This window comes from Phocoena phocoena, chromosome 4 (genome assembly GCF_963924675.1).
Source record: "Phocoena phocoena chromosome 4, mPhoPho1.1, whole genome shotgun sequence".
Lineage (NCBI taxonomy): Eukaryota > Metazoa > Chordata > Mammalia > Artiodactyla > Phocoenidae > Phocoena > Phocoena phocoena.
In genome coordinates, this window is record NC_089222.1 from 41,045,302 (window position 1) to 41,333,659 (window position 288,358).

The window sequence follows — 288,358 nt, forward strand, 5'->3', positions numbered from 1 at the left end:
AAAATCTGGAGAATAAAAACTGAAGCAGACAAAGATCCTGCCCCCAAGAGGCTAACACTCGAGTTGGGACAAAAGACTGTAATGAGCCATTGAACTGAATCTTGACCACCTCTCTGACTGACTGGTCCTCAAAGCATAGCTAGGCTAGCAGCCCCCAAAAGTTTGAGGCAGGGAATGTCCACCTTAACCAAATATTGCCCTGATCTTTTTTTATGTTTTACCTAATAAATCAGAATTCTAATGGGGGAAAAAAGGCTGAGATAGTTAGTTGTTTTCATTTTCAGAAATTCTTAAGAGGACAAGACAGTCCACATAGGTCAGAGTTGGAGAAGCCATGACTCAAGCACAAACCTGAGAAAGATCCTTCCCTCTAATTAATACCCCCAAGGCCCAGCCCCAGCTTGGCCCTCTGATTAGATTTATCTGAAGCAAGGAATGCTGCCTATTAGATTCACCGACAAAATCTAAGCCCTAGAAATCCGGTGAGTCAAAAAGTGCCCACCCCATTGACATCTACAGAAATGGTGGGTTGACTCTTGCCTTATATCTACATCATCGAAAAACAAAACCAAAAACACACAACTCAAAAGGTTCTTCCTAGAATACAGTGATACACTGTTCTCAAATGTAAATTCCGTTTCACACTCTAGAATGGAAGGGTTGCTTGCAACCTGCAGAATGGCCATTTTGCCCTTCCAACGATTTATAGATTCTGCCTCTACCAGGCAACCCCTGCACGTTTAGGTAGCTCATCCTGGCTGCAGCGTGGAGGATGGATTGGGGCGGGGTATCCTGGAGGGGACCCATTGTCACAATCCAGCGAAAAGATGACATAGTATCCGTGTCAGTACGGTTGGAGAGGAGATATGGATCTGAGAAATGTTAATGAGTGAAAAGAAATAAGATTTGGATGTGTATTGTGTGTGCAGAATGAAGACAGGGTTCAAAAAGTGGTGTCCAGATTTCAGAGTTGGGTGACTGGGTCAGAGGAGTACCACTTGCTCTGGAGAAGGGAAAGTCTAAGTGAGGAGATAATGTGTTCTTCTGATAAGATTGTAGTTAAAGATTCTATAGAATATCAAAATGGATTTGTTCATGTCTTGGGGTGGGTTCTCCCCAAAAGATTATGAGTGAAGAATTCACATGCAAGTAATTTCTAAAAGAAGTTTTCCCAGGAGAAAACTAGTAAGGAAGTGGGGGAACAAAGGAGACTAGAAAGGAAGTGGGGGAAAGGGAGAGAGTCATACAAGGATGTGATCTCAGACAAAAGTTCTCCAGAGCTCAGGCTTTAGCCTGACCCATGGGGGAATTTTAACAGGGAAGGCACAGCTCACAGCTCCCCCACCTGTAGCGGCATGGAATCTAGTGTGAAACTCAGACCCATCTTCAAGAGAGAAACTTCCACAAGGAATTCAGTTAGCTGTTAGCAATTAGCTGTTGGTACTTTCAGCCTCAGCTGTGTAGCTGAGACAATGCGCCCCCCAGGCAGCCTCTAGCCAACTATTGAGCACAGAGGTATAATTATAATAATTCACCATTTCTGGGATTGCTCTACAAACAGTCTTTGCACTGGAACACCCCATTGGACTAGCTGAGACTTTGTGAGCACTGCATGTCAGTCTGAGGCTCATTCTACCCAATCTTCCTCCCTCCTCTCTCCCCTTCCAGAGGTATCAGATCAATTCTTGGTCTAAAGGCTTTCTCTGCCTACTCTTGCTCTCTCTGTCCTTTACCTTCCGTAGACATTACCCTCCAATCATTATTTGCACTTCTAACTCCATCCTGACATCTGCTTTCTGGCAGAATCAACATGCTACTCAACACAAGGGACCTGGGCTTTCATACTCCAGACCCAATCATCATTGGTTAAGAGGTGCAATGGAACAGACTGGGGTAGGGGCAGGGGCCACGCATAAACTCTCCATGCATGTAATACACAAAGCTGCTCTGGTAAACTAAGGACATTCCTCTGGGGGAAAAAAAAAAGGCATAAGGACTGGCTTTGGGAGTGGAGCTGCGACACACAGAAATACTAAAAGGGACCTGTGGGGTCTGGGCAGAGCACCAGCATTGTCTGCTGCATCCAGAAGGAAGTTAGGTATCTATATAGGTCTGGAACACAGGAGAGAGATCTGGGCTAGAGATTGGAAGCTATTAGTGTGTGGCTATTGGATGAAGACTAGAAGACAAGGTCAGCAAGACTGAATAAAGAGCATGTTAAAGGAAGTTAGGCAACAGCCGAGGAAAGAACCAGAAAGTAAATCAACATTTAAAGGGCAGGCAGAGAGGAAGGAAGTTAGTGAGAGGGGAAAAAGAAGAAAGGCAGAGGAAAATCAGAAGAAGCTGTTGTCAGAAAAAGCCAAGAGGAAAGAGAAATCCAGAAATAAGGGAATGGTTGAGAGCGGCAAATGCTTCTGAGGTTGAGCAAGGCCACAAGTGAAATGAGTTCGGGGGTGAGGACGGGGAAGCTGGAAGAGACGGTCAACCTGCCAGGGAGTTGAGAGTTGGCTGGAAAATGAGGTGGGGACCTTTCGGGAACCTTGTCATTGAACTGAAGGAGAGAGTCAAAGCTGTGGGGGAAAGGAATGTAGATCCTTCTCAAGTTCTCTGTGGTTAGAGGGACGTGTGCTTGTGAGAATTGTCAGCAATAACAGTAAACTTCATATGGAAAAGCATCTCCATGACGGCTCTGTCCCTGTTTGAAGTGCTGACCCGCAGTGTCTATCAGAACAAATGACTTTGCTAATTGTGTGTCTTCATAGCCATTTCACTTAGCCCTGAAAAGCCACGATAGCTAATGTTTCAATGCTTTTTACTTCTTTTACCCCTGGACTGGTCTGAGATAATACAGTTGTCTGTTCAGTTTCCTATGTCCTGTCTAGAAGCTCAACTGGTGTATTTGCTGACAGGAACAAATATGGAAAATCACTAGGACTAAATCTCGGTCTCTTCCAACCCGGTTTCTTTGCAAAGCAGGAAAGAGTGTACTATTTTAAATTTCCTATCTTCAAAAACTCCCTCCCTCCTCCACTCCACCCACCACCTCAGGCCAACAAACGGGATTTCCTTCCTCAGTGTCACGGGGAGCCTGATTTATCCAGAGCTCTCTGCCCAGAAGAAAGCTAATGAAGCAGATAAGAGACAAACCACTTCCTCCCCTAAACCCCACCAGGCCAATGAGAGGGACCTGCCCGTGGCTCAGTTTTTTCAGAAAGTGACGGCCAAGCCAGCGCTGAGGGAGCTGCAAGAGTTTCCTGAAAGGAACAGGAATGGAAGGTGGGGAACTGGAATTGTCAAGCACACTCCTCTCCACTCCCAGCCCCCAACTTCCCTTCCCTGAAAAATGGGAGAAAAGAGCGTTGTCCTCTCCCTTGACAGGAAGTTAAGAGTGAGGCAGCTGGGGCTTCCCTGGTGGCGCAGTGGTTGAGAGCCCGCCTGCCGATGCAGGCGACACGGGTTCGTGCCCCGGTCCGGGAAGATCCCACATGCCGCGGAGAGGCTGGACTCGTGAGCCATGGCCGCTGAGCCTGCGCGTCCGGAGCCTGTGCTCCGCAGCGGGAGAGGCCGCAGCGGTGAGAGGCCCGCGTACCAGAAAAAAAAAGAGTGAGGCAGCTGTGCACCTCCATCGGAAGTCATGTGCTCCTGCTGACCTGCGGTAAGGAAATCAAATCGTGGCTGAGAGCACGACGGTGGGGCTAAGTAGACTAGTATAGAGCCCTGTATCTACCACTTGCGTTTTAACTTCAGCAAGTTCTTTACATCTTTCCACTTCGGTTTCCCATTTCCTAAAATAAGAACAATATGCCTACCTCACAAATGGTCGTGAGGCCCAAATGGGATACTGCTCAGAACATGGTTAGCACTATTCAATCAACAGTAGCTAATAGTATTATCATAGAAACTGGTACTTTTCTTATGGTACTCATTGAACACTGTCTCTTCTCATTAAGTCAGTTTATGTCTACCTTCCTTATGCTGGATTTGCACACACACACCCAAATCCATTCCTTGCCCTTCTCTGTTCCCCCCAGACTGACCCCTATGGACAGCTCCTGCCAGGCTCTCTGGATCTCTTGTTTAGTTACACCAACATTCTCCCAGTAGAACACACTAGCAGAGAAAGGTCAGAATCTTTCTCCTCTCACTTCCCGTCAGTTTTAGCAGGCTGGTTCTAGCTGAGGCTGGGTCCCTCACTGAGACAGCAGCCCTTCCCCAGCTCCAGTTCTCAGGGTCCAAATACTCCCCTCACTGCCTCCCTCTGGATTTCTTGTAGACGAAAGAGAAGTTCTTTCTGGTTACTTTGGATCTTCTGTCACTGGGACCTGAAACGAATCCTAATTAAATGCCCCACCTCCATCTTCTTTACTTCTTGGAGATAGAAGACAGACAGAATGGGACTTGACTATACAGGTCAAGAACGCTGATGAGAGGATTCCAAGGAGAGAAGTTAGAGATTTTAATACCTGAATTCACTTCAACAAGAATAAAACAGGAGAGTTTGATTCAGCCATTTGACCCCAAGGGCATTTATCTCTGTCACTTTATACCTGCAAGATGTATTAGCTTCTCTATGCACTCAAGAATTCAGCACTGATTCCTTAGGAATAGGGTGATCTCTTATGTCTGTCTCTCTCAGTCAGTCTCCATTTTCTATTGCTCTCTCTATCACAAAAGTGTTCACAAATTTATCATGCATTAGCTAGGAGATAAATGCAAACCACCAGTCTTTTATTCAAATTCATAATACAATAAATGTTGATGGTTGAAAAATCAACCCAAAACTAACAATGGCTAAAACTACATTGTAAAATTAATATCGAATAAAAATGACAAAAGAACCAAATCTTCGTCACGAAATTTAGACCTGCAAATGTTGACTCAAAAAGAGAACTTTGCGGAAATTATGGCCATCAAAAAATGACAGAAGATAGCATCAGTACAATTTTATACAGACAGAAAAATGAATGATAAATCAAATCTGTTCAATTTAAATGAAAAAGAATTGAATCCAATACAAACAACTTCAGTTAAATAAAATAAAAATTAAACAAAGCAGAGATGACATAACAACATCTTGTGGAAAATTGATTAAGAGATTCACATTGGCTTTATTGAAGTCCATTTTAGGAATACTTTCCTCAATGAAAATTGATCAATGTTGTTATAGTTCTGATTAAAATATTTATATTCAAAAAGGTCCTTTGAGTCAAAACAATAGGACCAAAGTGGAAAGGGTCCAAGAATCCTGTGTCACCTAAAACAACCCTGAATATACAAACTCCTGATAGTTCTGGTTGCTGTCATGTTTCCAGAAATTATTTTTTCTCAAGACACAGGTACGCTCTTCTTATTTTATTAGCATAACTCTTTTTTTTTTTAATAGTACCACACACAAGCCCTATAAAATCACAAACTTTCATCTAGGAGTTTTTAACTCAACTTTTTAAAAATTCATATTCTCAGAGAATCACTGAGCTGGAAGGGACTATGAGAAATAATCTGGTGTAAACTATCCAGGACAGATGGTGGTCTATCTCACCTCAGTCCTCCCTGAAGCATGATAGAGATGGAAGAGGATGAATAATAAGAAATGTTTTGGCGTTTTTTTCCTTATTTCAAATGTACAGTTTTTGTTTTCTTCTGTTGGCAGAAGAAAACAAAAACTGTACATTTGAAATAAGGAAAAAAAGGGAAAATTCTCAACTGCCATTCATAATTACACCATTTAATTATTTTACTAGTGTTTATATAATCGTTCTATGACTAACCCACCAATGTCTTCTCAGGAATAGGTCATAATACCAGAAACTATAAAATACAAAATTTGTTATAAAAGTTATATACTCATAACATTAATTTTATTTAAAGTATTAGGTAATGAGAAAGGACCTGATTCACCCTTGCTACAGTTATAAATTTTCAAAACCTTTAGGGAAGGTAAACAGGCAGTATTTATTAGGATTTAAAATGTGCATATCCTTCAAGATGGCAGAGTAGAAGGACGTACGCTCACTCCCTCTTGCGAGAGCACCGACCAGAATGACAACTAACTGCTGAACAATCATCGACAGGAAGACACTGGAACTACCAAAAAAGATACCCCACATCCAAAGACAAAGTAGAAGCCACGATGAGATGGTACGAAGGGTGCAATCAAAATAAAATCAAATCCCATAACCACTGGGTGGGTGACTCACAAACTGGAGAGCACTTATACCACAGAAGTCCACCCACTGGAGTGAAGGTTCTAGGCCCCACATCACACTTCCCAACCTGGGGGTTCAGCAACGGGAAGAGGAATTCCCAGAGAATCAGACTTTGAAGGCTAGGGGGATTTGATTGCAGGACTTCGAAAGTAGTGGGGGAAACAGAGACTCCACTCTTGGAGGGCACACACAAAGTAATATGTGCATCAGGACCTGGGGGGGAAGGAGCAATGACCCCACAAGAGACTGAACCAGACCTACCTGCTAGGTCTCCTGCAGAGGCGGGGGGTGGCTGTGGCTCACCGTGAAGACAAGGACACTGGCAGCAGAAGTTATGGGAAGTACTCCTTGGTATGAGCCCTCCCAGAGTCCACCATTAGCCCCACCAAAGATCCTGCAGGCTCCATTGGGTCGCCTCAAGCCAAACAACCAATAGGGAGGGAACCCAGCCCCACGCATCAGTAGACAAGAGGATTAAAGAACATATAACAATTATACATATATTTGCACCTAACAGAGGAGCACCTCAATACATAAGGCACATGCTAACAGCTATAAAGGAGGAAATAGACAGTAACACAATAATAGTGGGGGACTTTAACACCTCCCTTACACCAACGCACAGATCATCCAGACAGAAAATTAATAAGGAAACAGAAGCTTTAAATGAAGCGATAGATCAGATAGATTTAATTGATATTTATAGGACATTTTATCCGAAAACAGCAGATTACACTTTCTTCTCGAGTGCACACAGAACATTCTCCAGCATAGATCACATCTTGGGTTGCAAATCAAGCCTCAGTAAATTTAAGAAAATTGAAATCATATCAAGCATGTTTTCTGACCACAACGCTATGAGATTAGAAATGAATTACAGGGAAAAAAACACAAACACATTGGAGGCTAAACAATACATTACTAAATAACCAAGAGATCACTGAAGAAATCAAAGAGGAAACCAAAAAAAAAAATACCTAGAGACAAATGACTATGAAAACACGATGATCCAAAACCTATGGCATGGAGCAAAAGCAGTTCTAAGAGGAAAGTTTATAGCAATACACTCCTACCTCAAGAAACAAGAAACATCTCAAGTAAACAATCTAACCTTACATCTAAAGGAACTACAGAAAGAAGAACAAACAAAACCCAAGTTAGCAGAAGGAAAGAAATCATAAAGATCAGAGCAGAAATAAGTGAAATAGAAACAAAGAAAGCAATAGCAAAGATCAATAAAACTAAAAGCTGGTTCTTTGAGAATATAAACCAAATTGGGAAACCTTTAGCCAGACTCATCAAGAAAAAGAGGGAGAGGACTCAAATCAATAAAATTAGAAATGAAAAAGGAGAAGTTACAACAGACACTGCAGAAATACAAAGCATCCTAAGAGACTACTACAAGCACCTCTATGCCAATAAAATGGACAACCTGGAACAAATGGACAAATTCTTAGTAAGGTGTAACCTTCCAAGACTGAACCAGGAAAAAATAGAAAATATGAACAGACCAATCACAAGTAATGAAATTGAAACTGTGATTAAAAATCTTCCAACAAACAAAAGTCCAGGACCAGATGGCTTCACAGGTGAATTCTATCAAACATTTAAGGAAGAGCTAACACCCATCCTTCTCAAGCTCTTCCAGAAAACTGCAGAGGAAGGAACACTCCCAAACTCATTCTACAAGGCCACCATCACCCTGATACCAAAACCAAACAAAGATACTACAGAAAAAGAAAATTACAGACCAATATCACTGATGAATACAGATGCAGAAATCCTCAACAAAATACTAGGAGACAGACTCCAACAACACATTAAAAGGATCATACAGCATGATCAGTGGGATTTACCCCAGGGATGCTAGGATTCTTCAATATACAAATCACGCCATGTAACACACCATATTGAAAAACTGAAGAATAAAAACCATATGATCATCTCAATAGATGCACAAAAAGCTTTTGACAAAACTCAACACCCATTTATGATAAAAACTCTCCAGAAAGTGGGCATAGAGGGAACCAACCTCAACAAAACAGAGGCCGTATACGACAAACCCACAGCAAACATCATTCTCAATGGTGAAAAACTGAAAGCATTCCCCCTAAGATCACAAACAAGACAAGGATGTCCACTCTCACCACTATTATTCAACATAGTTTTAGAAGTCCTAGCCATGGCAATCAAAGAAAAAAAGAAATAAAAGGAATGCAAATTGGAAAAGAAGAAGTAAAACGGTCACTGTTTGCAGATGACACAATACTATACATGGAGAACCCTAAAGATGCCACCAGAAAACTACTAGAGCTAATCAACGAATTTGGTAAAGTTGCAGGATACAAAATTAATGCACAGAAATCTCTTGCATTCCTATACACTAACGACAATAGATCAGAAAGAGAAATTAAGGAAACACTCCCATTTACCACTGAAACAAAAAGAATTAAATACCTAGGAATAAATCTACCTAGGGAGACAAAAGACCTATATGCAGAAAACTATAAGACACTGATGAAAGAAATTAAAGATGATACCAACAGATGGAGAGATATACCATGTTCTTGGATTTGAAGAATCAATATTGTGAAAATGACTATACTAACCAAAGCAATCTGTAGATTCAGTGTAATCCCTATCAAATTACCGATGGCATTTTTTACAGAACTAGAACAAAAAATCTTAAAATTTCTATGGAGACACAAAAGACCCTGAATAGCCAAAGCAGTCTTGAGGGAAAAAAACGGAGCTGGAGGAATCAGACTCCCTGACTTCAGACTATATTACAAAGCTACGGTAATCAAAACAATATGGTACTGGCACAAAAACAGAAACATAGATCAATGGAACAAGATAGAAAGCCCAGAGATAAACCCACGCACATATGGTCAATTAATCTATGACAAAGGAGGCAAGAATATACAATGGAGAAAAGACAGTCTCTTCAATAAGTGGTGCTGGGAAAACTGGACAGCTACATGTAAAAGAATGAAATTAGAACACTTCCTAACACCATACACAAAAATAAAATCAAAGTGGATTAGAGACCTAAACGTAAGACCTGGCACTATAAAACTCTTAGAGGAAAACATAGGAAGAACACTCTGTGACATAAATCACAGCAAGATATTTTTTGATCCACCTCCTAGAGTAAGGAAATTAAAACATAAACCAATGGGACCTAATGAAACTTCAAAGCTTTTGCACAGCAAAGGAAACCATAAACAAGATGAAAAGACAACCCTCAGAATGGGAGGAAATATTTGCAAACGAATCAATGAACAAAGGATTAATCTCCAAAATATATAAACAGCTCATGCAGCTCAATGTTAAAGAAACAAACAACCCAATCCAAAAATGGGCAGAAGACCTAAAGAGACATTTCTTCAAAGAAGACATACAGATGGCCAAGAAGCACATGAAAAGCTGCTCAACATCACTAATTATTAGAGAAATGCAAATCAAAACTACAATGAGGTATCACCTCACACCAGTTAGAATGGGCATCATCAGAAAATCTACAAACAACAAATGCTGGAGAGGGTGTGGAGAAAAGGGAACCCTCTTACACTGTTGGTGGGTATGTAAATTGATACAGCCACTATGGAGAACGGTATGGAGGTTCCTTAAAAAACTAACAATAGAATTACCATGTGACCCAGCAATCCCACTACTGGGCATATACCCAGAGAAAACCATAATTCAAAAAGACACATGCACCCCAATGTTCACTGCAGCAGTATTTACAATAGCCAGGTCATGGAAGCAACCTAAATGCCCATGGACAGAGGAATGGTTAAAGAAGATGTGGTACATATATAATATGGAATATTACTCAGCCCTAAAAAGAAATGAAATTGATTTATTTGTAGTGAGGTGAATGGACCTAGTGTCTGTTGTATAGAGTGAAGTAATTCAGAAAGAGACTAACAAATACCATCTGCTAAGACATATATATGGAATCTAAAAAAAAATGATTCTGATAAACCTAGGGGCAGGACAGGAATAAAGACACAGATGTAGAGAATGGACTTGAGGACAGGGAGAGGGGGAAGGGTAAGCTGGGACAAAGTGAGAGAGTGGCGCTGACATATATACACTACCAAATGTAAAATAGATAGCTAGTGGGAAGCAGCCGCATAGCACAGGGAGATCAGCTCGGTGCTTTGTGACCACCTAGAGGGATGGGATAGGGAGGGTGGGAAGGAGATGCAAGAGGGAGGGGATATGGGGATATATGTATATGTATAGCTGATTCACTTGTTATAAAGCAGAAACTAACATACCATTGTAAAGCAATTATACTCCAATAAAGATGTTAAAAAAAAAAAAGACTACCTGAGTTTGAATGTTATGTCTGCCACACACTAGCTGTGTGACATTTGACAAATTACTTGCCCTCTCTGTGCCTCAGCTTCCTAATCTATAAAATGGGGCTAATAACTTATACTTATCTTGTAGGGTTATATGTATAGCATAATATATATTCAGTCCTTTAAAAAATACCTAACATATTCTAAGCACTACAAGATTGTTACTTGCTATCATTTTTATTATTATAGTTAATGTTTACATTTATACAAGCAAAAGAGAAAAGATGGAATTTAACCTAAATATGTAGCATCTATTATATGCAGAGTAGAATTAGGGGAAGAAGTTAAGACTATAAATTTTATATAGGTACTTAGCTTCTGTTTGAACTATTGCAACAAATATGTTATTTTTGCAATTCAAATGACTGAAACTTTTTTTAAATATAGGAAGAATTTTTTTTAATAAAGTCTATCAGTGAATCCAGAAATTTCAGCACACATTTGAACCTCCCATAGGTGACTAATATAGACAGGCAACCTCCCGGAAGCCTTTTATAACAAAGACCATCACTTCTCCTGTTTGTAAGAGTGCAACTTCCTAAGCAGTTTCACTACCATTACTACTAACAACACACTTGTTTGGTGATTGCCTTAACCACATTAAAATGCATTTTTGTCTCAGTAGGTGCATGAAAGGTTTAACAATTTCCATTATCACCTTTCTGAAAAGCAGTTGCAAGGTAAAAGGTAAATTGTATAATTATGAAAGCATTAGATGCAATTTTCCTTATTACTTTCTATTATTTTTTAGTAAGCAAAGTTTTATTTTAAAAAGTCTACCAAAAAGCAAGTTTGAAAGACTAAAGCGTTTTATTGTAACCTAATCAAAACATTACCATGAGTAAAGGAACAGTACACCTGTTACAGTTTAAGAGCCTAAATAAAATGTGTTTTTGTTGTGACATCTGAGCTGAAGCCTGAAGACACAGCAAAAACAAGGTGGCGGGGTGGGGAGGGTGGTCTTTAAAACTTAACTCTTGAGGGTTAGCTTCTAATGATCACTAAATTCTTACCTCTATAAAAATGATCAGAGTCGGGGCTTCCCTGGTGGCGCAGTGGTTGAGAGTCCGCCTGCCGATGCAGGGGACACGGGTTCGTGCCCCGGTCCAGGAAGATCCCACATGCCGCGGAGCGGCTGGGCCCGTGAGCCATAGCCGCTGAGCCTGCGCGTCCGGAGCCTGTGCTCCGCAACGGGAGAGGCCACAACAGTGAGAGGCCCGCGTACCGCAAAAAAAAAAAAAAAAAGATCAGAGTCTAGTCTCTTTGTTGTTGTTGTTGTTGTGTTAAATAGCAAACAAAAAAGTTTGGAGAAGACATGTTTATATTCAACTAGATAAGCAAAAATAAAACAACACAATAATTTGATTTAGTTATGAAATTCAGAAATATAGACAGCTCTGCTTTTTTTTGAATTTTATTTATTTTTTAAACAGCAGGTTCTTATTAGTTATCCATTTTATACATATTAGTGTATACATGTCAATCCCAATCTCCCAATTCATCCTACCCCCCACCCCCCGCTTTCCCCCCTTGGTGTCCATACATTTGTTCTCTACGTCTGTGTCTCAATTTCTGCCCTGCAAACCGGTTCATCTGTACATTTTTCTAGGTTCCACATATATACGTTAATATACGATATTTATTTTTCTCTTTCTGACTTACTTCACTCTGTATGACAGTCTCTAGATTCACCCACGTCTCAGAATCTAATTTCAAATTTTGCTGAAGAAGTCTAAAACATACCATTGTATGTTCTTGGAAAATTATTTTTAATACTTGGTGTCAGTCACTACTTCCTGCTTTTATCTCTCTTATAGGATTTTGTTCTGTAAATTGCTAACATAAATAATTAGGAAGATAGTCCTAATCAAATGACTAAAGATGTCAGAGCAACTCCCCACTTCTGCTTCTGAGCTACCTTCTGAGTTAGGGAATGTTAACAGGAGTGGATAATGAACCACTTTTTTCCATCTGACACCACGCTCTTGTGGCCTCACTCCCCCGCTCCTGTTCTCTAGTGCACTGTCCCTACTCCCTCAGATTCAGCCTCCAGTTTTCATTAGTTATTCGACTCTGCAGACCCACTGAACTTGCTGGGTCACCTTGGACCTCAGTTTCCTCATCTATAAAATTAGGTGGTTGGCCCAGATTATCTCTAAAGTCCCTCTCAGTTCTAACAGTTTATGGTCCACAATTCATTGTCCACAACCCTCCCCCCCACCCCACTGCCCCAGTCAGATGATCATTTGAGCCTCCGCCTCTGTCCTCCCTGAGGGCATGGCCTGTATGTGTCCGCGTGAAGGGGGGAAGGGAAGCAGGTAGAAGGTGGGGCTGAGTGTATGTGAGTAAGGGTCCGTGTGGTTTAGAGTGTGGGCACGGATGAAGTTACAGGACACTCCAATTTCAATTACTGTCTCCTCAAAAAATGAAGCTACTTTACAGCATGGTCTATGACTTTATTTTCAGCAACAAAATTCCTCATAAATCATGCAAAGACAATCTGCACACATTCAAAGTGACACACTGGTTTGTCACCAGTGACAGCAGTGCTGACCAGAAATGGTGAGCCCAGCCATGTCCTTCTGTCCTTTATGTCACTTCAGTGCCCACTAACTGCCTCCATTCATAAAACAGGAAGACTGTGCTGCCAGTCACGTATGTTCCCTGCTCAGGGCAGTGCAGTATAGTAGTTAAGAGGATGGGTTCTGGGTTCAAATCCTGACTCTGCCACTTATATACTGTATGACCTTGAGCGAGAGATTTCAGTTCTCAGAACCTGAGCTTTCTCATCTTTAAGATGGGAATGACAATTATATCTATTTCATAGGTTTTATGAAAATCGACTCTAAAACATATGGCATAAAACTATTTTTATTAGCCTGTTCAAGTCTCAACTGTAAGGTAATGTCTTCATTTTGCAGATGAGAAGACTGTGCATTTTAAAATTTTAAAACTCAGAGAAGTTTGTAAACTGCCTGGTCACACAGCATCAGAGAGTCGGGGTCAGGATTCCAAGCCAGGTCTTCTGCTCCGGAGCTGTCTCCCCTCCACACAGCCCCTGTGTACCCCTGTGTTCACCTACCTCCTTCCAGTGACATCTGGGGACCTTTGAGTCACGTGACCTACCCTGTTGTGCTCACAGCACATGAGTGGGTGGGGTCCTTCCTTGAGCACACTGCCAATCTTGAGTGTACCAAAGAAACCACTAGAAGCATAATGGATTCCCCCTGTATAACCACGGAAGCCTACACATAGTTAAAAGAGCCAGAAACATTACATCAATTATTTTGGCTGAAATAATCACTAAGAGAGAGATACAAGTGATCATCCTCAAACGAAGATGGTGCTAATAGACAGTGTAAGACACAGATCAATGACCTCCACCATTACCCCAGCCCTACCTGACTGCCCAGGTCAGCCGCCGAAGCACATTAATGGCTCTCTCTGGGCTTGTGCATGGCAGCCACTGTGGTGTTCATTTACGTTAGCCTTTATATAATTAGCTCACAGATATTATTAGATGGTGATAATGTACACGTACATCACGCTCCGTTTACAGGCTTGTAGTTAAGACCATTAGTCATGCTCCGTGTGACTACAACCAAATCTGTCACAGAGTCTAAACTGACCAATAAATCCACGTCAAGTGGAGAGAATAATTTAAATGATAATAAAAGGCAACCGGTTTAGATTTTGATTTTATTGACAGAAGTTTCCTGCTGCCTGCGTGTCATTTAACTCTTCAGGAAACGGTGCTGAGGGTCCTGAACCCTTCAGTCATCTGTGCAACAGTCGGGAGTAAAAGAGATATCAGCCACCTGCGATGCTTTATTATAGATTAGATGGTGAATTGGTTATTTTTTTGGTTGCAAAACAAACTATACCAAACGTTAAAAAAAGAGAGATACTGACCTCCTGAAGACAAGCTAATTGTGAGATCTGATTTTAACTTAATGTGTCAGACTTCCTTGGTGGCGCAGTGGTTAAGAATCTGCCTGCCAATGCAGGGGACACAGGTTCGAGCCCTAGTCCTGGAAGATCCCACATGCTGCGGAGCAACTGAGCCCGCAAGCTGCAACTACTGAGCCTGTGTGCCACAACTACCGAAACCTGCGTGCCTAGAGGCAGTGCTCCACAACAAGAGAAGCCACCGCAATGAGAAGCCCGCACACCACAACAAAGAGTAGCCCCCACTCGCCGCAACTAGAGAAAGCCCACATGCAGCAACGAAGACCCAACGCAGCCAAAAATAAATATAACTAGATAAATAAATTTATTTTAAAAAATTAATAAGTGTCATCAATGGGAAAGAAGCAACTGAAAGGATTCGAGGAACACTTGGAGACGCATTATGTGGATGCAGTTACTGTGGTGATGGGCTTGTTCTCCAGGAAACAGAAGCTGGAACCCAGGACAGGCATGTGGAATCAGGAAGTCCCATCAAAGGCCATTTTGCTTCCAGCATTGTCCTAGCAGAATCAGTGGCTTCTGAGCTAATTTGCCACCAAAGTCTGGCAAATATTCCAAGAGTGATGCCTGGTCCACTTCCTCCCACAGTTAGTTACCTAGAAGGGGCAGCAGAGCGCCTATCAATATGGAGAGGAGGTGAACAAGAGTCCTGATGTCACAATGGGAGATGTGTGAATTGTTTCATAAAACTCTGCAGTTCCTAATACTGACATTCTACCTGATTCAGAAAGAAGACATGATATCTGCCTTTTGCGTAGTCTCCCTTCTATGACTGTGATGCCCAGATAACGCCACTGTGGAGTCATTCCAAATCTCAGTATGAGGAACAGGGGTTAGATTCTCAAGTCGATGAGAAAGGTGGAAAATGGCGAACATTAACAATAACTGTTGCAAAATCCCTTAAATAGCAAATCAAGGACAGTGCACCAATGTTTATATATTCTGTTCAGATATTCATATCATATTAAACTTTGAGAACACCTGAGACACATTAAAGGAAGGAATGATGCCCTGAGTTTACTTGCTTCCAGAATACATCACTCCTAATGATCCTGCTGGCTTCTTCCCATCTCCCTGATGCTTCTAAGTTGGCCTGTCCCCGGTTAAGTCCTTGAGCCTCTGTTCTTATCTCTACACACTCACTCCATTGAGGATCTGATCCAGTCTCATGGCTTTAAACCCATCCACATGCTGACTACTTTCAAACAGTCATCTGTAGCCCCTCAGACATTTCATCCAAACCCCAGATTCACATATCCAACTGCTTAATCAACACCGCCACCAGATGTTTACCTGGCATATCAAGCAAACCCACAACCAAATTTCTAATCTTTCCCCCATGAACTTGTTCTTCCTATAATTGTTTCGATCTCATTAAATAATTCCATTTTAGTTGCATGAGCCAAATACCAGTCATTCCTAGTTGGCATTTCCTGCTATCTCACGCCTTTGGACTCGGTTAAGGAGCCCTAATACTGCAATGATCCAGTTAATCGTAGTAAAGTGCTCCATGAGGACAGAGCCCATGCCTGTCCTGCTTTCTGTTGTGTGCCACTGCAAGAGCTGGCACAGGATGGACAAGTAGGAAACTCCTCAGAGGAGGGAGATCGCTGGAGAATGAGTGAAACGATCCTTGGGATGAGTCTGGGTACTCAGCATATCCAAATGGTGCATCTTTTTTTTTAATGGTTATGAGCCTGTTGCAGATGGATGAGATATTTACCCACGTGGCACTGCTCCAAGCACTGTCAAACCACGTGGCTTCCTTTCCAAGTGCCATCGGGCTCCTAGTAGGATTGTTCACAACAGCCCCCTTAAACGGGTACAATCTTCAGGGCCTACCTCACTGAACATTCAGTACTTCTAAAATTGTGCTAAGAAGACTGAAAATGGTGAACTGAAAATATAAAAATAATATCCTGTTAATGAACCATGATGCCTTTTTGTGGTGCTTCATGATTTTAAAAAATCTGAGAAGGCTAGACGAAGGAAAGTGATGACATATTAATGATTTCAAATGTGTGCTGGAATTGACAGAACAGAAAGTAGCATGAATAATTCAAATAAGACACCCACTATGTTTTCCTTCTTGCAAAAGTTTGAAGCATGAAAAACGGGGGAGGGGAGCCTCTGAATAGATAGAATTATATATTATGTTGTCCAGTGATCGCCTTGCTTTTGGAGGGTTAACTCAAGTTCAAGCAACACAGGACACCATCTAGTCATTTTGAGGGGATTATATTGAAATCTTTTGACACCACATTTCGTTCCTTCTGACTCTGGCAGCTGCTGGGGAGAGTTAAGACTGAATGTTTGATGCCCAGTGAATTAAAGTCTATTTTTGAACTCAAATCTCCAAATCCTGAAGGAATGGTCACTGAGAAGAAAGGAAAGCAGGAAACAGCACTGAGGGCAGCTGGTTTAGTGTACTCTCTCCTTATCTCCGCCACGCAAACGGAGATGGGAATCGGATATGAAATGGTCTCAAAGGAAGCTCGGAGTATGGATGATGACTGGGGGGAGACCAGGAATAAAAGCTGACACAGCCACCTTTTCGCTTTAATACCTTTTCTCCAGTGCCTTTTTTCCTTAAACTGCTTTTGAAAACATAGCTGTAGCATGCTAAAGAGGAGCCATTTATTTCAGCTGTGCATAGATTGTCATGACTTAATATGTATACGATTGGATTTCTATTAAATCAATATGATATACATTTCATATATATGTATATATATACACATACACACATATGCATATACATGCACACATATAATAAATATATTTTGACAGTGCAGGAAAAAAAAATACACATATATATATTTTTTTGCGGTACGCGGGCCTCTCACTGTTGTGGCCTCTCCTGTTGCGGAGCACAGGCTCCGGACGCGCAGGCTCAGCGGCCACGGCTCACGGGCCCAGCCGCTTCGCGGCACGTGGGATCTTCCCGGACCGGGGCACGAACCCGTGTCCCCTGCCTCGGCAGGCGGACTCTCAACCACTGCACCACCAGGGAAGCCCAGGAAAAAATATTTTAAAAGAAACTTTAGTGAGTATACACAAGGCACAAATTAAAGAGGAATGAGGATTTAAGTGATTAGGGCAAGGCTGAACTTCAGGAAGACCATGAGTTTACTGTTTTCTTTCAGTAACTGTAGAGAAGATAACTCAGTAGGTGCCTGAGTCAACCCATACGTTATCTGCCGCAGGTTGTCTGAGAAATTGGCCCAAAAGGATTCAAAGAAAGGGAATAGTAGAGAAATCAGCCCACAGAATCAGGCAGCAGTCTGCAGCTGGGAAAAGGGAAACCCATCCATCCATCCACTCACCCACCCACCTATCTACTCATCTACCTATCCATCTACCCACCCACCCATTTACCCATGTATCCATTCATACAGTGAGTGTATATTAATGTTAGACACTGTGCAGAGTGCTGTGGATATGAAATAAAACCCAGAACCCCCACTTCACTGAGCTCTCAGCCCAGTGGGTGAGAGAAACAAGGAAACCCAGACTCTGGTTGCCATCTGCTGAGCTATGACAAGGCAGGAGTAGGGGGCTCCGGGTATAGAGAGGGGGTAACTGTTTTTCATCAAAAAGTCATCTGAGATTTCAGATTTCAAGAGTCAGAGCACCTTTCTGTAAGGATTAAACTACGTGAAAGCTGAATTTCCTATTTCCTTATTTACACCAGATAACTTATATAATAGTTTTTATGCATTTTAGAGGCACTTTCCATATAGGTATTTCTCCATATATTAAGGACTGACATAAATATTTTTTCACGCTCATGCCCAGCTATGTGTAAATTATAGGAATAAATTTTGTTAAACATCTTACACATTGTTTAAAAATAGACTGTGTCCTTAATCAAATAACATTTTCAGATTTTTAAATTAAGTGCCTACTATGTGCCAAGTCTGTACCAGAAAGTTTCACAGTCATATTGCAAAAGTCCAGTGAAGAAACTATTGTGATCCTGATTTACAAAAAATATACATATACATATAATATATGTATATACATATATACATAATATATACATATATTTTTATATGTATATATATTTTGGTAAGTCATATATATGATTGTGACATGTACATATATACATATAATATAATATAACTATAATAATATATAGTCTATATATTATATGGTATATATGTATCTACATATAATACATATATGTATACATACATGTATATATATTTTGATAAATCATATATATATATATGATTGTGAGAGATGAGATTTCATATGTCTCCTTGTAAGGAAGACTAAGACTTGAGCTCAGAGCTTCTGATTTCAAATGGAGCTTTTATTATTTTTGTCATCATCACGATCATCATCATTGTCATAATTATTACCTTACCTTTGTCACATATATCATAATATATATTACAGCTATATCTTTTTAGTCACTAATAGCTTGCAACATACTAATACTCATAGCAAGTATTATTAGTCTAGAAAGATATTAAAGATTGTCTAATTTATGGTGGCCTGCAAGTGAAATGTGTTTTGTAGCCAGCATAGGGTTTGTTTAATTTAATTTGAATTTGAATGTTTCTCTTAGGTATGATGGGTGGGGTGGGATGGTGAGACTGCACTTCTGCAGTTTCCAGGGCACCCAATCACAGCCTGGTCCTGAAAGCTTTGACTTAACGATTCCTGAATCCCGGTACAAGCCCTTCCTTTTACAAGTGAGGAAAATAATGCCCAATTCACTTCCCAAAGTCACAGCACTCAGTGGCTCAATGGCCCTTGCTTGACGACTTTGGCATTTAGGTATGGAGACAGTCTAACTCATATGAACTGCAGCAAAAAACACGACTGGGCAGCCCTGTTGGGCTCTGAACCCAGTGTATATCAGAATCACCTGAGTAGTTTTGTTGTTTTCTGATTTTAAAAAAGAAACAAAATAAGAAGATACTCTGTTTGCTTTTTATGGGGAAAAAAATAATATATGCACTTGTTTTAAAAGAATCAAACTATTCAAAATGGCATATAATCAAAATCCTAGCCTTCTACCCTTTAGGCCAAAACTGTTAATAATTGTTTTGCATCCATCTGAAAATTTTCCACATGTAAAGAAGTAAATATGTGTGTAGGTCTCCCCACACTTCTTTAAATAGAAATGACACCTATCATGTTTTTCTTCTTTCATTTGCTGTGTCATGGGACTAGTTATAAGGTTCCATAGCCGTACATATGGATCCATCTTACTCTTTTTTTTGACTGCATGGTACTTTCATTGATTAGAATTTCCATAATGTGTTTCATCAATCTCCAATTGATGAACAGTTAGGTTATTTCCAGTATTTCATTATTACAGATACGTTTGTAATAGATCTTTGCCTACGTAGGTAAACATATCAGTAGGATAAAATCTTAGAATTTCGGAGTCAAAGGAAATATGATTCTTTAAAAAAAATTTGACAGATTTTCCTAAATTGCCTAATATTGGTGTCCTAGAAGCAGCCTGTACCAGCTTGCAACAACCAATTGTTCAATGTTCAGGCATCTCGTGAGACAGTTATTAAATTACTTATAACGAAATCAGCCATGGTGGGAGTGTTTATACCAAGAAAACTCAGGCTTCTAATTTTTATTGACTTATATATATTTTTGGCAAACCAGTTTACCAGCACACCACTACCTGTAAAGATAATTAACACTCATTTGTGGAGGCTCTTAAAGTGTGAGGCCCATGCCAGACCTACAGAATCAGAGCATCTGAGAGTGGGAACAGAGGATCTGGACTTGTAGAGAATCTCTTATGGGAGTTCAGTGTAACCCAGCTGGAGCCGATGGTGAGGGAACCTCAGTGGTGATCAGGAAGGGAGAGGGTGAGGGTAGTCAGAGGGTACTTCCTGGAGAAGATACTAAATCGGAACTTACAGATTGTTCAGGAGTTAGATACACAAGGGATCCAGGAGATGGATCCAGGTGTGGGAACTGTTGTCCTCAATTACATAAAAAATAGGCTCTTGGGAAGCAGAGGTCGCAGAAGGGAGGATTCCTCTCACTCAGCGGCTGTCACAGCCATCTGTCTTCTACTTCCTGTCAGAGCTCACCTTGGAACTTCCCCCTGAATCTCTCACCACCTGCGCCATCAACACAACACACACTCACATACACACCCCTGGGATGAGTCAAACTTTCCCCTGTCTTCTTACCTTCAAAATCCTACCTCAGATCCAACTGAGTTAAATTTAAGTGAATAATTTCAAGGGTATTAATTTATACCCATACCAAGTGGGGCCATCTCATCTCCCTGGATTAGGTCCTGAGCTTGCGCATGTCCGATGGGGTCTTTCTGACTAAGAACATCACAAGGACAAAGAAATCCCACTCCCAGTCTCCACCTTCCAGTAGATCGCAGGGAGATCTTATCCAAGAGGCTGTTATAACCTTTCCACCCAAGAAACACATCCCCCCATGGCACTGCTCCGATGTTGTCCTAGCTAAAGGCAGAAAGAAGACCAGGTGATGCTGGTCTAAATAAAAGCAGCACAGTTCCAGGAAAAGTGAAAATGCTATTGTCTACGTCATTCTACAATTTTCCTTTTCATTAAATGACCATTTGGTTAAATAGATTGAGATAACCAAAGAAGCAGTTTAGAATGGTAGCAGTTTGGCACATAGATTCTAGACTGAGTTCATAGCTCAACTCTGCCCTTTATTAGGTCCTTGACCTTGGGTATGTGGCTTAACTTCCATGTACCTCAATTTCCTCACCTATAAAATGGGCATAATAACAGGACCTATTTCGCAGTGTTTTTTGAAGCTTAAGTAAGGTAATACATGTGTGTGTGTGATACACATACACACATATCTCTTAGAACAATGACTGACATTAATAAGTACAATAGGCAGAAGCAGTTTTGAGTGTCTGGGCAGTCTTTCAGATATTAATTCTCCACTTCAGATTGCTTCTAGATGGACAAACCCTGGGTCAGGGAAATTAAAACCAGTTTCATCACCACAGGAGGTATATGTATGATAGATGAGAGAGAGAGTAATAATAGATAGAATGCTTTCATAATATTTTTCCAGCAGTTGCACAAAAAAGCACATCAAAATTATTCATTTCAACAAAGCTATAGTGGGATGTAAGGTGCAAAAGTAATTGCTTTAGACCTCAAGTTTGACAGACCTTATAAGAGCTCCCCTTACTTTGAAAATCACTAACTCAGGTGTGAAAAAACAAAATTTAAATTGGGCATTATCTCCTATTTCGTCATTTGAGGTTTGTTTGCCTCTCTCGTTTCATTTGGTCCTTCTGATGGGATTTAGTAGAAGTAGTGGGAGCCAAAAAGCGGTCATAAAGTGCTAACTGACCAGGAAAACTTGCCAGGGGCGGGAGAAAGAGGTATTTCATTCATCTCTTCCCCACTCAGCCCAGCGCCCTTCCCCCAGAGGCAAAGTCACTGCAAGAGAAATGAGTCTCTGGCTGGTGTGGGCAGAGGGTGGAGAGACCCACGATCTACTTTATATTTACTGATACTGATATATACTCACTCCATGTCTCATCTGTGACTCCACTATTCATAATATAGCAGTTCTATGTCCTTATTTGTTCCTTACAAATTATGGATTTTAACAAAAAAGGCTTATAATGGCATAAAGTGTATTAAAACGTCCCAAGTGTTGAAAAAGAAACGTACAGCCATAGTTTATTTTTGTATTCACTTCGGTGTAGGAAATAAAACTTATATAATGAAAAACTACATGTTGTAAAAGTGTATATATTACCATTAACAAATTCAGTACAAGTTCCACAATTTACGTTTGCTGGATAAAACCGAATGCCAAGTCAATGAAAATTGAATTACAGCCTTTTCTCAGTGAAGTGTGTTCCGTGACAGGGAAGGCGTTGCAGGCAAAAGGAAAGGTGTGTTGAGAGACCTGTAGGGTAGAGGGAGCACGTGTATTTATTAGAGGAACATAAGGAGATCTGGGGGGTGGAAGAGAGTATAAAAACGGTGAGAGGCAAAAATGAGGCTTGTGATGGTTAATTTTATGTGTCAACTTTACTGGTCCGAGCGATGCCCAGATAGCTGGTAAAACATTATTTCTGGGTGTGTCTGTAAGGGTGTTTCTGGAAGAGATTAACATTTGATTCAGTAGACTGAGTGAAGGGATGGCTCTCACCAGTGTGGGTGGGCATTATCCAACCTGCTGAGGGCTGGAATAGAACAGGAAGGCTAAGGAGGGACGGATGAATTCTCTCTCTTTGTTTTTGAGCTGAGACGTTCATCTAATCCTGCCCTCAGAAACAGAGATCCTAGTTCTTGGGAACTTACACCATCAGCCCCTCATCCTCAGGCCTTTGGCCTCAGACTGAATTACACCGCCAGCTTTCCTGGTTCTTCAGCTTGCAGATGGCAGGTGGGGGACTTACCTTCATAACTGCGTGAGCCAATTCCTGTAATAAATCTCTTCTATCTGTTTCTCTATATATCCTTTTCGTTCTGTTTCTCTGGAGAACCCTGACTACTACAAGGCTGTCGAGGACACCTAAGTGTGGATTGTCAGCAACTGTGTGTACCAGTGGTCCTCAAAGTGTGTCCTGGAAATAGCATCACCAGCGTCACCTGGGAACTTGTTAAACATGCACATTCTCTGCCCCATCTCAGATCTACTGAATAGAAAACTCTGAGGTGGGACCCAGAAATCTGTGTTTTACCAAGCCCTCCAGTGATGTAAGGGCGTATAGACCATGCTGAAAGGTTTTTAGCGTGTACATTAGAGTCAGCTGGGAAGCTTTCAATACAGATGTCTGATCCCCAGCCCAAGCCAGTTAAATCTGGGAGTCAGGCTCTAGCACTGGTATTTTCCGAAAACTTGCCTGGTATAGTTCTAACATGGGGACAGTATTGAGGATCACTTGTTTAGACTAACGTTTTGTCATCTGTAACATGCTAATCGTAGGGCAAGTTTTACTCTCAGAGGCAATTCATTGATAACCAACTCTCTTCTAGTTTAGGCCTTGGTAACATTGATCTGTAATTAACATCATCTGTCTTCTAATGGCCAATACTAGATTGCCCATGCCCTTGGCAACCACGTCTCCGTGACTCTTAACAGAAAGGCCTTTTTGCATAGACAACATGAGGTAAACTTCCATTTAGCACAAACTAAATCATCAACTAAACAGTCAGAGAAGTAGGTCCAAAGTAACAACATCCTTAAGATTAAATTTACAAAGTGTTGGGGGGGCGAATGAGGGGAAGGGGGAAAGTGGTAGAAGAGAGAGGGTTACAAATAAGCATCTATGAAGAAAAATAAAACTTTCATACTTTGCTTATGAATTAAGGAAATAAAGTAGGCATACTTCCTTTGGTCTAACAGGCAGCTATTAAAGTTCAAATGTCATCTTCATCACAAATCCTTGAACACTTCCTAACTGGGCAATCTTTAATAATGATAACCACAGTTTATTGAGTGCTTACAGTGGGATCACATTTTCAGGGATAGGTTCTAAAGATAGTATATAAGTTGAAAATCAAATAAAGTCAAAATTACCCTTGAACATGCCTTAATGGCTGAGATAGAAGAGGCACATAGAAACCAAGTCTCCGTGAGACCAGCTGACCACATCTCCAATCTCACATACCTCAGAGCTCCCCGAATTGGTTGACACTTCTCTTTATTTCTGTCACCCATGGGCTGAATGCTTGCTTTGAGTGTCTCCCCGCCCCCATCATCACTTTAAATCTTCCTCACAATCCCATGATGCAGATATTATTGTTATTCTTGCTTTTTCTTATTTTACAGAGGAAGTAACTGAGATTTGAAGAAGTTAATTGCCCAAGGTAGAGTATTGGAGCCCAGGTTAGGATACAGCGTGTGCAACCCGAGGACTCAGACCCACTACTTCTCTAAACCAGAGCTGATTTTAAAAAAAAATTTTTTTAGTGGGGTCTGTTTACTTTCAAATCATTTTCAGTAACAATAAACCTCTTCTGAATAAGTAGTTATGATCCCTGCAAGACTGGTGAGGGCCAGTGCTATAGGATCAAGGCAGAACTAGTCCCTTCCCTCCCACAAAGGGAACCCTTGTGTACCGTTGGTAGGAGTGTAAATTGGTGCAGTCACTGTAGAAAACAGTATGGTGCTTTCTCAAAATATTAAACATACAATTACCATATGATCCAGTAGTCCCACTTCTGGGTCTATATCCAAAAGAATTGGAATCAAGATCTCAAAGAGATATCTGCACTCCCATATTCATTGCAGCATTATTCATAGTGGCCAAGATATGGAAATAACCTAAGTGTCCATCAGTGGGTGAGTGGATAAAGAAGAAGATGTGGTACATAAACATAATGGAAATTCGTCATGGGAAAGAAGAAAACCCTTCCATTTGTGACAATATGGATGACCTTGAGGGCATTATCCTAGGCCAAACAAAGAAAGACAGATACTACATAGTATCATTTATGTGAAATCTTAAAAAAGAAAAAGAAAAAAATCAAACTCATAAAAACAGAGTAAAAAAGTGGTTGCCGGGGCCGGAGGGCGAGGGGAAATAGGGAAAGGTTAGTAAAAGCGTATAAACTTTCAGCTGTAAGACGTATGAGGTCTAAGGATCTAATGTATAACGTGAAGACTATAGTTGATGTCACTGTATTGTATAATTGAAATTTGCTAAGAGAGCAGAACTTTAATGTTTTCACCAAAAAAAAAAAAAGATGATAAATATATGAGATGACAGATGTGTTAATTAACTAGATGGGGGAATCCTTTCACAATGTATTTGTATATCAGATCACCACCATATACACTTTAAACATCTTACAATTTTATTTGTCAATTATACCTCAATAAGGTTAAAAAATATTTTCTAAAATTAAAAAATAAATAAAAAGAGGCCACACATTCAACATCCTAATAAAATCCCCTCCGCCCCCTGCTTGGTGGTCCCCAGAGAGGGGAGCCCAGGATGAAAGGAGTTTCCTTGCAATTGCCAGACCACACATACAAGTGCCCCAAAGGGAGGCTCTGGAGGGAGAAGCAGTGGAGAATGCCAGTGGTTTGAAAAGTTATCACATCCTTCTCAGTATCTCCAGGCTCAGCTGGAATCTTCTTTCCTTTCTATTGAGAAAACAAACTCTGTGGTGGGGGACAGGCATTTCCAATTAGTGCCTGAAATAAAGCCAGAAGAAACTCGAGAGAGGTTGTGAGATGATTGATTGCCTGCTTGGTTTAGCATCTCCCTAGGCCCATTCTCCTCCTCCCCCAACCTCCCCGCTTCGCCACTATTGCACAGAGATGGGGGAGCTCTCCTGGTCCCCCACGTTTCCTGGGACTTCAACCCAAAGCAGGGAGGAATAGCTTTGCCTGGGAAGACAGACAGGAGCAATGGAATACCTTCCTGCTCCACAGCCACTTCCTCTTACAATAACTCCGATCCCAGTCAGTATGTAATTAGCTGATGGAAAGCAGAGGGTGGTATGAGCCCAATGAGACGCTTTGAACTGCCACACACAGATGTGCAAGTTGCACACTGAGCAGCTCCATAGATTACCACGTGAATGGCATCCCCTGGAGTTGGGCAGTGCCTAATCGGCACAGCCATATGTGACAGCCCTGACAGCTAGCGCTGAGGTTTTGCCAAGGCAGATCGTAAAGCATAATACCGTGCATCCATTTTTTTCCAAGGCAAAACTAGAGCAGAAAACCCTGTTGTACATAATTTTCTATAATGATATGATCAAGTCTTCTAAGTAATTCAAATGCTCAGTTTCTTTCTGAAAGAATAGAATGCTTATTTGTTTATTTCATTCCTTGTTACAAATTTACATATACATCTGTTCACAAATATACATGTACATATGTTCACATAAACAGAAGGGAAAGAGCAGAGCCATATAAAGAGGAAGGATTTATGCCAACCATAGAATTAGCACACTTAGTATAAACATTATATTTAAATTTCATTCTGAGCCTCCTAGAAGCCAAGGCAAAATAAGGAAATACAATTGTATTATTCTTAGCTGGCGGATAAAGATATACCTGAAGTTTAGAAGACAAACCTCTTTTCCTGAATCTCAACACTTAAAGAAATGTATCACAATGAAGCTAACTAATTTTCTTATCTTGGCCAGGCAGCAATGGTGAGACTGGGGTGAGACGGCAGAACTTCGATAGCTACGTACAACCAAATCTACATGGTATAGTGGTCGACTTTGCAGGCATGGAAGCCAGCTGGCCAGGTTCAAATGCCAGGTGACCTTGGGCCATCCACTTAGAATGGCTCCAGTTTCCTTGTCTGTAAAATGAGGGTAAAATGTACCCACCCATGATCTGCTGTGAGAGTATGTGGAATAAGGCGATGGTGTGCTTAGTGCAGATTCAGAGTGAGTCCTCAATATATTAGCTCTTATTACTGAAGCCCAGGAGGGGAGCTGGGATCAAATACCAGAGTTATACCTGATGCCCAAAGAAGGATGCATGAGGAAAAGGGTCAGGGAAGCCAGGGTGAGGAGTCTTCTGGAGAAATCCTGAAATATGTCCATCCTCTGTGCTGTTGACCTGTTGCAATGCTCAGATTTCACCCCCTCAGGCAAGCCTTGGCTTTTCTTTAAAGCATGACTCTCTGCAACCAGAAGGTGACATTGTAAAGAAATAGCTATTAGGTTGATAATAGTTTTGCCACAAATGCAGAAGGGACGTGTATATATGGCGGGTTCTTGAGTCACCTTTACATGGATGGTCAGGGCATCCAGTGTTCTGGCAAGGCTGGAGCCTCAGGCCACAGACCCGTGTGCGTGGTGGGTGGAGGGTGGAGTGTGAGGGGATGGGCTGGTACAGGTAGCTGGCATGGGATACACAGGAACCAACGTCCCAGTCATGAGTCAGTTGGCCTCTGGAAGGAAGGAGTGTTTGAAATGATGAGTCTCAGAGGCAGGCACAAAGCCACAATGACCTTCAAAATGAAGGGTCTGTAATGAGGTCTGACTAGAAGAGAAGGGGGTGGAAATTGGAGGACTCCTGTAAAGCAGCGCTTTTCCAACTTTTCAGACCATGACCCACAGTGAGAAATGTGTTTTACATCACATCACAGTACACACGATCACAGATAACTGAATAAAGTTTCACAAGACAGTTCTTACTCTTACCATGTATGCTGCTCTCTGATATTATCACTTCTATTTTCTTTCTTTGTTTTAATGCTATTTTATTTCACAGTTTTAAAAACACTGCTTTAAAGAAAAAGATGGAGAAGGACCCTTTGGGGGGACAGTGGGTCTAAGATAGTGAGAGAGAAAGTTGTTTGGAACAGATATTTAGTAAGGAAGAAAGGTCTCTCGCCACCGTGTGGCTGCAAATGTTGGGCTGCAGAGGGGAAAATCAGTGAGACCCCACTAGACTGGATCTTCTTAGAATCTCTCATGGCTTGCACACAGTAGGCCTTCAAAAAAGTCATTTAACGGAACTTGACCTGTGCTAACTCAAATGAACTAGCTGCCTCAAGTACACAGCCTTCTCATGACCTGACTTGACAGCTCGGTAGGACTTGGAACAACTGGAGGAGTGCATGGATGGTGTGTCCCATTATCTTCCTTAACCGTGTCCTTTCTCACCTGGGCTTGCACAAGCGCCTTGATAACAGAGATGTCAAGTTTGCACCTGACAACTCCTCTGCTAGGGCCTGGAGAACTGGCCTTCTCTGAAGATATTCTCCTCAGGACCTTCAGAGCCCAGCAGTTCCTGTCAGTTGGGAAGAGCTGAGTAGCTATTTTGAATAGTTCAGGCTACTAAATGAATTTTCTAGGAATGTTTTTCCTTCAATTCCTTCTCCATTTCCTCTTTCTGCAGTAGAGAACTTCTTTATTCCTTTTCCTCCCTCTGTGCCATTAGACTTCTCAAATAAAAATGTTACAGGGCTTTTTTACAAGCAAGCAAGTGCTCTGAATGCTAATGCTTACCTAAGACAAAAAAGAAACGTTTATGAGAACGTAGGTTCTAACCCGGCATGTGCAATTTCCATTTTAAGCCAGAGAGTCCGAGCTCGTCCCTCAGGCTTTTTCCTTAATGCTCCCAGAGGACCTGAGCTTTAATCCTCCCTTGGTGCTCCCATTGGGAGGAGGGGCTGCAGAAGACAAGAGTTCTCACTGAAGGAAGGGCTGGGGTAGGGTGTTTTTGTTTTGTTTATAATTTTTGAATTTTATTTATTTTTTTATACAGCAGATTCTTATTAGTCATCAATTTTATACACATCAGTGTATACATGTCAATCCCAGTCGCCCAATTCATCACCCCTCCCGCCACTGCCCCTCCCGCGGCTTTCCCCCCTTGGTATCCATAAGTTTGGTCTCTACATCTGTGTCTCAATTTCTGCCCTGCAAACCGGTTCATCTGTACCATTTTTCTAGATTCCACATATATGTGTTAATATACGATATTTGTTTCTCTCTTTCTGACTTATATCACTCTGTATGACAGTCTCTAGATACATCCACGTCTCAACAAATAACCCAATATAGTTCCTTTTTATGGCTGAGTAATATTCCATTGTATATATGTACCACATTTCTTTATCCATTCGTCTGTCCATGGGCATTTAGGTTGCTTCCATGACCTGGCTATTGTAAACAGTGCTGCAATGAACATTGGGGTGCATGTATCTTTTTGAATTATGGTTTTCTCTGGGCATATGCCCAGTAGTGGGATTGCTGGATCAAATGGTAATTCTACTGTTAGTTTTTTAAGGAACCTCCATACTGTTCTCCATAGTGGCTGTATCAATTTACATTCCCACCAACAGTGCAAGAGGGTTCCCTTTTCTCCACACCCTCTCCAGCATTTGTTGTTTGTAGATTTTCTGATGATATCCATTCTAACTGGTGTGAGGTGATACCTCATTGTAGTTTTGATTTGCATTTCTCTAATAATTAGTGATGTTGAGCAGCTTTCCATGTGCTTCTTGGCCATCTGTATGTCTTCTTTGGAGAAATGTCTCTTTATGTCTTCTGCCCATCTTAGGATTGGGTTGTTTGCTTTTATAATATCGAGCAGCATGAGCTGTTTATATACTCTGGAGATTAATCCTTTGTCCGTTGATTCGTTTGCAAATATTTTCTCCCATTCTGAGGGTTGTCTTTTCCTTTTGTTTATGGTTTCCTTTGCTGTGCAAAAGCTTTGAAGTTTCATTAGGTCCCATTTGTTTATTTTTATTTTTATTTCCATTACTCTAGGAGGTGGATCAAAAAGGATCTTGCTGTGATTTATGTCACAGAGTGTTCTTCCTATGGTTTCCTCTAAGAGCTTTATAGTGTCCTGTCTTACATTTAGGTCTCGAATCCATTTTGAGTTTATTTTTGTGTATGGTGTTAGAGAGTGTTCTAATTTCATTCTTTTAAATGTAGCTGTCCAGTTTTCCCAGCACCACTTATTGAAGAGACTGTCTTTTCTCCATTGTATATTCTTGCCCCCTTTGTCCTAGATTGGTTGACTGTAGGTGCGTGGGTTTATCACTGGGCTTTCTATCTTGTTCCATTGATCTATGTTTCTGTTTTTGTGCCAGTACCATATTGTCTTGATTACTGTAGCTTTGTAGTATAGTCTGAAGTCAGGGAGTCTGATTCCTCCAGCTCCGTTTTTTTCCCTCAAGACTGCTTTGGCTATTCGGGGTCTTTTGTGTCTCCGTATAAATTTTAAGATTTTTTGTTCTAGTTCCGTAAAAAATGCCATTGGTAATTTGATAGGGATTGCATTGAATCTATAGATTGTTTTGGGTAGTATAGTCATTTTCACAATATTGATTCTTCGAATCCAAGAACATGGTATATCTCTCCATCTGTTGGTATCATCTTTAATTTCTTTCATCAGTGTCTTATAGTTTTCTGCATACAGGTCTTTTGTCTCCCTAGGTAGGTTTATTCCTAGGTATTTTATTCTTTTTGTTGCAATGGTAAATGGGAGTGTTTCCTTAATTTCTCTTTCAGATTTTTCATCATTAGTGTATAGGAATGCAAGAGATTTCTGTGCATTAATTTTGTATCCTGCAACTTTACCAAATTCATTGTTTAGCTCTAGTAGTTTTCTGGTGGCATCTTTCGGGTTCTCTATGTATAGTATAGTGTCATCTGCAAACAGTGACAGTTTTACTTTTTCTTTTCCAATTTGTATTCCTTTTATTTATTTTTCTTCTCTGATTGCCGTGGCTAGGACTACCAAAACTATGTTGAATAATAGTGGTGAGAATGGACATCCTTGTCTTGTTCCTGATCTTAGAGGAAATGCTTTCAGTTTCTCTCCATTGAGAATGATGTTTGCTGTGGGTTTGTCGTATATGGCCTTTATTATGTTGAGGTAGGTTCCCTCTATGCCCACTTTCTGGATAGTTTTTATCATAAACGGTGTTGAATTTTGTCAATAGCTTTTTCTGAATCTATGGAGATAATCATATGGTTTTTATTCTTCAATTTGTTAATATGGTGTATCACATTGATTGATTTGCGTATATTGAAGATTCCTTGCATCCCTGGGATAAATCCCACTTGATCACGCTGTATGATCCTTTTAATATGTTGTTGGATTCTATTTGCTCGTATTTTGTTGAGGATTTTTGCATCTATATTCATAAGTGACATTGGTCTGTAATTTTCTTTTTTTGTAGTATCTTTGTCTGGTTTTGGTATCAGAGTGATGGCGGCCTCCTCGAATGAGTTTGGGAGTGTTCCTTCCTCTGCAATTTTTTGGAAGAGTTTGAGAAGGATGGGTGTTAGCTCTTCCCTAAATGTTTGATAGAATTCACCTGTGAAGCCATCTGGTCCTGGACTTTTGTTTGTTGGAAGATTTTTAATCACAGTTTCAATTTCACTGCTTGTGATTGGTTTGTTCATATTTTCTATTTCTTCCTGGTTCAGTCTTAGAAGGTTATACCTTTCCAAAAATTTGTCTATTTCTTCCAGGTTGTCCATTTTATTGGCATAGAGTTGCTTGTACTAGTCTCTTAGGATGCTTTGTATTTCTGGTGTCTGCTGTGACTTCTCCTTTTTCATTTCTAATTTTATTTATTTGAGTCCTCTCCCTCTTTTTCTTGATCAGTCTGGCTAATGGTTTATCAGTTTTGTTTATCTTCTCAAAAAACCAGCTTTTAGTTTTATTGATCATTGCTATTGTTTTCTTTGTTTCTATTTCATTTATTTCTGCTCTGATCTTTATGATTTCCTTCCTTCTGCTAACTTTGCGTTTTGTTTGTCCTTCTTTATCTAATTCCTTTAGGTGTAAGTTTAGGTTGTTTATTTGAGATTTTTCTTGTTTCTTTATGTAGACTTATAGAGCTATAAACTTCCCTCTTAGAACTGTTTTTGCTGCATCCCATAGGTTTTGGATCGTCGCGTTTTCATTATCATTTGTTTCTAGGTATTTTTTGATTTCCTCTTTGATTTCTTCAGTGATCTCTTGGTTATTTAGTAACGTATTGTTTAGCCTCAATGTGTTTGTGTTTTTTACGGTTTTTTTCCCTGTAATTCATTTCTAATCTCATAGTGTTGTGGTCAGAAAAGATGCTTGATATGATTTCAGTTTTCTCAAATTTACTGAGGCTTGATTTGTGACAAAAGATGTGAGCTATCCTGGAGAATTTTCCCTGCGCACTTGAGAAGAAAGTGCAATATGCTGATTTTGGATGGAATGTCCTATAAATATCAACTAAATCTATCTGGTCTATTGTGTCATTTAAAGCTTCTGTTTCCTTATTTATTTTCATTTTGGATGATCTGTCCATTGGTGTAAATGAGGTGTTAAAAGTCCCCCGTATTATTGTGTTACTGTCGATTTCCTCTTTTAGAGCTGTTAGCAGTTGCCTTATGTATTGAGGTGCTCCTATGTTGGATGCATATATATTTATAATTGTTATATCTTCTTCTTGGATTGATCCCTTGATCATTATGTAGTGTCCTTCCTTGTCTCTTGTAACATTCTTTGTTTTAAAGTCTATTTTTTCTGTTATGAGTATTGCTACTCCAGCTTTCTTTTGGTTTCCATTTGCATGGAATATCTTTTTCCATCCCCTCACTTTCAGTCTGTATGTGTCCCTAAGTCTGAAGTGGGTCTCTTGTAGACAGCATATATATGGGTCTTGTTTTTTTTTTATCCATTCAGCAAGCCTGTGTCTTTCGGTTGGAGCATTTAATCCATTCATGTTTAAGGTAATTATCAATATGTATGTTCCTATGACCATTTTCTTAATTATTTTGGGTTTGTTTTTGTAGGTCCTTTTCTTCTCTTGTGTTTGCCACTTAGAGAAGTTGCTTTAGCATTTGTTTTAGAGCTGGTTTTGTGGTGCTGAATTCTCTTAGCTTTTGCTTGTCTGTAAAGCTTTTGATTTCTCCATCGAATCTGAATGAGATCCTTGCCGGGTAGAGTCATCTTGGTTGTAGGTTTTTCCTTTCATCACTTTAAGTATATCATGCCACTCCCTCTGGCTTGTAGAGTTTCTGCTGAGAAAACAGCTGTTAACCTTATGGGAGTTCCCTCCTTGTATGTTATTTCTCGTTTTTCCCTTGCTGCTTTCAGTAATTTTTCTTTGTCTTTATTTTTTGCCAGTTTGATTACTATGTGTCTCGGCGTGTTTCTCCTTGTGTTTATCCTGTATGGGACATTGTGTGCTTGCTGGACCTGGGTGGCTATTTCCTTTCCCATGGTTTTTCGATTATAATCTCTTCAAATATTTTTTCTGGACCTTTCTCTCTCTCTTCTCCTTCTGGGACCCCTATAATGCGAATGTTGTTTAATTTAGTCTTGTCCCAGAGGTCTCTTAGGCTGTCTTCATTTCTTTTCATTCTCTTTCATTTAGTCTGTTCCACAGCAGTGAATTCCACCATTCTGTCTTCCAGGTCACTTATCCATTCTTCTGCCTCAGTTATTCTGCTATTGATTCCTTCTAGTGTAGTTTTCATTTCAGTTATTGTATTGTTCATCTCTGTTTGTTTATTCTTTAATTCTTCTAGGTCTTTGTTAAACATTTCTTGCATCTTCTCGATCTTTACCTCCCATTTTTTTCCGAGGTCCTGGATCATCTTCACTATCATTACTGTGAATTCTTTTTCTGGAAGGTTGCCTATCTCCACTTCATTTAGTTGTTTTTCTGGGGTTTTATCTTGTTCCTCCATCTGGTACATAGCCCCCTGCCTTTTCATCTTGTCTATCTTTCTGTGAATGTGTTTTTTGTTCCACAGGCTGCAGAATTGTAGTTCTTCTTGCTTCTGCTCTCTGCCCTCTGGTGGTGTGGTAGGGTATTGTGAGGGCAACTGTGCCTGAACTCCAGCCTCACCCCCTGGGGAAAGCGACTCAACTTGCTGACATGTTATTGCTTCTTTGGGGAAATGAGGATAATAATAACTATCTTGCAGAGCTTTTATAAAGGTAGGAAAGAACGTAAAGCAAAGGAGAGTGCAAGGCACGTGGAGATACTGAAAAGTAGCTTAGTAGTAGTAGTAGCTGTAGTTTTGCCATTGTTTTTGTCATCACCACAATTATTACAAGTTTTTTCTTAGATGGACCCAAAGAAAGCTTGGTTCATTTTGACCACCACCAAATAGGAGGGAAAAGGATCATTAGTATCATCATTACATTGTTAAGTATTTATGAGACCGCCTTCTGCTTACATCACTCTGTAAAGAGCACGAGACTCAGTGCCTATATCCAATAGGAAGGTCTTTAGTCTGGGTGACCCGGATGTATGTGATAGCATTCTATGTAATCACGTGAAATGCATAGATCACAGGAAGCAAGAACTGGGCAACTGGCCTCCTTGGTATAGCTGTGATGTTTATGCACAGATCTTTTCTGTTCTACTAGATGAAGAGCCCTGTCACCTCACCTTAGGTCAAAGCCTCTGTTTCATTTGTTTTCAAATTTTCCCCAGCCCCTCACCTTGCTCTGCTCCCTGCACAGCGCAGGCATTTGGCAAAGCTTTGTCAGGTGGATAAATGCAAATGTTAAACAATCCTATGACACTGTGTCAGATGCCTGGGTTATGTTTTAGTGCATTCGTGGTGATTGAGTGTACGGAACAAATGCTGAGTCCCTTTACAGAGGAAAGTCACTGCATTATATCCTCCAGTCCTGGGAGGAAGCAGTGGGTGAATTTTTTCAAGTAAGAGCTGGTAAGAGGCATATGGGAGGAAGCTGGTGCCTGAGCTTGTCATAAGTGAGCCTGTGTGAGCCAGTGTCTATTGTGAGCAACTAGTTCCTTGGTAAGGGGCTTTCTGGGGAAGAGAGATTCATCAAGTTCTGAACAGCTGAAGAAACATTCACCTTGAAGGAGGATGTCAACTGAAATTCCAAGAAAACGACCTGATGTAGGGAAAGCTTGTATCTGGAAAAGCGACTTTGTGCTCTGCCTGAGGGCAAAATCTTGTTTATATCAATGCATCGGTCTGCTTTTCAGCTGGATTAGAACATTCAAAGTATGTATTAAAATTATTAGGTCTGCTTAAATTAAGCAGAATAAACAAATCCAGGACAAGGAGAAGCTCAAATGGCTTCTTCTCACTAATTTTCAACATCATCTAAGTTAGATCTCAGAGCCTGAGTGCCTAGTTGTTCATATCTTGCAACTAACCGCACATAAAGGAGCCCCTAACTGCTCTTTCACAAAACATACTGATGTTTAGTTGGATTTAAACAGCCCTGAACTGAAGAGAGACCAGCTAGGGCAAGGGGAACGTTTTCTTTTACTGTCTAGAATTCAATCGGAAGGTTGATGAAAACTCATCCTGAACTATTTTTTTTGCCATTCTAAAGTGACCTTTTTTGTTTGTTTGTTTCACAATTTAATGTTTCTTAAATCAGTGTAGACTGGCTATTTTATATGTACAGCTAAAGTGTTTATTTTTCTCAGAAAAAAAAAAAAGGAGAAGCTGCTACAAAGCCAATGAAGTGTCAGATTTGATGTTATCTTAGAATTAAAGAAACAGGATGCTTCACTGTTTTTGTCCAAGAACTTTCAGCACAATGCCTTGTGTACAATCCTTGAGTTACAACCCCCCTCCTAAACAGCCTGTCCTCCCTTGGGTCCTAGAGTAATGTAGAGGTGGCTTATCACAAAGGTATATCAGGACAGTATAGTCACTGCTGCCCAAGACCAGCTATATAATTTGCAGATCCAAGTGCAAAATGAAAATATGGGGACTGTCATTCAGAAATTATAAGAATGTCTACAGAGCGACAGCAGAACATTAAGCCAAGGATGGGCCTTTCCAAGCCTAGGACACTGTGCAGCTTCCCAGATCTCATGTGCATGAGCCAGGCCTCCGCTGGCCAAAGGAGCAGGTTGTACTGAGCTGCAAATGTCATACAGGTCCTCACACTCCCCAGAAGCCATCCCTCCCTAACACTTCAAGCTTTCCTCAGCCTCATTCCCACAGCTATGTCCCACCATACCCTCTTGCATGACCTATTAATCCTACACATACCCAATTAACCCATTCTGTCCTGAGGAAGGGTGATGAGAGTCTTTGGGCAGCGTGAAGGCTCAGGAGACCTCCCAGCGTGGATCTAGGCAACCTGGCCCCCACCCTGGGCCCCTGCCAGTTTGGACATCTTCTCCTCATCGACTTTGCTTTTTGTTCCCCTTTTTCCTCCTCCTTACTGTCCAGGTGTCTTCTGCTTTAGACTTAGCATCCCTGCCCCACTCTCCCAGCTCCTTCTTTCTCTCCATCCCATGTTCCAATCATTCTTTTCCATAAAACCAACACTCAACAGTAAACTCAATAAAGATTTTCAGCATGAGTAATTGACCTATAAGTCAGAATTCTTCTCTATGTGAACCATAGCACAGTCCATTGTGTTATCAATTATTAGACCAACTTCTGAGCCAGACTTCATTCATTTGGAGCATGGTTGATGCCTGAGCTTTCTTTCTCTGGCATATTGGACTAGAATTTCTCCCCGTGAAATGATTACTGTTAATTCGTTGCCTTAACTCAAACTGCTGAGTTTGTAATCACATTTTTTTTTCTGGGGCTGTGACTTTGAAATAGAAAACACTTTCAAAATCAATGGTTTTTTAGGAGAGAGAGTGCTAAGGAACCAAGAGTCTAAGAAATGCAAGAAGCCGGTTTTGAACTGCTTCCATTTTCCCCAACAGGCTCCATTCACTCCCCTGGGAGGGGGTGACAGAGCGGGTGACAGGCAGTTCCACACCAGGACAGTTGCCTGGTACCAAAAAGCATGTGTGATCCTATCAGCTAATTGGTTGGCTTCATGAAAATTGTCCAGAACAATCCTTTTTTGACAGCTCAGGCTTGACCAGGTACATTCCATGGTTGAAGATAATTGGAACTGCCCATGTCACTAAAATCTAATATTTCACAAGGACTCCGGAGTTGAACTTTGAAAAGTTATTAGCCATTGCAGAATTCTCTCATTGCTGCTGCAATGGCAAAATTTCCTTTTCTGAATCTCTTTGATTATATGCTGAGGCTGCAGGCATATCATTCCTCACAAGGCTGTGGGGATGATTAAATGGGCAAATATGTATAAAGTGCTAGGCATACTCCCTGGAACATAGTAAGCCCTCAATAAATGTTGGCTGTGATTCTTATAGGCTCCTTTATTTTGAAGTGACATTAATTGCTGTGACAGCCAGGGTACATCGAATCATTCTGCTGCTCTTCAAGGCAGTTTCTTCACCCGAGTGCTGATGTTTACATGTTAATTTAGTTTCCAGCTAAGGAAAGAGTCAAGTTTGGATTCAAAACCCAGGTTAATCAGTTACGCTATGAACAGTGGTTCTTATCCAGGGGCAATTTTATGCCCCAGGGGACACTTGGCAATGTCTGGAGACATTTTTAGTTGTCACAACCCAGGGAGGTGCTACTGGCATTTCGAACATAGAGGCCAAGGATGCTTCTAAATAACCTGCAATGCACGGGACAGGCCCTCCCCTCTCCACAAAGTCTATCTGGTCCCAAGTGCCAGGAGTGCCAAGGCTGAGAAAGAAACTGAGAGAGACTTTGGTGGGATGTTTAATCTCACTGGGCCTCAGTTTTGTCATCTTCAGGAAACAAGAGAAATATTCTACTTGCACGGTTGCTATAAATAATAGAAATAAATATAAAAGGAAAGCGCCTCGGTGGGATCCCCAGCACACAGACACCCAGCCTTGACGCCAGTAGTCCTGGAAGTGGTGGTGTGTTCTGTCTGTTCCTGTACAACAGGAGGAGCGTTCATTCTCCATGAACACTTGGGCAAAGAGAGAGACTCAGAAACCATTTAGGCTTTTTTATTACCAGGAAAAGAAAGTGCTCTACTCCTTTTGTTTCTCGTCTGAGCTGTTTAGACGTGTCTAGAACACGCTGCTGTGCTCACCCTCTTCCATCCCTTCCCAAACACACAAAAGTCCAAGTTGTCCATCCACGTGGACTTGAAGCAACTTTTCTTTTCCGTTATTTATTCAGTTATCATTGACACTGTGTCTCTCTGCCTTAGTTAGGGTAATGCCTTCAGAGAGAATATGATCTTTTGGGGCGTTAATAAGGCACAAAGTCTCCACAGGCCACAGAGCTGAGCCTCCATGAGCGGTCTGTGTGCTCCTGCCCTGGGGTCCTGTCCCAGCACTTCAACACTGAACACGCTATATCCCGCCAGCCTCCCGACTAACACACCTCCCTGTGACGTCTTCATCCTGCCATAGACTGTTTCCTATCATCATTACTTTCTATTCTTTGGATGAAATGTATCTGAAAGGCAGGGTGAAGGCCAAGTTGGCAAGTATTTACCTGATTCTAGATTTCTAGTTAGTGATGTCAAACACCTGTGGGTTCCTACCGGGAAGGACTTCAGAATGTTCTCATATGGGCGACTAAACAGGCCATACAGGCAGGGTTTTCCTCTGGGGGGCAAATGAACCTTACTGCAAATCCTTCTAGGTCCCCCGAAGAGAACAAGGTATATCATCAGAAGTACATAAGCCAGCTTGGCCTCTATCAGAAGGGAGAGCTGAGGGAGAAAGTTACCTACCGTCTAATATGCTGTTTCCCAGCAGGAAATGGCTTTAATGTAAGAGACATCACGCTCAGGCCTCATTTAGCATTCACGCAATGAAGGACTGTTACCCAATGCCAAGCGTGCGCAGGGTGCTGTGCTGGGCACAGGATACGACGGTGAACAAGCCACGTCCCTGCTCTCAGGATGCTTGTGCTGAGCTGCTCACTCCTCCTGAACTTCCTCCTACCCTGGTGCCTGGGACGATGAAATTATTTGCTGAGTCTTTTCCAAGGAGCCGATCCAACCTTACCCGAAATATCCTCTTTACATATTTTGATCAAAGCGCTTCCTTGATTGTTCAAAGTCTGTTCCAAATCTACCTCCTCTGCAAAACCTGCCCCAGGTCGTGAGTGTGCTCCACACTCCCAAAAAGTTTAACTTTCTTCATCAGTCCTTTGCCATCCCCTTCATATATATACACAAAATGTAACCTACACATTCATGTAAAATTCAGCCTCCTTATGCCATGAGTTAGGCACAAGGCATAACCATAGACACCTAGTGAACTGGGGCTGGAAGCATTGGGGAGGGGCACTGAGCTAAGCTGCTCACCAGTTGGGGAGGGCCTGGGAGGACTGGCCCAGTTATAGATGGCGCCCCTGAGAGGGCAGCGGGGCAGCCCAAGTAGAGTGCACACAGGCCTGCTTCCCTGTGCCTATTCTTGGCACATCCAGCAGGTGAACAACTGGGAATCCAGGCGATCTTTGAAAGTCAAGGCCAGACTCATAGCAGTTGTCTTTGGAGGAGACCTGTCCACGCATAACAAGACCTGGTCCACTGTCCTTAGGTGTGGCGTCAGGAATCAAACCTCCAGAAAGAACTGGCAAGAACTATCTCTAGAAGGATCGATATGAATTGAGAGCAGGATAAAGAGGGAGGAATGATGCATTCAAGCCATATCAGTAAAGGAGAACCTAGGAAAAAACTCAGTCCCAAAGACTGGGCAGGTTCCAATTAGGATATGCTGCAGGGGTGTCTGGGGCACACCCAGGTCTCATTGGCAACGATAACTCACACACACAAGGAAGTAGCAGCAGGGATCAAGGAGAGACAGTGAAGAGCACACAGTGGTAGCAGGGCCTGCGGAGCTCAAGTCTGGAAGCGACTTTTTCCCAACAGCACCCGGAGGGAAGAGGAGGACACTATTGATGCAACCCGTATCGGATCAGACGAGCCCAGAACAGAGCCCTGGCCGCAGACGTGGGTCTGCGCTTTAGGGAGTCTGTGCTTCGGAGGGCCTGGCTTCAGGGCTTAAGAAGGCCGGAGGTCGAGCTGGAGGAAATAGCAGAGAGGCAGCTGATTTGCACGTCTTTAGATGTGCAGAGACAGAAATGTTGAACTTTTTGGTTGGACGTGCTTGTATATCTCCTCTCCAAGATTGAAAGACCGTCAAGATTACAGGGCACAGCTTCTCTGTGCTCTGCAAAATCCTGTGTTTGCTATGGCCAGTGATCATGGTGAGGAGGAAAATGGCATATATTAAATTACGCAGTCTGTAAGTTAAGAAAAAGCAGAGCTACAGATATATTCCAATGCTTCCCTGAATCACTCATATATATGAAAGTAGCAAAGGATGACACCACCCCCAGCTATGCATGATGAGTTCATTAGCTTGAGTGTATGTCAAATCGTGGCCTTTGTTTCTCACACTCTAAAAATAGTTACCCGAAGTAAAAGGGACACGATGTGCATCACCGTGAAATCTTTGGGGACTGTTATCACCAAAGACCAAGGAACCGCCCTTGAGCCTGCGTGGACTTGGTCGATACCATGGGTTTGAACAGCTCTGCCGAGAGCAGTTCAGGAATGCTGCCAGCCCTAAACAACTTCACTTATGAGCTAGCGCCAGTTTTACTTTCACAAAAATCCTCCCCAGCACACCCGAGAGAAAGCAGAGGTCCCTTATACTTGGAAATTAGAACCAATGCAAAGAGTAGTGAGACCTGCCCACTCTTGCCCATGACAGAAAACTTAAGAGTCAGGTCTGGGCTCAGAAGAGTGATCTAATGTTTACATACAGAATCTACGTGCTTCTCTGGATATGTAGGGTACCAGGCTCTAGAAGGCTTTACCCTTTATCATTCTTCTTTTCAAAAATAATCTTCCAATGTTAGTTAGTTTCTTCTATCTACATCAAAGTTCAAGAGCAGGAAATTACTCAGATTATACTGAAGATAAACAGCTTTATTCTGTTCAGTTCTTCAAATAATCTTCTATTTAAATCATAGCTAATTACTATTTAGCAAATTAAACTCATTGAATACTTCAGAAATGTCTATTTCACTGTCAGAATGAATGCTTTAGGGATCCCCTGTGGTGAGGAGCCTTCTTTCTTCATTATATAGAATATTATCTAGTTGGCCTGAACCACAACAAAGATTTTTTTTCAGATCCCTTAAAACAAACAAACAATACACATCATTTTTGAAACGTCAGTTCTTCAAGTAGACATTTCTTTAGCACAAGGAGTTTCTTGGGTAAAGCAGAAAGACCTTGCCAGTATCTCTAGCTGTGGTTAGACCCTCAAACCACATGTCAGGAGGTTAGGAGTGGAGAAGGGACGCTTATGGAAAGGTGTGACCTGCTGGCTGGAATGAACTAGGACCAGGCAGTGCTCTCCAAGAGAGCTGCTACCTGGGATGTATGCTCCAAGCTCCACAATCGTTCAGCCATCCAGCCTCCCTAAAACTCGAACAAAGTCTTTTAACTAAAGATTTTAGAGAGTCAATAGTGTGAATTCCTTAAGAACTAAATCCACATTACGAATGAAATCTATTTATTAAACAGTTACTAAGTATAAAGCAAACACACTACACACACAATAGAGGCATGACTGCAGAGGGATTTTGCCCACCATGTCTGTCATGGTACCAGCAGCACTGGCCTTAGACCCATGTGCTTTAGAGGGTCCCTCTCTGGCCATCCTCTAGCCACATTCCCAGCCATATCCCCCACCTCCCTCAGCAAGGAGTTCCAAGGGCCAAGGGGCCTTGTCCACCTAGAACCCAAGCCCTCCCTTCTAGGCAATGATTCAGGTACTCAGGACCCTAGAATTTCCTGCTCAAATAATCCCAGGCCTACGTCACTGACCTACACAGGTCTCTACCCCCGTCCTTCCCCCAAGGGCAGACTGTGCCTCCAGTGTGTGTGCTCAGAGGTCCAAGGAGTGACCGGTGGAGGGGGGCTGTTGACACAGAATGTGGACAAAATTTGGACATATGGTACCGTAAGAGCAGAAGCCCAGGGAGGTCCACACATATGCACACAAGGCCCCATGGTGCAGGGCAGGAACGGAATTGAGTCAGACTGCAGGCTGAGGACCAGTGAGCCAGCGCTTTCTGTCCTACAGAATCCTACATTTGAACTTAATCTTCCAGGTAGTTATGAAGGTATATTTGTTAAGACAGCAGGATGGAATGTATTCATTTAACAGTTTACCGGCCTAATTGAGGACTTCTAAATATCTAGACATATGGTGTGTGGGCCTCCATCTGTACTCCTGTCCTGGGGCCCAACAGTGTTGCAGAGTGGGAGTGCCTAGGGAAATCTCCAGTGCCGGTGAGGATCCTCTTTTTACAGCGTCACCTGTGTCTGCACACCCTGCTAATCTACTTCCCAATCACATCTCAGTCCTTCAGTTATACTGAGCACAGAGAATTCTCAGTGTGTACATCTGGGGCTGCTCAAAGGCCAGTTTTGAAAGAAGGACCTTTATCAGATGTGTTCCTATTGCTCTAGTTATTTCACAGACCTGTGAAAGCTCTAGGAATTGGCTCAGGAACATTACCCAATAGATCTCATCTGCCTTTTGTGTCCACCTCATCCTTGTTTGAACCTATAGCTTTTGTGCTATAGCTAGCTACCCAAAATCTCTGCTGGACAACAGCATTCTTACCCAAATCTGCATCCCCATAAATTGTCCTAGTCTGCCCTTCACCCACAACTTTGTTATAAAGTCCCATTTCCTCACTGAAGATGATTTTATCCAAGTGAGAGAAAAGGAGTCTGCAGACACTAATTCATACTACAGTACGAATGATTGATAGTTTCCTTCTCACGCTTTCAATTGCAATTGACTATTTCAAAAAACTCTAGTTGAACAAAGCTAGTAATTTCAGCTGCCAGCTATTATAGGCGTATTTTAGGAACAACATAGATAAGAATTTTTTTTTAATTGGTGAAAATTTTTATTGGCAAAAAATTATTAACACTGACAAAATATGTTTTTAATTTTATAAATTATCTATTTATAATTAAAACCAATACAGTAAAATATCCCATATAATAAATAGCCCAGTAAAAAAAAATAGACTAATTTAAACTTAATTAGTTACTGGATCGATAACACTGACTGGCAGAGGAGAAACTTAACTTTCTCAATACTGAACATTGCCCAAAGGATTCTATCGATGAACTGTTTGCTCTAACTCCCAATTTAATTCTCACAGAATATGACTTCAGAATTTAGTAATTAAATTTGAATCATGACTGTCTCTGCTCTTCAAGCCTTCCTGAAGGTGATTTCAACCCAAGAGAGTTAATTTTAAATTTAGAGAGGGCTTGTTGGCAAATGTGTTATGAGGGGGGAAAAAATCCCTCTTATGGGGCTTCCCTGGTGGCGCAGTGGTTGAGAGTCTGCCTGCCGATGCAGGGGATGTGGGTTCTATGCCCCGGTCCGGGAAGATCCCACATGCCACGGAGCGGCTGGGCCCGTAAGCCATGGCCGCTGAGTCTGTGCGTCCGGAGCCTGTGCTCCACAGCGGGAGAGGCCACAACAGTGAGAAGCCCGCGTACCACAAAAAAAAAAAAAAAAAAATCCCTCTTATGGTTTTATAATATGTCGAATACCCTGTCAGAGATCCAAAAAATGGAGCAAGGAAGAAAATGCCTTTATTCTTCTGACTGCAATCAGGAGAGCACCCCAGATCTGAAAATCAGAACATCTTGGCATCGTGGTTTCGCCTTGGACTTGTGTAGGGAGGAGTAGACATGTTACAGAGGGAGTGATTTTCCGGTTGGGCTGCTTCTGTCATGAGAAAGTCTCCATCAGTCAGGAACAGGGAGACAAACGGTTTGGCTACTCAGTTATGAAACAAAGATGGGCATTGGGAGAGTCTGTGTCTGTTCCTGTTATAGGTAGACAAGGGAGTCCTCCATGTGCCTTGTCTAAGCCACATGAGGAAGGGTGGTCCTTTACAGTAAGCCATTTCCAGGAACACAAAAGGGGAGGGAGATTTCATTTCTTTTTTTTTTTTTTTGCTGTACGCGGGCCTCTCACTGTTGCAGCTTCTCCCATTGCGGAGCACAGGCTCCGGACGCACAGGCTCAACGGTTCACGGGCCCAGCCGCTCCGCGGCATGTGGGATCTTCCCAGACCGGGGCACGAACCCATGTCCCCTGCATCGGCAGGTGGACTCTCAACCACTGCGCCACCAGGGAAGCCCGAGATTTCTTAACTATCACCATTTTCAGGAGTGCAGGGCTCATGGGAAGTTCAACATTGTCCGTCCATTTGTAGAAGTGTGCATTTTCTTAATGCACTACTGTTCTGTTTCCTGCCAACCCTTCCCTACACCCTGAGAGCAAGAGTCCACTCAGCCCCCGCCCCTCACCGGCCTTGCTCTCTTTCCTCACACCAGGCCCACTCTCACCCCAGGGTCTCTACTCGTGCTGGCCTCTGCCTGGAGTGTTCCACCACCAGCCACTCTCCTTCAGATATTTTGCTGAAATTCTACCTTTTCTTTGAGATCTTCCCTCTCACATTGCCTATCTCCCTTCTTCGCTTTATTTTTCTCCTTGTGGAATGCACAGAATACTTTACTGATTTACCTACTTTATTGTATGTCTTCCTATTAGAATATAAACTCCATGAAAACAGAGATTTTTCACCCCTGTATCCCCAGCACCCGGCGCATGCTAGGCTTGCAATAAGTTTTTGTGAATAGATATGTTAAAACACTTAGTATATGCTTTGCCTCACCTCCTACTATTAAAGCTATTTGTTACAACGATAAATCTTCTTTTTTACACAGTATAACATGAATAGCATGACCTGGGAAGAACAGCATTCTATTTCTCTTCTGCTCAGTCTAAAAGTATTTATTTTAAAACTTTAAAAATTTTTCTTATCATTATAACTAAGGATCCTAAAGACAGTATATAGCTACATATGTTCCAAATATCAACTTTCAGAATTTTGGCTTTGTTACTCACTTGTCTAATTTATCTGAAAGAAAAGGGCAAAGTACTGTGTACATTAAGAAATGGGCACTGATCCCTCAGTGTCTCCTGATCTGCAGGTGCCATGTTAACTATATGTCACACGAGGTCTGGGCACTCAGGGTTAATCTCCTCCTTGCAGCAAATGAAAGTTGCACAATTTAATGAGAACTTTCTTCTCTATTTTCTTTTTTATCTTTGGTGGGAGAAGCAAGCATAACGGCATTTCCCCGAACTTCTTATAATCCTGCAGAAGGTTTAGGCTCCCACAGAATGAGGAGGAGAAAAAAAAATTTTAATGAAAAAGAAGGGGAAAATTAATTCTCAGGTGAGGTTTCTTTATTTTACTTTTTATTGTAAAACTAACATCATCACAAGTAATAGAATATTTTCAAGCCTTTGGAGAGTCTATGGCCCTAATAAAGATTGATTTCATTATTTCATATTTTCTTCTAGTTCCCAATCACAAGCACATGTAATTTTTCATACAGTTGCAATCATAGCATAGATAAAATTTTGTATTTTTAGGGGTTTTTTTTCCTGCTTAATGATAGTCTATAAACATTACCCACATTATCTTAGCATTCTCAAAATTATCACATTTTTGTGCCTGAAGAATATTCCATTAGGGTCACTGATGTACCACGGTTTACTTGTTCAGGGGTAGTTTCCCTTCTTTCTGGGCTACTTCCCTCATCTCTTCTTTTCACTGGACCTGTTGTCAGTTGGACTTCGAAAAAATCTTCCAATTTAGTTATATGACTTGACGTAACTTGGTGTTACCCAAACTATGTTCCTCAGACCTTCCCGTGTGCTACTAATAGGTTTTCTGTGCTAGGTCAGGGAAAGGAAGTGGGGAGGCTGTGAGAAGGGGAGCCTGTCCACAAATGTATTTAATAGACACATCTTGGAGTTTGAGTATCACATCAATATATTGAAGGTTCTGAGAGATCTTTCAGAAAAGGCACTTTTTTGGGGAAGTATAGTTGATTTACAATGTTGTGTTAGTTTCAGGTGTACACCAAAGTAATTCATGCATATATTCAGATATATAGACATGGATTCTTAGAAAAGGCACTTATATAACTTTAATCTAGCTCTCCCAAACTTTGATAATCCAGAACCCTTCCTGGACCATATGGTGACCATCTACGGGAGTGAGCATTTGGCTTCCCTAGAGCCTGGTGCAGAAGCACTGCTCTAACCACTCTCTCTAACTGGAGTCCTGCTAGTCCGGGGACACGTTCCTCGTCTTTAGCTCTTGGTCAAAAGCATCTTTATGCTCCCCATTGATTTCATAGCTAGACTTTCAAAGGAGCAAACGGAAGCCCACATTGTCTTGGTTTAGCACAGGGAGGTGCTCAGGGGCTTAAGAGGTCTGGTTTCTCCTCCCAACCTTGTTACTATCTTTCTCTGTGATTTTAGGCAAATCACCACCACCTCTGCCCCACTGCTCACTCTGTCTAAAAAAAGAGAGGGTCTGGATTAGAACATTTCTGGAAGGGTAAGTCTGAACCCTGTCCCTACAGTCTGCACATGTGCCTGGGGAGATAGTAGGAAGATAAGGAGTAGCCCTCTGAGTGTTGAATGGAGCCTCCAGGAAGAGGATGCTGGATCTCGCACAAGGAGGCTTCCACAGGAGCCCAAACTCTCCAGCAGAGAATACACATGATTCTCAATAGCTGGAGACATTCTCAATGGCCACCAGTGATCAAAACTTTCTCTTTTCTATATCCTTTCCTGCTTAATTTCCTCTGTTGTCTTGCTGCGAGGTATCTTAAGCAACTCACTTCACTTCTCTAAACCTCAGTTACTTATCCTTTCTGAGCCTCAGTTTCCTCATCGTTAAAATAAAAATAATCCAACCTCTCAATGAGATAACATATTTAAAAGACCTAGTACATAGTGAACACTCAATAAATATTAGTTTCCTTTCCTTCCCTTTTCTTTACCATATTAAGTGAATACTGAGTGTCTGAAGAAGATACTGCTAAGGTTGAATAATTGCCAGGAAAACCGGATGAGCATGGAATGGCTTCAGGAAATACCTCAGCTCCAGCTCAGAAGCATGAGAAAGTGGCTGGTGCATCTCGTCAGAGTTCAGCTGATTGATTACTTCATGCCCATTTATATTTGGGTTACAGTGATGTCAATGAACTACAAAAAAAAAAAAATCAACGAGTTTAAATGAATTTGTGGAGGATAAATTCAAAACAATAGATGACTGAGCTATATACTAAATCTTTGAAAATCTAGATCGTAGAAGGAAACTGTGTACTTCTTCTAGACATCCCCAGAGGACTTATCACAGAGAAATGACTGAAATGGACTGACCATCTGGTGACCTAAGCACACCAGACAAAGCATGTAATCTGAGCACGACCCTGCTTGAGCTGGGTCCCTTGGCAACTGCAGATATTTCTACCAACACAATCCTTATAAAATTCCCTTTGGGCTCAAATTCCACAACTGACATTCAAACCATTGTTTCATTTGTATATTCCACTGATGCCTTCAATTTAAGATGCTGATGAAAGAGAAAAACAAATACCATATGCTAACATATATATATGGAATCTAAAAAAAATAAATGGTTCTGAAGAACATAGGGGCAGGACAGGAATAAAGACGCAGACGTAGAGAATGGACTTGAGGACACGGGGAAGGGGAAGGGGAAGCTGGGACGAAGTGAGAGAGTGGCATGGACTTATAAATACTACCAAACGTAAAATAGATAGCTAGTGGGAAGCAGCCCCATAGCACAGGGAGATCAGCTCGGTGCTTTGTGACCACCGAGAGGGGTGGGATAGGGAGGGTGGGAGGGAGATGCAAGAGGGAGGAGATATGGGGATATATGTATATGTATATGTATAACTGATTCACTTTGTTATAAAGCAGAAAATAACACACGATTGTAAAGCAATTATACTCCAATAAAGATGTTAAAACAATAAATAAGATGGGGCTTCCCTGGTGGCGCAGTGGTTGGGAGTCCGCCTGCCGATGCAGGGGACGTGGGTTCGTGCCCCGATCCGGGAGGATCCCGCATGCCGCGGAGCGGCCGGGCCCGTGAGCCATGGCCGCTGGGCCTGCGCGTCCGGAGCCTGTGCTCTGCAACGGGAGAGGCCACAGCAGTGAGAGGCAAGCGTACCACTAAATAAATAAATAAATAAATAAGATGGTGCTGACTTAAGTTGTTCCTTCCTCCTTATTCTTAATATACTTTTTAAATTGAAGTATAGTTGATTTACAATGTTGTGTTAGTTTCAGGTGTACAGCAAAGTGATTCAGATGTATATACATACATATATATGTATGTTTATATATTCTTTTTCAGATTATTTTCCATTACAGGTTATTGCAAGATATTGAATATAGTTCCCTATATTCCCTGTGCTATGCAGTAGGTCCTTGTTATTTATCTATTCTATATATAGTAGTGTGTATCTGTTAATCCCAAACTCCTAATTTATCCCTTCACCCCTTTTCCCCTCTGGTAGCCATAAGTTTGTTTTCTACATCTGTGATTCTATTTCTGTTTTGTAAATAAGTTCATTTGTACCATTATTTTAGATTCCACATATAAGTGATATCGTATGATATTTGTCTTTCTCTATCTGACTTCACTCAGTATGAAAATCTCTAGGTCCAACCATGTTGCTGCAAGTGGCATTATTTTGTTCTTTTTTATGACTGATCCCATATATAAATGATATCATATGATATTTGTCTTACTTACTTCACTTAGTATGATAATCTCTACGTCCCTAATATACTTTTTTTTTTTTTTGGCCGTACGCGGGCCTCTCACGGCTGTGGCCTCTCCCGTTGCGGAGCACAGGCTCCGGACGCGCAGGCTCAGCGGCCATGGCTCACGGGCCCAGCCGCTCCACGGCATGTGGGATCTTCCCGGACCGTGGCACGAACCTGTGTCCCCTGCATCGGCAGGCGGACTCCCAACCACTGCGCCACCAGGGAAGCCCCCTAATATACTTTTAACTGTAAAATTAACAAAGAGGAGGAGAGTAGAAGTGAGAAATATTCAGCTATAACTATTTCTCTAAATTTGATCTCACATCAGAATTATCAGGGATGCTTTTTACAATTCCTATTTCTGAGCCCCATTGCAAACCTCTTGATTCAGAATTTCTAGAAGTAGGAATTAGGAATCTGCATTTTAAATAAACTACCTAGATAATTCACATGAACATTAAAGTTCAGAGCTTCACAGCTTGTGCCTGGGTCACTGCAACTGTCTCTTAGCTGATGTCCTACCCTTGTGTTTTCCTTCTGTCATTTTTGGAACACTCCTAAAGGTCTACATTTATCATGCTACCATGATAAATATGGCATGGTTCCTTTGGATCACCTCATTATATTTAGAATTGTCCCTTGATGATGAAAGGCCTTCCCTCTGTCTCCCCAATGTCTTCTCACTGGCCTTGTCCACAACTCCTCCCCAGCCCAGTTGTCCACTTGGGCCAGAATAAGCTGCCTTCAAACTACTCAGCAAAGTTCTCGAGGTTCCGTGGAGAACCAAAGGGGCTGCCACTGCAGTGGGGGAGGGCAGAGTGGAACATTGGCTTACAGGCTCTCCATCCCCATTCCAACCAGAGCTCCACTTGTGCTTCCTCATAAAATTTATTTGGAGATAAGACTCTGGTAGATAGAATAAATTTTTTAAAAACACTGTCCTAGATTAAATCAACTATATCCCTTTCCTATCTGCAAACACTGTATTTCCTTTGTGTGAAACCCTTCCCCATCTCGCCCACTGCAAGGCTTCCTTATCAACAGTCCATGGTGGGTCCATCACATTTCAAAACCTTTCTCAAGATGCAGCTGGGTCTCACCTAACCGTCCAACCTCAGAGTTGTTCGTGTCATCTGGAGCTCAGGTCAAGTGACTGCAAGTGGGGTCAGTTTATTTCTCATTGTTAAGTTATACCCATCTGAGTTGTTTCCTTCATCCAACAAATATTTATCAATCCATTACTACATAGCAGGATCTGCGCTCAGCCCTGGAAATACAGTAGTGAACAAAACAGACAAAAGTCCTTGCCCCTTGTAGAGCTTACATTTTTTATGTGCGTGTCCTCCCCAAAGAGATTCCAAGTTCTGCAGTAGGAACTTGATCTCCTACTGGTTTTATATCCTTTTAAAGGACTTAGTAATAATAATTCAATTAAAGCCATTATAGCAAACATGACACAAAATTCATGACAAAGCTATTTCATGTCTTCAAAACCTTGGGGTTTTATTTTCTTGCTACTTGAAAATTAATTCTGAATAATAATTTATCTGCTCTCTACTTACGTTCCAGATTCTGTTTAGAATCAAAGACCCAGAATTTAAGGGGAAAAGGTAAATGACAATTATTTGCAGTTCTTTAATTCTGTAATCAGCATGATACCATTAAATTTGTCTCATACTTTTTTCTTAAATAGCTCTACTACCCTTATGAAAAGAACTTGCTTAAATTCCCAAACATACCCAACCAGTTTGCTTGATTTGCCAAAACTACAAGGAGCTTTTAGAAAGGAACAGTACTATTCCGTCAGTTCTCTTGATCCATTCCGGAGTTGAGAACATTTTTAAATTTTTTTTTTCTTACCTCACCATAGATCTAGTGAGCATGAATTTCACACTCACGTAACTCAAGCATGACTTCTGATGTCTAGCAATGCTGAGCTAATTTAGTCAGACCAATCCTCCTATTGAAAATTACTAAAAGTACTGAATAAAATATTTTTTCATCTTATTAAAAAACATCAGTAAGCCAAAACAGTAAGGCATTGCCAGGCCCAGAATAGATGAGAACAAAGAAAAGTAGGCCAAGCACTAGGAGCTGCTTTTGTTTCAAGGGCATTTGCCTATTTGGACTATGAAACTGAGCTGTGGCTTCCATGGATTCCTGGGGTGAGAGGAATGGAAATCAGAACCGAGGGCCCACCAAATGTGGAGAGTATAATAGGAGAACCCCATATTAAAGTGGAACACAGAGGTCAGCTCATCCCCTCCCACCCCACTCAGAGAGCCATGGAAAGAGTTGCTTTAATCCAGCACAGAGCAGAGCAGGAAGAAAAGAAAAGGAAACCCAGACCCCAAGAGGCTGTAACCATAGGAATATTTGAAGCCTAAAATGTACAGCCCCAAATTTGTATCACTGCCCAAAATCTAGTTTAGAGTGGTACCAGACTGTCTACTCAAGCCCCCAAAAGAAGCAAGTGCAAACTTTCTCCAGAGGAGAAATGCTCATCTTATAGAGCCTTTGAGAGTCCTCAACTTATACTTTCTCAAGTGTTATGAGCAGCACAGAATCAAAGGTAACCAAGCACACAAAGAAACAAGGCAGCAGGAGCAAGAACCAGTAGGAAGAACAGACCAGAAACTTCCAATATTGGAATTACCACGTTCAGATTATTAAAAGAAGATGCTTGTCATAGTTAAAGAAAATTTTAAAGCTTGAAAATATCTGAAAGGAGCATGAATCTATAAAATTGTCAAAGCAGTTTTTTTTAAAGGATCAAATAGAATCTCTGGAGATTAAAAAGTACAATAATTAATATAAAAAGATATGTCTATGTATAGCTGATTCACTTTGTTATAAAGCAGAAACTAACACACCATTGTAAAGCAATTATACTCCAATAAAGATGTAAAAAAAAAAAAAAGATAAATGTCTTTTTCTCCATACTTGAACTTCCTGAGCCCTTATTTCTGCTGATGTGGGAATTTCAAATGTATTGATTACATCTCCAGGTTACACTTAGTCTGCTTGGGGTAAATATTCAGTAATCAGTACTCAGTAACTCAGAACTAAATAAGTTCCAGGGCTTTGTACATCCTTGGATGGTGGTTTGGTCTGTGATTCTGGATTCTAATCCTGCTTTCTCCCCTCCTTAGACATTCATTGACCTCTGTCCTCAGTTGTGCCCACCATCAAAGCCCCCGCACTCACTTCTGCACTCTGTTCACTCAGATAACTCTTGTTCGTCCCAACTATAAGTCCTAGCCTGTGCCTCTAGAAAACATGGAAAATTCCCAGCTGCTGGGCTACCTTCTGGGGCCATACAATCTCCATGGGACAGCCTCAGGTCCTCTCTGCCTAAAACCTCACCTAGGGAGCTCTATTTTTCCAGACAAGAAGTGGGGCAAAAATCCCCTCTGAGTCAGATCCAAACTTTTCTGGACATTTTGTCTTCCACGACCCCACTCCCCTCCCTACCCAGACTCAAGCAGAATGGGAAAGAGAGGCTCTCTTTTCTCCTCTCCCTCTCTGCCAAGCTTCTCATCCATCCCAGAAATGCTTCTGTCTCCTCTCACACTGCAGGAAAATATTCTGTGCTTATTGAAGAATTTTTTCCTGTTTTATGTTTATTGTATCAAGTCTATGCTCTGAGACCTCCATGCTTTGTCTTGATATTCAAACTTTTGGAATGGAAACCATAAACAAATAATAACATAAAAAATTTTCTCTTATCAAGAATCTTGCTCTCAGCATTGAAAGCTCTGGCTTTGAAGACTGTCTTTGAAAACTCAAAGCTAAGAGTATGACTGTTTTTACCAGCTTGTGTTCTCCCTTCTCTAAGACGTATATTTCTCTCAGGCTGAGAGTAAAGGGAAATGACTGAGAAGGAAAAATACAGTCAGTAATATTTCAAAATATTATTCTGCTGCATCAACAACTTTTCTTATCCAGTCTCTACAAAAAGAAAATGTGTTTAACAATGAACTTGGTATAACAAAATTATCCTGCGGCAAGAATGTGTGGGCCATAGAGTTTTGTTATATAAGGATTCGATCAGCCCATAGGTTTCAAGAGCAGGCCACTGGCAAATTGTATTAATTTACCATGCATTTCTCATAACACAGGTCAAAAATAGTGTTATTGAGATAACAGAAGATTTGGAACAAAGATATATTTACTTTGGCTAGTAGCTATGAAGATAGAATCCATTTTCTTTTAATCTCAAAATTAAGAGGGCTATACTGTTACCATGATTATGTCACCCCTAAATGTCATTAGGGAGGGTTTTGTTTTTTAATGAGAAGTCATGCCATACATTGACAGTTCAAAAATGACTCTATTCATCGCCTAAAAATATTACAACATTTATCATTATTAAAAATAATTTGGGTTTCATTGAAGAGTAACAGTTTTTCACAAAAATTCTAAGATCTTTCTTTCCTTTGAGGATAAAAATATATAGAAAGGGAAGCAGGTGAAATCTGCCAACTTTATATTTGGAAAGAAATACAGAGATGATTTTCCTGCCAGCAGTCTTGGATATAAACCAAGTAGATAAAGTTATCAGAAAGGATTAATTGGGTCCCAACATACGTAAATGAGCTGCCACTCTTGGTATGCTGACCATTAATGTTTTAGACTAGGGAGTACAGTCCCTCTTTCAGCTAGAATTGAAATGTTCCCGAAGACCAACTGGAAAACACATTAAGAATACACTGGAATATCCGTAAGTTTTTTAGCATATCTCTGATTGTAACTACTGATAGAGCCCATATCAGTCCTATGGAATCCGCCTCTATTCTGTACATCTGTATTTAAAGCAAACAACAACAAAATCCTCCCATTATCAGAGATTTAGCTATGAAAAAAGGATTCACCTAGAGCTGAAATTTACAAAAACAAAACTATAGAACCTTCCCATTCTTAAGATTTCAGTTTAATAAGTTTTTGAGACTGTTTTTGAAAAGTGAATCTATCCATTATTAAGTCATTTACAGAGTGTTAAGAGTTCAGGGTACATGTATCATGAAGGTCAGTGCTATGGTTTCCACAGCAACTATAGCTCTGTCTCACTTGACTCCTCACTTTGTGCTTTATTCAGCCTGTGGTAGTAAATTCAGGCCCATGGTGAGTACAAGTAGGTGAGTATACGCACACACGCACACCTGTGTATAGATAAGGTCTCCTCTGTAAGACCTGGGTTTTCCTTTCCATCATGTCATGATATACTTAACCTTTAAGCTTGGAATCAACAGAGCCTTTTGCAGGCCTTTCAATTCCCAGGCATTGTAGTAAAATACTTTTATAATGAGAATTATGACCTCTGGCATATTTTTTTAAAAGTTAAATGATCACATGTTCAAATAACCCAAATCTGCTAAGTTTACAACTAAGAGACCTGTCACTGATTCAAGAAAAGAGTCTTCTCTTGGGCCCACTGCTAATTCCAGGAATGAGATTGATAGAATAAGGGAATATTTCAGCTCAATCTTCCTTGAAACCAGGTATCTGGGGTTAACACAACAGCACTTCAGTTCCATCCAATTGAGCTGCTCAATTGCTTTGAGATTCTTGATAGATTGGTTGATTGGGCTAACTGTATCTATCACAGCAGGCCCCAGTGCTTGAATGCTTGCTGTGTAGTGCAATTAACAGGCCACCAAGTTATTTAGAAGACTTGTCCCCACCGTGAAAGACAAGCTCCATCCCCAAAATTCTAGAGCTTCTTGCTCCACAGTTTTTGTGGCAAGAATTCCTCCTAACGGAAACCACTGTTTGCACCTTTGGTGTTCATTTATGAATACATCCAACAAATATTTGTAGAGTGCCTACCATATGCAAGGGGCTGCACTGGGCAGTATAGGCCCTATGTTGACCCTGTCTTAAGTGCCTTGAACGGGGGTCTGAAAAGGACCCACAGCAAAGTGAACAGTGTTAAATGTTCTCACTCTTAGGTCGTTCTCAGCTACCAAACCCTTAATATGACTTTAGCATAGCCACTGCCATGTTTTTCTCTTCCATTCCAGGCTTTCATTTACCTCCCCAGGTAGTGCCCTACTATTTTTTTTTTTTTGGCCGTGTTGGGTCTTCGCTTCTGTGTGCAGGTTTTCTCTAGATGTGGCAAGTGGGGGGCTACTCTTCGTTGCAGTGCGCAGGCTTCTCACTGCGGTGGCTTCTCTTGCTGCGGAGCACGGGCTTCAATAGTTGTGGCATGTGGGCTCAATAGTTGTGGCACACAGGCTTCGTTGCTCTGCAGCATGTGGGATCTTCCCAGGTCAGGGCTCGAACCCGTGTCCCTTGCATTGGCAGGTGGATCCTTAACCGCTGTGCCACCAGGGAAGTCCCCCTGCCCTGCTACTGATCCATCCTCCAGAGTCCCCACTCTTCCTTATTCTCCGTGTCCTTTCCTCTTACCAAATAAATCACAACTTGATACCCACTTTCATCTCAATCCTCCCTCCCAGCTTCTCACACCCAGCATCTCCAGCCCTCATCTAGTTTCCTTTTTTTCTTCCTTCATTCCTCTCTCACTGAGGATTTCGAAGTCTTCATAGGACAGGGAGATCCAAGGCACCATGTGGCTTTTGTCTCAATAGTTCAGGGCCTGATAGGGTTCAAGGAGTTAGTTTGGGACTCAAGAGTTGAGCCTCCTTGGCTACATCCTGGTTAAATAAGCACTCTGGTATTGGTATGAATGTCTCCATGTCCCATACAAGCCATTACCATTTTTATCTTCCCCCCGAACCAGCCTGAACTTACAGAGAAAAGACACCATGTATAAATTCACCCAAACCAGAATCCTAGGAATGATTGAAGGCCCTCCCTGCTCACTAACCCTTCCTTATCCCCTCCGTCACCAAGCCCTATGGGTTTATCTTCACTGTCACTGCCTTATTTAGGTTCTTATCACCTCTGGCCTGAATTATTGCCCTACCCCCTCACTGATTAGTCCAATCTACCACCACCCACCACTACACACCATACTGGTGCCCCCACCTCCATCCATCAAATTCATCCCTCCAAAAGCAACCATGGAATTTTTTCCAAAATATATTGTCACTTCTTGGCCTGAATCCCCACAGCTTTCAGAATAACATTCAAACTGCTTGGTTTATGACACATGGTTCATGATCAGATCTTGCTTCCATTAGTAGCTTCCTTTCCCAGCAACCTACCATCCACCCATGCACTCTTTATTCCAACCGTATAGAACAGCGTGTGGCTTCTGTAACTTCTGCTGATTCACACCTGCGCTCTATCACATGTACCGCCTCCTCCTGGAATGCCCTTCTTCTCATCGTAGGGGAGGAAAAATTAATTTTCCCCCTGTCCTTCTAACTTCTCAGCCGTAACAAAAGGCAGATTAATAAAAGCAAACAAGTTTATTAACATGTATACAGGAGAGATGCCCAGGGAAAAATAAGTTAACTCTCAAAGAGGTGGCTTTAGAATCCAGGCTTAAATACCATCTCAAGCTTAAAAAAATAAAAAATGGTGTGGAGGAGGCCAGTTATGGGGAGATGGCCATGAGCAGGAGGGTTTGTTATGTAGATTTACATTCTCCATTCTACATTTAAATCTACATTCATGAGAGTTTCTGGTGATTTAGAGTCCTCTTTCTCTCCCTGGTAGGGAAAGGGAAAGAAAGAGAGAGAGAGGCTCTAATAAATGGAGATTTCCTTTATACATATAAATTTCCCTTACCAAAGGGTAACTTCTACTCTGTTTTCAAAGCTTTTCCTCTGTCTGCTGTTTCTTAAAATAGTCAGCTCAAAATAACTCTGCCAAAAGGGCACATTTTGGGGTGGCGTACTTTACCACCCTTCACCATGAATAGTCAAATTAACTCTCATTGATCTTACTGATCCTTCAGAGTCCATGTACTGTGTGTTGTGCCCTGTGCTAAGAGCAGTGTATGTGTTCCTTGAACCGTAACTCCAATTTAGATGTCCTTCATTTGAGCTCCTAAGCATTCTATGAATACCTCTATTAGAGCATCAATCATAGATAACATTCATTTTGTCAGCCTCATTCATTTCTTCAACCAATATTCATTTACCATATATCATACGATAGTGGGCAACTTAGACAAGTTTTCTACTCTCCAGTTCTTATAGTCTAGGAAGGAAGAAAGACACCTAAGAAATAACAATAAAGTGGGTAAGTGTCATGGGAGAGAAAGTGGAAGGTTCTGCAGGTTATGGGGCTCTGAACACCAGCCAGAAGGTCAGAAAAGGCTTCTCTAGGGAGCCGTCCTTCAGCTGAGGCTGAGGCATGTTCTAGGCAAAGTGTCAGCCCGTGGAAGACCTAAAAATGAGAGAGCACATGCATTTGTAGTGAAAGGAGTTCACCACAAACGGAGACAGTCTGGCAAGACACCAAGTTGGAGAGGCAGTAGAGGCTTGGGAGAGTGGAGGGCTGTGGAAGCCATTTTAAGGGATTTAGGTTCTTATCCCCCAAATAATGGGAAGGCCATTGATCAGAATAAGATAAGAAGGGAGTGACATGATCAGACTTGCCTTTTAGAATGATCGCTGTGGCAGCCCATGAGAATGGAGTGGTTGGGGGTATCAGGAAGAGGTTAAATGCAGGGACACGAATTAGGACACTGTTACTAATCCAAATGAGAGATGATAGTAGACGAAACTAGATAGTACTGGTAGGGGTGAAGAAATGTGGACAAATTTTAAAGCTGCTTGGGAGGTAGAATTGACAGGATTCATTGACTTATTAGAAAAAAAGACATGAGGGAGAGGGAGTCAGGGATAATCCCAAATTTCTGGATTTAGAGGATCGTAGGTATCGTTCCGATAATTGGGAATGTTTGGATGGAGAGGCAGTTTTAAGAGAAAGAAAAAAGCTCAGTTTGGGACACATAGATTTTGAGGGAAACTAACAAGTAAAGTTGTCCAGTGGACATTTGAATATGCATGGACCTAAAGTTCAGAGAAGAAGTTGAAGACCGGTCTGGAAATGGACATCTGAAAGTCACTAGCATATATGTTGTAATTAATTAAGGCCAAGAGGATGAATATGATGCCATTAAACAGTAGGTCTAATGAGGCAAGAGCCATACATTATTCACCTCTGTATCACCAGGGTCTAACGTCATGCCTGAAACCAAGTAGGTGCTTTGATCATTTTATTGAATGAATGAATGAGTCAATGAATGAATGTGAGTGAATAACTGAATGAACAGTGTGAAATACAACCAAGTTTAATTCAAAAAACTGTCTGAATATAAAATATTGAAAGATTAAAATTATTATGGTATTAATATGCACCAACCAAGTTTTTAGAACAACAGTACTGGAATGGATAATCTAGGGGAAAATGTTGCATAGAATAATAACTACTCTGAAGACAAATCAAATGCATTTCATTTGTACAAATTAAAGCACAGTTACAGTCCCAAAATTACCAAAGCAGATTGCAAATGCTATTTTATTATCAATATTTATACGTGTCTGTGATGGTGCAATTCAAATTTGATAATCATATTTGTCTGTGCATAATGATTAGCAAGAGACAGGTTAAAGGGATGGTGAAAGAGAAGCAAAAGCGAGCAACCTTTAAACCTCACCTTTGGCGTCACACAGACCTCCTTGCAGCAGTGGCCTGTCATGGTGCCTTGCTTTCCATTTTCTACTTGCTCCACTCACAGATCTTAAATGTGAAGATACAGCAAAACTCCTCTTGTGTATTATAGTGGTAATTTTCTAATGATTTTCAAAGGGAACTCTTCGAATCTTTTTGTTCTTTCATTGAACATAGCATTTAAATATAGGAACACAGTCTCTGGAACCAAACCCTGTCTACCAGCAAGGGAAACGGATGTTGGCTCCACTACTGAAAGACTCTGTCCCCGCTACTTTGTAAGCATGTCTCTTTTTTTTCTGTTGATTCTTTCATTTCATCAGAAAGCCTAGGAAGTACAACTGAGAGATTTTTATTTTCGATTTCTGTCTCATAATCCCAGTCATTAGTACAAGGCCAAAAGATAAATCTCAAGTGAGTCGTTATCAAATGCATACACAGTAGAGGGAAAACATCCCTGCCAAAGGCAGACACGGGTGCACATTGCAATGCACCTTTTCAGTAGGTGGAGGAGCCCAGAGAAGGTTGTTTGACCTGCCTGGGCCTCAGTGATCTCATCTGTAAAGTGAGGGATTGGATTTGGTTACTTCTAAGACCCCATACTAGCTCTATAATTTTATTATTTTATTATACCCTCAGGAACATTTTATTATTTTAAACTATGTAGACTTTATTAAATTTGACTTTGCTTCATCATTTTATTATATCTGTTCTCTATTAAATACCATTTTATGATATACTGACTATGTCTCCATGGCTGGTGGAAACTAAAGGGCTAGAGACATAGGATGAGCAATGGGGATGTGACGACACTAACCATAGTGCTTCCATTCTTTGGGTGTTTACGTGGGCCAGGCATTGGCCTAGGCATTTGCTCTACCTCATTTAATCTTCACAGCAATCCCATATAGCAAGTATTAATATCCCCTTTTTATAGAAGATGAAACTTACGCTTGTATGTATTGATAACTTGGCAGCTAGAAAGTGGTACAGCTCAATTACAACCCCAGGTGTGCCTGCGTCCAGAGCCTCTGCTCTTAACCACTATGTTAGATCTGGATTTCTGGCTGGGTCACATTCTGAAGGTTGGCGTGAACCCAGTAAAACCAGGTAGCACTTGGGGAAGAGAGTTAAACGGAGCCATTGTGGGTGCTTATCACAAAATACAGACTTGAGAGGTAAGCAAGGGAGAGAAAACTAAAATTGTGCTGGAGGATTGTTCACGTTGTGGTTGTAAGGCTACATGATAATGTCACGTCCAAGAGGAGAGGCAAGAATAGACATGGGAAAATGAACAGTGACATGGGTAACCTGTAGAATCTTAGCAGAATTCCCTCCAAGTCTTCATCATTATGGCCAGATACAGCAGGATCATGTGGAAATTCTCCTTTAATAGTACTAGTGGTGGCATAAGGAAATAGAGTGAAAGTATCCATAAAACAATGGAAATGGACCCCAGGAAACAGATGGCAAGTAGTTTGCGCTCAAGAGAAGCACATTAGAGAAGCTTTCTGAATTGGTCAAAGAAGGAAAGGAGAGGTGGAGAAGATGCACTGGGCAGAGATCTCATGTGCCTAATACTTAGACTAGGAAATACAACAGGCGTCATTGGGACTGGTGTTCTGTAATGCCAGGCCATCTTGAGTCACTTGGTGAAGCCCTCAGAGGCAGCCACACCCACTGTTTAGAAAGACTTTAATCTTAACAAAAGGTGATTTAGAACATCAAAAGTAAGTGGATTGCTTTCATCAGAAAAATGCAATTGGTTCTTATAAAGTATTCTTGCTTTTTAAAAAAAATTAATCTGAATCTAACCAAACCTCTATATTAGTTATCAGTTTATAGCAAATGGAGGGGATAGAGAAACAAGTTAAATGATACCACAAGGAAGTAGTCAGCCAAATTTTATATTTTATAAAATCCAGTTTCTCCAACCACAAATGTCCCAGTTTCTCCAACAGACTAATGGCATGAAATAAGGGGAGATAAATGGAAAAAAAGATACTTAGATCTTAATTTAGAAATAAGTAATTGGTGTAAGAATACAACTTGTAGTCATTTCAAGGAAGTAATTGGACAATAGAGTACGTGTGTTTATGTGGGTTTCCACTGCTCTGTTGTTTGTAATGGTGGAAATACAGTGCTTCCACTGAAAAGGATGCAGTATTGAGACAGAAAAGTAAAGTAAGAGGGAGGAAAAAAAGCAGGGTACAGGCAGTATGGACCATATGCATGGTATGGTAATCAGAAAACCTAGATTTTAATGTAAGGCTAGTTCCCACTGTTAGACCTTGAGCAAATCAACCTCTCTGAGACTCTACTTCCTCATCTTAAAATAAGTTATAGTTCCTATCTCATAGAGGTGCTATGAGAATTAAATTTAATAATGTGAGGCACAAAGCTTGGCAGAGTAAACATTTGCTATATCCTCCTAGAATATACACCAGACTTTCTAGAGTGGTCATGGCTCTCTAGAGAGGAAATTATGGATTTTTTCCCTTTTCTGTTTTAGTTAGAATTTCATTGTCATTCAACTCTAAAGTTTTTGTCATTTTCATCGTAAGAATACATGTGTGTATCCTTCGAAAATATTAATAAACTTTATTTCTTAGAGCACTTTTACGTTCACAGCAAAATTGAGAAGAGAGCACAGCGTCTCCACACATCCCCTGACTGCACACACATAACAAAATCCCCCACTATCAACACTATGTCCTTTTTGAACCATGAGTTAGTTAGGTCTGATTTTTAATTTTCAAATAACTGGGAATTTTTAACAGATAATCTGATATTTAGTTGCACCATCATCAGAGAAAATGGTTTGTATAATCTTGATTCAATAAGAATTTAAACTTTCACTTTCCTATATAACCTAATACATGGTAAATATTTGAAAAGAAAGCGTATTTTCCATATGCAGGAGTCTATATATTTTCGATATGCTCTGTCATTCTTTAACATATATTTTTAAATCTCTGACTACAACTGTGGATTTGTCCATTTTTCTTGTAATTTTTCTTGTGTTTTAAAGGTTATATAGCAACCCTCTTAATCCTGATTGATCTTTTTTGCCTCCTGTTCTATTTTGCTATGTGAACTATTTACATAAGGTAGCACAGGAGAAGTGATAGTGAGATGGGAAGACTTCCAGCAGTGCAAGATTCAGAACGCAGAAGGGTGTAGTGGTTACTGGCATGTTCCTTGGATAAAGACTGGTCTAGACTGAAGTCCAGGCTTATCATGTCTAAGCTTCAGTGTACTCATCTGTACAATGTGGCTGATGACAGTAACGGTACCCACTCCAATCCAAACTCGCATCTGGTGGTGCCTTAGGCTAAAGGTCGGGGCATTGCAGAATCCTGAAAAATTTCCTGAAAGTCGTAACTGGGAAACAAATCAGTGTTGACTTGAAATAATGCATGAGCTTAAGAGAGCTTACCTACTTGTAGTAATGAAAAGGGAATTATAAAAAATCATTTCCTAGCTAAACTGAAATCCTCAGGGGGTCATTGTAGTGCCACTGGTCAGTGTTCTTGAATCCTTGGTTCATCACCAGTTTTCAGAGGCACTAGAGGAGCTGAAGAAATCACCTGATTTCTGTTTGATTTTATCACATGCTCCATAGGCAAAGTGAAAGCTTTCCTCAGTTCTCACTTTGTGAGTAAATTCTGACTAAACCAAGGTAATTTGTTAATTCAGTCATAATATTTCTGATAACCCAAGAAACTATAATAATCTAAATAATAATGGGATTTCACTTAATGCCTGTTCCTTTTACTTTCTTACATAAATTAAGACCCTCTGTCCATCTTTTCTCCATGAAAGTACATAAAGCCAAACCTAATCTTCTCCTGACAGAACACATCCATAAAAATGAGCTTTGAAGTCTGCAGATCGCTAAAAGGAATGTTCTGCCTGGAACGGACAGTTTATAATAGTTGTGAACGTTTAACTTTCCAAAGTGTCCACAAGATTTGATAGCTTTATCCAGCTCTAAAAAAAACATACCCTTCTCTGGCCCTCATTTATCTAGAGATCATTTCAGTTTATTAGCAAATATTTGTGCTCTGCTATGTGCCAGGCACTGTTCTAGGCTTTGGGGAAACAAAAAGTGGTTAAGACATGGTCCATGGTGAAGGGAATCCTAGTCTGTTTAGTAAACAAGCAAAGCAATGAATTAATACATTCATTTTACAAAAACATAAGCTATACAAAAAGGAAAGTTCCGTTCCTACGGGTGGCCTGAGTCCTGGGGGAGGGGCGGCCCCGGCCGCTAGGCATCTTGCTGCTGGATGAAGGGCTGGGGATGGCTTTCATGCCGTCCTGCGGGCGGATGAGCACCACAGAGGTGCCCCTGCACACCACCAGGCCCAGCTGCCGGGTGTCCTCTGTGAGCTCGTACTGGTCGTCATGGTCTCTCATGTACTCGATGGTGCCGTCCAGCACGAGGCTGAGCAGCGGGTCAAACCCTCTCAGGATTCCACTGGCTTCTCGGCCTCCTTAGAACTTCACTAGGATCGTCTTGTCAATGTATTTGGACAGGTCCAAGATGCTCTCCTTCTTTTTCTTCTCTTTGTCCGCCATCTTGCCCGGCCGCGTCGCTGCCTATCTAGGTTTATATCAGAGGTTGAAAACAGGTAAGCTGAAGACGTTTGACCCACGTAGCATTTTTGTTTTTAATCCAGAAATTTCAAATAGAAATATGAGTTTTGGGGTTGTCGGGAAGAGTCAACAAATGTGAAAGAATGGCACTTTGGACTAACTTTCCTGTATGGCTGCTGTTAACCAGAATTAAGAAGCCCTGCGCCCTTTAGAAGGGACACATACTCCCTCAGGCCAGCCTGCTTCACATACTTGGGTTATCTGTCTGGCTGCGGGAGGAAGGAAGCCTGTGACCTTGATCTTTACCAAATAATCACAAACAAGGTGGTTTGCTGAGTACCAGTGATCACTCGCACAGCACTTATAATCTGTGCTTTGATACTTCTTTGTAATCTAAAGATAAGATTCTAAATTAAGTTATTTTAATAAATACAAAACCAGCATCGTTAGTAATGCTGCAGGAGACCCTCAGCAGCCAGGAATGATCTGGAGGTTTCTCTGACTAAAAGATAAAAGTTCTAAACATATAATACTATCTACAGTGAACTGGACCAGATTACTCTATAAAAGAGTAGTTCCTGAACTGATTTTGTTCAAAATGGCAACATACATATTTATAATGTTTTTGAGATCTTTTCAGCAAATAACCTATAAGTGTCGTACATGGATAAGGAAAACATAATTACTGTTAAGTAGAGAACATCTGTAAAGTAATTGCCCATGTAGTCATAACCTAATTTGAAACGTGTGGGGCAGAGCTCTCTATATCTGAGAGAGCCAGTCATTAAGAGCAAGAAGCTAAGCTGAATTCTACAAAGAAAAAAAATGCACTCTGAAAATAAGTTGCCCAGCTTCCTCCTAGCAGGTGAATTTAGAAACTGATGTTAGTTTCTGATTAAAATTTTCAGAAAATGAGTCCAGCGTTTGAAAGTGCAATTGCATTCCTGCCCTTAATTTTCCGAGGTTCAACCACATGAATTTAATTAGACGTGGTTTATACATTTTAAAAGTTTAAAAATATTTTTTCCAGTTCAATAAAACCAAAGTATAACAAGAGTTTGTGATGATCTCTTGAAACAAGTAGACTTATCAATCAGGCTTGTTAAAGCCAGTCAATGATACAATTTTTCTTGCATTTCCATTTATCAGTATAAGAGTGACAATTCTTTCTTAAACAATTGTCAGTATAGGGCTTCCCTGGTGGCGCAGTGGTTGGGAGTCCGCCTGCCGATGCAGGGGACACGGGTTCATGTCCCGGTCCGGGAAGATCCCACGTGCCGCGGAGCGGCTAGGCCCGTGAACCATGGCCGCTGAGCCTGCGCGTCCGGAGCCTGTGCTCCGCAATGGGAGAGGCCACAACAGTGAGAGGCCCGCGTAACGCAAAAAAAAAAAAAAAAAAAAATTGTCAGTATAATTGACAAACTACATGCATTTATTCCTCATCTGTTTGCCATTCTCTGAGTGCTGAGGTGTAAAGGAGGAGGCGTTTGTTTGGGACCTTGAGTTGAATTCATACCTCTGATCTTAATTCAGCCAATGATTATAAGCCAGTGTAGTACCTTTCTGCCTGGACTGGAGAGGGAAAGGAGGATCATTCATAAAGAATCAAATGATTTAAGAATTTGAGCTTCAGTATCAAGTAAAGTTCCAGTGTGCTTATAGTTTGAATGACTAAAAACCTTATTCCACTAACCATTTGCATTGAAGGAAATTGGTTTTCAAAATCTTCTTCTATAAATGTTCTCTTTCCCTATCATTTCCCCCTGATTAACCTAAGAACACATGGCAGAGGAAAAATCACGTCAAAGCTTGGCAGTAAGTTACATTTGCCATTAGCTTGGGATGGATTTCACCCAAGATTTGTAGCTGACCTACCATAGAGATATGGGTAAATTATGTCACAGAAGAACTGCAGGACTGAACTAGTGGTCCCACAGCAGGACCTTTCACAATATTTTACAAAAATTGGATTCTCGAGCAATCTTGCTACTGGAGCCAACCCCTGGCACATCTCTGCTTTTGTGTTCCTAGCATTTCTGAGGCACTAGTATCCCCCAATATAATGCACTTCATTCATACCAGCATGCTTTTGAATGGCATCCACTTACACAGTCAGGGTTTTATTCCTTTTTTTTTTTTGCGGTATGCGGACCTCTCACTGTTGTGGCCTCTCCCGTTGCGGAGCACAGGCTCCAGACGCGCAGGCTCAGTGGCCATGGCTCACGGGCCCAGCTGCTCCGCAGCATGTGGGATCTTCCCGGACCGGGGCACAAACTCGTGTCCCCTGCATCGGCAGGCGGACTCTCAACCACTGCGCCATCAGGGAAGCCCCTTTTTTTTTTTTGGCTGAGTTGGGTCTTCGTTGCTGCACGTGGGCTTTCTCTAGTTGCAGCGAGCAGGGGCTACTCTTCATTGTGGTGCGCAGGCTTCTCATTGCGGTGGCTTCTCTTTGTTGTGGAGCACGGGCTGTAGGCGCATGGGCTCTAGTAGTTGTGGCACGTGGGCTCGGTAGTTGTGGCTCGGGGGCTCTGGAGCTCAGGCTAAGTAGTTGTGGCACATGGGCTTTGCTGCTCCGTGGCATGTGGGATCTTCCCAGACCAGGGCTCAAACCTGTGTCCCCTGCATTGGCCGGCAGATTCTTAACCACTGTGCCACCAGGGAAGCCCGAGCGTTTTATTCTTAAGAAAGAAAGAACACAGGAATTCAGAGAGCTTGAGTTCTTTCTTGTGTGTTGGCCTGTATTTGGACAAAAGCCATTCTACTCGGTCTAAATCCAAACAAATTGTCATTCTCCAAACATACTCTTGCGGCTGTGTTTTTCTCATGTTCTAAAGTATCCAGCCCATGTTTCTCACTTCTTAAGCTCCCACTCATCCCTACAAGTAAAGCCTAGCTTCACCTCCTCTGGGAAGTCCTCCATGACGCCCTCTCCCAAGGCCTTCTTTGTCTGCATCAAATAACATTAAATACAATGTAAGGTAATTATTGTTTTATCTGCCTATCTGTCTGCTATACGGTGGGTACAGGTGACATGTCTTTCCTATATACTTAGTGCCAAAGGTTGACCTGGGGCTCATAAAACATGTTGAATGAATAACTGAATGAATGAATATACCCATACTAAAATCTCACTAGGATGTTATTTCATTAGAGTAAAGACTGCCCTGTTTGTTGCCAGTCAGTATATTGATTCCTATGATTTCCAGACACCTCCTTTTTAAATCAGGAAAAGCAAGTTCCCTGCCACCTAGCAGTAGCTTAATAAACATTTCTTGAATGAATGAACATTTTTTAATGAGAAGCTATTTTTTGTATTAGGCAATTCTGTTGGAAATTAAAATGAGAATTTCCTTTACAGAAAATCATCTTTCTTCAACACCATTTAAAAAATTTGAATCCTGTTCTTGAGGCTAAAAGGATCAATGGCACAAGTACAGCTAGGGCTTAGCAGCGATACAATTGTAACAGGATAATATCTTTAAACATTAATTTTGTGCCTTTCTTTTCCCAGCCTTCTTTTATTTGACCACATTGCCTCAAAGAGAGCAGGATGATTAGGTTGAGAATAAAAGAGAAGAATGGTACATGTTCCGCTTCGCGGCTCTGAAGCAGGATTTTGCGAATAAAAGGGACATCTTGAGAGAGCCCAGAGATCATGACATAGAAATGGAAAGAGATTAGATGAAGGGCCAAACCACCAGCCCCCATGATGACAGCACTTAGGGACAGGGAATGGAAGAGAAAAGGACCTGACCTGGGGTACCTGTCCACAGGGAAGAGGCTTGGTGGAGGTGAAGATAGGCAACATCAGAAGATTCCCCAGCGCTGCTGGAGTTCAGCACCAGGGGGAATCTGAGACTACTAGTCACCACTTGAAAGAACACTGCACAAGGCATAGGCCGAAGAGCTACTTTGCTAATCCTTCTATCAATAGGTGTCCTCGTGTCACCTGTGGATTTTCCAACCTAAGAACATTTACTTGTATCTCAAGTCTTTTCTGAATTCCATCTATACCGCCCCATGTAAATAATCCCCATTTTTTATTGTCCAGGGTACCTGTAAGCCTCCTACCTGTCCCTTAATAGGGTGAATGAGAATCCTTGGCCTCCAGTGATGCTGGAGAATAGAGTGGCATGGAAGAGAGGGGCCCAGCGCAGGTACTTGGGGGCCACTGGACAGTGATTAGACAATTACCTTTATTACACATATTTTAAATAGAAGTTGAAAATTTCTTCAAACTCTATATCAATCATAGATAAGATTAGCATCTTACTTTAGAGTCTAATAAATCTGGTCAGAACACATACAAAGTTCGGATCTTTATCCTGAGTACTGAACATGACGAGCACACATTCCAGAGAATGTGGACAGATGATCATACGAGGATTGTTCCAGGTACTGGACACATGCAGCCCGAAGAAGACAAGACTTGGATGAAGGCTTTTTTGTGGGTGAGGAAAACTGGAGTTCATTAGTATGCTCCCCTGAACAATGGCACTAGCAGTCAGAGTGGTCCAAAGATGTTTCAGGAACAGTTGGTTGACCAGTTGGTTAGAATGATTCCATGGGACTTCTGATGGGTGAGTGGAATAATTAGCAGCTGGGGTGACTTCTGACTCTGAGAATCTATAAGTCTGTAAAATAAAGACAAAAAGTCTTATTAAATCAACCAATAAACATTTATTGATCACTCACTATATGTCAGGCACTGTGTTCTAAACAGCTGGAGATGTAATGGGGCTTATGGTTTAGGGGAGAGAAGCCAGACATTGATCAAATAATTAAACAGATATAAATTTCAGTGGTGACAAGTGTTACAAATAAGAAATCCATGGTGCTATGAAAGCTTTCATGAGGGCAAGAAGGTGAGGATGGCTCCCTGAGAATATGACTCTTGATTAGAGATCAAGGATGTGTAGGAGCGATCCAGGAGAGGAGGGAAGGGCAGAGCAGCCAAGGTCATTGGAAAAGAGCAGCCCTGTCTTTCCATTTCCTGGTGGAAAGCAGTATGCCTCATTGAGAGACAATATGGCCTAATTATTAAAAGATAGACTTGAATTCCATATCTTTCACTTACGGGTTGTGTGTCCTTGAACAAGTTATTTAGGCTTTCTGCACCTAAGGGTTCTTACCTGTCAAATTAGGAAACTATCTATCTCACAGCGTCGTTGGCTAAGGTAAATGAAATAATGAATATAAAATGCTTAACCCCAGTCTAATACGTAGTGTTTTTTAAAATTTGTCTATAATCCATAAATAGACATGATGTGACAATGACAATTTATTCATTGAAGGCAAAACATAAGCCTTTTCAACTGCAAACCAGTATATTCTGGGACATTAAGTATCCCAGTGTTAAGGCTGGGAGCACCAAACCATTAAAGGTAGAGAGAGTGTGAACCACGGTCCACAAACTTGTTATGAAAGAAATCTCACAATTCTTCCTTTTTCTTTGAATCTAATTAAATCTTATTCTTTACCCAGGTCAAGAAATTTTTTTCTAGATCAAAGAATTCAGTCTCAGTTGTGATTGGATTCCTTCCCCCTCCCTAATCTTCAGTCTGTCAAGGTTATTAGTGATTAATTCATTGACAGAGATAGCTTCACCATTGAAGGTAGGCACCTCAACTGACTAAGGTCTCTGTCCATTTCCTTATCTGGGCACTCACTCCTCTCTGGTGGTGGTGGTAGTGGTGCTTCTTCCTCTCCTTCTCCCCATGCCTCATGAGGGAGGGGTTGTGCACAAAAGGATGATTATTCTTACACCTCTTTTCTCCCATTCCCTCCATCTTCTGCCAGTGCCTCCAGTGACCCCAACTGGAAACCAAAGAACAAGGGAGCCTGGTAATGTAATCCTCAAGGGCTGGGCTTCTCCGGCACAGAGTAGGTTAGAAGAGGGCAGATAATGGATGGAAGCAGGGGAAGGGTGATGGTAAGTGTAGTGTAGTCATCTGTGATGAACATTTATGCCATCAAAAGAGATTAGCTAGTTTTGAAAAGAAAAAAGCATAGAAATGAAGAAACGATTAGTAGTTGTTATGGGTGGGGTTGGGAGGGAAGGGGGTGTCTATAAAAGGGCAGCACGAGGGATTCTTGTGGTGATGGAAATGTTCTGTATCTTGACTGTATTGATGCCAATATCCTAGATGTGATATTGTACTATAGTTTTGTACGACACTACCATTGGGGGAAACCAGGTAAGAGGTACACAGGATCACTAATATTATTCTTAAAACAGCATGTGAATTATCTCAAAATAAAATGTTTAATTAAAAAAAGAAAAAACAGGTTAGCTTAAGATCAGATGCTAGATGTTTTCTAGCCTTACATCATCAAAGGAAGTGTAATTATTTGCTTCCCCAAAAGACTGAGTATTGCATTTGGTTTACACAGAAATCTGTAGCTCCTGGGATTTTTACTCAGTAATAGTCACAGAACAAATTGCTTTTTGCTAAAAGGTGCCTCATTCTTCAGCTTGATCACATCTTTAGAATATTCGCTAGATTGCAAAATCCCAAGCACACCCATGAATAGCCTTAGGTCTGTTAAGACATTGGCAGAAATGCATGCTTGAGCGCACAAAAGCAGAGAGGACTGAGGAACAGGGGTCTAGTAGACATAACACAAGGAATAGAGTAGGGAAAGTGAACACACTTTATTTAAATATTTATTCTCCATCATATTATAACAAGGATTTAAAATGGGTTTCAAACATAATACAATAGGATTTTTCTTAATATGTGAAGAAATCTGGGTGAAAAGAAAACCAATGAGTAACAATGAGACACGGTCAGGGGTGGGGTTAATACACAACATACAAGCATGATGTCATGTACGCTCTGAGAAGTCAACGACTCAGGTGGCCTTTGGCCTTACCTTTCTGATAACCAGTGCAAAAAGCAAAACCTGATCTATTACATGCTTATAAGGTAAAATTTGACTTGAAGGAAACCTCTTTGCTGTGTTGTCACAGAGGTGACATTACAGTTTATTCAACATCCTTAGGGTTAATAGAACAACTAGTTTCATAGTTCAATAAAAGCAGTTCTCTCAGGGGCCTAAATGATGCAGTTTAGATGTACAGCATTCTGGCTTTGATTGGGGGGCATTTTGGAGTATATTCGAAATGGAAGAGTTATATCCTTTAAGAAATAAAAAAAATCATTTTCAGCCAATCTGTAGCTAAGGATTAGTGAGGTGGCAAACTGAAATTCCTATAGGGTCCAGGAAGGTAAAATAACTAAGAAAAGTGAGACATCTCTTAAACACACACACACACATACTACAAATACAGTGAAAATGGCCTCCAGTTGGAGAGTTCACTAAGATGTGGTGGGATCTATGCAACCCACAGGCCACTGCTCATTACCAGTCTACTGTTACCATAACCAAAATCGGGGCTGGATGTTATCAGAGCTCCTCTTTTTCCTTTTTCCTATTTTCCTATTTCCTTTTTCCCAGAAACCACTCCAGCTATTGTAAGCACGAAGGGCAAAGGGCTTCAAACAGGGAATTAGGTGCTTAGAGTGTGTTAAGGCTGGGCCTCCAGGGCTGACCACCAGAAGAACAATGAAGAACCCATCCCCCAAGGAGGCTGCCAACTCTGCCTCAGTCAGGAAGATGGGAAACAGTTCAGTTTCCCCTGAACTGTTAGCTCTAGGAACAGCCTGGAGATTAGGTAGCTACTGATGCTGTCACTGCTGGCTCCAGAGCCATGCCTCACCTTTTAAGTCCATGCTGGCAACAAAAATAGCGACCAACAGCTAAAAGATGCTACTGATCTCACCCGTTGGTCCCCACAAAGCTGCTGTCAGGGATGCTGCTACAGAAAAATCCAAAGCATCCTTGACGGGCCTGCCACCAGGGGCAACTGGGACCTCTGCCTTTTACATCTCCCCTGAGTGCATCTGATTGGTCTAAGCTAAAGGTCACTTCCAGATGCCCAGTTTAGAAATGTCATTTTTAGCTGCCCAGTCTCTGGGGGTAGGGAGGGGTATATGGAATGCATGCGGAGCAGCAATCTATCTTATCCACCACAATGTATTTTTATGCAAAAATCACCTGAGCTTTTAAATGCTGGTAATTAAATCGATTTTTAATAAAAATTAACAGGCAGACCAGTAATGTGGGAGTTGATCAAATACATCTGTTAACAGATTCAGCTTCATGGCAAGTAACCAGTGGGTAGTTTTTGGTCTGCTTCAGCACATGGAAGAAGAGAAGATTAAGCCCTGCCCCCTCCCCATCAGCCGATATATGAATAACAATTTGTATGGTGCTGTGCTATATTCAAAGCACTTAAAATGTATTTATTACAAAGGTAGTAAATGCTTGAAAAAACAATATTCTACCAACACATAAGTTCATACAGTAGAAGTTAGTTTTTCTTTGCTCACTTCCCACTGTCACTCCCCAGATGTAACTTCAGATAGCATTGTGAAATAAATCAGACTTCACCATGTTTGAAGTTGACTCTTCTAGAAGCACCCTTTGTTTCAAGTGGTCTACCAAGAGAAAGCTAGAACCAAGTGTCTGAAGCGTTTGGACTCACGTGAGAATCTATCCAACACATATTTGGGGGTTTAATTAGGCTCGTGAGTCTATTGACTAAGGAATGGGCTTACTACTAAAAGCAGAGTTCATATTCAGTCTGGGAACAAATATAATTTCCTATAACATATTTTATAGCTAAGTGAACAAATACCATTTCCTGTATCAGACATGTTTTACAAGCTTTGTGGAAACCTCGGACTTTGTGGTTAATGGTCATATTTATTGCTAATATTTGAAAATCTTAGTGTCGTCCTCTTCTCAGTAAACATGAAAAGACAGGAGTATAATATATTATATTCTAAAACACTGTAGGCAAATATTTAAATTTAAATTAGACCTTTGTTCCCCTCTGTTGTCTTTCAACAATGTTCCTCATTCATTGTGCTCCTGTTTTCACCAGCAAGTAAATATTCTCTAACCTTCTCTTTCTTGTCTTATGGAAAAGAGTAACAATCAGCACTTCTCAAAGTACTTGGGTCAACAAGACATTTCCTTCTCAAGGCATCTCATCAAATCCATAGTGATCTATCATTTTATTTGCATTTAGCCAAGGTCAAATTAAGCTCCTGATTATTATATCCACAACTGTGTGACAGATACACTTAAGCATTTATAAGATATATATTTTGTGTGTATGTATAGAGAGAGACCTGTGTGTACATGCACATGCACGTTTGTATACATATCATTTTTTTCAAGCACTTTCACATATTTCACAAAGATCCCACTTCCAAATACCATCACATCAAGGGTTAGGGTTTCAACATAAAAATGGGGGGAAGGGTGGAGATAGGTGCACAAACATTCAGTCCTCTTAACATGAATTTAGTCCATAGCACTTTCTTTCTTTATAAATGTAAATATTTAAAAATTAAGATATACTGGGGCTTCCCTGGTGGCACAGTGGTTGAGAGTCCGCCTGCCGATGCAGGGGACACGGGTTCGTACTCTGGCCCGGGAAGATCCCACATGCCGCAGAGTGGCTGGGCCCGTGAGCCATGGCCGCTGAGCCTGCATGTCCGGAGCCTGTGCTCCGCAATGGGAGAGGCCACAACAGTGAGAGGCCCCCATACCACAAAAAAAAAAAAAATTAAGATATACTGTTTATTCTCTTTACGTGTTCTTTTCCTCTAGAAATAGAAATACATCACAAATGTATTTCCATGTCATTAAAGAGTCTTCTATAAGAACATTTTTAATGATTATCTCGCTGCATGGTGTCACAGTTTACATCATATCCTGGGTTGGGCTTTTAAGGGATTCCTATTCTTCACCATTCTAGATATGCTATGCTGATTTAATTTCCTGTCTCTTATGGAGCATGGTGCACCTAACCCTCACCCCACAAACAGCCCCTGGAAGAAGTAACCCTGTACATCCTATGACAGTTCTCTTCCCAGACCAACAATAGTTGATTGGATGAAGTCAGTCAATCTATTGGCACTCAGCAAGCAATCAGTCCAAGTCAATCAAGGATTTTAACTAAGAGAAGCAGAACACGCAGAAGAGAATAGGCATCTCAAATGCTTTCATTTGAAAGCCTTGCATGCCTTGCAACCTAATACTTGCAACCAAAAGAAGCTATACTAAAAAAACTGTGGCAAAGCTCAAGGCTGAATCTTTCTTTTTTAACTGATTCATGCTTATTTCATAGAATAATGCTTAGAAGTGGGATGCTAGCTCAACTTTATATATTTAAAAAAATTTTTTTTGACTTAATATTGCCAAATTGCTCTCTAGAAATGTTAAATCAGTTTATTCTCTTTCCAACCATCACTAAAGATTCGTTTTTCGATTTTATTTCCAAAATCTTATCTCACTGTTTTAAGTTGCACATTTAAACTTAAAACAAGTTCCAAGTGAGCTTTAATATTTTCTGTGGGCATTAGCCATTTGTATTTCTTCTTTTATGAATTGCCGTTAGTGATCATTTGCCCGGCTTTTTCTGAAATAATCATATTTTTCTTATTGATTTAAAATAACTCTTTATATGTTACAGACTTTAATCTTGATCAGGATCCTTTTCATTGTGAGCTAGTGGGAATTAGAAGGAAGGCACAAAAAGATGGATCAAGGATTTGGGTGAGGGTCAGCAGCCAAAAGAGGGTCAGGTCAGGGGACGCTCCACCTCCTGACTCTCCTTCCTTTTCCCTAGATGTGTCTTAAATGTGGAATACAGGTGTTGCTGGATACTCACAGAGACTTTCAAAGGGGTATATAAACAGAGAGATCTTTAAGTCCAGATCCTCACATTTCATGTAACTTGTTCCTTAAATCGACTGCCTGAGAGCTCCTTTCCTACCTCAATTTTCCAATAGTGCTTCTCCTATTTTAGAAAATCTCATTAAGGTGATTTGCACTAGTTCACGCATATTGGGAGACATTGCTATAACTACCTTTACTCCCATCTATGTGAACAAAATTTCTCAGTGTTTTTACTGAGATGCATTTTCAAAAATTAAACATTATTTTTCTTAAGAGTGACCTATCAAAAGTTGTAATATAGGGGCTTCCCTGGTGGCTTAGTGGTTAGGAGTCCGCCTGCCAATGCAGGGAACACGGGTTCGAGCCCCGGTCCGGGAGGATCCCACATGCCGCGGAGCAGCTAAGCCTGTGCACCACAACTACTGAGCCTGCACTCTAGAGCCCGTGAGCCACAACTACTGAGTCCACGTGCCACAACTACTGAAGCCCACGAGCCTAGAGCCTGTGCTCCACAACAAGAGAAGCCACTGCAATGAGAGGCCTGAGCAGCGCAAGGAAGAGTGGCCTCCACTCGCCACAACTGGAGAAAGCCCGTGCGCAGCAACGAAGACCCAGTACAGCCAAAAATAGATTTTTTAAAAAAAGTTGTAATATATCCATGCTGTTTTATCAGTTACGGCATATATTGATCAGGATAGTTGAAGCTACCTTACAGGAACTGATAAACCTAAAACGTCAATGGCTTACCCAACAAAAGTGTATTGCTAATTTTTATATCACAGTCTGGTGAAGACAAGGAGGCTTTTTTGGGGGACTCTCCTCCAAGGGGGCCTTAGATAACTCTGCTTCCATCTTGCATCTTTGCCATCTCAGAGTTTCCAGCTTCCAACAGAGAGAGAGAGAGAGAGAGAATGAGAACTAGAGCTCAACTCACTGTGAACTAGGACAGGAAACAATACATCACTTCTGTTCAGACTCCCAAAGGGACACTGAGAAATATAAACTTCCTGTACCTCCAAGAAGATAAAAGGATGTGGTGAACACAGCATTATTTCTGCCACAGGTATTCCCAATAATGATTGTAATGATGACTCAATCCAGGTGAATTTTTTTTTAGCAGTTAGAACCTTATGACCAGAGGTAAGAAAAAAAATGCTCTAATTTCACCTTATTTTTATAGAGAAGTATGAAATGGGAAATAGTTAAATACTCTTAATCACAAAAAGACATTTTATTAGGATAAAATTTGGTAAATGAGTAGAAATAAAAATACAAGGGGAAAACGAAAAGATGTAAAATTTGCAGCTCTTACCCAGTGGATGATAGCAGGTATCGATTTGCTGTAGTATTTATTCCATTCCATTCCATTGGATTTATTATTATTATTTATTTATTATGATGAGTTAACAGTATCACTTTAAAAAGCCAATACTGACAACAGACCATAAATTATATCCTTTGCTACTGTTCAAGATTTTGATGAAATGTTTTAACATTACAACATAAAACTGAAGGAGGGTGCATAGTTTTTCAAAATTCCATTAGGAGATAGTGAACAAAAGCATTGCAGCCCAGTGTCCTATCCTATCTTTAAGGAAACACCCACCCAGTTTGATTTCTTTCTTAAAAAACTAAGAAAGAAAAATACACTGTAATGGAACTGCTTCTGTTGCACTGGACTTGCAGACGCCATGAGCTGCAAACCACAGTAGTTTATGACACCAACTTCCCAGGAAGTCCAGGGATAGAGAGTGCCAGGTACAGAAACATATTTCTTGGCAGAGTTCACATGTCAAGGTAACAACCAGACCCACAGTCAGCCACACCCTGCTTAGCTTTGCTTTCAAGGTCAAGCTACCTTAGGATTTAAGTCTTCCGCCCAGAAGTCGGTGAATTCTTACTGCCTTGTTCATCAGCTGGTCATATTCATCCACTCTCCCAGCTAAATAAACATCCTGCCACTTTACAGAAGAATCTAAAGCAGCCTGTCTTTTTGACTGTGGAAGATGGCAGTTTTAGACAGGGTTCTAACTCTCCTTCCTAAAAAGGCCCATTGACCTTTATTGCAAGTGAAATAGCTTATGGAAACAGTAAATGGCTAACCTCACTATACCATAAAATAGAGCTCCCTACGGACTCTTCTCTCTTAGCTCTGGCGAGAAGCCTGTAATAGAACTCATAAAAGCCTCCGTGCCATTCCCCAGGTGCAACCCTTACAGAAGTACAAATAGGAAGTTTCCAAAATTGCTTGAAGAGAAGATAGTCTAAGAATAATGCCAACTATTTAGCAGATGTTTCTTGACCGGAATTTTGAGATCACTTTCTTTTTTGCATTTGCTCTTTAACTAGTATAAGTGACAACTGACAACATACTGGAAACATAGGAGAGGAAGCTTACATTAAAAGGCAATTGAGAATGCCATCTGATTTGGAGATTGAAAAAATAAATTCTACTCTCTGAACCAATGAAGTTAAAAGTCATAAAATAGAAACTTTTGTCAGGTTTCAAAAAATAAATAAATACCTGATTCTAAAATATTGATTGAGGGCTTCCCTTGTGGCGCAGTGGTTGAGAGTCCGCCTGCCGATGCAGGGGACATGGGTTCGTGGCCCGGTCCGGGAAGATCCCACGTGCCACGGAGCGGCTGTGCCCGTGAGCCATGGCCGCTGGGCCTGCGCGTCCGGAGCCAGTGCTCCGCAACGGGAGAGGCCACAACAGTGAGAGGCCCGCGTACCGCAAAAAAAAAAAGTCAAGAATTCAGAAAGTCCTTTTCTGACCAACACACAGTCATCCCCTTCACATATCTTATTTTATTTTCACTATGGAGTTTATCACTACCTGACATTTTCTCCTTTATTTCTTTATTGGTCTCTCTCCCCATGAGAATGTAAGCTCCATGATTATTGAGACTTTGCCCATTTTGTCCACAGCTATAACCCCAGGGTTCTGAACAGAGCCCAGCATGTCATAGACTTTCAGCACATTTTGTCAAAGAATGAGTAAATTCCCAAGCCTCAGAAGGAGCATGGATTCACAAGGGGCAGAAATTGAAAGCCCAAATACAAATAATATTCATTTATGTATTCATTAAAAGAACAAACAAAGCAGTAAGACACAAAGAATTGAAGGATCTTATGGAAAGAATCAAGTTTCCTAGAGGAACTAATGATATTGGGCTTCAATTCCCTGGGCTAGTGTGGGGCTGGGGGACAGGGCAAAGTGTGGAGTATACACAGGGAATATTGGTTCCATGCCTATAACTTTATATGAAAAGAAGGATTGCTAGCAAAGACTTTATGATAGTCAACCAATTATTAAGCCTTTGTTCAGTATATTTCCTGTACCCTATATGATGTGTTAGTACTTCCTAAATATGGGTGTCCAGATGATTCCTGGTTCTGCCCTCTCAGCTTAGGTCACACCCATAGCATCACCAAATAAAAAACCCAGTCTTTAAAAGGAAGGCAATCTGTAATCTAAGAGTAATTTAAAGAGGCCTCCACCTGGTATGAGCTCCCAAGAGCACATTTTAAGTATGTAATCTACATGATTTCAGGTTATGCTGTGAATGTCTTGCTAGGGCCTTAGGGACAGACCATATGCCTGTGGATGGGTGCATGAACACTTCCTAGAAGGGAATGAATCTTTCTTTTCACTGTCGTTCTAGAAGTTATCAATACTGCACAGAGAATAAGGTCTCTGGAAGTGGGCCTTACACTTGGGTCAGAGATTATCTTTCTCCTCTTTTATGGGGGTGGGTGGGTAGTCATATTGTCCAAACTCCAGGAAGTAGAGGTTCTCTTGGCATCTGGAGGCAGGTACCCAGCCCCAAAGGAGACCCTAAGGCCAGTCCAGGATGTGCTGTTCTATTTCTCTTCCATTCACTTCCAACTTTCAGTAATGTCTTCTTGTATTTTACCCTGGTGTTAAGTGTCTTGGAGATAGAGGGGGGAATCTGTCCCACATTGGTTGGAGTGACAGAAGGGAGAAGAGCTCCCCTTCCCTGTTAACCCGCAGTGAGGCTGTCATGGGGTGAGCTGAGATGGTCACCAGCAGAGGACAGCTGAGTTCAGAAGCATCTTGTGAAGGTCACTTGTAGTAGTGACAGCTGGGTCGAGAGAAGAAAAGGAGGCTCTGCCTACCTTGCTTATGCTTGAGATGGCTTCTGAAAGCATCTGGAAACCTCGAGGAATAGCTAACGGACAATTAGAGGAAGAATTATCCCTGGCAGTCGGTTTACTCACTAAAATTAATAAACTTGTTCCAGATAAATTCTTAGTAAAATTGAAATTTCATACATAACTTTTTTTAAACATCTTTATTGGAGTATAATTGCTTTACAATGGTGTGTTAGTTTCTGCTTTATAACAAAGTGTATCAGCTAGATGTATACATATATCCCCATATCCCCTCCCTCTTGCATCTCCCTCCCACCCTTCCTATCCCACCCCTCTAGGTGGTCACAAAGCACCGAGCTATGAGGCTGCTTCCCACTAGCTATCGGTTTTACGTTTGGTAGTGTATATATGTCCATGCCACTCTCTCACTTTGTCCCAGCTTACCCTTCCCTCTCCCCATGTCCTCAAGTCCATTCTCTATGTCTGCGTCTTTATTCCTGTCCTGCCCCTAGGTTCTTCATGACCTTTTTTTTTTTTTAGATTCCATATATATGTGTTAGCATACGGTATTTGTTTTTCTCTTTCTGACTTACTTCACTCTGTATGACACTCTAGTAAGGAATTATCCATTCTGATTTTTTTCCAAGGCAGCATCTTGCTCAATAGTAAAATACAAAGTTTCCCTTTAAAGTGAAGAAAAGGCAACATTGGTAACGTATTTCACATATAATATTGCTCAAGTACTACCCAATTGGATAAGAGAAAAATATATATAAATAATTGAAAAGGATGAGCCCCAATGATAACTATTTATAGATGATATAATCACATAGCTAAAAGTGAGCCCCATGGAAAACTACTGGAAATGATAAGATAATCCAGGTAAACTGGTTATAAAATGCAATAATCTATAACCAGTAACTTTTCTACATAAAAACAAGTTAGAAAGTGTAATGAAAAAATTCCCATTTACAAGAGTGCTCAGAATAGTAAAATACTTTACAAGAAAAATAACAATAAATGTGCAGGATGTTTATGACTTGGAGGAATCTTGAAAGAATAAAATGGCATTTTCAGTGTTTAGATTAAAAGTTAAATATTATAATGATGTCAACTTTCTTTAAATTAAATTATTCATTGAATGTAACAGCAACAAAAATGCCAAGAAGTTTTTTTTGGTTATTGTTTGAAATCACATGTCTCAAATAAAGATAATCATTACACAATTATTATAGTTTCCATAGCCTGGAAACAATATGAATGTACATCAATAAGAGACTAGTTAAATTATAGTTTATTCCCACAGGATACCATTATGATATCCTGCTATTTTAAAAAAATAAGGGAGGGAATTCCCTGGCAGTCCAGTTGTTAGGCCTCTCTGCTCTCACTGCCGAGTGCACAGGTTCAATCCCTGTTCAGGGAACTAAGATCCTGCAAGCTGCATGGTGTGGCCAAAAAAAATAAAAAATAAAATAAAATGAAATGACATAAAATAAAACAAAATAGTAAAGTAAAATAAAATAGAATAAAGGGAGATCTGCAGGCCTGGATGTGGAATAATCTCTAAGTGTATTGTTAACTGAAAAGCTCAAGTTGCAGAAATACATACACACACACAAATGACATACTGTATCTATACATGTGTGTACATATATAACGATATACACACATAGATATACATACACATATATATATAGATCTATTATGATGTCATGTGTAAACACATACACACATATACACGTGCTTCGAAGAGCACACAAGAAGCTTTGCCACTGGGGATAAGGAATGAGGGATGGGGTAAAAAAGACTTACCTTTTTGGGGCTTCCCTGGTGGCGCAGTGGTTGAGGGTCCGCCTGCCAATGCAGGGGACAAGGGTTCGTGCCCCGGTCCAGGAGGATCCCACGTGCCGCGGAGCGGCTGGGCCCGTGAGCCATGGCCGCTGAGCCTGTGCATCCGGAGCCTGTGCTCCGTAACGGGAGAGGCCACAACAGTGAGAGGCCCGCGTACCACAAAAAAAAAAAAAAAAAAAAAAAAAAAAAGACTTACCTTTTTGCCATATATCCTTTTTATGCCGTTTGGTGTTTTTACTATATGTATATCTTAACTTTTCAAGAGGAAAAAAAGGTTTTAAGCAATAAAATGAATAAAAGCATAGACCTAAAAAAGATATTTGTTCAGGTTAATGGTATCAAAATGTAAATGGGCATTCCCATCTACCCGCTGTCCACTTCTACTCATATCCTAGAGAAATTCCTGCCCATGTGCACGAGTAGACACGTACCAGGAGAGAGGGGCGTGGCATGGAGGGGGCAACTAAAACATTATCTATCTCTATAGTATTACCGCTTAGAATGTGAATACATATTCATAATAAAACATTGGAAACAAATATCCATCAGCGGGAGACGTTTAATAAATTTTGGTACAGCTAAGGACTATACAGATGTTAAAAGGAATGCAGTCAGTCCATACATAACATAGAAAGTTGTTCGTGTTATTAAGTGGAAAATCAAATTGTAGCACTGTGTATGTAGTAGTAGTGATTTTTTTGTGTAAGCATAAAAAGTGTATGGAAGGAAATATATCAAACCATAAATAGTATTTTATCCACTTCCTCCGAGCCAAGCGTGCTCTTCCTTATTTCCTTCCAAGCTGCTTCCTGAGAGAGTAAGAGGTTTCTGGTCTGGGCTGTGAATCCTGGTGAGCTGGGTCACTGATGTAGTCCTGGCTCCAATCTGGCCTTCAGCAGCTCTTTAGTGGGGTGCAGAGCTCTCTTACAGCCACCAGCAGCGTTATACTCTTGTTCCTAATCCGCAGCTCCTTGTGTGTATTGGCTCCTGGGGGATTTTGCATGAGGGGGGAATGATGGGGTTGACGTGTTCCTGTGGCTCCACCATAACCCCTAAGAGATACCTCCAGGCGTCTCTAGAGGGAACTTTCCCTTTTCCCTTTTTACAATCGGCGTCCATGGATTTTTGGAAAGGCAGTTTATAAAACTGTAAAACAAACGTAAACTGCAAAAAAAACTTTGACATTCCTAAGAATAAGCTTAACCTTAAGCTTGAACATAAAAATAACACACGTAAAATGATATATCTTTACTGATGCTTCTCACCAGGATTTGTGACCACAAGAGGATTAATAACCACTCTACTCAACCTGTTTAGTTTATTTTGTTTGTTTGGTTTTCGTTACACTCATTTTTTCCTTTCCAAAATGAGTAATATACTATTACTTGATATGTATTTAGTTAAAAAGAATATTAAATAAGTTTGATCAATCTACATCTTTACTAGACAAATTTTAGTTTACATTATTAACATTTTATTAGGAAAAAAATCTATTACTTTCATTTAAGCATTTTATTAAGTCTTGATTTATTTACACATTCATTTGGAATCACATGTTCTCCTCTCCCTTTCTTTCCCCTTCTCCCATGAGAGAAATTCTCTGAAATAATTTTGGAAAAGAAAATATGATTACTGAGTCAAAAGCTACAAAGCTATTAATGCCTCCTGATGCAAGTTTTCAGTTTGCTTTTTACAGCTTAACTTCTTCGATTTTGCAATACCTTATAAGGTATAAATATATTCATTTAATACAAGCCTCAACAGCTTTAAGCAATACATATAATTTTTTAATTGCTTGTTAATGTACACCAAAGTTTCCCTCTTTATTCCTAAAATAGGCCCATCTTCTGAGACATATCTGTTTGTTTACTGATAAACATCATCAGATTTAGAATCTCTCGCTGAAAGTCTTCCCACATAAGGAAACATGTTTGTGAGACATCTTTCCTGACCATCAGTATCACATAATGCTTTATCCTTACCAGATCCACAAATCATAAGATATTCAGTGAAAATGGACGTTGTAGGATATCACTTTGACGTACAGTCAGTTCAAGGGCGACTGAATGGTAGCGCAGGTGTGTGGCGTGTGACTCATGCAGGCCCCACCCGCAGGTGCAGTGAGTCACTCAGCCGGCAGAGAGCTCCCCTGGGATAATGGCACCATCAAGAGAACCTCTTGACACTCACTAATCTAGGCTGATAGCGTCATTTAGACAAGCTAAGAGCCAAAACAATGCCAAGGTCAGTGTTTTTGTAGCAAGAATTAATTTTTAGTAATTTAAAAATGAAAATGGTAGATAACATTTAAGACAGTCTTAGAGAAATCATGTCGTAGTCCAACACTATGAACTACACAGCTATTTTCAGTTTTGCATATGGCCTTCCATTTCTTATAGATAGTTAGCTAGTTACAATCATGGGTATTTTATCTTCTGTTTCTCTCAGTCAGCTTTATATCACAAGCATGGTTCCATGTGTGTATAGAGCTTCATAATTATTATTTTTAATGGCTGCATGAAGGCCATTTGATTAATTTTATTACTCTGTCTATTCCAGTGCCCATTATAACGCTCCTGATGAGAACATAGGATGGTGCTAGTCTAAGTGCTAGTGCCAGAACACCCCGGTTCAAATGTAAGTTTAGCAACCTCTGTGCCTTAGTTTTCTGGTCTTTAAAATGAGGTTGTTGACAATTCCAACCACACCGGTTTGTCATGATTAAATGACTTCATTTGCATAAAGTGCTTAGAACGGTGCCTGGTACGTGGTGAGCAGTCAATAAATGTGAACTATTATTATTGATGTATAAATGACTTTCGAGCCTTCAGGTCATCTCTTGCTTTTGCTATTACAGACAGCAGTGCAATGAACATCTCTACTTATCAGATGTTTTGCTTCTGTATAATTATTTCCTTAGATTAAATTTCTAGGAATCAGATTGCTGGGTCAAAGAATTTATCACAGTGATTACTTTTAAAGAAATTCCTTGAACTTTTGCCCTTGAAGAAAATGTGATGGCATGGAAAACAAATACTAGTTGATATAAAAGAGATGATCAGGAAGGGAAATCATGGCTTTATTTATAACAGTAATTTAGTAAAACCCCATTTTATTCATAAAACTGGGTAGGTAGACCTTATACAAAGAGCCTGATTTAATCCAATAAGTATTTCCCAGTCTGCTCTATGCTTGTTCCATGCTAGGTGTTAAGCAGCGTGTGGAAGGCTATGAAGTGGCCTTTGTCCTTAAAGAGTCAAAATCTACGTAAGAAGGTAAGATATGAAGATAGTATGAGACTATAGAACCAGGGGCCAAATTACTTTTTTTTTCATCCAAAATCTATGGTACAGACACCAAATATTAGGCATAGTCAGCTGGCAATAAAGAGATAATATTCAGTTTCTGGTGAAGATAAAAGTGCGTGTGGGAGAGGGGGCAATGATACAGATGAACTTGTATACAAGACAGAAATAGACCCACAGACATAGAAAACAAACTTACGGTTACCAAAGAGGAAGGGGTGGGGTATGATAAATTAGGAAGATGGGATTAACATATACTCACTACTATATATAAAACAGATAACCAACAAGGACCTACTATATAGCACAGGGGACTCTACTCAATATTTTGTAATAACCTATAAGGGAAAAGAATCTGAAAAAGAATATATATATATATATATATATATATATATATATATATCTGAATCTCTGTGTTGTACACCGGAAACTAACACAACATTGTAAATAAGTTATACTTCAATAAAAAATTAGTTCATTGATTAAATATACAAAGGGAAAAAAAAAGAAAGAGAAAAGTGTGTGACCATCCAAGTGATAACTAAATTGAGCTCCACTTTTTTTCTCAGAATCTAACATTTTATAATTGCTTTCAGTACACCTCAAACCAACAGGCCAGACCTGCATTTGAAATCATGCACAGAAACTGTTTGCTCTTGCTAAAACACATTCTTATCCCTTCCAGTTAAGATAAAAGCACTCCTCAGACTTCAACTGTGGGCTTTAGCCAAGGGGTCCAAAAGGGGTGCTCAGGAGTGGAGATGGCTTTGGTGGAGAACTGGGCGGTGGGGGGGTGTCTGTTTAGAAAGGGCCTCTGCTAGCTGAAATAACAAAATCATCTGTATCTCGCCTGTTTTTAGGGAGTAGTGCTAACGTGTCTGGAACAACCAAAATCTCCCACCACCACTCCGCTGTCCTCTCTCTTTTGTCTCAATGTCCAAGGAAGGGGGTCCAACTGCCTCTCCTCTTTGAGATGAGCAAGCTCACTGATTTCTAGGAAGCCAAACCTGAAATAGAAGCAGAGCCTTTTCTTATCATTGAGGAAGACTTCCCAATCACTGTAAACCCTTTCCGTAGGGGGCAAGCCCCATATGAAGGGTTTTCCGGTCTTTGAAAATGGCCTGCCAAACACCATTGTTGTGCCTTATCCAGCAGTTATCAAACTGCCTACTATGTACAGATCCTCTCAAACTGACAGGTACCAGATGCCCCTAGAAGGCTTAAGCCTCTGCAATGTCCAGAAAAGGAGATGCTTTGCCCAAATAGGTCCCCAAGCAGACAAGTGAAACTGTCTTCCTTATATGGTGAAAAGTGCCCTGTCGCTTTAAGGCCAAGAGACTTGGCTGCAGATGGTCCCTGGGAAGTTTGTGGGCAGCCCCATCCTGTATCTGAGCCTCGCAGCTGTGCAGGTGAGTTCCCAAACCTTCTTTCCCCAATTTGCCCTCTGCAGTCTCTCTCCTGGCGTGGCTGGTTGGAAATGCTGTTACAGAGGGCTAGAGAAATTTAGGGTCAGTAGAGATGGTGTTGTTTGGAGAAGTTTGAGTTGAAGGGAAAAAACAAGGTTACTAGGGAAATGTGCAGTGATGCAGCCAGTGGGGATGCTTCTAACTTCCAGTGGGGCGGAAGCATCCAGATTACAAGAGGCCGTGAAGCTTTTCAGGACAGGGCAGGGGAAACAAATTCAGCAGTGGAAGAGGGACAGATACTAGGTAAGACCCCACAGGGCTAAGTTTGGAGTTCTGAGCTATAGAACCTGGTCAGCTGCAAGTTTAAACCAGACATAGGTGGGAGGAAATAATGCTTCTGCAAGTGCTGAAGGCTTTGCAGAGCTACAGGGCTGACTGCAGAAGAGAAAGTGAACGCGTATGTTTGCAGCATCTACTAGAATGGAAGGCTGCAGCCTTAACCCTTCGTTCAACCTGGCTGATTAGCAAGTAGGGTTTGACAGCACAGAGCACAGGGTGAGGGTGGGGATGCCTGCGTGGAGTATTGTGGTAGAAGACTAAAATAAATGGATAAGACTATGATCGTGGAACCGCATCTCTGGTATCCCCACAGTACCACCTGCAGAGGAAAGAGATGTTTATAAGCTCAGAAATTCTGTGTCATCCACAAGCAAAGAACTGGAAGAAGTCTCACTTAAGCTGATTACTGCTCTGTCATTTACTAATTCAGTTTCCTGACTTCTTTTAGCCTGTGGCCTGGAGCCTCCTAAAATATTAATTTGGAATTAACGAATAGAACTTTTTAAAGGCTAAAGATGAGCTAGCAAAGCCCTTTAACTGAGCCCACTCATCAGCTACAACCAAAATAGAAGTCCACCCAAGAATTTAAAAAGAGAGATGTCAGATTGTAGGACTGGGCTTGTTTTCCCTCTTGGTTGAGTCTGGGGCCATTCATCATTCAGAGGCCAGTGGTTTCTCTACAGTTGTTGTGTGGGGAGTGAACACGGAGGCTGGATTAAAATTCCTTACATACCCCATGCCTTTCAAAAATATTCATTCATCTGGGTAGTCACTGAAGAATTCGTTTTATTATTAACTAACAAGTGCTCTATCTACTTGTTTTCTAAAGACAGAATGTTCATGAAAAAAGATTTGTTTTATCAACAGGGATTTGTTAGTGCAAGGGTTCCCGTTTTCTCACTTCTGATGGCTGGGCCAAGTGGGGATTATAGCTTGCTGAATAGGAAGATCTGTTCTTGACTCTAAAAACAGCAGACGGCTCTACTTGGGCCTTACCCATTCAGAAACGCTGATGTCCTGAGCAGAAAGTTAACTTTTGAGTTCATAATTTGGAAGGGAACAGGGTGCGTGGGTATAATGTCGCTTCCTTTGTTTCAAGTTAAATCCAGAAAGCAGTGTCAAATATACTGCTTTCAAATATGAATGCTGCCAAGAAAAATAAAATCCAGTCCCCAAAGCTGGAAAATCTCTAAAAGTAACAGACTGTGACCTTTTATAAGCTAAATCAAAGTGTTTAAAAGGAAAAAAGATGTGGCTTCCTGAACATTTCACATGGTGACCCTCAGTCACACACTGCACAACATCTCTTAAGCTGTTTATTTTATCTGTGCCTCGGATTCCTCACCATTAAACCGTGCATTGTTGGGAGGGACTTTCCAATGAAGTGGAAAGATCCATTGGAGCTGGAATTGAGCAAATCTGGGTTAAATTTCCAGTCCCTTCATTTATTCCATAACCTTAGACAAGTTACACAGCCAGTCTGAACCTCGGTTTCCTTATTTGTAAAGAGAGTAAATAATTAACAATGTCATTAGAATCAGAGGAACCTACCAGTACACAGGCTCAGGCCTGCGGGTCCTTGGACTTGGAGAGCAGGATGTCCTGCTCACAAGCAGGAACCTTTGTATCTTGCATGAAAAATGGACGGTCTAAAAATGGGTGATTTGGGGATTTCCCTGGTGGTGTAGTGGTTAAGAATCTGCCTACAAATGCAGGGGACACAGGTTCGAGCCCTGGCCCGGGAAGATCCCACATGCCACATAGCAACAAAGCCCGTGGGCCACAACTACTGAGCCTGTGCTCTGGAGCCTGCTAGCCACAACTGCTGAAGCCCGCATGCCACAACTACTGAAGCCCGCATGCCACAACTACTGAAGCCCGCACGCCTAGATCCCGAGCCCCGCAACAAAAGGAGCCACGGCAATGAGAAGCCTGCACACCACAACAAAGAGTAGCCCCTGCTCGCCGCAACTAGAGAAAGCCCGCACACAGCAACGAAGGCCCAACGCAGCCAAAAATAAATGAATACAATAAATAAATTTATTTTTAAAAAATAAATAAATAAAAATGGGTGATGTTGAGAAGGGCAAGAAGATTTTAGTTCAGAAGCGGGCCTAGCGCCCTACCATGCAAAAGAGAGGCAAGCACAAGACTGGGCCAAATCTCCATGGTCTGTTTGGGCAAAAGACAGGTCAGGCCCCTGGATTTTCTTACACAGATGCCAGCAAGAACAAAGGCATCTCTTGGGGAGAGGAGACACTGATGGGGTATATGGAGAATCCCAAGAAGTACATCCCTGGAACAAAAATGATTTTCACAGGCATTAGAAGGGGCTGACTTGATAGCTTATCTCAGAAAAGCTTCTAATGAGTAATAGTTGGCCACTGTCTTATTACAAAACAGAAGTGTCTCATGGCTTTTTTTTTATGTGTACCATATTTAAATTGGCCTCATACACCAGAATTCCAATCATGAATGGCTGGTAGGATATTTCTTTTGGACGGCCCTGATTTATATAGATTGACTCCTAGTTAAATTAATATGATCAGCTTTTTGAATTTTGATACTAATTCCAGCTCAGGAAGTACTATCCCTGTTTTCCCCTTCTAAAGATATGATTGGACTTGATGTTCAACTCTTCATAGAGATGGTGAACGCCATCTCAAAACCTACAGGGAATTGGTTTTATATTTAAATTTATATAAGTGGTAATATTAATATATTTAAATACAGAGGATATCCCTTCACTGTCTCATGGAACAGTAAGACTCACCTGCATTTCACGTTGTGTTCATTAGCCTGCTAAAGGCAAGGGCTGAAGATAAGCTGGCAATGTCCACTTTATCTTTTTGGTCTTAACTGTGCCAATTAAATTAAAATTCCCTGTATCTAAAATGTTGTCTTTTACTTAATGAAAGGCATTTTAGTGTGGTTTATGTATAATATCAAATAAAGAATATTTAATACTTCTCACATTTCATAGGTGATCTATGAGATCAAATGCTTTTAAAATTTAGCATCACAAGCTATCACAGCAAACTTTGCTTATGAATTCTTTACCAAGTCAAGCTAAGTTATAATTCAGGATTGTCCGTTAAACAGCTATTCAAAAACACATGCAACTGTAGCATTATCATATATGCATGATTGGCAATGGTGCTTTTGCCAACTCGTTAGAAAGATTAGAGGAGATATACCATCAGCACAGGTTTGTAAATTATGTGATCCTAAGGCTGAAGATAATTAAAAACAAAGTCATGGATCAAAAATAAACAAACAAAGAAAGAAAGAAGAAAAATTATCAAAGGAACTTTAGAATCCAGTAGAGTCTCCAAAAATATTATTTTACATTTCCTTCTTTTTCTTTATGACTTAGGAAACTATATTGTTCCTTGGGGGAGGAAATGAGCTTTGAGAGTGGAAACCAGTTCTGTAGCACAACTTCAGAACCACTTCTAGTTCACCCCCTTCTCCCCAGCCTCCTTCGAAAAAGGATGCCCAACTGCCTTGGAAATCCATTCCTAGTTATTAACCAGGCTCCTTGATCAGAAGTCCTTCTTAAAGCAAACCCACTTCTACCTATTTTGTGTTCAGAAATACAGAGAATTGTTGGTTTTCTTCCCATGGTGTAGTTATTCCATATGCGTGAAGGACAACGGTAAGCCACCTCAGAATCTCAGTAAAGGTGGTCTATCCAAAAGCAAGTTTAAACAGCATTTTTAAAGGAACTTTTTTTTGTTGTTATTAGGAGCCACCTCTTACAAGTGGTTCAATAATAACTAATCGCTACCCTTCTGTAAAATCTCCTAACATGTTCACACAGCTATCTTTAAGAACATGGTTAATGCTACTCCCAGAATTTTCATCGTTCACTTCAGGCCATCGTAAGAGCAGGGTTGCCATACCTGCAATGGGGCTATGTGTAGGACACATTTTTAAACTGAAAACATTCTCTCCACCAGCTTAGAAAGGTGGTGATAAATTACAGCAGCAGAAACATTCCATTGGAAGCACATAGCACAGCCCATGCATCAGCTGGGAGTTGAGAGCTGTCATTTTTAACTCAATGACAATGACCTAAGGGTAGGTCACCCCTGTAGCCAATCTTCTAGTGGTGGATTAACACCGCCTCTGTCAGGAGGCTGGTGTTTAGGATCCACTCTTTGCCACTTAAAGTAGCTGTGGGACCTGGGTTAGTTCCTTTACGTGTGTGAGCCTCAGTTCCATGGTCTGCCTCATGGGAATGATAACATATCCACGTATGTGGTTATGGGAAAGACAGGAGAATTGGCAATGCAGAGCTCAGTAATTATGTTGGATCCAAACGCCTGATGGTCTCTAATAAGGTCCGTGTTCTTTACTAATAAGACACTGGCCATAGACCTTGTCTACACCCTTTAGACCAATCTGCAAGTATGAATATGTGTCCAAGAATGTGTGACTTAAACTTTTAATAAAAGTTAAGTTTCAAGTTAGGTGGAAGCAAAGAAAAGTAGGGGCTGAGGCCATTCTACATCGTGCTGCAGGGGTTAACTTTGGAAACAGGTTTAAAATCTGCTGGGTCACACAGGGCTTTGGATTGATTACATTCTTTAAAAATATTTTATAATTTTTGACCCCGTGGGAGGTACTTCTGTGTCTGGTACACTGGAAGAAAGAGTCGGAACGGGGGAACACGATGGTCTAGATTGAGCAGGTAGAGTAGAGAAATCCTGGTGGAGCTGAATCTCTTGACACATCTTTGATGCCCCCTCCTCCCCACTGACCCCGTGAACCTTGAGCTTGTCAGATGCAATTCTTTCATGAATTCACCAAGCTGGGGAAGCTTGAAAAAGTGTCTCGTCGGCTTCTTGCCTTCAGTCAGAGCTGCTCTTGAAACAACCAAGGACAAGGGCCACCTACCTCTGCTCAGGGAAGGAGCCTTTCAAGTTCCATCTGTTGTCTACCTGCACTGGGGCTGCATTTGGGAAGTTATCCTTATGCCTTGTGCTACAAGCCCATTTTCTCCTAGCGAGCTCTGGGTCTGTCCTTTGTTGCAGCAAATTGCTATCCTGCCTGTGGAAGCGGCCACTAGGGTGGGGCATGCTCATGGTCACAGCCTCTGCGAGGGGCGGCACTTCTTGTTTCCTCTCTGATTAATGACCAGGTGAGCAGACATGCTTCTGCCTTGACGTTATCACATCTATTCCCCCTCCACCTTCCCTCTCCCTACTGCAGTGCTTCCCAAACTAGAGAGGGCGTGCATCAGGAAAGCTCGTTAACACACAATGCTGGGACCCATCCCCAGTGTTTCTGATCTGTAGGTCTGTGCTGGGGCCTGAGTACTTGCAAGTTGTAATAAGCTCACAGGTGGTCTCGGAACCACACTTTGGGAACCACTCAGCCAACACTCAGTCTCACTCTGGTGTTTCCAGTAACTTGCACCTCCTCCTACATACCAAGATAATACCTCCTCTCTGTTCTTGGGGGCGGGGATGGAGGTGTGAAATAGAGCCTCCTCCTTACCACTGTTCTGTGCGACTATTTAGTGAATTCTCATTGTAACAAGCATGGTACTAAATACTTTACAGACATTATTTGCACTTTCCCAATAACCCTACAAGTTTGATGTTATGAGACAAACAGAAAGAGTGTGAGAAACCGAGATCTCACCAGTGACAAAGAGCAGATATGGTGTTCAAACTCAGACTGATCTGGAAAGATTTGCTCTTTCCACTATTCCAGGTCTGGCAAATAGAGGTTTAACTTGTGTGTCAACTCCAGTTCACTGGTAGCTGCTGCCTGGAGCACTGTGTTGAGAGTCCCACGTGGAATGGGTGCTCAGCGAGAGGAAGTACTAGGATTGGTGAGCTGTACCTGCCGAGATGCAGGAGTGGAGAATGAGAACACAGGTGCTGTATATTTGCCATCCCCACACGATGCCTTGTTCGGGAATCAATTTTGTCAGCTACTAAAATCAGATGAGAGATGGGTATTCAAATTTGTTCCACAGAGAACAGTAAAACTTATTTCCTTTTTCATCCCCTTCTCTAAAGGGTGAATCTAAATTTCTTTTTTAATTAATTAATTTTATTTATTTAGTTTTGGCTGTGCTGGGTCTTCGTTGCTGCGCGCAGGCTTTCTCTAGTTGCGGCGAGCGGGGGCTACTCTTCATTGCGGTGCGCAGGCTTCTCCTTGCAGTGGCTTCTTTTGTTGCAGAGCATGGGCTTTAGGCATGCGGGCTTCAGTAGTTGTGGCACACGGGCTTAGTTCATGTGGGATCTTCCCAGACCAGGGATGGAAACCGTGTCCCCTGCACTGGCAGGTGGATTCTTAACCACTGCACCACCAGGGAGCCCCTGAATCTAAATTTTTGAGGCTAGATTTGAAAAGGTATAATAACTTGTAAAGTAAAATGAAATGCAGCTAGTATATAGATAGTAGGAGCCACCATGGACATTTAGCCTTAAAGTGACGGGGACGAGAGAACTTACTAATTATGTATGTCTCTGTATGTTATATGTCTTTCAGTGTGACCTAATAGATCGCCTTATACTGAAATAATCCACTGTGACTTAATAAGGAGGCAATGACATTTCTGGTTTTGCTTCTCCCTCCATCACGAATATTCAGTGTGAGATTTGTTATTTTTAGTGTCTTAGTGCTTTATCTAAAAAATGAGTTTCATAATGCTTTTCTGCTTCTTCCTAATATGTATTATGTACATGATTAAATGAAAAAATAACTTTATGGCATCTGTTATTCAATCAACAAATATTTATAAAAGTTTATCCCCAGGCTCTGGGGATATAGCAGCAAACAAACAGACTGCTCCCATGGAACTTACATTCTGGAGAAGGGAGACAGACAATATACAAGTAAACAAAGAAGAAAATTGTGTATCGTGATAAGTATACGTAGTGAGAGTGACTGTGTGTATGCGTGTACGTGTGTATGTATTGCTATTTTAGATGGGGTGGTCCAGGGAAGGTCTTTCTGAGGTGGTGACATTTAAGCTAAGACTTGAATGTGGAAAAGGAGCCAAACTGGGTGGTCTGGGAGTGCTTCTTTTCCAGGCAGAGAAAAGAACCCATGCAAAGATCCTGAGGTTGAAGGTAGGTAAGGGCCAGATCAAGTAGGCTAGTAGGGATTTTCAGCCGGGGGTGATGCAACCCTCCTTCCCCTACCTAGGTGGTGTTTGAAGATGTGCAGCTGGTGATTTGGGTGCAAAATATGGAATTGAGGACAGAGCACTATTGGCTTTTGTGGGCAGGACCAGGGATGCTAAACATCTTATACTGCTTTGGATGGAGGCACATGAGAAGACTTGTGCCGCTCATACTGTCCTGAAGATATTGTCTCTGTTGAGAAATCCTGAAGAATCTCCAAGGCCAGGGTAAGAAGTTTGAATTTTATCCTGTGTACAGTGAGAAGCTCTTGGAGAGTTGTAAGCTTTAAAAGATGATCTTTAAAAGATCATTTTGGCTACTGAGTGGAGAGTGAACTGGAAGAGACAAGGGTGAAAGCAGGGAAATTCAACAGGCAGCTCTTTCAGTAATCCAGAGTAGAAACGATGGTGGCCGAACGTTTTGAGAAGTATTTCTACCTTCAAGAAGAAGGCTGCTTAAATAAATATAAAATGCCATTTCTCATGACACCTTATGTTATCGTTTGTTTTCCTTTAAAGACTTTACAGTTTGGGAATCCACTGGTTTCCTCTGTAGCCGTTTAAGAGAATCTTTGCGGCACCGAATTACAGACCTCGCCCTTTCAAATGCAAGTCTTTATCCTCTTGCCCTTCACCCTCACGGATCTGTGTGCATTTCAAGTTGTTCATAGCTCGGGAAGGTAATCTATTTGATTTGGGCTTGTAAAAAGAGAGAAAATTACATGCGCTTCTTGAATAACAATATGTGATTTCTCTCTCTGAAGGGTCAATAGGAATTAGCCTACATATATCATTTTAGGAAACCGGTTCCTAATCACATGAATAAGAGGGACCAAGTCCACATTTTTTCTGCTGAAAGAGGAACATTAAGTGAACATCAAAATCTCTTGAAGAGATTGCAGGCATCTCAGTACTAATTTTACTCGGGCATTAAGCCTTGCCAATAGTTTTCATGTGCATCAGCTACTCCCCAACAAAGGCAATTCAGCTTCCACAATTTTAGAGAATCCTCCTTGCTGCTATCTTCCTCTCTCTCCTCATAGCCATCTCTTCTTCCTGTCCCCCCACGGAAGTGCCCCTACATTGTCCTCGGAGTGTCCCTGCAAATGCAGAGATCCATAAAGCAACAATGTGGGAAGCTATTAGCTCACCTGCAGAAGAACCCACTTCTCAGATATCTGGGGGGAGAAGCCTCCTGGCCCCCAGGCTGAGATGCGGGGGTGGCAGGAGATGAAGAGAGAGGAGACAGCTGGTTTCAGGCCACTGCGCATGGGTGAATGGTCCCACTGAGTGTGGAAGTCAAGAGGTGGATCTTCCCACCAGAACCTTGCGTGCTGAGAGCGGAGGTGGGGTAGTCACCAGAGAAACACTGGGGACTGGATGCAGGCAGGCAAAACAACACACCACAGCCTCCAGCTAGAGCTGGTGGAGCCAGGTACGCACCCACCGACATCCTGCCTTCCAGTTTCTAGATAAAGCTGAAGAAGAGAAACAGAAAGTGGGTGGATAGGACCATCCCCCCCAAAACAAATTATTGAAACCCGTCACCTAATCTACATAAGCCAAGCTCCCAGGAATTAAAAAAGCAAGTGGTCTCACTGAACTGTAAAAACCAAGGAAGAGGAGCTCCGCCTTCACCTCTGGGCACAGGTGTGGCCCAGCAAGAGGTGGGCCACCTCACTGCTGACCGCAAAGGGGGAAACCAGGACCACGTATTGGAAGGGAAGGAGCAAATGTTTCGCATTAGCAGATCCTGTCCCAGCTACCAAGTAGCCATGTGAATTTGGACAAGGTCACCTTCTTGGGCTTCCAAAATAGAGTTGATCAAAAGCTTTTTCAGACTCTGATGTGCTTTGAGGCTGTAATTCATAATTCAGCTCAAGATCTCCATGGTTCCCCTAAAGCCTCTTGCAAAACAAACCTCAGCTCGCCCAACTCCTATTTCTCTCTCTGTCTGAATTAGTAACTGTTCTCATGCTGCCCCCGTTGGGTCCTGAGAACTCTTCTGTTAGCACACCTAGAACACTACTGCTTCTCTTTCTTTCTTTCTTTGCATCTCCCTCTCTCCACTAGCTCTTCAACACCCCACCCTCAAAGGGAGGTACCAATGTCAGGTTTTTTCTTTGAATCTCCAGGGTTTAACGCTATACCTGACACTCACTTACTAGATGTTCAATAAATGTTTGTTGTTGAACGAATGGAAAGGGAGGATGTAAAAATAGAGAAGAACGAGCCCGAGCCAATTCAAAGCTCAGGAGCCAGCTGAGCCATATATTCTGCCCATAAGATCCTGGACTCCTTGGAATTAAAAAGAGAGAAGAGACAATTTTAGAAATTATAGCAATAATTTTCAGACCTCACAGTTTCTAATACCCTATGTCTCCACTGAGATATGCCAATTTCACAGGATTTTAGAAATACTAGAGTTTTACCTAGCCTTTATGGAATGTCTTCTATTTGTAAAAAGCTAGTATAAAATTGCTGAGTAGGAATTTCCAGATCCCTTACTTCCTGACTTCATGCCTCTTTAAGCTGTTCTCGGGGAGAAAAAAAAAATCAGAAAGTTTAAAACTGCCTACGTCTTGTCTTCATAAACTTTGATCTTTTCACTTATTTAAAATTCATAACCACGCTGTCCTAATAATTAGAAGTACTAAAGTACTTAGGGAAGGCCATGAGGGATGAACCCCCTGGTCTGTCTAGCCAAGTCACCAGAAATGGTGAACCCTTGCTGATATGGTGCCGGGAGGAAAGGAGGGGGCTGAGGCTGCCAGCAGAGGTGGCCCAGAGCATGACAGACCCAAGCTGGTCCAGTTCCAGGAGTTTGGATTTGAGGGGACTGAGATCCGGTGCAGCGTCAAAACTTTTGGGCAGCGGTCAACTGTTTGATGAACTTTAGCCTCATCAGGGAGGACCACGCACGAGTGATTCCATCCTCAGGAAAGGGGTCAAAAGGAAAAGGGAAACACGGTTGATTGTGCCTCTTCCTTGTACCAGGCCTGCTGCTGAACGGATGGTTCCGCAGGGCGGGGGGCAGGAAGATGCTGCCCCCAGAAGTGTGGATTCGCCAGTGGTGTCCCTGAGGGATACTGAATGAGGGTTTCTTCCAGAACATTGCCCACAAGCAGGAACAAAGCACATCTCCAACTTCAGTGTGGTGATGTGCGATGTATGGTTCCTCCATCCATTTGTCTAAGCAACTTGAGTAGCCGATGTCATGAACTCAATTATTTTTAGTTTTTCTGTTCACTGTGTAAAGAAGTGAGTCCCTTTGGCCCTCATGAGTACTGTTCTGAGAGCGGAGAAAAGCCTACCATGAGACCATGATACAATCAGAGCTGTACTGACAATAATAAACCTTATTCAAACCAAAAAGAGCAGGGTTTTGGTAGGCTCCCAGGGGTCTTATCTAAGGGGTGCACAAGGGGAAGGCCCTGGGAGGTGGGAGGGACTGTTTATCGCAGGGCTGCCTGAGGAGTTATATGAGGAGCTCACGTTTGCTGTGACTCTGCAGGCTGTTATCTAGGGCATGTGCTTGATAACGTGAGGGGTTGGCATCAGTTTAAGTACCCCACAGGCCTCTTGGCCAAACACATTGGATGCTGAAGCAGCAACACCACGGAGCAGCTTAGCTAAACTCTCGACCATACCTGATTGTAAAACTTTAAGGAAAGGCAAGGGCTTAAGCTAAATTTTAGGATAATGTTGAGGAATCAGAAGGAGAAACAGAGAGAGAAATGTGATTAGGGCGAGACACCCAGAGGGTTTCAAAGGTACCAGAATAATCTGACTTTAAATGGAGAGGTGGGAAACGCTGGTGTCCATTTGATTATTATTCTTTAAACTGTGCATTTATGTTTTTATACCCTGATTTGTATGTATGATATATTTTAAAATAAAAAGGCCTTTAATTCCCTCCCCAAAACTAAAGACCCAGAGTCTGAATGAAAGCAACTGATCAAGAACTAAAAAAAGTTGCCAAAATAAGGCCACTAAGACCTTAAGTGAAAATTTAATCTCTCTCCCTCTCTCTCTCTCTCTCTCTCTCTCTCTCTCTGCCTTCACTGGTAAAATTTTTGCTGACTGGAAAAATCTCTGTGGGAGCGAGAAGCATTAGAACTTATCTATGAATTACATTTGAGAGAAAATACTTTTTCCCCTCCCTTCCCATCCTGCTTGTCAGGGCTGGATTGATTCAGCACACGTTCTTTTCCAAAGTTGAAAGGTTAAAAATAATGCCCACCCTCTGGAAGCCATTGGACAGAAGCCCGCTTGACGTCAGAGTGTGTTCAGCTGGGCTGTCGCGCTGTCCTGCCCTCGGCGGCTGCCTTTCCCTGGGTTTGTCCGAGGCTCTCCATTATGCTCTGTGAACCAGCTCAATATTTCTTATTTTGCTTCACTCTTTACATGCTCTTTTATTTTTCTGCTGAGCCCTGGCTTAGCCAAATTCCTTATATTTGGTTTCTTTGATCTTTCTGATCAAATTATTTTCTGTTCCACTCCTCTGAGCCCCTTCCAGTTCCCTCTATTTCTCAAGAAGCCAGGTGTTTAATAAAGAATCTGGATAAGGCTCAGGCACAATCGGGTGTATGAAGCTGCTTGCCCCCAGGTCACTTGCTGCTTTCTCCTTAAGCAGCGAAGATGGTTTACTAAAGGCATGTGACATTCCAGAGACACCACAGTGCCCTGCACAGGGCAAGTGCTCAGTAATTACTGAGTGGAGGAATTAATCAGGATCTCTTTTAAATGTGCTATCCTACATTCCAACTTACACTTAACCTGTTGCCCCATCCCACCCTCAGACCAGGTTTCTTTCTGCTCTAAGGTTTTTCTTTCCAGTCTAATAGTTATTTCATACCTTACTTCCTTGATGCTTTAGTTTACACATTTTTAAATTCAATTTTCTTTTGTTTCATGCTCATCTATTTAACCTCATTAGTTTAATTCATGTCGTAGGATTTTGCAAGTAACTTTGTTTACCAGATTAGCATTATTTCTAAATTATTGTTTTACCCATTTCTCTAAATAACTGAAAATCACGTTCATATTGTCTTATTAATTCCTCTTTATTAGAAAGTAGACTCTGCTTACATATTTATGACTTTTCAGTGTTTTTCTAATTGGCCACAGCACAAATTCATCATATCCTGTGATTCTGACACAGGTTTGGGTTAAGAGTAAAGATCATTGTCTTAAAATGATATGGCGTCTGGGATTTACTTCAAAATAATCTAGTAGAAGGATTACAGGTAAAACAAGATTACCGTGGGTTGATAGTTGGCCGAGCTGGGTGATGGATACATGGGGTTCATTGTACTATTCAATTATGTAAATGTTTGAAGTGTTCCCACAATAAAAAGTTTTTTAAAAAAGACAAATATAGATATATAAATAAAAGTTGATCCAATGGATTATCTTAAGATACAGAGAGAGGGAATGCCTCCATCATTCTCCAACCTTCCCTGTCATTGTTACCTACTGGAAGTTCAGCCAGTCCTCTACGTTCATTGTGAAGTTTAGCACTTGCTCCTCCCCTTCCTTTCTTTCCAAACTCTTGTTCTCACCTGGGAGATTTCCTTGTGCTGGTGTGTGGCTCTTCCAACACCTCGCGTCTGCAATGCTAATCATCTGCGCCTTCACACCCTTTCAGCAGCCCACTATCCTATCCCTTGATTGAAATGGTTTTTTACATGATGCAAATCTCTATCTGCTGACTGTCTAGCACCTTGGCTAAGGCATTCAGGTTATGTTTTGATACAGAATTTACTTTTTCTCAACATCAGTCAACACATAAAACACATGTACAATCCAGCCATTTCTGGCTTAAAATCTTTCAGGTCTCTCTCTGAACTTCAAATTCAAGTCCAGTAACGTTCACATCCAGTTCATGCTTTCCTACCATTTCCAGCCTCTTTCTCTACCATCCTCCAATATTCACTCTCTTTTCCAGTTATATTAATGTGTCTCATTCGTGGGTAACAGATCATGCTTTCTTAGCCTCTCTAAACTTTGACCATACTGTTCTCTGAGATTCAGATGTCCTCCTGTCATTTGGCCTCTGGAGGACTTCAGCAACTTTTGTTTATACCTCAAGACTCAATTCAAGCATCACTCCTTTTGGAAGACTTCCCTGAGCTGTCCACGTTGAGTTAAATACCCCCTCCAATACTTTTTTCCATTACACTCTTTGACTACGCCCACCCTAATACTCTGAAACCCAACTGTAATCACTGATGTTCTTCTTTTCCTCTCTAGATTGTGAGTTCTTTGACCTCTTCCAACTCTTTCTTTCCAAAGCCCAATCCAGTGCCTGGTACAGGTATTTCAATGAATGAGTAACTGAATGAACAGAGGAATGGAAAAATGAATGCTGTTGTCTTCTTGAGGTAGCACCTCCCTACCCAAGGGCCTTCTCTAGAGGTCTGGGTCAATGCTCTGGGTCCTGGGAAGCCCCTTCAGGCTTTGTCTCCTAACTGCCTTCTTCAACCTACCTGACCCACCTGGTTCTAGCTGTAACCCAACTGTCCCTTTCTCTATGGAGTCCTTCATACTTGGTGCTCCATCTAGACAAGTGTTGCCCAAAGTGTGATACACAATAATTTTTAGGTGATACTCAGACAAATGTATTTTGACAGGCTTGTATTTACATTCATATATTTGGCAGCAGGAAATGAGCACATAAACCCTGTAATTTCATAGAGAATATTGCTCAGGATGAGACAAATGTAGTAAGTGCCATGGTAATCAACCTTACCTGGACCTCATAAATCAGGGGTGGGATGCTCAGGTATAATCATAAGTGTTCCAAGCCCTCAATAACTGAACCATTAGAAGCACAGACAGCCAGGACTCACACCAATAGGGAAGAACTCCCATTCACTGAATTCTACAGGCACCTCTGTGTTTTATTCAGTGAAGTGTTGAAATATCACTTCCTGAAGTTGCTGAGTATGTATATATACATTTAAATAATACAGATAAAACAGTAAATATCTTTTGAGCTGTCTAACTATATCCTCATGGGAGTTCAGCTTTTTAGTGGGTTAATATTGAAACTGACAGATTTGTCTCATTGATATAGATCCTCATCTTTGTCTGAAATTACCAATTAGGATTTCTAGCTATTTTGATCCAAAAGTTCCATTGTCATCAACCAGAAACTTATATTCAGCCATACATTTTGATTTATTTCATTTGTCCTTTTTAAAAGTTTAATAACTTTGTTTTTTATAGAATTTACTATATTTCATCTAATATACCACTGATAAGTAAACCACATCCTTATGTTATGTGCTACTAAAATATGATGATGCCAATTACAATTGCAAGATGCCATTGATTCTAAGATACATGCAAACTTCAGAGGTGTTAAATTATTTTTAAAATTGATAAAATGTAGTTTGTGTATACTTCACTTCTATTTTAGCAGATAATACTTATATTCCATTTATCATAGTAATATAAAGCTTCCCCTTCAAATGAATTTAATTTAAAAACAATTGATTTAAAGAAAAATATTATGTAAATAGGAGTAGAGGTGGTATACAGTATGGCAAAATCCTGGAGGTGGTAGCCAAGTGACTGTGACTTGGACAGAAAGCCTAGACCCAGATACTGCCCCTTGCCCTACCTGCCAGCTCAGGCCAACCCGACCACCCTCCAGCACTGTGCCCAGATCCACCTGAGGGAGAGCCTGGGTCCTCCACTGAGAATGGAAGAGGAGTTTGAGGTGATCCCTATGCTCAGGTTGAGGAATATGGCTATCATTCATTGAAGGTATTTTATGAGAGTGAAAAGAAATTCCTAGGAAGTAGACTCCTTATAGGTACTGGAATAATGTGGACTTGCCTCTATTTAAATAACAGCATACTCGGAGGTTTCTGTTTTGTTTTCTTTTGAACCCAAGAAATAAGTAAGGAGGGGAAAAGGGCACTTTAGTCTCTGTTGCTGGGCAATTTATCCACTGATAATGGCTACCTAAACCCTAAACACTCAGTTTCAGTGATTATCAAACGAAAGAATGGTCAACTTAGTTCTTCATAATAGGTTTATCAGCTAAGAATAACTATGAATAACTTGAAGCAAAATGAATTTCATTAAGAGAGTAGAGAAGTAGCTGATTTCCTTATTTCAGAATAGGAAAAGTGAAGAGAAATCACTTTAGAGGGAGGAGGGGAAAATGGTTACGTTTCCATTGGGGAAACTCTGTGCTTTGTACAGCATCTACCTGGCTATTGCAGGGGATTCGTGTTCATCATGCTTCCAGCTCTCACTCTGTGCTAGATCCAGCCCTTGGACTGCTGTGCACATTTCTCTGAGAGCTATGCCCAGAAAGAACCCTATGATTTACTCAGTGCTTGTTTTTGAAGGTTATTATGAATCATTAACCAGATGCAATAGTGCACGAGGTCACAAACCATATAGGTGCTACTGCTTGCCTGTTTTTACAAACTTGATTTTGAAGTTTTTAATGTAGGTGTAATTGAGAAGATAAATTGAATACATATGCATATTCTAATAAAGGTATTCTTCCGAGTCAGCAAATAATCACATCATAGTAAGCATCAATGAACCCATTACAGTATAATAAAATGGGAAAGTCTTATAATAAAAGATTATTTATAGCCTATTGGTTATTAGTATAATTTTTTTTTAATTTATTTATTTATTTATGGCGGTGTTGGGTCTTCGTTTCTGTGCGAGGGCTTTCTCTCTCTAGTTGCGGCGAGCGGGGGCCACCCTTCATCGCGGTGCGCGGGCCTCTCACTATCGCGGCCTCTCTTGTTGCAGAGCACAGGCTCCAGACGCGCAGGCTCAGTAGTTGTGGCACACGGGCCTAGTTTCTCCGCGGCATGTGGGATCCTCCCAGACCGGGGCTCGAACCCGTGTCCCCTGCGTTGGCAGGCAGATTCTCAACCACTGCGCCACCAGGGAAGCCCAGTATAATTTTTTAAATGTAATCAGAAACAACTAGTAAAATTGATAATATTGGAGATGCAGCTGTTTCTACTCACTAGCACAAATAATACTAGCAATAATTCTATATAGTAATGTCAATTGAAAGTTAGATCTCTTCCAAGTTCTTTGTTTATCCTTATGGGTGTTTTTGTTTATCAGATAATTGCTGCACATTTTATAAGAACTACTTCCTGGTATTCATAAAAGTTACTGACATCATACAGTAAATTTTGAAATTTATTCTAATTTTTGAAATTAGAATTAAATTTTAAGAATAACCCAGTCCTGTATCCTTTCTCCAAGCAGATGTAGTGGTCAGAAAGCCAAATATACTTAGAAAGTAGAATCACTGGGATTTGGTGTCTTAGGTCTGGTTCCCTAGAAGCAGAGCCTGAGACAGGGATTTGGGTGCAGGTGGTTTATTAAGGGATAGACCTGTAAGGAAGTGAGAGCAGCAGGATGGGACAGGAGAAATGTCAAGTAGGATGTAAATCAGATGGTCTATCCATGGCCTGATGAAGGTGGAGGGATAAATTGCACTGTAGAGGATAGCTGTGAGCCTTCATAAGCAAATATTCACAGCAGCTGGGGGGTGGGTGTAGTGGCCAGGAACAGGGATCTGCTTGGAGTACTAACAGCAGTAAATATATCATCTGTTGACTGGAGGCAAGGCCCAGGTGGGGAGGGACAAAGATGGCTCACAGGTTTGTGGCTTGAACAAGTGAATAGATTCTTGTATATAACAGCAACACTCCCCTCATAGTACCAAAAATCTAAGATTATAGAATTGTGAAAAGATTCTTCATTTTACAAGTAAATACATTTTCCTTTAGCTTTTACTTTCTAGGTAAAAATAACTTCTTGACATATTTGCATAAGATCAGTTTTCCATTAAAAAATATATAAACTTTTAAAAAATGTTTGCTCTTCTAGACCTTTTCCATTTATTCTGCTTCCTGTTGAAAATAGATCCCAACCGGTTCTAGGACTCTAATAATTGAAGATTCACCTAGGTTCAATCCCAGTATTATGTTAGCTTTTAATGAAAAAGTAGTTATGTGTTGTTCTTATGTATTCATCCTTTACCCCAGAGGTCATCAAACTATGGTCTGTGGGCCACATCCAGCCTGCAATCTCATTTTGTATGGCCAGAGAACTAAAAGCTTTTACATTTTTAAAGGGTTACTTAGGAAAAAAAAAAAAAAAGTATATTCAACATGACTGTATGACTCACAAAGTCAAAAACATTTACTACTTAGCCATTCACAAAAAAAGTTTGCCGGCACCTACTTCCCATTCATTAGGACCTCATCAAACGTTTTTCAGAAGTTTGCTGACTCAATCTATATTTTAAAGGAAAATTTGATATTCAGAAACTTTAAATTAATAAGTGATTTATGGAACCATAAAATTATTTGTTTTATAAAAGGATTCATCACAGAATATATATACATTCTAGCCCATCTGAAAAACTATCTTAATGGACTTCTTTAACAAATTTAGAATCATTCATTTTAAGTAAAATAAATATGCATAATTTGTTCTCTGTTTTATAAAATATTCCCACCTGTTTTGTGATGATCGTAAAGAAATTGAAAAACACAAATAGATACAAAGGTTAAAAAATCACCTGTAATTTTGCCATCCAGAGTTAATCACTGTTAACATTTGGCTACATCTTTTTCTAGGCATATAACCATTTAATTTTTAAAATGTGGATCACAATGTATGTCTAATAATATACCCTCTTTAATTCATTTAATGTTATAATTTTCAGAAGTATCTTATTTGACTGCATTTATTCCACAGACTGAATATGTCACAATTTATTTAAATGCCTTCCCATTTTTTGACATTTAGGTTGAAGCTAATTTTTCACTATTGTAAATTCCACAATGAGCATCTTTATGCATAAATCTAGATCCTCATTTCTGTGTCCTTACACTACATTTTTAAGAGTAACTATTGTCTCTCTTCCCATTCTGTTCCTTGTCTTCCTTATAAACACATTCTTCTTCCTCCTAGATCTATACATGATAGGGCTCCTCAGGGCTAGAGATTTGGCCTTCTCTTCTCACTCTATTTGTCTCCAGAGGATGTCACCTATACCCAAGCTTTCAAATACCATCTATGTGCTGAGACTTCCATGTTTACATCACCAGCCCCAGATCATTCTTCTAAGCTCCAGACCTATATATCCAAATACCTTCATGTCATCTCCACTTGTATGTCTTATACCACCTCAAACAGAAAATGTCCAAAAAGGAGTCGATATTTCCCTTCCTTCTGCTCCCCTGCCCAAACTCCCTCCTCCTAATTGCCCAATTCAGTAGAGAGACATCACCTTTCCACTAAGTTCCCTACAATAACAACCTGGAAACCATCAGTGACATCTCTCTCTCCCTCACCACCCCAATCTATTCAGTCACCAGGCCCTGTTGAGTCTACAATCTAAATATATCTTTAATATTTCTATTTCACTCCATCTCCCCAACTCTCACCTAAGCCACAGCCATCTCTTTCCTGGACCACTATATTTGCTTCCTAATCAGTCTCTCTGCATCCACTCTTGTCCTGCTCTAGCCTTTCCCCACGCAATTCTCCACCATGGAGAAAGTTTCTAAAATGTCAGTCTGCTTTTACAACCCCTAAGTAGCTGGTAGGATGAAGATCTTCATGGCAACCTCTCCTCACCTTCCCACCTTCATTTTGCCACTTTCCCTGAACTCTCTTGCTCCGACCTAGTGGTTTCCTTTCAGTTACTCAATTGTGCTAAGCTTTTTTCAGCCTCAAAACCTTTGTCCAAGATGTTCCTTCTGCCTGTAAGACCCTTCCCTCCCTCTTCAGCTGACCAGTCCATCTCCTGACCCTCCCGCAACACACAACACTACCTCCATGTGCCTCTCGGTGTCATATCTGTCTACTTTTTGGTACTTATTATAAATTGTAATCTAACTTGTTCTATATTTTTTTCCTATGTAATGTCTTTTTCTCCCCTACAATGAAGTTCCATTTTGGGGCAAATAGTATTTGTCTCTTTCACCTCTATATCTCCCAGTGCCTGGCACGTAATAGGTGCTCAATAAACATTTGTTGAATTAACAGATCATGGAGTATGAACTTCGTAAAGACATTTAAAAGATATTATCACATAGTATTTCAGAAAGTTTGTATGAACCAATTTATAAGCCCACCAACAGTAGATGAGTGTTCCTGCGATCACACCCATCCTGACACCGAGTGTTGTAGTTCTAAATAATTTTTACAGGCAAAATTTTACCTCATTATGATTGAAATTGCCTTTCTTTGATTACTAGTGAAGTTGAACATGTTACACAAATTGATAGCCTCTCATATATTTTCTGTATTTTAAAATTCATGACATAATGCTTTTATTGAATCATTTTTGTTACAATAAACAGTGCCACCAAACCTGCTTACCTTCATCTGAAGGTCTGGACAGATCTAGGAAATACTCCTCCACAAGGTTTATGTTTAGTCATTGATGATTTCCCCTTACCTGGGATGCTCATGTAATTTATCATGGAAACTGGGACGCTTCTGAGAGTGAGGGAGGGTGCCATTAATAATTATGCCAAGACAACAGGTATAAAGCAGGACTGTCCTGTACAAGCCAAGATGTTTGGTCTCCCTAACTCATTTTCATATAGACTTAGAACTCTAAGGATGTAGGGCTCAGAGCAGAGGTCCAAGTGGTGATCCAGGGGTAAACTGAGGATAAACCTGCTTTTTGTTCTGGATTTTAACCCAGATGGCCCTGTGCTGTGCTGTTCAGTGATTCAGTGGCTCACCCTGTGACTTCCTGTTGTCCCTGCTGCCAACTTCACTCATTTACCTCACCTACCTGACCTGTGGAGGCATCTGATAATTTCATACAACTCTCCTTTCATGATGAGGCCAGTGGCCCAAAGAGCTACAGGGGCCACCTTGCCCATAAATGCAGAGCTGGTCGGAGGCAAAGCCAAGTCTCTTGGAAGAGTTCTCTCCTATCCCACCTCACCGCCTCCTTCTTCGCTTAGAGTGCTTCCAAAGTTATGTCAAGAAGTGACCAGAACAGAGTTTTCACTTCCTAGAGCATCCTGCGAGGATGTTCCTCTTGTACATCAAAGTACAAGGCACGCAGTTTCTGAGCACTTCGTCCCGTATCGGGTAATGTGCACGTGCGCTTCAGTTCCCATCACTTGTAACGCTTCCCTGAGCTCATGCAGTGCGTCTACAAACTTTCCCAGCTTTTCCTAAATGTCTTTTTTGTGGAATTTATACCCTTCCATAAAGCTCAAAAAATAAATTCAGAGTTGCTTGCAGACTTGCATTTTCAAGAATTGCGAGGAACTTACAGAAAGTAAAACCTGATGACAGAAAACTTCTGGAAAAAGATGGAGAGTTTAGACAAGTTGAATTTGTGTCAGTGCCATCCAGTCTGAGGTATGACTTGATTACGAAAAGAACAGCAGCCTTCCACTTCCAATCTTGTCAACAGAGAACAAATTTCCTATTGGTGGAGTTCCTAATAGAGCCTACGTGTACTGCTGGGCACTGAACAACTCCAGGGGGCGTCATTTACATTGCCATCTATGCGAATGGTGCCAAGTGGCCCCTCCTGGCAAGGACCTGTGGTGCAGTTCACAATCCTCCTGGCACTGTACAGGGCACATTCTGTGTGGCCATATGCTAAGGTCCTGACTGACATCCTCTGTGTGACTTTTCTCTGATAAAGATGCTGTCCCTTTGTCACAGTTACAGTTGCTTTCTTCACCAATGCCTACAGATTTTTCAGGGTAATCTTCATTTCAAACATGCATTCACCTAGTTTCTGTAAGTGCTGTAGTATTTGTCAAGCCAAGTGTCCTGGTTTCAGGTTTAGAAAATAGGTCATTGGAGCTCTCTTTTAAGGGCTGAGTTTTGCCCACATTTTGCTATTTCATTTTTATTGAGGAAAATGTAGGAAATAAATGCAATCTCATGGTTTGCTAGAGAATCAAAACATTTCAGATGTTAATGTTTTTTAAACTTTGTTTTCACTAAAATATAGCTCTATAAAAGGAAGAAAGAAAAAAATTATTTTAGGTGTGTATAGGATCCATCTCCAAAATATCTACACATACAGACTAATAAGTTAAGATCAACCCATTTGCTCTACAGAAATAAAGGAGAAACACGATGTACTCAACCTACCTAAGGGAGATAGACCTTGGTTTTGAACTAGTAGAGGAACCAACTTTGTATCTCCCAAGAAAGAAAGTGATAAAATGACACAGAGACATTTCCAAAGGGTTTTTAAGCTAGAAGAAGCCTTTCAGTGCATTCACTTATTCATTCATTCAATTAATTCGTACCATTTGCTTAACACCCTGATTATGAAATCCAGCCCCTTCATGCGGAAACTGAGGTCACAAAGGTGGTTAGAGACAGGGCTGGAAAGAAAGCCCAGATGTTCTATATCAAGGACACTTCACCCCATAGTGCTATTAAATATTCCCATGTAGTTACACTCAGGTGATGAAATAGGAGAGCATCTGTGTATTGCGTGTGACTTGCATGTAATTCATGTAATAAAGATAAAATACAAACCCCTCTGCGAGCCATTTCTTTATTACTCTAAATGCCACAAAAAAAGGTTCAGCGTTAGGGCTAATATCTTCAGAATTCATTTGGGAATTTTGCAAATATAGTAAATCTTTTTTTTTTTTTAACATCTTTATTGGAGTATAATTGCTTTACAATGGTGTGTTAGTTTCTGCTGTATAACAAAGTGAATCAGCTATACATATACATATATTCCCATATCTCCTCCCTCTTGCATCTCCCTTCCACCCTCCCTATCCCAGCCTTCTAGGTGGTCACAAAGCACCGAGCTGATCTCCCTGTGCTATGTGGCTGCTTCCCACTAGTTATCTATTTTACATTTGATAGTGTATATATGTCCATGCCACTCTCTCACTTCGTCCCAGCTTGCCCGTCCCCCTCCCCATGTCCTCAAGTCCATTCTCTACGTCTGCGTCTTTATTCCTGTCCTGCCCCTAGGTACTTCAGAACCTTTCTTAGTTTTTTTTTAGAATCCATATATGTGTGTTAGCATATGGTATTTGTTTTTCTCTTTTTGACTTACTTCACTCTGTATGACAGACTCTAGGTCCATCCACCACACTACAAATAAATAAATTTCATTTCTTTTTATGGCTGAGTAATATTCCATTGTATATATGTGCCACATCTTCCTTATCCATTCATCTGTTGATGGACACTTAGGTTGCTTCCATGTCCTGGCTATTGTAAATAGAGCTGCACTGAACATTGTGGTACATGACTCTGTTTGAATTATGGTTTTCTCAGGGTATATGCCTAGTAGAGGGATTGCTCGGTCGTATGGTAGTTCTATTTTTAGTTCTTTAAGGAAGCTCCATACTGTTCTCCATAGTGGCTGTATCAATTTACATTCCCACCAACAGTGCGAGTGGGTTCCCTTTTCTCCACACCCTCTCTAGCATTTATTGTTTGTAGATTTTTTGATGATGGCCATTCTGACTGGTGTGAGGTGATACCTCATTGTAGTTTTGATTGACATTTCTCTAATAATTAGTGATGTTGAGCATCCTTTCATGTGTTTGTTGGCAGTCTGTATATCTTCTTTGGAGAAATGTCTATTTAGGTCTTCTGCCCATTTTTGGATTGGGTTGTTTGGTTTTTTGATATTGAGCTGCATGAGCTGCTTGTAAATTTTGGAGATTAATCCTTTGTCAGTTGCTTCATTTGCAAATATTTTCTCCCATTCTGAGGGTTGTCTTTTCGTCTTGTTTATGGTTTCCTTCGCTGTGCAAAAGTTTTAAGTTTCATTAGGTCCCATTTGTTTATTTTTGTTTTTATTTCCATTTCTCTAGGAGGTGGGTCAAAAAGGATCTTGCTGTGATTTATGTCATAGAGTGTTCTGCCTGTGTTTTCCTCTAAGAGTTTGATAGTGTCTGGCCTTACATTTAGGTCTTTAATCCATTTGGAGTTTATTTTTGTGTATGGTGTTAGGGAGTGTTGTTATTTCATTCTTTTACATGTAGCTGTCCAGTTTTCCCAGCACCACTTATTGAAGAGGCTGTCTTTTCTCCATTGTATATTCTTGCCTCCTTTATCAAAAATAAGGTGACCATATGTGCGTCAGTTTATCTCTAGGCTTTCTATCCTGTTCCAATGATCTATATTTCTGTTTTTGTTTGATTCCAGTACCATACTGTCTTGATTACTGTAGCCTTGTAGTATAGTCTGAAGTCAGGGAGCCCGATTCCTCCAGCTCCATTTTTCTTTCTCAAGATTGCTTTGGCTATTCGGGGTCTTTTGTGTTTCCATACAAATTGTGAAATTTTTTGTTCTAGTGCTGTGAAAAATGCCATTGGTAGTTTGATAGGGATTGCATTGAATCTGTAGATTGCTTTGGGTAGTAGAGTCATTTTCACAATGTTGATTCTTCCAATCCAAAAACATGGTATATCTCTCCATCTGTTGGTATCATCTTTAATTTCTTTCATCAGTGTCTTATAGTTTTCTGCCTACTGGTCTTTTGTCTCCTTTGGTAGGTTTATTCCTAGGTATTTTATTCTTTTTGTTGCAATGGTAAATGGGAGTGTTTCCTTAATTTCTCTTTCAGATTTTTCATCATTGGTGTATAGGAATGCAAGAGATTTCTCTTAATTTTGTATCCTGCTACTTTACCACTTTAGCTACTTTACTACTTTAGCTCTAGTAGTTTTCTGGTAGCATCTTTAGGATTCTCTATGTATAGTATCATGTCATCTGCAAACAGTGACAGCTTTACTTCTTTTCAGATTTGTATTCCTTTCATTTCTTTTTCTTCTCTGATTGCTGTGACTACAACTTCCAAAACTATGTTGAATAATAGTGGTGAGAGTGGACAACCTTGTCTTGTTCCTGATCTTAGTGGAAATGGTTTCAGTTTCTCTCCATAGAGAAGGATGTTGGCTGTGGCTTGGTCATATATGGCCTTTATTATGTTGAGGTAAGTTCCTTCTATGCCTACTTCTGGAGGGTTTTTATCATAAATGGGTGTTGAATTTTGTCAAAAGCTTTTTCTGCATCTATTGAGATGATCACATGATTTTTCTCCTTCAATTTGTTAATATGGTTTATCACACTGATTGATTTGCATATATTGAAGAATCCTTGCATTCCTGGGATAAACTTCACTTAATCATGGTGTATGATCTTTTAATGTGCTGTTGGATTCTGTTTGCTAGTATTTTGTTGAGGATTTTTGCATCTATGTTCATCACTGATATTGGCCTATAGTTTTCTTTCTTTGTGACATCTTTGTCTGGTTTTGGTATCAGGGTGATGGTGGCCTTGTAGAATGAGTTTGGGAGTGCTCCTCCCTCTGCTATATTTTGGAAGAGTTTGAGAAGGATAGGTGTTAGCTCTTCGCTAAATGTATGATAGAATTCGCCTGTGAAGCCATCTGGTCCTGGGCTTTTGTTTGTTGGAAGATTTTTAATCACAGTCTCAATTTCAGTGCTTGTGATTGGTCTGTTCATATTTTCTGTTTCTTCCAGGTTCAGTCTCAGAAGGTTGTGCTTTTCTAAGAATTTGTCCATTTCTTCCAGGTTGTCCATTTTATTGGCCTAGAGTTGCTTGTAGTGATCTCTCATGATCCTTTGTATTTCTGCAGTGTCAATTGTTACTTCTCCTTTTTCATTTCTAATTCTATTGGTTTGAATCTTCTCCCTTTATTTCTTGGTGAGTCTGGCTAATGGTTTATCAATTTTGTTTATCTTCTCAAAGAACCAGCTTTTAGTTTTATTGATCTTTGCTATTGTTTCCTTCAGCAAATATAATAAATCTTTTCCCCCCTTCTTCTTACTCTTTATGATATAAATATTTCATTCACGCCTTTTCTCAAATGTTGCCTTTACAGATTAAAATCCTATAAATAGCACTGACCCCTAAGGAAGATGATCTCATCCATACCTTTAGGCTGTTATTCCAGACAGTTTCCTTTCCATGTCAAAATGAATACCCCAATCTCAGGGTGGCTACCTTCTTAAAGGATTTGTTTTGCGGGGAACTTAAGGCATCTAATTCATAACAATGTGAAATTCATTTTCTGAGGTGTCTGTACTCTTCCTTTAGACAATGAAATCCCTCAACTTGCTGATTATTGCTGAACTTGTTGACAGTTGAGGAGGCTGACTGGAGAACCTATGAGCAGAGGGGAACAGCTGCTCTTTCCAGCTGCCTTTTCCTCTGCATAGACATAAATACTGCCCAAGGAGGCTCTGCAGGGCAGGAGACAGAGAACTCATTGAGGTTGCTGCAAGGAGACTCTGTCTGATATTTTTGCTTAGTCAGTACATCTGTATGCATCTGGACCAAGGGATGCTGAGCTCTTAGCTCAATGACTGAGAGCAAGGATACTGAAGCCCATCTACCTGGTTCAAATCCTGGCTCTGCCACCCGGCTTTGACATTAGTTACTTAACCTTACTGTCTTCAGCTTCCTTACCTATTGATGGAGATACTATTTTTTTTATATATAGGTATTTTTGAGGATTAAATGTTACTATTAATAATTCCAGCAACAAATATCAAGTTCCTATTCCATTCCAATTACCATGAACAAGATAGAAATGGCCCCTTCCTTCATGGAATTTAGAGTACTTTTTCATACTAGGAACCCTGACCCATTTAAGGCTTGTGAAGTCAGTGGTGAAGTGTGACCACATTTTGTTTTCAATGACTTAGGATAGAATTTTACAAAATAAGAGTTTTAGGAAACTTTTAAAATATTTTTATATGTATGTGTGACCTGGGTCTTGATATAAAATGGATTTCTTGAGTCTAGTAAAGAAGATAAGAAATTAAACAGCAACCTGGATTCAGCATATGTGATAAGTTCAGTGAGTGTCATGGGAACACAGGAAAGTCACATGATCCCCTGTGTGTGGGTACAAAGAATCAGGGAAGCCTTCCAGGAGGAAGTGGCATTGAAGCTGAGACTTAAAGGATGAGTAGAAATTAACCAAAAGAAGTTGGGGGAGGTTGGGCAGGAAGCAGTTCCTTTAAGGGCAGTGAGGAGCCCTGGTGTGGGAGGAGGCGTGGGGTGGCGGTTGGTTAATGAAGGAAGGAGAGACTTGCTCAGATTTGCATTTTAGAAAGGCACTCTGGCTGCTTGCAGAGAATGGGCAGAGAGAGTAGGGAGACTGTTTAGTAATTTCAGGACACAGTGGTGGTCTAGACTAGGGTGGGGCCAGTGGGTATTGAGAGGGACAGGACCCTGGTGATTGCTGGGGAAAGGTGCTAGTCTGGGATGACACCCATCTGACTCACATGTCTGACATCTAATTTACAGAGTTTGCAGGGGACAAATCTAAGTCTGTAAGCCCCAAGCCCCTGACTTGAGGAACTGTTCCTGTAAACAGGAAGACAGGGCCTTTCAATCACTTTGCAAATCATCTCTCCATCCCGCTGCACATATCTGTAGACTGTTGCTGGCCTAGCAGTTGGCAGGGCTTCCTGTTCCAAAGTGGGACGGTTCTTGGCAGGAGATGGAAAGCTGGAAACAGAACGTGAACTGGGCTAGCCAGGCACCTTGCATAAAGAGAAAAGAAAAGAAAGGAAACCTGGCACTTTCCCATCTGATCCAGAATATCTGGTCAGAAAATAATTTAAAAGGACAGATAATTCAAAGATGTTTCTATTTGGCTTTGAAATGCCATGCATTTTTGGCAGTGGATTTACCTTGCCAAATGTTTTTCTAAGGCGTCATTTTGCATTCCCTGAACACAGACCATCTGGGCAGCAAAGGGCTGAACCAGAGCCCAGGAGGGAGTCTGGGTGGCTGGCTGAGGAGGTACTGATACTTGAAAATTGGACCGAGACCACAACTCTCCATTATCACCCCAGCTGATCAATACTTGTCTGTCTACCTCTGTCCTGCCACAGAGCAGGGAGCTTTTTCTGACCTAAGCCTTGCCAAGTCACATGGTGACTTGAAAAGCAGCTATCTAGTTCCCAGGACGCACCCAATGCTTTCTTCCCATATCTCTGAACACTCACAGGGCCACCTCTACTCCACAGGGGGGCAGCCAGCTGACCCAGGGCTCCACAGCAACCTCAAAATCAAACCATATTTGGAGCACGGGGCAGGCTGTTTACAGATGTCACCATAAAAGATATTTTAAGTTATAATCAGTCCTGTTTTATAGAAGGGCTGTAAAGGGGCCAGACCAGAAGGCCTCCTTTCCTGTTACTCATAAGATAGCTGCTTCCAGACAACTTAAGATTAGTTTATCTTCCCTGGCTCAAGCCTACCTAAGAGAGGAAAGGGTCGCACTTCACAGAAATCACTTAAACAAAGGGTCTCTCCCATTTAGGACCTAGAAGAAATGTCAGGGTGGCAGCCACTCCCTACTAAACAATTCCAAGCATTCCCCCATTCCTCCATCTGGAGGGTGCCAAGCCAGGGTGGTGGCCTGGTCCAGACTAGAATTCACTGGGAATAATCAGTAACAGTCCCAAATCTGGAAGTTCAAGGAAACTGGTTTTCCCCAATCTGTAGTAAAATTAAGCAGATTTTTGTTTCTTCTTTTTCTTAAAAAAAATTTTTTTGGCTTTATTGAAATATAACTGACATATAAAATTGTAAGATATTTAAAGTGTCCACTATGGTTAAAAAATATATATACATACACACACACACACACACACACACACACATGTTGTGGAAGGATTCCCCCCATCTAGTTACATCCATCACCACACATATTTATCTTTTTTTGCCTGTGGGAGGACATTTAACTTCTAAGTGCTGTTTTTCATAATCAGAGTTGGGTAACAGTTTCTTCACAGTAAAGTCTTAATCCTTAAAAGGTGCTCTGTGACCCATATCCGTTTTCCAAGTGTTGGTTATCTTTCCCTTCATGGAACCTTGTTCCTAAAGAGGACGAGCTGCCAAACTAAGGCCGGCGCTGTGTTTTGAAAAATCCAGCAGAGGTTTTTTTCGACTCGGTTACCTGAAAAATTTAGGAAGCCAAGCCAGCGTCTGTGCCAGGAGCTTGTGACCTGACACCCACCTCTTCCCCTCCTTTAATGTCCCCTTGATTGGAGGTGGCCAAAGGGGACTTTGGAGGCTCGCCCAAACCTTTAGCTCAGATTCCCCACCTCCATGCCAGACAGGAATCCCATCTCACACTCCTCCATTCCTCATACACACACCTCTCATAGGTCATCCTCGGCGTGCAGCCGGGAGGGGAAAGAAAACGTGAGCTAACGCAACAGGTTCCACCCACAACCTGAACTTACAAGGGAGACGGCCAGGCGACTGGAGCTGGGCGGTGGAGGGAGAGGAAGCGGCGAGGAGGAAGGTGGAAGGGAAATGATGGTGCATGACCACGAAGCACACGTCACTCGGACTCCCACATGGGCTTGTGTATGTGCGCATGTAGCGGGAGGGAGGTCCTGAAAGGGGTCACTTGGGGACTTCCGCGCGGGTTTGGGAGGCACCGAGCCTGCGCTTTGGGATGCGCGGGGGTTTAGGCGGGGTAATGAGCCCCGCAGAGAGGGCTTGAGGCTCTCCCAGGAAATATGAGTGTGTCTGGGGGTTAAAATTCACCACCCTCCCCAGGGCGCCGCCCCTACTAAGTGGTCCTGTCTGCGCCCCTAAAGCCCCGAGTCCCCTTCCCTCGGGCCTTTTCCCGGCCCCTCCAACGCGATCCCCGCCCGGCCTCCCACCCCAGCCTGCTTCCGAGAAAGCCGGGAGAGCGGACTGCGCCGCGCCCGGCAGCCTCTGGGCATGCTCGGTGGCGGGACCGGCTCCATGCCGGCAGGGCGCGTCCTCCCTCCCCCAGGGCGGCGGCGGCGCCTGCAGCTACGGCCGTCGCGCCCCGGCCCCGCACACCTTTGGGGGCCGCGGGGGCCACCCTGCCCGGCGGGAGCCGAGAGCGGCCCCCACCCCGAGCCTTCCGGCGAGCTGAGGAGGGGCGGGCCGGGGAGGCGCGGAGGCGGGAGTGAGCCCTCCGAGCTGCCTGCGGTTCCTTAGAAAGTAAAGCTCGGCTCGCCAGCGGAGCCGGGCTCCCGGCCGCCGGCGGGGGCGGGGCGGGGCCGGGTAGGGGGTGGTCTCGGCGCCCTGAGCGAGGTGCGAATTTAGTAGCCGCCCACCCTCTTCTCGGTCCCCGCCCCCAGGGAATTATAATTCTCTGGGAAAGTGTCTGGTTCTCGGAGAATCCCTGGGGCGGGGTGCGGGGGCGCGCCCGGCGCAAAATGGTTAAAACAAAGTCCATGCGCGCCCCGGGGTCCCTCTTATGGAAAGTCTACGTGCCGGTGGCTGGGCACCCCCTTTGCTGATTTGAGGGTTAGTTACCCGGAGGAAGTCTGCCTGTCGCAGGGGAGGGGATGGGATGAGGAAAGCCTCAGGCTGGTGCCGGCTCCCCCGCCGCAGGCCTCTTTGGGGGGCGCACCTCCAGCCAGGCGGGCACGGGGCTCTGGGCCGGGGCGTTCGCGGCGGGCGGCGGGCGGCGGCCGGAGCAGGCTCGGCCCGGCGGCTCACTCTTTCTGCCTCCTCCCCCCAGGATTACCGAGAGGATGGGATGGATCTAGGCAGTGACGCCGGCAGCAGCAGCAGCAGTAGCCGCGCCAGTTCGCAGTCCAACTCCACCAAAGTGACCCCTTGCTCCGAGTGCAAATCCTCGCCGTCGCCGGGGGGCAGCCTGGACTTGGTGTCTGCCCTGGAGGGCTATGAGGAGCCCTTCCCGGTCTACCAGAAGAAGGTGATTGATGAGTGGGCGCCGGAGGAGGACGCGGAGAAGGAAGACGAGGAGGAGCGCAGCGAGCGAGGGTACCGGGATGACCGCTGTCCTGCCCAGGAGCCGGGGGACGTGAGCGCCAGGACCCGCAGCGGCGGCGGCAGGGGCGCCACCACCGCCATGCCGCCCCCCGTGCCCAACGGCAACCTCCACCCGCACGACCCCCAGGACCTCAGGCACAATGGCAACGTGGTGGCCAGCCGGCCGAGCGGCTCCCGGGGCCCCCGCCGGGCGGTCCAGAAGCCTCAGCCGGCTGGGGGCCGGCGCGGTGGCCGGGGCCCGGCGGCCGGGAGCCTCTGTCTTCAGCCCACGGACAGCGGGACGTGCGTCCCGGAGGAGCCCCCGGTGCCCCCTATGGACTGGGAGGCTCTGGAGAAGCATCTGGCTGGGCTGCAGTTCCGGGAGCAGGAGGTGCGGAACCAGGGCCAGGCGAGGACCAACTCCACCTCGGTAAGTTGCCCGGGGTGCGTGCCCACGCGCGCACACACGTACACACCCCGCGCACAGCCCGCACGCGCCCTACCCGCGCTCCCGCCCAGCGGCGGCCCCATTCATCCTACCCCGAGGGTGGGTGCCGGGCAGGAGAGCCTGACTTATGCTCCCCTGGGGTACCGTTGCTCAGTCTCTGAGCTGTCCGGGTTTGCAGGATGGGCGGAGAGGAGGGAGGGGTAGCCAGAGGGCAGCGGAAAGTCGGGTTAGTGGAACCAGAGACTCATTTTAATGGAATTACTTATGGAGACGAGGTTGTGAGTCACTTGCCTGAAAATAAATCCGGGGAGATTTTGGCACCGAAGTCGGTGGCCTGTGTGTGGGTGATATTTCAGGTCGTAATAGTTGTGGCTTTGTCAGCCGTGGTGGGTGTCCCTTCGTTGCCACTAATGTCTCGTCCATATACGGGCTGTCCCTGCGCACAAGCACGCATTCGCCTGCCCACACCTCCGGTGAGGCAGCAGGGATTGTTCCCTCTTGGCGTTTGAGCGGATGCTCCTGAATTGTAATGGGTTGACCGCCCTCCTCTGAGATTTTTTCCTTTCTGAAACCCGATCTATTGTTGACCTGAGGGAACGGGTGAATTGACCTGCTAGGATGAGGGAGTGGTTCTTTCCTCTGTGGGCTGACTCACCCCCTCTCCGCTGAATCCCTCCTAGTTTTGATAAGCAGTTCCTTACCGGAGGCTTGTGCCTGAGTTCAGGAAACCGAGAGAGGGAAGGGTGCTGGAGTGGAAAAGAGAGAGAGAGAGGGAAGGAGGGATACATCTATAATAAGAAGCTCTGGCAGGTCCACACTTGTCTCATCTTTTTTGCCCCTGAGAGGAGAGCAGATAAATGACTTAAAAGAAAAGCATCATGAATGTAGCTCCCCTATTTATCACTGTTTTGAGATAAAGCAACAGTTGTAATTTGAAATCATTAATGAACGGATCCTAAATGGGGCTGAAGGGCATACAGTTTAAATGAGCTGCTTTCTGTGTGTGGCAGTGTGGGAGAATGCTTGCTTGCAGGTGTAAGTTTTCGGCTCCAGGGCCCTGGGGCTACTGGAAATTGGGTGCATGCACTTCTGACTTAAAGGGTAAGGACAGTTAATTGGCACGGTTTCTATCAGAGAGAGCCCTTGCCTGACAGAGCCCACTGGTTAGTGTCCCTTGAGAAACTACCTATTAAATTAACACACTCATTTTAATACCAGCTGTTTACCACGGCCACTCGCAGACACGGAATCTTTCCATTACAGCCAGTACTCTGTCTTGTACCTTGCAATTCAAAACATGCTTTTCCCACCTAGTGCTGAGAAAAATACCTGATTAAGCTCCCTGGACTTAAACAATGACTTGAAGATACATAAGATTCCTTTACAATGGCCTGACATTTTTACATTCCAGGAAAATGTAATAATTGGGTATACATGCAAAGTTAGGGTTTGATGATGACAATGAGTTGCGTTATTCAAAAAGTTCTTGAGCACCCATGTGTTCTGTGCTAAATTCAAGGTGTGATTCTCAGCGCTGCAGTTACACATCTGACCACGTGGGCCTGAAATTACGGTGAGCGAGGTAGGGATGCAGATTGACTCCCCGCCCCACCCCCCAGGAACTTATAATTTAATGGCTAACCTAACAGACCAGCCTACCCCAAAACACACACACACACATCTTCTTCCTTATTGTTGTAGAGTCTGAATCTTTCCTTCTTGGGCCATCTTTGAAACCTGAGGGTGTCTTGTCTTCTCACCTAGCGAACAGTTTGCATTGTGGGTTCCTCCCCTCTCCTTCCCTCACCCTCCTGAAAATCTCCCCCCTGGGCATTTCTTCCACAAGTCACACCGAAATTTGGGTTCCATTGATTCAAAGTAAGTATATGTACAAAAAAAAAAACAGCAGAAGGAAGTAGCCTGTGAGGTTGTTTAATATTGAAATTTTCCGTATTTTGGTTTGTATTGGAACAAAATTACTAGCTGCTGTTAGTTTAGAATAGTGTTTTTCAAACTGCAAGTTCCCCATGAAATCACCTTATCACTTTTTAAAAAATAAGATAGAATGCACTGCAGTGTGTTGCAGGTAGTCACAGTAAGATTGTTTTTTTTTAGAAAGTTTTGTCTCAGTTTTATGTAGACATTGGGTTACAGTGTAAGATTTCTTTCCCACTGTGGGTCGCTGTCATAAAAGTTTGGAAAACACTGGTTAAAATCTTGTTTACTCCTGCCTGGAATAAGTGCAAGAATTTATAACCCAGAGGACAGAAGTTTGAGAGTAACAAAGGAGTTGGTGCAAAAGAAGAAGTCTGTCCTGAAGGAGTTGCTCGAATCGAGTGATATTTTTGCTCCTCCTTAAAAAGTTGTGTGTAAATACATTTAAGTGAAATTAATACATAGTACTGGGAGGAGGGGTATAAAATGAAAAAGGCAGGTACAGCTCCTTCCTTCACCTGTGAAGAGACCCAAATAAGTTATTCCCACCACATGACTTTTTTTTTTTTTTTTTTTTTTTTTTTATTTTGCGGTACGCGGGCTTCTCACTGCTGTGGCCTCTCCCGTTGCGGAGCACAGGCTCCAGACGCTCAGGCTCAGCGGCCATGGCTCACGGGCCCAGCCGCTCCACGGCATGTGGGATCCTCCCGGACGGGGGGCACGAACCCACGTCCCCTACCTTGGCAGGCGGACTCCCAACCACTGCGCCACCAGGGAAGCCCACCACCACATGACTTTTGCTTGTGCTGTTACCTCTGCTTGGAATCCAGTGGCTGGTTCCTCCTCATCATCCCAGACTGTGCTCAACTCACCTGAGAGAGGCTGTCCCTGGCCCCCCTCCCCAATACAGAGTAAGGCACTCCACCACCTACCAAGGCACTCCTCGTGTATTTTCTTAGTGCTTCTCACTGCCTGACATTATCATGTTCAGTTCTTCATTTTTGGTTCTCTAGAATCGCATTGGAGTGCAGGGGTCTTGACTGCGTGGTTTAATTGCTGGAACCTAGTGCCTGCGATAGTGTCTGAGAAGTAGTAGGTTCTCAAATACTGAATAAATGAAGTGTTTATAAGACTCACACAGCCCAGACCTAAGCCAGCCCCCTTATTGTACAGTTGAGAAAATTGAGGCCTAGAGAGGTTAAGAGATTTGCCGAAGATCCCAGTAAGAAAACTACGAAAGGGCTTTTGTCCTTCCTTCTGATGCCACACTAGGTTTTTTCCTTTTGATGCTCAAAGTTAGTTGAAACAAAAGGAAAGGAAAGAGCTTCCACCTTCCTGAAATAACTTAAAGGGTTTCCTAATGACAGGTCCTCTCTTGGATTTCCTTAATGTTAAGGACAGAAGTAAACTAGGAAATAAAACCCCATGACTTTACGAATCTCTTCTCACAGACAGGGTTTGGTTTGGTTTGGTTTGGTTTGAATGGAAACACGTTGAGCTCTGCCTAGCAAAGCAGCGACAGCCCCCCCATCCCTGTCCAACGCCCCTGTCTTCCTCTTGGCTACAGTGATACACTCTAAACGAAAGCCTGAGATTGCAAGGATGTGTTGACAATCAGCTGTCTCTAGTCCAGGGAAGATTTAGAGGCACATCTAAAAACACACGACGTTTGGGTAGGACTTAAAACCTAGGGCTGACCTTTACCTTGTGAAGTTGTGAGCAGCTCATCTCTCCCTTGGTGCCAGTGGAGGGGGATGAGCTTGGAGGCTCCTGGGAACCACCTTTGGTGTCAGAGCAGGAGGTGCCTGGGGAGTCTTGAAGGAAGCTCTGGTGGCCTGACTTCCTGCTGTCTTCTCAGGGCTGCTTCATCACAAACCTGCCTCGCCTCACGCAGCCCACCCGCTCCTCAACGTCCCAAGCCCTCACCTTGACGTCAGAGCCCTGAGGGCGGCGAGGTCACTTTATTCCACTGCCTTATCCCCAGTAGCTCCCTTGTGCCTGAAGCAGTCTTTGGGGGGAGGGGTGGGGGCAGAGGGGGAGGGGAGAGGTTTGACCCAACAACCAGAACTACTCCTGGAAGTGCCCCCTCCAGTTGGCCAGACCCCTCCCCGCCCCCATCCTGTGTCCCTGTGTTTCTCATGGTCCTGCCCTGGGCCTGCAGGTGTGTGAACGCCCCCGGTAAACTCAAGGGCCACACACGACCCAGGAGTGAGATTTAGAAACAGGGTGCCAAGTCACGTGAGTCCTGCCCCCATCTGTTCGTGTTCATCCTCAATTCCCTTCTCCCTGCCTGCTCTGTGGGAACTGGCGTGGACAGTCCTGAGCGACAGTCCTGAGGGAAACCTGGAGCTTCTCTTCCCATTTCCCCTCTTCTGAGCACAGCCCCAAGCCTCTGTCTTTCTCCTGCTTCTCCAGGACCTTAGTGTGTCACAGTACCATTCTTCTGCCTCCCCATCACCAAGTGGAAGGGGTTGCCCACTGCCTCAACCTCCTCCTCTTCCTGAGTGGAGTATAACTTCACCCTTTTTTCTCCATAGTCCTTCTGTGAGGTTTTCTTTCCCTCAGAGTCTGTGATCCTCCATGCTGAGCCTGTTCTGCTTCTGGAAACTCACCCCTTTTTTCTCCCTCCTACTTCTCCCTCCTTTTGATTCTTTAGTTTTTAAAAAATAGCTCCATTGAGGTAGAATTGACATACAGTTAACTACACACTTAAAGTCAAGGTGATGCATCTGTCTCTCACCCGCAAAAGTATCCTCTTGCTGCTTTGCAATCCTTCCCATTCTGTTCCTTGGCAACCACTGATCTTATTTCTATCACTATAAGTTAGCTTGCATTTACTAAAACTAATGTAAAAGGAATCATATAATATGTACTCAATTTTGTCTGGCATCTTTCAGTCAGCATATAATTATTTTGTGATTCATCTGTGTTATCGTGTATGTCAATAGCTCATTCCTTTTTATGGCTGAGTAGCGTTCCATTTTATGGATATACCCTGCTCCCTGGTTGATGGACCTTTGGGTGGTTTCTAGTTTTTGTCTATGACAAATAAAAAGTGCTGTGAACATTCACGTGCAAGTCTTTGTACGGACATATCCTTTCATTTCTCTTGGGGAAATACCAAAGAGTGGAATGGCTGGATCCTATGGGAGCTGTGTGTTTAACTGTTTGAGAAGTTGCCTGTTTTCCAAAGAATTTGTACCATTTGATGTTGGTTTCCTCTCCCACCTGTTGGTGTATTCCATCTGTGTCCTTGGGGATTTGCAGGACATCTCTCTTCAGGTGACTGGGGTGACTGATCCCCTATCTCTTAAGAGAAAACAACAGCAAAGTTGTTTTCAGGATCACATTTTATAGCCAACCAAATTCATTACACCCATTGTTCAAAAAAAGGAAAGGACTCTTTTTTAAATTAAAGAGGAGTTCTAGTTGTAGACCTGACACATTTTCATTGCAGTTTTATTATTTTTTACTGCCTGTGACAGATGCATTTTCCTCCATTAATGAGAAGATAAGAATAATTTTAATTAACATGTTAATTGAAAGCAAATTCTGATGAAGTTATTTCCAAAGTACTTGAAAGCAATTTGTCTGTTTAGTTGTTTGTACTATTAACTAGTAGCAAACTTTAAATAACCTACATTTCTTCCGAGAATGGTACTAATTACAGGTTATTTTCAGTGTATTATTCTGAAAGAATTACAGCCTAGTTATTCCTTCTCAGTCAATGACACTACTAAAGTAGCTTGAATGACGGAGTAGTTTGTTTCCTTAGTTACTCAGGCTATGTTTAAATTGCATGAATTCCCATTTTTACAGACTGAATTAAGAGGTCTTTATTATTCCTGAAAAATATAGTAAAGTTTATAAGTTTAATAAGTTATGTGATTCATCAGCCTGGGATACCACAGTGAAAGCATTCTGAGTGGTTTGTAGTTATCACTTATCCCTCTTAGAGAGCACGACATGACAGTGTTAAAATCACTTTTTTTTTTATCATAACCGGAAATTACCGGGCTAGCTATATTCTTTGCTTCAACCTTTACCTTGAAATGTTTAGTGTCATCATTGTCTGCTTTTCTAATTTATGTTGATTTCTGTTTAAGAGCTGCAAAGGCTGCTCTATGCATTAGCATGTACTCAAGACTTTAAAGAAATATGGTTGGGTTTTCCAAAAACTTAGGTTGCAGGTAAACCACAGGTTCTGAGGCTCTGTTTGTGTATTTCAGCTACCATCAGATAGTTCATCCTACTGCAGAAGAGCCTTTTGAAAATATTGTAGTTGGATTAAAGGAAATCTTTGCCCACCAACTGGTTTGCACATAGTGGTCCTTTAGAACGTTCTAAGGATCACTGTCATGGCGCAGATCTGAAAAACAGATACAGATATTCTTATCACACATTCATTGAGCTGTTTGAACATCTCACCACCGACATCACGTCACCTTCCTCCATCCCTTTCTAGCTCAGAATGCACTTTCAACTCTAGAACCTTTGCCTGGCATTCCTGTGACTTCACTCCCAGGAATGCCCAGCACGAGCCCTTTGCTCTGTAGCTAGTCCACCAAACCACCCAGCACTGTCTTCCCCAAGGCGTGCTCTGATTCAGCTTCTTTGGGAAGCTGTACCTGATCATCTCGGCTCCTAAGCAACCTCTCTTCCGAACTTCTTACTCCACTTGTGCTCCACTTCCTCATTCTTAGGTTTTAAAAGGCTCGTCCCTGACAAAACTCAAACCAGACCTGTCAATCTCTGGTTCCAGGCTCTTTCAGTGACATTGTTTGCATTCTCTTTTTTTTTTTTTTTTTTTTTGCGGTACTCGGCCCTCTCAATGGTGTGGCCTCTCCTGTTGCGGAGCACAGGCTCCAGACGCGCAGGCTCAGCGGCCATGGCTCACGGGCCCAGCCGCTCCGCAGCATGTGGGATCTTCCTGAAGCGTGGCACGAACCCGTGTCCCCTGCATCGTCAGGCGGACTCTCAACCGCTGCGCCACCAGGGAAGCCCTGCATTCTCTTTTTGTGGGTATGTCTCTTATCTGCCCAACTATTTTAAATCCCTCCTCCCCTTCAAACACATACATGCACAGGCTCGGGCATTTCCTGAGGACTGGACATTTGATGAATGCTTGTTACCTGGTTAATGTATTTTGTACCACCTTTCTGTTTAGTTTTTAAATTTGCTCAAAGCCGGTATACTACGAACTTTATTAATGCTAATAATAGTAATTACAGATCCTTCCTTAAAAGTTTATCTGGACTCTGTGACATTACATTTGCATTTTAAAATAGAAATTTGTTTTTACTCCTGGACCTTTGCCTCTGAAAACATGAATGGTTTTGTTTTCTTACCTCTGAAACTCAGTCCTAAGTTGTTATTTTTTTTTAACAACAAGGACCTTTGCAAATGCTTCTCTTTAGCTGCTTTATGTCCCCTGAGCTGTTGGGACAGATGACACTTCGTACTGTTGCTGCTTTATACTGTCAGTGACTGGGAGATTATTTTGCACACAGCTTTTGTAGAAATTCAAGTGCCAGTTATGAAACTGAGCATTTTTCATAGAAAAGTAATAGGATTTTAAAGACAGAAAGGATCTGAGAGGTCATCTCATCAAACCCTCGCCACTTTCAAAGGAGGAAGCAGGCTTATGAAGATTAAATGTCCTTGCCCACCTTCCTTAGCCCAGGCCTGACCCAGCCTCAAGTCACCTGACTCACAATTCCCACTTTTAATGAACTCGGCCCCCTTCAGCCACCTTCAGCAGCGAGGGTGAGGGCTGACCGTTGTGCATGTCACTTCCATTTACAATCCGTCCATTGACTGACTGTCAGGCTATGAGGCGGTGCCCAGGTTCAGAAAGACAGGACGAAGAAGATTTCCATGTGGCTCACCGCACAAGTGGAAACATTTTGTTCTAACTAGACAGAGTTTTAAGTGAATCGTTTATTATAAGCCCAAAAAGGAGCAAAATACAAAACCAAGAAGAGACTAGAAAGAAAGGCATTTGTGGAGTTCAGGAGAGGCCCAAAAAGTAGTCTCTATTAGGACACTGGCTTTGTTAGAATATGGATGAAAACTAGGAATAGAGAAATGGACGTCAGGGAAGGGAGATGTGTTTGGGTTTTTACGTTATGACGTTTCTGAGTTTCCCAGTTAAATCTGTAGAAGTGAATCATCACTCTTTCTTCTTGTCATGTCCAGGAGAGTTGTAATAATCACTCTCCTTCACTTACCAAGTCTTATGAAATCCATGAGAGCACTCATTGTTTCAGATGTTCTTGGTGTGTTTGCTTTGTTTTGTTTTGGTTTGGTTATTACTGTTCACTTTTGTGAGTGATTCCGTTATTTTCCTTATATATTTGTTAAATAATTATGTCAAGCATGTTCTATCACCAGTTTTCATCACTTGTTTTTCTCTGTTTTCATTCGTACATATATTTAACCTAATTTTATTCTCTCCACCTGACCTGTTTTTCAATATTTGTGTTATTATAGGTTACTCCCATTTTTGCCTACTTTTGTGGCATTTTCTCTATAAAGTATCAATATATGTGATTCAAAGGTGACGGTTGAGAATTCCCTGGCCGTCCACTGGTTAGGACTCTGCGTTTTCACTGCCAGGGCCCAGGTTTGATCCCTGGTCAGGGAACTAAGATCCTGAGAACTGTGTGGCAGAACAAAAAAAAAGAGAGAAAAAAGGGTGATGGTTTAGGCTAGGAAACACCCAGGTGATAGGAATGAACTCGACCACTGCTTGTTCGCTACGAGGTTGATGGTTTTTAAAGTACTTGTAAAATCTTTTTTGGTTATGTTTTACTGACATGAGGTTATACTTAAAGCAAAGCTTACTGGAAGTGAAAAAGTTACCAGTTTTCTTCAGTCTAGCTTTGTATATCAGATTTCCTAATAATTGCCTCTTGTATCTGTACATTTTACTGATACCTCTGTATCTCCATCCAAATATTTTATATTTACTCGTAATCGAGTGAACTTTTTGGTGCGTCCATCATCAGCAATATCATGTCACCTTTCTCTCTCTTTTTTTCCTTCCATTTCTCAAAGTCTCTCCTTAATATTTGTGGCTCATGAAAGTGATTGTGAATCTTCCTTGGGATATTAGCATAGTATACCAAAAAAGAGATTTCCATTTTTATGGATTACAAGGAGCATTGCATTAGTCAGCAGCTGATTTCTGCAGATTCATCGATTCAAGAGTTTTATTACCCATGTCCTAATAGAGATGATTGATTCTTCAAAACTCTTCCTTGTAGAAATAAATGTCTTAGTTATTCATGAATTTTCTATTTTGTTTTTTTTAAATGTTACAAAAAGCTTCTATCGAGAAAGTGGTGGTGGCGTGGGGTTGGGGGCTTTTCCAGGTGATGCTCCATTTGCCCAGGTGGATGGGGTTGTTTTCACGGTGCTTGAGGAAGAGCAGAGAACAAAGCAGCATCTCTACAGCCTCACCGTCAGGCCTCCAACAGGCAGATTTTCTACTGGCGCCTTCTGGGCACACACCAGCCAGGCTGGTAGGTCGATGTCCCCGTGGCAGCACATACCCGTTGCTTCCTCCTCTTGGATCCCCCCACTGTGATCCACAGCCTGCCTCTGTTTCCCATCTCACTCCTGTGTGGGTGACCTGTCTGTGCAGAGAACCAATACAAAGTCCGTAAGAAAGTGGCTCCTCTAGTACTGGGCACCTCTGGTGGCCAGAGACCCTGGCCAGGCTCCCTCATGGACCTCTTAGTGATGGAGAGCTGAGGATGGGCACTCTCCGAGGCCAGCTAGCTGTGGCCAGGGACCGTCTTGCTCACTAATAGGCTGTAGACATGCCCCAAACAAAACAACAGGTAAGTCTAGACAGCTACTTGGTTCTGGAACTTGATTCTGTTTCCTTCTTGGTTTGCCATATATGGAAAGAACTTCGCTGTCTAAAAAAGTTTAAAGGGAATGAGGTAATTTCCTCGTAATTCCTGAGATCTCCAGCCGTGTTTTAAATTTAGATTTGAGGTTAGAGCATTAAAAAAATAAAAACAGAAAAGTTGCCGTGTTATGAAATGCTAGGGCATTTTAAATGTCAAGTCCGTCAGCATGATAGCTTGTACCCCCATTTTCTCCATCCAAAGAAAGAGTAGTGTTAAACTTCTTTCTAAAATAAGAAGGGTCTGGACCTCTGGGAACCTGGCACAGTATCTTCTTAGCAAAGAACGTGAAGCCTAATCTCCACTCCTATAAAAATAACATGTTTTCAAATAGTTTCAAAACTGACTTAGCCTTCTGTTTTTCTCCTCATGGCACCAGTGGCTAAAAATTATGCCACTTTCGAAAATTACAATTTTTTTCTTTGTGCAGTCTTACATAATTTTGGTCCATTTTGACCGGGTCTGACATTTTATTATAAGCACCAACATCTTAAGTGCTCTGTCCTTTTTTTTCCACTCTAAAATTGCTTCTGTGAGGAGTAAGACAAGACCATTGGGATTTTATTTTTGAATACTTAAATTATGTAAATTATGTAATCAATGATCTCCTGTTAAGGGTTGTTATCCGGCCAACAGTGATCCCACCGTCTGACCCAAATAGCCCTTAAAGTAAGATCTTGTTCTAGAAGAACAACTTTAGGCAATAGTAATTTTAAATTTTTCTGAATACTGGCTCTACTATGGTATGGTGATTTCAGTATTAGATGTATTTTTCTTTTGTTTCATATGGGAACTTTCAACAAAGCAAACGTACAATGGTTGTGCTTAAACTAACATGTAAGACCTCTGCAGGAAGTCCAGTGCACTGGAAGCAAATTAAAATTCTCTTTTACTAGTAAACAATCACACTGAGAATGTGAATATTAGAGCTGGAAGGCACTCCATAGCAAGGGTGGCAAACTCAGATGCTTCCAGAGGCCACGGAGGAAACTAATGAGAGGATTGGAGGACAGGTCCCAGGGACAGAAGACAGCTATTCTTTCATACTGCTGACTTGTTGCTGTGCCAGAGTCTCAGAGTTATGATATGTCAGGAGAAGCCCAAGACCCAGGTTTTTATGAGAAGTATCTTGAATACTAAATGCACCGCAAATAACTTTAAATAAATACAATTTTATGGAGCTAAGAAACAGGTCTGTGGTTCAGAAGATGGCCTTGGGCTACCAGTTTTCCATCCCACACTTAACCCAACCCCTTCATTTTACGGGTAAGAAAACTGAGACCCAAAGATGTTAGATGACTTACCTGAAGTGAGGATGAGGTGGGGATGACTTGCTAAGAAAGAGTCTAGAAATGAGAGATCTCAGGGAGAAAAACTCCTGAAGGAGTGTCGGTCTTATTTACTGACACCAGCGTAACATTTTTCCCCCTTTCAATGCTTAAAATAATTTGAAACAATAACATCCAGAGGAAAAAAATAAGAGATGCCTTAGTTACACACCTTCCTCTATTTCACTTTATTTTTATATACATTCCATTACTTAGAATTTAGTTTTCTCTTTCATCTTCAAAGCAGTTCAAAAATTGATTTGTTATTTGGATTTGTGGTATTTCGTTATTTATGAAGGATGAAAAGGGAAGGGCTCTTTAAGAACAGATCGTCTTAAACATAAACATGCGTGTGCACACAGACACACAGACACACAGACACACACACACACACACACACACACACACACACATACAATGCAGGATATGTGGCCTCAGTTCTCTTATCTGCTGGAAACTCATCTGAGACCATTTAATTCCAAGAGGTGGTGGTAGGGGTGAGTTCTAATAAAATTTATTGTTATATAGGATATAATGAAACTTTAATGTTGATGAATTGTATTGTTTTTATTTAACTAAATATATAGTATTTAGGAGGACTTATTGAAAGTATAGAGATCGGGAAGTTTTTTTTTTCTTCTTTAGAACGATTGGCTCTAAGTTCAAAGTCAACAGATTTCAAACGAATGAGACAAGTTTGGGATGTTAATTCACTTTCCTTTGGAAAAATGGGAAATGTTCACTTAGCTTTTTAAAAAAAAACTTTTTATCTGGGAATAACTTAAGATTTACAGAGGTGTTACAAAGATAGTACAGAAAGTTTCTGAATATCCTTTACCAACCTCCCCTGATGTTAACATTGTATATAATATGTATATTATATATAATATACACATATATAATCATTAAGAGAAATATACTTGTTTTCTGATATTTCTTCAAATATAATAAACAGTTTGAGTATAGGTCAGTGTGTGTGTGGTATATATAACTGTGGTACACTTGTCAAAACTAAGAAATGACAGTTGGCTCAGTATTATTACCTAAACTGGAGGCTTTAATTGGATTTATAGTAGCTTTTAAAATTAAGAAGGTTGTATTAAAACTACCCAACAAAGGTAATAAATAACATACAGGCTGTGGCTTGAGGAGAGAGGGGAGAGTTGGATCCTTTGTATTGTCTCTCGGCTCCCACAAAGTCACCCCAAGCGAACTTGAAACCGGAACAGAGATTCTGCTAGTGTGTTTGCTTTGTAAATGCATTTTGAAGACTCCTACCTCCTCTTCCCATGAGGTTGGCTTCTCTCAGTCTCTCCGCTGCAGGAGGAAGCATGTGTTGTGAAGAATCAGGAGAGGCAGGTGAAGAGAGAAACTCCACAGGCCTGTGGAGGGCAGGCTCCTTCAAGTAGCAAGGCAGGAGTCAGGGGGCTGTGTTGTGAGCCATCGTCTGCTTTCACGGGCTGCGGCCAGCCACAGATTGTCACTGTCCTTTGGAAGGGTATTTGGCTCGCCAACATCTGAATCGTTTGTTTATTTGTTTTTTAATGATTTTTTTTTTTTTTTTTTGCGGTACGCGGGCCTCTCACTGCTGTGGCCTCTCCGGTTGCGGAGCACAGGCTCCAGACGCGCAGGCTCAGCGGCCATGGCTCATGGGCCCAGCTGCTCCGCGGCATGTGGGATCTTCCCAGACCAGGGCACGAACCCGCGTCCCCTGCATTGGCAGGCAGACTCTCAACCACTGCGCCACCAGGGAAGCCCTGTTTTTTAATGATTTTTTAACATCTCTATTGGAGTATCATTGCTTTACAACGGTGTGTTCGTTTCTGCTTTATAACAAAGTAAATCAGTTATACGTATACATATATCCCCATATCCCCTCCCTCTTGCGTCTCCCTCCCACCCTCCCTATCCCACCCCTCTAGGTGGTCACTAAGCACCGAGCTGGTCTCCCTGTGCTATGTGGCTGCTTCCCACTAGCTATCTATTTTACATTTGGGAGTAAATATATGTCCATGCCACTCTCTCACTTCGTCCCAGCTTACCCTCCCTCCTCCCCGTGTCCTCAAGTCCATTATCTACATCTGCGTCTTTATTCCTGCCCTGCCCCTAGTTTCTTCAGAACCATCAGAAAGAGAAAAATAAATACCATATGTTTATTTGTTTTTTAATGAGGAAGAAGTATTTTGGCCTGGGAGTCTCCTTTAAAATTAAGGGTCTGGTGGAATTGCGAAGGCTCTGTGAGCCTGTGGCGTGAAAATTCCCGCGGAAGGGAGTAAGTTACAGTTGACTAGAAAGAGGTGTAAGTGGCCTGGGGGACAAAGCCCACTCAGGCTGTGAAATGAGGGCTAAGTCACGAGGAACACATTTGGGAAACTTCGCAGCCTAGAAATGGTGAGGAAAGAGGTTTGAGACTCGTGAAAATGGAAAAGGAAAGGAACTTGGCATGAATGTTCAGTATTTGCTGACTGATTGAATAATCCGAATTTTCAAAACTAAACTGGCTGTGGGCTCCAGGCATAGTTTTATCAGCAATAGGAGGATGTCCCCGTGACTCAGTGACTTCTCATAAGGAACGTTCCGGTTACTCATTCCCTGCCTTTGGGTGGCCTGGTTTGGCTGGTGGGATCAGTGATTTCCTCTTAGGACTTCTTCAAATTTCCCAGAATTCTTTTACTAATTACATGTTCAATGTATTGTGGATTATGATACTACTAAGTAAACGTTTCTTTCAGTAAAACCCATATAATCAGGTTGAAAAGTGTGTGTTCTCCAGACCAAAATGTTTTTTTTCTTCTTTTTGTATTGAAGCGTAGTTGGTTGACAATGCTGTGCCCATCTCTGCTATGCAGCAAAGTGACTCAGTTATACACATGTAGACATTCTTTCATACTCTTTCCCATTATGGTTTATCACAGGATATTGCAGACCAAATGTTTTGACTAGCTGCTTCAATGTATATACTCCTTTGAAATTCACTAGAGGCTGTGCTCGAGGATGGGACGTATGCACATCACTGACATCTATATTCTTAGGTTCTTCCTCCTGCGGTGGATGTGCATGGGGTTTCTGCCCAGCATGGGTTTACCTTTCCTAACAGCACCCAGGTTCTTTCTAGGGAATTACCTCTTTTCTGCTGTGTGCGATTTTGGTGGGAGGGCAATTGCAAGTGGCTGACTTCTGTTTGGGCAACCTTAGCCTAGGTTCTCCCTCCCCTGATTCTCCCACAGGTGGAAGAGCTCCCTTGGGACTTTGGGTCTAGAGTGTTCCCTGCGAGGCCCTCAGTAGCAATGGGAGGCCTCATCGCGGTGGTGACTAATGCTGAACCCTTCCCACGAGGGGACCACGGCCGTGGCTTCTGCTTCCCAACCTTCCCTGCCTCCCCTGGTTTCTCAGTGCCCACCTCCTGTTGATTCTCTGAGCTTCAATCAGCCAGGGTTGGTTTTATTGCTTTCAAATCAGGAACCCTAACTAACAGCAGGCAGTCTCTCGACTTATGGCTCAGATTCAAACATGACAGTTGTAGGCCCAATAGCACTAAGTAGAGGCCTTTAAGATTTTTCGAGTCTTTCACAGAATCACTGAATATCAAACGTGGAATGGGGACTTCCCTGGTGGCGCAGTGGTTAAGAATCCGCCTGCCAATGCAGGGGACACGGGTTTGATCCCTGGTCCTGGAAGATCCCACCTGGCGCGGAGCAGCTAAGCCCGTGAGTCACAACTACTGAGCCTGCGCTCTAGAGCCCGTGCTCCACAACAAGAGAAGCCACCTCAATGAGAAGCCCGCACACCACAACAAAGAGTAGCCCCTGCTCGCCACAACTAGAGAAAGCCCACACGCAGCAACGAAGACCCAACGCAGCCATAAATAAATAAATTTATTAAAAAAAAAAAAAAGATGGAATGGACCTTAGAGCTAGAAGGGTAACTCATGCTGGGTGCGGTCCCCTTCTTTTTTATAGGTGAGGAAATAACCACACAAAGTGAAAGTGACTTTCAAGGTGTCATAAACAGAACATGCCACATTGACATCCTATGCTGAGATCTCATCAGCCCAGGGCATCTTGACCTCACCCCCTCCTTCTACTTCCCTGACCCTGTGAGCCATGGTACCCATTTATAGGGTGACTGGCCAGAAGTAAAGACAGCTATCTGTGGCCTTGGAGACGATCAGTGGCCTTGGAAAGGAGCAAAGGTAACTGGACCACATAGGACTTCAGCCTATGGCTGGTGGTGTTATAACCAATATTCAAACACTGAGCTGAAAGGTGCCCTCTGATGCCAGTCCAGACGTGTCCTCTTGATGCAGCTCAGACTTTGTGTAAGGAAGTGATTATCAGCAGGCTCCGGAATCGGGTAGACCTGGCCCCAAATAGCAGTAGTAGCATCCTTAGGATTAGGGGCATAAAAACAACCAATATTATGGTATAAATCTCATGGATTTTTAATGTGGATTAAAGATTGTCTTCTAGACATCCCTTATTTTATAGAAATTGTGCTTTTATGTTGTAAATGTAGCAAGTCTCCGAGCTTCGAGAGGGTAAATTTTCTGAATTCATTTTGGAGCAAAAGCTATATTTTTAAAATTGCTTATGTGAAACTTTTCAGCAAAGTGAAAAGTCTGCAATATGATGTCTGCATGATGTCTGCCAAGACTTTCCTTAATATATGTCATTATTTTTTCTTCTTAGCTTTATTCAGTCAGTGACTATATATTTGCATATCTGCTATGTGTTAGGTATGGCGGATAAGGATGAGCAGAAGCTCACGTGCGGCTGTCGTGTCGTGGGGCTCCTTGCCCTCATGGAGCTTGCAGTCAAGCAGGGGAGACTCACATGAATCATACGAGGACACAAATGTGGCAGGTGCTGCCGAAGAAGGCCGTGATGCTGTGAGAACTGCAGAGACATGCCCTAAACCTGTTTTAATGAGAGAAACAAGCTGTTGCTTATTGAGCGCCTCCTGGGCACACACTGATCCTGCGGCTTTTCATTTATTTACCTAATGCACGATGGGGCAAGTTGAATGCTGTTACCCCCATTGTATAGACAAAAAAACGGAAGTGTGTGGTGAGATCACAGAGCTAGTGCAGGTCCCTCTGGCTCCACGGGCCACGTGCTTTCTACTTCTACTAGAAACCACTACACCAACTATTTGGAATTTAGCCCCTCTGACTTTTCATCACACAGTGACTGCTTCTTTGTGCTGGTGGCCGTGGCCACATCTGAATATCTGTGATCTCTTGATATGTAATATCCACTTATACCCACGTGCTTCTATTTGAGAATTTTTCATAAACAGAAACATTAGTTAATAATTAGAAATTCATTTGACCATAAATGCGTGACTTTCTGTTTGTTTTCTCTGTTCTGGAGGTCCCCATCACCACCCCTGTGCTTACTTTTAATCATCAAATCTATCCAGTTGTTAAGGCTCAGTCAATACAGTCAATACACAGTCAGGCCCCTGTGTATTGGCCTGAAGGGTACATAATGATCCTCTGGTTGGGTGGAGGCACGTGGAGATAAAACTGTGCGTTCTCACTCCCTTGACGCCCAATCCGGAGCTGGCTGCACCTCGTAAACTGTTTTGTGCATAGAATGGGACCACGGGTCCCTGAGGTTCCAGGCAGCCCTGAATGGCTGGAGCATGCCTCGGGAGCCAGGCAGCAGGGGGAGGACAGCGGAATGGAGATCTGGAGAGGAGGGGGCCCGGCGTGAGATGGGATGGCAAGAGTCTCCTGGCGCGGAAGGGCCGTGGGGCAGGAGGGAGTTTGGAAAAGTTTGTGGAAATCAGCCACGGGATCCCTGACCAAAATCACTCTCTTTCTCAGCACACACATCCCAGGCATTTGAGTCTGTACTTCACTTTTGGAACTTTCTACCACCACTCTTAAGCCATCTTTTTCACAATAAAATCACCTTGCAATTTTCCTATAGTAAATTTTAAAAATGTTCATGCTGCAGGGAGTTTAATAATAGAGGCAATGCTTGAAATGCCATTTCCTTGTACCCAGAGAATTGGGGTACAGTGGGGGAATAGAGCCTTTTAGGAAAATAAGAGGGAGGAAGCTATTAGAATTCAGAAGTGAATTCATGTTAAACTTCTCAGGCTCCAGGAAGTTCTTGAGTGTTTTGGTTTAAAGGAGTTGGCGTATTCGTGGGGTTTTCTGCTCAGGTCTCCTGGATGCTGTGGGCTGGGAATATGTTAAAAACAGAAGGCCCAGCCTTTTTCCTAATGAGCTGTTTGTGCTTTAGACACACTAACCTAGGATGGGGCAGAGATGTCGAAATGCCAGATGCTGACAGGATTGGGGACAGAACATCAGGCATTCTGATGCCGGCCATGTGAGCATTCCGTCCCGGGACTTCCTTTCAGAAACACCCACAATGCTCTGTGGGCAGGTCCAGGGAGGTTAGAGAAACCCCTCACCTCCCGCATCCATCCAATTCGAGATGATTGGATCTGAAGTCTTGGTTAGGAGCTAAAGGGTAATTTCTGGGTCAGAGCAGGACCAGTGAATTGTATGAGCTGTGGTAAAGCTTAATCCTGTCTTCTACCCACCCACGATGAAAAGCTGTTGAACGTCAAAGAGGGTTTGTAACTTTGAAGTGAAGACGTTTCCTGCCACATAGCATCGAGTTGAACAAGTCCACACCTGTTGGTCTGGTCGTTGGTTAGTAGAAGGAATGAAAGAGAAGAACTGCGTGCCTTTGAGCTAAGGCATTTTAAATACTTATTACTCTGATTCACTTTCTACCATTCACCTTCACTGCAGTTTTCCTTTCATCTTAACATTATAAGTAATGCATCGGCCTTCCCTGTGGAACAGTGCAGATCTCATTTAAATGGTAAAAACGTCTCCAGCTCAGGCCCATTTGCTACACAAGAAATGGGAAATATTTTTCTCAGGTTGGAGCCTAAGGATTCCCTGTAACGTGGGTACCTCCCATTGGTTTCCATGACTATATTCGTTTAACCAATGGTTTCCGTTCTTTCAGTTATCCTATAGACTAAATGGAAAAATAAAGGGCTTCATAGCATCGTGCAGGGTCTGAGAAAATTGTTTATACATCTCTATCAAAAACAAGACTGCAAAATACTAAGTAAAAGTCAAAAAACCAATTGGAATTTTCTCCTTAGTATGGCTCCTTGGCTTTATAACCTAGAGACTGAACTAGGGCCTCGAGGTTATGAACTAGACAAGTATTGCATGTTTTGGTTTTTTTTTTCCAAACACCCTTACCCGTTAAAAAAGAAGAAAGGCTTTAGGGTGAACTCTAAGGTCTGTATTACTTTTTTAAAAAATCACAACTGTGTATCATTCGGGTCATCTACCTACCAAAGGCAATACACTTAAAATGCCATATCAGAGCGGCTGTGCAACTTCTCAATTTGATAGCTTTTCTGAAAAGCGTAACCGTGCATCCATAAATGTAATGAGAACTTTTTCATATGAAAGGCATGTTATTTGGAGATGGAATATTTCCTTCTCCCTACATAACTGCACAGTGATTAAATATTGACTAAGAGCCAGGAGCTGACAGCCCTCGGCCTCACACCGGTACATGCTGATGTGTGAGGCTGAATGTAAATACAGAGCCATCCCCAGCAGGGCCACAGTCTTCTGTTGGGAAGTGGGGAGCAGCAGGTTGTGAGTTATGCGCGCCATGCGGTGTCAGAATTCGAGTGCTCAACAGAAAGATGCAATTTGAAACAAGTAATTCCTTAAAAAGCAACCCAACTCTGTCGAAAGAAAAAGATATTTTCCTAATCAATCTGAACAATAAAGAGGATGTTAGTCAGAAATTTTAACAAAACATCCAGGGTATCCACTGAACACTGCTGTTCGCAGAAACAAAAGAGCTGTCCGTCACTGGAACGGCTTATTCTTTCACAGACAGTGATTACTTGGTTTCTATGAAACAGACTGGTTGAAATCATCAGATTTATTTCTGTGATACTCACTTGATTAGGAAATTTCAGTACATCGTCTGTAGTTTTCTTGTGTGTATGTTTTCTTATTTATTGTTGTTTTAAGCAGTCTGACCATTTAACACACACAATTAGCTGTTTCTCTCCTGTGGGGGGAGGGGAGGGGAAATGCAATGTTCTGCTTGGTTTCTGAAAGAAAATAGTTTTCATTCCATCCTTCTGTTAATAAGGTTCATTGTATATCCAATTATTTTTAGTCTAAGACTTTTAAACGCTGCAGCAAATACCTGGAATTTGTTTCAAAATAGCTCCTGTCCAGGCTGAAGGTAGAATATGAGCTTCAGCCTAACCTCCAACCCGTTTTGTTTGTTTTGGTTTGGGTTTGGGTTGTCTTTTAAGCACTAGAAGTTGCTGAGGCACCTTCCTCTAATTTTGCAATCCCCGTTCATCCCTCACACATTCACACCCCCTTGGCTGAGGCCTGTAGTTCCGACTCCGGAAGCTGAATGACAGTGCCTGCCAGGGCCTTGCCCCAGAGTCTGCCCCTCGCTGAGTACTAGTGTGCTGAAATGGATTCATGGCCAAATGATGAATCCCCTTCCTCAAATTCTGTTTTTAAGGTGAGTGGAGAGCAAATCCAACAGACTAATTCTTAGTGTTTTTCCCCTCCGAAAAAACACCTTTGTGGTTGAACTGGGCTTTTCAGAGATCCAACCCAAGGATTGACTACTGTGTTGGAGAGGTCAACTGTCAGCTTTGAGTCCTCCTTTCTGCCGGCCTCTGCCCCTCCACTGCACTGGGACCAGCTCCCCTCAGCCCTGCCTGAGCCGGTCAGCCAGCACAGAAGATCGGCTCTGGTTTCCATGAAACTTGACGTGGGCTTCAGTAGGTGGAATGGAGAAGGTTAGCCGAGGAATGTTTACTTTTTCCGATTTCGTGCGGCAGATAGAATGACCATCCCTGAGGTTTCAAAATAGCTGAATGAAGATGACTTGAGCCATGCTCCGAGCAGTCCCCTCCACCTGGAGACCAAGCCCTGCCTTTGTTCTTCGTTAGCTGCCCCACTGAGTGGCTAACACGGAAGGGAAGGGGAGCGTCCTTGCCCCTGAGTTCTGTTTGTGTCACCCAGGAAAGCACATTATTTTAGATTTTTTTACCGTATTGGGGCAGACATTAAAATAGACCATGTTTGAGACTAAGTTTTCAATTTCACTCTTTCCAGAAAAGCGATGTACTGATAACAGAAGTGACAAGATGCAGTCACCGTGCTCGTGACACTTAAACCAGTGGGTCCTGTGGATAGCACAGAATCTTAAGAATGGCCTGCTGAGTGCTGAGCACGCTTTCACTTGTAAGAAATTAAATTCAGAAACGCTAAACACAATTCCTCGATGTGATTTCCTGTTGGTTCATCTATATACTCTAGAAGATTCCTGAGGAGAGGTTTATTGCTCACAGGAATTCAGTGCAAGTGTCCTCCAACAGTGTTGACTGTTTTCCAAGAGCCCCCTCTCGGGGCCAAATTATCCACTTCCCTTTCTCAGTGAGTTTACTGCAGATCATACATTTATCAAAAATATAGAGAGAGCCTGTTGTATCCTGGGCACTGAGCACACAGTACCGGAAGAAACCGGTAGAATCCTCCTCCTTACGTAGGCATATACATTAAACCTGTGAACCCACCTGTGTTAGTGAGGGTTCTCCAGAGAATCAAAACCAAGAGGATGTGTTTGTGTTTGCCTGTCTGGTCTGTCTGCCTATCTATCTATCGAGACAGATTTCTTTTAAGGAAATAACTCTTGTCCAGGATGGCAAGTCTGAAATCTACAGGGCAGGCCACGAGGAGTTGATGCTTCAACTTTAAGTCCAAAGGCAGTCTGGAGACAGAGTTCCTTCCAAGTCAGGGGACCTCAGTTTTTTGTTTTCCGGGTTTTTTTTGTTTTGTTTTGTTTTGTTTTGCGGTACGCGGGCCTCTCAGGGCTGTGGCCTCTCCCGTTGCGGAGCACAGGCTCCGGACGCGCAGGCTCAGCGGCCATGGCTCACGGGCCCAGCCGCTCCGTGGCATGTGGGATCCTCCCAGACCGGGGCATGAACCCGTGTCCCCTGCACCGGCAGGCGGACTCTCAACCACTGCACCACCAGGGAAGCCCAGGACCTCAGTTTTTTTTCTCTTAAGGCCTTCAGCTGATTAGTTCAGACTGACCCACACTGTGGAGGGTAATCTGCTTTACATAAAGCCTATGTAAAATCTTAGTGACATCTAAAAAAAATATCTTCACAGCAACATCTAGACTGGCATTTGACCAAGCAACTGGGCATCATGGCCTTGCCAAGTTGACACATAAAATTAACCATCAGTCCCCTACCACCACCCCCAAATAACTAGGTCATTTCAATTTAATGGCTCTCAAACTTAAGCAGGTATCAGAAACCCCTGGAGTGCTTGTTAAAACAGAATGCTGGCTCCTGTTCCCTTGACTCAGGAGGCCTGGGATTGGGCCCAAGAATTTGCAATTCTAACACGTCCCAGGTGATGCTGATGCTGCCGATGCAGGGACCACACCTTGAGAACCACTGGTCTGTGTAATCCAGGAGCTGTCCCTTAGCCTCATGGCTCAGAAACTGATTTTGTCATCATAAGAAAGGTTGTTTTATTTCTCAGGGATGGACGCAAACAAACCAAGATTACAAAGCTGCTGTGTAAAACATCAATGCAAATTTATAGATTTATATTAAGAACTAAAACTACCACAGTGAGCAGAATAATCGTATCAGCTCGGGAGGGATCGTCTCCCCTAGGGCCGCTCCATGGAATGCCGAGCAACGATCAGAAGCAGCTGGAGATTCAGAGCCAGGGAATGGGGATGATTGACTGTCTTCTGCAACTACCACAGCACAAGGTCGGTCCTGTTCTCAGGGGCCCTTGGCCAAGGCCCTCTCTCCTTGGACTTTGTACATGGATTAAGACAGGGCTGTTGTTTGGGGAGTGGATGCTCTAAGTGGACAACTTGTTTGTACTGGTCTGAAGGAATGCTTCTCTCTGCACTGCAAACTCTACTCAGCAGTGGGGCTCAAAGTCCACAGAGATTGGAAATACTTTCAGTGAATCATTAAAAATTTAGTTTTTATAGTAACTTTTTATTAGGTGTAACACATACTGTTTTTATGAAAGCGGAGATTGGGCAGCATTAGAATTTGTCAGTGTGTGCCCTTTATATGCTGGGTATCCTTTCTTGGTTGTAATTTGAGTGAATTTATAATCTCCCCTTCAAAGGCTGTTTTCATCTTTCTTTGCACATTAAGGGGATTTGGCTTTGAAAAAAAGTTATACGTTTCATATTTTCAAAATGTTCCATGTCCGTTTAGAAGCCATTTTTCTCTGAGTTTTGGCTTTCTGCCTCCATTGTGCTATTTTTAGATTTTTACATTAAGAATGGGATTCTTAATACAGACCTTTGAACCAAATTGTGTTGCAAAAAAGTTATATTATTTGTTTCAGTGTTGTTTTTTTTAAGAATCCTGCAGTTGCCTTCCTCAGTGTGAAAAGTTTGGCCTTTTGAGTAAAGATAGACCCTTAAAACTGGTTCTGAGAAATCTGTGGGCTGTCTCCGTCACCCCTCCCACCTGGCCTGCCTTGAAATTCTTGTGAAAGACAATTGAATAAATAGCCTTCGGACAGAGGGATAGGTGGCCGTGGAGCTGCCCCTGGGTTACTGTACCCGGACCTCAGGACCGATAAGAAGTAGATCTAGGGCTTCCCTGGTGGCGCAGTGGTTGAGAGTCCGCCTGCCGATGCAGGGGACACGGGTTCGTGCCCCGGTCCGGGAAGATCCCACATGCCGCAGAGCGGCTGGGCCCGTGAGCCATGGCCGCTGAGCCTGCGCGTCCGGAGCCTGTGCTCTGCAACGGGAGAGGCCACAACAGTGAGAGGCCCGCGTACCGAAAAAAAGAAAAAAAAAAAAAAAGAAGTAGATCTACAGCAGTCGCAGTGACACGGCAAAGCCAGGTGCATTCTCACACTTAACCTTCCAGTCTCATTGTCCTACCAGCCCAGGGTCCAGTCAGCAAACAGAAGCCATTCTAGGAATTTCAGGGAGCTGATTTAATATAGGGAACTTGTTAAACGAGTGAAGGGAGGCTGAACGAGCAAAAAAGTGGACACGGAGGTAACTTAGAGACATGTAACTGCAAAAAGCAGCCACCACGCCTAGAACTGAGGCAACAAATGGGAAGAGATGATATGACCAGAATCTTCCTGAGAGGTGCCTCGTGTGGTTAGGGCACAGCCCCTGGAGGACATGGCAAAGCTTGGGGAGCATCCTGGGGGTTGGGCATCTGGCAGCCACAGTCAGGTCACAGAAGGGTCACCCCAGGGCTGGCACGCTCTGCAGCTGCTGAAGGAATGGACCTCACAGAGCACATGCCTCTCCCCTCCACCGGCCAGTCTCCCACTGGTGCTTCCCATGGACAGGATCTAGCGAGGAGCCAGGTGGCAAAGAAACCTGAGTGCTCTTTGCAGAGTCCCAGCCTTGGCATCGTAGAGCAGAGACTTCCTTGGCTTTCTTCACTTTCCTTCCTTCCTATGTTGGTTTTTGCTCTCAGTTTTATTCACTTATTTCTATAAAAAACTTAGTATCTCAAGTGAGGGTAATGTCAGTGATAAAGGGATCTCTAAGAACAAAAGAGGAGATCTATTAATCCATTCAGGGAATCCTACAGATGCTTCCCCGGTCGTTATTAGGAAATACTTCTATGTTAATGAGGGAAAGAAAAATTTCAGCTTATTTTTAACATTACATTTAAGTTTCCCAGAGACTTGAATGACTGTGTAATATTATCATTTCACTTTGGAGATTTTAAGTCTCGTTTTTATTTGGGGATAAAAGTACGTCCTCATAATAACCATTCTTATGTGCATGCCTATCTTGCATCTAGAAAAATTGATTCATTTTTCTCCTAAAGATTAGACTTTCATGGGCATCACTTTTTGCTACAATTCCTTCGTTTGTTCATATCAGAGATGATGGAGTTGGCAATGATAATGCCCTCCTTGTACTGGATTCAGCTCAGTTCAAGGAGCCTTTTGAAGGGCTTGTCCAATGCCCGGCTGTGCCCCGAAGGCAAGGGGGAGAGCATGGCTTTGGGCTTAGGACAGACTTGGCTTTGAGTTCCAGCTCAACCACCGAAGTTTCTTACCCTGTCAAGCTCAGTTTCCTCATCTATGATATGAGGATAAACACTAGTGTTGCAGGGCTGTTAAAGGATTATATATGACAAAGCACTTGACATCATGTCTGGGACATAGTAAGTGTTCTATAAATGGTAACATGTTTTTACTGTTATTATTATTATTGGCAATAATTCATAGTTTGGGTAGGCTTTGTAGACGTTATTAAATTTAATAGTAAATTTTTCATTGCTTAGATATTTGTGTTTCATCTGTACAGTTAATCAGCATTTTAGCTGTTATTGGCCTAGAAGGGAATTTTTCTTTTAAAATTTTAAAACCTTTAAACTCATAAATTTGTTTAGGATTTATACAACTCACTTGCCTACCTCCAGAAAGGATTTTAGGTGGCTGGCTTGTCATTTATAAGGTTTTAATAAGAGAATTAAAAATAAATAACTCACATGCTTAAATCATTTTTTAGGTCTTTGGCTTTCATACTTACTTACAGGTTGACAGTTTGTTAATCAGAATGGAGATCTGATGTGGACTTGGGTGGGGAGATGTATTCTATTCCAGTGACTAGAGCACTGAATTGAAATTTTAGAAAGAACTTGGATTCTATTTTTAACCATGTCAGAGATTTGCCCATAACTGCAGGCAAACTATTTTATTCTCTCTGCTTGTTTTCATTTTGTATTTGCCATCTTCTTGATTCACAATGGTCTTATAAGAATTAACAAGAGCGCTTCCCTGGTGGCGCAGTGGTTGAGAGTCCGCCTGCCGATGCAGGGGACATGGGTTCGTGCCCCGGTCCGGGAAGATCCCACATGCCGCGGAGCGGCTGGCCTGTGAGCCATGGCCGCTGAGCCTGCGCGTCCGGAGCCTGTGCTCCGCAACGGGAGAGACCACAACAGTGAGAGACCCGTGTACCGCAAAAAAACAAACAAACAAAAAAGAATTAATGAGAATGTTTGTAAATAGCTTATAGCATATATTTACCTTAGATGAAAAGGGCTGTGTACAAACTATATCTTACCCTTCTTTTGTTGGTATGGGGCAAGGTTCTTAGCTCTCCCTGAGTATCAACTCCCTTAGAGCCTTCAATATATTCAGATCCAAGGCATCACCCACCCTACCCTAAGATTCTGATTCAGTTGGGACCCTAGCATTAGCATGTGTTTGTGTGTGGTCTACCTATCTATTATATATTTATCTATCACCTATCTATTTATCTGTCTATCTGAGGAGGTTCTGACATGCCACCAGGCTTGAGAAACACTGGTATAAAGGATCAAGCCAACCTATGTGCTTGGTTCTTTCTCTTATGTTGTATCTATTGGCCATTTCATTGCTTATTGCATATGGGCAGATGCATTAGTTTCCTCCTGCTGCTGTGATAAATTACCAAAAACTTGGTGGCTTAAAACAACACATATTTATGATCTTACAGTTCTGGAGGCCAGAGTCAGAAATGGCCTTACAGGGCTAAAATCAACTTGTAGGCAAGGCTAATTCCTTCCAGAGGCTCTAGAGGAAAATCTATTTCCTTGCCTTTTCCAGCTTCTCGAGGCTGCCTGCACTCCTTGGACATCATTCCTCCCTCTGCTTCTGTCATTACATCTCATTCTCCGACTCTACCTGCCTCTCTCTTATAAGGGACCTTGTAATTACATTGGGACCACCTGGATAATCCAGGGTACTCTCCCTATCCCAAGACCTTAACTTAATCACATCTACGAAGTCTCTTTGGCATGTAAGGGAATTTCTATTAGGACATGGATGTATCGGGAGAGACCATTATTCTGCCTACCACAGCAGGAAAAAAATTCAAATCCCCCCATTTTCCTTGAGTACAGAAATCTCTGAGTTAGCCACAGCTTGCCTTCTCTACAGTTTTGATAGGCAGGAAAAGAACACTTTGCAGAGGCTGGAAGAGATGACACCACGTTCAAAAATTCGATTTCATTGATTTTTTAGAAGGCTACCAATTTTTAAATTTTCAGTTGCCTTAGGAATTGTTTCAGAAATAGATTGCATAACATTTGAATTTCATCAGCTCTGAAATGGTGCATTGCTAATGTATCCCTCAGGTGGGGTACTTTTCTGATACTAAAACAGTGATTCTCAACTTATTCTTGAATTTATTCCTCCAACGAGCAATTGTTGAGCCCCAAGTGTGTGTGTGATCTCTAGACACAAGAAGACTGCATTCCTGACCTCAAAGTCAGGGTCAAAGAAGTCACCCCAAGTGGTTAATATTTTTGTATTTTAATATAATTGATTTCTTTGTAATCCTGTGGTTTTTTTTTTTTTTTTTTTTTTACTATACGCATGTTAAAAACATTGTTCTGAGAGGGGGTCCACAGGCTTCGCCAGAGTGCTAAAGGGATCCTCTTGACATAAAAATGATTAGCTCCTATGAGAGGCCAACAAATGGGATTCTACTGGAATGGTAGTTCTCACCAAAAAGATGATCATGAGATACAGGAAGCTGCCCAAGGGAGGGGGGAGCTCCTGGAAGTGGGTTTCAACTCCAGCTGCTTATTGGGATGACGGTCAGAAGGTGGGTGGGTGGTGCTACTTAAAAATACCAGTGCCTGGGACCCACCAACAGAGATTCTGACTTCCAGAGAAGGCTCCAACATCTGACACAGACGTGATGTTGAGTTCGGTCTTGTAGAAGTGAAGCAGAACGGGGAGACCTGGAGAGTGTGGTAGAAGTCAAGGGTAAAGGCTCTGTAAACTGTTCCATAGAACTGAGACGTGGACACGGCCAGTAAGTCCATTAGCTCATCCCGCCACCCACCCGCCACCCCCCTGCCTGGCCCAATTCTTCTGCCAAACACTGTCTGCTGAAGACTCTTGTGACCTTGGAGCAAGACAGAACCAAACTTAGACACTTGGCAGCTCAACAATCCTCTGTTCCCCACCCTTAGCCAGCTCATTTCCTTGTAGGGAAGACAGGTTTCCAGGAGTTAAGAATGTGGGCATGAGCCAGACTGCTTGGAGGCTAATCCCAACTCCTCCACTTAAATAGCTCTGCAATCTTTGGAAATTTACTTAATCTCCTTACCTCAGTTTCCTCACTAATAATAACTTCCTAGGAGAGTTACCAACAGCTGAGTGGGGTAGGTACTTTTATTGGCTCTATTTAACAGATGAAACTTCGAGATATTAAGTAACTCGTCCAAGATATCATGGCTGCTGTTATGGCCTGAATGTTTGTGTCTCCTAAAAATTCATATGTTCAAGCCCTAACTCCCAATGTGATGATATTAGGAAGTGGGGCTTTGTGGAGCTAATTAGGTTTAAATAAGGATGAAGCCCCAGTGATGGGATTAGTGCCCTTATAAGAGGAGTAATAGAGACCAGAGCTCCTTTCTCTGCCATATGAGGACACGGCAAAAAGCCAGGAAGAGGGCCCTTCAAAGAATCAAATCTGCTGGCACCTTGATCTTGGCCTTCCCAGCCTCCAGGATTATGAGAAATAAATGTCTGTTGTTTAAGTCACCCATTCTTATGGTAGTTGTAACAGCCCGAATGGGCTAAGATAGCTAGCAAAGGGGCAGAGCTGGAATTGGAGACCATATCTTTGATTCCCAAATAGAGATGCCTCACAAGTAGGGTAGTCAATGTGATAAAAGTATGCACTAGGCACAGTGGTGGCCCAGAGGAAGGATTCACTTCATTTGAGTACGTTAGAGGAAAAGAATCCTTAGCTGGGTCTCGAAACAAATGAATCCTCCTGGATTTACCAGAGGATGTGGGAGAAGGCATTCCAGGAAAGGGAACAGCACATGGAAAATTATGGAAGCGAGGCTGTGTTGGGGGGCATTTGGCCATAGAGTAGGATATATGGAGGGAAGCCAGCAGCAATAGGGGGCGCTGTGGAGCAGGGTTTCTCCAGGGTTGTGCTGCATCAGGTATATATATTAGAAGCACTGGATATGCAGAATCTGGGCCTCTCCCAGGAATAATGAATCAAAATCACTGAGGTTAGAGCCTGGCCATCTGCATTTTAAATAAAGCATGTCCTATGCATCTAAGAAGACTAAAGTTTGGTGAACCACACACAAGGATGTAGGGGAAAGATAAGTCGTAGAGGGTCTTCTGTGTCATCTGAGGTGTTTGGACTCGGGCAGAGCCACTGCAGGTCAAATTTGGATTTTTAGGAAGATCCATCTGAACACAGTGTAGAAGAGGAAGGTAAGCGCTTTGCAGGGGGGTGGCATCTGGTGTGGCGGGAGTGCATTCTAGCAGGGGGATAGTGGTCCTAAGTGAAAACACTCCTGAACTAAGATAGCGGATGGCAGCGGAAGAGAAAAGGGCAGAAATAGGATCCATATAAAGCGTGGAGCATCATCAGAACGTAGTGAGAGGTGGTCTCTGTGTGGAGGCGGACGGGAGAGGTGGTGGGGGTATCAGAGAGGAGTCTGGATTGTTGGTGGGCACGAAGTGACTGCTTGGAATGCACTGAGTCTTTGATGTACTACTTCTTGCAAAAGAGACCTGCCAGGGTTGAGTGTCATGCACCCATCCTCCCCAGATTCCCCAGAGGAAAGCAGAGATGGAAACAGAGCAAGACCAGGTGACAGCATCTGGAGGTAACAGGGAGAAAGTCATTTGTGTAACCACCGTCCTCCCTCTGTGTGACACTTGTAGGTAATGGTAATCGTAGTAAAGGAGATTTGCAGTTTTGATTCGGGATAGAAGTTGTGATGCAAAGAGTTGAGAGTCATTGTGCTAAAGCAAAGTGCTGATCTAGAGAAATACTTTGGTGACAAAGAAGCCTTAACGTTGACCATGGAAAAGAATCACTCTGAGAGCATACCAAGGCCATGAAATCATGAAAGGGAGATTAAAAACCAAAACTATGCACTCTCTGTGTCAGGGAAGGAGAATGACTGAAAGTTTCTGGACAAGCACCACTGTGTTTTTCTTCCAGATGATGTCATTCAGTTAGAACAAGGACTTAAACGACCAGTGACTGGATTATCTATTTTTCCATGACTAACTGGCTTCTCCCGTTGTGTTTGGTGTTTGTATTTCTGCTCCTCGGGAGATCCACATATACTAGTCCAAACTCATATCCTTCAAAATTATTGACATGAATGGCTATTGTTTAATTCCTCTAAATTGGTGGGAAGCAATGCTACCACCCATTTCTGCAGCATGGAATTGACAAGTGGTAAGGTCATTGCATGCTTTTGACCCTGGATATTTATTTTGCCCCTGTTGGTAACAATTTCCAGCAGGTCATTATAAAACTTGATTTTATAAGATGTCCTTAAATTTCTCTCAGGTTAAAATGTGGAGTCCTACAGCCCCTTATTTCTTTATTTGTTTGTTTGTTTTTTGAATTTTTCAAGTATTTTATTTTCCCCTTATTTCTTAAGACCTTCCTTCAGACTTTTCCTCCAAGGGATTTTTCTCTTTCTTCCCTTCCATTGTTACCTTAAAAAAAATTAAGCATTATATCAACTTTGCGAAGTTTCTTATTGTAGACAACACATTTATAAGATACAAATTAGTATTGAAGTGTTTTAAAAGTAATTCTGTACTACATCGTTCTTAAAAAGGTAAAACTAAGTATTAGAAAGTGTAATTTATATTAGTATTACACAAACTAGAAAGTTGGTATTGCCTAGAGCAAGTTTTGGAGGCAGCTGTGCTGGGTCTAATCCTTTCTGTCCCATCTAGCTGTGTGACCTTGAGCAAATCACTTGACCTCTCTGTGCTTTGACTTCTGCATCTGTAAAATGGGGGTATTGATAGTACCTAACTTCAGGGCTGTTAGAGGATTAATTTGTGATGTGTATACCTGACCCATAATTAAGATTAGTTATTTTTCTTTATCACCATCATTTACTCCACTTTCATAATAGCTAAACAGGACATATTTTTCCAGGGACCTACTGCAGTTTTCTGTGCCTGGTTGGCACTTAACAAATGAACGAATCTGAACTTTTGAATTAGAATGATCATGAGATGAAACAGAAAGTGATTTTAAAATCTTTCCTTGATTTCATGAGCCTTTGTTTTTAATGATAGTCACAAAGCTCCTGGAATTTTCCATTTAGCTATCTTCCACTTGTGGCTTCACATATGCAATGAGAAAAGTTGGGTAATAGAGGGAGACGCTGGGCAGGGCAATTATTTGACCTACATTCCTTTGCTCTGGTGTTCAAGAGGCTTTATTCACAGTCTTGAGTAACAGCAAACATTCCATCTTCTGCGGGCAGCATTCTTTCTTGCTGAGGTAATAGATGCAAGCACAGTGGTGGGGTACTCAGACACAGGTGAGCTGCCTGGGCTGCTCTCCAGGAAAAGGAGGTGCCAGGCGCCACCACATGGCACAGTGCAAAGGAAGCAGGCTCGGGGCCACAGACTTGCACTTGAACCCTAACTCTGGGCAATGGCTTAGCCTCTCTGAGCCTCAGCTTTCTCATCCATGAGATCATGAAATGAAGGATTACCAAGAGCATGGCACCGAACCTGGCACAAATAAAGCATATTTATCCAGTGAAAGTCTCCTCACTGCCTCCTTTGTGCCAGGCTCTCCTTGAGCCAGGTGCCAGGGACACGGGTGACCCAGGTCACAAGACAGACAGCCTGACAGTGTTAACTGGCCAGCAGACAGACTGTCCAACAGAGGGCCATAGTAAGCACCGTGAGGGAATAAAGGATGGTGGTGAGAACACATGGAAGACAGAAACTGAGACCTGATGGATGAGTTGGGAGTGTGCCACCCAACCTGGTGGGAGATGGAAGGAAGGGTGTGCAGGAAAGTGCTGGGCACACAGAGAAGTTCAATAAGGCTAGCCAGGGCCAGAGGGGTGGGACGGGTGGGGTCTCATTTAAAAATTTGGACTTTATCCTAAGAATAATGAGAAACCTACTGCAGGGTTTTAAGTGGTGAAGTGATACCAGAGATTTGGATTCTAGAAAGATAACTCAAGGTCGAGATTGGATTTGAGGGGGAGCTGTGCTGAGGTCTGGAGTCCAGTTCAGTTGAGAGGCATTCGAGGTCTTTCAGGTGAGAAACGATGGAGGCCTGGTCTTGGAAAGAGGAGGCTTCCAGGGAGAAAAAAGTGGTGCTTTCTTTCAATCACTTACCCCACACGTATTAATCGAGCATCTATTATGTACCATGCACTGTTCTAACTGCCTAGGATACTGTAGTGAACAAAGTCCCTTGCTCATGGAGCTGCATTCAGCACATAACACAAGTGAATATAAACGAAACGCATATAACACTCTGATTTTATGACCAAGTTGATACCCACCTCCCCGATCCCACTTTAAGAAGGAGAGGTCAAGTAGAGCTGAGCATGTTTCAGGCCAGCCTCCCGGGGTACAGGATTAGTGCGCATGTCTGACCAAGAGAATGGCACACCTGAGTCCCAAGAGCCAGAGTTTTCTGATCTCCTCCGGGAGCCCCCCCTTGCAGCTGCCCCTCCCCCAGTAACAGATACAGAAAAGGGACCAATTCAAAGCTACTCACTGCCAGGGTCACAAACTCAAATGCCTTCAGGAGCAGAATATCATTATTGGCTTTATGTTACACAGATGGTGTCTGGTGCTAGAAGGTGAACTTTGCAACGAGTCCATTGGGTCTAAGGAGCACAGACCACCATAGTTATTGCTGCTGTGAGGCTGTAAGGCAGTGGTTCCCCACGTGTGGTCTTCAACGACTGGTGCGCCAAGAGGGTCCCAGTGACAGACGGAGAACTGAACATGCCAGATCTTTCTTTTGTTGCTCTTGGCCCGTGACCTACAGCCGCATGACGTTCCATTTTCACACAGGGCAGAGGTGCATGTGCAGACCCAGACACCTTAAGTCATATGTGCAAATTCATACGTCTTCAATACAGGCCAGGCAGGTCTCTGACTAAGGAAAGCGCCCCACAGGTGCCGAGAGAGTAGACTCCATCTAAGGGGGCCCAGATAGCGCTGTACACGGCCAACTGTGTGTGGCTGTGTAGAAATGCCGGTCATGGGATTTTTATGTGAAAATCCTCATTTTTATTTTTATTTTTTTCAGAATATAAAATAAGTGTCTTGAAGAAAATCCTCATTTTTAAAATGTTGGTAACTGAGTCCATTTTTTAAGCATGCAATTTGTAATCATCTGTGGGCTGGATACTCCCTTGATCTTTTCCAAGGCTGCCGTGCAAAACCCTTCACTTCTGGCAGCTACTTTTCTACACTTTTCACTCCCCACTGAGTCCTTTAGTCCCTCATTATGTCCAATAGGAGTGACCCAAAATTGGCCAAAACGTTCTTGCATTTATACAGAAGCTATATACAAAAAGAAGTTTGTGTATACAAACTTTTATATTTTATATAAGATTTTATATAAGAAGGAATTTTCAGTTGGGGGAAGGAATTTTCAGTTGGGGGAAGTTAGGTTGCAATGTTGTAAATGTTGTTTCTCTAAGGGGAGAAATTTCTAAATTCTAGTCAACTTACAAACACATGTTATGGAACACAAACATTTATTTATAAATAAAAGAGAGAAAGTGCGTGCATATGTATTAAATATATATTAACACACACTACATGTAAGTACATAATACATTTTTCTTAGGAATTGTCAGATACTTTTTCCTGAATCAAAAAGGCCTACTTAAAGTAAAAAAAGAAAGAAAATCAATATATTCTTTATGGGGCTTCCCTGGTGGCGCAGTGGTTGAGAGTCACGGGTTCGTGCCCCGGTCCGGGAAGATCCCACATGCCGCGGAGCGGCTGGGCCCGTGAGCCATGGCCGCTGAGCCTGCGCATCCGGAGCCTGTGCTCCACGACGGGAGAGGCCACGGCAGTGAGAGGCCCGCGTACCGCAAAAAAAAAAAAAAAAAATGTATATATATATATATATATATATATATATATATATATATATATATATTCTGTATGGATATTTTATCACTTTTATGGTGAACAGTTAGGTAAATAGGTGCCTCTATTCTGGCCTTACGTAGCTTTAGATTATTTTTAAAATTAAATTCAAGTTTCAGGAAGGACCAGATGTATTGCGCCTCCTTTTATGATTGAAATTTTTTTCTTTCTAAAATTAAGGTATTTTCTTCTAAAAGAAATAATCCATTTGATCACTACTACTACTGTATTTGTGTGCACCTTACAATTTTATAAATTTCTTTCATACACAATATCTTTATAGTCACCTTCTCACTTTTATTCACATCCTTAAAAACACCTCTAGGAGGAAGAAAAAACAGGTTTCACTGAAATAATAAAAATAAAAGGTTTAGTGCAGTGCCTAACACTCGATAATCATGCAACATGCCAACCATTGTTATTGCTACGATTAATATTATCCCTCTTGTTATAAGCCTGATTGACAGTTGAAGAAACTGAGTCTTAAGTAACAAGTCCACTAGGGTTATAAAACTCGTGAGTTTTAGAGACTAAACTTATTAAGATATGGTTCTACTGATCTAAACTTTATAGACTTTCATTTATAACAAATAAAGACTAAAGAACAAACGAAAAGAAGCTTTTGTTACTAGAGCACCTATTTATGTCCTGGGTGCATTGCACATATTCGTTTGTTTGATTTTTTTTTTGCAGGTACTGTTTGAGATTTCATTTTATAGATAAAGACACTGGAGCTAGTAAGGGGTTAAATTACTTACCAAGGTCACATTGCAAGTAAGTGACAAAGCCGAAAAGTGCTCCTAGGTCTGAAGCCAAGGCCCCTGACCACCTTCCAGAGCACACTGTCTCTTACTACATTGTATCTAATTGATGCTTGCAAGTAACAAGTATTTTCTTTTTAACTGATAGTAAGCATTTGTGTCACTAGGAAAATAGTCTTCATTTCATAAAATTGCTAGCTAAAGCAGGAGAAAGCAGTCATCTTGAATAGACAGGGTTTTCTGTAAAATAAACGAAAAGGTTTTGTTCTTGTTTTCTTTTTCTTTTTTTTAAAGAAATCTTTATTTTTTTCCCTGTCTGGGAGATGACCTTTCCGATGTTATACTGTGGATAGAATTCATTCTGTAGGACGTGAGTGGGATTTGGGGAGTAGGACGGAAATAACTGATGAATCCATATCCCATTTGTAAGTGGCTTGTCACGTTAAAAACAGTGCCATTCTGATATCACAGATGCATGGAGAAAACATAGACAATGGGTATAGGGAAGTATCCATTCAGATTAGGTTTTGCAATGAGTAACAAAACAAAACAAAAAAATGCCAGTGCCTCAAATAAGAATTTTATTTCTCACGCATGTAAAAGAAGTGTGGAGGTCAGGAATCTCAGGCAGTTTCAAGATGACTGAAGATTGTTTTCTGTTTTGCTGCTCCATCCAATCCTTAATCCTCAGTACAAGGCTTTCTGCCTTGTGGTCCAGGCTGGCTGCTTAAACACCTACTACCATGTCATAATCTGGCCAGTGGGAATGAAGAAGGGCACGTCTCCCTACCTTTAAGGACACTTTCCAGAAGTCATACATGACATCTTTGCTTCGATCCATTTAGCCAGAATGTAGTCCCATGGTTGTGAACGCACACAAGGGAGGTTGCAAGGGAGGCTGGAAAATGTGGTCTTTTGGAGGGGGGCAGGGGGGTGCGGGGGCATATGTTATCAATCAGGAATAGGGAGAGAACAGATATTGGGGGACTAGTAAAGTCTGCCACAGAAAGAATGGAAACGAGATATAGAGAAAGATTGACTCTGATCCAGCCTCTGTTCTAGAATACCTTATGTGCACTTGCCTTAGGACAGGAATCCTAGAACAGATGTACAGATGTGGGTCCTAAACTTGTACTCTTTGAATGAATGATAGAAATCTTTAGGAGCCCGTGTCTTAAAAAAAAGAATCAAAGATGACAATAGTCTTTATTTTTTTTAGTAGCTCCTTCGCACACTGCTTCACCACAAAGAAGATCTGCCTGGGGAATTACATCATTGATGAATCACTAGCTCCAAACCTACAATGACTATCCGAAGCTTTCGACTTCCATTTCAAAGTCTCTGCTGCCTGACACAGATACAGACTGTGTACAAGGGATTTCAAAAGTTCTTGGCCAACTGCTGTCATCAGTAAACATTCACCCAGGGAATCTCATCATGGGTGGGAAGTAAACACAGTTGTTCCTCCTTATCTGTGGGGGCTTGGTACCCAGGACCTGCCACGAATACCAAACTCTGCAGATGCTCAAGTGCCATAGCCATTTACAGTGAATCATAAACATAATACAAGATACGAGGATGTGGACCCCATGGATGTGGAGGGCTGACTGTAAACACACTGGGAAGAATGTTAAGGGAGCTGGCTGCTTTTCTGCCAGAGTTCTCCTTTCCTCTAAAGGAATATTGAAATAATAATGCTAGCAACTATTCTTTGAATGCCAAACCCATTACATGGTACTACACTTAAACTTCAAAGCAACTCTGAAAGGTGGGGTTTTATTCATTCTCACTTTACAGACGTAGAGGCTCAGAGTCACATAACTAGTATGGGGAGTTACTGAGATTTGAATTTGGGTCTGATGGACTCCAAAATCTATACCCTTTATCACCAAGAAGGAACAAGGACCCCTTCAATGGTTTTTTTGTGTGTGTGTGTAACAGCCTAAGGGAAGTAGGGACGTGTGGTCAACTTTTCCTGGTCCCTGGAGTTGTGTTAAGGTTCCCTCGACCCTCTCATTGGTTCTTTACTGAACCAATGGACTATAGGTAAAACCTCGATACAGTCAACTGTAGGAAATGCCACTGTTTTAGAGCTGTGAGGGTATAGATTGCTTAGGGCTGAGCAGGTGAGAAGGTCAGTATCAAAGAGCTGGGGCTCTGTCTGTCCCCATTTTTTTGCTTTTCAAATGTATGCTTTCACCACTGTGCTCTTTGTTTTTTTTCCAGTCACCTTCGTCTTATAGCTGTTCCTCCACACCTGGTGGTTGCCAGATGACTGTCTATATCTCTAGAGCTTTGGGTTTTTTCATCCTAATCCTTGGAGAGAGAGGGAGAGGGAGAGGGAGAGAGAGCGAGATTTACAGAAGCTCTCCCAGAAGAGCAAGGAAACTACTTGCTGCCATCCTCAGAAAATTTCTTCTCAATCTCTGTTGGCCCACATAGGGTCACCTGTTTATCTCTGAGCCAATACTGTGGAGTGGGGGGGTAGGATAATGCAAATTAACTTAGGCGGAGCCACAAATCCCACTCCCAGATCAACTTCCCCCAAGAACCTGGACTTTTGCAAGAGCAGCTGAGAGTAGCCAAATAAAAGTTAAGGCTGTTATTAAAAGACTGGGAGTAGGGTTTGGGAAGGTATCCACGGTGTCTTTTAGACTCTCCCTGTTGTGAGAATCATCCCCCACCCACCCCTAGCAGCACCCCAGGAACTGGGGCTCTTAGCTGACTCTCGACTTTTGGAAGGCTGCTGACCCCTAGTGTTTGGAGTAGAGCATTGGAGAGGGAGAAACCAGAGATTGAGTTAAGCTGCAAAATGAGAATCACAGTAGCTGTGCCACCCGCTCCCCTTCACGCACAGTGAGGGTGTTAGCAAAGTGAAACTTCTAGAAGTAATTTAATGAATATGTGATTTTAGTTAGAACCTTTCCAACGACCTTCGAGACCCAGTACACAGGCCTTCCCTGACCTTGCAGACCTGCGCCTTTCAGAGCACACTCTGGAACCCTTGTCACACCTGTGAATAGTCATCCAAAGTATTTCTTCCTCCCTAAATGGAGGCTGTGCTCTCTGAGGTCAGACCTGGCTGCGAAGCCCCCAGCCTTGAGCACCCAAGCCTCAAGCCTTAGTGAAAACTTGTATAAGTAAATGAAGAGCCCAGATGTTGCTCAGCTCTCCTATCCCCTTTCCCAGCCACTACTTTCACTTATAAAGATCAAATAGATCAACCTAATTGTACTCACACTAATAAAAAGTAAATAAATAAATAAGCAACCAATTGTGTTTGGAATATGTACGTATAAATATGAAAATATGCCAGCAACCCAAAATACACGTGCTTTGTGATGGTAGGATAGCAGACAAGACTGATTTGACTTCTGTGCAAATCAGCAAGCACCACTGCTGTCAGCTCTCCTTTTATCTGTAGATAAGCCATGTTTGATGGGGTCCTTCTTTGGTCTGTGCATTTGGGGTAACAGGACTTTTCTGGCATTCCATGCTTTGGGATAAAGGGTGGAAAGGAAAAGCAAGAACATGGTAATGATAATATAGGATGGCTTTCAAGAAGATAGAATAAGGTTTTGTTTTGTTTTGCTTTTAATTGACTTCTAATTCAAGTGTAAATGTGACAGCTCTCAAGGCAAGAGAAATTTTGCACAAACCTGTGAGTAGAATGAACTGCCACTAAGCCGTGGAGGGCACCGAAGGGCAGGTGGGATTTCTCAGTCGGAGTTCAGGGAGAGAGTTCTGGGAAATGGTGGCAGCCACAGCTGTAGAAGCCCTAACCGCTGTTCGGTTCTGTTTGTCAGGGCTAGCTGCTGTGCAGGGAAGGAGCTGTGCTGGCCCAGTCCAGGGCCCTCTCCTGACACACAGCCTGTGAGGTCCCCTCCGGGAGAGGAGTCCCACACTGTCCTTCTCTTCCTTCCCCCTTTCACATGGAGAAACAAAATGGGAAAATGGGTTATGGGATGGGGAAAATTAAATCACTGATACAAAGTGACTGGGAAAACTGACCTATATCATTGTGTCCTAAAGTATTATATCCGTTTTGCTAGCCTGCTCTTATCTCTTAATTAAGTAAAGGAAATGCTGTTCATTGTCAAGACTGTTACCATTAACACAATTTGGTATTTTGGAGAGAATGAAGATAGGTACTAAATATTTATTCTGGTGTTCAGTTGACAAATTTCACCATTCCGCTTTGGATTCATTCTTCTCCTTTGAGATAGATACTTGGTGTTCTTACAGAAATATGGGTGTTATTCAGTCAGTGTTTAACTGACTTCTAAAAAGCCACTAAAGTTGCAAACTGATCCCAATCAGCTAGTTTGAACAGTCTCCTATTTTATACTGTATTTGTGCTTTAGGGAGAAAGCAACGGAAAAGTGTCCATGTTGGCTTTGTCAAACCGATGTATGAATAGTGGACAAACAATGGACGACCGGGGTTCATGCCTGCAGAGCCACTTGTACACCTGCTTTCCAAAGCACTTCACATGGTCCCACACTTTTTAATGTGCCAAGTACATAAATTTAGGTGGTGTGTTCTTCTAAGTGCTGGCTCTGATTCTGTATGAATTACATTCCTAATTCTGTTAGGAAGGTTGCAACACTTTGGGTAGGAAAAGAGAAGTATTTTTAGAAATTTGTTCTCTACAGGTTAACTTTTGTCTCCAGGGTGTTTTCTTTGGTTTTGTTTTCATTTGTTTTATGTGTGTGGTTTTTTGTTTTTGTTTTTTTGCTCTTCCCCTCCCTTTCCCACCCCCCCCCCCACGCCCTGCAGTTACAATTATATGTGTTTGTGTGTGTGTGTGTGTGTGTGTGTGTTTGAATAGATGATATCTAATTAGGAAATCTCTTGAGAAAACTTTTCAGCCTGAGAAATATGGGGAAACCATGGCTGAAGAACTCTAAGGCAGCTGTTTAGTTTTGGCAAGAAAAAAATTAGGTCTTAATCTTCTTTATTGGGTGTGTGAGGGACCTTTGTGCCACTCTGCAGTGTGATCTGTGAGGAGAGAGGCTAGTGCACAGGCAAGAGCTTTACACCTGCAGTCACCTTACATCCTCCCAGTAGCCCTTTGAAGCAGGTATTATCATTCTACTTGTACAGGTGAGGAAATTGAGGCTTAGATAAATTATGGGATTTGCCCAAGGCGTAGGCGCTAAAGGGTGTGGCGAAGCGAATCCTCGCATTTGCAAACTCAAGAGCTCTGTTCTTTCTACTATTCCAAGTGGCTCAGCTCTCAAATTTTTGTCTTAGAAATAAAAATACAAATAACAACAAACATTTGTTCAGCTTGTTTCTCAACAGAGTAACAGACAGTTTCTCTGGAGCCCTTATGTTTTCACTGAGAATTTGATTGTTTTTGATTGTTTGAATAGATGATATCTAATTAGGAATTCTCTTGAGAAAAATTTTCAGCCTGAGAAATATGGGGAAACCATGCTGAAGAACTCTAAGGCAGCTGTTTAGTTTTGGCAAGAAAAAAATTGCCAAATTTTTTAAAGCATACTCTGGAACATCTGGATCATCCCTTTATAGCAGAGTAATCCTCTATTATGTAAGCAGTGCTGGTTTTATTTGTGTTTCCACTGACCCCAAGAAGTGTTTCTCCACCCTAGAGATTGCTAGCTGCTTTACCCAATATCCACTCTTTCTTTCTTCCTTACTAACAGGACCCTGATTTGACAATACATTTCCCAGCTTTCCTTGAAATTAAGAATGGTCACATGACACTGTTCTAGCCAATAATATGCAGGAGAGTTATTGGGTGGGGCTTCCCAGAAAATTCCTTAAAGGGGGCCGATTTAGCAGGCTAATGCCTTTTATACTCTGTTCTTTCTCCTTTTGTAGCTTGGACGAAAGTCAAGCTATGACCAAGAGGGCGAGAACACATGCTAGGGATGGCTGCAGACGGAAAAGGCTGGGTCTCTAATGACTACAAGAAACATCATAGCAGCCCTGGACTTGGCTATCTACAGACACCTCATTATATGGGAACACTAGCTCCCTAATTTTTAAAGTAGCTTTATTGAGATATAATTTACATACCATAAGATTTACCTCTTTTAAATGTACAATTCAATGATTTTTAGTAAATTTTCAGAGTAGTGCAAATATCACCACAATCCAAATTTAGAACATTTCCATCACCCTCAAAAGATCCTGCCTGCCCATCGACGGTCAATTCCCAGTCCCACTCCCAACGCCTGGCAACTACTGATCTGCTTCCTGTCCCTATAAGTTGGACATTTCATATAAATGGGACCGTACAATATGCAATCTTTTGCATCTGGTTTCTTTCACTTAGCTTATTGTTTTTGAGATTCGTCCATGTATCAGTAGTTCATCCCTTCTTATTGCTGAATAAGATTCCATTGTATGGCCATCCCATGTTTCGTTTATTTATTCACCAGTTGATGGATATGTGCTTGTTTCCATTCTTCTGATATAATGAATAATGCTGCTATGAGCACCTACAGGTCTTTTGTGAGATATGTGTTTTTATGGCTCCTGGGTAGGTACTTAGGAATGGGATTGCAGGGTCATAGGGTAAATTGACGTTTAATTTTCTTTTAAGAAACTGCCAAACTTTTTCATAGTGTTTGCACCATCTTACATTCCCATCAGCAAAGTATGGGGGTTCTAGTTTTTCCATATCCTCACCAATAATTATTTTATCTTTTTGATTCTACCCATTCTATTGGGCATGAATCGGTATCTCATTGTTGTTTTAATTTTCATTTCCTTAATGACTAATGATGCTGAACCTCTTTTCATGTTCTTATTAGCCCATTTTTAAATTGGTTTGTTTGTCTTCTTGTTGACTTGTAAGAGATCTTTATATATTCTGGATATCAGAAATAATATTTGAACATATTTTCTCTCAGACCGTGGCTTATCTTTTTTATTATTGGTAATTTTTTAAGTACAACAATTTAAAAAAATATTTATTTATTTGCTTGTTTGTTTATTTTGGCTGCTCTGGGTCTTAGTTGTGGCACACGGGATCTTCGTTGTGGCATGCGGGCTCTTAGTTGCAGCATGCATGTGTTCCATCCCCCAATGAGGGATGGAACACCTGCATTGGGAGCACGAAGTCCTACCCACTGGACCACTAGGGAAGTCCCTAAGCACAACAATTTTAATCTTGGAGAAGTCTATTTTTTCTTTTTTTTTTTTTTTCTTTTACGGATCATGCTTTTGGTGTTGTGTTTAGGAACTCTGCCTAACCCAAGCCACAAAAGATCTTCTATATTTTCTCCTAGGAGTTTTATAGTTTTAGCCCCTACATTGGTCTGTGATCCATTTTGAGTTCATTTTTGTATGAGTGAGGTAAGTGTGTAAGTTCATCTTTTTGCATGCAGATATCCAGTTGTCCCAGCACCATTTGTTGAAAGACTGCAGTTTCCCCTATTGGGTTACCTTGGTACCTTTGTCAAAAATTGGTGGGCCATAAATGTAAGGGTTTAAGACAAATATCATATGATATCACTTACATGTGGAATCTAAAAAATGCTACAAATGAACTTATAAACAAAACAGAAGCAGACTCACAGACATAGAAAACAAACTTATGGTTACCAAAGGGGAAGGGGGGGATAGGGATAAATTAGGAGTTTGGGATTAGCAGATACACACTGCTATATATAAAATAGATAGACAACAAGATCCTACTATATAGCTCAGGGAATTATATTCAATATCTTGTAGTAAAGTATAATAGAAACCAATCTGAAAAAGAATATATATATATGTATAACTGAATATATGTATGTATATGTATAACTGAATCACTTCTCTGTACACCAGAAACTAACAGAACATTGTAAATCAACTATACTTCAAAATAAATAAATTAATTAATTAATTAAAGAGTTTATTTCTAGATTCTCAATTCTTTTTTTTTTTAAACATCTTTATTGGGGTATAATTGCTTTACAATGGTGTGTTAGTTTCTGCTTTATAACAAAGTGAATCAGTTATACATATACATATGTTCCCATATCTCTTCCCTCTTGCGTCTCCCTCCCTCCCACCCTCCCTATCCCACCCCTCCTGTGTCTCCCTCCCTCCCACCCTCCTTATCCCACCCCTCCTGTGTCTCCCTCCCTCCCACCCTCCCTATCCCACCCCTCCAGGTGGTCACAAAGCACCAAGCTGATCTCCCTGTGCTATGCAGTTGCTTCCCACTAGCTATCTACCTTACGTTTGTTAGTGTATATATGTCCATGACTCTCTCTCGCCCTGTCACAGCTCACCCTTCCCCCTCCCCATATCCTCAAGTCCGTTCTCCAGTAGGTCTGTGTCTTTATTCCTGTCTTACCCCTAGGTTCTTCATGACATTTTTTTTTCTTAAATTCCATATATATGTGTTAGCATACGGTATTTGTCTCTCTCTCTCTGACTTACTTCACTCCGCACAACAGACTCTAGGTCCATCCACCTCATGACAAATAGCTCAATTTCGTTTCTTTTTATGGCTGAGTAATATTCCATTGTATATATGTGCCACATCTTCTTTATCCATTCATCCGATGATGGACACTTAGGTTGCTTCCATGTCCTGGCTCTTGTAAATAGAGCTGCAATGAACATTTTGGTACATGACTCTTTTTGAATTTTGGTTTTCTCAGGGTATATGCCCAGTAGTGGGATTGCTGGGTCATATGGTAGTTCTATTTGTAGCTTTTTAAGGAACCTCCATACTGTTCTCCATAGTGGCTGTACCAATTCACATTCGCACCAGCAGTGCAAGAGTGTTCCCTTTTCTCCACACCCTCTCCAGCATTTATTGTTTCTAGATTTTTTGATGATGGCCATTCTGACTGGTGTGAGATGATTAGATTCTCAATTCTGTTCCATTTATCTACATGTCCATCCTTATGGCAGTGCCACACTATCTTGATTAATGTACCTCTGTAGTTAAGCTTCGAAATTGGGAAGTGTAAGTTTTCCAACTTTGCTCTTTGTCCAGATCACTTTGGTGTTTCTGGATCCTTTGCTTTCCCATATAAGTTTTTGGAGCAGCTTGTCAATTTCTGCCAAAATCCTATTGAAATTTTAATAGGAATTGTGTTGAATCTATAGATCAATTTGAGGAGAATTGCCATTCCAACCCATGAATATAGAATGTCTCTCCATTTATTTAGGGTTCTTTAATTTCTCTCAACAATATTTTGTAGTTTTCAGTGGATAAATCTCATACTTCCATTGTCCCTTAAATCTTAAGGTCATTGTTTTATGGACTTTCTTCTGCTAAATTGAAATCCTGCTGTATGTTCTAATGGCCAAATAAAATAGGAAATTAAAGGAATAGAAGTGGACTTAACATACATAAATGATATTTTTATGTGAAGGTCAAATGATGTCGTGGTTCATTGTATAAATGACAGGTTTCACAGTGGATAAAACGGAGACAAGTGTTGAGAAAATGGAATTACTGCATGGCACCTCCAATTATTGCATGGCATCTCCAATCCAAATGAACCCTTGCCTTAAAGTTAGTATTGTATGTATAAAAGCCAATAAAGCAACATCACCTGTCACAACTCCGTATTTGTTCATTGAAATTGATTGTGTATCATTTTAATTTATATTTGTTTATAAATCTGTTTGTATTTTATGTGTTAGCAGCATAAAAAATTTATACCTAGTTTTACATTTATTGGCCCAATATTTTTTTCCCTTCAATAAGTATCTAGTATTCCACACTGGAAAGCACTGGTTTTAGTTTATTCGTGTACAAAGCATTTTCAGTTCACCATCTTACTGTTCTCACAGCAACCCTGGAGCTTGGGTAAAATAAGGATTCTTAGTATCCCACATTATAAATGACTAAACTAAGATTCACAGAAATTAAGTGGTATGTATAATTTTATACATCTATACGTGGCAATTCCGGGATTTAAAATTAGCATTTCAGGCTCCAAATCCCTTACTCTTTTCGCTACATACATCATTGATTATTGATCACTTTCTTAAACCCTGCCAAGGATACAAGAGAAATATAAAATTTAGGTAGGGAGGTAGATAAAACCCATGAAACATGCTAAAAGTAAAGTTAGTATAACAGAGCCCACAGGGCAGACACAAAGTTCTTTTGGCAGCTACAGAATGCAGACAGGTGCATGGACCTGAATAATTGAGTAGGAACAACGCAGAAGATACCTTCAGGCAACCCAGATCCATGACACCACCCACCCCCTTCAAAAGTGAAGCAGTGGGCTTCCCTGGTGGCGCAGTGGTTGAGGGTCCGCCTGCCGATGCAGGGGACACGGGTTTGTGCCCCAGTCCGGGAGGATCCCACATGCCGTGAGCGGCTGGGCCCGTGAGCCATGGCCACTGAGCCTGCGCATCCGGAGCCTGTGCTCCACAACGGCAGAGGCCACAACAGTGAGAGGCTCGCGTACCGCAAAAAAAAAAAAAAAAAAAAAAAAAAAAAAGTGAAGCTGTCATTCCCTGCCCACCCCCGACACTGCTGGGAATGTTGGCAGCTGACAGATCTCATCAGAGACCCTCTTTGAGGATTGCCCTAGGTGCCTTTGGCCAAAGAGAGCTGCCTTGCCCAAGGTCATACCTTCCTTAGGGCAGCCCATATCCAGTGTCTGGTTGAAGCTGAGACCTGATTCTCCCAACTTGGGTCAACTGTCAAGGGCCAGCCTGGTTCCGAGCTCCCTTACAGGATCAGTGAGGCCTTTGCTGCAGCTGTGTCAGAATTCAGCCTCTCCTTCTGCCCTGTGTTGCTGCCTTTATTCCTTCACAGGGGTTGATCCCCAGGGTGTTCCTCAGTAAAGGTCCTTCCTGCTGGTGATCACCTCAGAGTCCGCTTCCTGGGGAACCGACCTGCATCAAATGATCTCTTGAGGTTTCCAGGCAGCAGAAACAACATGAACAGAGGCCTAGAGGCCGCAATTCCTCTCAAGGATGTAGCAGAGAGAAAATGGAATAGTGTTTTTAAAAGCCTAGAAAAAAAATGACCAGATGGTGGAGGACTTTGAAAAACACGGTGAAGTATCAGCCTTGATAGAGAACGCTCCAGAGAGCCTGGCTGACCCACCCCGCTATACGTGATGCTCCGTGAGAATATTGGAGCTCACCCTGACATTCCTTTTTTTTTTTTTTTACATCTTTATTAGAGGATAATTGCTTTACAACGGTGTGTTAGTTTCTGCTTTATAACAAAGTGAATATCATCTCACACCAGTCAGAATGACCATCATCAAAAAATCTAGAAACAGTCAATGCTGGAGAGGGTGTGGAGAAAAGAGGACCCTCTTGCACTGCTGGTGGGAACGTGAATTGTTACAGGCACTATGGAAAACAGTATGGAGGTTCCTTAAAAAACTACAAACAGAACTACCATATGACCCAGCAATCCCACTACTGACATTCCTTTTGAAAAGTGAATGCGTAACCCAGATACATCAGCCCTGGCCTTGGGGCAGTAAGTGCTCATCCATCAGTGATCCTGTGAATCCGACCCTGAAGCTGGAGAGGGAAGATCTGAATTTAAGATCTCCCTTGCCAGCTTTCTACCTGTGTGATTTTAGAGCTTCTGTTCCACATTTGGAAAATGGATATGCTGTGAGGATTGAAATATTCCTAATTTCACTGGCATTTCATTGGTGTCATGTGACAGGAGGCTTCCCTGGCCAAAATAACTGGATGATGCTAGGCTAAACTTCGTTCGATGGATTTCTTTACTGTAGGATTTCTCAGTCTTGAATGTGGTGCTGTGCCTTGTGATCTCAGAGAGGGGGATGAAATTCAAATCATCTTACCTTAACTTAACAGAAAGATCTTTCCAGGGAGCATGTAATAGGCTTGTGTCCTACTGAAGTCATATTGAGAAACTGGCCGGTCACAGAGTAGGCAGTTAATAAAGGATAAACTGGATTCTACTGATCACCATAGTCTGCCCTGCCTTGGCCTTAAACTAAGTTAGGAATCTCTCAGGACTATGTTAAGACTTCTCAGTGACTCTGGTACTCAAGATCAATGTGGTCTTGCTTATTTAGATTTGGTAAGGTATAATTCACTTCAAGGGTACCTCCAAATCATGACATGTATCTTTTAAAGAATGATACTCTCTCAGGCCTTTAGATTAGGGGGATTCATGGGTTTCCAATGCACGCACTCTCCATTGGACTGGCAGTGGCCACCATGCTGTGCTGAAACATATGGCGGCTGCCTCGTGGGGACAGAGCAGTTTGTTGAGAAGGATGCTGAAGCTGTGTCTGGGCTGTGTGAGCAAGGAAGCTCTGACGGATTAGTGATGTCATCTGTTGTCACAGCCTTAGTTACCTTTATTTCAGACCATAGTTAAATTTAACTTACACATTCCTTTACTTTTTGAAGACAATGGGAGAATAAAGTATACAAACTATCTCAAGTGTGGCATGTTCAAAACCAACTCATCATCATCTTCTCCTCTTACTTGAGTCAGTGCCAGTACCTTTCATCTCAGCTAACGGCAATGGCCACCACCAAGGTACACGTGATTCCTCCCTGCTATTCCTTTCCTATAATCAGTCAGTCACCAGGTCTTGTCAATTTTACCTTCTAGATGTGTCTCAAATCATTCCCCTCCCCATTGTAGCTACTGCCCTAATCCTACAAATGCTGTTTTCTCTCACCCCAGCTGCTACAGCTTCTTCCATCCGGTCTCCCTGCCTCCAGCCCTGTACCCTTTAAATCCTCCCCCAGTCTACCTGTCTACCTGTTCAGGTGGGTCTCCTTCTCAAATCCTTTAATGACTTCCTCAGGGTAAAGCCTAACCTAAATGTGGCAGTAGAGGCCTCCCATATCTGGGTCCTTCCCTGGTCTCATTTCATGCTTCTGTCTGATGCTCTAAGAGAGCAATCTCTCTGACCTGCCTGATTCACCTTGTTTCTAGCTTCCATGCCTTTGCTTCTGCTGTACCCTCTGCCTGAAATGCTTCCTCCACCCTGTTCACTCTGCCCTTCACTTGCCCAGTTAATTCCTACTCATCGCTGAAACTCAGCTCAGCCATCGCTAACTACAGAAAACCTTTCCTGACCTCTCCTTCCTCCAGACTTGGTTAGGTGCCCTAACCTGTGACGTCTGTTATGTATAAATAGCATAAATCTGTAATGTATAGTATGATTGTCTGCTTATGTGTCTGTCTGCACTTTGAAAATGGGGTTTGTGTTATTTCATCTCTGTTCCTTGCACCTGTTAACATGACTGCTTTATCTGAAACATTCAATAGAAAATGTGTGGACCAAGTGAAGGAATTAAATATCTATGATGAATAAAACTAAGCTAACAGCAGCCCATGCACATCAAAAATATAACCCATACTCAGGTAAAAAATTTTCTTTGTGGATTAAGAACCATTGTCATGCCTGGGTGGTGAGGTTTGAGAGAGGAAAGCAAGCGATGGGTTTCACGAGTGAGAGTAGCAGAGTCTAATACCTTAAGCGGCACATAAAGCATCGTGGACACTGAATTGCATCTGGTTTCCAGGGAAAGAAAGTCAGTCTGAGAAGTGCTTAGCCGGGTTTAAAGTAATTTTCCCACTTTCGTATGGCCATTTTGGTGTTGGAGCCTATCTGTACTTCGTGGCTGACTTTTTGAAAATGCCTACAATTTGGCTCGTTTTTCTCGTGGATTACTATAAAAAGAACACCTTCTTACTACTGATTAGATCAGATTTAAGTTAACTCGTGTGACCCTATGGTGAATGACAGAGTGGATTAAAACGTGTTTTCAACTAAAGCCTTTTTTATGACAACAGAGGAGGAATTGAGTGTAGCCTGTCACCTTCTGGTTAAATTCCTTATTGTACTTCTGTCACTGTTATCTTTACTATGGCCAGGACTTCTGCCAGTGACAGCCTCTAAGCCTTGATTTTTGAATGGCCCCGGGAATATGGACTTCCAGACTCTCTCTAGCGCCCTCATTTGTTTTGATTTTCCTTTTCATACGCACACACTCACAATATGCCACAGTCCAGGAGCTCGAATTTAAAATAAACATGCAGTCCCCTCACACTCGTCTGATGGTGAGACCCTCAGCAACTGTGGTCGACTGAAGCCTAGACACACATCCTAAACTCAGAAAACCCACTGAATGGTCAGCAGCAAAAGAGGGTTTACAAAGTCGTATATGTCACACTCAAGTAGGACAGGAGTGTGTAAAGAGGTAAGCTACAATTGTGTGGCAATTTCACTCATCCTCAAATGATGCTGAATGAAAAAAACACTTTACACCAAGGGAATAGTTTCAGTGCTCTTATCACGTGGCCCCCAGGCAGAGCACTGTGTCTCATGCTAAAATTCTAGGGATAAAAAGCAATTGAAAAGCTGTAAACAATAGCTGGGGATACTTTCAACTGGGAACAATAACACTCTGAGATTCAAAATCAAAGTGGACAGGGGCTTCCCCGGTGGCGCAGCGGTTGAGAGTCCGCCTGCCGATGCAGGGGACGCGGGTTCGTGCCCCGGTCCGGGAAGATCCCACATGCCGCGGAGCGGCTGGGCCCGTGAGCCATGGCCGCTGAGGCCGCGTGTCCGGAGCCTGTGCTCCACAACAGGAGAGGCCACAACAGTGAGAGGCCCGCATACCGAAAAAAAAAAAAAGTGGACAGAGTGTGCAAATAGCGCAGCAAGTCTGAACTGTTATGCCTCCTGAACATTTTGTCATCAGCATCTCTCCCTGCTCCCCTCTTGTTCCTAATCACCTCAGGTTTGTGTCCTCTTCCCCAGGAAGGGGCAGCATGGCGCCGTGGGCAGAGCACTATCTGGGAGTCTGCTGGGCCTTTGTGTGTCCCTAGGGCAGCCTGCGGTGGGGAAATCACTGCCACCACCATCAGCCTCCTCAGCGCCAGGAGCTGTGCCAGGTGCTTGGCACTTGTGATCTTGTGCAGCCCTCATAACCGCACTGCAAGGAGGCACTGAGGCTTGGAGGGGCCACGCTACCTGCCCAAGGACACAGAGAGAGGATCAGGCGTGGCTGGCCCAGAGGCCTGCTCCGGTCTGTGCTAACATCATAGATCCTTTTCCTTCCTGGCAACTGAAGACTTTTTTTACGTTAACAAAATTATGTGTTATAGGCTCATAATTTAAACATGAAAAAAGTTTAATTGTGTGGTCCTTACATGTCCTTACCTGTCTTAGTTATCTATTGCTTTGTAACCGTTTACTATAAAATTTAATAGTTTAAAACAACAAACATTTATTATCTCACAGTTTCTGATGGTCGGAAATTTGGGAGCTGCGTAGCTGGGAGGTTCTGGCTCAGGGTCTCTTGTGAGGTTCAGTCAGAATGTCCGTGGGGCTGTAGTCATCCAAAGGCTTGACTGAGGCTGGAGAGTCCTCTTCCCAGATGGCTCACTCACATGGCTGGAGGCTGGAGGCCTCAGTTCCTCACCATGTGGCCCTCCCCATAGGCTGCCTGGGTGTTCTTGCAACTTGGCTGCTAAGTTCCCCCAGTGCAAGTGAATGGGGAGAGAGAGAGAGAGAAAGCAAATGTATCTTTTTTAACCTAGTCTCTGAAGTAACTGGTGTGTCACTTCTGCTTTTTTCTTTTTTTTTTTTTCTATTCTATACTAGAAAGTCACTAAGTTCAGCCCACACTCAAGGAAAAGAGAATGAGACGCCACCTCTTCAAAGGGAGAGTATCAGACAATTTGTGGACGTATTTTAAACCACCCCACTCTCTCTAACCCATATCCATACATCTTTTAAGGCAAGCAAAACAGAAGAAACCCCCATCACTAAAAAAGCAAGTTGCTTTGCTCTTTATCTGTTTAACTTTGTCTTGCATGTTCTGACCACCAAGTGCCTCCAGTTTCCTATCCCTAAACTGCTATCTAAGGAAATGGTTGTTTCCATAGCAGAGAAATCTTTACTCTTCCAAGGAATTTATAAGCACTGGGAAATACAGAGATACAGCTTATCCTCTTGATTAAGCCCTGACTTTGGGGGCTATCTCGAATCTGTCTCCCACTCTTTGTCCTGCAGGCCGGTGGAGTAAGGGGGGCTGAGCTGGTGCCTGGGGCACCCCACAGATTATTCCCCACATGACTTTCTCTTCCTGTCTCCTAGGTGAGGCCTGGGGCTCAGGGTGGGGCTTAGCCACGCCCCCCCCCATGACCTGGTACCCCCCCACCCTCAGGATAAATGGCTCAGGTAATCAGGTCCTGGGAACCATCTCTCTCTGGGCCAGTTGGTCTTAGTTGGGATTGGTCAGTTATTTCCAGGTTTGAATGAAGGCTGTGTTGGTTATCAGGGTCACACGCCAGACAACCTGGACAGCTCTGCCGATGGCCATTCCCAGCTCTCTGCTCAGAGTCCAGGTGGACATTCCATAAAAAGGCTTCAGTGGTTCTAGGAGGGAAACCCCAAGGTTAATTCTGTATTTTAAAGTGATTTTCTCAGAGTAAGAGAGCAGAACCAGTTCTAGAATCAAGTTGTGTTTACCTTTCCCCTCTGCACCTACCTTAATCAGAATAAGTATTAGGAACTTCTGCCACTCAAAGGTAAATCAGACACCAAGACTAAACACTTGAAATTATGATTTCTTCCTGTGAGAGGAAATGATTAAAATTTCTTAAAATTATAATTACAGACAAGTTATTCTTAAAGAAACATGTATATGTATATATATTTTCAAATGAACTTATCAGTAGAGTATAGCCTATTTTAAAATCTTTAGCTTTCATTCTGTCTGAAATTAAATGAATCTTACCCTAAAGCGGTACAGGCAGTTACTAGAGCAAGGTAACTAAAACCTGAGGGAAAGTAAGAAAAGAAGAAAAGTGTGCGCCTCTGTTGGATCATTCATTCAAGAAATGTTTATTGAGGTGACTGCTATACGTGAGGCAGTTTTCTAGATGCTGGAGACAGCTGTAGACAAAACAGTCCCTGCAGCCCTAAAGCTGAAATGATACCAGGAGTTCAACAATAAACAAATAAGCACATATATAGTATTTTCAATGTGGTAAAATTTCCTATGGAGGAAAATAAAGCAGAGCTGGGGGGTGGGGAGTGCGGGGCGGCGGGGGCAAGGAGAGGCATCGAGGTGGGATTACCACGACTTCAGACAGGGTGGTCAGGAAAGGCCTCACTGCTAAGGCAGCATTTGAGGGGAGATCTGGAGAAAGAGTGGGAGCAGGTCACAGGCTGTGTGGGGCAAGAGAGTTCCAAACATGAGAAGCAGAGTGCTTAACTTGATCAAGGGCTAATGAAGAGGGCTTTGTGGCAGGAACTGAGTGAGTAAAGGAAAGAACAGGTCCACGAGTGCTGGGAGGCCGATGAGACGTCTTTGTGGGCTCCGAGCAGGGATTTGGTTTCTACTCTGACTGAGATGGAGGCTATGAGAGGGTTTTGAGCAGATCTGAAAAGTGATGCAATCAAATTATCTGTTAGAAGAATTAACTCTGTCTATTTTGTGGAGGGTAGACCAAGGTGGAAGAAATTGGAAGGACAGAAGCAGAACATCTGAGTAGAAGACCTTTGTAACGATCCAGGTGGGAGATGGGGATGGTTCACAGAAGAATGGTAGGAATGGAGGTGGTGAGAAGTGGGCAGATTGTGGATATATTTGAAGGTCCAGCCAAAGAGGATTTGCTGGTGGGTGGTGGGATGTGAGGGGCAGGGAAGAATCAAGGATGATCCCCAGAGTTTAGGCCTGATGAACTAGAAGCGTGGAGCTGTCAGTTACTAAAATGGGAAGGAACAGGTGGAAGAGTTGCAGGAGTTCAGGGCTGGCAGAGATCAGGAGTTCGTTTTAGGATTGATAAACGTAAGATACTTTTGAAACGTGCAAGTGGAAATGGCGAGTGGGCAGTCAGATAAAGGTGTCTGGAGTTCGGGACATGGTCCAGGCCAGAGGTGTAAGTTTTGGAGTCACCAGCCAAGAGACTGGTTGACCTTTCCAGGAGAGTGAGTTCAGATAGAGGAGAAACCCAAGGACTGAGCCTTGGGTATTCTAGTGCAGCACTGCCCAATAGAACATTCCGTGATGATGGAGATGGTCTCTATCTACTCTGTCCAGTACAGTAGCCACTAGATGTGGCTATCGAGCACTTAGGAACTAAGGAAACTGTAATTTAATTTAATTCAAGTTTAAATTGCCACACATAGCTAGTGGCTACCATATTGGACAGTGCAGCTCCAGTAGGTTAAAGTGGAAGAAATGAGGAGGGAGCCGCAGAGGACCGGCCTTTAATGTAGGAAAAGAACCAGGAGAGAATGTTGTCTAGGCAGCTGACAGTGTTGACTATTATTCATAGATCTAGTATGAGAAAGACTGGGACTTGTTCTTGGGATTTAGGAAGGTGTAGCCATTTCAATGGCACGGGGGAGACAAAAGCCTCCTCACTGGAGGGTGTTCAATAGAGAATAAAGGGCAGAGAGAAATTGTAGATAGTGAGTCTCGACAGCTCTCTGAAGGAGTGTTGTGGTTGTCTAGGGGAGTGTGGGAGTGAATGGATGGAGAGATATAGAGACCAGGCAGTGCTGAGGGCGCCCTTGGGGTTAGTGGTCATGAATTTAAAGTGAGATCAGTTAGTATGGTTGTGTATTTTTCTCCAGCCGAGCATATCAGCCTGGGAACAGGCATGGAGTAGCAAAGAGCTGAATTATCCACAGTTGGACCTTAACCAGAGGAGTGTGAAGTGAGAGGGGCAAGTGAGAAGCAGAGAGAGAGTTGGTGGCTGCAGCAATGAGCCATGGAGTCTTCAATGTTGTAGAGAGAGAAGGGAGGACATGATGGGAGAGAGGGGTGGTAGAAAGGTGGGCAGGAAATGGGGTATAGAGCCCGGTGCAGTTGAAGAATTGTTGGAATTAGGATACTAGGGAGAGTTAGCCGGAGTGATAAAGCGAGATTGATGGAGAATAGGAGGCTTGGTCAGTGATGGCAAGGTCAGGATGAGAGCATGGGAGCAGGTGTAACTGAGATAGAATGGAAGAAGGAGTCAAGGAATTTACAGGCCAAGATATCCCAAGAGGGATTGTCTAGCAAACATGGAAACTCCTTGGAATTATAACAGGTCTCACATCGGAGAGGGACTCCTCAAGGCATGAGGCAGAGTAACCTGGGGAGGAATAGGTGACTGTAGCTAGGAGGGCTAGCTAGGGGTGACTGCGGACTCTGATGGTGGGAGAGTCAGAGCAGGGTGTTAGGGAGAGCAACAGTGGTCTGGAAGCAGGAGATGAGCAGGGAGACACCTCCCATCCAACAGGCTCTTTAGCAAGAGGGAGGTGGGAAGGAAAAGAGCCGCCACTTGAAAGAGCTGTAGGGGAGACAGTGCCTTCAGGGACTGTTAGAGCAAGACAGTGAAGCGGGGCCCCTGGAAACGCTGTGGAGGACTTTGGAAGCCGGAGGGGGGTTTACAGAGCCATTGAGGGAGCGTAGCTAGGAGTGAAAAGACCTTGCGGCAAGGTTGATGATGTGTCTCCAAGACAGACAGTGAGGGGAACGCTGCTAGTGTTGGAAGCAAGGGGAGGGTTCTTGCCCAGAGCACACAGACCTCTGGAGTCTTTGGGCTGATAGCAGTGGAGGATGAGTGGTCTTAAGCGGAGGATGTGGGTCAGGAGAGAAATCCCCTCCAGAATTACAGTACAGCCCCAGCTGTCCTGTGGTGTCTGCATCCCTTACCCCACTCTTTCTAAACTTAATGCGGTTGAGCTTAAACTCATCATTGACCTCAGTTAGCTTCTGCTTCTGCAGTGTGGACTTAATCCCATGCTGGAGCAGAAAGAATAGCACCAGTGTCAGGGCCAGCTCGGGGCCCAGCAGCTGGCATGTGGTGGGTGCTTGGTAAAGGTCATTTTCCTCTTCTCCTCAGCAGCCTCTGAAATTCCATTTCCTCTCCTACTGAGGCAAGTTACATCTTTCCATTGATATTCGCATGCCAAAATCAAAGATACTTTTTCTTTGTATCTGAGAACCCATGTAATTCTCAAAGGAAATGTCTGTATGTCTGGTTCTCTCTCCTCCCCCACCTGCCACCCAGGGTGTCGTGGGCATGTAACCTCTGCAGTTAGCAAAGGACCCTGGACTTCAAGGGGACCAGCTCTTGGCTTCACGCCCTGCTGCTGCCATCCTGAAATTCTTAATAATTTTTGAGCAAAGGGTCCCCATTTTTTTCACAGGGCCCTGCAGAGTATGTCGCTGGCCCTGTACTTATTCCAACCCCTAAAAGAACAAATAACAGGTAAAAATGACCATGGAGGGGTCAGGCCATTGGATTTATCATCCCGTCCACATGTCAACATTTCAGTGATGAAGGGTCATTTGCAAATAATGAAAACACCCTAACCATATCATTTGTAAATAAGAAAATAATTGAGTGCATCTGAAATCTTATGAACGCCCAATTTTTAATCATCTGTTTTTTTCAACGTTAAGAACAGCATCACTTTCAGAAGGATTCTTCATTTATTGTCATTACCCCCATGTATTAATACATTAAAAATCTGAAAGTTATTCTTAACTCCAAGTGAAGCATGACTGAATTATTATCACGCCAAACAGAGCGTTGAATCCTTCCCTTGGAGCCTTTCATACCTGCTTGTAGGAACTCTCTTGTCTTTACAGGAGACATCCATTTCCTGTAGTGTGTACAGTCAAGAGCAGTAGCCTTCGGGGAAGGAAGGAGACACGGTGCAGGGCAGGTATGCATACCAGTTATTTATCTGGGGATAGACGCCATACCTGCCACATCCTCTCACTGTCTGGGAAAAGCAGAGTCCCTACATAGATTAAGGCATTAATCCTGGATTATGGTGACTTGTGCTAAATGAAGAGACCTCTCAAGTTTCCCAGATTCAGCAGCGCCAGACCTGTGCTCTTTGCATCCTTTGACCAGATTCATGATTAATTTATCACCGAGACAAGGCAAGCGAGTGCCGGGAGTCCTAAAACTTAGGTAGCTCCTTTACTGTGGAGATCACCATCAGTGATGGGGCTGTGCTGTAGAACAGTAAGTATTTTCTATGGAGATCACACATTAGGATTAGAGAGACTCAAGCCACATCCAGCATTTCTTCTTCAAACAGTAGAATACTTTCTGGAAAACCACAGCCTAAATTGTAGCTTATTGCTTGTTTCTAAGCTGTCATTTTTGTTTGTTTTCCTCTAAGAAAATACATGTGCTAATTTTTTTCTTTTTAATGCCTTTTTTTTTTCCAGCCTAAATCTCCATGGAAGACAGGCAGATTTTTAAATGTCAGTCTTTCACAAACCCAGTTCATCTTCCTACTGGCCATTTTGCATCTTATTCTTTTGGTTAGAAAGCTAGTTGGGACTCTTTATCATCCTTATATACAAGAATTCTGGGGCTTCCCTGGTGGCGCAGTGGTTGAGAGTCCGCCTGCCGATGCAGGGGACACGGGTTCGTGCCCCGGTCCGGGAAGATCCCACGTGCCACGGAGCGGCTGGGCCCGTGAGCCATGGCCGCTGAGCCTGCGCGTCCGGAGCCTGTGCTCCCCAATGGGAGAGGCCACAACAGTGAGAGGCCCACGTACTGCAAAAAAAAAAATTAAAAAAAAAAAAAGAATTCTGACTTCGTACTCTTATCAGTATCCTTTTTTGGGGGGTGTACAAGTTGCCGGTGGTAAATTGAGAAGGGAGGAAAAAACCCCACTAGGCTGTTTCCTTCTTTTTCTTAATAATTTTGGATTCGATTGGAGGCGCCAGTCTAGTGAATGCACTTTAGTATGCGTTAACCTTACATGGGGAGCTATAAATGATTATTTTTGCCCTCAGGTCCAGCTGACAGTCAGTCCTGTCCCTGAGGCAAATCTACAAGGTGAGGGGCCCCTCTGGGCCTGTCAGAGCCACAGTTCATAGTGAGGAGGGAAGTGCAGCCAGAAGGGCTCACCCAGCTGACAGACTGGCCGTCACCCACTTAGCTGTCCAGGTGAGGCTTCCCCTGCTCTCTTGAGATGAGGAAGTGCCTACTTGACCAGCTTTGCCACAGTGATGAACTAAGAGCCGCTGATTGCAGGCACTGTCCTGCCCTGGGTCCCAAGGCCTGATATGAAAGAACTTCAAAGATTTCATTCATTCATTTCTTCAGATACTTGTTGGACACCATCTATATGCCTGACACTGTGCTAGATGCTGGATGGACAACAGTAGACATGATGGATGAAGCATACTGTCTAGTGGAGCAAATCAACATTATACATCCCACAAATTAACAGATACACATTGTGGTAAGCGCTAAGAACAAAAACATAGCTAGCTAAGTGAACCTGAAGCAGGTCCTTATTTAGCCTGGGGGCTAAGGAAAGGCCTCCAACTTGAAGCCAGAGATGTTACTCCCGCGAGGGGCGTCCAGGTTGAGAAACACCTCGTAAGAAGTCCCTGAGGCAGCAGCGATCTTGGCTTTTCTAGGAAACTGAGAGACAGCTAGTGTGCCCAGAGCTAGGTAAGCAAGAATGTGAGAGGCACAAAGGAAGCCTAGAGGGTAGAGCAGAAGCAACGTTAGGGATTTAGGATTTCAGCCTAAATGTTGTGGGAAACCACTGAGGAGTTTTAAGCCAAGATGTGACATAATCTGACTTATGTTTCTAGAAGTATTTTTCATTCTCAAAAGGGAAGCCTGCCAGCGCTTAATTTTATATAACAACTTGGGAACTAGATCGAGAAAGCACACAGCTACGAAGACTATCAAATCGGGGGCAGCTGCGTGAGTGAACGAGGCTAAATTTCTTTTAAAGTGACGTTTTATAAATTTATGCCATCTAACGTTAGGGTCATAGGTCTGATCGCCTCAGTTGTAGTGACAGCTCTGCTGAAGAAATCACTTCGTCCTTTGGAAAACGAATTTGATTTTAAAGCCCTCAAAACAAGACCTAAGTAGCTTAAACCATCCGTATAAATGTCCACCACTGTCTGCAAAGCAGACGTGAGCCTTTTCAGCGGGCTGCTATTCCTCAAGTTACACTGGGGGTCAGAGGCCATGAGAGGAGGAGAGGAAGCATGGGCGTCGAGGCAAAAATGGATCGTGTTTATTTTCCTTTCCTTCCCACTCTTTGACTGAATGGCAGGAATGAGAGCAAGTGAACTCTACCTTCCTCTAGCTTCATCTCTGATGAGGGGAGAGAGGGGAGAGGAGTGAGGTAAACAGGTATTCTAGGAAGCACCAGACAGCAGAAGGACTGCTAATTTCTCTCTTGGCTTTCTTAGTAAATAATGAAAAAGCCCAAGCACTTACAAGCAGCGGATGTTTTGCTGACCCAGCTTATGTGTCTGAAAGAGGCTCTCTTTGCCATTCCCAAAGGAAAACTGGTTAAATGAGGGAGTTTTAGAACACTTGGGATTAATGTGCAGATTGACTTTACTGCTTATGAATAACCCACGACTGATCTTTTTAAAAAAACCATTTATTAAAGCATAATTGATTGGGCTTCCCTGGTGGCGCAGTGGTTGAGAATCTGCCTGCTAAGGCAGGGGACACCGGTTCGAGCCCTGGTCTGGGAAGATCCCACATGCCGCGGAGCAACTAGGCCCGTGAGCCACAACTACTGAGCCTCCGCAACGAGAGGCCACGACAGTGAGAGGCCCGCGCACCGCGGTGAAGTGTGGCCCCCGCTTGCCGCAACTAGAGAAAGCCCTCGCACAGAAATGAAGACCCAACACACCCAAAAAGTAAATAAATAAAATATAGTTGATTTACAATGTTGTGTTAATATTAAGTGTACAGTAAAGTGATTCAGTTATACATATATATATTTTTTTTACATTCTCTTCCATTATAGGTTATTTTAAGATATTGAGAAGAGTTCCCTGTGCTATACAGTAGGACCTTGCTGTTTATCTATTTTATACATAGTAGTGTGTATCCGTTAATCCCAAACTCTTAATTTATCCCTCTCCCACCCCTTTGGTAATCATAAGTTTGTTTTCTATGTCTGTGATCTGTTTTGGAAATAAGTTCATTTATATCTTTTTTTTTAGATTCCACATATAAGTGATATCATATGATATTTGTCTTTCTCTGAGCCCATAACTGATCTTAACCCTTGACGAGTTCGCGCCTTGTCCACTGTTTGGAGTAGCACAATTTCCTAACCCTAACCTTTATATTGTGATAGAATTTATTTCTAGAAGATGAGAAACTTTCTTAATTCAGTAGCTTTAAGATAAAGCAAGTTAATGATATCATTCTGACATTTTTATCATACTTCAAAATACTTTTTAGACTAGTGTTTTGTCTCCTGCCTTTTAGCAACTAAAATCACCTGTTTTGAGGTGCGAGAATGAGAAAGATTATAAAACCATTCCAGATTGCTGTTTAACTGGCCCTGGGAAAGCTGGTTAGAGAATTTACCTGAGGAAGCTCTTAAGTACTAAATCCCATTATAACTACTTGCATTTCAACACTACTCTTGTATTGAGGGGGAAAAAAAGATTTAAAGAGCACTAAAGAATTTTAATAGTTCCTTAGAGATTATGTTGCGTTTAATCCTTAATTATTATGCCTCTGACCTGTGTTCAATGATAAAGTAGGAATATATGTCAGTTGGTGAACAGGTAGTTTTCAGAAGAGATATATACTCATGAATTATTATGTTTCCCTTCTTTTCATTATTTTTGTTTTCTATGAAATAAATTTTTGAAAATAGTAGCTCTAACTTTCATAATAAACTAAAATTTCATAATAAACTCATAATCTATGTGTTTAAGTTTTGAAATACTTTTTCCCACAGTCAATGTAAAAAGAAAAGTTGAAAATCATTGCCTTTCATTACATTTATATTAGGAAAGACCTTAAGTAGAAAGCAGATAGTTTTTGTGGACCTACCCAGTGCTAATATATAATGTGGTATTAATTTTGTTTTGTGGTTGATGTTGTTGCTGATTTGGAAGCCTCATCATGTACAATAAACTTGATTTTAAAGGACAACCATATGGTAGCCTGAAAGAGGGGGGCAGAGTGGGGGTTACAAGGAGATGATAGCTTGTGGATAAACCCATTTTATAGATTAGGAAATAGAGGCTCTTACATATGAAGTTGCCCAAGAGAATACATCTAGTCAGAGGCACAGTCGAGCCCAGAACCCAGGCCTATGAATCCTGGTTCAAGGCTCCATCCATTTCGGAACCATCAAAGATGGCCTAGATTGTAATTTTGGATATATTAGCATTAGTGTGACTTTTATACTCTTTTATTAATGAAGACTTATGTATTTATATTTATAACTGGTATTAAAAATATCATTGAAATGTCAGTAGGACGATGGAGCATATTTTTAACATTATCTTTGTTCTCTAATCCTATTCATAGTTTGAACTGATTGCAAAACACACTTGTCCACTAGAGGTCACCTTTCTTCAAGATGAGGGTCGGTTCCCTTCCCTAATACTCTTGAGTCTGGTTTTAAATCAACCACCACCCTGAGAGAGACAAACAGCCTTTTTTGTGGTCAGGGATTTCATGTGTTGCTTTAGCTAAATGCACTTATATTGGTAGGTAAAGCTCTCAGTGGGGATGAAGGGGAGGTGTGCTCCCTTCTTCTGCTACACACACACACACACACACACACACACACACACACACACACACTGTGTGTGAGGTCTGGCTTGGCCCCTCTTGACAGACCAACTTATGTTTCTTTGGAAACTCTTGTGTTAGCCCTGGCAGGTTTATACTACCTTTCACTTTTTCTGCCATTGCTTTCTCTGGCTTTGTAGACTAAATGGAGACTAAAAGAAATGGTCCTTAAACATTGGCACAATTGGGGATGAAACCATGTGGACTTCACCCAAATTTATCTGTGAGTCAGTTACTATTTTTCTGCAGTGTGTGAATTTCAGTCAGGGCTGGCCAGAGAGTACTATGGGGAGAGGACTAAGACTGTGTCCAATAAACAAGCACTTTGGCAGATTCTATTGAAATAGAAACCATCTCAATATTCTAGAGGGAGAGGGAGGTCACGGCTACAGCACTGCCTGATGCGTCAGGTTTCAAACTATGTGTAGAAACCCAGAGCTGCTGGAGGTATTTTTAGAGGTTCATTTGCATCTATTATGTGAACTGCTAAACACCTCAGCCCCTAGAAAATCAAATTGGAAATTAAAGAGTTCTGAGATGTGAAAGCAATTCAGAATAGAGATGCAAATAAGATTGTGAGGCCCCCGGGCATTTGGAGAAGAGTTGTCCTGTAAAGCTGTGGGGAGAAGCATATAACAACATTTCAGCCCAAATGGTAGGGGTTCATTCCCTCATATCTATGCAAAGAACTCTCTCTGCCCCCTTTTCCGACATCAGCGTATTAATTTGTCCTGCCAGGTTAAGTAGTCTTTTACAGTTCTCAAAACTGAACTTGTAAATGTGTCATGGACCGTGGAGGTGGTGGCTCTGTACTGGTCTTGCTGGAAGTTCATGCCTGTGCATGTCCAGGTGGGAAAAATGATCTGGGCTGTCCAAGAGGCCCAGCTGGGTTCAGTGCCAGGTTAGGGGCGGCACATCTGTTTGACACATGCCACATCAAGCCTAACAGGTGGATTGTGCAAATCACAAGCGAACGCCCAATGTATCAAATGAGGAGGTCTGGTTCCTGGTTGATGACGTATTGTCAGTTTGGGTAGTCTGTCTTTTCTTATCTTGTTTTTAATAAGAAATGTGAGCAGTTGCTGTATGTTATTAGTAAACCAATTTTGAAATAAATTTCTTGCGACTTTGCTTTCAAGCTCCCGGACATGTTTAATGAAGAGTATCCGGAGATTGCAGCGTAAGCTCTTATAAAGGACTGTTACCGTTTGCGACCACTTATCTGTGCGAGACGGGATTCTCTCGGTGTGGCACAAACAAAATAAAGACACAAATGTAAAAATACAGTCGGAATAAGACTGTAACTGACTTCTATAAATTCTGTTTTCAAGCGTTTGTGTATAACAAAACAGCCTCATGTTCCCTGTGAGGGATTTAATAAGTAAATAGTATCAATTGGAATGAAAAATCATTTTATTTTGATGAAAAACAATTTTGATTGTTTCGAACATTAGTTTTCACTTGAAAAGCAGAGTCTAATACTTAAAAAGTGACAGCCATTGACTCACAGTTGACTCAGGCAACTGTTTTTTAATATCTGAGAGGACACACACAGGTTTAACCGTCCGCAAAATGGTCAAAACTTCTGAGTAAATTAGTTGACACGTACACTTGTAAGATTCTCAGGTATTTTTACCCTTCTCTCTCTTCCCATTTCTGGGGCTCAGATTATGTGGGAAGAAGCTGTGGGACAATACAAATACCAAGCATCCTTTTCTGTGGGAAATGACCTCGGTGCAACAGTAGCCTCCAAGTCCACTACCAGGCACTCCTCCAAGAAGTCTCAGAACAAATTAAGGTACTCAGATCACAGCTGATTAAATCAATTTAAAATGTGTATCAAGATGCAAGGGAAAGAGATGGGATGAGCTGCCATACTTAGTGTGAGACTGTGATGTGGTCTTCATCCCTGCTTCTGGCGCAGAGCTCCTAAAACCCTTGGAATTTCCTAAGTGATAGGAGCCATAAAGGTGTCTCTTGCTATGTTAGTCAGGTGACTTTTGAACATACCTCAGGATGGGGACCAATTGCCTGACGGGCCAACCAAGGGATTAGAGAGTTGGAATTTTCAGTCCCACCGCCCTGACCTCAGAAAGGGGCTAGAGGTTGAATCAGTCGCCAGTGGCCTGTGATTTAATCAGTCACGCCTATGAAATGAAGCCTTCATAAAAATCCAAAAAGGACAGGGTTCAGAGAGCTTCCAGGTTGGTGAGCACTTAGGGGTTTAGGGAGAGTGGAATGCTCAGGGAGAGGGCATGAAAGTTCTTTGCCTTTCCCCATACTTTGCACTGTGCATCTCTCCCATCTGGCTGTTCCTGAGTTATGTCCTTTTAAAATAAACCAGTAATCTAATAAACAAAGTGTTTCTTTGAGTTCTGTGAGCTACTCTAGCAAATTAATTGAACCCAAGGAGGGGTTCGTTGGAACCTCCCATCTATAGCCTGTTGGTCAGGAGCACAGGTAACAACCTGGACTCGCAGTTGGCGTGTGAAGCGGGGAGTCCTCAACCTGTGGAATCTGATGCTATCTCCAGGTAGAGAGTGTCAGAACTGAGCTGAATTGTAGGACACCCAGTTGGTATCCAAGAACCTGTGTTTTTATGTAGGGAAAACCCCACCTCCACATGAATTGGAATTGGTGCCAGAATCCTACTTGGGATATGGTCCAGGAATGTGAAGGACCGCACTACCTGAGTCTTGGGTTATGCAGTATTTACATGTCCAGCCTTTCTGCCACAGCCACCCTCCCTGTTGATGATATGGTTACAAGTCAGCCTTGAGGGTATAGAAAGGAAGCCCAATTAGACAGAAGGTGTCTGCCAATGACACACAACCTGCTTTATCAGAGACACAGGGGCAAGTCCCTCAGGCTCCCTCTGTAGCTTACCCCCTCACCTGATGAGCAGCTATGGAATTGTATTTCTTGGGCAGAGAACACATAGGGCCAGAATGGGTGTCACCAGTGGGCAGTCAGTGTACCATCTAATGAATATTGAGTGCCTAGGGGTTATGTAGTGTGTCATGAATATTAGAAGCTTCTTTAGTCTTTCCATCCCTTTCTATGCTCAGCTTGATCTAGGTCTAACACATCCATTTAACTAACTTCTTTTTTTTTTTAATTTTATTTATTTATTTTTGGCTACATTGGGTCTTCATTGCTGCACGCGGGCTTTCTCTAGTTGCAGCGAGCGGAGGCTACTGTTCATTGCAGCGCGCAGGCTTCTCATTGCAGTGGCTTCTCTTGTCGCGGAGCATGGGCTCTAGGCACGCAGGCTTCGGTAGTTGTGGCACATGGGCTCAGTAGTGGTGGCTCGCAGGCTCAGTAGTTGTGGCTCGCAGGCTCAGTAGTTGTGGCGCACAGGCTCAGTAGTTGTGGCTTGTGGGCTCTAGCGCACAGGCTCAGCAGTTGTGGCCCACAGGGCTTAGTTGCTCCACAGCACGTGGGATCTTCCCGGACCAGGGATGGAACCTGTGTCCCCTGCATTGTCAGGCAGATTCTTATCCACTGCGCCACCAGAGAAGCCCCTAACTTACTTTTTAATACTTCACATCTCATGAACTCTGCCTCATCGTCTAAATCTTGCGCAATTCACTTGTGTCTGAAAAGCCAGTACGTATTCATTATCTGTGCTTAACACAGCTTATAAGTTTCATCTAGCCCATTTGTTTTTCTTCTGTAGCATTAATCAGCATTACTCGAATATTCTCAAGTAATACAGCAACATCTTCTACAAAATATCTTAGAAGAGCTTCCCCCACACTGGTCCGCCTCTCTGATTCCATTCTAGCCAGCCTCCCAGTCCTTGAGGTCTTTGCCATCCTTCCTCCTTCAAGGACCCAATCAAGATACTCACCCGGGCTTCCCTGGTGGTGCAGTGGTTGAGAGTCCACCTGCCGATGCAGGGGACGCAGGTTCGTGCCCCAGTCTGGGAAGATCCCACATGCCGCGGAGCGGCTGGGCCCGTGAGCCATGGCCGCTGAGCCTGTGCATCTGGAGCCTGTGCTCCGCAACAGGAGAGGCCACAACGGTGAGAGGCCCACGTACAGCAAAAAAAAAAATAAAATAAAAATAAAAGATACTCACCCATGTGTGCTCCTGCATCTTTCCCCGTCTCCACTACAATCTCCTCTTTACTCAACATTCTTTTGTAATTTCACTGCCCATATCTTCATTTCCAAGGCTGAATGAAGCCCTGTTACGTGATCATGATCTAACTTGTCCAGGACCTGGCCTTTCCAGTTATTTCCCACCCACCATAGTCAATTTCTGCCTTCTTGCTGGCTCCTTCCCTGATGCCCACACAGACGTTTGGATCTCCTTATCTTAAAGACCAACCACCTCTCTGCTTCCATTATACACTCAAGCTACCACCCCAGTGCTCTAATTCATCCACAACCTTCTTTACAGACTGCTCTCTACACAGTCCCTCAACTTCTTAACCACTTGTAACTCAGCTTCCACCCCTAACACACTAGTATTCTCTCAAGGGAAACTGATGACTTCCTCATTGTCAAAACTTACGGCTTTTGGTTGTGTTTCCCTTTCCACCTGTTAGTCTTTTCTGCTTCCCTGAGGTATTTGAAGCCGTGGAGCACCCTCCCTTTGACCCCTCACTCTGTTGGTTTTCCTTCTCCTCTCACCTTGTCGGCCACACCCCCTTTGCTTCCTCTTGCCTTCTGAATGCTGGCTTTCACCCAAGGGGATTGTCGTTTTCTATTGCAGCTATAAAAGATCACCCCAAAGTTAGTGACTTAAGTCAATATACATTTATCATCCTACAGTTCTGGAGGTCAGAAGTCCCTAATGAATCTCACAAACTAAAATCAGGGTGTCAGCAGGGCTGCAATCCTTCTGGAGGCTCTAAGGGAAAATCCACTTTCTTGCCTTTTCCCTTTTCTAGAGGCCTCCCACATTCCTGAGCTTGTGATCCTTCCTGTGTCTTCAAAGCCAACAACGCTGGGCAGAGTCTTGCTCTCGCTGCCATCTCTCTGGTTCTTCCTCTGCTGCTCGTGATAACATTGGGCCCACCTGGATAACCCAGGATAATCTCCTCATCTCAAGGTCAGCTGATTAGCAAGCCTAATTCCCCTCCCACACCCCCAGCCCCCGTGGGGATCAATGTACCCACCACAATGATGTCTTTGTTTCTGATCAGTCCTTTCTCTACAACCTCTCCCTTCATCTCATCCATTTCTGCAACTATCCTCTCCCCGCAAAAGACCCCCACGTTCTATCTGTTGATCTGACTTCTCTTTTGAGCCCCAGTTGCCTCCTGCACCTTCACCTCAAAACTTTATGGTGAAAAATAAAAGACCTCATTACTGCAACCCAATCCCTCAGAATCAGTCCCTCCTTCTAACCTCCTGTTTCTTTTTACAGCACCAAGTTTACTCTGGCAGTGGTCTCGAAACCTCATGACCCCGTGTCCTGTTCACTCTACCAGGTCAGATCACTGGCTAGGTACTGTCAGTTTATTTTTCACAGTCTCATGGAATACATTCCTCTGTCTTTAACTTTCCATTCCCGCTATCATCTCCATCCTTCAGGCCTCTCTTTATTCCTCGGACTGTTGATATTGCTTTTAACTAGGAGAAGGGGGGAAAAAATCCATTTCTGTTCCTTTCCAGGGCACCTAAGAGCTGTTTTACGTGTTATTCTCATTTTATCCTATCATCAACCCAATAAACCAGGAATTAACATCCTTAGTTTATAGATGAGGAAACTGAGGCTAAGCACAATGAAATAACTTTCTGAAAGTCATAATCATGTATTCGTTCATTTAAAAATATTGAGAGCCTATTATATGCCAGGTATTATTTCAAATGTTGGGGATAATAGCAGTGAGTTAACCAACCAGGATCCAAGTTCTAAGGAAATTTACATTAATCTAGAAATAGAAAAGACAGACATTCAAGAAGTAAACAACCAAATGAACAAGATTATTGCCGACTCCTGGCTAACCTAGCTAAGAGTTCTCTTGCTCTCCTGAATTCCTAGTGAGCAAACAACAAAATCTCTTTGGTAGGGCTTCCCTGGTGGCGCAGTGATTGAGGGTTCGCCTGCCGATGCAGGGGACACGGGTTCGTGCCCCGGTCCGGGAAGATCCCACATGCCGCAGAGTAGCTGGGCCCGTGAGCCATGGCCACTGAGCCTACGCGTCTGGAGCCTGTGCTCCGCAACGGGAGACCACAACAGTGAGAGGCCCGCGTACCGCAAAAAAAAAAAGGAAAAAAAATCTCTTTGGTAGCACTTTACTCATTCGTCATTTGTATACAGCCTTATTTCCCTTACCAAACTCCTTGGGGGCAGAAACACTTCCTCACGTACATAATAGGAATTTCTTTCAACCACAAGGTTGTAAGAGTAAAAGGAGATGTTGGGGAAAGTACTTTGTTAACTGTAAAGCCATTTTCTAAGGTTTGTCGTCATTGGTGACGCAGACTGTGATCTTCTTTGGGCAGGTTATTCAAGGACCCGATTCCCTTTGATGTGAGTAGGATTAATTTTCCTCATAATTCCTTTTCCTCCCTTGCCTGGTAAAGAAGCACAACATAACACTATATAAAATGTCTACCTGCTTTCCACAAATTCCTAAGGAAAAGCTTAAAAGTTTTTGCTTAAAACAATGACTTTCTTGCTCATCTTACCCCCAATAACTTCATTTTTCCCCAATATTTCATTACAAACTGTTTCAAACTGAAAAGTTTTTAGGCGAATCTCCATTTATGCACCATACAGATTCTGCAATTACTGTTTTACTAAGCTCCCTTTGTCAACAGCTTTCCATCTATCCATCCATCAATTCATCTCATTTATTTGATGCATTTAAAGTGAGTTGCAGACATCCCTAAGACATCCCCTAAATACTTCAGCTGCATATCATTAACTGGATCTTTTTTTATTCTTTTGAGGTAAATTTTACATACAATGAAATGCACAAATCTTAAATGTATTATTCAATGAGTTTTGACAAATGTATACTCCTCTGTAAACCAGGCCCTTTCAAGTCATACAGTTTGTGCCAGAAAGTTCCCTATGCCCTTCCCAAGTCAGTCCCTGACCCCAGTAATTTTTTTTTTTGTGGTACACAGGCCTCTCACTGCTGTGGTCTCGCCCGTTGCGGAGCACAGGCTCCGGACGCGCAGGCTCAGCGGCCATGGCCCACGGGCCCAGCCACTCCGCGGCACGTGGGATCCTCCCGGACCGGGGCACGAACCCGTGTCCCCTGCATCGGCAGGCGGACCCTCAACCACTGCGCCACCAGGGAAGCCCCCAGTAATTCATTTTTGAAACTGTATTCTCAGATGACCTGCAGATATGACTTTTTAACCACTGTATTTACTACCCCCCGCAAAAAAAAAACCTTCATTCTGTTGCTATTTCAAAATTTCATTTATTTTAATCTTTTTTTCAGCATTTTTGAGGTATAACTGGCAAAATTTGTATATGTTTAAGGTGTACAATGTGATGGTTTCACATTAATATACATTGTGAAGTGATCACCACAGTCAAGCTAATTAGCATTCATTACCTCACATAGTTACCTTTTTTTTCTTTTTACCCCTCGCTCCCTCTCCCTGGCAACCACCTGTTTGTTCTCTGTATCGATGAGTCTGTTTCTGTTTCGTTATGTTTGTTCATTTGTTTTTTAAATTCCACATGTAAGTGGAATTTATGCAGTATCCCACGGTGGAATACTGCAGTGGAAATCATGCAGTATTTGTCTTTCTCTGTCTGACTTATTTCACTTAACATAATACCCTCTAGGTCTAAACATGTTGTCGCAAATGGCGAGAGTGCTATCTTTTTTTTAGGCTGTGCCGTCTTTTTTTTAGGCGTATATATATGCCACATTTCCTTTATCCATTCATCTGTTGGGGTGGACACTTAGGTTGCTTCTGTATCTTGGCTATTATAAATAATACTGCAATGAACATAGGGGTGCATATATCTTTTCGAATTAGTGTTTTTGTTTTCTTGGGGAAAATACCCAGAAGTGGAATTGCTGGATCATATGGTAGTTCTATTTTTAATTATTTTGAGGAATCTCCATACTGTTTTCCATAGTGGCTGCACCAATCTACATTCCCACCAACAGTGCACAAGGATTCTCTTTTCTCTACATCCTCTCCAGCACTTGTTATGTGTTGTCTTTTTGATGGCAGCCATTCTGATGGATGTGAGCTGATATCTCATTATGGTTTTGATTTGCATTTCCCTGATGATTAGTGATGTTGAGCATCTTTTCAGGTGTCTGTTGGCCATCTTCATTCTGTTGCTATTAATTGCCACAAATGCAAAAATGTTTTTCTGGATTTAAAGACATAATAGTTTGCTTGGTGGCAGAAACAGGATCATTAGCTTAATGAGGAAATGCTCTAATATTTCTTCTTTGAAAACATACCTTGGATTCGGATTTAGGTAGAACCACACTGCAACCTCCCTCTTACCTTATGATGGATTTTGATTTCAAGGCCAGCCTACATTGTCTCAGTCAAAGGGGGTTTATTTCTCCAAGTCTAGTGGCCCTCAATTTAGCATTTTTTATATCAACACACTCACAAAGAAAATGTGGAGGGTTTTTTTTTTTTTTTTCCTCTTACTTTGAGGCCTTTTTGCTGCTGTTGGTGGATTTATGTTCTTGGGCATGTCACAAGTCTCTTAGCCCTCAGTTTCCATATCTGGAAAATAACAGTTTATCTCTTGAGGTCCCGTGTAAATCTGAAATCCAATACTTTTTATGGGAAGAGAAGCTGTGAAGACCTGAGAAGAAAAAATAATCTCTATGCTACATAGATCACACTTAAACAGTTCATCAATATTTTTTAGTCCAAAAATAACAAATGTCACTGTAGCTTGGTAAGTAATTCTGGCTTAAATGTTCTTGGAACAGCTGGTTTCTGTTTAAAGTTTTTTGTACTAGCAAATCATAGTTTGAATTATAACACAAAGTCCTTTCCAATGAATGACTATAAAGGGAAGCTTGCTTGACATATTCCTTTTTTTTTTTTTTTCTTTATCTTGTTTATACCTCTTGAGAGGTTTTTTGACAGGATTTAGGATACAATTGTCAGAAATCTGTTCTCCCCAGAGCCACCTCTGAGTCACTTCCACTATTTATGGAACAGCAACTGTGAAGAGTGGGATCATGTTTAGGCTTTTTTTTTTTTTTAAAACAACACATGATAAATGTCTTAAGGAGTTTATGTAATATATCCCAGAGCCTTCAGTTTTCAGAAGAGAACAGAGTCCAGGAAGCAACTTCTTAGACCTTTGTATAGCTTGAAATCATGTTCCCAAGCCTTAAGGTCATAGATTGTCAAAGTAGTAACTTAGATACAGTTTTAACAGCCTTTCAAGTAAAGCTGTTCTGTCTTGGAAAGTTGGGATTGTGTTTTATGTTCGGCATAAAATTTCCATCTGATCTTATTTGCTACCTTGCAAAAGGAACTTTTACTTCGGCTTACTTTTCCTCGCACATACTTCGGATTCCAGAGCCTTCATCTGGGCAGTTGTATAGCAAGGCACTCCACAGAGAAGTCTGTCTCTGTCTCTGTCCTGTATGGATTACTCAATAAGGAGGGATGAAATTTTGGATGGGGATATGTTGCATGTTATTTCCTTTCACTGAAGAGTTTCTGTCCTCCTCTCTTCATCATCTTTTTAAGAAGACTCATAATCTGGCTCAGGCTTCTGCTTTGTTCATCAAGCTCTCATTGTGCCACCCTCCAACGAACAGGCCTCAAAAGTCTTGCACATGTTAGGTGGCCTAGCTCTCTCCTAGATTCCAGGGAGAAGGCCCGTGAACTTTGCAGGGTGCACGTCCAGAGTGCTTTTTCCTTTGAACCCATTGGACCAGTGCTGAAATGCCAGCCTGTGAGATCATCAGCTGGGCCTTTCCTGCCACCTTTCCACTGTCCTAAACAGGAAGCTGAAGCCAGGCTTGTGAGTGTGTCTCGGGTTGAACTCAGAGGGCCAACTTTTCTCGTGTCAGAATCTCAAATCACGAAAATTAAGAATATTTAGGAAAATAGGTTTGTTTCTTTCCGAGAAGCAGAGATGTTATAAAATTAAAAATATATCACCAAATATTCCTAACACAAACTCTCAGCATTCCTTAAGATCGAGCTTGATATGAAAACTTGTCAAACATGTTGATTCCATTCGTCGGGCAAAAAGTACTTGTTTTTCTCGATTAATAGCATAATGAAGACTTTGCAGTTATTAGTAAGATTATTTAAGAAGGTAGATAGATATAGCTGTACCAAAATAGCTTAAGAATAATATCTCTATTGATTTTTTTTATTTGATGGTTTAAATTCAGTCAAGATTTTATTGAATATCATTGATTTGCTCAGAGCCATTTTATGAAGAAATAGCAAGATGAGTTGCCCTATGGTGACTAAGGAATAGAGATAAGAAAATTTTATTGTGTTTAGTTTTTAAATTATCTATCATTAAATGAGCTTCACGAATTTATAAGCCTAGTTGTTCCTCTTTATATATCCTAAAATCCTAGAACCACCCTGAAGTATTTTGGAAATCGGCTACTCTTTTTACCAGAGACATGTATGGTCCAACTTGTATGTCCTTTGATTACTCTCTGAAAGCCCAGAATCCTTTCCATTACTGTCTCTTAGGTGAAATGGTCAGTCTCTACAATCATATTGTGATATATTGGGGGTGTCTATATATTCAGGTCACAGCATTGGGCCATATACATATATGGCCTAACTGTCAAAAAAAACCTTGCAGTTTAGTTTCATTTTCATGAAATGAATTAATTATACTGACTTTAATACTTTAATAAGCTCCCTCCCTAAAAAATTATAGGAAAATTATTTCATCTTATTTCTGTTTGACTTAAAAAGCATGCTGATAAGAGCCAAAAAGAAGTGGGAGATCAAAAGAATTACAAAATAATATATATTTTTTAAAGAGCGAAGGCCCTCCTTTTAGTTATAAAGTTGACAAACATTTCAGACACTCAACACAGAGAACATCCCTTCAGTGTCAGTATTCAGAATGGATTGTTTTCCCTTTCGCCTGTTAAAAGTTATGAAATGATCCTTAAGGCCTCTCGTTTCATAAGCACCATGCAGGCAGCATCTGTGGGCAGGAAGGATGATGCCGGAGGTTAGAAATGTTCAACTGCAACATTGATTTGTGTCTGTCTCTCTCTTTCTCCCTCGCCGGCCTTTTTCCCTTTAATGAGGACTAGAATGTTTCCACATCAGTTAACTGCCTTCATAAAGCACCAGAAGGTCACACCAGCCCCAGGCTGATCCTTTCCTTTGTGCCTATAATATAATTGGCTGATTGTGCCAGTGATGAGCGCGCCCCCTCCCCCAGCCCGGTCCTAGCTCCATGTTTGTAAGCCTCACTGCTGCTTTCCGAGGAGAGCAGCTCGGCTCGCTGCGCGCTTCCCGGCACAGGCAGTGCCACTGCGCAGGTTGATCAGCGAAACAGCATCCATTTTAATCTGCGGGGAGCCCCTGCCTTCCCAGGGCTTGCTCTCCGCCAGTGGATGCTCCGCGCTTTCCCTCCGCAGCTTCGCTGAGCAGTCCTGTTTGGGGTCTGCGCCCTAGGATGCACTGAGATGGTACATCAGGAGAACTGTTCGTATCAGGTAAGATTTAAAGCGTGATTGTGAGGCCGGCATCCTTTGGGAGAGGAGGCCTTCCTCTTCCAAAGCAGCAGGTTGCCTCTTTCCGGATTTTCAAGGGATTTTGCTATCCTCCACTGCTGGCCTTCATCGCATACAGTATCTGAATTGTAATTAGATTTTCTGGGGAGTAATGGGGCAGAAAACACTGCTTCTTTGACCTTTAAAGCATATGTGAAATCCACTGAGGTGATCTGTGCTTTGCACATTCTGTATGTCTGTGCAAATGAGACGAACTGCTTTGAACTGTAATTGAATTTCAGGGGCTTTGGAGAAGGAAAATCTATCTGGAATTTCACGTAGATAACAATGAAAAATACGAGTTTTGCTCATTGCATAGGGTTGTGACTTGCTTCACATACAGTTTTTAGGATTGTCTTGAAGGAAATTATATAAATAGGAAGTAATAATTGATGATCTAAGAATTTTCGGAAATTAGCTGGCATGCACTTGACGTTTAAAGTTGCTCTCGTATGTCTCTCCAAACTTATTTTTACTAGTGTGTTGTTTTAAATGACTAGTAAATAAGAATTAAGGTACCAACATGTATAAAAAACTCCAAATAGAAAATTTCTAGTAATACATACTCATCTGTGTGCTAACTTGCTCTCTGGAGTGTCGAAGTAAACACAGATGATTTCAGAAGACCAGTTCTAGAGCGTGACTGGACTGTGGAGGCAACATTGAAAGTATCCTCGTTGTCAACAGACAATGAGAATGTTCTCAGAGAAATTGCTCTTTGCAGCAGCAAGCACGGCTAGTCCAAGTCCTGGATAGTTAATATCAGGGTATCACTCAACTGACCGAGTTTAGAAGCTCTAAGGGACCGTTTCTCTAGTCTAACAATGCCTCTTCCTTGTGTGAGGTAGGTTACCTGAGACCAGCAGGTGTTTCTCATAAGGTCGGGTTTCACAGTGGTGACTATATGCAGGCAGGATAGTACATCTCACAAGACTCAAGGCAGTCGTTTCTCAGCTAAGTAATGTGTGCCTAGAAAGTGTATTTATCCACTTTTGCTCTGCTTAATAATTGGAATTTTGTAACTGTAGACTTGTCTTAGAGTATTTTTATTTTCTAGTACATTTAGGGCCATAGATCCTAAATATCAAGATGGTACTTCATAGGAATTCTTTCCAAGAGAAAAGGGTCATGATCTGAGGAAACAGCCAAAACTTACACAGAATACAGTTTGGGAGCGTAGTGTCAACATCCAGGGAGAGCCTAACCTACTTATGGCATGGCTACAGGTGATTAAATTACTATAATAATTAAAATCATTTTTCTGCTCAGTTTTCAGAGGTGCTATGTAATTTAATTTTTGAAAGGCAAGATACTATAAGATCGTTCCCTATATCTTTTCATTAGGTTGAACATGGAATCACTGGTTTTACAAGTCAAAAATTGGTCAGATATCAGCAGTTTCATCCGGAGAGGAGAGATTTTTTAGCCTACTGCTTCCAGAGGAAGACAAATTGATTTTATTTTATATGAACTACAACATAGAACAGTCATTATGTGTTCGAGAGTTTTGAAGTATTTATTGCTTATTTTCACAATAAAATCCCATGCATTAGGCAAATAATAGTAGGCAACAGATTCTGCGTCTCCATGGAGTTTTATAGGACTATCTTCATGTGTATGTTCTTTTGAAATGCTCTCCCTCTATTCATAACTCAGCATAAACAAAAACATTAACCTTGAAGCCACGTCTTGATCCTACTTAGAAACCTTAGTTTTAGAACCCACTGGGCACACCATGTGCGTTTGGATTCAGCAAGGGCGGTTTCTCTAAGTTCTTGGCTTGACGTTGTCACGGTCACTGGTGATATCGACAGTTTGATGTTTTTCAGAAACTTCCCCTTTTCTGATGAAGCCTTTATTTATTTATTTACTTATTCTTAAGGATGATAATGCAGTGGTTAAAGCAAATTCCTCAAGGTTAGCATCTTAGTGAGTAGAAGGAATTTATCTGTAGGGCCGATTTCTTTCCTCCATCAATGTGTACCAAGGTTTCTTAATGGAGAGCCCATGAAGGGGGCTTCGGAGGCCATTCCCCTCAAACTTACTTGGGCATTTTGGTGCACGTGTCTAGATATATGTTGTTATTACTCTCGTTGCCAGCAGCAGCAGCGCGGTAACGGCCTCCTAACTGGGGCTGCTTCTGCCCTTGCCCCCATTCCATAGTCTGTTTTCAACAAGTATCCAAAATGATTTTTCAAGACCTAAGTCAGAGCCTGTCACCCATCTCAAAATTCTCCTCCTCGACATAAAAGCCCATGTCCTCCCAGGGCCCCACATCACCTCACCCCTGATGCCTTTCAGAGTCCTCTCCCACGTCCCCCTCCCTCCGTCCCTTCCTCCCCTCCCCCCATGCTGGCCTGGCCCTGCACTTGCTGCCCCTCCTGCCTGACATGTGCTTCCTCTGGGTACCCTGTATAGGGTTGCAGATTTAGCAAACGATCTGCAGTGTTTGGGGCATGTTTATATTAAAAAATTGTTCACTGTTTACGTGAAATTCAGATTCACGCGGGCATCCTATATTTGTCCTGTGGGTAACCCCCGTGGCTTTCTCTCTCACTTTCTTCAGATCTTTGCTCAAATGTCACCTTCTTGTGAAGGCCTTCTCTGGACTTACTATGTCAACTTCCAACTCCCCAGTTCTATCCCAATATTTCTATTACACTTTATTTTTATGTTTGGCATTCATCACCAGCCATCAGACTTTTACTCATTTGTCTATTTTCTGTCTCCCTCTCTCCATGGAAGCTCCATGAGGGCAGGGATTTTTAGGTTTGTGTCAATCTGCTCTCCCAGTGCTAAGAACAAGCTCCCAAATAAAATGGATGGATGTGCCTACTGTATATAAAATTGACTAAGAAGAAAGACACTGTAAACATCCTATAGCATTGTGGTTTGTTACATTCTGATGGCCATTGGGGTGACTTTCAATCCTATTCCTATTCTAGCCTCCTACCATTAATCTGCCCCGGTTTCAGTGTTTGTGGGTCCGATTATCCCCTTAATTCTTGTTACTTTTCTCATCTGTGAAATGGGATTTTTCCTAGTTAACATCCTGGCATGAGAGTTGGCAGGTCCCTGCCAGAGGCCACCTTTCTGCATAAGCAAGTCAGTTACCATGAATTAAGAGCTATCTTCTCCCAATGCACATAAAGGGCTCAGTGAAGATTATAAGCAGCCCAGGAAAACCATGCATCACTTCACTTCCCAATTATGTATTACTAATATGTAGAAGTATAGCTGATTCTCACGTATTGCTTTTCCAAATAGATATGACTGTTTTGAAAAAACAGAGTTTCACTGCTTCCAAGAGCTGGAAAACCACTGCTTGAGGTGGGTGGATGCACTGTGCTTTGAACGACTTCATCCAAGGAGGGAGGATCAGAGAGAAATTCTCAGGCAGAATTTTTCGTGCTTGTTTTGTTTTTAAAGGTTCTCACATTGTCATCATCTTCGTGTACTTTCCTCCCTCCAAGGGTTTACATTAGCACAGAGGTTACTGAGGCATGTGTTGTCATTTTCAGTCGTAGCCGTGTTAAAAGATAGAGCCATCAACCTCCATTTTCCAGTCTTGGGAGGAAGCCAGTCTCTTCAGGAAAGAGCCTTGCCCACAGCTTCAGGCCTGGCAGCCTTCGAGAGGCCAGACTCTTCTAAACGATCTCTGATAGAAAGCTTTGAAATATCATTAACTTGAAAGTACACGCTTAGGTCAAAGGGTCCATTTTGCTTAAAAACTCCCAAATATTTTCTCCTCTCTCCCAGCAGTTAATTTTGGAGATTGATGTGAATGGAAAGCCAATGACATGCTTTTATCCCTTTCTTTCCATTGCTTAAGTTCCCTTATCACCACCCCAGATATAAACCACACCCTCACGTTCTTAGCTACCATAGGAATGGAGGAGAAAGAAAGTGAAATGGTATGTGAATGACTCTCGTCCTTTTCCTCGCTTGGGAGCATAAAGAAACTCTTCTTCAAATACACACCTGGTCTTGAAAAAGCAGAGGAGAAATCTTTGATGCTTCCGCATTTTCTTTAGGATAAATTTCCAACCCCTTTGTATGGCAGTCAAGGCCGAACCATGATCAGAACCCTGGGCAGAAACACTCCTCCCTCCAAGCCCTGTACTCCTGCCCCCAAATTGCCATCAGTCCTTTTTCTTTGCTCTGATGCCTCAGCCTACAAAGTCTGCCACACACACACCTGCTTCTCTACCTGTTGCAAGCTGATGTGCTCTGAGGCTCAAATGTCACCTTCTTCAGGAAGCTTTCTCCTTCTCAGTGCATTTTGCTTTTACTTCTGTTAGAACCCATTTACAGCTAGTGACATATAAGTCTGTCTCCCCCATTAGACAACAGGCTTCTTGAGAACAAAGACCTGATTTTCATTTCCTGCCCTGCAAACAGAGTACGTGTTCAATAAATGTGTGTTGGACTGAATCGCATCTTCTGCAGTTGGTGCTGTTCCGAGGCCCCAGGACGAGGATTTTGCATCATAATACCAGAGAGAAGCTCAGATCTGTGCACTGCAACGGGGAGTTGGTGAAGCTGATCCTGGTATTCCTTATACCTGGCTTACGAGCCTCTTGCCCAGTTGCCAGCATCCCATCTGCCGAGATGGGAGACACAGTGCAAAGAAGAAAATGAAAGAGACAGACACCCCCCCCTTCCCAGAGACAATGCATTAAGAACACACCTCCATACCTACCTTTCCTTCACCAAGAGAATTTTTCCAAGGTGAACCTCATGGTCCATCCCCAAGTACTTTTTCAAAATACCTGTGGTCAGCTGAGGCAAATACTCATCCTCAAGCCACCTTTCTTAATATATTGAATTTTGCAAAGTTTTCAGAAATCTTTTTGCCATATAGAGGGATATTTTTACTGGCTCCTGAAACACCAAATACCTCTTGGACAAAATGTTTCAGCCCAATTGAAGTGTCATACCCAGCACATAAAATAAAAGATGTCCTATATTGGTCTCAAATGATAAAACTAAGGGTTATATCAGTTGAAATAGTACATTAAAAATTCTTGCTGGAGAAAGTAGTAAACAGCCCTTCATGCCCAGATTCTAGTGGGTTATTTCATAAGAAAGGAAATATAGTCTGTCCCTGTTGACACCAGGGCAAGGGAGGGCTCATTTCCCAAGTTCCTCTTCCTGTGAATGAGAAAACAAGGTATCAAATTTGACTCCATTTAAGATTCCACTCAATTTAAGCCTGGTTTCATCCATAGCAGGGAAAAAATATATTGACCTAATGGAGAGGGGAATTTCAAAGCATTTAGTGCGCTGCTTGATACAGGCTTTTAAATATAAGTTCAATGAAAACTAAATAAATAAAGTTCAATGAAGTTATTTTTCCATCTTGTTCTATAGATTTTTATTTGATTGGGAAATTTTTTTCCCCATAGTTAAGTGCTGAAGAATTCTTTGTTTTCATTGTTTTGCCTGGTTGGGGTATAATTGTGTTTTGCCTTGTTGAGATACAGTGTGTTTGTCTGAGGAGAGAGTAACAAACATATCCATCACCTTAAAAATTAAGAAAATAGTTCTGGATGTAAACTCGTCTGCACTTGTTTTTAGGCTGTATATCTGAAAATCTAATGTTGTATATTTTTTACCACAAAAGGAGCACAGTGGTAGGTGCCCAAATGGGGGGGGGGGGGGCGGAAAGCGTCTTAACAGGATTTCAGTATGGGCCTGATCTGAAATAGAAATTTAGTACAAGCACATCATTCCTATTTAAAGTAGCACTGGGGGCCTCAAACATCACGTTTTAGACATCAAGCGATTTTAAGAAATAAATGTGCATATGCATATCTTAAGCCAAAAGCCTAGTATTTTCTCTTGGAAAGGGGCTGGGGATAGAGGAGGGGAAGGAAATGGAAACATCACTATGATATATATCAGCGCATGCATGATTTTTGGAGAGTAGAGACCCCACCTTCGCACACACACGCGCGCACGCACACACGATCTTAAACTAAGATTTCACACGCAGAAGCTCGACATCCATAGCGCCGTATTCTATTACTTATTTATATTCTCTATACCAAGGGAAAATTGGAAATCTTGGTGTACTTAGTATTCCCCTGGGCACTATCTAGAAGCATCAGAAATTACCGAGCTTCCTGAAATAGAAAGTACTTTGACAAAATTGCTTGAATTCAGAAGAAAACAACCATCCGAAGGCCTAGTGACAATCAGCGTAGGAGAGCCATTAAGGGGGAAAGAATGCTAAGAACACAGAAAAACATAATGAGGGCATTAATCCTGGTCTCCCTCGGAAGCTGTGCCGTCGTCATCCAAGCGACTGCAGTTGAGTTTCTTGTACTCAGGTCTCCAGCTGGGCAGAAAGCTTCATGTCTGTGGTCCTCAGTTTTTCTGATGTGGGTCAACGACCGGCACTCTGTCTCCTCCCAACACTTTCACCTCCTCCACTCCATGCTCCCAATGCCATTAGTTTAACTTTTGAAACCTACACTGAAAAGTCCATTGTAAAATTGCACGCATATGTTCGTGGTTTATCTAGCTATCGGTATACCTTAATTGAAAAGCAAAGCAAATTTAGACAAACATTCACAGAAGAAAATAGTTTATTTGAAAAGAGGTTATAAAGCAGGTGTCGGTTTGTATAGCGCATGGAATTTGGATATTAAGGTGGAAGGAAAGGCTGTAGGAGGCTAAAGGGTTAATCAGGATGAAATAGTTTCCATCAATAGGAATAGGAAAATCTTTTGACAATGCATAAGTGATTTCCCAGTAATGCGGTCGGTGTTCTCAGTCAATAATTTCCACCAGTGACCGATAATGATCATTTAAAAGCATTAGCTCACGTGAGCAATGCACCTTGCAGTTCAGATCATGGCTTGACAGGAAACTGAAGCTCTCCATTCTAGTCCTTGAATTTCAGGGCAGGGGGGTGAGCAGAGGCCCTTTCAACCTCAGGGACTGTAAGTGGCTCTGTGTACATTTTCTAAGGGGAAGCATTAGTATCTGGGCCCATGTTTTGCCAGCACAGTTCATTTTAGAGAGGGCAGCAGTAGAGGAAGGAATCAGGAAGAATTCTCTGTAGGAAAGACATGAGTGACTGTTATCCTCTTGTTTGTGCGTAGCTGCTACAAAACCACCAAACGTTATGTTCAGCTCAAGCCTTTTGAGGTCGTGTTTTGTTTTGTTTTTTCCTCTCCTGCATTCATTTGGACCTCTTGGAAGTGAAATTAATTACAGCGTTGATCCCAGGCGTCTAAAGTCAAGACCTTGCCACCATGCCTAGAAATATGATCTAAAGTAATATAATCTCTTATAATGAATTTTTTCAAGGTCTAGAGCTGTGCTTCTAAAATTTAAAGCACACTCAAAAAATCCTAGCGCTCTTTTAAAAGTGCATTTTTTGATTCAGTAGGTCTGGGGTGAGAGCTGAGCGTTTGCACTTGCAGTCCGCTCCCAGGTGATGTGGATGCTCTGGTTGGAGGACACACTTTGAGTAGCAAAGCTCTAGAAAACATCGAAGATCAGTTCACATGTTAGGAAAACAGCAGGTATTTTAAGCCGGCACAAGCCATCCAGATAGCGGTGGTACAGCTCCTTCTGGAAAGGGTCTGGACTACAAGGCTATGTGCTGAGCACTTCTTTAGGGAGGGTGCAAAATAAAATCATCACCACTGGGGACCAAGCTTCAAGAGGACATGATTTATCACTTGTCTCTATATAGTACTTATGAGAGAATCACTTATGCCAAGAAAAGATATAGGGGCTGGAGGAGGGGAATGATCTTTAGTACTTTCTTAGTACTAACCCTTGCTGCTGTTATATGGCTGGAGAATTTCCATCTTTTTGAGGTTTTGAGGTGCCCTTCTCCAAAAGGTAATATATTATTAATGTATATGCATATGCATATATATGTATGTATGTGGCCAATGTATTATTGGTGTATGTAAATTAATTTGAATATGTTTATACATATACATAGTTAATAGTGAGGGTTCAGTCATTTTAACTATACATTTAAGGCCACCCTGTTAAAATTAAAGTCAAAAGGTGTTAGTAATTAGGCTTATAGTTTTATGTACTTTACTAAGTCTTGTACTCTCTAAGTTTTCATTGGAAATTCCCTGGAGGTCCAGTGGTTAGGACTCAGCGCTTTCACTGCGGTGGCCTGGGTTCAATCCCTGGTCGGGGAACTAAGATCCTGCAAGCTGCATGGCACAGCCAAATAAATTAATAAATTTTTATAGCTGCATCCATGTTAGCTCTTGATTATAGACTGCTAAGTGGGCTAGGATGCTAACCTAGGTAAGAGACTGAAATCACTGAAATTGATGGTAGGCCCCCTTCTTCAACCTGAGCAGACCCATGTTTGCCTTCTAACTGTAGGTGGTTTCCACAGAAGATTTCGGTTGAAAAGCACTCATATGAACTATTAATGTTTCCTTCTATGGACAACGTTCCAAGGACAAGGGAGATCTCTGCTAGAGAGAAGCCCTTCCCAAAAGCAAGTGTGGCTCAGGAGATACAACTTCTGTCAAACTGTCTGACAAAGGTACAAGACATTCTCTTGGGAACTGAGGTGGAGGATGAGGGTGGATGGAGTTAAAGGGGTGTTTGGATATGGGTCATGGGTTGCAGGGAAAATATTTGCTTTAAGGAAGCAGGGCTACTACAGTGAGACACCTTGATGCTACAAGTCTACCACGAATTGAATTTTTTTTAATTTGTGGAGAGGGAGGGTAGACAAGTGAATGTGAGCATGTCGGCAAAGGTTCAGGTGCCAAAGCTGTCTTGAACCGCACTTTTGCTTTAGAACTCTGTTCTTAACAGCATTGAGGTTGGTCAGGAGTTCACACTGGAGGAAGTATTGACTGGTACATTTGCTGCTTCCTGTCCAAGCATGTCAGACTAAAAGACTGTGCCGCTGAACAGAGCCTTGGCCTTTGAATTCTTCTTTGGCCCATTTCTCCTGCACACAGTAACTTTTAAAAAATACTGGATATAAGTTTTAGTTTGTGGCAGTAGTAATTCGATAACGAGGAGTGTGTGTTTGTGTGTGCACTTCTGTTTATCTGCTTCTTGCATCAGAACATCCTCCAGCTGTGGGCCTTTTCCTTCTCTGTATGTAAAGCCAGTAAACAAAACCAAAAGCCATGGGAAAAGGGTAAAGAGAGCAGCAGAAAGGAACGTCCTCTTTTGTGAAAAAGCCTGCCACCAGCTTTTAAAGAAAAGTTGATGGATCTTCTTCTCTTGCCTATATTAATAGAACAAAGCAGCGATCCTGGAGCAGAAATGAAGTTGGAAATGTGTTGGAAATGAATTTCATTCTTGTGTTGGGGTTTCTCCCTGAAGATGAGACTTTTACATCTGATTTTAAGGAACGATTGGTTATAGGGAAAAGGAAAAAAAGGCAAGCATCTGTCTTACAGGTTAACTTTTAAATTATACTGTTCGGTTTTGGCACGGAAGACCCGGCTTTTAACTCACCAGTGAAGTCTGCGAGGCTGGGCTTTACATCTATTTTTATCCCATACACTCTACCGCTGGTTCAGTAAAAGGTTGCTGGATTTCTTACAGAACTCCTATCCACATTCAGTCCTGAAGCGGGGAGTTGGGGAGTTGAATCAGCTTTTGCTCGACTTGGGGTAGAAAAGGTGCTGGGGAGAGGAATCCAGGCAGGATCATTCAGGGTAAGGTGACGGCAGACGTGGTAAGACTGGACTCAACCAGCTGAGTGTCAGGGCAGAGTTAGTCTCGGAGAACAGCAGCTGCCCCCGTGCTGGAGCGCAGGACAGACCAGGGAGGCCAGGTGGGGCGGTGTCTCTGAGATAGAGGGGGGCAAGGTTACGTACAGCCGGACACAAACTCTTAGCTGGCTCTCCATGTCAGCATGAGCGGTAACCAGGGTCCTGGGCAACTGCACGTCAGCCTATCAGAATTCATGGGAGGTTATTTCTTAAGTGAAATTCTAAAGAGTTAAAGGATGAATTTGGACAGTGATGGAATGGATGACATCATCAGTCAAGAATCCCCATTGGATATGGAGGGGGATTATAAAAAGGTAAGGGGGGAGAGCTCTTTTGTTTGTAAACAATCGGACCATTTTTCTAACTGGGAGAAAGATCACCCTTGAGGAGTGGCCAAATTCCACACTCAGTGGCCATTGCTATAATCTATTCAGGAAGGCTAAATGCTCAGAATCGAATGCATTAAGCTGGGAGAGTTCTTCTTTCTGTGTTTCCCAGTTTGTATTCATTAATATATTATAGCAGTAACTGGAATACACATGTTGTTTTTCTGAAATTGAAAAACATTCTATTATGCATATAGTTTCTAGGCAGGCTTTTTATGTGAAGGAATAATTTTTTAAATTACTGACATGTTGACAGTTCACCTGCAAGAAATAATTACTAGCATGTGTAATCTATCTTTCTGAGTTTGGCTTTTTTAAACAATGAAAAATATAAAGGTTTACTAAGAGAAGTGTGAGGTTTTAAAAAAAAAAAACTGATACAGTATCTGCTAATTCTTTGCTTGCCTTTTCTTTTGAAAGTCAGTAAATATATTTTTGGTATGTTTTTTATGCTAATTGTCTGGTAATAACAGCCCCAAGTAAAAATAGCTTTAGTTATATGGTTGAGGTAATGAAATTAAACTACAAGCATATGCTTGTCTGTCCACAGAAGGCTAAACACTGTGTCCTTCCCCCTTATTATTTCCCATAAGTCAAGTGTAGGTCACAACACAGCCCAGTATGAAGAATCAGGGACCTTCCATCATGGACCTGGAAGGAAAGACCTGTTTTCCCTCAAAGGCAAATATCCTAAAACAGTAAAACTTGCTCCTAAATTTTTAATTTGATCAAATACGTCACTAACTTTTTTCCCCTAGATTGAGATAAAAGCTTCTGTCTTGATAGATCTTTACGTATAATAATGTAAAATATGGCAATTTAAATCTTACATACATAACTGTGTGTGAGTATGAGGCCTGTTTTAAGGACATACTTTATTTCTTAGAGCAGTTCACAATAGTTTATGTCATTTCTCCAGGAGCTGAAACTTAAATAGGTTTAAATGACCTGCCCTGTTGATCTGTGTGTTTTTTGTCCTTTTTGTCCTGTGTGTTTTGTGATCCCCAAGAAGGAAGTGAGGGCCCAAGGGGATAAGTGCTCATAGAGTCTTGAAACCCAGACACCTCTCCGATGTCCCCTCCTGCCGGAAGTGGGTGTGCAAAAGATACTTGGGACACTCAGCAATCAGAGTCGGGCACTTACCCAACCCGGTAGAACAAGTGCACAGTTCTCATATTGCCTCTATTTTCAGTGCCAAAGGACTAGTCACGGTTTTCTTTGTCACAGCGTTTCTCAGCTAGGAAAGTGTAGGTCAGTTTGCACTTAGGAAAATGAAAGACATACCACTGCTAATGCAATAACAATAAAGTAATGACCACTGTAGTTTCATCCTACTTAGAAACAGAGAGCCCAGATGCCTGGAATGACCGAGCCATGGTATGCAGGCAACCTGATACAGCGTTGACTAAAGTGACAAACATGTAAGGCTCAAGTAGCTTTAAAACATCAACAACAACAAAACAGAGTTGAATTGTATAACCCTTAATCTCACTCAGGCAGTAGAACACCACATGTGACTTCAAGAGTAATAGTATCTGAGAGGTTAGTACAAAAGACCACTGGATGAAACTTTTAGATGTGGAGGATGCCCAGCGATCAGTATATATTGTTGTGGACCCTAAACATGGAAGTCGTTCTGTTGTCATTTCAGCTTTTAACTATTTTTCTCAGGCAAAGTGCTTTCAAATGTATGCATATCATGATAACTACAAAGGCTTCCTTTTTAAAAAACCACTATTGATCATTTCATTAAGAACTTCTAGTGAAACAGGGCAACATGTGCTTTCTTTAAAATACAAAGGATAGAAAATAATTAGCTAATATAAAAATCACTTTTCCTAATTAGAATCTTTCTTTTCTAAGTTTTTTTTCTCTGTTTGGTTTTTGCTGTTTGGCTGACTACCTAGAAAATTAAATTAGATGCCATAAAGCAGTGGTCTGTAGGGTTTTTTCACCTTGTATTCATCAGTAAGATGTTTTTGAGCCCAAGCCTTTAATATACATATATTCTATTCATATATTACACATATATACCACTGTAAAAGTACATCTTTTATGTATAAAACATATACAGTCGTCCCTTGGTATCCACAGGGGATTGGTTCCAGGATCTCCATAGATACCAGAATCCCAGGATACTCAAGTCCCTTTTATGAAATGGCACGGTATTTGCATATAGCCCACACACATCCTCCTGTACACTTTAAATCATCTTTAGATTACTTATAGTACCTAAAACAGTGTAAATGCTATGCTACGTAAATAGTTGCTGGGTACATGGCAAATTCATGTCTTGCTTTTTGGAACTTTCTGGCATTTTCCCAAATATTTTTGATCTCTGGTTGGTTAAATCTGCAGATGCAGAACCCAGAGACATGGAGGGCTGACTGTATACAAATAGATATTTTTAAGAATAAGATGTTTAAAACGTAAATAAAAATACAAGTTTTAATAATTTCTTCTTTCATCTCCTGTCACTCTGAGGTCAGTTGTCCAAAACACTTGGAAAATCGGTATATCCCTGCCTGGGTACAGTAGAATTTTTTATACCAGTTGCACTGATAAATACCGCATGTATATAGGGATTATTTTACAAGGTTGTTTCAAAGTCAGGCAAACAGCCTTCAGGGGAAAGGTCACTTTATGATGACTAAAATTAGATTCCACCCAGGCAAAGGAAGGAAAAGAGTACACATCTGTTTCAGTTCCTTGGGGAAGGTCCTGATATTTCATTAAGGACCTCTGGTTTGTTCAGTAATAGTAGTAAGACTGTACTCAACAGAAAGCACATCTTAGTGTCTAGGAAGGAAAGCCTGCACCTTGGCAGAATCCTAGGTGTGAAAGTCCGGTCTATCACGGCCCTGCCTTTCTCTGAGCAGCCTCTGACCCACTGGGTCCCACAGCCCATTGTCTTGAGGACACAGAGGCACATAGCCTGCCAGTCGATGTCCTGACCCCGTCAGCCGTTACTCACCAAGAGCCTTCCTGTGTCCCTGGCATTGTGTGTGGGGCCAGGATCCCGAAAGGGAGGCTGGGCTTTCCCTCAAGGAGCTCACAGTCCAAATGGGGAGGCGTACAAACAAATAAGCTGCCGTGGACTTGATGCCACCTGGAAGGATGTGGACCTTCAGATGGTCAGTGTGGACCTAGAAAACACACAGCCTGCACCATCTCAGGGCTGGGGATAGATCCAAATTATACCCGTGGAGAGAGAGAGGAAATCAAGAAAATGTAACATGAAGCACGGGAGAGGACTGGCTCCCACTTTGTCCCAGAGCAGAGCAAACACCAGCAGGCTGGCCTTACCTTCTGTCCCCAGGCCACTCCTGGCAGAAGGAGCTGCCGGCAGGGCCGTGTGTGGTCGGAGGATGGGCAAGCCGACTTTGCCTGGCTTTGTTTCTCCGGGGTGCTGTCTCTAGTGTGGTGCATCCAATTATGGTGAAAGATTAGGGAGGAGCCCGTGAACAAATTAAAAAGCTGGAAGGAACAATATTTAAAGTGAAGCCACAGCTGCGCCTCATGTTTTTTTAAAAAGGTGAATGGAAATGACTGCTTGAGATAAACTGTAATAAACAGGAACGCAGAATGCCAGCTGCCATTCCAGACAAGAGCTCTGCCCTCCCCACACAATTACTGAGGAAAAGCAGCCGTCGACCTCCATGAACCCTCCCGTCTTCCTGTCTGGAAGGGCTGAATATGCTTGAGGAACCCTGTTAAGTTACTGAACCCCGGAGCCCAGCCCTACCTCAGCCCCCCGGGACAGTCTCTTCCACTTTCTGGGCCAGGATCTCCTTTTCTTTCAAGGGAGGAACAGGCGCGGTTGGTTTTAGGTCTTGTAAATATGAAGGCTCGTAACTCCTAGTTCAGGTTTCTTTGCATCGTATCACCCTGTTGGCGCACCTCGGTAAGCCAGCGTGGTAGGGAGTGGGTTCTTTCAGATAACGAGATTTTCCAGATACATAGTATGTGAATTATACCTCAATTTAAAAAATAAACACACACACATTTTGGGCGGAGGGTACGGTTTATTTTTTAATTGAGGTATAATTCACATACCATAAGATTCACATGTCCAAGTATATAGTTTGATGGTTTTTAGTGTTTCATACGGTTCTACAAACCACTAGTATCTAATTCCAGAATATTTGCATCAGCACCCCCCAGGAAAAGCCTGTCCCCATTAGCAATTACTCCTAATTCCCACCTCCCCACCACAATCATCAGTGTACTCTCTGTCTTTTCTGGATTTGTCTGTTCTGGACATTTCTGGATCTCTTTTATCCTTTTCTCCACTCTTCTCAGGAGGTTACCCCGCCCCTACCTTTAATATTAGCAGTAAGACCATTTAATGAATTTCTCTCTGGATCAGACACTGTGCCAAGTACTTTCTATATAGTATTTCATTTAATCCTTTTTATTATTATTATTATTTTAATTTATTTATTTTTTATGGTACACGGGCCTCTCACTGTTGTGGCCTCTCCCGTTGCAGAGCACAGGCTCCGGACGCACAGGCTCGGCGGCCATGGCTCACGGGCCTAGCCGCTCCGCGGCATGTGGGATCTTCCTGGACCGGGGCACGAACCCGTGTCCCCTGCATCGGCAGGCGGACTCTCAACCACTGTGCCACCAGGGAAGACCCTCATTTAATACAACCTTAAAAATAAGGTATCTTTATCCCTTTTTTCAGAAAAAGACACTGGGGCTTAAAGTGTCTCCATAACTTGCAGTAGTAAGTGTCAGAGTGAAGAGGTTAACTTGGGTCTTCTTGGTCCCGATTGCCCTGTGCCGGGCTCCTGCTCTCCCTCCCTCCTGGTCACACACCTGTGTTCGGCTACCCCAGATCCTCAGCCCACCTTGATATGGGAGGCAGGGGACACCAGCTTCCTGGTGGTTGATTGTGGTTTGGCTGTTGCATAACCTTGCAGTAGGTGTTTTAGACTGTTGTGTTCTGACAGTGATACTGAAGGAGTGAGGTGGTTTTACAGACTTGTAAAATGGCACCTGTTAAAAATAGAGTCCCCAGATAACACTGTCCTGTGTTAAAAGTAGTCTCTGAAGGCAATCATTTGAGAACCCGGGAGAGCTCAAGATGCACCCAGCAGTTCATGTTTTGGATATGCTGCTCAGAGGTGAGGAAAATTTTCAACTGTGTCCCTTTAGGATTTGACATTTAAATACTCCCACTACATAAGTCATCCTTGTCGATTGCACCCTGGGCTCCTGTACTTCCACCAGAGTTCCCATGCAGCCGGAAATGGCTACTGAACTTCAGCCCTAGGGGTTTGTTAAATACTTTTGCTCCAGTACTTAAAAATTAGATGTTCAAGTGTTAGGGACTGCAGGACAGCACTTCTTTTTTTGTTTTAAAGAAGATGTTGGGGGTAGGAGTTTATTAATTTATTTATTTTTGGCTGTGTTGGGTCTTCATTTCTGTGCGAGTACTTTCTCTAGTTGCGGTGAGCGGGGGCCACTCGTCATCGCGGGGCGTGGGCCTCTCACTATCGCGGCCTCTCTTGTTGCGGAGCACAGGCTCCAGATGCCCAGGCTCAGTAGTTGTGGCTCACGGGCCTAGTTGCTCCGCGGCACGTGGGATCCTCCCAGACCAGGGCTCGAACCTGTGTCCCCTGCATCGGCAGGCGGACTCTCAACCACTGCGCCACCAGGGAAGCCCAGGACGGCACTTCTGTCTGCCTGCTCATGTTTATCTCCTCTCCCTATAGTGTGAGGAGAAGGAATGCAGTCGATAGGCCAAACCATCCTCAGGGTTAACTAATTGTAAACAAACATCTCCATCCTCTGAACTGGCATCCCAACCCTTTATCAAAAGGCAAATCCTTAAGTAAAACAGATGTCAGAAGGCCCCTGGACCCTCCATGGATGCCCGTCCTGGACTTCAGGTATCTAAAGGCAGCTCTCCCGTTGAGTCTGATGCTGAGCAAGCCGAACCCAGGTCTCAACATTGCCCAACAGCCCGGCCTGACATCTAGTCCAGAGGACTTGTTTAGGTAGATGGGTGCGAGGATGCACAGATAAGAGATTTCAACAGCATTTCAGGAGACCTTTCTGGATTGTTTAGTGTAAGTATCTGAAATAGAAAATGTCAGAAAAGCAAACTGAAAACAGAACAACCAGACTTACTATCCATTCAGTGATACAATGGAAAGATACTAGGTTATTTAACTTTCACTTCCACTAATAATTGAAAAGCTCTTCCCAGGAAGCTTGCGTCTTGAAGTAAGATGCAAGAACTTGAAATAACCTGCACAGAGCAAGTATTTATGCCCTTGACATTCAAAAGCATACAATCCATATTTTTACAGAATGCTGTTTTCGTATTTTGATCTTGCGATAAACCCATAGTGAGAAAATAACTAGAAAGTACTATCAGTATATTTGGGTTTTCTTTTATTTTTTGTTTTAAAGAAAATTAATAAAATTTGCCTAATTAACGAATAAGTTCTGTCCTTCTGATTCCTAATGTTTAAAAGCCTCAGACTCCTCCGCACTAGAATGCCGCCTATAAATTTAGACTAAAACTTTCTTTCTTAAGCCGAGGAGAGAACTAAGAGTGACTATTATTTTACTAAAGGAAGAGTTCTTTTCCACTGGGAGCTCCAGAATGCCAGTTGCATTCCCTGGTGGATGCCGCTCATGGCAATGATGCCAGATATCACTAGGCAATAGATTGCACTGAAGCAACGGGATCACTAATTGCTTCAAAACAGGCATCCTGGCAAGGCCTTTGGCAGAGGCCAGACGGCTGCAAATGCAATGCACCTGGATCCAGAGTCTGGACATTCCCCGGGCAACAGATCCGTGCTCAATTAAAGAAGAAGCAACTCTGTGTTGCATGTAGCTCCTCGATCTGTTCAGGTGTTTAAAGCCATGGTTCTCAGGATGTTTGAGCCAGCAGCATCTGGGAACTTGTTAGAAATGCGCTTTCTCAGCCCCACCTCAGAGCTTCTGAATCAGAAAAATAGTCTCTGGTTTTGCAAGCCTTCCACATGATTCTCATGTATAATCAAGTTTGAGCGCTACTGGCTTAAAGAAATTTGTGACCAGAGAGAGAGAGGGCCACGTTGTGCGTGTACCCACCCATGCGATTCTCCACTTGGCACGATGGCACAGCAACCTCCCTGCATCCAGAGTTTCTTCCTGGGCCTTGGGGGACCAGGGTATTCATCAGCTTCTAGAATAATGCAGCCCCCAGCCCTTAGGAAGTTTTTTCTCAATGGCACATTGCTTTCCTTTTTCCCATTGGTTATCATTGCTTTAACAGACGTGAGGCCTGTGTGGGACACCCAGGTAGAAGATAGAGAAAGAAAATTCAAGGCCTGGAGGCTTCTTCAACTTAGAGAAACTTCTTGTGAAATAGCTAACCCCTCGCAACTTCTGAGGCTTGTTAGAGATGCAGGGTCTCAGGCCCAGCCCCTGAGTCAGAGTCTGCATTTTAATAAGATCCCCAGGGGATTTGTAGGCACCCTGAAGCATAAGAAGCACTGACAGAGGTAACAGCTTTAGCAAGGCAGAAAGGAGGCTGCTAGAAGTGGTATCTTCCTGGATTTGTAGTGAATTGTACTGAGGCAGCCTTATAAAATAAGCACATCCAATAATATAACAAGCTATTTCAGTTCCCATGGTGCCCAGGTAAAAGTAAGAAACCTTGGAGCTGGGAAGGAGGGGAAGATCAATCCAGGGAAGAGATGGAAGACAGGAAACCTGGGGGGAAACATTTTCCTTTCTCCCACTTCCCTTCCCCACGACTGAATCCCATCCAGGCCCCGGTTGCCCCTGCTTCCACGCTTAACATCTGCTTTTGTTCCTAGAGCATTGCTGTGCCATTCGCATCAACTGCGCCCCCGGACTCTCTAAGCCAAGCTTCCTCAAATAGTCTTCCTCCTTTGGGGAGTTTATGGAACCTCTTCCTCTGGGTCAGACAGGCCCTCTCCTTGCCAGCTATCTGGAATCAGCATCTGTGTAGGACTCAGAAGGAAGCAGCTGCTGGCAGTGTCCTGAGCACCAGCTGGCTTTCGGTTTAGGCTCGGGATGTTATGTTCCAAAGTGTGTTTCTGAGAACCTCAGTGGGCCCGCAGCTGCCCCCGGGAACATGCAGTTTGCCAATTAAATTTCAGAAATGCACAAGACACACAGCCTTCTGCTTATACATTTGTAAGGCCGGCATGTGAAAGACTAGGTGGCCCCTGCTTCAGAGACACAAGGATGCTTCGAGCAAGGTGAACGGGGTGCCAGAGGGACGAAGGCGGGACCCAAGGAGGGGCTCGGGTAACCGGTGTGTAAGGACCGGGTGCAGCCGTGTCCTGAAGAAAGTATGGAAAGGACTTGGGGACGGACCAGATTTGGAGATAGCCGATATTTAACCAAGCAGAACATTAGCTTGGGCCGTTTGCTTTTTATTTCTTTTACCAAATCCCCCCTCTTTCTTCTCGTCGACTTTGGGGAATTGCAGCAGAATGGTGGCACAATGGGAAAGGCTGAGCACCGGCGTTCGGGGTCTGAAATGGCTCAGTGGTCTGTGTTCTGAGATCTTGGCTCACAGGATTCCCTCAAAAGCCATCGTGAGCCTTATCTGCCCAGGCACAGGGGGTGGCAGCAGGGAATTCGTCGACAGGCAAGGACAAAACACTGCCTGTGGCTGGTCAATGGTGAGTTTGTGAGCACATTTTCACTCTTGATAATGGTCTCGATAGTCTTTCTGCCTCATAGTGATGAGCCGTTCCTCCTCAGGTGCCGTCTTGCTTTTTGCCTGCAATATCCATTTTAGACGTTTCACTTTTGTTTTATGACAGTATTTCCCAAGGCCATTTTAGGAGGGGACATGGCTCCGCTTGCCATAAACACACTTGGCGAGTGTAGTTTTGAGTCCGCTTCTCCCTTTTCCTGTGCACTTCACTGTTTCTCGCCCTGGGGCATGTTTGTGCTTTGGGGGTTTGGAGGACATAATTGCCCTGCAGGTGTAATTCCTTAGAGAACAAAAGAAGTTTGAAATTACACATACATACACACACACACACACACACACACACTCATACTTTACACATGTGGGCAACAAGAAGGAAATCAGGTTCCAGTTGTTGAATTTTAAGAGAAAAACTGTTTTACTAGTCAGTTGAATCATAGTTACTTGAAAGGTTAGGGCGGTTTGTTCCGAAAGGAAGATTGAGCAGTGGTGTCCAAAGAGTGGCTCTGATAAGAAGATATTTGTGTTGTAAGTATTTGCAGTTATGATTAGGCATGTGGTGTGTATGTTTTGCAGTCAGGTGTGTTCTCCTTTTCTGGGAAAGCATCACATCCGTCTCAGGAAAGAAGTCGATCTGGATCGAATGAGTCCTGCCTCTTATCTTCAACATGGTGTCCACGTGGACACCTTAGCGATCGATGTGGAGAAGAGAGGTGGAAGATCTGGCACCAGAAAGATGGACATTCAGAACTCTCAGACCTTTATAGAGAAATAAGCAAAGCTAGGAGTAAGTAGTTTAGAGAAAAGCAAGTACATTAACTGAAAAATTTAAATATTTAATCTCACTGGTAATCAAAGAAATTAAAATAAAAAGAATAACACTTTTTGCCTATCAAATTAAAAACACTGGCATTTTTTTTTAAGTGAAAATACTCAGTGTTAGCCAGGATATAGTGAAAGCTGCACCCTTTTTCATTGCTGGTGGGCATGTACATTGGAACAGATTTTCTCTCGAGCGGTGTGACAGAATGTGTCAGGAGCCTCAACAAGTGTTCACACTCAGCTGATCTGGTAATTCCACTTCAAGGAACTTATCCTGAGGAAATAATCAGACATGTGGGCAGGAATTCATGTAAAATGCTAACTTCTCTGTAATTTTTAATTGGATACAACCCAAATGGGTGACAATAGAAGATAACGCCAGAGGAGAGAATGATATGCGGCCATTTACAATTGTATTTTTTAAGAATTTTGAATGGAGGGAAATTCTCATAATATAAACATTATGATCTCAATTTTATAAAAAAGAGAAAAATACACATATAAGGTAAAAAAAGCTAGAAGAAAATATACCAAAATGTTAGCAGTGATCTGTGTCTAAGTGGTGGGATTATGGTGGCTTTTATATGCTTTATACTTTTCTTGATTTGTTCAGTGGGATCCAGAGAGAGAAGAGGAGAAGGGGAGAAAGTTTGTGTATTACAAAACAGTTGTCTTTAAACTGTTAATGAAGTATTCTGTATAAAAATAGTAATTAGTGTAAACAGAAATATTTTTAAGACCTTCTCCACTATCTATAGCTTTAGCATACAAAGTAAATCAGGAAAGATAGACATGAAATCAAGTGTGTGTTCGCACCTCAGACCTGGGAAAGGTGTTTTCTTTAAATAAAACCTCTTCCAGACTCCAGGCTGATGTTGGACAACATTAGTCATTAACACACATGTTGTGATCTACCGATTTTATATTTGAATATTTCATTCCACTCAACGGTTTTCTGACTGTAGAGGACATTGAGTGAGATTCTCTTTTGGCTGTTATATGGATTGAGAAATAGGTTCACTGACTACATTGAATCTGTGTGGCAGATTTGGGGATTTTGAAATGAATTTGTTTTAAATAAAGATGTCAAGTGTTGTGGTTCTGTTTTGGCAGGACCATCACCAGTACCAGCCTTACATATTTGGAAGGGTGGGTTGCTTTAATTAACGTTCCCAGCAGTACAGTTGCAAGTAGTTAGTGAAATTAAAAGCATTCTTACTTCCCTTTACGACTTCATGGTTACTTTCTCAGGGCTCAGTGCTGTGCTAGCCCGGTAACAATATGAGATCAGCATCACATCTGTAACTGTATAAAAGTAGTCTTGGGACTTCCCTGGTGGCACAGTGGTTAAGAATCCGCCTGCCAATGCAGGGGACACGGGTTTGAGCCCTGGTCTGGGAAGATCCCACATGCTGTGGAGCAACTAAGCCTGCGAGCCACAACTACTGAGCCTGAGTGCCACAACTACTGAAGCCTGTGTGCCTAGAGCCCGTGCTCCGCAACAAGAGAAGCCACTGCAATGAGAAGCCCACGCACACCAACAAAGAGTAGCCCCCGGTCACTGCAACTAGAGAAAGCCCGCATGCAGCAAGGAAGACCCAATGCAGCCAAAAATTAATTAATTAATTAAAAAAAAAAAGTAGTCTTTCACCTTGTGGCTGTATTAACAGATACACACAAATACAGGAGCTCCTAGTATGACACAGTTCCACTGGTACATGACAAAATGGCGGGGGAGGGATATCTATATAGACAGATAGATTTAAATATAATTGCTAAGTATGAAAGTTGAAAGAATGCTTGTAGTGTCCAAGAATTTTTAAATGTTAGAGAAAAGGAGAATGAAGATGAGCTTTCCTTCGCCCAGAAGTTCTCAAACCCATTGAAACTAAATACCCAGTGCTAGAGTCTAGGGATGTGTATTTTACACTTAATCTTAGCCCAAAGGTACAGAAGCAATGGGAATGTGCATTTTAAAGTCTCTACAGGAAATTCTGATGCAGACCGTTGAAGCTGATGCTGTCTTAGCGGTGCTGCGCTGTTGTATATTTTATTCTGTGCTTCCCATATGATATCTACTAGCCACCTGTGGCTCTGGAGCTCTTGAAATGCAGCTCGTATGACTGAGGGACTGAATTTTTTATTTTAATTAATTAATTTTTAATTTGAATGTAAATAGTTACATGTGACTAGTAGCTATCATAGTAAACAGCAGCCTTAACCTGTAGTATATTGCCCTTCACTTGGGGATGAAATGAAGCCATTTTTCAGCCTGTCCTTCCCATAGGTTGTACATTTCATTACTGTGACACAGTGATGCTCAGATGATGGCTCAGAGCTTTCACTGTAACTTGTGGGTACTGGCAGCAGCAAACGTGGCTCCAGAACCTCCTACTGAGAGAATCAAGGCGGTCGTGCGTTCCATAACCACACCCACTCACGTGAGCTGGGTTTCGTTATATAATTTGTTCCGCAGAGTCTTCAGCCCCCTGCTCAGAACATAAAATGGTGCTTCTCACAGCCTCCCTCATCCCACCAAACAGAAAACCAAAATCTCATTCTCACCCCAGGATGTCTAACTCATTGTTTGTTTTTTGTAGTTGTTTTATTTTTAGCTAAGGAAATCATGTCTCATCTTCTGTCGTTTAAAGGGTTTAAAAGTTCAGCATGGTGAGTTTTTATGGGACTTTTATGCGAAGCCAAGTGTTGTAAACGTATCCAAGTTATCTCAGTAGTGTAGTTTACCAAATCCTTTTCCTATGCACACCGACCTGACTTCCCTTCAAAATATGAAACAGATGGGTCCAGTGAGAATCCTCCAGCTATTCCAGGCACTAGGTTAGGATTTCTCACAATCTAAACCTGGTGAGATGAGCTTGAATGGAAACAAGAGTCCCCATCAAGACTGTAATGGGTGGAGGCAGGGGCTGTGTCTATCCGTCCTGGGCCGTCTTCTAGCGTCACAGCGTAGCTCCTGCCTCTCAGAGAGGCTTGGTGCCTGTTGGTTGAACGAATTAATGTTCTTGCCATAGAGAAAGTGGACTGAAGGGACCATGTAAAGAAGTGAAACGATCCAGGGAAGGGCCACATTTGAGATAAAAGTGATTTGATTTCGGACAAAGTGCTTGCCCTCCATGACTTTACTCTGTTATATTTAGCAGGTAAGAGGAAGAAAGATTATAGTGCCCAATAACCTACAGGTGACCCTTTAACAACCCCTGGGGATAGGAGCGCCGACCCTCCACGCAGTCAAAAATCTGCCTATAATTTATAGTTAGCCCTCTGTCTGTGTGGTTCCGCATACGCAGATTCAACCAACTGTGGGTGGTGTGGCACTGTAGTATTTACTGTGGAGAAAGATCTGCTGTAAGTGCACCTGGGCAGTTCAAACCCGTGTCGTTCAGGGGTCGACTGTGGTTCTGTCTTGAGGATGATCATTTACTACCGTGATGGTGATTTCCGAGGCTAGCGATCATAAAGGACTCCAAAGCACTGAAAATGCTCACAGACGTGGAATCAGGAAAGACTGGTTGAATTTCAGTCTTAATAATTCACATGCTCTTGTGTTTTGGCCTGTTTACTTTTTGGCTAATATTATAGTTCTAAGAGACTTAGCAGTTAGATCGCCTCTGGTTGTGACGTATCTGCCTGCTTATCGGCATGTCTTATTTTCCTGAAATTTTAGGCACAGAAAAATGAAAGAGAATCTATCCGACAGAAGTTGGCACTTGGAAGCTTCTTTGATGATGGCCCGGGAATTTATACCAGCTGTAGCAAAAGTGGGAAGCCAAGCCTTTCCTCCCGGTGAGTGTTTTGAGTTGATTTTCTGATATGTGCCTAATGGATTTTGTCATCTGACTATGTATGTCTAATAAGAGATATCCTTTAAATCCTTGAGGATTTTTTCCCCATAATACTGCCGCCTTTATTTGCGTGCTAGACAGATCCCTCTCCACCTGTTTGTTGGGTTTGTTTTTTGGGTTTTAGTTTTGGGGATTTTTGGCCCATTTGCCCAGCCATTTGAGGTCAGATTTCTATATTTCATCTTTTTTCTAGACTCAATTCTGATTTTGCATTGTGAAGGGGGAGTCAAGCTACACTCTTAAGCAAGCTGACTGATGCTTGGAGAAGTGTGGCAGACCACCAGATTTCCCATTAAGCAGTCCCAAAGCATCCAGCCTGACCCCCCGTTGCATTTGATTGCAATGAATACTGGTAACTGAGAAATACAATTCCCACTTTGATCATTGAATGTTTATTACAGAGCTTAAACTGTCCTGCAGGTGGTTTTTTTTTTTTTTTTTTACCTTAATTGATTTCAGGGTATCACTGATCATTTGCATAACTTCTAATTCCAATTAAAATATATTAAAATTATGATTCTATCTAGAAAATAGGATTGTAGACCAGAGCTTCTCAAACTTTAATGTGCATATGTATCACCTGGGAATTGTGTTAAAATGCTGATTCTGATTTAGTAGGTTGGGGTGGGATGTAAGGTTCTGTATTTTTTTTTCTTTTTAATTAATTAATTATTTTTGGCAGTGTTGGGTCTTTGTTGCTACACTCAGGCTTTCTCTAGTTGCGGCGAGCAGGGCCTACTCTTCATTGCGGTGCGTGGGCTTCTCATTGCAGTGGCTTCTCTTGTTGCAGAGCGTGGGCTCTAGGTACACAGGCTTCAGTAGTTGCAGCACACAGCCTCGGTAGTTGTGGCTCACAGGCTCTAGAGCACAGGCTCAGTGGCTCTGCGGCATGTGGGATCTTCCCGGACCAGGGCTCGAACCCGTGTCCCCTGCACTGGCAGGCGGATTCTTAACCACTTCACCACCAGGGAAGTCCCAAGATTCTGTATTTATAACAAGCTCCCAGCTGATGTTCATGCTGCCAGTCCATAGGTCACACTTTGATTAGGGAGGGTATAGACAATCTGCAAAATTAACTATTACGAGTACAGGTATTCCAAGTGATTAAAGCACATAAAAGATTGTTTTAATAAAGATGGTAGTAACTGAAGACCCATCAGCATTCTCTTGATCCCTCCCCAAATATCCATTTCTCGTCAGAATGTCTGGCTCTTCCTTTGGGCTCTCTAAGAGCAAATATCCCCTGTATAAATACTAGGTATACTTACCATGTTAAACCAGGTGTGGGAGACAAATGATAGCATTCATGCATTCATTCAGCCAACGGATTTCCACTCTTTCCTTCATAAGAGGCCCAGAATTAGACACTTTAGTATCTATTTTATCAAGCTTTCAGCAAGCCTCATACTTCTGTCTGATCCTTACAGATTCGTCTAAATCAGCAAAAATCAGAAAGCACACACACACTCATATATGTGCGTATTTAGGAGTCACTCCTGGTGAGCTAGTGCCTGGAGACAGGAGCTGTGGCCTGGCCATGCAGTGTTTAGGCGTGTCCTCCTCAGCTGGGTGTGGGCCAGCTCAGGCTCAGAGGATTCCCTCGCTCTCGGCATATGTCATTCCAGAGCTGGAGGGTCAGCCTTCCCCTTTGCTATGGAAGCACCTCTTTCTCCTCCTAGTGGGATGTGGCAGGAGGACCTCGGGCCTAGGGACCTGGACACCTGAGGGTTAGTCCCAGTCAGCTTCTAATTCTGAGACTTGAGCAATTTACTTAGTTTTTTACCATGCCTCAGTTTCCTCACTTCTGTAAAATGAGTAGATTGGACCCCATAGTCTTATAGATCTCTGCTACTGCCCTCTAGTAGTCCCCAAAGCACCAAAAAGTTTTCTTCTAGAAACCCCATCTCTTTGCTCAGCCCTGTCATGTCCATCTGGTCCAAACGGGAGCTGTGGTTTTTAAAATCGAAGTTGTGTGTGTGTGTATGTGTATTATATGACTTTGAAAGTAAAGTAGAATTAACTACAGAGTATATAATAACAACATAAAAGTAACAGTCCCTGGTCCCATCCCTCTCTATCCTCGTCTCACTCTCCAGAAACAACAACTTTTAACTCCTTAGTTGTTTAAGCTGGTATTTATGTCTCTGAGCAAAATGCTTATCTTCTTACCTTTTACTTTTAAACCATTTACTGACTGCTAAATACGGAAGGTTGGGATTTAACTCTCTTTTACAGCCCTCCCACAGACATATCTATATATTCCTCCCCATCCTCCTAATATAATTACTTTATAATTTGCGGTCAAATAACCATTCAATTTTACATTATTAAGGTCATATATTATTCACCTTGAACCATGTAGTAAACTATGATTACTTGAGAAATTTTATTGTTTGTTCTGAAATTTAAATTGCCCCATTTTCCCCTTTGCCCGTCCCTGATTTGACTGCTGTATTATATTCCACCATGTGAATGTATCTCTTCTGATGATAGGCATTGGGTGTTTCAGAGGTTCTGCTCTTATAAACAGTGCTGCTTATAAACATCCTTGTATGTGTCTTCTGCTGTCTGTGTGCAAGAGTTTCTCTCTGGTGTGTACCTTGGACTGGTATTCCTAGGAAAATACATGAATGTTCCTATTTAGAAGATAATGCCAAACTGTTCAAAATAGTTGCACAAGTTACACTCCTACCAGCAATGCTTCAGAGATCCTGTGGATCTATATAGCCTTTCTAACACTCAATATTGTCAACTTCTTTCACACTTTTGTTAACTGAATGTGGGTATTAAATGATATTTCATTATGTTTATTAGCCATCTCTGTTTCCCCTTCTGTGAAATGTCTTTTTGGGCCTCATGTCCAAATTTCTATTGGATTCTTTGTTTTTTTCATTGATTTATGGAAGTTCTTTAGTTATGATTCTAATCCTTAATATGCTGTATGTATGGCAAATATCTTCTCCCAGGTTGTAACTTGTCTTTTCACTTCCTCAATGTGTCTTTATGACCAGAAGTTCTTAATTTTAATGGTAATTTTTATCTAACTTTTCTTTTAGAGTCAGTGCTTTCTGAGGCTTCTATAAAAGATCTTCTTCTATCCTAAGGTCCAAAAGGCGTTAACCTAGATTTCCTGTTAAGAGTTAAAAGTGTTTTTTTTTTTTAAGTCTGTAAGCAGTCAGGGGTTGGTTTCCTGATTTGGAATGGAGAAGTCTAATTTCATCTTTTTCCATATACATGACCATCTTTTCCATCATATTTATTAGTAACAATTCTCTTTTACTGACTGATCTAACAGACCACTTATGTATGACTATACATTAATGGGAATACATTCTATTTCATTGGTTAGTGTTTCTATCCCTGCACCAGTACCATACAGTTTTAATTACTATAGCTTCAAAATAAGTCCTGATATCTGGACTCTTTACTCTTCTACTGCCTATTCTTGGTTTTTTATTCTTCCATATAAATTTTAAATCATCAAATCAAGTTCAGCAAAATACTGTCTTGGGATTTTTGACTAGAATTGCACTGAATCTGGAAATATTGGGTTGGCCAAAAAGTCCGTTCTGGTTTTTCCATAAGATGTTATGGAAAAACCCGAACGAACTTATGGAAAACGAACTTACGGAAAAACCCAAACGAACTTTTTGGCCAACCCAATAATTTAGGGGAGAATTACATTTTCACAGTATTAAATTTTCCTATCCCTGTTTTCCATTTAGAGATACTGCATATCTTTTGTTATATTTATTTCTAGATATTTGATATTCTGATATTATCTTAAATTCTCTTAGATAATGCTTTCTTGTTGTTTGCTGCAGCTTACTTTGTACACTAGTCGTGTATCCAGCCATTTCGTTATTATTATACCTAGTATTTCTCTACTCTCCTATTATTTCCAGTAAAGTTGTCTGTACATTCTTTGGACGTTTAAAACAATATCATCTACAAAAAATAGCAGCTTTTAAAATTCCTTTCTGTCCTCCTACTTCTGGTTTCTTTCTTTGTTTTACCGCACTGGATAGGTACCCTAGTACACTGAGGATTAAAAATGGTAGTAGTTGGAATCCTTAGCTCATTTCTCATATTAAATGGAATGCTTCTAATGTTTCCATTTAGGATGATGTTAATTTTATGTTTTCTTTAATTTTACTCTTTATGAGATTAACATTGTTCCCTTATATTCATAATTTTAAAAACATTTTTATCATGAATGGGTATTTGATGTTATCATGTGCTTTTTCTGCATCTGTTGAGATGATTGTATGATTTTCTCTATTAATCTATTAATGAATTACATTTATAGATTTTCAAAATATTGAACAATCTTTGCATACCTATTATAAACCAAAATTGGTTGGGGGTATTATCTTTTTTTGAACAGTATTGGATTTTATACATAATATTTTATTTGGGGTTGTTATACTTACATTCATGAGTCACATGGGTCTGTTGTATTCTTTTCTTGTAACTTTTTTTTCTGGTTTTAGTATAAGTTTATGCTGGTGTAAATGAATTAGCTACTATTCCCCCTTTCGTATTGTCTAAGAAAAGTCTACATAATATTGGAATGAGCTGTTTCTTACCAGTATAACCATCTGGGCCCAGTGTCTACTTTGTATGTTTGATTTTAACAGCTTCTGTTTTTTAAGTGGTTTTAAGATTGTACACACTTTTGATTTCTTCTTGAGTCAGTTCTGATGAGTTGTATTTTCTAAGAATTTGTCCATTTTGTTTATGTTTTCAAAATTTTTCCCATCATGCTTTCTCATTTCACTGAGGGCATTAATTTTAGTTAAATTGTTCAAAATGTTTCCTTCTGATTTCTACGTTGTCCATGATTTTTTCTGAGTTTGTTTTTTTGTTCATTTTGATTTCTATTAATAAGTAAGTGTAAAACACTAAAAGCTGTTGTAAAGTTTCTGGTTGGGGCTTGGAGACATATATTGTCTTCTCAGAGAGACCTTCCCTGACTACCCAATTAAAAGGTAAACTCCCAACCTACCTACCACTTTCTCTTCTCTTACCCTGCTTATCCTCTTACCCTGATTTGTTTTTCTTTGTGGTCCTTATCATTACCTGATGTTGTATTATATATATTTTTAATCTGTTCCTTGTCTTTCTCTAGTACGAAAATAACCCCAAGAGAGCAGGCCTTTGTCTGTTTTGTTCACCACCATAACTATTGCTTCGACAGTGTCTAATACATAGTCACTGAATAGTTGTTGCATTAATGAATGGTGAACTTCACTTCAGAATGGTCAAATAAAAACACAACTGTTTGTAAGGGTGCATCCAATTAAAAGTGCTCAAAGCTCTTTTCTCTTGGGCTGTAAGTTGTCACAGGGAAGAACTCTTCAACTTCATCCTAAGGAATTTTAAGCCTGGCTGCCAGTGTAAGACTCTAGCAGGGGAATGGTTGACAATTCAGCACGTAGAATTTCACTTAATTCCTTTGATTTCAGTAAGGCGCTTCACTGCCACCTCAGCTGTGCCTAAGGGAGCCCTAGCCCAGAGCTCCCCTAATGCAGCCTCTCTAGATAGTAAACTTTCTCATCCTGCCAGACCACACATAGTCAGGACAAGTTAGAAGATCTAGGTTTTCCTTTCAGTTGTTTAATCAGTTTGGTTTGTACGCAGCCTTACCCCACTCCCCTGCCTTTGGATGCACCTGAGTATTTCCAGGATCCTGAAGTGAAAATGCATGTGCCTTCTCCACCAGCCACCCCTGCAGACACCTAGCAAATTGAAGTAATTAAGTCAAATACCCCTCATCCATCTGCCTTTTGTCTTTCAAAATATTTTCAAACTCTCTTGTGGGGGCTTCCCTGGTGGCGCAGTGGTTGGGGGTCCGCCTGCCGATGCAGGGGACGCGGGTTCGTGCCCTGGTCCGGGAGGATCCCGCAGGCCAGGCCGCGGAGTGGCTGGGCCCGTGAGCCATGGCCGCCGGGCCTGCGTGGGCGGAGCCTGTGCTCCACAACGGGAGGGGCCACAGCGGTGAGAGGCCCGCGTACCGCAAAAAAAACTCTCTTGTGTGCCACTGTCTCCTTTTCCATTTCCTTTGTCCATGTAAGTTCATACCTTATTTCTTCCTTTAATATTATTTTAGTAGGATTTCAGAAGAGAGAGAAGATAAATTCCTGTGTTCGATATGCCATGTGTAACTAGAAGTCTCATGAAGGTTTTTGTTATTTTTAATAGCAGAAATATAAAATCCTGTGCAGAAACCATGTATGTAAAACAAAGCAGACCTCTGGTCCAGGAGGACTGAAGGAGAGGGGTTGGGATACCCCCGCCCAGAACATGCCATCCCCCACCATTTCCCTTCAATGCCACTCTACTTCGCGCTCAGTGCCCCTCACCATCCCTCCCCTATAAACCCTCAAAGCCCACCTGAAACTCTTCTGGCAGAGCAGAATTTGAGAATCACTTAGTCATCTACCCTCTTTGGAGACACAGCTATCTAAACACATACGTATTTCACAGTAGCTCATAACAAGCTACACTTGTTGACTCGCCATAAGGAAGATTATTTATATCCTGTTCGTTCATATGTTTTCCTCTCCACATTCTGGGATGAGATCATCCTCTCTGAGAACACGATGACTTTTTGGATCCCCTTAGGGTGATGGTTAATAATGAGACTTAACGTTCCTAAGAAATGTCACTTTTTCCCTGTAAATTTAAAGTCTGTAAAGACTGACTGCCATTCTCCTTCCTCAGTAATAATGTAGGAGAAAAGCCTTAGGAAAGGTTCAGTTGCAATTGTGTAACCCATATTCTCCATCCCTATTAGAATTAGTGTTTCTCTAATGTATTACAATTCCTGAAATTCTTCATTGAGCTAGAAGTACCTTACCTCTTTCTTACAAAAGTACTTGAGGGATGTTAGAACTTTGAGGTCACTGATGTGGCACTCCAGAATGCTCCAAAGCACACATGTTGAACTAGTTAAATAATCAAAACCAGGTAAATATTAGCTGAATTTACTGCTTTAAGGAGCTCAGGACTCAATTTTAAATGAGGACTTACAATTAATTGCCCAAGCAATGGATTCTGAAGTGTTAAGCTTACTTTTAAGGCAGGGCCTACCCAGGTAAGTAGGATCCTTTGGCAAAACAGTGGACTTCTATTTATGCATTTTAAAGGGTGTTTACCTGTAAAAATTCACTTCATATGATGTGAGAAATTGTGAAGTAGCGGGAGGGTCCTTTGGGAAGACAAGTTTAAGCTGCTCCTGTGAGAGTAAGTCCTTCTCTGTTGGCCTTTGGGTTTCAGCCCCACTGAATTTTTCTAATTAGCGCTATCTCCTAAAGTACTTTTTAAAAGAATGACAAGCTATTAAATGTAAGCTAGACTTACGATAATCCCATAAAGACATTTCATGCCCAATACTGCAGCAAAAGAATTTTTGATATTGCTTCATAACTCAACTAATTAAATTTGACTTATACTGAAATGTGGCCAGTATAGGAAGTGCCGTATTTTTCTTCAAAATGTGCTAATCCACACATAATCAGCTTTTTCAAACTGAGATCGTATGACCTTTGTCCATTTTCTCTGTTTAAAAATGTTCCAGCTAAAAGCTTAAAAGGAAATGAGAGAAATGAATGACCTATTTTTGAAAGAAGTTTCTAAGAAATGTTAGATTTACTCATGTTCTTAGAAAAATTAAATATTCTTTTTCTCTTATGACTAGTATAATACTTTGCTATAAAATATTTTTTCATTGACCAAATTAATCTTGAATCAGCATTATATTTCGGATTCTGAGTTTATATAGCTTAGTGTTACTAAAGGAATGGAAACTGGCTTGGCTGCTGTGAAAACACAGGACAGAGTGGTCATTAGTAACAGACATCTAGGAAGTCTTTCATTTTTCAAACATTACAAGCTGATTTGACATCATGGAGAAAACTTTTTCTGCCATCTCCATTCTCCTTTTCTCAGAGTAACACAAAATGAACCTGACCCCCCAACTTCTCTTCTTCCCTTACCCCAAGATAGATTTTATTTACATGCACATAAATATAAATACAACATAATACAGTCTATTCACAAAGTATGCAATGTAATATTGTAACCTGGAAAAGGCTATATACCCTTCTCTCCATGCGTTGTGAAGATTATGAAAAGCAGAAATGCCCCAGAGAGCTTTTGAGACGCTCGTTTGAATAATGATTACTGTTTACTTATCTCAGCTGTTCCAACATCCCCAGATCAAAACTCATTTCTTTCTTGTTCTTATAGGTTTATTGGCGAATGGCTGAGATAAGACCAGTAATAGTTACCCACCACCTCCTCTTGTGTTTGGGCTGCGTGGAGGGGAGGGGGCGGGGAGGCACCATAGCCCAGGGAGTTGTCTCAATAGGACAGATAGCAGTGATCTAGAGAAGCTTTAAAGAAATTGGATTCATAGGAGCTTCGAATGTGAGGAACTGAGAATCTGAATATATAATCTGCCACAGATGACAGGTCAAACCAGCCTCATTTTGCCAGGAAAGTAAATCATCCTTTTGTCTCTGATAGTAATAATTTTTGCATAATTTCCTGGAAGAAGTAAGCACAGTGGTCATATATACCCAGCATGAGTGAGAAGAGGTTGTCCTGTTTCAACACAATGAAATTTGCTTTCCTGAAGTAATAGGTACATACTACAACAACCTCTTTGTAACATGCAACATACCTTTTGAACTTCATATTAATCTCATACATGTGTACTATTAATTTGCTTAGAAAATCCTTCATATGAGTAATTCCAAAATACCTGTCATTGCAAATGGTAGTTTGCAAATTCTTTTTTTATACTATTTGAAAATTCATCGGGTAATCTACAGAAAACCTATCATTTTTATGCCCTCCTCCAAGAATTATCTGCAGTATTCTAAAATATTACACAATTTTTAAAGTGAAGCAAAATTTGAAGTGGATCTTCTGAAGAGTAATAGGATTAAAATGGCAAAACAAATTTAATCATGTAAGCAATTCTTCTCTTTTACAAACCTGAAAGAAAAGCAAATTGGCATTTGTGAAATTTTCTTTGTCTAATAAATAGCCTCACTTTACAATAATGCCAATGACCCCAGTTTAATTAGGTGCAATTAATTTTGTGCAAGCGATATTTGACATCTTGCTAGAGGCATATCCAGCTGTACTCTGTCTTATGAATTTTATTATTATCGCCAGTGAGAATTCAGTTGTCAGAGCTACTGCAAAAGGGTGGGAGACAGGGAGAAAAAGGCCACAGGGCTGCATTTTATATTTAAAAATGGCTCCAGTGGGCAGCCAAATGTTTAATTAAAAGAACTTCTAGAAATGATTTTTCATTGGTGCATCATCTTTGACAAGTTATCATGACTTTATTACTGAAATTTGCACTCCCTTTAGACAGTGGTCCCTCACATGTGTCTGGACACACACAGCTCATATGAAGACTGGCTCCTTTGAGAGTTTACATAAGCACTCACTGCTATGAGAAAACAGCCTCACTGACTGCATGTGAGCTCTGTCATCTGGAGTTTTAACACAATCGTTTTGTTCAGTATTTTTGTAAAATTTTCTGTGCCCCTCAGATTATTCTCATTCAGATTATCACATGCATTAAAAACCCATGGAAGATATTTCAGAAAACCACTGCCAATAAAATGGTGACACATGCCTCCTTAACACTTAAAATTTTTTTATTTTTTGTTTTTTGTTTTTTCTTTTGGTGATGTGCCTTGCGGCATGCAGGAATCTTAGTTCCCCACCCAGGAATCAAACTTGCTCCCCCTGCTCTCATACTTTTACATGTACCTGTCCAGTTTTCCAAGCACCACTTATTGAAGAGGCTGTCCTTTCTCCACTGTACATTCCTGCCTCAAAGATAAGGTGACCATATGTGCGTGGGTTTATCTCTGGGCTTTCTATCCTGTTCCATTGATCTATCTTTCTGTTTTTGTGCCAGTACCATACTGTCTTGATTACTGTAGCTTTGTAGTGTAGTCTGAAGTCAGGGAGCCTGATTCCTCCAGCTCCGTTTTTAGTTCTCAAGATTGCTTTGGCTATTCGGGGTCTACAGTGGAAGCGTGGAGCCCTAACCACTGGACCACCAGGGAATTCCAGAATTTTTGTTTTAGTTATTGAAAAGTCCTTTCAGGTTTATTTGGGTATATATTTTTATCACATGTGTCTTTTGTGCATACAACAAAATAAGAAAAAGTGATATTGGTTAAGGTAGTCCTACACCCTTTTCACATTCACAATTCAGTTCTCCATTTAACCACTTTCCCTTAGAGTTGTCCATCTTTGCTTTTCCCCACAGTGTCACCCTTTGTGCCATCAGGAGGTGCTGTGCCTCACCTTCCAAGCCACTGTCCCCCATTCTGCAGGTTTCAATGCTGGCACTTTTTTATTATCGGAAGGCATGAATGGTCAACTACCAGAGCCCACCTCTTCTTCAGTGGTCCTTATATGGTTTGTTGGCTGACAGAGTTACAGCTCAGTAGAGCAGTCATGACACCAGCTGCATGGGTGGCTGAGATTGTGAGACATACCCCGACGTTGAAGATGGCCAAAGATGAATAACCATGCATCACAGAATTGATGCAATTCAGTAAATCTACTGCATTCTTTTTAATGACTGAATAGAATCAAATGACCACAAATTGAGTCATGAAACAGAAGGTCTTTGAGATGAAGCTTACTATGGGACCAAGCCTAAATGGCAGCCCCAACATTATTTTAAACATGAACATAAGAAGTGGTGAAAGCAGTGATTCAGTGTTCAAGACAGTAAAAGAATTTGCAATTAAGATTTTCACCAAATCTAACCATACCCCTCAAAAACATCCACAGGCACTGGACTCTTCAACTGCCGTATCTTTACCCCAGCCTCACAGAGGTAAACACCGGTCCGGAAGGGGATGAGCCTAACTTCAGCTCCAGCAGCTGAAACTCATCAGCAGGTCCGGCAGATACAAGTTTAAACTCCGTCTGGGCTGAGCAGAGTAAATAGGCAGGCTGGCTTTACAAATACAAAGAGTGAAATGTATATCCTTTACTTGAGAGTCTATCATCTATGCAGATCCAAAAAGGAGAATGGGATTGAGACTGGGTTGGGGAGGGATGGCAACAGTTGAGTCAAAGAGTCCATCCACAGAAATGTTCACTTATAAGAAAATTTGTTTCTTACTGCCCTCCCCCCTGCTGGGGGCAGGATCTCCTACCCCCAGCACCCCACCAAAAACAAAAGCCCAGCCTGACTCATACGTGAGTCATGGTCCCTGCATAGACACCATCTGAGTCAGACACGCAGCCATCCTCTTCCAGCTGTCAAATATTTAATCCTACTCAACTTTCTACAACACACAGTGCTAATCAACTCACCCATTTTCTCTCCTTTTCCTTTTTTAAATTCCTGCTAAAGGCCCACACATAGCAGCTCAGAGGCACTCAAAAGAGAAAAATTTGAAGTCAACTGAATTTCTTCCACAAAAAAATATCTAGGTATATTTCCTGCCACTTTTTCTGTACAGAGAGCTCCACATTTTTGTTTACAAACTTGGAATCATAGTATACCTGTTGTTTTAGAGCTTGTTTTTTGTTTCTGTTTTTGACTTAACAATACATCAGGGATATTTGCCCATATTCATAACTGTTCCATTATATATATTTTTACTAGCTGCATAATGGCCTGTCATATATTTCACCATAATATACTTTTTTTTGTAGTTCTATCAATCTTTTTTTAAATTGGGGTATAGTTGTTTTACAATGTTGTGTTAGTTTCTACTGTACAGCGAAGTGAATCAGCCATATGTATCATATATCCCCTCTTTTTTGTTGTTGTTTGTTTGTTTTTGCAGTATGAGGGCCTTTTACTGTTGTGGCCTCTCCCGTTGCGGAGCACAGGCTCTGGTACGCGCAGGCTCAGCGGCCATGGCTCACGGGCCCAGCCACTCCGTGGCATGTGGGATCCTCCCGGACTGGGGCACGAACCCGCGTCCCCTGCATCAGCAGGCGGACTCTCAACCACTGCGCCACCAGGGAAGCCCTATCCCCTCGTTTTTGGATTTCCTTCCCATTTAGGTCACCACAGAGCACTAAGCAGAGTTCCCTGTGCTATACAGCAGGTTCTCATTAGTTATCTGTGTTATACATATCAGTGTATATTTGTCAATCCATAATATACTTAATCTCTTATTGTTTGACACTGAAGTTGTTTCCAATTTTTTGTTTTGCTTTTTTTTCATCTTCTCTTTTATTCTTCCGTTCATGAATTTATTCTAGCCTTCTTATAGTGCCCTGGCTTCTCACCACACTCTCCTAGGATAAAATGCCAGCTTTGTGACCTTGTATAATTTAACCTCTGAGCCTTAGTTTTCTCATATGCAAAATGGAGATCATAATACTTGTTTTAGGTGTATCTGAGGATTAGAGGTAATATATATGAAGTGCCTACAATATAGTAGATGCTCAAAAGTGGTAATTCTTTTTATTTCAGAAAGTAGATTGCTGAGAAATCATTTGGCTTTAATTAAGAGAAAGTAGACCACATTTGGCACCTAGGAGAGATGGCTGTTTTATTCCATTATTATTGCAGTATCAGAAGAGTACCCTTTCTGGTCTTCAATTCGTGCAGAAAATATTTCTGGTGAAAATGCATTTTTTAACATTAAGATCCTATAATTCCAAATTGAATTACATATAAGTGGTCATTATTGAAGGAACTAGACACTGATGTGGAATTAGAATCAGCAGCTGTCTGAGGAATGCAAGTATTTATAGCTCCCTAGAGAATCGGGTTAGGCCACAGGGGCTGCTGCTTCACCATAGAAAAGCTGGTGAACGCTAGTCCACTTCTCTATCCGTTACTTAAGTAGTGAGAAGATTCTGTGGCCACGTGGAGTCGGATGCCTACCAGCCCTCACGCAAACACATACAGATGGAAGGTCCAGAACTAACGAGCCTTAGAAAAGGGAGCAGACAAAAAGTATGTGCAGGATTGGGAGAAGAAAATCCAGAGGGCCATTCACACTCCAGCCGCCTTCGGAGCTACCTTCCGTGGCTTTCGCTGAGGAAGCCAAAAGCCTGAGTCCTGTAAGACGTGGGGTGAGGACAGGACATGAAGAGACATGGTGCCCCCCTTTCCCCCAGCCTTCTCTCTAGCACAGAGTTTGAAACTGCCCTTAACTGCTCTGGGCACATAATGGCGGGAGAGCCAGCTTTCCATCCCTCTTCTGCATTTGCTTCCCCCATCCCGCAGACCACTCTTCTACTGCAGTTAGTTCCCCGCTCATTCACTCTTCTTGGTTAACACTTTACTCACTAATTAATGTCCAGGTAAGTGAAAGTGTTTCCTTTCTCATCTATAAGATAGGGAGTGTCTAATAAGTATTTTTTTGAGTTCCCTTCCAATGCTCTATAGAGTCCACATTTCTATTTGTATATTGTGATTTAATGATCCAAGCATTTGGTACCTGTTAGAAGACCTGATTTCTGTCCCTGGATCAACTACTACTATGCATCCACTTAATATAGGGGTCGTGAACTGTAACATGCCTTCAGGGGCCAGCAAGAAACATAAAGGAATGAAGTAGCCCAGATAAAAGGCAATAGGTGGGACTGTAGTGAACTAGAAAGCGTGTGCCCTGGCCAAAGGGGAGGCATCAGCTCAGCACTGGCCAGTCGGTGCCGTGGGGTTTGCAGAGATGTTATTGCCTGATCATCAAATGAACAAACAAATGAACAGTTAAACATCCCCTTTCTTTCTAATATAGTTGTAAAAATCATTTATAGTACTTCTGTGTGTATGATCATATATGTTAGACCAGCAGTGTTTGCACCTATGTGAATATCACTCTTTTTTAAAAAGTCAGCTCAGCCATAAAAAGGAATGAAATTTTGCCATTTGCAGCAACATGGATGGACTTGGAGGACATTATGCTACGTGAAATAAGTCAGACAGAGAAAGACAAATACTGTATGATATGACTTATATGTGGAATCTTAAAAAATACGGCAAACTAGTGAATATAACAAAAAAGAAGCAGACTCACAGATATAGAGAACAAACTAGTGGTTACCACCTTTGGCACCTAGGAGAGATGGCTGTGGGGAAACGGAAGCAGGAGGGGCAACATAGGGGTAGTGGAGTAAGAGGTACAAACTATTAGGTATAAAATAAGCTACAAGGATATATTGTACAACACAGGGAATAGAGCCAATATTTTATAATAACTATAAATGGAGTATAATCTTTAAAAATTGAGAATTACCATATTGTACACCTGTAACTTATACAACATTGTACAGCAACTATACTTCAATTTTAAAATTTTTAAAAAGTCAAATTATCATCCCATGCGTTGCACACTCTTTAGCAAAAGAAAGTTAACACAATCCCACTAAAGTAAAATAAGAAATAGCAGTATATTTTCACAATAACAAATATTGGGAAGTAGAAACTTTGCCTTTCCTTTTTTTTTTTCAATAGTAATTCTGTAACTTTCATGGTAAATGTCAATACAAAACAGTCAGTAGGGAAAAGAAGAGTAAGGAGCAAGGTTTGGGAAATGGGAAAGGTATTTCACAATTTATTAAGGAATAGTAGCACCTCATTTTAACCCACCTCAGCACATTCTGTAGACACACCGTCACACACGCAGTACATCTAGAACTTACCCAAACCTCAATTGTTCCCACGTTCTTTCTTCACGACAAATCCTCAGAAAAATGAAATGTGTTTACAGCTACCCTTGGGTAATTACAATCCACATTTTATATTCCGTCCCCTTTGAAATTCTCATGAAACAGGAAAAGATAATGGGTGGTAATATTCATTATGTAGAAAGCCTTTGAATAATGCATTGGAGATTCATTAAAATAAATAGAAATAATATATTTTAACAGCCCAGCCACAAACTAGTTGGGAATACTGGGTAATGAATGGCATGGCAGGGCCAGAGGCTCTCACAGCCACACTGGTTTTGGACAGAAGATGAGCAATGCATGTTTGAAATCCATAGGCATTTCAGAGTTTCCTCTCTGTTTCTTAAGGAAACCATACGATTGCCTTGAAGTTATAAGCAACTACAGGAGGCATTGTGTGCTTAAAATTATATTGTCATCACAGGCAAGACCTAATAAATCCAAACCTAAGGTTAAGTGCAGTGCAGTATGGGGGAAAGGCCACTGGATTCAAAAACCAGAGGCCCAGCCTATAGTCTCTTGCTTTGTGATCTTGTACCATTTATCTGTTGCCATGGTGGTGATGTGTAAAAAAACCCACCCACATCAGTGGCATCCGATGATAAGCACTGATTTCTGCCGCTGATCAGAGCTGGGTTCCCATGGGGCTTACTCGTGTGTCTATGATTGATTGGCTATGGATTGGCGAGGTACCGCTACTGCTTGCTCTTGGCTGAGCTCCGTCAGGTGCCTGGGGCTTCAGTTGGGACAACGGCCGATTGAGTTCTGTGCTACGAAGTCCCTCCTCTGCCAGCAGGCTGAGCTGGACTTGTTCTGCGGGCAGCGGCACAGTTCCCTGGGGCAGCGGGGAGTGGGGGGGTGGGCGGATGGAGGCGCTCGGAACCGGAATACTGTCACTTCCTCTGCATTCTGTTGGCCAAGGCAAGTCAGGAGGCCAGCCCAGGGGTCCGGAAATAGACTCCACCTCTTGATGGAGAACCCGCAGTCTTACTATAGGGGGACCAGATAGAGAGAGGGGAAGAATTGGGACCATTTTAATAATCAGGCTGTCACAGATCTGGGGCAAGTTATCTGACTTCTTTGAGTAACCGCTGCCTTGCCTGGAATCCACAGGTGGTTGTACAGCCCAAGGAGAGAATGAAGTGAACACACTTTTAAACTCAAATTCACTGTAACCGTTCAAGTGAAATTAACTAAGGCGTGGTGCAGGGGATAGAACCAAAGAATCTTCAGCATTCCTCTGTGGATGCTGGCGGTCTAAGCTAGTGCTGGGAGATTCCTGTTTTAAAAATCAGAAAACACCAAATGGTTCTGGGATTCGGAGCTGGCCGTCAGACCAGGCCACTCCCAGTCACCGCAACCCAAGGCCAAGGACAAAGGCCAGATATCCAATGCCGCTGCCCCACTACAGGTCACAGCAAACTTTAAGACCATCCCATCACTTCTCCCACGGAGTAAACTGGTCTTGTCCCTGTATTTTGAAAAAGGTATTGTCTTTATACCAAATCATATCACCAGGTAGCTAGGTCTTTGAGATATCCTCTTAGTAGTTAAGATCTTTCCATCTCCATCATTCTCTCAATTCCGAGCATATTTTCATAATATCCCTGCTGACAGTAGTTGGAGGTCAGCACATGTGTTTTCTAAGTAAGTTTTCCTCACTGTAAATGCCAAGTGGACACTGGTGCTGAACAGCCTATCAACTAAATGCTTTCCCGATCCTGGCCAACAGGAACTGTCGCTCAGAAAGCCACGTTCACTCACACTGAGATGTCCAGGAAGCACACTTAGTCTCTTATCTCTTCACGTTTCTGAGCCTTCTCCATCCATGACAGCCCCCTCCCCATACCCTCGGCTCCCTGTCAGTAACTCTGGGCTGCAGTGTGGTTTTTCATGGCGTAAGGAGAAGAGGTTTCCGGGGTGACCAGGACGCAGACCTTCCAGTAATCAAATCCACAGGCAAGGAAGACATCAAGCAGCCTTTTGCTCATAGCCCTCTGCCGAACGCCATTCCAAACATCAAGTAACCCTGAATTGGATACCTTAAATTATATCACTAATTAACAAGAAGAGGTTAGTGTTTTGTTTTCACCTCAGACGGTGCTTGAGAGCTCCAAGCAAATTAGCCCCCGGCTGCTGGGATTTCGCCAGACTGCATAGCCTGGTTATAGGCGAGACACCGCAGTGTGAGGGACCGGGGCTCCGAGTGGCTGGAGGGAGAGCCTCAGAACAGCCATGCCTCCCCGGGATGGGAAGGGGCCAGGAACAGGGGTTATCGTTCCTGGACCCAGTGGCACAGAGGCCCCTCAGCACTGGCCGCTGCTTGGGAGCTGTGGTCGAGTTTCCCCAAGGCCGCCTTCATCTTAAACCCTCTTAAAGGCTAAAGGCAAACAAATCCTTCTTGAAACCTGAGTCCGTTTTAAGATGTCTGTACTAAAATCCCCGCTGAACTATTAGCTGTAATATCATATAATTTCCTTTTCCTGAGAGTAACACTCTTGGTGATTACCGCTATAAGGAATTATAAGGCTCACCCTGTAAGAAGCTCTGCTCAGTTTCCCACGGTGATAATGTGTTACTAAGGCGATTTTCTGAATTTCTACCTGAGGTGTTTTTTCATTTCACTCCGACTACTGAATCCTTCCCTTTTCTTTTTTCTTGGCCTTTCCTGAGTTAGAAACACTGCATGGGGTAGTTGATTTAGGTCTGAGTTGATCCTTAGCACAAAGGTCAATTTGGGGGCAGAACAACAGAATTTACGATCAGACTTTCTTCATAAGGAAAATATATATCTTTGGATGTTTTAAACCTTATTTTGCAGTGGTATCATGTGTTATTTTATATTTTTATAATCTGTGTATATAGTGTCTTCTTTTCAAGACTTTAGTTATTCAATAAATAGGAAATACTACATAATCCTTGATTCGAATTAGGTTTAATTTAAAATGTCTTTTTTATTTTAAAATATGACTTCAAAATGTCTGTTTTTAATTTGCACTTTTTAAATTTCCACTGTTGTCCGATCCATGTATCTTGAGTTTTATTGTTAAAAATGGGTTGATTTGGGTTTTTTTTTTTTACCAACTACAGACAATAAATTTTAAAACTTAATTTATATGGGATCAAAGGGTAACCTGAACGTATTATATTTCTCCAGGAAAAAAAAAACATATATATTCTAATGATAGAAAGTTAAAAGGAGACAAATTCCAGCTCAATAAATATTCAAGCTGCCTAACAGTGAAAGTCAGCTCGGGACCCCCCAGTGAGTCAGTTGTTCATCAGGAATTGCTGTGACCAGGCCAGGTATTCAAGTAGGTGACTGCAGGGGTCCCTTTACAAAGCCACATCACCTTTAAAATTCTGTGGGTGTTTTTGTCTAGGCTTTCAGGAAGTAGAGAAAGGAGGATAATGAACAGGTACAGAGCACCTGCCCTGTGCCCATCTCTGAGGTCTTTTCATCCTTTCTACAAACCACTGAATTATTCACCCTATTTTACAGATGAGGAAACTGAGGTTCATAAAGTAATGTGCCTTGGGAAAGAAGTAAGGATTCAAACCTAAGTCCTACTGATTCCAAGCACCCTGAGCTGATCACAGCAGAACCTGTGGCTTTCTGCGGCCAGCCCTAGGCCTGGGTCTGCTTGCCTGCACCGGGAGGGTAGTGGGGGAATGGAACTGGACCTACAGAGGGAAAGGCTGCGTTTCTCTCCTGGGGAAAATAAGCTGGGACTTTCAGTAATTAGAAGTTAACAATAGGTGGCGGTACATACCCATAACAATGATGGTGCCTGTGTTAACAATCAGTACATTTTCTTTTTCTGAGTTCTGTATTGTTTTCAATCAAAGTGCTTTAAATGAGGCATTTGAGCAATTTATGCAGAGAATCCCTACCCATTTGAATAATAAAAAAAAGCAAATGAGAATGTCAGCTATCAGACGAGTTGCTCTTTGCATTTCTCACTGTGACAATAATGACGCCAGAGCAGATCTGGTGTCCCCTGTCCTAAACCTGGCTGACAGGAGCCTCCTTATGACCCCTTGCTGCTTAGCGGTTTCCTTCTTCCTTTTCTTTCTCTAAACCTACAGACTGGGGCTACTAGGGATGCTAAGAAAGTGCTTCTTGAAAAAACACTTTGTTGTCAAACAACAATGAAATGTGTTCGACTTCAGATGAAGGTTAGGACACAGAGTTGGATCCACAGCCTGGTTGCGTGTATAGCAGATACACAGCCGGCTGGCCCTTTGTGACCACATTCCCGGCAACATCCCTCTGGAGCTTCCCAGATTCGCCACAAACATAATGAGCTCCCAAGACATCTCTGCCTCTGAGGCTCTGTACGCAAGGCAGTCTGTAGAGCCTTGTGTTCCAACATTCTGCTTTTCTGACTAAGCTGGATGCTTCCTTAAGTTTCTCGAGGGTGAACCTCTGGTGTGTTTTTTTCTTAATGACATAAATGGGCTCCCTTGGCTGGCTTTTGACAACCGCCTCAAATAAAATTTTCCTTCAGACGACCTTATTTGGGAATAAAAAGGAGTCTTTCTTCGGAGAGCTCTGGCCCCGGGATGCTGTATCTAATGAGCATCATTGGATTGTCCCCGTGGGGCAGGACACTAGATGATACCAAGCAGCCTTATTTGGCTGAGGACCCATTCCTCTTCATCGACAAAAAATGTAAACTCAGTGTCTCAATGCGTTTTTATTGTGTACCAACTCTGTGTTTGATGTTGTGCTGGGTGCTATCATGTAGCCTGAAATTACTTTTCTCCCAGTGTGAATTTGTGTGTGGGAAAAAAAGCGAATACAGTATGAGTTAAAAGTTATCATCTTATCATTTATCAGCTTATCAAGTTATCTTTCTTATCTTCTAGTAAAAGTTATCATTTATGAGTTGGGAGTAATATTTGCTCACTCATTGCTCCCTGTGAAGAACACATTAAACTACTTTCTTTAGCAAAATCAGGCAGTTCTTTCGGTTGCTACCAGATAACAAATAGCTGAAAGGAATTAGTGTCCTGTTTCCTTCTGCCCAGCCTGCAGAGTGGGATGAACCTGCAGATATGCTTTGTCAACGACAGCGGCAGCGATAAGGACAGCGATGCCGATGACAGCAAGACCGAAACGAGCTTGGACACCCCCTTGTCTCCCATGGTGAGTCCCAAAGCTGCCGCTGAGGCTCAGAGTGTGCTTTCCTGGTCATTTAGCTTCTTTTCTGTTGTTAGTCAGAAACAAACATGTCAGAGGTTAAAAAAGCAGTGTCTCATGACATTTCTTGACATGGCATGCTCCTAAAATTTGACAGTGATTGAAAAAGTAAAATTGTGATCCAAGAAGGATACATAAGCTCTGTTAAAGTTAGCGACAACTTTCATACTAAATCATAAGAGAAATCACATAGGCCCTAAAAATTATAAAAGAAAATACACTATATACCAATCCTTCCCCACTGGGCTTAGAAATATGAGCACAGACTAACAATGGGACACATTTTAAAAGGCAGGGGATGGGGTCCAGGCAGGGGTGGGAATGGTAGCACATAGCTGTTGCTCAGAGAAGCCAGCAAGGTAATGTGGGTTAAACACTGGTTACTCTTCCTTGCACACGTGTTACAAAAGATGGCTTGATGATCCTGGGTGCTTGTTGCTGGATTTCTTTCCTCTCTGGGAGGTCTATCGCCTTTCTTACCAAAGACTAACTAATAGGAAACCGTGTTGGTTGTTGAGTGCAATGCCGCGTCAGAACTTCGTAGGATATCTGAGATCCTGTCCGCTCCAGGGAGCAACGCACCGCCTTAGCTCTGGGTTAAATATTTTGCTGTGTTTGTTCACTTCAAGAAAGGTTTGAGAGTAAGAATCAAAGAAATGTCTCAAGTTTGTTGCAAATATATATTCTCCCTGTTATTAATTATGTTACGTTTTATGCTAAAATCAGAGTCTATCACTGACTGAGGAAATAAAGTAGCTTTTAAAATGTTACTTGCGATGGGTACAAATCAAATCAAGAGTTGAGTCCCCTGATGGAGGGGACTCTTGGCTGCTTTGAGAGAGGGCTCAGGGAAGACTGTAGCTCATCTCCAAAGATGGTACCCGGCACGCAAAGCTCAGGGCTGCTCTTTTTCCCTTCACAGAGCAAACAGAGTTCTTCCTATTCCGATAGAGACACTACTGAAGAAGAATCCGAATCCCTGGATGACATGGATTTCCTCACAAGGCAAAAGAAATTACAAGCCGAAGCCAAAATGGCCCTTGCCATGGCCAAACCAATGGCCAAAATGCAAGTAGAAGTGGAAAAACAGAACAGGAAGAAGTCTCCCGTCGCTGATCTTGTAAGCAGCGAACGCTGAAATGCAAACGAGTGTTTGGTGGCTGCAAATGGTTGAGGCTGTCCCAGTCCTTTCCCAGAGTTATGCAAACTTGGGTTTTTACAAGGCAGTGTGTAAAACGTACTGTCATTGAGAAACATTTAAGTCTGTTTCTTTTTCCTTCCTACTGTATCACTGAAGGATACACACGCAACAGATTTCACTCACAAAAGTGAACTTTGCTCTTGATTCATATCTACTGTGTTTCTTAGGGGCAGTATTAGCTGTCATGGGAATATTTTAATTCCTTTAAAGCAATCTCAGTTTAATCATATCTACTGTGTTTCTTAGGGGCAGTATTAGCTGTCATGGGAATATTTTAATTCCTTTAAAGCAGTCTCAGTTTAAGAACCCATTGCTATGGCAAACTCACTATTGCTTTAGCTCATGTTCCCCCCTTTTCAATGAAGACAGTATGGCAGAGTGGATGAGAGCCCTGGGCTTTGGAGCTTAAGACTAGCTCTGCCGTTGACCTACTGTGGGGCTCTGGACACGTCTCAGTTTTCTCATCTATACAATGGGTATAATAATAATAGCTGTGTCAGAGCACGATTGTGGAAAAAGTAGTCAAAGCACTTAGCACAGTGCTTGTAGCATGCTATAAGTTAATAAGTAGCTGATATTATTAATTTTATCCATGTCATTGACATTACTTGAGCTCCCTGGTAATTCATTTGTGGATGTAATAATTGACTCTCAGCTGTAGACCAGTCCAAAAGCTTTTGATTTGAGTAGTGTCCCATTCTGATGCCAATAGCGTTTCAGATGATGTGCATATATGGAGGGCCTCACGTTGGGAAAGTCAGATGGGGAGAGCTTTTAAGCAAGGAACCTGAAGTGGGTGAATGAAGGTGGGTCTTTTAGGAGAAAACTGGGTCGTACGTTCAGTGTGCTTGCAGCTCACCCCTCCATTTCTTCCCTTTCTGTCTTCAGCTGCCACACATGCCTCATATAAGTGAATGCTTGATGAAAAGAAGTTTAAAGCCCACTGACCTGAGAGACATGACTATTGGGCAGCTACAAGTGATAGTCAATGATCTCCATTCCCAGATAGAAAGTAAGTGTAAGATGCTCTGGAAAATGGGATATTAAGTGTAAAATATCATAGGATGGATAGTACTATTTCCTGGGTTCAGCTCCTTGGTACGTTTCATTGGGGTCCTCCTGTGTACTTGCAAGGAAAAGAAGAGAATCACAGCGCTCTCTTTTTTTGTTTTTTTTTTAACTGTAAAATGTTGAGAAACTTTAAGACTTTTTCAAGGTTCACAGAGGTTAGGGATCCCTTTTATTCATCTGAAATCCCCAGCTCCCAGCACAGTGCCTGGCATATAGTTGGCTCCCAACGCCTGTTTGTAGAATATAATTTAGTAGTTACAAGTCATTTATTATACAGTCATACGCTCAGCTTTACTTGCACGTACATTCATTTTAGGTCATCAAATTCTATTCGACTTATGCTGTGGGACTCCAGGTGGTGAAAGTATATGTGACCGATATGTGAAAATTGTAGGGTGAGAAAGCGTGGGCCTTTTCCCCCCAGAATGAAGAAGGGCCTCCACAGGAAGTGTGCAGGGCGGGTGGTCAGTGAGTGGCATTCACTCGAAGTGATTGGTTACGCAGGGAAGGGCAGGTGCTGGACCAATGAGAGAGCTCGCTCACTGGGACAGCATGCTTAGCCCAGGTGAACTCACGAGCCCTCCAGCCTCTGGAACATACAAGTCCATAAAGTCTGTAGGCTGATAGATTAAAACCACCTAAGAGACATGCCAACCAAATGCAAACCAACTAGATGTATTTACTTATTCAGGTACAATAAAGGTATTGTGGTTATGTTCAATTTTTTTAAAAAAGAGACCTGTCTTTAGAGACACATACTGAAGCATTTACTGATGAAATAATATGATGTCTGAAATTCCCTTTCAAATGATCTAGTGGGAGAAGAGGAGATAGATGAGTTCAAGACTGGCTATGAGTTGATAACTGTTGAAGCTGGCTGGATGCATGGGGCAGGGGGATTCCTTAAACAATTCTCTTTACTCTTGTATCCCTTTGAAAATGTCCATAATAAAAAATTTAAAACTTCATACAGAAAAGACATTCCCACGCACTATGCAGGCACCCTACTGAGTACTAGTATAAAAAGCTACCCTAAGAACCCACTAGAAAAAATAAAATTGGATGTATTCAGTGACAAGTTAATACCTTCAGCATTTTAAAATCAAGAGAAAGGATTTAACATTTTAATTAGGGAACCACAGATTCACAGGCTTTTAAAAAATTCTACTACATTTTAATTTTAGTTGAGCGTAAATTACTAGGAATTAAGGACTTAAAAGGCTTTCTGATCTTTTACCACTGAAACATCCTTCTTAGACTTTTAAATAATAACATTGCCAGCTAGTCCTTTTCAGGAGGAGATGGAGTTTTAGACCTCTTTGTATGACTTTTTTTGGTCCTTTTTTAAATTGAAAACTAATCTGAACTAAAGGCAGACAAATGCATCATTTGAGGTCAGGATCTCTGAAAACATTTCCAAGGAGGACCTCGCTGAATACCCCCTTCCTTTCTTTGATTTCTGGGCCCAGAGCTCTTGCTAAATGAATGCTATCCCTTATATGTCCACATGTGCAGACCTAGAAGCTTTCACTCTTAGCTGATGTGAGGGGGGAAAAAGCAAGAGAGAGCCCCCTGCTTGTTTATATTTTTCAATGGCAGAAGCCAAATTAAACCCAGTACACTGATTTCAGGAAGACTAGTTATGTTTCCATCTATTTTATGCCCAGTAGAAATCCTAAAGAATACTTTCCTCAGCACCCATTGTCCAGAGAACTCAGGGGTTGTTTCTTCAGGTCTTACACATCTGGTTCTCCCACAGCTTTAGATATTACTGTTTCCTAGAACAACCTGCACGTAGGCTCCTCGCCTCGACCCCGGGGAGCCTTTGAGCATCCTCAAGGCGCCTTCCTCCCCAGCGGGGGGTCTGATGGGGCTCTTGTCGGGTGCAGTGGCCCCCCCAGCTCTCCGTGTGGCAGGAGCACCCTGAAGATGAACGGTGGAAAACTGAACGTGCCCCAGACTTCCGCGTTCACATTTCTTGAAAACAAAATTCCGCTTCTTCTAACAAGCTGTTTTCCTAACAGCTAACAATTTCTTTTCCCACGCTAATGTGAATGTAATTGGATATACTTTGTACTCCTTTTCTGTCAACACTTCTATAAGTATGCAAGCTAGTCGTGCTCTCAGATTGGTGACCTCTCCTGGGCTTGTGAGAAGCTAATGTAGGAACTCTACATTTTAGCAAAAATAGTCTCCTGCTATGTTTAGCTGTTTGTACATGTGTATGTATCTATCGTACGTACATAATGGTGCATAAGGGGTTTCACATCCTGACTTAGATGCAATCTTATCTGTTCCTAAATGCTTTCGTTTCTTTGCCCCAGGCTTGAATGAAGAGTTGGTCCAGCTGCTCCTCATACGAGATGAGCTGCACACAGAGCAAGACGCCATGCTGGTGGACATCGAGGACCTGACCAGGTCAGTGGTGCCTCATCTTTGCAAAGAAGGAAGGAAGCCTGGGATGGTTGGAAGTCTAAGAATTAAGGCAAGAGCGAGCTCTAGAGAACTTCTTTCCTTACTTCCATCAGTAACTCGCCTAATCTCTGCTGGTGTCAGCTGTTTAGATGGAGGGGAAGCGGCCAAAACTGCTCCCATCCAAATGCATGGCTTCTTCACAACCATCCTCCCCTAGTGATGGATTGTAAGTGCATTAGAACTTCATCCACCCCCACTTAAATCAGGTCAGCAATTGTGGCCTAAGGACATTATCCTGAAGGACTGTCCCCTTGAGAGTCATCCCTAAGCCATTCCATGCTGGCACGATTCCAGCACGTGGTGGGTGCCACCAAGTGGCACTTGCTGTTATATGACCTGACTCTTGATCGCATCTGCCATGCCCGGAAGGCAAGGACACTGGCATCTTTCCACAGCACCAGCGCCACCAGATTGCTCTCACCATGGGGAGACTCCAAGACTTGAGTTTCTAGCTGGGCCTGGTTCCGAGCGCCTGTCTGTAAAGAGGTAAAGAATGCTTCCTTCCCTGGGGCATAGGGAAACTAGGCTAATGCTGGTCAAGATCTTGCATTTCTTCATAGTTTTCCTTGTGGAAAAGCCTCTCACCATAAATATATAAAGTATGTGAAATACCGTGAGCATTCCTATGATCCTATACTGTATTTACGATGCCGCCTTTTCCGAGACAGTTTATAGGAAGTCTTTAAACCACAAGGCAACAGTTATTATTAATCCCAGAAATGGTATTCAGAGAGTAGAAGCTCCCAAGGAGAGAAAGAAAACTGCTTGTCACGGTAACATAAGGAATTAACCACATGATCCAGAGCCATCCAGGAGAAGTTGGAAAACATATGTAGTGAAAATGCTCTCAGCACTCACCACAGGGACCACTTCTCAATGTGTAACACTGGGTAAAATATTTTTCTAAATGCAGTGTTATAAAAATAGCTTGGGTAGCAAAGTAAATGCTGCGGAACTATGTTTAAGTTCGTTTTTAAAGCCCTGTGGGCAGCGCTCTGTTTTGTACGCTTTGGATGTTATATTGCCTCACCCCTAACAAAAAAACGAAAACAAAAAAACCCAGAAGGTCTTCTCATACCTTCTTAGCATATTTGCCTTCATGTGAAGTATAGTAACACTCAAATACTATTATTGCCCCCTACAGCTGTATTCGGGCACTGCACCAACAATTGTAAGACACCTGCCTTTTTGCTACGCTAACAACTTTGCATATAGGGATTACGATTATGGGAAATCAGTAGTGAAATATACAACCAGGACATGCATCTTCTGAAAAATATATAGACTCTTTCGTCAATTCTGTGGCTTGCCTATGATAACAGAGACCGTTTCTCTGCCCCTCAGAGCAGCGTTGGCACCCCTCGTTGCTAAGACGACATTCAGAGGCTCCTCCCTTCTCTCAGAATGTTAGGCTGTTACTTAGGTTTGCAGTGAATTTTGCTTATCCCTTCAGATGGTGTGATCATGGGAGACAGGGTGGGCAGAACCATGGGGTTCAAAGGAGAGGAGTCACTAATTTAAAGGTACTGGAGGAACCCTTTAAATTAGAGCAGGTGGGGAGAAGTTTCTATGCCCATTCCTGGCTGCAGAAATATAATTTTGCTCATGGAGGGATCTAAGGATACTTAAACTTCCTTAAAGGTAGAAGTGCCAGAGTTTTGCAGCCAGATCCCAGAAGGCCAAGCGCTTGGCCGCTGGGAAGCCCTGTTCACCTATTCCCTTTACCTGTGCAGCTCCTACCATTCAGGTGCCAGTTCAGATCGGTGGTTCTCAATTTTGGTCGCCCATTGGAACCATCTGGGGAGCTTTTAAAATACTGATGTCTGGGTCTCACTCCCAGAGCTTCTGATTTAATTATTCTGTGAAGTAACCTGTGCATGAGGAGTTTTTAAATCTTTCCAGATGATTCCAATGCACAGCCTAATTTGAAAACCCTGGGTTTAGATACCTCTTTGGAGAAGTGCTCCCTGATCCCCCAAGACCGATGTAGGGCCCTCTGTGCTCCTGGCAGCATGGCATCCCTCCCAAGTAGAGGCTAATCCTATTGTGTTATATGGTTTACAACCAACCTGGCTATAAGCCCCCTGAAAGCAGAGACAACACTATTTTCATTCATTGCTGTGTCCTCAGAACCTAATACAGGGCCTGCCAAGTACGTAGTAGGTCCTCAATAGGGATTGTTGATAAAAAGAAGTCCTTGTGGGGCTTGAGTGAAATAAATCCTAGTAAAGACTTTATAAATAGTTGACAAGAACCTTTTGGTTTTATGGACGGAAACCCTTTCCCTCCTTTGTTTACAATTTAATGAAATTCACCCTTGTATGTATGTCTCAAAATAACACCCAGCTTTCAGTATTTTCTGAAGCTCTTGCCTGCCTGTTCTTTCCTTCTGTCTCAGAAAACCCCTTGTTGTTTGTATGCACACACACACACACACACACACACACACACAGATACATATTTTAAAACTGCTATAAGAACTACACTTTAATTAGCTACCATGGAATCTTAGTCCCTGGGCATCAAAATATTTCTTGAGCTGAATTTGTTCAAGTGAGGCCCATGAGCTACTTTATGAAAATGTTAAAAAAAAAAAAAAGATGGTCTGCTAGAAGGCATAATTTCTTTTTTAGGAATAGGATGCTATTGATGTCTTTTTCCTGAGTCCCTTTGTTGGTAAATAAATATCAGAATATTCTTTGTGGGCTGCTGCGTGTGGCAGGGACGCTGCTGTCACTTCTCTGTTTCTGAATGTATTTGCCCTGTAACACAGATGGGAGACATTCTGCATACCAGTGAGTTTAAACTTGATGTCACTGACTACCGAAGGCTAGGCAGCACCCAGAAACTGCCCCTGGACCTTTGATGACAGCTGAAAACCACACCCTTAGATGCTTTTCTCTTGCCAGATTTATAATTTCCTAAGATCCTCCTTCAAAACATTTGTTTCTTGCAGCCTTCAGACCCTGCCACTCCCTGAGAAGACATTTACTTAGTGCCCGATCGAGTGATGTAACCAGCTTAGCCATTCCTCCCACCTCGTCTCCACTGGCCAGCTGCTGGTTAGCCCAACTTTGGGCTCACAGGCCGTAATAGGCCTTGATGAGTAAGACTCACCCCGCCCTGTCGCCCCCTCACTGCCGTGATCATGCCCTTGGGACTGCCCTTGGGACTAACGGAGGGGGAAAAAATATGCAAATGGGGGAAATCTTGACAACCACAAAGGCCTACCGTTTGTTTGGAAGACATTAGCCTTTGTAAGAATAAAATTGAACTATTGTATTATTAACAAGAGCCTTGTTAATACCTAGATTTGCATCTATGTGCGTGTTTGGATAAAGTAGTCATGCAGTTACTTTCTATCACAACACCTTGTTTTGACTTTTTCCTTAGCACCTGATCTTCTATCTGCTATCTCCTTGCTTGCTGTCTGTTCCTTTCTTGTCTCTTTCCATTACAATATATACTCCATGAGAACAAAGATCATTGTCTGCTCACCACCGAATCCCCAGCACCAGGAGCACAGAGAAGGCACATATTAAACATTTGTTGAATAAATTATCCTAGTTACTTTTCCCTTTTCATTTTTAAACACGGCACTTTTCTTCTCAAAGGAATATGACATCTACATGTCTCAGGTTAATCCAGTGGCTTACTAAATAAAAGGAATCGTACATAGAATATAAAACTTGGAAGAGGGCAAATCCATTTGAATGAAGTACCGTTTCTTGAGTCTCTTGATTTCACTATGAGTAACTCCGAGCCTCCGTTTGGAGGATGTCTTAGCTGTTGATGGGAAAGCAGTTTGGCTTTCTCCTTAGCACTAAATAATTGTATTATTCATTTTACAGACACGCTGAGAGTCAGCAGAAGCACATGGCCGAGAAAATGCCTGCAAAGTGAAAAGAAGCCATCCAACCAGAGGACAAGCTAGAATTTATTTTGCTTCTGTGGTTGTAAAAATGCTGTTGCTAAAGGTGGCATAGAAACAAACAAATATCAGTGTTAGTCATCGATAATGTCTGAAGCTTAACGTCCAGTGATTGGCCTTTGCTTCTTAATTTATTTTCATTTTTTTACTGTGCCACTAAATATCAGGCATTTTAATAAAATATTGTTACAAAAAATGTACAGTACTTACACCATCCCAAATCATGGTTAATCAAAGAGGGTAGTTTTAACTTTATTTTTATTTGTTTAGAGATTCTGAGTTGGAGCAGTATTTTACCATTTGACTGCTTTCATTCTTCACTGTAGTTTTAAAGAAGAACTGTAAATGACGGTGCTATCCAAGTCAAAAAATACATGCCTGCCTCGTAGTGAAGTTGTAGGTCTCTGTAATATGTATATTTTAATCAGTTTTCAACATTTTGTGAATGTTGACTACCTGAAGTTCATTTTTAGATGTGCTATTAACATTCTGTTGGATTCAGAGGGTTCCTTAAAAGTTTTATGTATAAATATGTAAAATAAAAATGAAAACTTTGTTTCATAGGATATGTCTTTTTGCTCACTAGCAAGCCCTACACTGGCTGTACTTCTTCCGTCTTCACTCTTCCTCAACTGAAATCCCCACCGGGAAGCTTCTATCGGTGAAGAAACAAAGGGCTCCGGAGAACAAGAAATGCAGGGAATCGCCAAGAAGATCGTGGAGAGTATGGGAGAGTGTGTGTGTGTGTGTGTGTGTGTGTGTGTGTGTGTGTGTGTGTGTGATCCAAAGATGACAACATCAGGCACATCAGAGCCAGCACTGTTACTGCTGAAAGTTATCAGTCTGGAATTTCAATACTTTATTATTTAATAGCTGCTGGTTTTGTCAGAGCCAATGACTGCATCCAAATTGCGTTGCCCAAATTTGCCACGTGACCGGATGATACCTGCATTTACACTTTTCCCAAGGCCAGTTGGTGCCATTTTTCACATTTTAACCACCTCTACTGGTCTCATGAAGAAAAATGCCAAGTCTAAAGCAGGTTACAGACTGTGCCTCAATAGGAAGAGAGTTTCAGAAAATCGATGTAATTAGCGAATGTCCACGCAGGTATTAGAGAACCTTAAACTAAAGCTGAGATGAGCAATCAACATTCCAGAACCACCCACAGACCACCTGGTTTCACTATAAGGTCCATGATGTAATCTGAAGATAGAAGGTTAGTCAGTTTCCTTTTTTAAAAATACCCAGATAGATATTTTAAGTAATTCAGTTGCCAATTTTCATAGCCTTCTTCTTTTAGTAAAATAGTCCATCTTACATTGAAACACTCATCATTTCTTTATGGGCTTCAATCAAGTTATTTTCATTTGGAATAGAAAAATAATGCAGCCCATAAATGTATTTTGGTTTTCGACAGTTGGCTACGGAACAGGACAGGTTGCTCGCCACTGGGCTGAAGGGTGGAGCCCGAAGTCCTCTTTGCACCAAGGTCTCTAACGGAACCCCGAAGTCCTGCACCAGCTGTCAGTACTCCCCTGGGGTGACTCCAGCCCTGAAAATCTAGGCACAGCTAGTGGAGCTTTGTTGCTTCAGCTGGGTGAGAATATTGGTCACTAAGCCAGCGGTTCTCATCTTCAGCGACACAGTGGAATCACTTGGGGAACTTTAGAAACCACGGGGGCCTGGGTCCCACCCCCATAGACACTGATTTAATTGGTCCAGGATTTTTTAAAGGTCCCTTGGTGACACTAATATAAAGAACCACTAACTTGGACTTCCTTCTTTTTTAGCTTTTCTTAAATCATTTTTTAGTATCTTTTTTTTTTTTCTAATTGAAATATATTCCCATTAATTTGGAACTTTGGGGGAAAGCCAACCTAGGAAGAGTGCCACGAAAATGCCTGAGCCCGAGTGAGAGTGGTAACGTGACCGAAACCTCCTACAGCGACATCTGTAACCTGAAATCCTGACGCTAAAACTCAGCCCACCAAGAAAGACGATCTTCATTCTTTAAATCCTTGCCAGAACTGCCAACTCCAATAAGAATTTAGAAATGAGTTTTCTCTTTGTCTTAAGCAATGCTGCCTCTCTGGCTTGAAGTATGTTCTGAAGAAATCCATGGCCTCGAAATGCTTCAGTTGTCTGAAACCCATAATTATAAGTGAAGAGCCCTAACTCGAGAAGGAAGGAAGTGAGATTACACCCACAAGGGCCCCTCAAAACACTTCCGGGGGCAAAGCCAGCTGAAAGAAGAGCAGTTCTTCCCACCACCCCAAGACCATCAAAGGAGATTATACCAGTGTACCCATGTTCCTTTCACACTTCCCTGCCTCTGGTAGAGATGTCACCAAGTGACTCATCTCCGAGGGGATTCTTTCAAAATCTGGTCTTTCCAGCCCCTTTGATTAGCTTTTTCAGTAAGGACTGGGATTATTCCCAACGGGATTCTTATCTGCTGTAGATCACCCTTCCATACATTAATTAGCACCCTCACTAGTTTACCTGGCTGAGTTAGATGCTAGAATTCCTGAGTTAAAAAATAGGGCCACCTATCCTCCCATTTTTAAGAGAGAGGTCTAAGCAAGAATGCACAGGCTCTAGAGCCAGAAGGGACTGGGCGCAATGCTGACTCCACCATCTTCCTAGTGATTTGACCTTAAGCAAGTTACTAAAGCTCTACGTTATTTTACCTTCTGCAAATAAGATCTCTTGGGATTATTCTAAAGATTGAATAAAACAGTGTCTGTGAAAGCACTGGCACCCAGTAGATACCCAATGATTGTTGACAGGAGAAGTAAATGATCACAGTTTGGGTAGAGGAGGCATTCTGTATTTTACCAGTTTCTGAGGTTTAACACATCCTTGTAGGCATTTTCTTGTTTATTAATCATTAACTTACAAAACAGATGCTTAAGGGAAAAGTTCACTTCAATCTTCAAGCCCCCCTCCCTCCTCCAAATACTGATGTTGAAACTTAGAGTGTATTCTCACACACCTTTCTCCACACTTATACAAACAGATACACACATACAGGTTTTGTGTTTCAATTTGTTTATGCAAAGGTGGGAGCACATAAAACTCAGTGCTTTGCAACCTGCTTTATCCATGGACACCCTTCCAGGTCAGTACATACAGACCTAAGCCATTCTTTTTAACAGCTGTATAGTAATGCCCAGTATGCTGGAACATGCTTTTATTAGTCATTCCCTTTACTGATGGACGTGAAGGATCTTCCCAGATCTCTGCCACTAAAAACAGCGATGCAATAAACATGCTTGTACTTACATCTCCATGGGCTTTAATTCTGTGATGACCCCATTTTTTTCTTTAAACATTACTTGGTATTTGTTTAGATACTTCAAACTACAGAGAGCTAATTAAGGTAGGGAAGACCAAGTGAGTCTACTGAAGAGAAGTTTAGTTTCTTAAAAGAAAATTAGACCAACTCCCCTTATCTGACTAATACCAACTCATTTCTAGAGCATAGCTGTTACTTCCTTGATGCAACTGTTTCTTTCTCTCTATTACACACACACACACACACACACACACACACACACACGTGCAACTTAGCCTCCAAGGATTGTCATCTGCTTCCTGAATACAGATTTTTCTCTATTTCCTGTTTGAGGGTAGAGGCAAACCTCAGCCATCTTTGTAATGATAGCCCTCAGCACAGAATGCAGAGTTTTCTCTCGAAGAGAAACCCTGATCATTGGGACCCACCCTTTTTCTTTGCGGTACGCGGGCCTCTCACTGTCGTGGCCTCTCCCGCTTTGGAGCACAGGCTCCGGACGCGCAGGCTCAGCGGCCATGGCTAACGGGCCCAGCCACTCCGCGGCATGTGGGCTCTTCCTGGACCGGGGCACGAACCCGTGCCCCCCGCATCGGCAGGCGGACTCTCAACCACTGTGCGACCAGGGAAGCCTGGGACCCACCCTTTTGACACTTCCACTAGCTGGTGGACCCTACTCTTCCTGATGCCTGACACCTCTTCTCTCAGCTGCCGGAGGAGCCCCTCAGCCTGATTTTCACTCAGGTTTAATCTCATCGTTTTCAAGCTTGAAACCCCGTGACTGGCTGATGCTTAAGTCCCTCCCCTCTCAAAATTTTTGATCTATGATCCTGGAGACTTTCCTTCCACAGAATGTCATCTCTGCTGTCTCTGATAGACAGCCCTATGGCGGGTATAGCTAGCCATCTACTGAAATTCATCCCTCTCCACCGTGTTCTTAGTTACATAGCTGTCCCTGGGAAGTGGCTAAACAAACAGGGACTACATTTCCCACCCACCATCCGTTTGCATTTAGATGTGACCCATGACCGATTTTCACCAACAGAGTGAGTGTGATGTGTCTTAATTCTAGCCAAGGCTTTGAAGAAGGGGTTTGCCTTCTCCATGGTTTCTTTTTCTCCTTGCACCAGCTGCTATCACAAGGACCTAGCGGAAGGCAGAGCCACAATATGGAAGGAGTTTGGGTCCCTGAGTCAACTGCATGAAGAGAGCTGCCTGCTGTCCAGTAGGGTTTGCCCCATACGGTTGCAGAAGTGAGAAAAACTCTGATTATGTTTGAGCCATTATACCGCATTGAATCTCTTTGTTACCATGGCTAGCATTACCATAACTAATGCAAGTCCTTAACAAGGAAAGCCATAGTCCTTTAAGAAAGAGCTGGAACACAAACCCAGGTCTCTGAAGACAAACCCTGTGTTCTTAACCACCAACGAACACTGCTAGAGGCTGTGCCTCTTCCCTCTAGAAAATCTTTAGGTCAGTGACTCACCCTTTTTCACTTCATGGACCTCTTCAGTTTAGTTTAAATCCTAACCCCCAGTCTATATCTTCCTTTAGCCACTGGGGCAGAAACTGGATAAGGTCAAAATAAGATTTGTCATGAGCAAACAATCAATTCATTCCAGAAACAAGAACTTGGATTTTACTATAATGTCAGAAACACAAATATTTATCAAGTGACTACAGGAGACCACTTTGGTGTCCAACTGGAAGAGCCTTGGGTATCTGCAATCCTTAGTACCAGGCTTTGACTGTTACCACCCCAGCTGGATTCTGATGCTTAGAAATGCAATTACCTTTTGCACTGACGTTCATTTATTTTTTCTAAATAGGATATGACACATTCTTATGAAGTAGGTTGATGGGTAATGAGTTTTTCAGGATATTTTAATTGAGGCTTATAGTCAGTTGTTGGTATAAATTAGTATTACATTAAATAATTTATGAATTTTGGTCTAGCTGTGCAGAATGAAAAGAACATCTCACTCCTAATTTCTGAGAGTCCAAAAGGTCTTTCATTTAGTAGCCTTGGTAGGAAATGATTTACCAGGACTAATTAATTGGCCATAAGAAATGCTTTGCCTGAGCATCCTTCTCTCCGTCCATCCCCCTATTCTATAACAATGCTCTGCCTATGTTTGTAACACGGCCCTTGTTTTTAAAACTACTGAATCCACTTCCTCACACACTGTACAAGAGCACAAGGTAGAAAAGTGATACTTAGTGAAAGGCAGTTTTATTTTCACCCTCCAGACTAGCCATTCAAACTTCCTTCGTGATTATTTACTACCACAGTCTCTCTTCTCTTATATTCAATCAATACCTTATTTGCTTTCTGGCTTTGCAGAAAATATGGCGTGTACCCTGACTCTGGTAATGCACAGACAAGGCTGGAAGTGAGTTCTTTAATTTTCTGCCTCATAAAGTTACTTCTTTCCAGATGTCTGTTAGTTCTCAGTAGAAATTACAGTCTGTAATGACGTGTTCTCTCACCTTATGAGGGGGCTTTTTAGGTCACAGAGCACCCCCATGTATTAGAAATGGCATTTGAAAGACAACCAGGGGTTCACCTTGGGAGCAATTCAGATGTGAGGATTCAAGGTGAAAACGGTGTGGACTCTTACAGGCAACAGCGAGGGAGGACTTTCCTGTTTATCACAAAGCATCCGCTTCCTCTTTCCAGTGATGTGAAGGACTCCCGTCCCTGCTGCTTAAGAAGGCTGATTTTAAGATGTGTCATTGTCTCCGATGCAAATCAGGTTGAAAATGGAACTCCAGGCGACTCTGTCAGGCTAAGTAATTTTTTTAAGGGAAGTAATAAATGCCTCAGGAGCAATAATTCGGTGTGGGGATATTTCGTACGGGAGGAATAAATCCATCTCCCTGCAGTTCTGGCTAAACTAAGAGTGGGAGGAAAACAGAACACGGGCCTTTTCGGAGTTCCCAAACAGTCTGACCGCACTGCAAGTCGGGGTGCTGGGTCTTTAGGGAGACAGCAGTTTTCACTTCCCGGACCCGAGGCCAAGAGCCGGAGAGGCGAACGTGCGGACTGGGGACGTGGACGTTTCAATGAACGGCGCAGGAAACCAGGCAGCATCTGCAGACCAGGGCGCCTCTGCTGCAGGCCTTCCCACAATGGCCACGTCCTCCACGATGGCATTTTGGTGCCTGGAACCAGTTTGCCAAGCAGCTCCTGGTGCTATCGCCTCTGTGAGAGTCAGAGGTAGAGAACCCCCGGTGTGCCTTTCAGGGACTTGCAGTTTCCCATGAGGATGTTATGTTCTGCAGTCCCCAGTGGGACCCGGTGAAGCTCTGAGGCAGGCCCGCCCCCACGAGGTCTGAGGCCTAGAAGGGGTTTGGCAAAGGCAGCCTTGAAAGGGCTGAACAACCGAGGTTTTATGAGTTTTGCAAGCAATATGTAAACAATTAAAAACCTCATTTGAGTTTCCTCTACTTCCCAAGCTGATCTGAAGGCTAACTCCTCCAAACACTCAGGCAAGAGTCACTCAGGAAATGCAAATTAATGGGCTTTAGAGAGAAGGGGTAAGTCCAATAATAAAAAATAAAACATAAAAGTTTAGAATTATGCCCCTTTTGGCCACACTTGAAATTTGTTGTCCATTTGCCCCTTACAAGAAAGAGTCCTAGATAAATCGTTGTCTTGAAATCTAAGCTGTATCTCAAGTCTTATTTTCTTGATCTCTTGTTTCTACTATAATCAGCCCAGTTCCCCGATTTGCATAACTGCTGTGCCAATGTAGTACCAACAGTGCCCTTCCCAATCCACTAAACTAAAAAGTCTCAATGCCCACTTCCTCTTTTCAAAAGTACACACATGTGTATCACTTCCTAAATTACACTCATTGTCAAGAATTTTGGACTATAAAATCATCCAAGAGTTGTTTTTATCTGAGACAGTTAACCGCTCCTTTAAAACATCGCAGTTGCCTTCATATCTTAAGAGCCTCTGTACATACAAGTTGGGACCAAATATACTCATTCATCCTCAGAATTTTGAATTTCAAAGAAAGCAGGAAGTTCACATACAAATGACTTTCATTTCAGGTGTTTGCATGGATTTTCCTCTACCACCAATTAATTGGGCAAGCAGCATTGCTTTCACATCATACCAGAAAGTGAAAACCAAATCTTAGGGCTACTTCAGATTTCTGAGACAAGTACTTATGGTCATTCCCAACTCAAAGTTACTCAGGCTTCTTGGCTCAAGATGAAAGCATTTTCATTGGGAATTCCTTTGGCTTCACTTTCCAGGCCAGTCATGTAAACCATCCAAAACATAGACCAGTCTCACAACAACTGCAAGGGGGGGTGGGCGGCCAGGTCTTTATGAAAATGGTAGCTTTACCTTCCAAGTCCTGAAGCCAAGAGCACAAGAGGGCTGACCACGAGGATTTGTCCAAAGAATGGAAGAGGTATTTGATAAAACCAGTATTAGAGGCAGCTGGGAAGGGGGAAAGAAGACACTGAGGTACACTAACATGTAGGTTGAGCTGTATAGAGGGGCAAGGAGTTGGACCACTGGTTATGTACATCTCCTCCAGAGGTCACACGTGCAGACGTATTTAGGAGCCAGATTGGTAATGGAAGTAACTGAAACAAGTTGAGTATAAAACAAAAAGGAATGATGGAGAGCACATACCCTGGCTAAAGGGATTCACAGCTAAATAAATGCTAACTACACACATAACTGTTGAGCTGACCCGGCTTCTGCAAAACTTTTCTAGGATTTAAAAATATCCTGGATTCGTTGCAGAGTACATCACCTCTACTAACTAATGTTTTAGCTATACGACATTATTAGCCACCATTGAAAGTCATTCTAAGAAAGAGACCCACAAAACGTACTATTATGTTTACTGACAGAAAAATATTATTACAACATTACACCATGACAACTTTATGAGGGGCTGGGGAGAGATTCCTTTCAGGTGTCAACAGCAATATTAGTCAAGTTTATCTGATGATCACTGTAAATTTTTTGACTGATAATGTTGCCCTCTTTGCTTTGGTTTCCAGGAAGCAAAGAACTAAATTTGCAGCGCACCTATGACAAATTAGTTAAGAGCTTGGGATGATGTAACTGTTAGGTGACTGTATTATCCCTGTAAGTTGCCTCAAATTCTTTTGAGGAACTGAGAAAGGTGTCATAAGCAAATAAATATCTCTCTATATTTATTTATTTACATTTTAGCTATACATTTATCTCTATATGTTTATTTAGCCCTCTCTGGCTACCAACACCTGGAAACTTCTCACAGTGGCAGAATCTCCAGGTAGCTGCCAAAGACAGAAATCTCTTTTGTTTTAGAAGATCAAGAAAATAAAAACAAGTCCTGATGTCAACAATACCCCATCCCAAATCTCTTTTGTCTGTCCTCTCTTCCATATTTCCACTATCATGCTGTAATCAGATTCTGCTCTTGTGATCAGTGATTGCTATTGTCTTTGTATTCTCAGTGCATGTTACCATTCTTCTGGCTTCTTTGGGGAGCTCTTTCCAACTCTGTGTGGTTCTGCTGGGGCTGGGAGACTTGCTGCCTACCCTCTTTATCACAGGAGTGACCCAGGCAGTCACCCCAGATGGAATACCCATTCCCCCCACCCTCCATTAATAATTGGTTCATTAATGTGCATGTGACCCCAGCAGCACCAATCAGAAGCTTCCCTGGAATGGGTATACAGATACTGGACTTGCTCAACTGAGAAAATAAGAGCCTGGCAGCCCTCTTGTATACTATGTGGAGAGAGAGTTTGCATCAGAAGCTAAGGGATGGTGGGGGAGAAAGAGAAAACCTTGATGACATCCTAGAATTTGGATTTAGTCTGAAGCCACATCCTCCCCTGGACATTTTGTTATAGCAGCCAATAATATCCCATTTTGTTCACACTAGTTCAGCCAAGTTTCTGTCAAGACTGAAAGAGTCCTGATTGTACTCTGTCTCTGATGTTATGGCCTTGTCCGTATCACCTCAACCCACCCTCCACACAGCTAAGTGATCTTGTAACATTTCTAAGAAACATCTGATCTTGACATGTCCCTGCTCAATGTACTAAAACCTGTCACCCACAGGGTAAAATAGAAACTCTCTGCATGATGTTCAAGGCTTATTATGTGGACTGACCACCCTCAGTTACCTGAATAGGTGTTAGTAATGACAATACTCTGTTCTCTGGCTGAGTCAATGTTCTCTGGGCTAAGATACATTTGGGAAGAAAGTTTAGTCTTGTTGGCTTTCCTGTTGTGTGGTCTGTGATTTCTCCTGTAGAACCTTGGACTGAGCCCTGAAATAGAGTTAGGTCCCTCCTTGCTAACCCTGTGATGCAGTGACACAGAAACTAACCCTATGATATTAGATCTCTCCCGTGAAGTTCCCAACACTGAATCAAAACTGGGGGAAAGGGGAGACCATAGTAAAGTAGAGGTAGTAATAAGAATACCTTTCATTTATACTTTCTGGAGAAATAACCTGTTAACCTGAAAAAGTTATTGAAACTTCCCAGAGGTGTCCAACTTGCCCCCAGGAAATAATCTAGACTTTTCACATTAGTTCATTATCTCATATGATCTCAGAACATTCCTGAGAATAAGGGAAAGCAAGCAGGTGTGTTTTTTATTTTGCAGAAAGAGAAATGGACACACAGGGATTAAGAAGGGCATTTCCCAAGGCTTGACAGTAACTGTGCAGCCAGGATTAGAATGCCACACTTGTAGTTGGTCTTCAGACTTTTTGTTGGCATAGCCCCCAGAAAAATGTTCAAAACTCTGCACTCCTCATACATTTCTAAGGTGACTCCAAAATTTGTCCATCCTATATTTAAAGAACTGCAAAAAATATCATTTCCAGAACTTTCTAAATATAAACATTTAAAAATATATCTGATGTGTCCCATGGAATGCATCTTTTAAATGTCCGACAGAGGACTTCCCTGGTAACGCAGTGGTTAAGAATCCACCTACCAATGCAGGGGACACCGGTTCGATCCCTGGTCCGGGAAGATCCCACATGCCATGGAGCAACTAAGCCCATGTGCCACAGTTACTGAGCTCACGTGGCACAACTACTGAAGCCTGCGCACCTAGAGCCCGTGCTGTGCAACAAGAGAAGCCACCGCAATGAGAAGCCTGTGCACTGCAACGAAGAGAAACTAAAGAAACCACTCACTGCAACTAGAGAAAGCCCACGTGCAGCAACGAAGACCCAACACAGCCAAAACAATAATTAATTAATTTTTAAAAAATAAATTAAAAAAATGTCCAATGGAACTTAAATACCAAACCAATTTGAGCATCATATCTTTTTTTTTTTTCTTTCTTGGCCGCCACCACATGACTTGTGGGATTTTAGTTCCCCAGCCAGGGATCGAACCCAGGCCCTTAGCAGTGAGAGTGCGGAGTCCTAACCACTGGACTGCCAGGGAATTCCCTATCATATCCTTTTTAAAAAAAATAAATGAGTGAGCTCTTCTTTAATTTATTTATTCTTATTCTATTCTACTTCCCCCTCAAAATTTAGTACTAATGTAATTTTATTTAGTTTTTCAAAATGGTTTATTGATCACCCTGTCAAACTTCTTTACACATAAGTATATATATATATATATATATATATATATATATATATATATCAATTTAAATTTTTAAGTTTCCTGTGACCATAAGGTTCTAAGTAAAAAAGTCTTCTATATTTGTTAGAGTTACTATAATTAATCATTTGACTAAAACAACATACATATATTATAAACTTTGATGGACAATTATAGAATAAAAAGGGAAATTGTACTGGAAATGCACCTTTTATTGAGAGGAGGGGTTTTTTTTCCCCAATTCATTCATGTATCTGTCAATGAATATTACTTATTGACAGAATGAGACAGAGTTCTCCATCATTTCTATTCCGATTATTGTATTTATAGATGTAAATCTTGGGAAAATCTTGTTCATAATTAAGTAGGTGGGAATGGAAAGACCCTTGTACAATGACATCAATCAATTCTTTGAGTTCCCTTTGAATTACATGCCAAAAACATGTTGTGATCTACCATCAAAAATTATTTTTAGTCATCTTTCAGATGACAACTCCATTAGTTCTTGAATTTTGTGACAGCAAAGTATTGGAAACCACTTGACTTGCAAAAATATATTAACCAGTCATTAGAGCCATTTACTGTCTCATACCTGTCCCTAGACCTCCCAGAGTTTCTTCACAGGTGTTTTTTTTACCACCTGGGGGAATGCATCTCAGTAAGACTGGAGAGAAAAGCCGTTCATTTGTGGAGTAAGAGAAGAAGGATTGTAAAACGGAAGATGGAAAAGAAACCAGCAGGACAGGTTTCTCAGGCAGGTCAGCTTTGAGAAATAACTCATACAGAAGTTGAGGATCTGGAAATTGATTCCCCTAAAGCTATCCATCCCATCCATCTCTTGGAAAGTCTTTGTAACCTCTTTTTGGATAGGCATACTGCAGTTTGAAGACCACTGTGGTAGCGTCTATCATCTTTTAAAATATCCTTCAAACTTGTGACCCATCCTTACACCTTGTATTTCAATCACCAATAATATGTTGGGCATTCTTCCAGTTACTGGACATACAACAATCAATAAAAGAGACAAAATTCCTGCCTTCCATGCTAGTGGAGGAGATAGACAATAAATTATGAGTTTGACTCCGTTTTACACTGAGTGTGACAATGGCATGGACATGCATGGCAGAGCCAGAAATAGAAAGCTCAGGCAGCTGCTGGTCTTGGAACACAGCTGTCTTGTCTCCTCTGTAGCCTGCAAGGGCAGAGGATACTGTGACCTTTGTCCTAAGTTTCCCCAGCACCAAGCAAAATGCCAGGCACATAATAGGCTCCTTCATACAAATTTGTCTAATTAATTGAGTGAAGTTGCAAGTCAAAGAAATTGTATTTATCTTTCCAAAGTGTCTGACACAATTGTCCTTTAAAGGAGGAATACTGTAGAACCATTCCTAAAATCAAAGCATTTTTAGATCCAAAAGGAAACTCAGTAACCACCTGATCCCATTTCTCCTTTTCTTTTTTTTCTTTAAGAAATTGTTTATTTTCCATCGACCTTATTTCCATCTTCTGTTTAAGAGCAGCTTTGAGACCACTCTGGCTGTTGCTCCCCATTTAGTGGTCTGAGCGGCGGCGGCAGACCGGCCTTCAGAGGCTGGCTGCGCACCGTGATCCTTCCGGAGGAGCTGCTGGAAGGTGCTGAGGCCACCTGCGCCTTCAGACCCGTCTGCAACTTCGGGTTGAGTAGCAATAAGTTCGAGACCTGGAGCGGCTCATTCACCCCGAAATTCCTCCGGGGTCTCAGCCTTTTCAGCAGCCGCCTGCTCTTCCTTTTCAGTCTCTTCACGATCCCTGTAGAAGCAGAGACACGACCTGACTTCCCACGAGCGCGCACCGGAGATGGAGCCGCGCAGGCGCATAATCCCCAGGCCAGCACCACCACATCAGACCTGCCGGGAGCTCCCCTCGTGCTGAAGGGATGGCAGCGTCCACACAGCGCAGGGGGAGAGTCTGTGTGATGTGGAGCCACGGTAGGCGGGTTACCATAAGACGCCTCTGTGAGGCTGGTGGTCACCCCTGATAACCGCACAACACACAGCGGAAGGCTGCCTGGATCCGGTTAGTGAAGCTGCCGGGAGTGGATGGAGCACCTACAATAGAGAGGCTCCCGTGGCAGCAGCAAACTTCAGCACAGATCGCTGGCCTGCGTTCCTGGAGGGTATGACACTGGCGTCTGCTGGGTTTTCAATGTCGACAATGGCACGAGCTGCTGGCAGAAGCTTCTCCCGGGTTCTCTTCAGATTTATGAGGTAACGCCATCACTTTTCCTTTTGTAGATGTGCTGTTCCATTTGGAAGCCAGGTTGGTGCCACTTAAGTGGGCTCTGCTGTGAGGACATCCTCCTCCTTCATTTGCAGGACATCAAGGGCTCCGGTTATTGTGAAATTTTCCCTGTAAGTTACAAGGGGGAGCCCAGAACAATGCCGCCATATGGACCCCTCTCTGACTAGTGTGGAAAGACTATTTTGCCTTTCCTTGAAGAAGAAAATGTAAGCCTGGAAAGGGGAAGCAACTTGTCAAGGTCATGAATCTAGTCAGTGACAGATGCTGTATTTGTGGCCAGTGGAAATTTTCTGGATACCTTCAATCCAGGCAAATTCTGCATCCAGTTTCCTTTAACGTTGCCCCAGTTTGATAGATGCCACTGAGAAATGTCCCTGCCCCATACGCATGTAACCTCCCAACGAAACCTTAGTGTCTATATAAAAAGTGAAATAAGAAAATGTTTCTCCCTTTATTTCATGAATTCCCTTGGAATTCACAAAAAAATATATATATATCATAACAGAAACAATTGGTCAATTGGGTCATTTAGAGTGGCTACTTCTACAACCCAAAATGTGGTTTCTGGTTTTTAGCTTGGAGAGTATGAATGGGACTTCTAATGAATGGGAGTCTTGTACAGTTTCACTGTGAATTTAATATCTGTAAATGGAGCCCCAAGGCCAAATTTCCCATAAAGGGTTAGCAGGATTATTGGTCAGGAAGATTCCTTAGACAGAGAAATAACAGTTCAAGTGGAAATGTAGTTGCTTCTGTTCTGAGGCCTCTGGGGTAAGTCCTTGGGGTGGGTGCTGCCCCTCCTAGAGGGAAGTCCCTGGTAGCTGAATAAAGAGGTTCCACGTAAAAGAAAGAAAGAGTTGTTTTATTACCCTGGCACAAAATGGAAACCAAGCAAGTAAATAAAGGAAGAGTTTCTGAGAGAAGAATTTGTGGGTTTGGTTTCTGGGTGTGTCCCCAGTGGTTTCACTTTGCATTTCTGTGGCATTTGATTGAAGTGATATACTGTGAGAAGTTTCTGCCCCTGGCTTTCCAATAAGAAACCCTGGAAACCATACTCAAGGGTAGGGACCAATGAAACCCAAAGAAGAGATCACTTCATAGCTATCCTTCAACCTCCACTGATGACTCTCAGGTAATGAGCTCCATCCCCATGCTCTCTTCCGTGTCCTAAGCTGGATTTCTCACTCCCCTCTGGAAGTCTTTATTTGAAGGTTCCCAAAACATCTCATATGGACCCCTCTCTGACTAGCGCAGAAAGACCATTTTGCCTTTTCTTGAAGAAGAAAGTTTAAGCCTGGAAAAGTGAAGCAACTCCTCAAGGTCACGAATCTAGTCAGTGACAGACGCTGTATTTGTGGCCAGTGGGAAAATCTCTAGAAACCTTCAATCCAGGCAAATTATCTTCATTATCTTTGCCCCTGAAACTGCTCCTTCTCCTATTTTCTCTTGTTCAGAAAACAGCCCTACCATCTATCCAGGTACCCCAGTCTGAAACTTGGAACTTCTTCTTGACTCTTTCTCTGAAACCACTTCAAATTCAAATTCATCATCAGGTCCTCTCATGGCTGCCTTCTAAATAAATTTCACACCTTGCTCATCCTCAGCAGGCCTAGGGCCTATGCCTCACTGGAGTGAGTCACCAGTTCTTACCAGGGCTGATATGAAAACCTCCTCCCCAGAGTCCCAGCCTCCACGAAGTTCCCTCCAATCCATCCACCACATCATTCCTCATGCTTTTTCAGAAGAGCAAATCCAATTACCTACCTTTCCACTCTGCAAAGTCCTTCAGTGGCTCTGGCCACAGAGGCATCTATGAAATATGAAACAAGGAGGAAACCTATAAGTCTGGATGCGTGAGCAGGAATTCTAGCCCTGCTACTCATCTTGGGCAAGTCACTTGTCCTGTATGAGCCTCCATTTCCTTACCCATAATATAAGGTATTTTGAACTAGGACAATAGATTTAAATTTTTTAGTCCAGAGTCAACAGTAAGAAATACATTTAAACCATCACACACACACACACAGACACTTATGCATAAACACAACAGCACACACAAAAATGCACACACACAAAACACATATATGCACATGCAGACCACACGTATACACACACGAACTCACCTGCTACACACAAATACACATATGTACACACAAATCATATTGTAAAACACAAAGTTCCCCAATATGAAATGTAGCCTTTCTAGGTACAATGTACTCTGATACTTTTTATCCATATTATTTAATTTTAAAATTTTTAATGATTGAAGTAATGCTAGTTATGACCCACAAAACTGATGACAGGACTCGCTAGGAGGCTGAAGCCTGCTGTTAAATACTGAGCTACATGATTTCTAAGTTTCCTTCTAACTCTGAAGATGTAGGTGGGCCAAGTCAGAAAAAAGAAGAGCTTCCAGAATATAAGAAGAAAGGTTAGGAAGAATTCCTTCGAACTAATAAAACCCTGGGCACAATAGCCTTTCCATGTCCCCTGTTTATTGTTTGTAGGAAAAAGGCTTCAGCCTCTTAGATCTTCCCTGATTTCCAAAGGACAGATTCAAACAGGTACTCATTAGGGGAGTGAAGGAAGGCAGAAAGAAACAATAGTACCGCAATGGGACAGGGTCCTGGTTCCTCCCGGGGTGAGGTGGGGGATTGCGGGAGAACAATCTGATATATATCTCTGAATTCTTCTATGGAAACTAAGGCCTCCACCCAGGTCGAGGATGGTAGCTTCAGGCTGAGCACAGGTATGTGGAGCCCAGACAGACTGGAACCAGAAGGTTGATTACTGAGATTCCTGGAACACCACCTGGCTACCTCACCACTAACCAATCAGAAGAAGGTTACACATTCTGCAGCCCTCCCCCCAAATTTTGCCCATAAAAACTTCTTCCCTGAAACACAGGCAGGAGTTCAGGTCTTTGGAGCACAAGCCACCTGTTCTCCCTGCTCGGACCTTCAACTGACCTTTCTCTGCTCCAAACTCCGACATTTCAATTTGTTTGCCCTCACTGTGCTGGGCACACGCACTTGAATTCAACAACACTAATACCATGAAAACACTCACTTCATCACAAGGCAGCCCCATATCCTAGTCAACAGCTCACTATTTTGCTAATTGCAAATATGGAAACCACAGACACCAGTTAAAAATTAACCACAGACCTCAGTTAAAAATTGTGTTATTGGCTTCATGATAGTATCCACAATTCCCCATTTCTTTAGGCAGCCAGTCCCTTTTCAAACAACACACAGAAAGTGTGGGGAACAGCTTAATTTTAGCTTAATAATTATCTTGTAGACCATTCTACTCATATATCTATAGTCAGATGCATCTCTTTCTTAATGGCTACATAGGATTCCATTTTATGAATTGAACCTAATGTAACTAATTCCTTATTGATGACCATTTCCACTACAAACATCCTAGAAGTGAAATTCCAAAAACAAAGAATATATGCAGCTGTCATGTGTTAGGTATGGCCAAGTTATCTTCCACAGAGACTTTACCAGCTTACACCCTACTTACCAAGTATGAGTGCCAGTTACCCCAGATCCTTGCCAACATTTGTTTGAGAATCAGCCACATGGATTCAAATATCAGCTTCTGCTTGATGTATGTGACCTTGAACAAGTTGCTGAACAACTCTGAGCCTCGGTTTCCCTCCTTTTGGCAAAACCCACAAGGTTGTTATGAGGATTAAATGCAATAGTGAATGCAGTAGATCTTTTATAAATTATCAGGTGTGGTTGGCTGCATCTCTTTTTCCCAGCCCCATCCCAGTAATACTAATATAATATTTAACTTTAACATACTATTTTATGTTAACTTACAACTGTAACAGTGTGCATTCCTTGAGGGTAGTCAAATTTAAACAGCGTGCCTCCTAGCTTCTGTGGCAAACTTCTGTGCTCAATAAACGTTGACACATCATGAACTCTCATCTTTTTTTTAAATATATGGTTTTCAAGTGAGTCTTGCTTATTGATGATCTTGGGTATTTAAAGTCTTCTAAGTTCTTTTGCAGGACAGAAAGTGCTGAAGGACTCATTGTAGATGATCAATATCTATCACCAAAAATAGTTAATTATTGTTCTGACAGAAGTTGGTTTTGGAGTGCCATAATATAACAAAAGAAAAATTAAAACAACATTTCTTAGAGCTATTTATTAGAACTTGAATGTTTTTAACAGAGTTGTTGATGTATAATTTACATACCTTAAAATCTATCTGTTTTGAGTATAAAATTAGTGATTTGGGATAAATTTACAGAGTTGGGCAAACATCACCAGAATCCAGTTTTAGAACATTTCTATCAACCCAGTAAGATTCCCGAACGCCCATTCACATCTCTGCAAGTTCATGGCATCGGTTAGCCAGGGATGAGTGAAGAGCTTGGATCATCTCTGGTCCCCACCCCTCCCAGCACGTGTTCAGAAGGCAGCAAGTGGGTGCGTGGTAGTTGTTCAAGCTGCTCCATAGTTGTCTCATTTCTAGGATCTCGTAATTAAATTCCTAGCTTGTCAACCATAATACTGCTTTCCCCAACCTGGACTGCAGCCTCAGGGGAACAAAGTGCTGGCTTTCCCCATTCGCTTGCCACCAGGATCATTCCTTTAACTGACCACACGACCGGGGGTAGGTTTTCTGCCTTCTGCTAAAACTCAGTTGCACTCCCTCCAGCACTGAAGCTGCGGGCTTTATCGGTTTGTCCCATCCTTCTAGAACCTTCTCACTGACTGAGCTGGCACCGGGCTGGGAGCAGTCCAGCCAAGAATGCCACAGATTCCCACTATTCTTAATGAAATACAGCAGTTCTTTATGAAAAAAAAACCCAAAAAACACTTCTTAGTTTGTTGTTTGCCTTTGGTCAATTTCCAGAGCCCTGAAATGGATGTGGTTGACAATGTTGTCTCGTTTTATCATTTATTTTCTAAGGAGATGATTTGCTGACTTGCTTACTCTGACCTATGGGAAGTCTGGAACTTGGGTTTTAAGACGAGTAGTTTTCTTCTATTTGGCTTCTCAGTGTTCCAGCAGCTTTGATCCTTCGCCTCAGTGGACATTCTCCTATAAGTGATGATGCCTTCAGAAGGCGAGTCAAGACTCAACGTCACCATGCCAGACCTGTCAGTCAGGAGGTGGCTGGACATCACTCAGCATACACAGATTGTCTTGGTTCTTCAGGAGCAACTTGATGGGCAAAATGAGCACAATAGGACAAAAAAGCAGCAGTAAAAAGATGTACTAACTATTCAGAGAGTAATAAAACCTCCTCTGTGGTTTAAAAGCTGAGAACTGAACACTTCCCCAGCCTAGAAAATCCAGAGGTGAAGACCTTTGGACAAATGACAACCCCGTACAGGACTGTGCACAATTAGAATTCTAGGAGAGGTGTAGGGCTGAAAGAAGTTGTTGTTTTGGGACTGACATATTTTATTCTATGCAGTGTAGCAAATTCAGGGCTCCTCTTATATCCAGAGAGAGGAATCCCTTTACTAATATACCAAGAAGGCATATAGCATAATAGTTGATATGCAGAGTCTGGAGCCAAACTCCCTCAGCTTGAACCCATTCCCCGTTTCTGCCTGCCTCTTTTATTGCAGTGTGACCTTGGACAATTTTCATAAGCTCCCTTGACCTCACCTGCCACATCTATAAAATGGGAAGAAGATGATATAAACAATACCAGCCTCAGAGGCCTGGTACATGTGGAAGTTCTTAGAATCATTCCTGACCCATCACTTGAGCTCAGTAGATGTTAGTTCTTATCAATATTTTTAAACATCATCATTTCTAGGGTTCCCTAGTATATGTCACATGAAAGGCTATTGGCCGTGAAATCTCCTTACCAGCCCTGGGATAGAGCCCGGGAATGAGAGCAGGTGCTTAAGAATAGTGCTGCTTTCAAATGAAGAATTGTGCCCAACAAAACGGCACTGAATCCAGTCAGAATGACCCACTGGCCACCACATTCCTCATACTCGTGTTCTGAGGCTCCTTGGGACCATGTCCACCTCCACCCCCTGGACCACCATGCCTCCACTGTGCCTGGGCCACACCCCTACTGCCCAGCACCGCTTTCCCCAAGCTGTGCATCTAAGAGGCAAAGGTCCCTTCACCTGGATTCCTTGCTCTTCCCTTTGGCTCCTGTGGCCAGGGCCCTGGCAGCCTGAACTGCCCAGATCAGCCTGCTAGCTCAGCCTGGCTCCAGGCAATGGCTAACATACCCTAAGGTGACACTTGGGAGCCCCATAACCCTGCCAAGACAGCAGGTATCTGTCTTTCTGATCATCTGAAATAACAAGCCACCAGACTGATAAAGACAAACTATGTGAAATATATATGTATGAAATATATATATATACACACATATGTGTGTGTATATATGAAGCATATACACATATGTATGTGTATATATATGAAACATATATATATATACACATGCATATGTGTATATATATATATACACACATACGTATGTGTATATATATATATACACATACGTATGTGTGTATATATATATATATGCCATATTCTGCATATGGGTCAAAATTACAAATATTCCAAAAACTTACTTCAGTTCTTCCTTAGGGCTACATGAAACACCATAGAATATTTTCAGTGATTCTTAATCTCTTAGAAATATAGGCCAGTGCTATTTGGAGAGCTCAGTATTAAACACGCTAAGAGTCTTTACATTGAATTCCCACTTTCATGCCATATTAACATAAAACTCAGATCTACACCATATGGGTTTAAGTGAAAAAAATAAAGGTGAAGACAACCAAATCAAAACAAAATAAAACAAAACAAAGCACTGAGTAGGCAGCCTGTGTAGTGGATTCAAGTGCAGCCAGTGAGCACAGCCTGCCTGCGTTCATACACTCTTCCCCAAGTAGCCATGTGAGCTTGGCCAAGCTGATTGACCTTCCTGCACCTGCTCCTTCATCTGGAGGACAGGGATAATCATAGTACCTGCCCCACGGGTTGTTTTAAGAAATAAAGTATGTAATGTGTGTAGCACACTTAGGACAGTGCCTGACACATTGTTGATGCTTATAAATGTTAGATGTTCATTATTTATTCTAATTCTTATCCTATTATTTACTGGCCAGATAAATCAGCATTTCCTAATTGCTGGTCCAGGGAACTCAAAGAGGCCACAAAAACCTACCACTAAATGGACTTAGTTTTTAAGACCAAAAACTCACATGACTCATAATCAATAAGGTAAATAACATATAGGCAATGTGTTCAATGCAATTTGTACTTTCAGTGATAAAATAAAGGAAAAATTATTATTCAAATGTTTTAGTCTTTTTATTGAAAATGTTAAGAAGAATATAGTCTATGCTTTCAAAGATTTAACAGTCTGCGGAGGAGAATTTTTATATTTTACCAACCCACACTAAGCCAGTGCAGGGACACACTGCTAGAATAAGCACTTAGAAAGAGCCTGCTACTCTCTTTCATTAGGGTGTAAATTATAGATGAGGTAGATTAGTGACTGTCCCAGGACACACTCAGCATCAATAACAGCACGAAAATAATTAGAAAATAGTTATTTTAAGGAGAATGTTTCATTGTGCCTAAAATGTGCAAGCAGTATGGCTTATGCTGAGTACTTGCCTTCCTTTTAAGAGTCTGGAATTCTGATATGTACTAGGCAGAGTGTGCCTACATGACCAGCTCCCAGTAAGAACCCTGGTCACTGAGCCAATTTTTTTTTTTGGCTGCGTTGGGTTTTTGTTGCTGCACACGGGCATTCTCTAGTTGTGGCAAGCGGGGGCTACTCTTCATTGCAGTGCGTGGGCTTCTCATTGCAGTGACTTGTTGCAGAGAATGGGCTCTAGGTGCATGGGCTTCGGTAGTTGCAGCACACGGGCTCAGTAGTTGTGGCGCACGGGCTTAGTTGCTCTGTGGCATGTGGGATCTTCCCGGACCAGAGAGTGAACCCGGGTCCCCTGAATTGGCATGTGGATTCTTAAACACTGCGCCACCAGGGAAGTCCCTGGTCACTGAGTCTTAATGAGCGTCCCTGTTAGACAGCATTTCACACATGTTGTCCCAGTCTGTGGTTGGAAGAATTCAGTGCATTCTGCATGACTCTAAACATAACTAAGATTTTAAAAGTTTTTTGAATATGCAGAGATCGATACTTTTTAAAAACAGTAAACTGGGACTTCCCTGGTGACGCAGTCATTGAGAATCCGCCTGCCAATGCAGGGGACACAGGTTTGATCCCTGGTCCGGGAAGATCCCACATGCCACGGAGCAACTAAGTCAGTGCACCACAACTACTGAACCCCGCATGCCTAGAGCCCGTGCTCTACAACAAGAGAAGCCACCACAATGAGAAGCTCGCACACCACAATGAAGAGTAGCCCCCTCTCTCCGCAACTAGAGAAAGCCCGCACACCACAATGAAGACCCAACACAGCCAAAAAATAAATAAATAAATACAAATTAAAAAAACAAAAACAGTAAAATGATTTTTAATTTTTTAATGTTCACTGGAGAAATTATTGAAAATTCAACAAACAAAACTAATTAAAAAAAATAATAAAACGTCCACAGTCCTTTCACTTTGGTTATAACTATCTGGCAGATAACTATTTGGGCTTACATCCCCTTCATCTTTTCTCCCTGCAGGCATGCAGACACTTGCTCTCCCCAGTGCAATCATTGTTAACATGATGTTTTCTCTCAACAATATGTCATAAGCATCTTTCCAAATCAATAAAAGAAGTATCAACTGATCTCAAAGAATAGATTTAATATCCTTTGTCCACAGAGCAATAAGATCAATCAGTGTAAGACCAATGTGAGAAGAAAGAGAAAAATACATTTGGAATTTTAAAGACATCATTCTAATAATGTATGGGTACAAGAAGAAATTGCAAGAAAATTTCAAAATATTGGTAACTAAAAGATAAAGCTCTAAAAAATCAAGATGCAATGAACGTTGTATTTGTATGGAAATGTGCAGTCTTAACTGCTTTTATTAAGAAATACAAGAAATATTTAGTAAATAAGACTTTTAAAATCTGGGTATGATATTGTGATTTATAGGAAGAAATATATATTTGGTCTTTCAGATTTCTGGCACGGAGCTCCCAAAACCCTCAGAATTTCCTAAGTGTTGAGAGCTATAAAGGTGTCTTTGTTATGTTAATGAGGTGGCTTTTGGAAAGCCCCTAGGTCATCTGAGGATGGGGATTGGTCATCAGAGGAAACAACCAAGGGATTAAAGGGTTGGAACTTTCAGTCCCCACCCCCCATCTCCAAGACGGAGAGGGGGCTGAAGGTTGAATAAATCTTCAATGGCCAATGACTTAATCACTCATAACTACTTAATGAACCCTCTGTAAAGACTCGAAGGACAGGGTTCAGAGAGCTTCAAGGTTAGTGAGCCCATGGAGACTGGGGGACAGTGGTGTGCCTGGAGAGGGTAAGGAAGCTCCAAACCCTTTCCCATACCTTGCCCTATGCATCTTCTCCGTCTGGCTTTTCCTGAGTTATATCCTTTGATGATAAATTGGTGAGCTAGTAAGTGAAATGTTTCTCTGACTTCTGTGATCTTCTCTAGCAAATTAATCAAACCCAAAGAGGGGGTTTTTGGAACCTTCCACCAGAATCACAGGTGGCATCTGAAGTGAAGGGGGAGGTACTCTTGTGAGACTGAGCCCTTAACCTGTGGAATCTGATGCCATTTCCAGGTAGACAGTGTCGGAATTGTATTGAATTGCTAGACACCCAGTTGGTGTCAGAGAATTGCCTGGTGCCATGGGAAACCCTCCTCCCAGTTTCCCACACATTCGAATTGGGTGGAAAATTGTTCCTGGGTTTTAGTTACATTGGTGTCTATTACATACATATTAACTGGGGGGGTGGGGAGTTTGGTTTTTGGTTTTCTGGGTGTTCAAGATATCTCATATATTAAAACTTTTGAAGAAAAATAAAGGAGTTAACTCAGGAAGCGTTTGACTCAAAGTAAACTCATAGAAAGCAGGAAAAAAGAAATAAATACAAAAGCAGAAATTAATGATGATCAATAAAAATAAAAGCCAGTTCTTTGAAGAGACAATAAATAAATTCCTGACTACAGTGACCAAGAAAAATGAGAGAAGCCATGAATTCAACATGGCATTAGAAAGGAAGGGGAAGACATAAATACAGATGCAGTAGAAATTGTTAAAACTATAAGAGAACAACATTATAAATTTGAAAAATATAATCATATAAATAAATTTAAAACGAAACAGAAGAGTTGAATAAGCCAACAACTATTTAAGAACTTAAGTAAGTTCCAGGGGAGAAAAGTTCCCCTCGTCCTCTCACAAATGGCACAATGTGGCTTCATAGGCAGGTTTTAACACCATTCAACAGATTATTGCTATCCAATGCAACAATCTCAGCAAACAAATTTTAAAGAGAAAGCAAGCTACCAACTTATTTTCTAAGACAAAACTGTCTTCACATGGGTTTCTCTGAAAACAGAGCCTGAGATACAGGCTTGCATGTACGTGGTTTATTTGGAATGGGATCTCAGGAAGCAAAAGTGAGAGATAGAAGGTTGAAGCAAGGAAGGAAAAAGGTTTATGTAAGGATGCATCTTTTTTTTTTGTTTTTTTTTTTTTAAAGAAGATGTTGTGGGTAGGAGTTTAATTAATTAATTAATTTTTGGCTGTGTTGGGTCTTCGTTTCTGTGCGAGGGCTTTCTCTAGTTGTGGCAAGCGGGGGCCACTCTTCATCACGGTGCGCGGGCCTCTCACTATCGCGGCCTCTCTTGTTGCGGAGCACAGGCTCCAGATGCGCAGGCTCAGCAGCTGTGGCTCACGGGCCCAGCTGCTCCGCGGCATATGGGATCCTCCCAGACCAGGGCTTGAACCCGTGTCCCCTGCATCGGCAGGCAGACTCTCAACCACTGCACCACCAGGGAAGCCCAGGATGCATCTTTGAGTCAGCTTCAGGGGAGGGATGGATTGAGGATTGATGGCTCAAGGATAAGCAGGGTATTTTGGTTTTTTTAGTTTTTTTTTTCTTTAGAGACAGTATTTTATTTTATTTATTTTCCTTTTTTTTTTTTGGCTGCGTCAGGTCTTAGTTGTGGCACACAGGCTCTTCGTTGAGGCCTGCAGGATCTTTCGTTACAGCGCGTGGTCTCTTCATTGCAGTATGCGGGTTTTCTCTCTCTGGTTGTGGCTTGTGGGCTCCAGGGCACATGGGCTCTGTAGTTTTCGGCATGCGGGCTCTCTCATTGAGGCGCACCAGCTCAGTAGTTGTGGTGCGCTGGCTTGGTTGCCTCGCAGTATATAGAATCTTAGTCCCCCGACCAGGGATCGAACTCATGTCCCCTGCATTGGAAGGTGGATTCTTTACCACTGGACCACCAGGGAAGTCCTAAGGATAAGCAGTTTTTTACAAGGGGTGAGGAAAAATGTCCTAAAATTGATTGTAATGATAGTTACATAACTGTAAATGTACTAAAAGCCATTGAATTTTACAATTGAAATGGGTAAATTGTATGTGAATTATGTCTCAATAAAGCTGTTACAAAAACAAAAGGGGACTGACCTTCTAGATAGCGGAGGAGTAAGACATGTAGCTCACCTTCCTCCCCACAAATCCATCAAAGAATACATCTACATGTGGAACAACTCCTACAGAACACCTACTGAACACTGGCAGAAAACTTCAGACTTCCCAAAAGGCAAGAAACTCCCCACATACATGGGTAGGGCAAAAGAAAAAAGAAAAAACAGAGACAAAAGAATAGGGATGGGACCTGCACCTCTGGGAAGGAGCTGTGAAGGAGGAAAAGTTTCCACACACTAGGAAGCACCTTCACTGGTGGACACAGTGGGTGGGTGTGGGGGAAGCTTCAGAGCCATGGAGGAGAACCAGCAACAGGGGTGCAGAGGACGAAGCAGAGAGATTACCACACAGAGGATCAGTGCTGACCAGCACTTACCAGCCTGAGAAGCTTGTCTGCTCACCCGCTGGGGTGAGTTGGGGCTGGGAGCTGAGGCTCGGGCTTCGGAGGTTAAATCCTAGGGAGAGGACTGGGGTTGGCTGCATGAACACAGCCTGAAGGGGGCTAGTGCACCACAGCTAGCTGGGAGGGAGCCTGGGCAAAACACTGGACCTGCCTAAGAGGCAAGAGAGCATTGTTTTGGGGTGCATGAGGAGAAGGAATTCAGAGCACTGCCTAAACGAGTTCCAGAGACGGGCACGAGCTGCGGCTATCAGTGTGGACACCAGAGATGGGCATGAAATTCTAAGGCTGCTGCTGCAGCCACCAAGGAGCCTGTGTGCAAGCACATGTCACTGCCCACACCTCCCCTCCTGGGAGCCTGTGCAGCCCGCCACTGCCAGGGTCCCATGATCCAGGGACAACTTCCCCGGGAGAACACATGGTGCACATCAGGCTGTTGCAACGTCACACCTGCCTTGGCTACTGCAGGCTCACCCCACATTCCAATTATAACTACCATACCCCTCCCTCCCCCAGGCCTAAGTGAGCCAGAGCCCCCTAATCAGCCGCTCCTTTAACCCCCTCCTGTCTGGGTGAAGAACAGTTGCCCTCAGGCGACCTACACGCAGAGGCGGGGCCAAATCCAAAGCTGAGCCCCTGGGAACTGTGAGAAGAGAGAAGAGAAAGGGAAATTTCTCCCAGCAGCCTCAGGAGCAGCGGATTAAATCTTCACAATCAACTTGATGTACCCTGCATCTCTGGAATACCTGAATAGACAACAAATCATCCCAAAACTGAGCCGGTGAACTTTGGGAGCAACTGTAGACTTGGGGTTTTCTTTCTACACCTACTTTACTTCTGGTTTTATGTTTATCTTAGTTTAGTATTTAGAGCTTATTATCACTGGTAGATTTCTTTATTGATTTGGCTGCTCTCTTCCTTTTTTTTTTTAATATATATATATTTTTCCTTTTTCTCTTTTTGTGAGTGTGTATGTGTATGCTTCTTTGTGTGATTTTGTCTGTATAGGTTTGCTATTACCATTTGTCCTAGGGATCTGTCTGTCCAGTTTTTTTTAATATAGTTTTTAGCACTTGTTATCATTGGTGAATTTGTTTATTGGTTTGGTTTCTCTCTCTCTTTTTTAAATTATTTTTTAATTTTATTTAAATATTTTTTTATTTTTTATTTTAATAACATTTTTTCCTTTCCTTTTTTTCTCTTTTCTCCCTTTTATTCTGAGCCGTGTGGCTCAGAATGATCTTGGTGCTCCAGCTGGGTGTCAGGCCTGAGCCTCTGAGGTGGGAGAGCCAAGTTGGTGGACCAAGGACATTGGTCCACCAGAGACCTCCCAGCCCCTCATAATATCAATCAGAGAGAGCTCTCCCAGAGATCTCTGTCTCGAAGTTAAGACCCAGCTCCACTCAATGACCAGAAAGCTCCAGTGCTGGTCACCCCATGCCAAATAACTAGCAGGACAGGAACAGAACTCCACCCGTTAGCAGAGAGGCTGCCTAAAATCATAATAAGTTCACAGACACACAAAAACACACCACCAGACATGGTCCTGCCCACCAGAAAGACAAGATCCAGCCTCATACACCAGAACACAGGCACCAGTCCTCCCCACCAGGAAGCCTACACAACCCACTGAACCAACCTTACCCACTGGGGGCAAACACCAAAAACAACAGGAATTACGAACTAGCAGCCTGTGCTAGTGAGTTAAGCAAAATGGGAAGACAGAGAAATACACGGCAGATGAAGGAGCAAGGTAAAAACCCACCAGACCAAACAAATGAAGAGGAAATAGGCAGTCTACCTGAAAAAGAATTCAGAGTAATGATACTAAAGATGATCCAAAACCTTGGAAATAGAATGGAGAAAATACAAGAAACATTTAACAAGGACCTAGAAGAACTAAAGAGCAAACAAACAATGATGAACAACACAATAAATGAAATTAAAAATTCTCTACAAGGAATCAATAGCAGAATAACAGAGGCAGAAGAATAGATAAGTGCCCTAGAAGATAAAATAGTGGAAATAACTATCACAGAGAAAAATAAAGAAAAAGAATGAAAACAATTGAGGACAGTCTCAGAGACATCTTGGACAACATTAAACACACCAACATTCGAATTATAGGGGTTCCAGAAGAAGAAGGTAAAAAGAAAGAGACTGAGAAAATATTTGAAGAGATTATAGTTGAAAACTTCCCTAATACAGGAAAGGAAATAGTCAATAAAGTCCAGGAAGCACAGAGAGTCCCATACAGAATAAATCCAAGGAGAAATACTGCAAGACACATATTAATCAAACTATCAAAAATTAAATACAAAGAAAAAATGTTGAAAACAGCAAGGGAAAAGCAAAAAGTAACATACAAGGGAATCCCCATAAGGTTAACAGCTGATCTTTCAGCAGAAACTCTGCAAGCCAGAGGGTATGGCAGGACATATTTAAAGTGATGAAGGGGAAAAACCTACAACAAAGATTACTCTACCCAGCAGGGATCTCATTCAGATTCAACAGAGAAATTAAAACCTTTACAGAGAAGCAAAAGCTAAGAGAATTCAGCACCACCAAACAAGCTTTACAACAAATGCTAAAGGAACATCTCTAGGCAGGAAACACAAGAGAAGGAAAAGACCTACAATAACAAACTGAAAACAATTAAGAAAATGGTGATAGGAACATACATTTTGATAATTACTTTAAATGTAAATGGTTTAAATGCTCCAACCAAAAGACATAGACTGGCTGAATGAATACAAAAACAAGACCTGTATATATGCTGTCTAAAAGAGATCCACTTCAGACCTAGGGACACATACAGACTGAAAGTGAGGGGATGGAAAAAGATATTCCATGTAAATGGAAATCAAAAGAAAGATGAAGTAGCATTTCTCATATATATCACACAAAATAGACTTCAAAATAAAGACTGTTACAAGAGACAAAGAAGGACACTACATAATGATCAAGGGATCAATCCAAGAATAAGATATAAGAACTGTAAATATTTATACACCCAACAGAGGAACACCTCAATATGTAAGGAAAACACTAACAGCCATGAAAGGGGAAATCGACAGTAACAAAATAATAGTAGGGGACTTTAACATCCCACTTTCACCAATGGATAGATCATCCAAAATGAAAATAAATAAGGAAACACAAGCTTTAAATGACAAATTTAAAAAGATGGACTTAATTGATATTTATAGGACATTCCATCCAAAAGCAACAGAATACACTTTCTTCTCAAGTGCTCATGGAACATTATCCAGGATAGATCATATCTTGGGTCACAAATCAAACCTTGGTAAATTTAAGAAAACAGAAATCATATCAAGAATCATTTCCAAACACAATGCTATAAGACTAGACATCAATTACACGGAAAAAAAGTAAAAAATACAAACATATGGAGGCTAACCAATACACTACTAAATAACCAAGAGATCACTGAAGAAATCAAAGAGGAAATCAAAAACTACCTAGAAACAAATGACAATGAAAACATGACAACCCAAACCTATGGGATACAGCAAAAGCAGTTCTAAGAGGGAAGTTTATAGCAATATAATCCTACCTCCAGAAACAAGAAAAATCTCAAATAAACAACCTAACCTTACACCTAAAGCAATTAGAGAAAGAAGAACAAAAAAACCCCAAAGTTAGCAGAAGGAAAGTAATCATAAAAATCAGATCAGAAATAAATGAAAAAGAAATGAAGGAAACGATAGCAAAGATCAATAAAACTAAAAGCTGGTTCTTTGAGAAGATAAACAAAATTGATAAACCATTAGCCAGACTCATCAAAAAAGAAAGGGGGAGGGCTTCCCTGGTGGCGCAGTTGTTGAGAGTGTGCCGGCCAATGCAGGGGACACGGGTTCGTGCCCCAGTCTGGGAAGATCCCACATGCTGCGGAGCGGCTGGGCCCGTGAGCCATGGCTACTGAGCCTGCGTGTCTGGAGCCTGTGCTCTGCAACGGGAGAGACCACAACAGTGAGAGGCCTGCGTACCGCAAAAAATAATAATAATAAAATAAAATAAAGAGAAAACAATTTTTAAAAAAAGAATGAAAAGAAAGGGAGAAGACTCAAATCAATAGAATTAGAAATGAAAAAGAAGTAACAACTGACACTGCAGAAATACAAAGGATCATGAGAGATTACTACAAGCAACTCTAAGCCAATAAAATGTACAACCTGGAACAAATGGACAATTCTTAGAAAAGCACAACGTTCCGAGACTGAACCAGGAAGAAACAGAAAATATAAACAGAAAAATCACAAGCACTGAAATTGAAAATGTGATTTAAAATCTTCCAACAAACAAAAGCCCAGGACCAGATGGCTTCACAGGTGAATTCTATCAAACATTTAGAGACGAGCTAACACCTATCCTTCTCAAACTCTTCCAAAATATAGCAGAGGGAGGAACACTCCCAAACACATTCTACAAGGCCACCATCACCCTGATATCAAAACCAGAAAAAGATGTCACAAAAAAAGAAAACTAAAGGCCAATACAACTGATGAACATAGATGCAAAAATCCTCAACAAAATACAGCAAACAGAATCCAACAGCACATGAAAAGGATCATACACCATGATCAAGTGGAGTTTATCCCAGGAATGCAAGGATTCGTCAATATATGCAAATCAATCAATATGTTAAACCATAGTAACAAATTGAAGGAGAAAAACCAAATAATCATCTCAAAAGATGCAGAAAAAGCTTTTGACAAAATTCAACACCGATGTATGATAAAAACCCTCCAGAAAGTAGGCATAGACGGAACTTACCTCAACATAATAAAGGCCATATATGACAAACCCACAGCCATCATTCCCAATGGTGAAAAACAAAAACCATTTCCACTATGATCAGGAACAAGACAACGTTGCCAAACTTCACCACTATTATTCAACATAGTTTTGGAAATTTTGCCACAGCAATCAGAGACAAAAAAGAAATAAAAGAAATCCAAATCTGAAAAGAAGAACTAAAGCTGTCACTGTTTGTAGATGACATGATACTATACACAGAGAATCCTAAACATGCTACCAGGAAACTACTAGAGCTAATCAATGAATCTGGTAAAGTAGCAGGATACAAAATTAATGCACAGAAATCTCTTGCATTCCTATACACTAATGATGACAAATCTGAAAGAGAAATGAAGGAAACACTCCCATTTACCCATGCAACAAAAAGAATAAAATACCTAGGAATACACCTACCTAAGGAGACATAAAACCCATATGCAGAAAACCATAAGACACTAATGAAAGGAATTAAAAATGATACAAACAGTTGGAGAGATATACCATGGTCTTGGATTGGACGAAGCAACATTGTGAAAATGACTATACTACCCAAAACAATCTACAGATTCAATGCAATCCTTATCAAACTACCAATGGCATTTTTAACAGAATTAGAACAAAAAATTTCACAATGTGTATGTAAACACAAAAGACCCCAAATAGCCACAGCAATCTTGAGAAAGAAAAACAGAGCTGGTGAAATCAGGCTCCCCGACTTCAGACTATACTATAAAGCTACGGTAATCAAGACAGTATGGTACTGGCACAAAAACAGAAATATAGATCAGTGGAACAGGATAGAAAGCCTAGAGATAAACCCAAGCACTTATGGTCACCTTATCTTTGATAAAAGAAGTAAGAATATACAGTGGAGAAAAGACAGCCTCTTCAATAAGTGGTGCTGGGAAAACTGGACAGCTACATGTAAAAGAATGAAATTAGAACACCATACACAGAAATAAGCTCAAAATGGATTAAAGACCTAACTGCAATCCCAGACACTATAAAACTCTTAGAGAAAAACATAAGCAGAACACTGTATGACATAAATCACAGCAAGATCCTTTTTGACCCACCTCCTAGAGAAAGGGAAATAAAAACAAAAATAAACAAATGGGACCTAATGAAACTTAAAAGCTTTTGCACAGCAAAAGAAACCATAAAAAAGATGAAAAGACAACCCTAAGAATGGGAGAAAATATTTGCAAATGAAGCAACTGACAAAGGATTAATCTCCAATATTTATAAGCAGTTCATGCAGCTTAATAACAAAAAAACAAACAGCCCAATCCAAAAATGGGCAGAAGACCTAAATAGACATTTCTCCAAAGAAGATATACAGACTGCCAACAAACACATGAAAGAATGCTCAACATCACTAATCATTAGAGAAATGCAAATCAAAACTTCAATGAGATATCATCTCACACCAGTCAGAATGGCCATCATCAAAAAATCTAGAAACAATAAATGCTGGAGAGGGTGTAGAGAAAAAGGAACCCTCTTGCACTGTTGGTGGGAATGTAAGTTGATACAGCCACTGTGGAGAACAGTATGGAGGTTCCTTAAAAAACTACAAATAGAACTACCATATGACCCAGCAATCCCACTACTGGGCATATACCCTGAGAAAACCATAATTCAAAAAGAGTCATCTACCAAAATGTTCATTGCAGCTCTATTTACAATAGCCCGGAGATGGAAACAACCTAAGTGCCCATCATCGGATGAATGGATAAAGAATCTGTGGCACATATATACAATGGAATATTACTCAGCCATAAAAAGAAACGAAATTGAGCTATTTGTAATGAGGTGGATAGACCTAGAGTCTGTCATACAGAGTGAACTAAGTCAGAAAGAGAGAGACAAATACCGTATGCTAACACATATATGGAATTTAAGGGGAAAAAATGTCATGAAGAACCTAGGGGTAAAACAGGAATAAAGACACAGACTTACTAGAGAATGGACCTGAGGATATGGGGAGGAGGAAGGGTAAGCTGTGACAAAGCGAGAGAGATGCACGGACATATACACACTACCAAACGTAAGGTAGATAGCTAGTGGGAAGCAGCCACATAGCACAGGGAGATCAGCTCGGTGCTTTGTGACCGCCTGGAGGGGTGGGATAGGGAGGGAGGGAGGGAGATGCAAGTGGGAAGAGATATGGGAACATATGTATATATATATAACTGATTCATTTTGTTGTGAAGCAGAAACTAACACACCATTGTAAAGCAATTATACTCCAATAAAATAAAAACAAAGAAACAAAAAAAACAAAGAACCCAATTAGAAAATGGGAGAAGACCTAAATAGACATTTCTCCAAAGAAGATATACAGATTGCCAACAAACACATGAAAGGATGCTCAACATTACTAATCGTTAGAGAAGTGCAAATCAACTACAATGAAGTATCACCTCACACCAGTCAGAATGGCCATCATCAAAAAGTCTACACACAATAAATGCTGGAGAGGGGTGGAGAAAAGGGAATCCTCTTACACTGTTGGTGGGAATGTAAATAGATACAGGCACTGTGGAGAACAGTATGGAGGTTCCTTAAAACTCTAAAAATAGAACCACCGTGTGACCCAGCAATCTGACTACTGGGCATATACCCCGAGAAAACCATAATTCAAAAAGAGTCATGTACCGCAGTGTTCACTGCAGCACTATTTACAATAGCCAGGACATGGAAGCAACCTAAGTGTCCAATGACAGATGAATGGATAAAGAAGATGTGGCACATATATACAGTGGAATATTACTCAGCCATAAAAAGAAACAAAAATGAGTTATTTGTAGTGAGGTGGATGGACCTAGAGTCTGTTGTACAGAGTGAAGTAAATCAGAAAGAGAAAAACAAATACCGTATGCTAACACATATATATGGAATCTAAAAAAAAAAAAGAAAAAAATGGTTCTGAATAACCTAGGGGCTGGACAGGAATAAAGACGCAGACATAGAGAATGGACTTGAGGACATGGGGAGGGGTAAGCTGGGACGAAGCGAGAGAGTAGCACTGACATATATACACTATCAAATGTAAAATAGATAGCTAGTGGGAAGCAGCAGCACAACACAGGGAGGTCAGCTTGGTGCTTTATGTCCACCTAGAGGGGTGGGATAGGGAGGGTGGGAGGGAGACGCAAAAGGGAGGGCATATTGGATAATATGTATATGTATAGGTGATTCACTTTGTTATACAGCAGAAGCTAACACACCATTGTAAAGCAATTATACTCCAATAAAGATATTAAAAATAAATAAACAAATTTTTTAAAAAACACAAAAGGAAAAGAATTATTTGAAAATTATTCACAATATTTAAAAATAAGTAAATAAGACCAAAGTAATAAAGAGAAGAAAGAGAAAAAGAAGAAGAATGCAAAGAAGGTGGTGCACAGGGAGAGGGAGAGGTAGTGAAAAGAAGAATAAAACTTCTTTGAAGCAGTAGGTAAATAAAAAGTTGTTAATTTCTTGTGATATAATTGTATATATAGAAAAGTTGACTCTTCAGACAAACCCTTTAAATGTTGCTGAATCCAAGGTTAACACACCAAAATCAATAGCAGTCTGTAGCAGGCTTATTAATGGCCCCCAGTTATATCAGGTCCTAATCCCTGGAATCTAATACATGTTGCCTTATTTGAAAAAAGGATCTTTGCAGATGTGATTAAGTTAAGCATCTTGTGATGAGGAGACGATCCTGAATTATCCAGGTGGATCTTTTTTATGTTTATTTTTTATTTGTTTTTTCTTATTAGTCATCCATTTTGTACACATCAGTGTATACATGCCAATCCCAATCACCCAATTCATCACACCACAACCCCCACTTTCTGCCACTTTCCCCCCTTGGTGTCCATACGTTTTTTCTCTACTTTTGTTTCTCAATTTCTGGTCTCCAAACAGGTTCATCTCCATCATTTTCTAGGTTCCACATATATGCGTTAACATACGATATTTGTTTTGCTCTTTCTGACTTACTTCACTGTGTATGACAGTCTCTAGGTACATCCACATCTCTACAAATGACCCAGTTTCGTTCCTTTTTATGGCTGAGTAATATTCCATTATATATATATATATATATATATATATATATATATATATATACCACATCTTCTTTATCCATTCGTCTGTCGATGGGCATATAGGTTGCTTCCATGTCCTGGCTATTGTAAATACAGCTGCAATGAACATTTTCATACATGACTCTTTTTGAATTACAGTTTTCTCAGGGTATATGCCCAGTAGTGGGATTGCTGGGTCATATGGTAATTCTGTTTTTAGTTCTTTAAAGAACCCCCATACTGTTCTCCATAGTAGCTGTATCAATTTACATTCCCACCAAGAGTGCAAGAGGATTCTCTTTTCTCCGCACCCTCTCCAGCATTTATTGTTTGTAGCTTTTCTGATGATGCCCATTCTAACTGGTATGAGGTGATACCTCATTGTAGTTTTGATTTGCATTTCTCTAATAATTAGTGAGTTGAGCAGCTTTTCATGTGCTTTTAGCCATCTGTATGTCTTCTTTGGAGGAATGTCTATTTAGGTCTTCTGCCCATTTTGGGATTGGGTTGTTTGTTTTTTTAATATTGAGCTGTTTATATATTTTGGAGATTGATCCTTTTTCCAATGATTCATTTGCAAATATTTTCTCCCATTCTGAGCGTTGTCTTTTTGTCTTGTTTATGGTTTCCTTTGCTGTGCAAAAGCTTTTAAGTTTCATTAGGTCCCATTTGTTTATTTTTGTTTTTATTTCCATTACCCTAGGAGGTGGATCAAAAAATATTTTGCTGTGATATGTCAGAATGCTCTTCCTATGTTTTCCTCCAAGAGTTTTATAGTGCCCAATCTTACATTTAGGTCTCAAATCCATTTTGAGTTTATTTTTTGTATATGCTGTTAGGGAGTGTTCTAATTTCATTCTTTTACATGTAGCTGTCCAGTTTTCCCAGCACCACTTATTGAAGAGACTGTCTTTTCTCCATTGTATATCCTTGCCTCCTTTGTCATAGATTAGTTGACCATAGGTGCGTTAGTTTATCTCTGGACTTTCTATTCTGTTCCACTGATCTATATTTCTGTTTTTCTACCAGTACCATATTGTCTTGATTACTGTAGCTTTGTAGTCAGGGAGTCTGAATTCAGGGAGTCTGATTGCTCCAGCTCCGTTTTTTTCCCTCAAGACTGCTTTGGCTATTCGGGATCTTTTGTGTCTCTATACAAATTTTAAGATGATTTGTTCTAGTTCCTTAAAAAAATGCCATTGGTAATTTAATAGGGATTGCAATGAATCTGTAGATTGCTTTGTGTAGTATAGTCATTTTCACAATACTGATTCCTCCAATCCAAGAACATGGTATATCTCTCCATCTGTTTGTATCATCATTAATTTCTTGCATCAGTGTCTTATAGTCTTCTGCTTACAGGTCTTTTATCTAGGTAGGTTTATTCCCAGGTATTTTATTCTTTTTGTTGCAATGGTAAATGGGAGTGTTTCCTTAATTTCTCTTTCATATTTTTCATCATTAGTGTATAGGAATGCAAGAGATTTCTGTGCATTAATTTTGTATCCTGCTACTTTACCAGATTCATTGATTAGCTCTAGTAGTTTTCTGGTGGCATCTTTCGGGTTCTCTATGTATAGTATCATGTTATCTGCAAACAGTGACAGTTTTACTTCTTCTTTTCCAATTTGTATTTCTTTTTCTTCTCTGATTGCCATGGATAGGGCATCCAAAACTATGTTGGATAATAGTGGTGAGAGTGGACATCCTTGTCTTGTTCCTGATCTTAGAGGAAATGCTTTCAGTTTTTCACCATTGAGAATGAAATTTGCTGTGGGTTTGTTGTATATGGCCTTTATTATGTTGAAGTAGTTTCCCTCTATGCCCACTTTCTGGAGAGTGTTTATCATACATCAGTGTCGAATTTTGTCAAAAGCTTTTTCTGCATCTATTGAGATGATCATACGGCTTTTATTCTTCAATTCGTTAATAAGGTGTATCACATTGATTGATTTGTGTATATTGAAGGATCCTTGCATCTCTCGGATAAATCCCACTTGATCATGGGGTATGATCCTTTTAATGTGATGTTGGATTCTGTTTGCTAGTATTTTGTTGAGGATTTTTGCATCTATATTCATCAGTGATAGTGGTCTGTAGTTTTCTTTTTTTGTAGTATCTTTGTCTGGTTTTAGTATCAGGGTGATGGTGGCCTCATAGAATGAGTTTGGGAGTGTTCCTTCGTCTGCAATTTTTTGGAAGAGTTTGGGAAGCATGCGTGTTAGCGCTTCTCTAAATGTTTGATAGAATTCACCTGTGAAGCCATCTGGTCCTGGACTTTGGTTTTTTGGAAGATTTTTTAATCACAGTTTCAATTTCACTACTTGTGATTGGTCTGTTCATATTTTCTATTTCTTCCTGGTTCAGTCTTGGAAGGTTATACCTTTCTAAGAATTTGTCCATTTCTTCCAGGTTGTCCATTTTATTGGCATAGAGTTGCTTGTACTAGTCTCTTAGGATGCTTTGTATTTCTGGTGTCTGCTGTGACTTCTCCTTTTTCATTTCTAATTTTATTGATTTGAGTCCTCTCCCTCTTTTTCTTGATGAGTCTGACTAATGGTTTATCAATTTTGTTTATCTTCTCAAACAACCAGCTTTTAGTTTTATTGATCTTTGCTATTGTTTTCTTTGTTTCTATTTTATTTATTTCTGCTTTGATCTTTATGATTTCTTTCCTTCTGCTTACTTTGGGTTTTGTTTGTTCTTTTTTCTCTAGTTCCTTTTGGTGTAAGGTTAGAATGTTTGAGACTTTTCTTGTTTCTTGAGGTAGGCTTGTATTGCTATAAACTTCCCTCTTAGAACTGCTTTTGCTGCATCCCATAGGTTTTGGATTGTTGTATTTTCATTGCTATTTGTCTCTAGGTATTTTTTGATTTCCTCTTTGATTTCTTCAGTGATCTCTTGGTTATTTAGTAACGTATTGTTTAGCCTCCATGTGTTTGTGTTTTTAAGTTTTTTTCCCTGTAATTCATTTCTAATCTCATAGCGTTGTGGTCAGAAAGATGCTTCATATGATTTCAATTCTCTTAAATTTACTGAGGCTTGATTTGTGATCCAAGATGTGATCTATCCTGGAGAATGTTCCATGTGCACTTGAGAAGAAACTGTAATCTGCTGTTTTTGGATGGAATGTCCTGTAAATATCAATTAAATATATCTGGTCTATCATGTCATTTAAAGCTTGTGTTTCCTTATTAATTTTCTGTTTGGATGATCTGTCCATTGGTGTAATTGAGGTGTTAAAATCCTTCACTATTATTGTGTTACTGTCGATTTCCTCTTTTAGAGCTGTTTGCAGATGCCTTATGCATTGAGGTGCTCCTATGTTGGGTGCATATATATTTATAATTGTTATATCTTCTTCTTGGATTGATCCCTTGATCCTTACATAGTGTCCTTCCTTGTATCTCATATCATTCTTTATTTTAAAGTCTATTTTTTCTGATATGAGTATTGCTACTCCATCTTTCTTTTGATTTCCATTTACATTAAATATCTTTTTTCATCCCACACTTTCAGTCTGTATGTGCCCCTAGGTCTGAAGTGGGTCTCTTGTAGACAGCATATATATGGGTCTTGTTTTTGTATCCATTCAGCAAGCCTGTGTCTTTTGGTTGGAGCATTTAATCCATTCACGTTTAGGGTAATTATCGATATGTATGTTCCTATTACCATTTTCTTAATTGTTTTGGGTTTTTTTTTTAGGTGCTTTTCTTCTCTTGTGTTTGCCACTTAGAGACGTTCCTTTAGCATTTGTTGTAGAGCTGGTTTGGTGGTGCTGAATTCTCTTAGCTTTTACTTGTCTGTAAAGCTTTTGATTTCTCCATTGAATCTGAATGAGATCCTTGCCGGGTAGAGTAATCTTTGTTGTAGGTTCTTCCCTTTCATCACTTTAAGTATATCGTCCACTCCCAACTGGCTTGTAGAATTTCTCCTGAGAAATCAGCTGTTAACCTTATCGGAGTTCCCTTGTATGTTATTTGTCGTTTTTCCCTTGCTGCTTTCAATAATTTTTCTTTGTCTTTAATTTTTGCCAATTTGATTACTATGTGTCTCGGTGTGTTTTTCCTAGGGTTTATCCTGTATGGGACTCTCTGTTCTTCCTGGACTTGGGTGGCTATTTCCTTTCCCATGTTAGGGAAGTTTTCGACTATAATCTCTTCAAATATTTTCTCTGGTCCTTTCTCTCTCTCTTCTCCTTCTGGGACCCCTATAATGCGAATGTTGTTGCATTTAATGTTGTTCCAGAGGTCTCTTAGGCTGTCTTCTTTCTTTTCATTCTTTTTTCTTCATTCTGTTCCACAGCAGTGAATTCCACCATTCTGTCTTCCAGGTCACTTATCTGTTCTTCTGCCTCAGTTATTCTGCTATTGATTCCTTCTAGTGTATTTTTCATTTCAGTTACTGTATTGTTCATCTCTGTTTGTTTGTTCTTTTATTCTTCTTGATCTTTGTTAAACATTTCTTGCATCTTCTCAATCTTTGCCTCCAATCTTTTTCTGAGGTCCTGGATCATCTTCACTATCATTATTCTGAATTCTTTTTCTGGAAGGTTGCCTATCTCCATTTCATTTAGTTGTTTTTCTGTGGTTTTAACTTGTTCCTTTTTCTGGTACATAGCCCTCTGCCTTTTCATCTCGTCTGTCTTTCTGTGAATGTGGTTTTTGCTCCACAGGCTGCAAGATTGTAGTTCTTCTTGCTTCTGCTGTCTGCCCTCTGGTGGATTTGGCTATCTAAGAGGCTTGTGGAAGTTTCCTGATGGGAGAGACTGGTGGTGGGTAGAGCTGGCTGTTGCTGTGGTAGGCAGAGCTCAGTGAAACTTTAATCTGCTTGTCTACTGATGTGTGGGGCTGGGTTCCCTCCCTGTTGGTGGTTTGACCTGAGGCAACCCAACACTGGAGCCTACTGGGCTCTTTTGTGGGGCTAATGGTGGACTCTGGGAGGGCTCACACCAAGGAGTACTTCCCAGAACTTCTGCTGCCAGTGTCCTTGTCCCTTGGTGAGCCACAGCTGCCCCCACCTCTGCAGGAGACCCTCCAAGACTAACAGGTAGGTCAGGTTCAGTCTCCTAAGGGATCACTGCTCCTTCCCCATGAGTCCTGATGTGCACACTACTTTGTGTGTGCCCTCCAAGAGTGGAGTCTCTGTTTCCCCCAGTCCTGCCAGAGTCCTGCAATCAAATCCCGCTAGCCTTCAAAGTCTGATTCTCTATTAATTCCTCCTCCCTTTGCCAGGCCCCCAGGTTGGGAAGCCTGACGTGGGGCTCAGAACCTTCACTCCAGTGGGTGGACTTCTGTGGTGTAAGTGTTCTCCAGTTTGTGAGTCACCCACCCAGAGGTTATGGGATTTGATTTTATTGTGATAGTGCCCCTCCTACCATCTCCTTGCAGCTTCTCATTTGTCTCTGCATGTGCGGTATCTCTTTTGGTGAGTTCCAGTGTCTTCCTGTCGATGATTGTTCAGCAGTTATTTGTGATTCCAGTGTTTTTGAAGGAGGGAGTGAGACCATGTCCTTCTACTCTGCCATCTTGAACCAATCTCTCCAGGTAGATCTTAAATGCAATCATATGTATCATAGGAGGGAGATTTCACACACACACACACACACACACACACACACTGGAGAAGGCAATGTGAAGACAGAGCAGAGAAGGATTTTAAGACTGACCTTGAAGATTGGAATGATGCGGCCACAAACCAAGGAACACCGGCAACCACCAGAAGATGGAAAAGGTGAGTAATGGATTCTTTCCTGGAACCTCTAGAGGGAGAGCAGCCCTGCCAACAGCTTGATCTCGGCCCAGTGGTATTTCTTTGTGCTTCTGGCCTCCTGAACTGTGAAAGAATAGATTTCTGTCGTTTTTAGTCATCAAGCTTTTAGAAATTTTTACGGCAGCCATGGGAAACTAATGCACAGTCCTATAGCACCCACCAGAAGAAACGAATTAAAAGGTATAATGAACAAAAGTTCCTAATCACAAAGCAATAAACACTTCAAGATACTTAGGAACAGATCTCACACTATACAGCACTCATCATGGGCTTTCTGTATGCACCCAGGTCTGGCTTCCCTATCAGAGCAAAAGTTTTCTGAGATTGGAGAACACATCTTTAGGAATGATGTGTCAAGTACAGGTGCTAGAGATTTTAAAATAAATAGACATAGACATACACACTGTCTTCAAAGCAGACAGACAGGTAATAACAGTAGAATTCAGTAAGTATCTCAATGGTAATGAGTTCCGTGGGAATTTGGTAGGGAAGAGGGTAGGAGCAACTAGCCTTGAAAACTACCTTGAAAAATTAAGAAAGTTTCAGAAAGGAGATAGCACCAGAACTGACTCTACAAACTTCAGACCCAGAAGAGGTGGGGAGGTCAGTGCAGGTCGAGGGAACAGTGAGTGCAAAGATAAGGAAGTATCAGGAAAGAACCTGACATATTTGGGGAAGGGTACAAAGTGCACTCGGATTATTTACACTGCGGGCGCTATTCCGAATGTATTATATACTTCATAGGAAAAAAGCTAGAGAGTCAGAAGAAGCCAGATCAAAAAGGAAAATTTGCCTTAAACCAAACAAAAGTGTTCCTTGGTGAAAAGGGAGATAGAGAAAGTCTTCAGCTGTGGAGCAGATTTGATTTTTTCTAGTCCACTCTGGTGGCGGTGGGAGCGGACTGGTATCAGGCCAGTTAGGAAACCATGAAGCCGTCTAGGTAAGAGTTGATGAGAGCATGAGGAAAGCAGTGGGGATGGGGGACAGGGGACGTATTGGAGAGGTTTTAAGCATTGAGGACATGGAGACCAACTAGACATGGAGGCGAAGGGGAAGGAACAGTCCTCCAGTATGGCAGCCCCACAAGGACAGGGAATTTTTATACCCTGCTGTATCCTTGGCATTTACACAAATTCCTGGCACATGGTAAATGCTCAAAAAACAACCATCTAATGAATAAATCACGTATGATTCCCAGTTTCTAGGTTGGAAGATAGATTCAATGGTGACACGAATAAGCAAAAACATGGGAGGGGGAATCAATTTATGGGCAGAAGTGCAGTGGCTTATTTGAGTCCTATTGGTTTACATGCCTGTAAGTGAGATGTGGGTTTGGAGCTCAGGAAAAAGTTTGAAACCACTGGAAAAAGATGAAATTTCCCAGGAAAAAAGCACCAGAGCAAGAAGGGATAAGATCAAGAATGGACCTGTCCCCTTACTCAGTCTGCTTGGGCTGCCATAACCGTAGATTGAGTGGTTTAGGCAACAGAACCATAACCATAGATTGAGTGGTTTAGGCAACAGAACTTTATCTTCTCTCAATTTTGAAGGCTTGAAGTCCAAGGTCAGAGTGCCAGCATGGTGGGGTTCTGGTGAGAACTCTCTTCCTGGCTTGCAGATGGCTACATCCTCCCTGTGTCCTCACATGGCAGAGAGAGAGAGAAAGAGAGGGCTCCCTAGCATCTCTTCTAATAAACTCACCAAGCTCATCATGATGGCCCACCCACAGGACCCCATCTAAACGTAATTACCTCCCAAAGACTTCATCTCTAAATACCATCACATTGGAGGTTAAGGCTTCAAAATGTGAATTTGGGGGGTTGGGAGGGGACACAATTGAGTCTGTGGCAGAGATTGTTAATGCCCTTTGCAAGAGTTGCTTCAGAATTGTGGGAGGAGCAGAAGCAGATGACAATGGTAGACAGTGGATGGAAATAACTTACATTTTTAGCCCTTTGTGCCTGGAGTATAGTAGGACGTCAATAGACATTCCTTAAGTGAATGTTTGGGGGGATTCTCTGAACCTGAATCTGCCCCCTTCCTCACCTGAAATATTCAATAGTTACACCTTATCTTGAGTTTCTCCTGCATCCTTCCACCAAATCCCTCTGCACTAATTTTTGCTGTAGATTTCACAGTTGTTCTGGTGAAAGCGCCCGATAACCATGCCCCAGTGAAGGGCACCAGCCCAAGACGCAGAAGCTGGCTTCATACGGGGAAGACCAAGGCTGAGACATGCTGTGCTGAATGTCTACAAGATCATGGCTGTGATCGTAGACCTCAGGGTCCAGAATGCTTTGGGAAGGCTATTCCTGGGCTTACAAACAAACAAACAAACAAAAAATTAACAGCTGAGCAGGTAAAATAAATGAGTAGAGCCAGCTGCATGTAAGGCAGCTGAGAGGGGACGACTGGGGAGTGTCCACAGGTCTGCATAAGGCGACCTTGACTCAGTTCCAGCCAACTAGCCCACGAAGAACTGTGGTTCAGAACTGATGGATATTGGTATCTTCCAAGAGAGGCCATCATCTCAGATTATTCTATAAAACTGCCCAATTTTTAATCTTGGCAACTAATTCAAGTTAGTCATGGGGGTTCAACAGGGCACACCTGCAGGGCCATGAGACACTCAAGTCACAGGAGACTCTCAAGTTACCTGTGGTGGCCCTGCCTTAGATCTTGCAAGTAAATGAAAGATTCATGAAGAAACGTTTTACTCCTACATTATAAGTCATCAAGTTAGAAACCTCATTAACCCCCAGGGTATGATTTGGGTTGAGAATAAAAGTCAAGTCTCATTAAATTCATGGAAACAGAACCAAATTTGAAATTATGGAGGACACCCCGAGATGTCAGGCACATCCCTAACTGCTCAAGAAAGTTTTCTGACCAGCAGGAAGAAGCTGTGCCTCCTAGACTTGATGAAAAGCTGTCACCACAGGCCTCAACAGTCAGCACACTGAACGAACGTCTTGGGGAAAAAAAAAGAAAAACAGTGTCAGAAATTCATTTTCATAACCAGTAAGTGAAGACTGGCCAAGGAGAAAGACAAGACCAGCAGGAATAATCTGGGATTTTTTGGTTTTCCACTCAGCAACCCTTCCCTTATTAGAAGGAAAGAGACAACTTAAGAAAAAGTCTTTCTCTGGGAGAGTAAATTACACTCATTTATCCATTCAGTCACTCACTCAACAAGTATTTATTGAGTCCTCCAGGCTCCAGGCCCTGTGTGAGGCTGCAGGGCACCACGGTGAAGGACAGGCGTGCTCCTGCCCTCAGGAAGCTCACGTGCTCCCAGGATGGGACAGACGTCAAATACGTAAGCATAATAAACCAAATTTAGGTAATACAGATTTTTTTTTTTTAGAGATTTTTTGATGTGGACCATTTTTAAAGTCTTTATTGAATTTGTTACAATATTGCTTCTGTTTTATGTTTTTGGGTTTTTGGCCACAAAGCACGTGGGATCTTAACTCCCCAGCCAAGGATCTAACCCACACCCGCTGCACTGGAAGGTGAAATCTCAACCACTGGCCTGCCAGGGAAGTCCCAAGATTATATATTTTTAAAATTTATTATTATTTTTTATGAGCTATGAAAGAAGGCGCCATGTGCTGTGACAAAGTAACTCTAGGAGTTGTGCAGAGGCCCCTTTAAAAATGATATAATGATATAAAATGATAAGCTGGAAGTTGGAGGAGGAGTAGGTGGCAGGAACGGCTCAGGGAAGGGTGTTATAGCAAGAGGACATAGAAGTCCAAAGAACTGAACCAGAAAGAGCTTAGCAAGTCCTAGAAACCATCAGAGGGCCAGTTGGCCAGAGTCTGCTAACAAGAGGGTGAGTAAACCGAGTCTGAGATTACTGGAGAGGTGCTGGGACTCCGAAAGCCACCATGAGGAGTTTGGATTTTGTTTCAAGGGCAGTGGGGAGCTGTTTTGAAGGGGATATAAGGAGGGGCTTGACATTATCTGAATTTTTTCAAAGATCCCTCTGGCTGCCCCATGGAGATTAGATTGCAGGAAGGCAGGAACCTCATTACAAAGCAGATAACGATCATCCAGGCCAGAGAGACGGCTACGGAGAGCAATGAATGGACTTGGGATACGTCTCAGAGGCAGAACGGAGAGAACTGTTGATGGGTTGGATGTAAGTGACGCAGGAAAGAGAGGAATAAAGGATAACCAATAGATATTTGACCTGAGACACAGACATTTGTGAGTACCATTTACCACAGTGGGGAAGGCTAGAGAAAAAGTGGGTTCAAAGAAGAAAAAATGGTTACATTAGTAAGTAAGTGACTGGGCTTGGGAAACACTGTCCTGGAAGATCCCACAATGTCCAACGTCGCAGTGTTGATCATATCACGGCCTTGCCTGAAACATACCAACAACTTCTCAATGCCATTGAGACACATTGCAAAGTAGCAAGGAGTCGAAAACACTTTATGGTTTGGGCTCAACTTTATTTCATCTACTTTATTTGCCAGCTTCCTCTGCTTCCACTTGCTACACACATTCTACCCTCTTTTCTTTCTTTTTTTTTTTTAACATCTTTATTGGAGTAAAATTGCTTTACAATGGTGTGTTAGTTTCTGCTCTATCACAAAGTGAATCAGCTATACATATACATATATCCCCATATCCCCTCCCTCTTGCGTCTCCCTCCCACCCTCCCTATCCCGCCCCTCTAGGTGGTCACAAAGCACCAAGTTGATCTCCCTGTGCTATGCGGCTGCTTCCCACTAGCTATCGGTTTTACATTTTCTACCCTCTTTTCTTCATTATTATTATTTTTGCCATTCCACATAATTTGCAGTTGCTTGAATATGCCTTTCTCTCCTCACACCTTTTAGCCTTTGGACTTATTGTTTGGTTTCCCTAGAATAGGCTTCCTTCTTCATTCACTTGCTGAACTCAACTCAGCTCAAAAGTGATACCTCTTCTAAGAAGCCTTCCTTGATTGCTCCAGGCGGACTTGCCTGTTTTCTAACTGGGCAACATAGTATTAATTTAGAACATAAGAACAGGGAGTCAGAGGGCCTGGGTTCAAATCTACCCAGCAGCTGGGAGTTCCTCAACGTCAGGGAATACACCTGGATCAACTCCGTACCCCCGAAGCGCCTGGGACAATCCTTGGCACAGAGTACGGAGTTGCCTGGTGAAGATCTGGTGAAGAGGTGTAATAGACCTCACTGTTCACGCTAGGCTTTGAATCCTCAAACCAATTTCTTAAATCTTCCTTCTAAACTGAGAGGATACACTCCAGAGACATCTATGTCTGCACTACTAAAGGGCCCCAAATGAGAAGTGGTTGCACTCATTTTCCTCCAGTGCTTTCTCTCCCCTGTGACTTTTTTTCTCATCCCAGCCCTCCAGGCTCACCTCTGTAGAGCCAATCCTTACCCCAACTGCCAATACCCCAGCCCTCATCGGGAGTGGAGGAGGTCAAGCGGTGGTCTGCAAGATTTCCAGATACACTTCAAGGATCATTTAAATGTCCCAGAACCTATTGACCAAAAATTAATTATTGAAAGCCTACTATGTGCCCACTACCAAGCTAAATGTCTTGATGGATCAAAGTTTTATATTATGGGGTGTGAAACATGTACAAATGCTGGGATCTTTTAAGAGAAATAACATGAAGTAACAAACACAAGTTTAGGAACAGAGTCCGGAAAAGTAAAGTGAGGGACCTTGAAGCTGAAACTCTATTAGCTTCACATAAATCTGCTTCTAGCTTAAGAGCTCTTAACCTGTTTTGTGCCATTTGATAGCCTGGTAAAAGTACAGGCCTCTTCTACATTTTTAAATGCATAAAATAAAACACAGAGCATTACGAAAGAAATTATTTATATTGAAATACATCTGGGAAATACATTCGAAAAACAAATTTGTGATATAGTCATCTGTTTTTCTTTATTAGGATATTAAACATCAAGATCTTGCAACAGGTCAAAGAACCAGTGCTTTCCTTTCTTTAGAAGAATTTCCCTACTGTGAGTTCAGTATCTACTTTGTCTCAGTAACCAGCACCCTCTTGGGTGCCTCGCACATGGGTGAGCTGAACACCCCCCAGTGTTCACAGCTGTGCCAGCCAGCTTATGGGTCCTCGTGCTCTGTCTCTAGTAACCAGGAGTGGTGGCACCAGCTTGAAAGTTGGAGCCATCATCACACGCACCCCACATATATGCTCTCCATTTCTTCCTTATTCAACCATCCAAAAGATCTCATGTTAGTCTGGAGATTTGCACCACTGGCTGGGAGGCACAGGAAGAAAGAAAAGCAGCAAGATTCACAGTCTGCAAATCTGGGTTCAACTACTTAGGTGGTCTTAGCAACCACTCTGAATCACATCTCCAAAATGGGCAGAAGGAAGGTTTCTGCCCTGCAGGGGTGTTCTGCATACCGGAAGGTATGTTAAAAGCACTTTGATAACTAAACATTTCCAGGAAGAGGTTATATAATTTGACATCCTGAAAGAGGAAGAGAGAATATTGAATTTAGTGATGCTTCCAGCCAACCATTCTCTCAGTGTGGTGAGAAGTGCTTTAACATTCATTGCCAAGTTTATTAAAATTGATTGTCTGACATAGTATGTGCTCTGCCCCAAGGCACATGATAGAATAAAGCAGGGCTGGGTTCAAACTCAGGTCCCTGGGCTCTGAGTCCACTAGTTTTTCCATTCGGCTGGGTAGCTGGGTTCCAGGTCAGCTGGGAGCCAGCCTCCGTGCTCAGGGGGCCAGACCATAGTGTACAGTGAGTTTCCTCACATATTTCTCTACTTAGGTCACCCAAATTCTGGTTGTCCCCCTTTTCTTCATGGCTTCAGTACTCCTCAAGACCACAAATCCATCTGTTAAGACAGAGCAGACCTCTTCCTCTTCCTGAAGGCCTTGGTCCCTGGGGTGAGGTCCAGCGGTTAGTACAGCTGTTAGAACAGCACTTATTGCTTCATAACAAGTCTTCACTCCCCTTCATAGGACCCTCACCAAGCAATTCACGCACACATTTAAAATGTCTTGTGTACCTACAATGTGTTAGGCACTGTCCCAGGCCCTTTGTGGGGGGACAGATTTGACCCAGGTAGAGTCAGTCCCTGACCTTGAGAACCCCCAGATGATGGAGTTAGGATTTGAACCCAGGCAGGTTATGAGTTTTACTTTTTTTTAATTTTTATTTTATATTGAGTATAGTTGATTTACAACATTAGTGGTTATGAATTTTATATGGAAAGCGTTCTCAGAGTTCACTGGATCCAATCCTCCCATTTTACAGATGAAAACGCTACTTCCATAGTTACTAGGTGCCAGGCAGTATTCTGAGGACTTTAAAAATGTGAAGTAGGTACAAAAGAAAAAATGAAGGCAAAGAACTTTTAAGTAACTTGCCTAAGGTCACATAGCCAGGAATAAATGGCAGAGCTGGGCTTCAAACCCAGAGAATCAAGCTTCGGCATTCACACTCTCAACCTGCTTTACTGAGGGAGGAGTAGATGCCGGCCCCTCTGCCGGGTTGCCAGCCCTTCCCCGCCACACGTGTCCGGAGGCTCCCCCAAGCATCTGGCAGGCCAGACCTGATCCAGTCTTGAGTCAGAGAGCAGAGATGCCATCAGTGACAACCCTGAGAACAAACAAGAGACGAGCTTGTTCTCTGCTATTTTTTTCCAGCCTTTAGTCAGCCTGGAGTGGTTAGTTTCCCAGCATTTCTAGTCACAGAGAAAAGCCCCCAAGACACAGTGGAGATGGAGCAAACAGCGGCCCCCATCCACCCTTCCAGCTAAGCCTTCTCCACTCTTCTCTCCCAAATCCTGCAGCCTCCTTTGCCCTTGACCTGACTTTGAAAGGACAAATCGTCAGCCTCCCATTAGGGCTGACATTTGAGTGGAGGAACATCGATAGATATGTTGAGAGAGATCTGCTGATTGGATCCAGGCAGCTCATGAAATGTGGCATCAAAAGCCCCTCCGGGGGCTCCCAGGCAAAGTGCTCCAGCTGGCCCTGGGCAGAGCAGACCCGCATAATCTAGACAGAGACCTCAAGCCTGCCAGCCCTGAGTCTTGGCTGCAGAGACACTCTCTTCCCTGCCCAGTACATTTTTGCAGCTCCTTCCTGCTGCCAGAGAAGAGCAGACTGGTCTCTGCGCTGTTGTTTCCAGGTCCCAGCTGTTGTCAGCATCAACCCCTCTCATACTCCTGCAATACAAGGAACCTGGTCTGAAAACACCCCAGACTCTGGCTGGTTTCAGGGTCTCACAATTGCTTTCAAGCCATCATTTGTCCCATACTTATTGAGCATCTACTGTGTGCCAGGCATTGTGCTCCATGCCAGAGATCAAGTAGTAAATAAGGCAAATATGATCCCTGCCTTTAAGGAACTTACAGTCCAGTGGGGACAAAGGCAATCACGACAAGGACTAACAAGCACAGGACAAGAGGAATGTAGCCATTGTCTGGGTGGTCAGGGAAGGCTTCCTGGAGGAAGAGATATCTAATCTAAGATCTGAAGAATAAGGCTTAACTAAGCAGAAGTAAGAGGAAGGAGAACTGGGTGAAAAAGTATTTGAGGTAGAGAAAGGAACATATGCAGAGGTCTTCATGAGAGGAAACACTTGGCTTTCAAGAAATGAATGTTGTGAAGAACGTGAAGGGCAGAAAGGTCATGGAATGTGGAGAAAGCCTGGAGTGGTTACAAAAGGGCTATAGACCAAGGTAGAAGTTAGATTTATGAAGATAATCAAGGCCATTATTGGGTTTTATGTAAGCAAGAGTGTGTCTGGCTGACCACTCATCATTCCTCTTGCCATAATTTAAGTGACCTGACCCTTCAGCTCATGTCAGTTCCACAAAAGGGCTGTCCTTGAGCATCTAGCTTGCAAAAGGAGGAGGGTCAGAGCTCTGGCTTGAGTGAAGGTTGGACATTTTGACTGAGCTCGTCTGTGACTGAGAAGCTATGAGACCTGGCTGGGCTGAATCCTAAAGAGGGATTCAAAGATCTCAGTCAGCCACAGCTCTTGGAAAACTAAAGCCTCCCAACTTATAGACAAAGGGTAGAAGCTCTTCCCTGAAACCAGTTCCACAAGGTCAGGGAATCCCTCGTGACAGTGAACGCCAGAGGGAACCAGAGGGAACCAAAGCCGGGCCTTTGAGGAAGAGGTGTGAGGAGAATTTGGGTGTTTCTCATAAAAGGGTAAACAGGAACTTTCATTTTCTCTTGGCCTCAGGTAGGTATGAATTGCAAAACCAAAATATTGAGCCTTTTCTCTGACAACAAACCACCCTGACAGGAGTCTCATTACTCAGCTCTAAGAGTTTTAAAATCCCACAGGGCTTAGCAGCAACTTTGAGAGAAGTGAGAGAAGGGGAGACCTGTGAGCTCATGGGGTGAGAGTGGGACCCTCTTCAAAGGCAGGACCCGCACCCACCTGAGAAACCAAAATAAAGAAGAGGCACCAACACGGAGTGCGTTGGAAGACAGCTGGTCACCTCCAAAAGAGGGAAATGAAACCACAAATGTGAGTGGAACCAGGGTGAGCGGAATTTCCTCCTGCTGTTCAGGAAGGAGGGTTTCATGAGGCAGGTCTCCAAGACAGAAAGCACAGCGCTCTGTGTCTGCCTGGGCTCCATCCTCGGAAGACCCTCAGGAAGAAATGAGGTCCTAGTACTCAAAAGTTCCCATCAGTCTTTTCTCTTGAAAGGCCATTGTGAAAAGCCTGACGAAAACTCGACAAATGTAAATATTAACGCTGTGCTGAGTGAAGAGAACTTCTCAAGCAAGAAACTAGCCGCTATTTTTACAGATGTGTATAAAATAAATATCGCCCCCTGGAAACACGTCTTCCTATCTCTAACACCACATCTCAAGTGGTGCTTGAGGTCCACCCAGGCTCTGGGCTCTGAGAGGAGAGTGTTTCTTTTTTTTTTTTTTTTTTTTAAACATCTTTATTGGAGTATAATTGCTTTACAATGGTGTGTTAGTTTCTGCTTCACAACAAAATGAATTAGTTATACATATACATATGTTCCCATATCCCTTCCCGCTTGCGTCTCCCTCCCTCCCACCCTCCCGAGAGTGTTTCTTGATTCAGGTGAGACTCTCATGGACCAGTTTTGAGTCAGTCTGGCTTCTAAATAAGTTCGGAAACCGGGGGACTCCTTGGTGATCAATGAAAATGACAAATGGGCTGGAAAAGTGACCATTATGTGGGAAAGCTACAGAAATTGAGGTCTTTTTTTTTAGCCTGAAGAAATAGGTTGAAGAAGAAAAGCCTGGGGAACCGGCGGGGCTTGGGGAGCAGAGCACTTGATAACAGTCATTAGTTATATTAAAAGCTATGTGTAAGA

The 288,358-nt window shown here is 42.1% G+C and overlaps 2 protein-coding genes and 1 pseudogene across 13 annotated transcripts; 2 read left to right on the forward strand and 1 right to left on the reverse strand.

Moving 5' to 3' along the window:
* Nucleotides 1-62,405: 62,405 nt before the first annotated feature.
* On the reverse strand, nucleotides 62,406-62,716 carry LOC136122852 (U6 snRNA-associated Sm-like protein LSm7 pseudogene; annotated as a pseudogene).
* A 23,926-nt stretch (nucleotides 62,717-86,642) lies between these two features.
* LOC136122502 (cytochrome c-like) lies at nucleotides 86,643-86,852 on the forward strand. Its single transcript, XM_065876557.1, has one exon. It carries the CDS (start codon nucleotides 86,643-86,645, stop codon nucleotides 86,850-86,852), a length of 210 nt encoding a protein of 69 aa, XP_065732629.1.
* A 26,161-nt stretch (nucleotides 86,853-113,013) lies between these two features.
* SCHIP1 (schwannomin interacting protein 1) lies at nucleotides 113,014-238,717 on the forward strand. Of its 12 annotated transcripts, none has more exons than XM_065876828.1 (8): nucleotides 113,014-113,067; nucleotides 114,206-114,889; nucleotides 209,399-209,517; nucleotides 229,305-229,422; nucleotides 230,399-230,596; nucleotides 231,566-231,689; nucleotides 234,073-234,166; nucleotides 238,075-238,717. In XM_065876828.1, the coding sequence occupies exons 1-8, from the start codon at nucleotides 113,014-113,016 to the stop codon at nucleotides 238,124-238,126; spliced, it is 1,443 nt and encodes a 480-aa protein (XP_065732900.1). In that variant the 3' UTR covers nucleotides 238,127-238,717. The 12 variants fall into 12 exon arrangements, with proteins under 12 accessions (XP_065732900.1, XP_065732901.1, XP_065732902.1 ...); XM_065876829.1 differs by lacking the exon at nucleotides 113,014-113,067 and adding an exon at nucleotides 113,526-113,679; XM_065876830.1 differs by lacking the exon at nucleotides 113,014-113,067 and adding an exon at nucleotides 113,780-113,988.
* Nucleotides 238,718-288,358: the final 49,641 nt, after the last annotated feature.

Bases quoted from the DNA above. Each gene is read 5' to 3' on its own strand.
- LOC136122502 (XM_065876557.1), top strand. From the start codon at position 86,643: ATGCAAAAGAGAGGCAAGCACAAGACTGGGCCAAATCTCCATGGTCTG.
- SCHIP1 (XM_065876828.1), top strand. From the start codon at position 113,014: ATGATGGTGCATGACCACGAAGCACACGTCACTCGGACTCCCACATGG. The intron at 229,423-230,398 runs GTGAGTCCCAAA...TTCCCTTCACAG, and splicing joins ACACCCCCTTGTCTCCCATG to AGCAAACAGAGTTCTTCCTA. The intron at 230,597-231,565 runs GTAAGCAGCGAA...TTCTGTCTTCAG, and splicing joins AGTCTCCCGTCGCTGATCTT to CTGCCACACATGCCTCATAT.